Below are 264,161 nucleotides of genomic sequence, written 5' to 3'. Positions count from 1 at the left end.
AGGAAACTGAGGCAGACAGAGGTAAAGTGTCTGGCCCTGGCATTAGAAACAGCCTACACATTCACAATAGGGGGCCGATGATAAACTGCAGCGTAGCCAGCGCCGGCATCTGATGATGGGACTGCAGCAGCCAGAATGCAGAGGCTCATGCACTGGTATCTCCCGACGTCCGTGGTGGAGAGCAGAGTGCACAGGCCAAGGGGTGAGGGGTAAAGAGCACGCGGGCGCCTCTGCTGTGTGCACAGAAGGTGTCCCTGCAATGACCACACGAGAAGCTGGGAACACTGGGAGCCTTCCGTGAGAGGGTGGAGGGGCTGCGGAGGAAGTCCCAGGGAGTTTTCTCCGAATGTTTGTTTAGACCTTATGAGTTTTGATTCATGTGACTCTGTTAGCTATTTCCACTAAAAACTTCAGGTTGAGGGGCACCTGGGTGGCTTAGTTGGTGAAGCGTCTGCCTTCAGCTCAGGTCATGATCTCAGAGTCCGGGGATCGAATCCTGCTTCAGGCTCCCTGCTCAGTGGGGAGTCTGCTTCTCCCTCTCACACTCCCCCTGCTGTGCTTGTTCTCAGTCTCTCTCTCTCTCTCTCTCTCTGATATAAATAGTCTTTAAAAGAAAAAAAGTTCAGGTTGAAAGAAAGGAATAGAAAACATAGAGGTCGTTGGCCCGTCTGTGGGGCGAGAGCAGAGCTGGGAGCGAGGTGTGGGCGATCAGGTCCTGCAGCCTGGGCCCCTCGCTCTCAGCCCTCCCGCCTTCCATTCTGTCGGGCGCTGGAGCAGGCAGGGCTGGTGGGGCCGGGCCGGGAGGAGAACGCTAGCTGCCCGGATGGCTCACAGGAGAAGGGCAGGTCAGCACCCCCGCTTGTCACCTCGACATCCGACCGGAGGCCAGGGGCCCTTCTGTCCTGAGCGTGCAGGAAAGATGGCCCCAGATGATGGAGAAAGGACAGCTGGCCTTTCCGCCCCCAGCAATGAGCTGCCTGAAGGATATTCCCTGTTCTTCCCAAGGCACCAACCAGCACATGCCCTTCTCTGTTGCTCGTCTCCTGGGGGCTCCGAAGATCAATCCCACCTTTCTGATAGGGAAACAGGGTGCCAGCAGCAGAAAGGGATTTGTTCGAGGACACGTGGCTGATAGGAGTCCTGGAGTCCTTCAGGCCTACTGTTAATGGGCTGAATCGTGTCCCCCAACACCTCCATACGCTGAAATCCTAACACCCGGGACCTCAGCTGGACCCCATTTGGAGGGAGGGTCTCTAAAGAGGCACTTAAGCTAAAACGAGCTCATATGGGTGCTCATACCCAATCTGACTGGTGACCTTGCAAGAAGAGATCCGGCCACAGACACGCGCAGAGGGATGAGCCTGTGGGGACATGGGGAGAAGACGGCCGTCTACTGGCCAAAGAGGCCTCAGAAGGAGCCCAGCCCTGCCACATCCTGCTCTCAGACTTCAGCCTCTACATACATGACAAAATAAATTTCCATTGTTTAAACCCCCAGTGCGTGCTACTTTGTTACGGCAGCCTGAGCAGACTAGAGCTCACCCTGCACGGGGCACACACGGGGCACACAGGCACACACGGTACTCTCTTATGTACCTTCGCCACAGGCTCGCAGGGTGGGCATGTTCTCCCCATTCTGTGGCTGGGCCAACTGAGGCAGTGAATTGACCAGTTATCTTCGCCAGCGTGGCCATGGCTTTTGAGAGAGACAATCAGGAGAAATAGAGGGAAAGGAAAGTGTAAAACTTTAAGGAAATAAAGTGCTTCATCCTATTCTTAAGGTCACCCTGTCAATTGATGCCACACGTGTGTGAGATTACCACCAGGTGCTCAAGTCTGCAGGACTTTTGCAGCCACTGAGTCAATCAAATTTCTCAGCACCGTAACAGCCGTGCCGTCTGCCGGACTCAGTAAAGGGTAAAGAGATTTAGATCCCAAAGACCCTGCCCCTCTCCGCCTGCCCTGCTCGGAGGAGCCTGGCTACCGGCACGCCCATTTTACAGAAGCATAGACACCCATCAATATAGGTATGTCACACCTGCAGCCACCCCATCCTAGATGCCTCTCCGAGGGTCATGCTCCACCTAAGCAAAGCAGCATGATGGAATGTCCTACAGCACCGAGTCCCACAGACAGGGTGTGTGTCTGGGCTCTGGCGGTCCCTGGCCCTGCCACCTTGGTCAGGCCCCTTGCTAGGCTCCGGATGAGGTCTGAAGGTGTACCCCGTGCTTCCACTTGCTTCCTAAGTACTTCTGCCAGCACCCTGAGGAGACAGTCCCTGAGGAGTGGCTGTTCCTTCAGAAACCACCAAAACTTAAGACACAAGAGGCAGAGCCCCTCCAGCCCAGCTCAGCTGCACTTATCACTGGAAGCAGGACCAGTTAGCTGAGTCTAGCCCGAGGACACTGCCCAGATAACCCACACGCCCATGGGAAATAAATGTTGATTGCCAGGTGCCATGGTATTTCGTGGTTGGTTGTTACACAGCATCATCAGGCAATAGTTGACTTATACAAAATATCAGAGGACCCTAAAAAGTCACAAGAGTGCGTCTGATTCTTGGTTTCAGCTCAGGTCATGATCTCAGGGTCCTGGGTTCGAACCCCTAGTCAGGCTTCCTGCTCAGCCAGGAGTCTGTCTCTCTCTCTCCCTCTGCCCCCTTCCCTGCTTGTCCTCTCTTGCCCTCGTGTTCTCTCACTCTCAAATAAATAAAAAAATATTTTTAAAAAATGTCATTGTGCCTCATCATACACAGGGCTTTCGACTGGTGGCAAGTTATTCTTCATAGAGCTTGGGGGTGGGGACAAGAGCCCCTTCCCTTTATGACTAAAACCACAGTAATAACAAAAGTAGCAGCTGAAAAGCGGGGATGCACAATCACTAAAAATGCAGCACCTGAATTCAAATCCAGCTTTTACCACTCACTAGCTGGGTGATCTCGGGTAAGCTACTGACCTCTCTGTGCCCCAACCACTAGGTAATAAAGGTACCTAAAATGGGACATGTGGGTGACTCAGCCAGTTGAGCGTCTGACTCTTGATTTCGGCTCAGGTCATGATCTCAGAGTCATGAGATTGAGCCCAATGTCGGGCTCCTCACTCAGCAGGGAGTCTGCTTGAAAATCTCTTTCCTCTACCCCTCCTCCTTCCACTCACACTCTCTCTCTCTCAAATAAAGAAATAAATCTTTAAAAAAATAAATAAATAATGGTACCTAAGTCGTAGGATGGTGTGAGGATCAAGTCAGTTCATATACACAAACCCCTTAGTGCATGGATAAGTGTTAGCTATTACTATGCCCTGAGCACCTACTGCATGCCAGGCTCTGAGCTGGGTGCCCTCCCTCTGCAACTGCTTCCCCTCTCAACAAATGTATCAGCCCCATTTTGTCAACTAGCTTAGAGAGATTAATCCCCCCAGTTCTCTTCATCTACATTTCTACCCCCAGTCCAAAGCCTCAAATGCTTTTCATCCAGGACCCTTCCTTATCTTCCTCAGCCCACAGCTCAGATGTATCTTCAGAGACATTCTCCTAACTTCCTGCCCTCCTCTACCCAGCCCATTCCCCTATTACTCATCTTTATGGCACCACGTACCTATCTACCAGAGCTCTATCAGCCAGGATAGACCAGGCTCCGCTGCAGCAAAAAGCAAGCCCCAAATCCCTGTGGTTTCTCAGAACTTTATTTCTCTCTCACGCTGCATATTCACTGGCAGGAGGGTAAGAGGCAGGACTAGCTTATTGTGGTCACCTGGGGGCCAGGCCTCACAGAAGCTTCATCCCAGACACATGCTCCCAGGTGGACCAAAGCAGTGGGGAGGGAACGTAGCAGATGGTGCACCAGCTTTTGAAGCTCCCACTCATCATCACTCAGATGCGTGACTCAGGCTCACATCTCATTGGCCAAAGCAACTCATGGCCACGTGTAACCTCAAAGGGGATGAGAAAGTGCAGTCCTATTATGTGTCTGACGATGGATGGGGGGACAGACTCTGGAGAGTATCATGGTAGCGCTTACCTCAGGTGTGAATTTACCTGCATTTCTGTGACTGATTTACCTCTCTCTCCCTCTCTCACTATAGTTCCTGGGAAGAGGGTCCCTCCCTGGTTTTGCTTGTTATTGTACTCCTGATGCCTTGCACATAGTAGGCACCCAATAAATATTTACTGAGTATATTACTGAAAAGTGTCCCAATGTATGTCACTCTATGATAAGATCTAGATTTGATCCTACAGCTATTAAACATAAAGACTTGTATCCAAACCGATGTTTGAATTCTATTAATGATAGCCTAAATCTGGCACCTTCTCTGGAACTAAGTGTTGTTCTTTTGTTTTGTTTTTAATTCATGTCTCGGTGGGAATGAATTCAATCAGATTGTTTTTTTCTCTCAAATCCTGGCTCAGCTCTACCTCAGAAACCGAGTCTGGGGCATAGGGTGGGAGTGGACATGGTTTTAATGAGATAAGAATGAACAGGAAGGAGGCAGGGCTGACTTTGGAATCTTTACCATCTGGTCATACATTGAGATGGGATGACAATCTCGAGCTATTTCCTAGTTTTGTCCACAGTGGACTCTGGCTGTGCACATGATCCAACTCTGCTGGACAACACTGATTCCTTCCTTAGAAGACACTAGCTCAGGGATGCCTGGGTGGCTCAGTGGTTGAGCATCTGCCTTTGGCTCAGGTCCTGAACCTGGGGTCCTGGTTTCGAGTCCTGCAACAGGCTCCCTGAAGGTCTGCTTCTCCCTCTGCCTGTGTCTCTGCCTCTCTCTGTGTGTCTCTCATGAATAAATAAATAAGATCTTTAAAAAAATGAAGATGCTAGCTCTAAGAAACTAAGCCCATAAAAGATGACCATATAAGTCACACAAGGAACGTGCAGGAATATAACTTTCTCTTTTCTGAATTGTGGTCCTAAGTAATTTTGCCAAGAATAAGCAGGCCTGGATATGAAATACTTTTACTAAAATTTACCCCCACACAACACCCTGTAATCCTGTTTGTGCAATGGGGTCCCAAAGCGCCCTCTTGTGTAGAACCTGAGAACTACCAGCCCGCCGAGGACCTCGCTGGCCAAACGCACCCCTTACTTGCACAGGGAATTAAGTGTTTTGTAAAGAATGTTTCCTAAGACTTTTTCTTTTGTTGTCAGCCACACACATAGCAAACTCCATGCGAAATGGCTGAGAGACTGGCATCCGCAGTGGACTTCTAGAAGGGTAGGAAGAGTGAGAAGAGATTGCTGTAAATAGCTATGGGGCTGAGAATCCTATCCCCAGTAGCGAAGCTATTCTGATACTTTCAGTAATTACAGCTTTTCCTAATTGCCAGCTTGAGTCACACGAATGGAAGGGGAGGAGGAACCTCCTGTTTTTAGAGAAAAGTGTAGACATACTTGAGAAGTGACCAAACTTCGGGGCAGTGGTAGGGGTGGGAGCGTTAATGCAGCACAGACATTTTTGCTTGGAGAATCTAAAGAATTCAGCAAAGACTTTTTTTTTCCCTGGGAGTAATAAGCGTGTGTTAAAGTGATCTGCGATTTCCTCTCACATCTCGGTTCTCAAAAGCCTGAGCGAGAAGTACACTCAGGTAGGGCATTTAACTTTTAGCCTGGGGATTTCCTGCCTGTGAAAATATATTTCTGCAGACTTTACTACTTGTGGCTCAGAAGCGCTAATATCAATGCAAGAGGTTTTTAACCTCAAAGGCAAAATATCCTTGGCACTTCTACTGGCTTCATTCTTGCGGCCGATTTAAACTTAAATATTCCCCCAGGAAAGCGCCTGCACCCCAAGCAGAGAGGGACCTCCTCTCCTACTGAAGGAGGTTCTCCAGCTCAAAATGCCAAGGAAATTCTTATCAGGCCAGAGCTTCTTTCTGTGGAGAGGGAGGCCAGACACTTGGAAAGACTTAAGACACACAGATATGATCCTACCTACAAGGAATCCACAATTCCAAGTCACATTTATTTAAGAATAAGAAAAGAGAGAAGGAAAGTGGGAATTAAAAAGAACACTAAAGTGGGAATTAAAATAGAACACTCCAGAGTTAAATTGCGAAAGGGATGAAAGAGACCAATGTGAAAAGTACGACCATAATGTGTAAGTGTGTTCACAAAGTTGCCTTTCTTGGCACGAGGCCACCGTTCAGGAGGTTGCATTCCTGAAGACAACTGTGACATTCGTCACCCGTGGAAGGCTGATAACTCCAGCTCTGGGAAAGAAGTTTCGTCCCCCGGAGAAGCAGTTGTTCGAAGAATTTCTAAAGGGTTAGCTGGGGGCCTTTCCAGAAAATTCTGGAAATGTTCTGCTGTGGCGGCCTGTCCCCAGTGGAATCAGGGAAAGATGTGGGTCTCAGAGGGCAAGCACTATCCCAGCTCAGACCCCTAGGGTCTGAGTCAAATGGCTCAGAGTTTATTTGAAAAAAGAAAATCCAAGTCAACTAAATTTGTTTTCCTTTTTTTTTTTTTTTTTTTTTTGATCGTTGCCTACGGAAGACTGAAACACTGAAACAGCTCCAGGAAAGCCGGGCGAGAGCTTAGCAAAGGGAGCCTTGGGAGGCAGTAAAGTAGTGTTTCTAAAATATACACGCCCTGTGTGCAGCCTCCCGAAGCCAGGCGGGGCCCCACGCTCCAGGGCCACCAGCACCCGCTTGTCACCAACAGAGCTAGGAGCCGGGATCTCCCCGCGCCAGGTGGAAGCTGAGAGGCAGTGCGGGCGCGGGGCCAGTGTCTCCCAGGCTGAACCTCTCTAGTGCTATTTTCATCCTGGTCCTGAGCTAGATCTGAGGAAAGGACTTCTCTCCGACTGATACGCCTCCAAGTAAGCAACCAGCCAAGCGGCAGGGCTCCTCTTAGGTGGTGGACCCATGCACCCAAATCCCGAGAACCCAGTCTCTGCAGGGAAATCAGAATCCAGCAGCCGGGACCCACCAACCTCCCTCTGTCTCTGAAAGTGGCTGATCTCTAAGATGTGAACATCAGCTCAATGACCGCTAATATTTTTAGCAGAAAAACTCATTTTTTAAACATCTAATTATTGGGGAACCTGGGTGGCTCAGTTGGTTGAGCATCTGCCTTTGACTCAGGTTGTGATCCGGACCCCTGGGATCGCGCTAGAGCTCCAGAGTTGGGCTCTCTGCTCAGCAGGCAGCCTGCATCTCCCTCCACCCCCACCCCCACCTCATGCTTTCTCTTGCTATCTCTCTCTCCCAAATAAGTAAAATCTTAAAAAAAAAAAAAAAAAAAAGTCTAATTATTTGTTAAGCCAACTTTAGGATCTCGCTGTGATTGCTGACTTCATTGAAATGAAGATACCAATTAGAAGATACCAATTAGACCTAACTCCAAAATGCTTTTTTTCTCATTACTTAACTCATTTATTTGGGAGGGGCTCTCTCTCTCTCTTCCTGTGTCTATTTTAGAGTGGTTTCTAAGGAATTGATAGAGCTCTAAATATCACGGTTCTGTATTCTTTTCATGGAAATGCCCCCCATGCCTGTCATTTACATTTAGATGAAAACACACACAAACACCCCCTCTCCAATTCCCCTTACAAAGAGGGAACACTGCAGAATGTAAAACTAGCCTTAAGTCATTGTGAAATGCCTCCTAATTCTCTTAGTTCGAGGCCCAAGGTGTTGTGTGCCAAGGGGAGATATTTCGGGCTCAGGAACTCTTCTTGCAACATGTCCCCTCAAAGCCACCCAGGACCACAGGCAGCTGCCTTGTCACCCCTGCCCCCCAGCCTGATAAAGAACACAGGTAGGCCTGCACCTTGGTGAGGCTGAAAGTCCACATTAACAAGCGAACATAGTTTCATAATGTGCTGGAAGCTGGGCATTGCAGGAGGGAGGGACGTTTAACTTCCACGGAAAAGATCCAGTGGAGTAATTTTGAAAAGACTGGAGGCCAGCGGTAGGGAGCGAGGGGGTGACTTAGAGCCTGATATGCATTATCTTTCAGGTGCCTCCAGAGGAATAAAGGACAGAAAGACAGATCCTTAGGTATTCTCCGGCTATTCCGTTGTATTATAAAAAGTACACGAGAGTCCCAGGAAGTCAGAACTGGAAATGATAGAATGGATGGGGAGGTGGAGGGATGGACAGGTGGGTGAGTGGGGTGGATAGGCGAGTGGATGGACCAAAGGACAGGTGGATAAGTGGATGGACAGACGGATGCGTGGGTGAGTAGATAGATGGAGGGAAGAAGACTGCATAGGGCAGAGGAGTGGACAGGCCAGTAAGTAGATAAAAGCCTTTCCTTATTTTGATGTTAATTCCAGCACCCCCTTCAGCATTCACAGGTCTTTCATTTTAAAAATTGCCATCATGGGCGCCTGGGTGGCTCTGCCTTCAGCTCAGAGTGGGGTCCTGGGATCTGATGGAGTCTTGCATCAGACTCCCCACAGGGAGCCTGCTTCTCCCTCTGCCTGTGTCTCTGCCTCTCTCTCTCTCTCTCTCATGAATAAATGAATAAAATCTTTTTTTAAAAAGTTAAAAATAAAAATACTTTATGATCTAGCAATCTCACTCCTGGGTATTTACCCAAAGAATACAAGAACACTAATTCAAAGGGATACACGCACCCCTGTTTACTGCAGCATTGTTTACAATAGCCAAGATATGGAAACAGCCCAAGTGACTATATATTCACGATGACATGGATAGAGCTGGATAGTATAATGCTGAACGAAATAAGTCAGAGAAACATACATGTTATGTGTATGTTAACTAACTCGAATGAAAATAAAAACTTAAGAACAGGGCGCCTGGGTGGCTCAATGGTTGAGCGTCTGCCTTTGGCTCAGGTCATGATCCCGGGGTCTGGGTATCGAGTCCTGCATCAGGCTCCCTGTGTGGGGCCTGCTTCTCCCTCTGCCTGTGTCTCTGCCTCTCTCTTTGTGTCTCTCAAGAATAAATAAATAAAATCTTTTTAAAATTTGCCGTCAAATGCTGAATGTAGTAACATAGGTACAACATGCCCACGGTAAGAGGACAGGCACATTGGTATAACTTTTCCAGATGGTAAAGCTTATCATGAATATTTAAAAGATTGGTGTGCACACAGTGTTCCCAGCAGCACTACTCACAGTAGCCAAGAAGTGAACACAGCCCACACGTCCATGGATGCATGAATGGATAAACAAAATGTGGTCTATACGTACAATGGAATAGTCAGCCTTAAAAAGGAGGGAACTTCTTTTCTTTAAACAATTTTTTAATAGTTCAACTAGAAACAAGAATATTGATCAGCTACTAACCTAATGCTGACCGCTGGTCTTCCACATGTGAACACAGCAAAGCTGACAACATTTTTTCCCCAGGAATGGGACTAGATTGGTCCTTATCATTCCTCCTTGTTATCAAGACGTTGCTTTCAGTTTTTGTTTCATTTTGCTTTGCCTTTCCAGCTTTATCGAGGTATAATTAACAAATAAAATTGTATAGATTTAATGGCTACAATGTAACAATTTGATATATTTGGCAAAATTCTTCCCACAATCAAGTTAATGAACACATCCGTCACCTCACATAGTTACTGTGTGTGTGTGTGTGTGTGTGTGTGTGTGTGTGGTGTGAGAACACTCAAGTTCTACTCTTAGCAAATTTCAAGTACACGGTACCGTATTGTTATTTTTTTATTTTTTTTATTTTAATTTAATTTTATTTTTTTCGGTACCGTATTATTAACTCTAGTCACCATGCCGTGTTTTGGACCTCAGACTTTATTTATCTTATAACTGGAAGTTTGTACGCTTTGACCAACATCTCCCCCATTTCCCTCACCCCCAGCCCCTGGCAACCACCATTCTACTCTTTCTTTCTATGAGTTTGACTTTTTTTTTTCCTTTAAAACTTCACATATAAGTAATACATGCAGTATTGTTTTTCTCTGTCTGACTTATTTCACTTAGCAGAATCACTCTGAGTTCATCCACGTTATCATAAATGGCAGGATTCCTTCTTTTTTATGGCTGGAAAATATTCCATTAGATATACATATATATATTTATATATATAAATCACATCTTCCTTATCCATTCATCTGTCTTGAACACGGCGGCTGTTTTCATACCTTGGGTACTGTGAATAATGCTGCAATGAACCTAGGCTGATACTCACAGATTTCATTTCCTTCAGATACCTGCCTAAACGTGGGATCTCTGGATCGGATGGTAGTTCTATTTTTAATTTTTTGAGGAATCTCCATACTGTTTTCCATAACAGCTGCACCAATCACACTCCACCCAATAGCCTACAAGGCTTCCATTTTCTCCCCATAAAAGGGAGGAAATTCTAACACATGCTATGACGTGAATAAACCTTGAAGATATAATGCTAAGTGAATTAAGCCAGCACAGAAGGACAAACAGTGCATGATTCCACTTACATGAGGTCTCTGGAGTAAACTCATACAGACAGAAGGTAGACTGGTGGGTGCCATGAGTGAGGAGTAGAAATAGCATTCGATATTTAATGGATACAAAGTTTGAGTTTGGGAAGGTGAAAAAGTTCTGGATCATGGTAATGATTGCACAACAATGTGAATGTACCTAATGCCACGGGAGTGGACATTTAAAAACAGTTAAAACGGCAACTCTCATATATATTTGACCACTACTGGAAAATAAAAAGACTGGTGATCTCTCACCTTTTGTAAGGCTACTTAGAGCAATCAATCCTTAGGAAATCTTTCAAAACTCAGGCGAAGAATTATGCACAGTTATATCATCACCCCAGTGTTCACTGGAAACAAATCTCCAAAAATTGAGAACCAGTTAAGAAATGATGAAACATCCACACTATGGGTTATTATGCATCCAATAAGAATGAGATTTACAAAATTGTTATAAAAATGGATAATGTGGAAGATCATTTATTACAGAAACAGGACACAAGGGGTGCCTGGGTGGCTCAATCAGTTAAGCCTCCAAATCTCAATTATGGCTCAGGTCATGATCTCAGGGTCCTCGGATTGAGCTTCGCCTCTGGCTCTCCACTCAGCAAGGAGCCTGCCAGTCTCCCCTCCCTCTGCCCACCACCCCCACCTCCTGGCAGTCTCTCTCTATATATGTATGTAACTACTATATATATATATATTTGTAAACTACTACTAAGCTCATAAAGAAAAAGAATAGACTATTATAAAGAAATAAGCCAAGGTGTCTTGGTGGCTGAGCCGACCCAGCTCTTGGTCTCAGCTCAGGTGGTGATCTCAGGCTGGTGGGAGCTCCATGAGCTCCACTGGGGCTCCATGCTCAGTGAGGAGTCTGTGATTCTCTCTCTCCCTTTCCTTCTGTCCCTCCCCTCCAAACTCTCTTTCTCTAAAATAGATGAATAAATCTTTTTAAAAAAGAAGAAGGAAAAAGGAAGGAAGAAAGGAAGAAAGGCACCCGGCCGACTCAGTCCGTAGAGCATAGGACTCTTGATCGCTGAGCAGTGAGTTCTAGCTCCACCTTGGGTATAGAGATTACTTAAATTAAAACTTTAAAAAATAATAATAAAGAAGGAGATAAGCCAAAATATTACCTTCAGCCCTCTGAGTAGTGAAGTGCTACATAAGACCTGTTTGGCGTTTTATATTTTTATGTTCTCTCCCAGTTTCCTACATTATGCATGTGTTCCTTTGATGATGGTGAGTGGAATGAGGTAATGATGACAGCAAGAAGTATGGGGAATCTAGTGTCTCCTTGGGCAAGCCGTTTGCAGATCTATTTGATGGTAAGGGAACTTGGTCTAAATGGGCATGAGGATTCTGTGTGCAGAGAAATCAATCAAATGTCCATGCAGGGAGTTGGGAGCCAGTGAGCCCCCTAACACCCTCCTCAAGAGGAAATGGGCATGGCCATGAAGCAGGTGTGGGCATGGCCTGAATGAGCAGGTGTGCGTGGTCAACACAGGACTTCCCAGCAGGTGAACCAGGGGTTCCCTAAACCATATTCCCTAAATATTTAGGGATAGTTGAAAGGGCTCAGAGAGGAGGTGGAGTTAATTAAGAGCTTTCCAGGACACGAATAACCAGTGGGGCTTTTTATGCTGTAGAGATGGGGTTGGGATGAAGAGCAGATTTTCCAGGGACCGTTGAAAATGAGAGGGGCTGACATAAACGTTCGGGCCATGAAAGCTGCTCTAGAGTTACTATTAATTTTACCTATTCATTCGACAAATATTTATCGAGCGCCTGCTATGTTGGTGCTGCTCTAGGCTCTGCAGACACATTCATGAGCAAAACAGACATTGCTGGAGCTTACATCGCAGGTGGGAACAAATGACAGTAAACATAAGGACCGTGTCTGAAGGGGGCCGCACCCGGCGTGCCAGGCAGGCACCATCCCAAGGTTGGGATTCAGAAAACTCGGATGTTTGTCTTCTCATGCTCTGCTCTGCCTCCCCACCTGTCGATCCTGTCCTCACTAGGGTCAAAGCACAGCATTCAAATGATTCAAATGATAAAAAAAGGGGGGGGGCTAACACTTGGAATATTGTCCACGGACTGATGGAGAGCAGCACGGGGCAGGTGCATGGTACATTTTTGCTGAATAAATCAATGCACTGAGTGGCGAATGAATGCATCTATTAGTTGCTGATGAACAACAACATTCACTTGGAGGGTGGCAGGAGGAGGGTTCTAGAAAGAAAACTGTACCAGGAGGAGGGGCTTATCATATGAGGACCTACTGGGTTCACATAAGACCCCACCCCCACCCCTGAACACTCAGAGGCACAGCCAAGGGTAACTGTCCTGCCCACTGTCCGCCACCTGTGTGTAGGGAACCAGGGCTCACAGCTGGGTCTCTCTGCTTCTCAGGGGTCCTGGTGGCTCTCCTGAGCTGCCCTAAGTAACTGAACCTGCAGAATTTTCCCAGGAATCCAGACATCTCTGCGGCAACCGTGGCTAACAGCGGTGCCTCAGACTGGCCTTTTGTGCTTTTTTTTTTTTTAAGATCCCATTTATTTATTCATGAGAGAACCAAAGTGAGACGCAGAGGCAGAGACAGAGGGAGAAGCCGGCTCCCTACGGGGAGCCCGATGTGGGACTCGATCCCAGGACCCCAGGATCATGACCTGAGCCAAAGGCAGACACTCAGTCACTGAGCCACCCAGGCGCCCCTGTGCATCTTTATCTAACGAGATAGAAGGCCCTTCTAATTGGGTTTGTTTATGGGTTTGTACCGGGGCCTACAAATTACTGTCAGTAAATTCGAGGGCCTGCTACAATCCTGGGGGCTATGTTTAAATCCCATCTTGGGTGGAAGTTGATTGAGAGCAGCCTCAGGTCCCCTGGAGGGGGCTGGAAGGTAACTGGCAGCACAGCAGACCCTCCCCTCACGTCTACCCCTAAGATGCCCCACCCTCTCCCTGCCCAACCGACAGCAGGTATTTATGCTCTGGGACCTGGAGACGCTGTTCTGCTTATAATGACCCGAATGGCTGCTGAGCCGGTGCTGCTCAGGGGAGCCATAAATTAGGCCTGGAATTCTCAGGATAAATGTCTTCAGGATTTATGCCTGAAGCTGCTCTCATGAGGGCTGGTTTCAGAGTAATCACAAATCCCAGAGGAAGTGGTGCTGCACATTTTTTTTTCCGCAGCCAGGGTGCTGGAGGAACCTACAGGCACCCTCCCCAAAGCTCACCAGAGAGAAAGGCACCCGCCCGAACGGATGGAGACTTCCACTCTGGGAGTTTGCTGGCTGTGAGGAGGCGGGTGTGTCGAGTGTTCTCCTGGTCAAGCTCCCTGGCAAAGCCATTACCCTGCCTGCTTCTGCTTCAGGACCCAGCTCTAGCCGTGACCGATGCAATGCAAAGGGCCTGAGGTTTGGGAGCTGGATGGGGCTTGGAAGCCAGTGGGGGGAACACTGAGCAGTTCCCTCATCTCTCCGAACCACAGGACCTTCATTTGTAAAATGGCAGCTCAATAAATAGGAAGTCAGCCCACTCATGTTTGTGGCTCGTACCAGGGTGCTCAGGTGACCATATCAAAATCCCAGACTGGAGGCTTAAACAAAGACATTTCTCCTCTCATGGACTGGAGGCTGGAAGTCCAGGATCCAGGTGTGGGCAGTTTGGATTCTCCTGAGGCCTGTGTCCTTGGCGTGTAGACAACCATCTTCTCCCCATGTCCTCGAGTGGGGTGTTTGTGTGTCTGTCTCCTCATCTCCCCCTATAAGGACACCAGTCAGATGGGATTACAGCTCACACTACTGACCTCATTTAACCTTAAATATCTCTTTAAACACCCTATCTGCAAATATAATCACACTTTAAGGTGCCGGGAGTTAGGGCTTCAACATATGGATTTAGGGGGACACACTCAGCCCATAGCAGGTGCTCACTGAATTGTCTCATTGGCGGTCTTAAGGGCCTTAGACCATTCTTCCTTAGCAGTCGCGCCCAGCAGATGCATTTCCCAGGGGAAGGAAAGATGACCCATGTTTTTGAGCACCTGCTATGTGTCACGGTGCCACACACTGTATGTTTGGATGAGTGGGACACCCGGTGTGTTAAGGGGCTTCTCCCTTATGTATTTTGTGTCCCAGTGGGAGTAGAGAGCTAAGCAAGACTCAAGGCAGGGAGGGAGTTAGCCAAGCAGATATTCAAAGAAAGAGAATTCCTGGCATAGGAAACAGTCAATGCAAAGGCCCTGTGGCCAAGGCATGCCTGGTATGATCCAGGCAATGGCAGAGAGGGCAGTGTGGCTGGACAAATGGAGCAAAGCTGAGTCATGGGAGGAGGGTTTGGGGAGGTAGTGAGGCCCTCCGGAGGTCAGGCTCTAGCAGGCCTTTTTACCTTTCCCCTTAGAGAAATGGGAAGCATTGGAGGGTGAGGATTTTTTTTTTAAGATTTTATTTATTCATGAGATACAGAGAGAGGCAGAGACATAGGCAGAGGGAGAAGCAGGCTCCTCACAGGGAGCCCGTTGCAGGACTTGATCCCAGATTCCAGGATCACACCCTGAGGCAAAGACAGATGCTCAACCGCTGAGCCACCCAGGCGTCCCTGGAGGGTGAAAATTAATGAGAGGAGGAGTCAGAGTTGGTGAAATTCAGAAAAACAGGATGAAAAGTCATGTCAAGAGGAACACAGATCTGCTGGCAGATCACCGAGCACTAACTGTGTGCAATGTTAGGTCTCTAGCCCATTCCTGGGGAAGCCAGAAGCCAGTTTAAAAACTGGAATACCAGCATTTAAGATCTTTTCCAACATAAAATAGAGTATTGGGGCACCTGGGCAGCTCAGGTCATGACCCAGGGGGTCCTGGGATGGAGCCCTGCATCAGCTCCCTGCTCAGAGGGGAGTCTGCTTCTCCCTCTCATGCTGCTCCTCCCCTCGGCTCGTGCTCTCTCTCTTGCTCTGAAATAAATACAGATCTTTTTAAAAAATAAATAATACATAAAATAAAATAAAATAGTATCAACCAATAAGAATGGTGGTATCGGTATGGACTAACACAAAGAGTCCTGATAAATTGTTTACAAAAAAGAAAAAAAAAGTCACAAAATAGCAGATGGGAAGCAGTGCAGTAGTGGTTAATGTTGGGTTCCGGAGGCAGACTACTGGAATCCCAAGGCTGCTGCTTGCCATGTAACCTCATGCCATGTAGCTTTGAACACACGATCTTATTCTTGTTTCTAAAAGTGAATTTAGGGGCAGCCCAGGTGGCTCAGCGGTTTAGTGCTGCCTTCAACCCAGGATGTGATCCTGGAGACCCGGGATCGAGTCCCACGTCGGGCTCCCTGCATGGAGCCTGCTTCTCCCTCTGCCTGGGTCTCTGCCTCTCTCTGTATCCCTGTGTCTCTTATGAATAAATAAATAAAATCTTAAAAAAAATAAAAGTGGATTTATACACGTATGTACACCTCTGGGCATAGAACTAATGGTCAGGAAGGATGCTCACCAAACCAGGAAGGTGGTCGTGGGGCGGAGGGTAACAGGACCTTGTTGCCCTTGGGCCCCCTCTCTGTGGACTCCGAGCCTTGAGACTAAGAGCCTCCCCGCTTCTAGACACACTCCCACCCCCACCCCTCACCCCCAGCCCATCCTCTGCAGACAGATAAGGAGACTGTGTTCTCCCGGAGAGCAGTGGGCAGTAAACTGAAGATTTACAGGAACTCCTCGAGCTACTCACCGAGATCCACGCAGGACTTTTTCAGATGACTTAATGGAGGTGCTTGACCCAAAGGCTGTGGAATAATAGGGGTGAGCACATACAGGCACTGAGGTGAGGCAGCCGGACATGCAGGTGGGGTAGGCGGCCTCCATCAAGGCCTCCACGCACAGCCGAGAAAGCCCCGGGGGAATGGAAGGCTGCTCTCCTGCCAGACAGCCTATTGCACCCACAGCAGGACCCAGCAAACAGCACCTTCAGCACCGCCCAGATTCTGACTTTTAGGACAAAGTGCAAATTGAACAGGAGAATCAGCTCACAAGAACTAGCCGATTTTCCATGTCTGGACCTCAGGACCCAGACAAACATGTTTCCAGGGACTCACTTCAGACAGGAGCCACGGATCCTGATGTGTGGTTCAGGCTGGGTTTCCATGACCATTTGCATTATGGACCATTATGGGCTGAATTATGCTCCCCAAGTTCACATACTGAAGTCTTAACTCTCAGTACCTCAAAGTGGGACTATATCTGAAGATAGGGTTTTTGAAGAGGTATTTAAGGTTCAGTAAGTTTATCGGGGTGGGCCCTAATCCCATAGGACCAGTATTTTGTTATGGCAGCCAGTATTTTGTTATACCAAACTCATATCGTGGCTAATTTTTTTTTTCGTGGCTAATTTTTTAAAATGTGGGAATTACAGGTAGAACTCTAGATTTCCATTTTCTCTTTAAAACTTGGAAGAGCTACCAATTCTTGGTTTTGGCTCAGGTCATGATCTCAGGGTCTGGGAATTGAGCCTCAAGTCAGGCTCTGTGTTCAGCCGGGAGTCTGCTTGAAGATTCTCTTCCTCTGTCCCTCCCCCTACTCTGTTTCTCTCTCTCTCTCTCAAATAATAAATAAATACATGTTTTAAAAAATAAAAGTTGGAAGTTGTAAAAAAAAATAATTGGGGGGTATCCCTGGGTGGCTCAGAGGTTTAGTGCCTGCCTTTGGCCCAGGGCGTGGTCCTGGGGTCGCGGGATCGAGTCACATGTCGAGCTCCCTGCAGGGAGCCTGCTTCTTTCTCTGCCTATGTCTCTCTCATAAATAAATAAATAAATAAATAAATAAATAAATAAATAAATAAATAAATAAAATCTTTTAAAAATAATAATAATAATTGGGAGCAGTAGCCTCTCTGGGCCACACTCCCCGACTGGGGTGGGCTCATGCCTGACCCATCTTGGTTGAGACTGGTAGTAGCTGTCCCTGTGGAGAGGCCTTTGCCCCCACCAGTCTTACTCCCTGACCCTTATTTATTTTCTTTCTTTCTTTCTTTCTTTCTTTCTTTCTTTCTTTCTTTCTTTCTTTCTTTCTTTCTTTCTTCTTTCTCTTTCTTTCTTTCTTCTTTCTTTCTTTCAGATTTTATTTATTTATTCATGAGAGACACAGAGAGAGAGGCAGAGACACAGGCAGAGGGAGAAGCAGGCTCCATGCAGGGAGCCCGACGTGAGACTCGATCCCGGGTCTTCAGGATCATGCCCTGGGCCGAAGGCAGGTGCTAAACTGCTGAGCCACCCACGGATCCCCCTGACCCTTATTTTCTGGCCACAATCTGTCCATGAGTCTGCCACCCTAAATAGAAGACTGCTGATCCTGGGTGCAACCTTTAGGACAGAGATTTTATTAGACATAGATGCACCAGGCCATTCAGCTAGTGAGACATGAGACCTAACGGCACCATTTCCTACCTACCTAAGAGAGTTATCACCAATAATAATAATAATGTCTCTTTGGATTCCTACTAACACTTGCTATATGCCCATCCGTGTTAAGTACTTTGTACAGATTGTCTTATTTCATCCTCAAAACTACCCAATAAAGGCTTAATATGATCACCGTTTTCATAGATGATGACCAGATCTGAGCGGCAACCTGCCAGGCCAGCATCACACAGCCCCAAAGTGGAAGAACAGCTACCCAAGGCCGTGTCATTTGACTTTCCCGCTGTGTTCTCATCTGTAAAGAGATGGGCCTTTGATCTAAGGAAGTGGCCTGAGATGGGAGGCAGGAGTTAGGAACCCTCTATCTCAGAGAGGCCTTGACTCTAAATTAATGTAGATGCCCACAGGGTCCCCACCATGCATAAATGGACACACAGGGCCTTGAGCGTCCCCTTGCACGTTGATTGGGAGGATCAGATACCACCAGATATTTCCAACAGGAAAAGAGATCTTTTCCTAAAGAAAGAGATCTGATTCTGCAGCCCCCAAGTAAGCAAAATATCAACAGTAGGAAAAACCAGCATTAAAAAAAAAAAAAATGGGGGAAGGTTTAAGCCCTTAACACTGGGCCTTCTGTCTCCAGGAACCAGGCTCCCGTCTCCCTCCCTCTGGATCTTATGGACTAGCCTCTGTCTGTGCAAATCTACAGAAGGGCAGGGGTTGGGTGAGAAAACCCGAGCCTGGGCACGACCTGGGTGTGCCTCTCCCTGAGCCTCTGCCTCTCGCCTGCGAAACGGAGCTTCCAGCTCGTGCCTCCCACTGCTTAGACAAGATGCGCTCTCATGCTGCCACCCCTGAGGCCCACGTGAGCCAAGATACTGTGGTTTCTCTCACGTTCTAAGAGCCAAAAGGGAGGGTTTTGGAAGGACTGGGAGCCAAATGTCCCTGTGGGCAACCAGGTGCAAGACACAGCATCCACTCCTGGTGGATGAGCAGGGTTCCCATGACGAATCAAGAGGGCCTTCCACTCATCTCTCAGAGGGAGGGTCCCTCTGTGGTTTGGCAGGACCACCTGGGTCCCAGGCTCACCCTCCACCCAGCATAAGCTCTACACGGTCAGCTCCCTGCAGTCCCTGGAGCCCACTACCATTTGTCTACACTTCCTCCCTTCACCCATGATGATAACAATGAAGACAAGAGCTAACATTCACTGTGTGCTTGCTAGACTGAACCCCATGTTATAAATCGGGACACTGAGGCACAGCAAGTGTAAGTGATGTGCCCAAAGCGACCTGTCGGTGGCCCAGGATTTCAACCCAGGCACTCAGGCTATAGGGCTGTCCTCTTCCTCATCTGTCTGCAGACCCTTTAAATTCAAATTCAAGCTCCATCTCCTCTCAGAAGCCTCTCACGGCCACTTCTAGCCATGGCAAAATTTGAATCTATCCCTCTCTGTGCCTCTTCTGTAGCTCCCAAGCATCAAGCGTCTCTACCACACACCAGGCACTTTACACAGCAGGTCACAACCCACCACCCAGAGTCACCATTAGTATCTTTCCCGTGTAGTGGTGGGGACCTGAGACTTGAAGACATTTAAGTGACTTGCCCAAGGCTGCAGTGCTAACCTATGCTGCAGCCAGAATTTGAACTAGGGTTCACCTGACTCCAAAGCCCTGGGTCTGCCACTGTTATATGCAGCGTGCTTCTCAAATGCTGCAGTCATCACTTGTCATGAGGAGGTGCAGCTTGCCTTTACAGGGCTGCTTCTGGGGTGGGCTCGTGCCTGACCCATCCCGGATGCCAGGAGCCAGCCCTGGGCCTGGGAAGAGCCAGCCCTGGGGGTCTGGGTGCCAGATGCCCATGGCAAGAACGCTGAGTGACACTCACCTGGCCAGCTTCGTTCGTTAGTTCGTTCATTCATTCATTCATTCATTCCACTGACAAAAGTTTATGGAGTGCCTGCAGGAGGAGGTCAAGCCCTGTCCTGGACACCAGGACAAGAGTAGAGAACAAAATAGAAATATCCCTGCCCGCACAGAGCTTGTATTCACTGGGCAAAGTCAGTCATCCAAACAAGGGACAGCTATGCCAGCTGGGTGGTGGGGAGCTCTGGGAAGGGGAAGAAGGAGGTGACGTGATGGGTACAGGGGTCAGGGAAGGCCTTCTGCTCAGGGTGTGTTTGAGTAGAGACATGAAGGCAGTGAGAAATGGGGGGGAATGGGCGGATTCTGGCCAGGGAGCCCCAGCAAAAGGACATTTGAAGACGGAGCAGAAACAGGCCACTGCAGACAGGACAGAGCAGAGGCAGTTCCCAGGGACGCGCATTATCATGGTGGGGGGTGGGGAATGCCCCCCAGAACTCAGCCTGGAAAAAACTGAGCCCAGGGCAAGAGAGTCCCTCCTTCACCCAGGGATGCTCGGGGTCCCTCATGGGCTGGTGCAGCCATGGTGCTCACCCGTGTGCCTGATGCCTGAACTTCGGGAGGAGAAGCACTAGCAGGGAGAAAGCAATGGAAGGATGGAAAAGCGATTGTCTGCAGGAGCTGTTTTCTTTCTTTTTAAAAAATTATTTATTTATTTATTCATGAGAGACAAGAGAGAGAGGCAGAGACACAGGCAGAGGGAGAAGCAGGCTCTCTGTGGGGGCCGATGCAGGACTCGATCCCAGGACTCAGATCATGCCCTGAGCCGAAGGTAGGTGCTCAACCGCTGAGCCACCCAGCCTCCCCAGGAGCTGTTTTCTGAGCTAGAAAGGAGGAGATGGCCTCAAACCCTAGAGCTGTGGTCCTGGGGAAATCAGACCCGGTCCTCAGGTAGGGACAATTCCCAGCTTCCGGAGCAGCTGCCCTCAGAGGCAAAACAATGCCTGTGAACACGACCAAGTACCTGGGCCTCCCCAAGCCCCAGCTCCAGGGCGCTTCCTCCACTGGTGCCTTGTGAGGCTTCAGTGACTCAACCAGGGGGAGACTCTAGGTGCTGAGCAAGTATGAGTCAGTCCCGACTTATTAAGACATTAACTTTCTCAAAATACATATACATGTTAACAGGGCACCTGGAAAGGCAAAACCTTCATCACAGGAGTGACTTTAAGGATTAAAAAATAACAACCCAAAGGCAATAATAATGACGAATAATAAAAACATCAAAAACAACAAATGTGGGGCCCCTGACTAGTCCCTCGTCACCTAGGGAAATCACCTAGTTGTGATTTCAAGTGCCATGTTGGGCACAGAGATTACTAAACTTTTTTTTTAAGTGGCTCTTCACTTACCAGTAGTCTGCCTGGCATGTTTTCAAATATTATGTCCATTAGCAGCGACCCTGCAGGGTAGACATTAGCATCTTTATGTTACAGATGAGGAAACCAAGCCTCAGAGAGGTTAAGCAACCTGTCCAAGGACACACAGCAGGCAAGCACGCCCCTGGGAAGATACTCATTCATTCGGGCAACATCTGCTTCCTGCCTTCCCTATCCTGTCCCCTGATGTCCCCCAGAGGCCATGCCATCACTGCAGGGACGGGGTGACACCGAGATGCAGAAGGTGCTGGCAAACCAGACTTGAGCCCAAGGGAAAGGAAGGCTGCCTGGAGGAGGCAATCTTGATGCTGAGCTTTGAAAATGAGCGACTCAGGAGGAGAGGGAGGAGCAAAGGAATGGCTTGAAACAGCAGCCTAGGTGCTTCGAGTCACACCTGTCTTCTGTCCTAGAGCTCGCCCGTTGCTAGTGCCTGCACAGCGAGGGGTCCCCGGAGGGAAATGAGCTCATTCTTCTCCCTTTGAAAATGGATAGAAGGGCGAGTGCTGGACCAGAGTTTGCAAGCTCTGCCACCCAGGAGCTGTGTGACATGGGGGGGGGGGGGGAATCCCCCTGTGCCTCAGTTTCCCCAGAGATGGCTTGGGTTTTGGACGGTGTTTTACAAGGTGCGGTCCCCAATCCAGCAGCATCACCTGGGAACTTACCTGAGACCCACATTGTCAGGCCTCCCCTTGGGTCAGGAACTCTGTTTTAACAAACCCTGGGTGGGGGGAGCTTCTGATGTTTGAGTGTTTGAGAGAGGAGAGCTACCCGGAGGAGCCAAGGAGCGGGGCCCTGGGACGAGCAGCAGCCGCCACGCCAGGGAGCCTGTGAGAAATGCGGAGTCCCAGGCCCCCACCCCGGGGTGGAGGGGGCTCCCAGAATGGGAATCTGCCTCTCACCAGAGCCCCGGGGGCTCGCGTGCCTATTAACATTTGAAAAGCGAGTCCCGGAGCGAGATGACACCTCCTCGCAGCTGTAAAACCCTATCAGGCCCTCCTGGGAAAATCTCCCAACCTTTTATTTCTCTTTCTGCAAAAACTTCCAGGCGGGAGGGAAACCGTCGGGCTCAATTAGGGCCTCGGGTCCCTTTGATCCTTTCCAATCTCCTGATAAGAACCGGGGTGGGGGGGACAAGGGGCGCGGGGGCAGGAGGGAGGCAGCCAGCCCTCCCGCGGCCGGGCGAGCGCTTTCCTCCAGGAGGCAGGAAGCCCCACCGAACTCTTCTGCAGCTCGGCCCAGGAATGTCCCCTCACCGAGCTCTGGAATTGGGAAGAAATTCTCTGCGAATTCCACGGCCATCCCAGGCCAGTGCGAGAACGCGAGAGCGGCCCAGTGTGGTGCGGCCCGGCTCGAAACCGAGTTCAAAACAATTACCAGCCAACATGTGTTTCCTATGAATGGTGCAAGTGTTAAAACGGATTTAATTTTCTTTTGTAAATAAAGAGGCCCATCCAGACCAGCCAGTTTATCTCCCTGGGAGAGATGAAAGTGTTTCATGTGCCAGTAGCCCCTGCCCGCTTTGGAGGTGGGGGGCAGCTATCTGGACCCCATGTGTTCTCTATCTTGTAATCCAAAATCATCTTTCCCATGTGGGACTGTTTGGGCACCATGGGGTCCTTTCTCCAAGCCTTCGTCCTAGTTATCTAAAATGCTACTCCCTTTCTTGCTTTCTTTCTTTCTTTTTTTTTTCTTCAACATATTAGTGATTCATAAACAGTAAAATTAGTCTGCTAGGGGCTAGTGGAGGTATTCATCCTGGTGGCGCCTGCTTTCCTGGGTTAGTAGTTAAAATAAATCATTGCTGTCACAATGGAATTCAGGCCTAAAAATCACCTGTAGGAATCCCCACCCCCTCCTGCTCCACCTCCCCCAGGCCCCCAGAGCATCCAGGATCAAAGCTACCTTCCCCACTCCAGCTGAGGGGGTAAAGGGGCGAGGGGGAGGGAGGGAAGGAGGGGAGGGGGAGGAGGAGGAGGAGACACAAGGGAAGAAAAGCCCCAGAAGTTACACCAAACCAGGAAATTAATGTCTCTGCTCTATTGTTGAAGCTGGAAGCACAAAAGTATGAGGCCAATTTATGATATTAGGGTTTCTAAAGCGAAATATGATTAACCACTTCATTATGTAAAGTTATGTTTCCACTTAACCTCCTCGTGCTGGCATCCAGAACTCTGTTCTTGGTTGGGTTTTTTTGTTTTTTGTTTTTTTTTTAACTGCAAATTTAATAAATTCCGACATGCCCGAACTTCCTGACTTCCACTGTCCACCGCCGGTATCTCTGGAAACCTCAAGAGTGGGAGATAACTCATCCAGGCTGCTCGGCCCACCTTGGCGACCCATGCCATAATCCGGGATCAGGCAAATAAGCTTTCATCTTCGGAGCACTTAAGTTAATTACATGGAGGCTGGTGGACGCCCCGAGCCGGTTCTGCGCACAGCCCTCCTGAAGCCAAACATCATAGGATCCAGATGCAAACCCTTGGCAGCTTAAGCCCAACAAATTTCCTTTGTCAAGAAATGCAAACAGCCAAACACTGCAGCAGAGGCTACTTCAGTGAGTGGGCCTGCTTCTGGGGCACGAGGCCTGCAGTACAGAGGCCAGAAGCACCGACCAGGACCGGTTAGAGAGCGAGAGCGGTCAGGGCTGAGCTGGTTCCCAGGCGTATGAGGAGTTGCTTCATTTTGTTTGGGATCAAAATGACTTGTGCATCCTTGAATCGAGTCCACGGTTATTTTGATGACTTGGGGGATCCCTCCCAGGAGCATGCATGGGGGCTTCCTCCCACCCCGCTGACTTTCCCAAGTCAGCTTCTGTACCCATCTCCCCTTTCTGGCTCCTTCCAAACTCTCCTAGTGTATGTAGCTGCTTCAGATACATGCCTCCCACCCTCGTATCCCGTGCTCTCTCCTCTCTGGGCACCACACATCCCGCCCTTATCGCATGGGATCTTCATCGTGGGGCAGTCTTCTTCCCTGGCCTCATGTTCTGTGTTCCACCAGAGAGACATTTGTGGTGCTCTCCATGCCCCCTTCTCTGCAAGCTGGCTTGGATGGGGGGGGCATGATTTAGGGGGGCAGCCCCCTGGGCAGCATGAGCAAGATATGTTCTCAAATGCCACTTTTATAAGCCACAAAGTTGGTGGATTCAGAGCTCAGGTGCAGAGCAGAGAGGTGAGCTTGAACGGCTTCGTGCTGTGGGTTACACTATAGTCCCCAGGAAGCTGTGTTCAAATCCCAACCCCCAGGACCTGTGACCGTGACCTCACTGACTCAGAAATGAGGTATATGCAGATGTAACCAAGGTAAAATAGGAGCATACGGCATTAGGGTGGGCTCTAACCCAGTGACCGGTGTCCTCGGAAGAGGAGAGAGATTTGGACCACGTGAAGATGGAGGCCGAGAGCAGGCTGTAGCAGCGACAAGCTGGGAACACCGAAGATTGCCAACAACCGTCAAAGTGGGGAGGGGCAGGGAGCATCCTCCTCTGGAGCCGTCGGAGGGAACAGACCTCCCCACCTCCCACCCCCGCCGACCACACCTTGGCTTTGAACTTCCAGCCTCCAGAATAAGGAATAAATGTCTGTTGTTTCAAGCCACCGAATTTATGGTCATTTGTGACAGGGGCTCCAGGAAACTGGGACGCCTCCTAAAACTTCAGCACAAGGCACACTTGAGTGGCTCAGTGGCTGAGCGTCTGCCTGTTGTCCCGGGTCCTGAGATCGAGTCCCGCATTGGGCTCCCGCCTGCTTCTCCCCCTGCCTTTGTCTCTGCATCCGTATCTCTCATGAATAAATAAATAAATAAAACCTTAAAAAAAAAAAAAACACAAAAGACCTCAGCACCAATCGCCCGTCTGTGCTCCCACCCGGACTCAGCGCTCCCGCAGGTTGGCCGGCTCTCTTCCAGCACACAGTAAGGCTCCCGTAGGAGCAGTGACGCCTGCAAGCGCTCAGCTTGTCACACGGTTACAGCCCTGCCTGGCCACCCTGCCGGCCTCCCTCCCCTGTTCGCTGGTTCCCTTCTCTGTGCCTCTCCACCCTGGGTCTCTGCAGCTCCCTAAACTGGCTCTGGTTCTGCTCTGCCAGCCTCTGGGCCTCTTCTGTCCTTGCTGTCCCTCCTCCCAGCCCGTCCCTTTTCAGGCTTGACCAGCTCCCACCAACTTTCTTTTTTTTTTTTTTTTAATTTTTTTTTCCCACCAACTTTCAAGAGGCAACCCGAAACTCCCTTCTCCAAGGCTCCGAGAGATCCCCGACGCCCTGCAGCCTGGCTTCAGGTGGGGGGACCTCCCTCTGTGTCCCCACAGCTCCTTGCTACAGCGCCTGTCACTTGACTGTCATTGCCCAGCACCACCTGAAGGCAGGCATCGAGAATCACGCACCTCCGCGTACCGTCACTGCATGTCACATGAATACAACAGGTGGATGCAACACACTCTGCAAGCATGTGCTGCCTACAAAACACAACTTACCCTCAAAAACCACAGCCCCCCTACCCAGGGACAGTAATAGGAAGGGAAACGGCAGCATGGCCTGCTCTGCCCTAAAAGGGAACAGATAAGTAAAGACGATGCCCTCTGAATTCCTTAGGTTGGCCCATGTAAGCCAGACTTGAAACATATTGCTTGAGCCCTTGCGCTGGGTGTGCGTGTGTTAAGAAATCATACTTCATCTGTTTGGAGAACATTTCCTCTCTTTATGGGTTCCCAAAGCCGCTTATCAGCCTGTATTTTTGATTGTTTGCTTTCTTCTGAGGGAATATTGCTGCTGGCAGAAACAGAGATACGATTAATTAATTCTTTGAAGGCAATTAGCTTGCGAGGACCAAAGGGGACGCATGCACTGGGGAATGTCACAGTGTTGACACTGAGAGGGAAGTTCCAGATGCAGGTTGGTGTTTCGTTTACAGAAGGTGATCTCGGAGCCCTAAATCTAAGAACTTTCTAAAATTTCAACAGCCACTAACTTAACATTCTCCTGATGAGCACAAGCCGTCAGAAGGGGAGTCAAATAAGCTGTCTTTCCTCCTTGTGAAAGTCCCACTTTCACACTAAACTGCTGGGCCTCAGATATGCTGCTTTCTATTGTTCCTTCTGCCCGAAACCTCATCCAATCTGCCTTGGCCCTACTGTTTCTGCAGGTCTCAGCCTAAAAAGCACCTCCTCAGGGAAGCCTTTGATCCCATCCCAGCTAGCAACCCCTGCAGGCTCATGTGTATGAGGGTCCCTAGCAGAAATTAGTATATCTGCCCTGGCCACACTGTACCCCAGCACTTGGCACAGAGGGGGCCCTTAATATCCCAAAAGATAAATGGCTTGGCCAGCTCCCCACCGTTCCTGTTTAAGTAAGGGGCACAAATACAAGCATACTTTCAGGTTTGCAAGCTGCAACAGAAATCCAGAATAATAGAATCTTCACAAGATAGAGATTCCTCTCTCTATTATCCAAGCTCCCTCTTCTTGCTCTGCCTTAACAGGAAACTTCCACCTCATGGCCGAATATGGCACTCCTTGCTCCTGCCCTCACATCCACTCTCCAGCCAGTGAGAAGAAAGGGGACAGAGGAGGGTATGCTCCCACATTTAAGGACATGCATGCCCTGGTAGTTGGACACATCACCTCTGCTTGCATCTGATTGGACAGAACTTGACCATATGGCCACACTTGTCTGCAAGGGAGACTGGGAAAGTAGTCACTATATGGTCACAGGCCCAGCTAAGAACTCATTTACTATAGAAGAAGGCCAGAGTGCATATAAGGGGACAGTGGGCCAATTCTTCCTCCCCTGGAATCATCCTGGGCCACCTCTCTGTCCTTGCCTCACAGAGAGTCCTCTACCCCTTACTGCATCCTTGACTTTGGTTTTCACCTGCCGGATGTATTGTGCTCCGCATCGCCTGCCCCCTTCTGTGGCCTCTGTCTGGCCACCTGCATCCCTCAAGTGGAATGCAACAGGGGCCTCCTCCCCTTTCTGGTCCCACCACCTCTCTGTGGCCACACCTCCCTCCCCAATCTACCTCTGGATCTGAGTGTCTGTCTGGTAAATCCTGTGATGGGCAGCCTGGAAGGATCTATCAAAAGTGAAAATTCATACCATCTTTCACCCCGCACTTCTCTGAGAATTAACCTTTCCATGGTCTTCCTCCATGCTTGCTGCTGCAACTGAATACCATAAACGGGGCGGGGGGGGGGGGCTTCTAAGCCATAGATACCTACTGCTCCCCATTCTGGAGGCTCAAACCACAATCAGGGTGCCAGCACTGTTGGTTCTGGTGAGGATCCTCTTCTGGCCTGCAGACAGCCCACTTCTCTCTGTGTCCTCACATGGTGCAAGGGGGGGAGCTGTAGGGGGCTCCCTTTGAGAGGCACTAACCTCAGTCATGGGGGCTCCACCCTCCTGAACTGATAATCACCTCCTGAAGGCCCCACCTCCTAATACTGTCACCTGGGAACCCCCTGGAGGGTTAAGATTTCCACAAAAAAACTGGAGAGGGACACTTTGAGACCATAGCAACCATGTTGCTTGTGAATTGATCCCACAGGGTTGCTTGGGTGCGGGCAAAATGCTGTTACACATTACAGGACAATGTTATTCACTGCAGTGCCCTTTCTAACAAGGAATGATGGAAAGACCCCGAAGCCACTGATGGGGGATTGTGAATTAATCGTGGCAGGAGGGCCTGGGAGTGACGGCTAACTGGTATGGGATTTCTTTTGCGGTGACAAAAGTCTTCTAGAATTAGACACTGGTTCCACAATTAGGTTAGTACAGCTGACTCTTGAACAACACAGGTTTGAACAGTACAGGTCCACTTAGCCACTTTTTTCAATAAACACAGTACTGTAAATGTATTTTCTCTTCGTTATAGTTTTCTTTTTTAAATTTTCTCAATAACCTCTTTTCTCTAGCTCACTTTATTGAAAGAATATAGCACATAACACATACAACATACAAGATATGTATTAATAGATGTGTTTATGTTACCAGGAAGGCTTCTGGCCAACAGTAGGCTATTAGTGACTAAGTTTTTGGGGGGAGTCAAAAGTCATATGCAAATTTTCAACTGCATGGAGGGTCAGTGCCCCTCATCCCTGAGTTGTTCGAGGGTCAGCTGTATGCTAAAAACTCATTGAACTGTACACTTTGTTTTTGTTTTTTTTTTTTTTTAAGTAGGCTCCACGTTCAGCATGGAGGCCAACACAGGGCTTGAACTCCAACCCTGAGATCAAGACCTGAGCCAAGATCAAGAGTCAGATGCTTAACTGACTAAGCCACCCAGGTGCCCCCAAAATATATATTCTACTTTTTTTTTAAGATTTTATTTATTTATTTGAGAGAGAGAGAGAGAGCGAGCACGCGTGTGCACACACGAGTTGGGGGAGGGGCACACACACGAGTTGGGGGAGGGGCAGAGGGAGAAGGAGAAGCAAACTCCCCTCTGAGTCTGGAGCCCAGATGCGGGGCTCAATCCCAGGACCCTGAGATCATGACCTGAGATGAAATCAAAAGTCAGACATCTAACCAACGAAGCCACCCAGGTGCCCCCAAACTATATATCTTAGAAGAGCGAATTTTTCAGTCTCAAATGAAAAAAAAGCCAGGTACAGAAGAGTGCCAGAATATTTTGTGTGAAGAAGGGAAACAAGAATCTCTGCTCACAGTTGTTTGCCTGCCCCTAAACTCTGCAAGGCTGCACAAAACCTAACTGGGGAGAAGGCTGGGGCAGCGATGGGATGCCTTGGCCTTGGACTTTGGAGCTGACGTTGGAACATGTCAAGACATCTGGGTCCTTTGGGATGGAATGAATGCATTTGGCATGAGGGCAGGACATGGGTTTTGAGGGGCTGGTATAATGCTGTGGTCTGAATGTCTGTGTCCCCCAAAGTTCACATGTTGGAACCTCATCCCAGGAGATGGTATTAGGAGATGGGGGCCTGCGGGAGGTGATTAGGTCATGAAGGTGGAGCCCCCATGATTGAGATCGGTGCCTTCGAGAGAGGCCCCCCCAGAGCTCCCTCTCTTCCACATGAGGACACAGCTAGAAGTCTCTAGTCTGCAGCCCAGAAGAGGGTCCTCGCCCGACCAGCCCTGCTGGCGCCCTGATCTCGGAATTCCAGCCAGTACAACTGTGAACAATACGACCCCGCTGCTAAGTCCCCCAGCTTATGATATGCTGTGAGAGCAGCCCCAATAGACGAAGACAGGCAGTGACTGCACGAAGGTATGGGGGGGTCCTGGGGTGCTGGGTACACGGATGTGCTCAAGTAGTGAAAATCCAGCACACTACATACTTAGGATCTGTGTACCTTTCAGTGTCTATTTCAGTGAAATTCAAAAAAATAAAAATAAAGCCTGCACGTATAACATGGTTACAAGTACTAAAAACATAAGGTGGACAAGGAGATAGGAAGACAAGGAAAGGAAGTGGATGTGATGGGGTGACAAAGTCATGGGGGCTGGGTTTCTTTTCACTACCCTTTATTTTATTTTTTTTTTTAATTTATTTATTTATGATAGTCACAGAGAGAGAGAGAGAGAGAGAGAGGCAGAGACACAGGCAGAGGGAGAAGCAGACTCCATGCACCGGGAGCCCGATGTGGGATTCGATCCCAGGTCTCCAGGATCGCGCCCTGGGCCAAAGACAGGCGCTAAACCACTGCGCCACCCAGGGATCCCTTCACTACCCTTTTATGCCATGAATTTCTCCGTTCCTTTTGGAGAAGCAGCAGGACTAGAAGCCTGAGGGGCGGTGAGGGATGAGCCAACTCTCCTCCCACGGAGCCGTGGAGCAGAGGGAGGGGACGTCTGCTGGCCCCTGAGGTTCGGCAGTCAGTTTGCTCACCTGATCATGTCCTGTCCACGACACTATAAAATTTGGTTAGCCCCATTTTACAGATGAGGACATTGAGGCTCAGAGAGAGAAAATGATTTTCCCCAGTTACGCAGCAAATGCGTGCGGCTATCAGACTTCAAACCCAGATCTGTCTGGCCCCCAGGCTGCGGCGTGCTCCTCTAATCGAGAGCGAGCCCACTAATCCACCTCAGCCCATCTCCTGTGCCCCTTATTCTGTGCAAGACAGAGAAGGGAATGGGACTTCTGGGGGTCACACAGCCCACTCATCGGCCAATGGCCACTCGGAGAACCCAGAGCCAGGAGCTTTCATTTGCTCCTCACTCAACAGCAAATGTTTCTCATTCAGCAAAGGTGTTATGAGCATCTGTTCTAGGCGCTGCCGTGGGCACTGGAGGTGCCAGATTAAATCATGCAGACAGGGCGCTGCCCCTGGGAGGCTGCCATTCTAGCGGAGAGAGATCGACAGTGGACCGGTGAGTGACCAGGACGGGGAGCAAGGGAAACAGAATGAGCACTCTGATGTAAAATGGAGCAGGATTCGGAGGGATGGGGTGTGGCTGCGTCTGTCAGGTGGCCAGGGAAGGCTCCTCTATGGCTGTGACTTAGAGCAGGGGCCACCCCCGCTGTAAGCAATGTGGGTCTCTGGGAATGATCATTCCAGGCAGCTGGAATAGCATGTGCAAAGGCCCTGAGGTGAGGGTGCATTTGGGTGTCTGTGTGTCTTCCCCTTCCTCTCTATGGATACTTTTCATCAGCTTTGGAGTACACCTGGAGTACACCTACATGATCTCATCTCAAGATCCTTTTTTTTTTTTTTTTTTAAACTTTAAGTAGGCTCCACACCCAATATGGGGCTTGAACTTACAACCTCAAGATCAAGGGTTGCGTGTTCTACCAACTGAGCCAGCTAGGTGTCCCTCAAGATCCTTAACTTAATTACATTTGCAAAGGACCCTTTTTACAAATAAGACCACATTCTTAGATTCTGGGTGGACACCTCTTTTGGGGGGTACCATTCAATCCACTGCCAGGGGCCAGAGTGGACACAGGGAGACCATGTAGGAGCAGTGACAGTGGCCAGGACTGGTCTGGGGAAGCAGAGTGGTGGCAGGTTGAAGAGGTATCAGGAGCTGGAATCCAAAGCACGTAAGGAACGACCAGGTGCAAGCTTGAGGAGCAGGAGGTGTCAAGGGGGACCGTCAGGTTTTGGCTTACACAACTGAATGGGTCATGATAAAAAGACATCTTATCCAATGCCATACTTTTCCCCAGACCCAATCACCGCAGTTCCAAAAGGGAATGAACTCAATCTCTTTAAAGCCAGGTCTTGTCCCAAAGACATTTTTTAAGGCTATAGAGCTTCGGGAAACACAAGAAGACCTCCATGTGATTGCTAAGTAATTGCTTTCCAACTATAAAAGTAATTAAGAAATGGCACCAATTTCCCTAAGTGTAATGTAATTAAATCCACTGGCTTGGAAAATCATCTGCGATAAACTGAAACAGCGAAAGATCAGACCGTGGGGAATTAGGGAAACATCTGACACGAGGGACAGAGTGTTCTCTGGGGCTTCTCCCCCGGAGGGGTGGCCTTGGTAGGCTCCTCATGTGGCTGGCCAAGGAGGGCAGGTGGAGGATGGGCAAGCCGGGCACGTGGCTCTTTTTAAATGATTCTACCTGCAGGTAAGGAGTCTGATGGTTATGGGAGTGGGGAGAGCCCCATAGACAGATTTCTTTTTTTTTTTTTTTAAGATTTTATTTATTTATTCATGAGAGACCCACAGAGAGAGGAAGAGACATAGGCAGAGGGAGACACAGGCTCCTCGCAGGAAGCCCGATGCGGGACTCGATCCCAGGACCAGGATCATGCCCTGAGCCAAAGGCAGATGCTCTACCGCTGAGCCAGCCAGGCGTCCCACAGATTTCTGATATATACTGAAACTAGCACGCTGTTTTGGCAATGGGGGAGAAGTTAGCAAGGAATTTTGAGTCAGGCAGAGAGCTCTGGGTTCCAGTCCTCACTTTGTTATCCTGAGCAGCTTGTTAAGCTCTGAGCCCTTGTTTCCTTTTCCGTAGGAGAATAGTCATCATTTCTAAGAGTGTGCTGTTAGGAAAGTGTGTACGTAACGCACACTGTGTGCTGTAGAAAGCCTCAGGCCCGGACAAGGTCCATGGGGATTACTGACAAAGGGCCCACCGGCCCCGCTCCCTGAGACCTCCCTCCAGCTGGGTCGTCCCTTCCCTCACCATGTCACCCTCCTCCATCCACTGGCTCCCTCCCCTTGACCCTTGACTGAGGCTCATACACTGGGACCCTCAGTTTCTTCAAATATAAAAAGAAGAAGAATTAGAGTCCCTCCCCCATGGGGTATTATGAGGATCCAAAGAGCTAATGCATAACAAAGTGTTAGGATGAAGCCTGGCACAGGCTCTAGGAGTCTGAGGTAGTGCACAGCTATTATTACGATTATGAATGGCAGGGGCCTGGGTGGCTCAGTTGGTTGAGCATCCAACTCTTGATTTTGTCTCATGTCATGATCTCAGGGTCCTGGTATAGAGCCCCACATCAAGTTCGTGCTCAGCAGAGTCTGCTTGGAATTCTTTCTCTCTCCCTCTGCCTGCCCCCCACCCGGTTCCCTCTCTCAAATCAGCAAATAAATCTTTAAAAAATATATTTATAAATAAAATCTAAAAAGAATCATAAATAAATATAAAAAATATTTATTTCTAAAAGAAATCTTTTAAAAAGATTTATTTCTAAATAGAACAAACATAAAAAGATTTATTTATTTATTTATTTATTTATTTGAGAGACACAGAAAGAGAACAGAGCAGGGGTGGGCGGAGGGAGAGAGAGAGAGAGAGAGAATCCCAAGCAGACTCCCTGCTGAGCACAAAGCCTGATGTGGGGCTCCATCCCAGGACCCTGAGATCATGACCTGAGCCGAAATCAAGAGTCAGATGGATGCTCAACCGAATGAGCCACCTAGGTGTCCCTAATTAAATCTTAAAAAAAGAAAAGAACAAGCAAAAAGAAGAAAAAAAAATCACCCCTACATACTCTCACCTAGCAATAACTATTTTTAACAATTGGAGAATAATCCTTCTAAAAAATACATATATTTATAAAATATAAAAAATACATATTTTTTTAATTTTTAGGAACTGCTTGTATTGTGCACACTGTTTGGGGGACCGATTTTTGTCAGATAACAGTAAGCCAGGAGCAGCTTTACATACTACCACGCCTTCTCGTCCACCATCCTTTCACCGGCTACCGTTGCCCCTGGTGTCATCACACCACTGTCCATCGGTGAGCTATTCCAGGGTTCCTCTCCAGCCAGCCCCTTCCCCCCAGTAACTCTGGCCCCAGCTCCCCCTCTCCTGTTCTCTGTACAGATCTCCAAGGGGGTAAAATACAGTTGTGAGGACATCACATCACTTTTGCACTCACAGCCATTCACAATTGAAATTGTATCTTCTTCTCTCCCTGGCATGCAAAGCTCTTTACATGTCACCACAACTCTGCTTAGCTCCTACATCTCCTTGTCCGTATGTCACACGCTGCCTTGTCCTCACCCGTGCTGTCCCGGCCCCCCGTGCCTCAGGTCTGCCTCTTTCCAAACCTGACCCAAGCTGGTTCCCTTCCTCAAAGTGTTGTCTGCTGTTCCCGCAGTGTCACTCAGGATCACATCCAGCTGGGAGGGAACAAGACTCAGTGTAAATAACAGTGACCTGACCAAGATAGAAGCTCAGTCTCTGTGGCACAGAAGATGAGCTGAGCTGGATGATCCAGGGGTGGCCCCAGAGCTCTTCAGTCTTCTGGGTGGTCCCAATCCTGGGGTGTACGCTCCATCCTCAGGCTCTGAAGTGGTGACTAGAGTCCCGGGCATTCTGTGCATGTTCCCAACAGAAGGCCTCTGTAGCAGATGGGGGAAGAGTGCCCACTCTCTTTCAGGAGGGCTTTCTAGAAGTACCACACAAGACGTCCTGCATCTCTGTGGCCAGAACGTGTTCGCTTGGTCACCTACAGCAAAAGAGGCTGTAGAATGTAGTAACATGACTGTTCCGAAGAAGGGGGAATGGTCACAGACAACCCAGCATCCTACACCCAGAACAGACAGCCCTCCCCCCCTTACCCCCGAGCTCCCCCTGTGTCCCACGAGAGGCCCCCAGAACACCCAGTACTTAGTCCAGGAGGCAGCAGGTGATAACGAAAGATGAAAGACACAGGGTTTGGAGTCAAACAGACCTGGATTTAGATCCTGGCTAGTTGCTCTCTAGCTGGATGATTTAGGACAGTCACTTAAACGTTCTCAATTTCTGTGCCTTGGAAAGAGAGGAAGGAAGGGAGAGAGGGAGGAGAGAGAAAACCCTCCTAAGAAGGTTGTAGAAGAGTAAGAGCCGATTAATCGTCCTGAATTCTGGCCCTTCTGGTTTACAGGGTCACCTACATCCGTGCATTCTATCTTCTGCGAGACGGTGAGGGCTTCCAAGCCCAAAACCTGGCCTACACAAAGGGCTATTATTAATATTTGCTGCATTCAGCTGAGTCCACCTGGGCTGTCCCTTCTCTGGGGTTCAGTCTTACCCTGCCTTGGCTCGTCAACTCCTGACCATCAGGGTTCTGGGTGTGAGGCTAACTCAGCTGGTTTGGGAGCGGGATTTTTCATCTCCCCTGGGTAGAGAACGACTCGTCCAGAAATAAAGCCCCTTCCACACCAGACTATAAGCTCTTCACCCAACGTTAAGCATACAGCAAGGGCTGCATAAATGCTAGCTTATATTCCCACGGTTGTTGTTGCTTTAGCTACTGTTGGTGGAGTCACAGATGAACTCTAAAACGTAGCGGCATCAACCAACCATCTTCCTAGACCCATGGTTCTGTGGGAGGGGAATTAGGGCACGGTTTGTCTGTTCCCCCCATCTGGGTCTGAAGGAGGAGGTTCAAACAATGAGGGCTTGAAAGCTGGAATTATCTTTCAGAGTCTTCACTCCATGTTTGGCAGCGATGCTGCCTGCCTGCCGCTGAGCTGTGGGACACAAGTGGCCTCTACCTGTGGGGCTGGGTTGAGCTTCCTGACAGCATGGCAGCTGGTTCCAAGAGACAGTGACCCAAGACAGCGCAGCAGATGCCCACGGCATTCTCATGATCTAATGATCTAGCCTGGGAAGGCACATGGTGTCACTTGCACCCTGGTCACCAGCCCACCCAGGGTCAAAGCGAGGAAACAGAGACCCTACCACTCAGTGGGAGGAGCATCAGTCACATAGCCAAGATTGTTCCCTAATACTAGGCATCATCACAACAGCCACAATACAACAATGACTATAACAACCACCAACAACCACCACAACCATGACAGTTGTAAGTAGTGGTGACAGTTCATCCCTCCCAAGACTGCCGTGTGTCCAAGTGAGAGAGCCCACGGAGCTCCCCGGGCCTGGGCTGGCTGGCTCGCCCCACGGGGAGGTACAGATTTTCTGTTCAATCCTGCATCTCAGGGCTGGACAGGGGCCGCCCTCCATGCTGCGGACACTTCTGCGGCCCCAGGAGGCACTCGGTCAGGGTCCGAGACCATGGAGGCCAGAGCAGCAATCTGTCTGGATCACCTTTTTCTTTTCTTTTTTTAAAGATTTTATTTATTTATTCATGAGAGACAAGAGAGAGAGGCAGAGACACAGGCAGAGGGAGAAGCAGGCTCCCTGTGGGGAGCCCGATGTGAGGCTCCATCCCAGGACCCCAGGATCACACCCTGAGCCAGAGGCAGATGCTCAACCGCTGAGCCACCCAGGTGCCCCTCTGGGTCACCTTTTTAAATGGACTTGTCATGGGCCTTTTAAACTGCAGCTTCCTGGATGACTTTCCTTTGAAGCTGCAAACGCCAGTTTGAGTCTCTCTGGGAGACCATTTTGACTCGCTGCAGTGAGGTTTTGGTTGGTGATAGGGCTGGAAAGATCCGCAGGAGAGTCATGTAGTATCTTTCTTCCCTAACTTCCCAGTCCTCGAAGGAAAGGCCATGTTTGGTTTGAAAACACAGCAGCTTTATCACCAACCAGGACCCTGGATGAAATCTTTCCCCCTAAAGCTGAATAAACAGCCCTGGGCTCTGCTCACACCCTGCTCTCATCTCAAAACCCACTCGGCTTATCTAGGCCCTGCCTTCTACCCTGGGCCTGCCGGGAGCCCCAGAACAACCCCAGGGGCTGGGGGACCTGCATTCTGCTCCATTTCCTCCTAATTGGAGGAAAAGAGGACCAGATTCAAGTCTCTTCCTCCCCCGAGGTTCAGTCTTCTTGTCTGCAAAGTGGGGATGCCATTGCTGGCCTCACCTCACTGTGCCAGGGTCAAATGAGATTATTTGAAAAGAAAGTGCAGGCATGCTAGGTGCTCAGGGAGCCCTGCTTCAGTCTGAAGAGAATAGGGCGGAGTGGGATCCAGAGTCAAGCTTGGTTCAAAACCCATGACCACCACCGCAGCCAAGTACATGCTGGGTGACCTTGGGCAAGTTCATCAACCTCTCTGAGGCACAGCCTCTTTAGCTTATAAATGATCTTGTGATAATGAAGTTGCCATGGAGACTAACACAGAACTGAGCATTGCACCTGATGCGCAGACACTTACAATTAATAGTGGTTATTTGTTTTTATTATTTATTAATCCATCACATTTCTAGGCAAAGACAAAGTCTTTTAACTCATAGATTCCCAACATTTCACATATACCCAATGAAGCTCCTCAAAGGGTCTGTAGATGAAAGTCTATCATTGTTTCTGTTCATTTAAATTTTTTATTTGAAATTTTGAATGTGATCATAGTAGGCTCACATGCAGTTGTGCAGAATAACACAGATCTCTCGTACGCTTCTGCCCCCCATTTTACAAAACTGTAGTACAGTATCACAACCAGGACGTTGTCACTGACGCCATCCACCAATCTTATTCCGGTTTTCCAGTTTTACTTGTACTCATTTGAGAGAGTGTGTGTGTCAAGCTTTATAAAATTTTATTTACCTTATAGCTTTGTGTATCCACCACCACAGCCAAGATAAACACCACAAACCCCACTTGTGTAGGAATCCTCTTATTTTAAAGCTAGGAAAGCCCCTAGTTTGAATTTATGAGTTAACATAGCATGTAGATTTGGGGGCCCAGTGATCTGCCTACCTGGGTTCAAATCCCAGCCTTCTGAATGGCTGTGTGACCCTGGGCAGGGGAGGGAAAAGGAGGAGAAGGGGAGGGGGAGTGGTGCACTTCTCCCTCAGTTTCCTCGTCTGCAAAATGGGAAAATCACACCTCGCAGCACGCAACAAAACATTCTGTGACTGCAAGCTGTACTAACAGCTTGGCTGGTGACAGAGTCCCCAGAAGCAGAGCTACTTGCCCAAGATCACACACCAAGCTGGAGACATAGCTGAGAGGGGGACCTGGGCAGCCAGATTACAGCAATTACAGCAGTATCCTTCCACTGGACCAGGTGAACAAGAGGGCAAGCTTGCATGGTCCGCAGGCGTACCAGAGCCTTCCTTCCAGGGTTGATCACGCAGGCGGGCCGCCGCTGAGTCCAGAGGCCAAGCAGCAGGCCTTGGAGACGGCATGCCAGGCCAAGGATCCCAGCTAGGGCATCTGCCTGCGACAAACGGCCTCAGTCTCCCCAGATTCACTTGAGCCTCATCTGCAGAGTGGGAATGGCAGCCCGGCCTGCGGAGGCCTTCAGGGATGAAGAGGTTAACAGACTCAGAGCCCGGAAGTGTCAGACTGTGAATGTTCAGCCAGTTGCTTTCCTAGGTAGCAGCATTGTGTTAACCAAGGTTTAAAATCAGAATGATCGCACAGGGCTAGGATGGTAGCAGAAACGTGTCGAATCACAAAATCAGATAAGGGAGTCGAGGAACAGGACTGCAGAACCCGAGTATCTTGTCTTAGAACTTCGGTGTTTTTTTTTTTAATTTTATTTATTTATTCATGAGACACAGAGAGAAAGGCAGAGACACAGGCAGAAGGAGAAGCAGGCTCCATGCAGGGAGCCTGATGTGGGACTCGAACCCAGGACCCCAGGATGACGCCCTGGAGCGGAAGGCAGATGCTTGACCGCTGAGCCCCCCAGGGATCCCTTAAAACCTCAGTTAACACTTGAAACTGAAGACCTTACCCAAGGGAACAGGCTGATCCTCTCTAGCCGTTCACAGGGAGGCTCACATCTCATTCCTCCCAGCAGAAAGCAGAATGTCCTTTTTTGTGGCTGGATTAGCTGCTCAATACCAGAAACTTCTGATCCTGTGCTCTGAGCCTGTTGTGAATATGTCATTTCCAAACAAACACAGGTTACCATCTTTTCTTCTTTCTCTCTCTCTCCCTCTCTCTCTCACTCTCTCTCTCTTTCTTTCTTCTCCCCAAGATCAAAGAAGGCATTTGGGCCTTTAAGATAACATTCATCCAAAGAGAGATGGTAATATGCGAGATTAATGAAAATTAACATAATCCCTCTGAATAGTGGAGAGCTTGCGTTTGTCCTGCTGTTAATTATGCGTTAGGTGGTGATAAATGCTTTAAATCAAGTGATGCCTTGAAAACCACTTAAATGATTTTCACCTAATTAGTTTCCCTGCCTCATTCTGAGACTGGAGGACCCCTCCCCAGCCTGTCCCCCCTCCTTGGGATCTGTAATGTGCCGGGGGATCAAGGAACCCTGAGCTCCAGAGGAACGTTTCCTGGCTTCCATCGGCTCTGACCCACCCCGGTGGGCCCCGGGTTGAGATTTATTTTTTTCTTATTGGCTTTGCAGATCCAAGATCAAAAGGAAATTTATCAGTTTCTGTCTTCCTTCAGCCTACTCCAGCCAGCCTTCATGACAAGACCCTATCAGCCTTAGTGTTGCAGAGGCCCTCGGAGGGGAGCAGAGGGAAGGCCCCACAAACGGTCACTGTCAGAGTAGGGGGCGGAAATGGCTGCGTGGCACCCAGCCGGCCTCCGGAGGGTGGCGGGCAGAGGCTGGACGGGAGGAATGCTGGTCTGTGCAACTCAGAGCCCCAGGGAGCAGATTCAGAAAGGCTTCCCCACTCTGCTGCCCCCTCTGAAGTTGAAATAGCATCTGAGTCCCTTAAAGAACCTGGTTAAAGGTGAACTGGGCAGGGTGCCTGGGTGGCTCCGTGATTGAGCATCTGACTTCAGCTCAGGGCATGATCCCAGGGTCCTGCGGTGGAGTCCCTGCAGGGAGCCTGCTTCTCCCTCTGCCTATGTCTCTGCCTCTCTCTCTGAGTCTCTCAGGAATAAATAAATAAAATCTTAAAAAAAAAAAAGAAGAAGAAAAGAAAAGAAAGAAAAGAAGAGAAGAGAAAAGAAAAGAAAAAAAGAAAAGAAAAGAAAAGAAAAAAGAAAAGAAAGAAAAGAAAAAAAAGAAAAGGGTGAACTGGAAGCCCTAGGGAGGAAGGGTCGGATGGGCCTGGAGGAAGAGAAAACCTCCCCGGAGAATGGGAACCTGTCACTGGAGGCTTATGTGTGAACCCAGAACTCTTGCCACCACAGCAGGAGTTTGGGAATCAAATGGCCTCCTCCTCCTGGAAGCCCCCAGGATTGGAATCCAGCCCCCTTCCAGCTGGGGGGGGGGGCATGTCTCCTCAGTCACCACCCCTCTCTCTTGCCAGGAAATACAACATTAGGTCACAAATCCTGTGGAGGCCTGGCTCTCAGCAGCAGGGCAGCGCAGGGTAGGCCCCTGGACCTCCCAGAGCTCCTTTCCTCCGCAGGGCAGGAGGAGGAGCGCCCCTGGGAAATGCTGCCCTGCTCCCCCGCCTGGCGGCCTGGCGTGAGTCTCTGATCCCAAGAGCATCGTGATCAAGGCCGGTATCCGCCCCACGTCCGCAGGGCCCTAGTATCCTTCCTTCTGTGTCCAACGGCCGAAAAACCCCTGGATCATAACCCCTTGCCCCTGACTCGGAAGCCAGAAGATACAAAAAGGAAAATGAAACAAAGTACCTCCAATTGATCCCTCTTCTGCCTTAAAACAAAACAAAACAAAACAAAAAAAGGCGGGGGGGGGGGGGCGGGGGGGGAGCGGGGAGCCGGTTCACATTTGAAGTTAGAATCCTGGTGGGGCTCTCCCTGCTTTCATCCCGAACCGTCCTCCCGTACTTTGCAGAGGGCTTCAGAACCCCTGGAGTTGCAATTATGTGGACATTTTTGGAACATGTCTGTTAATGATTTGTGATCCTGAGGACTTATTTTGAATTAATTCCTTTTTTAAAGGGCAGTTTGGTCTCCCAATAAGGGGCAGACCCCGAATGCCACAGCCTCTGCCTTTGTGCTAAATGAACTTTTTAGAGGTTCCAGATGACGCCTGGCACCGGACAGAAGGAAGCCAGCCAGAGAGGTCAATTCTCTGGGACAAGTTCCCTGGACGATCCCGCCTTGTCCCTGCGGCAGGAAGTGGTGCCCTCCCGAGCAAGGCATTTCAGAAATGCCTTTGAGACAACAGGCCAGCTCGAGCGGGGCCTCCGTGGGCTCCCAGCAGGAGAGAGACAGGAGAAGACGTCCCAGGGCCGCCACGGTGTCCCTCCTGCTTGTCAGACCCCACCCTCCACGGCCTCACAAACTCCGTGCTGCAAAGGGCAGCACGGCCTTTCCAAAAGGCTCTTCCTTCATCATTCTCCACTCCCTTCTTTATGACGGTCAATTATACATAAAATTTACCATTTGAAACTATGATCAAGGGCAGCCTGGGTGGCTCAGCGGTTTAGCGCCGCCTTCAGCCCAGGGTGTGATCCTAGAGACGGAGGATCCAGTCCCATGTCGGGCTCCCTGCATGGAGCCTGCTTCTCCCTCTGCCTGTGTCTCTGCCTCTCTCTCTCTCTGTGTCTCATGAATAAATAAATAAAATATTAAAAAAAAAAATAAACTATGATCAAGCGGCATTAGTACATTCACATTGCTGTGCAACCAGCATCACCATCCATCGCCAGAACTCATGGCCTTGGCAAAGCTGGAATCCTGTCCCCATGAAATAGCTCCTGGCCCCTGCTCCCCACAGCCTTGGCGATCACCATTCAGTTTCCTGTCTCTACGAATTTGACAACGCTCAAGACCTTATATACACAGAATCATACAGTGTTTGTCTTCTTGCGACTGGTTTATTGCACTTAGCGTGACATCCTCAGGGGTCATCTACGTTACAGCATGTGACAGGATTTACTTCCTTCCTGAGACTGAACAACCGTCCACTGTATGGACAGACCACATTGTGTTTATCCGGTCATCCATCCATGGACACTCGGGTCACTTCCACCCCTTCCACCCGTTGGCTGTTGCTAATCATGCTGCTAGAGACATGGTGTCCAAATACCCATTCAAGTCCCCACTTTCAGTTCCCTGGGGAGTGTACCCAGAAGTAGAGTTCCTGGATCATCTAGTAATTCTGTTTACAATTTTTTGAGCAGTCACCATACCATATAACACGGCGGCGGCACCATTTTGCATTCCCACCAGACATGCATGGGGATCCCAATCCTCCACATTCTTGCCGACACGTGTTCCCTGTGTTTTTGGCAGCAGTCATCCTAACAGGAGCAAAGTGATCTTCAGTGTGGTTTTGATTTGCATTTCTCTGATGATCGGTGACATTGAGCATCTTTTCTTGTGCTTATTGACTCTTTATCTTTGGAGAAGTGTCTACACAAGTTCTTTGCCCACTTTTTAATCGACTTGTTTGTGTTGTTGTTGAGCCATACACACTCTATATTTTTGGATATGATCACATACGTGCTTGAAAATACTTTCTTCTGTTCATGGGTTACCTTTTCACTCTATTGATTGTGTCCTTTGATGCACAGAAGTTTCCCATTTTTATGCAGTCCAATTTATCTATGTTTTTCTCCTGCTGTGTTCCTTACTCATTCTTGCCTCTAAGTCTTAGGTAAAAAGGTAGTTTCGTCCACCTAGCATGCATTTCTGTCATCTCTTAGCTGGGCTCATTCCACCTGACTATCGTGTCTCAATTCCGGTGCCACCTTCTCCAGGGTCGCCAAGTCACCAGTAGCAGGAGAGCACTAGCGTGTGACACCAACTAGGACATGTCTGCACTGGGTCAAACCCCCAAGATTTCTGGTTAATTTGTCACCGTGGCACCGCTCAGCCTCTCCTGACTAATGCGATGCCCCATGACTGAGTGTGTCTGGCTAGGAAAGTGCCTCACATGCTGGGAAGTTTCAGACTCCCAATCCAGTGCTCTTCACAAGCACATAACTTCTCCCAGTTTATCCAATATACTTAAATGGGAGGCAGGGATGAGTGACACCTTGCCCGGTCCCTGAGGGCTTCATAGTGTGCAATTCAGGAAAGTGACAAGCAAAGCAATTTCCAGCAGGGGACATGGGTAAAAGGTCCAAGTTAGTGACACGTGTTGGAATGCGAGGGGAGTTAGCAGGACCCACTCTCTTTATGGGGCAGGTAACTCATAAGTGCCGAACCGGCAGGAGAAAATGCTGAAAAGAACTTGGTTTCTGGAGTCAGACAAATCTGTGTTCGATTTCTCCCTTGGCCATCCGAACAAGTCACTTCACTTCTCTGGGCTTTAGTTTCTTCACTTGTAAAAGCAGGAAACTAATAACTACCAAAAATGAGTGAATGAACCAACTTGCTGGGAATAACAGAATGAAACATCACACACCCACGATCATGGATGCAGAGCACATGGCTCTTATTATACTGCTATTATTATAAAAAGGCTTTGCAAAATCTGAAGTTCTGTACGTAATCATCTTAGTCCATGTAAGCTGCTACAACGAAATACTGTCCACTGGGCGGCTTATAAACAATAAACATCTATTTCTCACAGTTCTGGAGGCTGGTAAGGACAAGATCAAGGCCCCGGCAGATTGAGTGTGTGGTGAGACCCTTTCCCTGGTCTCTCCCTGTGTCCTCATGTGGCAGAAGGGGGGGCTCTCTACCCCTCACCTACCTCATATATAGCACGTCGTGGTGGTTTTGGTTTCTGCTTTCGTTTCCTGCCATTTCAATATAAGCACTGTTGAGAATTCTGGTGCGTTATAGTCACTGTTTCCCTAATATGCAGAACAGCTTGCAACATGAGGTAGACATGCAGTAAATATTTTATGAATGATGAATGGATGAAATAAAGATGAATGAACCATTAGAGAAAGACTCTTGTCATCGGGCAGGTCCTGAGCCGGCTTCGCAGGTGAGCAATGACACAGAAAAGCTATGGACTGACTCAGTGGAGCCTGTCTGTGTTCAAAAGAACACTAGAAATCCATCCTCTGGGTGTGGCGAGCACATTGGATCTCCCAGCACGCTCTACCCCACTTCCTGTGGCTGGTGAGCTTGGGTCCTAGGTCCATCGGACGGCTCATCCCCAAAGGACCTACTTAAGGCTCATCTTTTACGGCATGAAAATAACGTCCCCAAAGTGCTGAGTTGTCTCATGGCAAGCAAACTAGGTGGGCGTTGTATTTGGACAGGAATATTACTTAGAGGCATTATTTTACACTACCTGCTACCTAAAAGGAAAAGAATGAGATGCAAGAATCCAATACCTTCTGAGAAGAACGTGCACATGGGTACAGAAGTTGATTCGAGGCTGGGGAGTCTCTTTACAACATAAGTAAACAAGCTACATCTCCTACAATAAAATAGTAGCCTCATGTGCAAATAAAATACTTAATAACTTAATGTGTAGTGGTGGGCATGCTTCCAGACTGACAGTGACATCATGGAGAGATTTAGTAGGAATTCTAAATTTAAGGATGATGAAAATCCAGAAAGAACTTGTAGTTCATTGTCTCACTAGGAAGTTTTTGCTGCATCTCAAAACACATGGACAGGAGGGCTCCACTGGCCTTTTCCCTTCCTGTCTGGGAAAACTCTATTTTCTGGCTTCCTTTGGCTGTTGGAATGTAAACAGCCTCACCTTTCAAAGCAAGACACTGTGAAATTGTAAAGTGCTCATCAACATCAAATTCTTCTGTCCCAGATTTGTTCAATTAAATTATGACATAGTTCCATTTCGTTTTAACCTAAGCTGAATCAAAGTGTTCCTAATTTCAATTTCTGCCTTTGAGAAGATCATTGTCACGTGTGCTGCAGAGTACAAAGTCAATCCTTAACCGAGCCCAAGGGACAAGCTCCCTTAGCAACAGCACATGGTTACAAAGCCTTTGTGATAGTCCCAGGCATCATAATTCTCAGACAACTTGACCAGCGGCACAGAGCTCTCTCCTGCAATACTGCATGCAATCCCTGTACACTAACTACAAGGGAAGCCAGGCAAGAGGTGGTTCTGCCCATTTTGCAATTATTAATTCAAGCCAATTCATTTTACTGTGCACCTACTACATGCTAGGTCTCTGCCTAAAGCGATTCATTCATGGTTTAGAACAAATAATAGTGATGTGGTGCCAAGCTGGTATTTGCCAAGCACTTGTCTGTGCAGGCACTGTTCCAAGTGCCATACACATGTTATCTCATTTAATCCTCATGACAGATTTGAAAGCTGGATTCTATTAGGACCATCTCCATCTGGCAGCCTAGGAAAGAGACTTAGTGAAGCCACTTGAAGTCACTACCCAAGCTCTAGTAGTCATACACACCATAGAGGGAGAGAAAGAAGATTTACTTTGAGAAATTGCCGTAGGAGGCTGAGAAGTCCTACCATCTCCCATCTGTGAGCTGGAGACCCTGGAAAGCTAGTGGTGTAATTCAGTTCTTATCCAAAGGCATGAGAAGCAGGCGATCAATGGCATGAATCCTAATCCAAAGGTTGAAGAACATGAGATGAGATGTCCTAAACTCAATGAGCCAGGAGAAAAAGAAGGGGGTGAATTCCTTTTCCCTCTGCCTTTCCGTCTATTCAAGCCCTCAAGGGATTAGACGATGCCCACTCACAGCGGGGAGAGCAATCTGCTTCTGGAGAGCCCACCAATGCACATGCTAACCTCATCTGGAAACACCCTCATAGACTCACCCAGAAACAAGGCTTAATCTAGGCACCTGGTGGTCCTCTCAAGTTGATACTGCAAGTAACCATCACAGGGGTGCCTGGGTGGCTCAGTCGGTTGAGCATCCCACTCTTGGTTTCAGCTCAGGTCATGATCTCAGGGTCATGAGATCAAGCCTGGCATTGTAGGGCTCTGCACTCAGCAGGGAATCTGCTTGGGACTTTCTCTCTCTCTCTCTGTCCATCTGCCTCTCTCTCCACCCCCAGCTTGCAGGTGTTCTCTCTCTCTCTCAAAAAATATAAATCAGTCAATCAATCAATTAATCCTGTGTCCAGAAGACATAAAGAGCTCTTTCAACTCAACAATGAAAAACAATTTAAAAATGGGCCAAGCATCCGAGCAGAGAGTTTTTCAAAGAAGATATACAATGGCCACTAAGTTCAAGAAAAGATGCTCAACATCACTCATTACTAGAAAATGCGAATCAAACCTCAATGAGGTTTCACATCCACTTCACACCCACCAGGATGCCTATGCTCAAAAAGACAGTCACGGTGTGGGTGAGGACGTGGTAAATCAGCAGCCTCCTCACCCAGCATGGGGAGCACTGAAGGCTGAAGGCACAGCAGCAGTTCTTCCACAGGTGAAACACAGGGTAGCCATGTGATTCGAGAATACCACTCCTAAGTCTATACCCGAGAGAACTGAAAATGTATGTCTGTAGAGAAACTTGTATTTGAATATCCACTGCAGCATTATTCACAACAGCCCCAAGGTGAAATAGCCCAAGTGTCCACCAGTGGATGAATGGATAGACCAAATACCACATGTATGGATAATGGATACAATGGATAAACAAAATATCATCTATATCATATATATATCATATATATATACATATATAGATCCACACAATGGAATATTACTCAGCCATAAAAAAGGAATAAAAATCTGATTCTACAGCGTGGATGAACCTTGAAGCCATACTAAGCGAAAGAAACCAGTCACAGAAAGTCACATATTGGGACCCCTGGGTGGCTCGGCGCTTGAGGATCTACCTTCAGCTCAGATCGTGATCCTGGGGTCCTGGGATCAAGTCCCGCATCAGGATCCCCACAGAAAGCCTGTTTCTCCCTCTGCCTGTGTCTCTGCCTCTCTCTCTATCTCTGTGTCTCATGAATAAATCAATAAAACCTTAAAAAAAAAAAGTCACATGTAGTACGATAGGAATTATAGGAAATGTCCAAAATAGGCAGATCGGCAGACACAGAAAGTCATTCTTGGGGGCTAGAAGGGGGAGAAATTGGGAGGGACTACAGGTACAGGGGTTCTCTCTGGGGTGATGGAAATGTTCCAAATTAGTGCTAACGCGGGTACACAACGTGGTAAATAAACTAGTAAGTACAGATTGAGTCATGGGCCAGCCTGACCCTCAAACTCAGGAAACTTCTAGCAGAAGCTTCTGCCTACCTGTCAATCTTACCTTTTAGAAACAAGCTAATGGACTGCTGGGACAGGAAAAGACACATCTGAGGAAGACTGCTCAGATGAATCAGAAAGTGTCAGAAGTGCCTGACAATTACCTGGGCCTCGTTAGTTAAATCCCCGTCTGAATATTCATCCCAGGCCTTAATAGGGTGTCAGGGCTCTGGAGATCATTCCTCTTAATCTTATTTGTGAGGCAACTGCCCCAGTGTAGTCTCTTGTCTATAACTCACCAGGGAGCAGATCCACTGTGGTCCAGTAACAACTGTACACTTTTTTTTTTTTTTTTTTTTTAGGATTTCTTTATTTGAGTGAGAGGGAGTGAGCACAAGCAGGGGGAGGGGTGGAGGGAGAGGGAGAAGCAGACTCTGCTGAGCAGGGAGCCCAACACGGGGCTCGAACCCAGAATTCTGGGATCATGACCTAAGTCACCCAGGCGCCCCCAACAACGGTACACTTTAAAATGGTGAAGTTCCTGTTTTATGAATTCTATCTCAATAAAACTTATTCTAAAAACAAACATGAGAAGCTAATGAGAGAGACAGAGGATAAACAGGTCAGTTATGATCAGCGCAATGGCAGGTCACACGGGGGGAGGGACAGCAAAGTGTACCAGCAAGAAGGCAGGATGCACGTCCTGAGCCAGAGATACCTGGGGTGAAGGCTGAGGGCTGCGCAGGCAGTTGTCCCGCAGTGAGAGCAGCCCAAGCCAAGATGTGGCCAGCTGTTTAGTGTGATCGAAACGGGGAGTGTACACCAGGGGAGCCACAATGAGGCCAGCAAGGACTGTCCTGCATTTCTGAGACCAGAAATGTATCATGCAGCCACTGGCCTAGCCTCTTACTTGTGACTTGCATTTAATTATTTGGGTAACTCTGCAATCGGGGGGCTTCCTACTTGACCGTCCGCTCCAGGAGGGCAGTGGATAGGGCTGCCTTGCTCAGCGCCCATGGCCCAGGAGCCAGGCCAGTACGTGCCGCGCCGCGCCGGGAGGAGGCCTCTGGAGCTCACATTCACTGCGTAAACGTCTTTTCGGCTCGGCCAGTGGCCCTGCAGCCCAGGGCACCACGCACAGCGGGTCTGGATGGGCCAGACGGAGCATCATTAAAGGACGCTCATTCAAATGCAGGAATCCAGCCACAGATGCCCAGGGCTTCCAAACGTAGAGGCAGGAAGTGAAATTCAAATGAGATGCAATCACAATGCAGATGCAGAATTCTCTAATTCAAGCCGACTGCCTCTCCAAGGTCAAGATTCCACTGTCCCCAGACTCTGCAGCCACCTCCTGTTGAGCCAGAGTGGAAGGGGGTGTTCAAATACCCCAGACTTGTTCATGCAGAACAGATCTGCCTCCTAAACAAATACCAATCAGCAGAACAGCCCAAAGTCAAGTAGACTGACCTCACAATAAACTTAAATAAATTGCTATGTTTGCGCGCATGGGTGGGGGGCACTCCCCACGCTATTTCTTTCTGGAGGAAGAAGAGAGGGCCCCAGAAGGTCCCGCCTTGATGGATGCTTTGCCAAGGTCACCGTCCACACCCTGAACTTCTGGCTGAGAGGCCTGGTGGGCTGACAACTCAGGAGGCCCGACCTCCTGGGGCAGCCAGGAGCACTGGGGCAGCCCAGAGCACTGAGCTGGGCTCAGGGAAATGGAGCACTTTCACCTGCTTCAGTCCTCCCCCTCCTGCTCAGGTGTCTTTGGGCTGCCCAGTGCATCGGCCATCCAAACTCCCCAGGATCTGGTCCTGCTCCGATAGCTTTCAGCCCTTGCTGGGGGCAGGTCCCGAGTGTGGTCCAGGGAAAAGTGCCCATGGGGGAGCCAGGCCCATGCTGCGCTGAGGTGTGGTTTATAAACAGAAGAATCTCAGAATGAGGTGGAAGGGACTGGGGGTGTCTCCTCAGGGGCCCCCGGCACCCCACAGAGACTTCTTCACATAATGACAGTGACAGTGATGCAGGAAAGATGTTAGGGTTCCAAGCTGATGGTCAAGAAGGAATTCTTGAGACGTCTTTGGTGCAAAAAAGGTGGTTTTATTCAAGCATAGGGACAGAACCCATGGGCAGAAGAGCAGTACTGGGGTGGTGAGGAGGGGCCCATTATATACTTTCAAGTTGGGAGGGGGTTAGGGGTAGCACAAGTCTATAAGGAATTTGGAAGCAAGGTTTTCAGAACCTTGAGAGGGCTAGCTGCAGTTAGGAAAAGGTCATTTATGACCATCTAGTAAAACCCTAGTCACGAGACCCTTCAGATGCACGTCAGTGGGTCATTCGCTTGGGGGGTGATTTCCAATATATATCTTGGGGGGTAGAGATGAAGGAAGTTCCCAAAGGAATATTTATTTATTTATTTATTAAAGATTCTATTTATTCATTTGTGAGAGACCCACAGAGAGAGAGAGACAGAGAGGCAGAGACACAGGCAGAGGGAGAAGCAGGCTCCATGCAGGGAGCCTGACCTGGGACCCATCCCGGGTCTCTCCAGGATCACGCCCTGGGCTGAAGACGGCGCTAAACCACTGAGCCACCTGGGCTGCCCTCAAAGGAATTTTTATATATTCTAGTAGAGTCACAGGATCCGGGGGGTCGGGCTAGGATTGCCTTTTGCCCTCAGCACAGTATTAACATGGAGGCAGTTGAGTCCCTAGAGGAAGATCACTCTGCCTGTTTCAAGGACTTGTCAGTGGGTTATAGGTATAAGGAAATTTTTTTTTTTTAAGATTTTATTTATTCATGAGCGACACAGAGAGAGAGAGAGAGACAGAGACAGAGACACAGGTAGAGGGAGACACAGGCTCCACTCAGGGAGCCTGACATGGGACTCGATCCTGGGACCCCAGAATCACGCCCTGGGCCGAAGGCAGGCGCTTAACCGCTGAGCCACCCAGGGATCCCCGGAAATTTAGTTTTACTTTTGCCTTAGTTTCGCACATCAACAGTACCACTATTCCACACATTTTTGTATTTAATCCCCTTACCAACCCTCCAAGGTACTCGTAAGTGGGTGCAAAGAGATTCCTACCCCGGTCTGTCTAACCCCCATAGCCCCTCTACTAACAACTGACATGATGCCACCTGCTTGCATGGCCAACAAGCCAGTCTGCCTGGGCCCGGGGGGATTTTCAGGGGGGACCTTCAGTGCTAAAAATGGTTGTCCCAGGCAAACTGGATGGCAGGTGAACTCCCTCCACCCAAAGGTGTCAGCGTCCTAATCCCGGGAACCTATGAATGGCCAAAGGGATTTTGCAGGTGTGATTAAGTTTTGGACCTTGAGATGGGGAGATTGTCCCAGATTTTCAGGGTGGACCCAATGGCATCACAAGTGTCTTTATCATTGGGAGGCAAGAGGGTTGGTCAGAACAAGGAGATGTAGCAACAGAAGCAGAGTGTCAGGAGAAGCAGAGTGTCATCTCTGACTTTGATGGAGGAGGGCCCCAAGTCCAGGAATGGGGGTGAGTTCCAGAAACTGGAAACAGCAATGAATGGATTCTCCCCTAGAACCTCCAGAAAGGAACCAGGCCTGCTATTACCTTGACTTTAACCCACTGAGACTCACAGCAGACTTCTGACATCCAGAACTATGAAAGAATAAGCTTGTGGTCACCTGTTTCAGTAGTAATAGGAAGCCAACAGTCACCCGGCTGCCTCCAGGCACTGGCCACCATATTTTATTTTCTGTTTCTAGGAGAAGGGACAAATGTTTGCTAGCATGTACAGTGTCAGGCCCTGGGAGGGCCCTCACTTGCTCTCACAGCTTCTCTGGACAACAAGTAGGGCACGTTTTACTGTCACGATTCTCCATTTACAGATGGAGAAATGAGGCAGGAGCCATCCAAGTGAGTCTCAGAGCCTTATGTGGCTGAATTAGACAGTCTGCCCACTTCACTTTGCTCAGCTGGCCCAGGCCCAGCTCCTGAATTCCACCCCTGAGCCTAACCCTAGACCTCAGGTCCTATTACTCATGGATCTATCCTACTCATTCATTCGTTCATTCATTCATTCATTCAGCAAACTCCGAGTGAGCAACTTTTTGGTGTCAGAACAGTCTGCGACACTAGGGATTCAGAGATGAACAGGACTTAAGTTTTGTCCACAAGAAGCTCACAGCTAAGAGCCTGCTGATCTCCAAAGTGGCAAAGATGCATGTCAGGAGATATGCAAGATGATGCACTGGGTGTAAGAAAATGCATAAAGAGGTGCACCCGGGTGGCTCAGTCGGTTAAGTGTCTACCTTTGGCTCAGGTTATAATCCCAGGGTCCTGACATCCAGCCCTACATCAGGCTCCCTGCTTAGTGAGCAGTCTGTTTCTCCCTCTCCCTCTGTTACTCCCCCAACCCCCACCACTTGTGCTCTCTCTCTCTGTCAAATAAATAAATAAAATCTTAAAAAAAAAGAAAATGCATAAAAGTTTCTGTTTCTATTCGTTCTTACCTCACAGTTAGCAGAAGTTGGGAAATCAGGCTAGCCTGTGTCTAATGCGTGGGGTAATACTGGTGCCCAGGAGCTCACTGAGTCTGGTAAGTCCATGTGAGCATCAGGCTGGAGGAGAGAGAGTCCTTACAAGGTGGGAGCGGCAGGGGTGCCCACTCCTCCCTTAGCCTGTTCACTGTCGTGCATTTATTTCTCCCCTGCCAAGTACTTATCTCTCCTCCATAAAGTGGGTTTACAACTTTATGTTACCTCACTAGTTATGCAAACTCTTGCAGACACACAGTTGAACAAAATTCCTGCAAAGAAACTATGGATCGAAGATAATACCAAAGGCATAAACCCAAAGGAGCAAAAAACCCAGCAAATTTGACACATCTCCTCCTCCAATTACAAGCTCTTTGTCATCTGTTAGGTAAGAACCCTGACATCCATCACAATTGCAATGGCAATAGGAGAGAGAGACGGAGAGAGAGAATTCATCAAGAAAATGAGCTAAGTATGGATTCACACCCACTACCATTAACAACAAACTTCCCTGAATGATTATATATTGTGCCTGGAGATATGAGTTACAGATCATATGAAGTAAGATACATTTTTTAAACCCTTAAAAGATTATTAATAATTTTTGTCTTGGTACTGTGAATGAATAAAATAATCTTGTTTGATATTTTTAAAAACCCATTTTGGAGTTTCTATTTTGTATCAATATACAAAATAGAATATATAGCATTCTCAATATATTTATGGTTTTTATACACGTATAACTTATAAATACATATATGGAGCACATGCTGTATGCCAGTGGGGTACATTCTTTAGGGGATAAACAGTAAAAAAAAAAAAAATGATACAACAGTGATAGGAGATTAAAGACTTGTCAATCACGAAGTTGATAGACCCTTACGGTTGCCTACTCTCTACCTGTTCCTTTCTTCTTTACTAAAAGAATCCGTTTTCTCTTTCCAGGTGACAATGTGCCTGCTAAAGACACACGCGACCTATTTTGCAGTTAGAGATGACCATGTGACAGCCTCCTGGCCAGTGGCATGTGTTCTGGCCATCTATTACAGAGAAAAAAACCAATCTCAAACCTAGTGACTTATACATCCATTATCTATCTCCTCTATGATCTGAATGCAGGCCGGGCTCATCTTGTTCTACGATGGTATCACTGGGGCGGCTCAGTGGAGCTGGGGGATCCATTTCCAGGATGGCGCACTCCCATGGCTGGCAAGCTGGTGCTGGCTGTGGCTGGCAACTGTAGGCTCGATCCTTCTCTGCAAGGTGACTTGCCTCCTCGCAGCATGGCGGCTAGGTTCTAAGAGCAAGGGTTTTTGCAAGAGAAAGGGAATAGAAGCCTTCACTTCCTTAACACCTCAATCTGGAAACTAGCCCAGCACCACTTCTGCTGCATGATGTTGCTCAAGCAGCCCTGAGCCCACTCAGAGTCAAGGTGAGAGGACACAGACCCTGCCCCTCGTTGATGGCGAGTGCCAAAGAATTCCTGGCCATCTGTTATCTGCCATCACGTGTGAAGAGAGCTGGCTAGGGATTGCTGGGAACGCTTCTACATCCTTCTCTACTGATGCTTCTTCCTTCTTCTTCCTTTACCTGCACCTCAGGTGGGAGACTGGCCTGTACCAGGAAGTGGCCAGCCTGTAACCAGGAAGTGACCTTATGAATGACAGGTGGCCACACGCTATAGATGTGGAGCAGGAAGACAAAAGGAGCCCGAGTGCCTGGGAGCATCACTGAGCCACTGTACCGGCTGAGACCTCCGTTTCTAGACTCTTTGTGATTTGAAGAAACATAAACCACTCCTTGGTGAGGCCCCTCTAGTGCCATTCTGTTACAGACGGCCAGACCCAGTTCCTAAATCAGTACTCAGGGCTCGAGAGGTACAGAAAGGGAAGGGATGTGCGAGTCTAGGGAGGTGGCAGGAGTGGCAGCGATTTCCAGAGTGAGAATCTCCACAGCCAGAGTTTCCACACCTGAGGGTGGTGTGATGGCCACTCAACCTGGACCCCTCACATCTCAGACCCCCGAGACCAAGAGCCTGCACGCCCACTGACAAAATGAAGCATCATCACCTTCAGTCCTTGGCCTCCTCACCTACTTCTCCTCATACCCAGGCTAATTGAGTGGAATTTGTACTGGACAAGGAGGCACTAGCACAAGGAAAAGAATAGGAACTAGGCATCTTCTAGGAACCAGGCCTTGGGCTCTGTGTTTCATGCTTGTTAACTCTTGAAACGGCCCTGAGATAAGGACACATCTCCCCATTTCACAGGGCCGGGGGTACGGGCAGGGGTGGGAACTGAGCTCAGAGAGGTGAGCAACGTAACCAGAGTCACACACCTGCGAGGCTGGTAGCTTGGCATGGAGTTCAGCCCTGCCTATGTCCCTTCAAAACATGTGGTCAGTCCAGTCCCCCAATCTGCATCCAGGGGCCTTGAATTAAACTCCCAAGCCAGATGCCCACACTCTAGGTGGCTTAAAGAATTTATTTCACTTCCCCGGGCCTCAGTTAATGCATCCTTAAGATGAGAGGTGCTGAGGGATGAAGAGGAGCTCTCAAAGGAGAATTCCATCTTCAGTATCCTTTGATCTTACATAACTTTGGATAACATCAAGGTTTATAAAAACAAAACATCATCAAATGAGCTTGTAATAAAAATTGCAAAGCAATATGTCGGGGGCAAGGGCTATAAATCCACAGGATGTCAGTTCCAAGTTGAATACAATTTACAAGAATATGGTTCAAATATCACAAGGTCAAAACAATTTTGAGCTTTCCAGTATTTACAAACATACCTCACTTCATAAACCTTTCCAATACACACTGCACAATATATACAGGACCGCTTTAAAATGACTCTATCTAATTTGATGTGGCTTTAAGTGAGCTCTGTTAGAAATGTGCTACTAATTTTGGACTTTTGTGTTTAGGGGAAAATGCGATTGAAGCTTAATCCAATTTTCTAACACCCGAAAACAGCTACAAGGAAATAGACAGGCATGAAGGAACAATGGCAGATTTTGCCTCAGAAAAGTCTTGACTCGCCACTAACTTGCCCTGCTGGAATGTTCCATACCAATAAAAGGCTAGCCCTGCAGGCACGAGGGAAAGTCAAGCCATGAAGATAGCACATAATGAGGCAGGGAGCTTACGAAGAAAAGTCAGCTTAGTTTGTATAACTCCATCAGGCTCCTGCCCTGCTTGCCAGGCAGAGCCAGAGCCAGAGGAGGCTGCAAGCTTCTAGACGAAACTACACATTGCATGTGGTGCCACATCCAACATAGCGGCCAAGGGCAACAGTGAAGCATAGACAGAGGAAATGTCTAGATATGCGACGCTAAGGAGGCATTGCTCGTTCTCCACAACCAGCAGAGCATTCAAATGTTCCCACCTGGGGGAACATTCCCAGCAAGAGGGAAGAGACCAAGGGAATGATTGGAAGCCCAAGTCAGAAGGAAGGAGACACACAATGCAGGATCTTTGAGAACAGAATGAAATAGTCAAGGTCATTTGCCATGAGTGCCCAGACGATGCCAGAAGGACAGCATGACCCAGCTGCCCCTCATTAGATCCCACACAGGGCCCAGGGACCAGATCAGACCCAAATGAACATGCCACCAGAGCCAAGCATGGGGTTATGGAAGCCTTACCTGGCTTTCATGGATGCCAAGAGAGAAGGAGGAACCCTGAAAGTTTGAGCACTTACTTGAAAAAGACTCTGTGACCCCTAAGGAGGCTTTAACAAAAAAAGATTTATTTATTTGAGGGAGTAGTGGGGGGAGGGCAGAGGGAGAGGGAGTCTTAGACTCCCCATTGAGCACAGAGCCCAGTGTGGGGCTCGATCCCATGACCCTGAGATCATGACCTGAGGTGAAACCAAGAGTCGGATGCTTAACCCACTGAGCCACCCAGATGCCCCCCCCACCCCAAGAAAACTTTAAATTATGGGAGAGGTTGATTTGTCATGACCATCAAGCTGTAGGTTCCTTTCTCCTTTGGGTTGGTGCCCAACCACACAGGTTAGGTCATTCACAGAAAACGCAGAAGCTACATTCTGTTACCCAGTTGAGGAGTAGGGCATAAATATGCAATCCTACTCTGCTTCTTATTGTTCCATTTTCTTATCTCTGTTTTGTTAAAAAAAAAAAAAAAAAAAGTCCTCTCTCCAAAAGGAGAACTCCTAAGAAAACTCATTATTTAAATTTATTTAGTTACTTATTTATTTTTAAGTAGGCTCCACACCTAGCATAGAGCCCAATGTGGGGCTTGAACTCACAACCGTGAGATTATGATCTGAGCAGAGATTGAGAGTCAGACACTTAACTGAGCCATCCAGGTGCCCCAGAAAACTTATTTTTATTTTTTATTTTAGTTTTTAAAAGATTTTATTTTTAAGTAATCTCTACACCCAGCATAGGGCTGGAACTTACAACCCCCAGATCAAGAGTCACGTGCTTTAGGGACTGAGCCAGGCAGGCTCCCCCCAGAAAATTCATTCTTAAATGGAGGAAAGAAGGATAGCTGACAAGCTGAATTTTCTTCTGAGACCAGTGGAGACTCATTTGTGTTTTAAGCAGGGGAATGGCTGTGGGGATTTGTGATTTAGGAAAACCTAGAGGTGTCCAGGTGAAGGAAGAAGAACTGAAGCCCAGAGTCCAGGATGTAAAATGGTCCAGAAGAGTGATGACCAAGATGAGGCCTCAGGCAGTGACCCTCAGAGAGCAGTGAAGGAGGGCAAGGTGCAGTCAGACACAAGTCCTGCCTCTGTCACTTACATACGCCTGCCCTGGGGCAGGAACCGTACGCTCTCTGAACCCCGTCTCTTCTTCTGTCCAACGAGGGTAGTAGTCCTATGCAGCGGAGCTGTCAGGAGCGTTGAATGAGATCACAGCTAGCGTACCTGGCATGATGTGTCCCCTGCCACGACCGCTATTTTCCCCCATGACATAAGGACCCTCTTTCAAACAGCAGTGAACATGGCAAAGAGAGGTACACCTGTCTCTACTCCTGTTAGGAAAACAAGCAAAAAGCCGCCGACCTCCAGTTGGGGGGGGGGGGGTCATCTCTGAAAGGGCAGGCTGGCATCTACAAAGCACAAGAGAATTTCATCACAAGCCTATAAAAAGGCACTCTAAACGAGAACCCTCCACACATGGGGCCGTGGCCAACCATATCCAGATGTGTCATGAGAACGCGCCCTGCGGGGTTAGGAGAGACCCAACATCACCACTGTCTCCTTCCACTTTCCGTGAGAAGTCAGGCAGGCTCTTCTCCTGGGAGGGGAATAAACACCCCCCCATCCCCCACCACCACGTAACAGGGTTGCCACAAAGCCTATCAGGAGCAAGAGGAAGAGGAGAAATCCTGGCGTGGAGTCGCCCAGATGACCTTGGCGGATCATCGCCCAAAGCCTCCAGCGTCTCTCCTGGTAAATGGGCATAGTGACCCCTGCCTCACAGAATCTGTTCATTCCTTCCAAGTCTGAAGAATGGAGCTGGTCCCTGCCAGGTATGAGGCTCAGCGCTAGCTCGCAGGAGTGCCACTAAGGCCAACAGACGCAGTGGCTCCTGTCATGGGGCTTACACACTAGGCTAGGGCATCCATGAGAAAAGTGCTTACCACCATCCGATGGTAAGAACTCATTGGAATAAAATGTGGAAGGCTCTTTGAACAGGTATCTATGTGTCCTTTCTCGGGATCTTACTTCTTAGTTGCAGGGACGGGGGGGGGGGGGGGGCGGGCAGGGGGAGGGCTGGGGTCTACAGAACCTGGCTCCTGCCTCGCTTCCCAATATTTCCTCACCATGTACAGTTACCCCAAGTCTAGCAACACCGAGCTAGTCCCGGGTTCCAACTCTACCAACGCCTTGGTCTCACTTGGTCTCACGCTTCGAGCCTCCAAAACTGTGAGAAAGTACATTTCTGTTCCTTAAGCCTCCCGGACTGTGGTACTTTGTTATGGCAGTCCAGGCAAATTAATAAAAATCCACATATAGAACTTTTTAATTATTTTTTATGGCATTGCATAATTCACATTACTGGCCAATTTGGAGGCGGTTTTTTGCGTATTTCGTTTTTGTTTTCTTACTTAGCAATGAATGTATCGAGGACAGCCCTCCAGATAATTACGTAGACATCTAATTTTTAGAAGGCTGATGTTCCCAAAAGGCATGTATCATAACGTACTCAACCTTATTCCAGTCCTGATGGACTTTCAGATTGCTTCCAGGTTTTTGCCACCACAAACATGCGACAATAAACATCCTGTTCCTATGGCCTTACATTCTAGGGTTTTCATTTCTGTGGGATAGCTTCCCAGAAGTGGGATTGCAGGATCAAAGGGAATGTGTGTTTCCACATGTTAATAGATACTTACAGATTACATTCCCAAGAGGCTTTGGCAATTCACAGGGACCCAAATGTAAACTTCTGGCCCAAAAAACAAAATACAGTATCGGAAAAGACTTTCCTCCTCCCTTTCCCTACTTAGGGAAGTAGCCTGCCATCTGGAGAGGAACCCTCCTCCTCAGAGGCCAGCTGGTCAGGTTTCCAGACAGTTCGAGAGGAGGCTGACAGGGCCCGATTCTCGGCTGAGAGCCACCAGCAGGTCACCTAACCTTGCTGAGCCTGGTTCCTGGTCTATAAAGGACCAAATCCTTCCCAACTCATTCTGTGAGCACTTGGCTGGGGAGGCCCAGGACGGAAGGGCCATGTCCTGTGTCAGGAACAATCGTCCCACCCACTGAGTAGGTCTGCCTGGCCAGACTGCTCTAGAAGGCTGCAGAAGCCGTGCCTTGGGCCACCTGAGGGTCAGGTGCTGTAGGCCCCCCCTTCCCCCCCATCTGCCCTTCCACCCTCCCCACTCACCAGGCACACCCTGCTCTTCCTGCAAGGCCAAGCCCTTCTGAGTCCTCCTGGTCCTTCCCTTCCCCTGCTCCCTCCCCACCCATCCCTTGTGGAATCCTCCTGAAGCCTGGACTGCCATGCTCGGCATGGGTCTATATTTACAAGTAAACCAGCTTTCCTCCTGGATACAAAGTTAGAGATTCTGGGGGCACCTGGGTGGCTCAGCGGTTGAGCGTCTGCCTTCGGCTCAGGTTGTGATCCTGGGGTCCTGGGATCGAGTCCTGCATCCAGCTCCCCACAGGGAGCCTGCTTCTCCCTCTGCCTGTGTCTCTGCCTCTCTCTGTGTGTCTCATGAATAAATAAATAAAATCTTTTTAAAAATTAGAGATTCCTCCTCATTTGTTCAGCAAAATAATGATAATAATGGCTCATATTTGTTCAATGCTTACCAGGTGCCAGGCGCTGTGCTAGGCACTCGAGTTGGTGTGTATTTCTTATGTTCCCCACGATAACCGTTGGTATCCTCTTTTATAGGTGGAGAAACTGGGCCTTAGCAACAAGCTTGGGGTCCTTTGTCTTCTGCTGCCTTGCTTAACGTCCTGTGGATTTCTCTAGACTCGGGACCTGCTAAATTCAGGTATCCATGTGCCTGGGGACTCACCTTGGTTCACATGGTGAGGCCTGATGTTCCTGGTGACCAGGGGGCTTGCTCCTTCTGTCCCAGGTGGTTCCTCTCTGACCCCCAAGTTCCAAACAGAATCAGTCAGCTGCAAGTTTGGCCACATCAGATGCCTCCAGCGAAACATCCATGTGCCCACTCGTCTGTGCATCGATTTGGCCACCCCCAGGAACGCCAACGATATGCTGGGTGCAGGGGAGGCAGAGGCGGAGTTAAGCCAGTGCCTGCCCCCAAGGGAGTCCAGAGATCGGTGCTTCAGGAGCTCAGAGGGGCCCTGGCCTCGCCCAGGAGCAGTCAGGGACAACTTCCAAGGAAAGTGAGGCTCAAGAGACAAGGTAGCAGGAACGTTGTTCCTGGAAGAAGGTGGCAAGAGCAAAGGCCCGGAGGTCCTCGGGAGAGGCCCCCGTCCACGCGGCTGCCCAGCACACACCAGGAAGCCCCACGTTCTGAGGAAGTCGCCGTGATTCCTCGGTCCCGGACACTTCCCACTCCTGGAGCCTCGAATTAGAATTACGGTCACGGCTGCATCTGACATCTGCGCAAGCCAATTCATTATCATTAGGAAATGAATCCCTAATGAATTTCTGCAGCCATTAAGTCTGATTTACAGTAACGGTAATCACCCTTGGAAGCACACGCTTTATCCCTTTAATTAATAATCCCCACTTATCAGCAAACCTAATGATCACGGGACAAAAAATGGAAGAAAGCCTCCCAGCTCCAGCCTCGGCTTCCCCACGGCACCTTTGGGAAGGGGTGAAGGGTCAGGTCCCAGGAGAGGGCCTGGGAACCACGTCGCCTGCCTGTGAGGGTATTAACGACCCCGAGACCCTGATCCTTAGCTGAAACTTTGCAGTCATCCAGACCGCTGTGCTCGGACCCCAATATGCAAGGTCTCGGCCAGCGTTCACCAGCCAGGCTCCCCGTTTCTCTGTAGGCTCCCCCACGCTGGGAAATGTCCCTGCTGCATTCAGGGCTTCTGCTTAGACTTTAGCAAATCTAAACCAGCCTCTCTGCTCAAAACCTTGCAGGGGGACACACGTGTGCCTGGGACAGTGCCCAGCTCTCTGCACCCCCTGCACCTTCCAGCACAAATGGCACCCCTGCCCGCCCTCTTCCTCTCCTCCCAGACACCCCGGGCACCCTTGTGCAACCTGTCAGCCTCTTTCTGAAATGACTTTCCTTCCTTCTGTCACCTGACATGGACCTACAGCCCTTGCCCATCTCTCAGCTTCAACTAGAAGCAGTGTGCACCCAAAGGATCCATCTGTGAATCTGGAGGCAGGTGGACAAGTCAGCAAGTAGTTTGAACCTAACTGGAGAAGGAGCCCCCATCAACACGGGTGACAGACAGAGGGGATTGAGGGGAAGAGCTTCCAAGATGAGGGGAGGCCTGAACTAAGTATCGAAAAGGGAATTTTTATTAACATGATACCCACCATATATTAAGTATTCACAGGCTCTGGGCCTAGGATATCCCATGGAAATGTCACATCAATGGTGACAGGTAAGTATTCTTACCCTCCCCTTGTACGGTGAGAAGATCGAGGTCCAGGGACTTCTGATATGCCTGAGACTATAGAGTCTGTAAGAGGCAGAGCTGGGTCTGGTCCCTGAGCATCTGTGACACGGTGCACACTTTTGACAGGACTATGTGTCATGGGGTATTAACCCTTCATTCCAAAGCAGGACACGGTGCAGCACCGCCCCTGTCTTGCTGTGGCTCACACGCACACAGATCACATCAGATGGCTCCTGGGGACCGCAAGTAAGCCAGAAGCAGGGGTGCCTGGGTGGCTCAGGTGGTTAAGCATCTGTCTTCGGCTCAGCTCATGATCCCAGGATCCTGGGGTCCCACGTCGGGGTCCCTGCTCAGCTTCCTCTGCTTCTTCCCTGGCTTGTGCATGCTCTCTCACTTTCTCTCAAAAAAATGAATAAAGTCTTAGGGGTATCTGGGTGGCTCAGTGGGTTAGGCATTTGCCTTCGGCTTGGGTCATGATCTCAGGGTCCCAGGATTGAGCCCCACATTGCTGAGCAGGGAGTCTGCTTCTCCTTTTCCCTCTACTACTCACCCCCCCAACCCCTGCCTATGCTTTCACTCTCAAATAAATAAGTAAACTTAAAAATAAATAAACAGGGCAGCCCTGGTGGCTCAGTGGTTTAGCGTTGACTTCAGCCCAGGGCGTGATCCTGGAGACCTGGGATGAGTCCCACGTCAGGCTACCTGTGTGGAGCTGCTTCTCCCTCTGCCTGTGTCTCTGCCTCTGTGTGTGTGTGTGTGTGTCTCATGAATAAATAAATAAAATTCTTTAAAATTAATTAATTAATTAAATCTTTAAAAAACAAAAAAGCCAGAAGCAGCCAGCAGGTGTGCATCTCTACCCACCCTGATGGCTATTAGATTCAATATCTTGGCTGACCCTGTCTTAGTTTGCTCTGGCTGCCATGAAAGATTATCCATAGTCTGTAGCCCTTAAACAACAAACTCTTATTTCTCACAGTTCTGGAAGCTAGAAGTCTGAGATTAAGGTGCCATCACGGTCAGATTTTTGGTAAGGACTCTTCTTGGCTTGCATAGACAGCCTCCTTCTCCCTCATTCCTCCCGTGGCAGAGAAAGAGGGGGAGTGAGCTGTCTGGGGCTCCTTTAATAAAGATACTCATCTGACCCTGGTTACTTCCAAAGGCCCTATCCCCAGATACCATCACATTGTGGTAAGGGCTTCAACATATGAATATGGGGGAGGGGGCACGCAGTTCTGTCCAGAGCCCACCTGAGGCCAGTGATGGTGGGGCTTTCCCGTGGCAATAATCCATTCATTAAAGAATGGTGGGCTTGGATTATAGAGCCATTTGCCTGGTTCAAATCCCGGCTTGACCCCTTCCAGGGCCAACATGCGGAGGAAACTCCCTGTGCCTCAGACTGGCCTATCTGACAGTGGGACACCAATAGTGTCTACCTCGTTGAGTCCTGGTAAGGACTAGAAGAATCAAAACATGTAAGATCTTAGCAGTGATGTTTAGTGCACAAGAAGCTTTCAGGTACGCAAGCTGTTACTGTTATGGCAGCACTAACAGCCTGCTTTCAGCAAAACACTGGTAAGATTCAAACTTTTGGGGTTGACACCTGAAATAGATACAAATATATCTTTTTTTACAAAAGGACATTATTTGGGATGCCTGGGTGGCTCAGTGGTTGAGCATCTGCCTTTGGCTCAAGGCATGATCCTGGGGTCCCAGGATCGAGTCCCACATCGGGCTCCCCACAGAGAGCCTGCTTCTCCCCCTGCCTGTGTCTCTGCCCCAATCTCTCTCTGTCTCTGTGTCTCATGAATAAATAAATAAAATCTTAAAAAAAAAAATAAAAGAAGCATCCACATTGTTCCTCATGTTGACCCACGCCCACTTCTCTGGATGAGTCTCTGGACGCTCTTACCCACGATGCGGGTCCAGCAACACCCAACACAGGCACATGGGTGCTCATGGGTGCACACACTGAGACATTTCTAAGCTCAGGGATGGTGCTCTCTGGTCCTCTCTCTCACCAGCCTTTGCTCCAGTTCCCTGTAAGTACGCTCTTCCAAGAAGCCCTCCCTGGCCTTCCCAGACCATGCAGAGGTGGCACTCCTCTGCTGACCCATCGTACTGAACTTAGCCACTGCACTCTACCTACCTCCCAGGACAGGGGATGTGACCCCTGACTTTCTCCCTGCTGGCTGCAGAATGGTGGGCAAATGATTCGGACCTCACCATACCTCTGATGTCCCATCTGTAAGTGGGGGATCCTGTTAGGTCATGTGAGTATGCAAAGCACTTAGATTGGCACTCCACATGCACCTGGCTGAGAGATCACTATTACTTATGACACTGTACCCCCACCAATGTTATCCTTAGATCCCCACTGCCCAGCACAGTGACTGAGACCTAGTAGGCACTCAATAAATACTTGTTGAGCTGAATTACCCCACAAAATGGAAACAGAGCTTGGCTCACGAAGGAGGCAATCACTCATATTACATATTAGGCGATTTTTCCAGAGTGCATCATGCCAAATATTGTACATTCTTTATTATAGTGAGGGTGGTGATGTTCATTAAAGGGTAGCGCGGTTTCATTAGAAACCCTTACTTTCAAAAAAAAAAAAGAAAGAAAGAAAGAAAGAAAGAAAGAAAGAAAGAAAGAAAAGAAACTCTTACTTTCAGAATTTTATAACTCAGCCACAAAAATTCACCCCAGGCAAAATGCTAACTTTCGTCTGGAAGTAAATGGGTTTATTTTATAAATTTTTATGCATTTTCCACACATAAACAAATGGCCAGATAAACCATTCTTTAAGGGAAGGATTGCAAGAGGAAAACTTGATATTCTGGCAAATAAAAGACAAAGATTCAAAAGGACTGGCGGGGCGGGGGTTTGAGGGGACGCCTTGCTTGCCCAGGACTTGTGCTTCATTGGGCATTTACATATGATCTTTCCTCTGAGTCTTTTCAAATGCCCCTTGCGTTATAATGACCGCAACAACGAACAAGGGGTGGTGGAAAGGGAGGTGAGGGAGGGTGTGGAGGGGTGACTGGGTGACGGGCACTGAGGGGGCACTTGATGGGATGAGCACTGGGTGTTAGGCTATATGTTGGCAAATTGAATTCCAATTAAAAAATATGTAAAAAAATTAAAATAAAAAAAAAAAAGACCACAACTAGGGGGACTTAATTGGGCCGGCTGCTTTTCTAAGTATTTTACTTTACTAAGTCCCCAGATTACCTCTCCACCTGAAGGAGGAGTGTATTGGGTTGAGTAAGTGTCCCCCAAAATGTATGTCCACTCAGAACCTCAGATCAAGACCTTATTAGGAAATGGGGTCTTGGTAGATGTAATCAAGGTCAGATGAGGCTGTAGGCTGTATTAGATTGGAGGGGGGGCGTCAGGATGGAGACGGAGGGAAGGAAGCCACGTGATGGTGGACGCAGAGGCTGGAGAGACACAGCGGAAGCCCAGAGACTCTGAGGATTCCCCGCCACCCCCGGGAGCTGGGAGAGGCAGGGAAGGATTCTTCCCTAGAAACGCAGGAGGGAGCACAGCCCCGTGGACACTTTGATTTGGGACTTCTATCCTCCAGAACCATGAGGGAAGAAATGTCTGTTGTTTCAAGACAGCCAGGTTTTTGGTAATTTGTCACAGCAGCCCTGGAAACCCAAGGCGGATAGAGATGAGGAAACTTGCCTAGTGTATTCATCCAAGTGGGCAGAGCTGAGAGTTCAGTCTAGGCCGTGGGCTCCAGGGTCAGGGGCCTGCCCACCGCCCTGCCTGCTCATCAGCGCATCAGGCACAAGCAATGTTTGGAGCCGGCTCGACAGTAAGCAACAGGCTTACCTATGACTGAACGCTTCCCCAGCTCCTGCAGGAAAAAATGGGGGAACGAGCACCCACCCTCCCTACATGGTGCATTTCAGGACATTTAACTCATAATCCAGAGTTTTATCTAACGGCCTAAAAACTACCCCTTATTTTTTTCTGCAACACCGTCGTGAGATCTGATTCGGGCAACAATATAGATCCTTTCATGCGTTTAACATCTAGGAAAATGAAGTCTCAAAGGAAAGCGATTTCAGGGCAGCCCGGGTGGCTCAGCGGTTTAGCGCTGCCTTCAGCCCAGGCTGTGATCCTGGAAACCCGGGATCAAGCCCCACGTCAGGCTCCCTGCATGGAGCCTACTTCTCCCTCTGCCTGTGTCTCTGCCTCTTTCTCTGTGTGTCTCTCATGAATAAACAAATACAATCTTTAAAAAAAAGAAAGAATTATATCTTCAAGCTAGGACATGGGTCTTCTGCCTTTGGATTTAGACTCCTATGGGAACTTACACCATCAATTCTCCTGGTTTTCAGGTCTTCAGATTTGGACTGGAACTCCACCATGGGCTCTCTTAGGTCTGGACTTCTCAACCTCCATAACTGGGTGAGCTAATCCATATCTATATCTCTATATGTATATAGATATCAGTAGATAGGTAGATAGATAGATGATAGGTAGATAGATAGATGATAGATCATATTAGTTCTGTTTCTCTGAAAAACCCTGGTTAATAAACTCCAACAGGGGAGAGACAGTCAGAGGCCACTGTCAAAGAACAAAGGCAAAAATAAGACTTAAAATAGAGAAGAAGAGAGATAAAACCTATAGAAAACTTGGGCACAGTGATTCTTGTTTGCACATTTTTGGGGTAAACTGATTGGCTGGCTTCTAACAAAGAAGACAATCCTGGGGCACCTTGGTGGCTGAGTTGGTTAAGTGACTGATTCGGTTTTGGTTCAGGTCATGGTCTCAGGGTTGTGAGATCAAGCCCTATGTTGGGGTCTGTGCTGGGCATGGAACCTGCTTAAGATTCTCTCCCTCTCCCTCTGCCTCTGCTCCCCACTCCCAAAAAGGAAGCCAGTCCCAGCAATCTGGGCCTAAGTAGACAGACTAGGGGTGCCCAGCAAACCACCACATCAGTGGGGATCCAGAGGTTTGGCTGGGTAGCACATGTGTTGGGCTGTCCTGTATGTGGCCTCCTGCTCCGTCCTTCTGCCTGAGTTGGGTGAGCCCGTTCTTTTCGTGGACTAGTTTCTAGTCTATGACAGGCCAGGTGCTTGGAACACCATGACACGCAGCACAGCCCAGCCAGCTTCGGGCACCTACCTTCTCGTGTCTGGATGACACACACTCAGTCATCTAAAGAATAGATTCTTGTCCCAAGTTAACAGCCTTAGGAGGCCAGGTCGCCTGCTGAGTCACCCTGGCATCCTCCTCTCCTCCTGCACATCCTTTGACGTGTGTGGTAGAAGCAGAGTGTCTGGCCTTTGGCACCAGACTGAGCTGGCTCTGGCACCTGCAGTTGTGGGAAGGTTCCCTGAGAAGCAGCCCGAGATGAGGTTAGCACACGAAGATGCCCAACTCATCCCGGCTGGACCTTCCGGTTTTAGCACCGAAAGTCTCGTGTCCCCGGAAAGCTGTCAGTGCAGCTGTGCGTGGTGCTTGCTGCGGGGGAAGGGGACAGAATCAGGACTGGGCAGGATGGGAAGCTGAACAGCCATGCGTGCCCATCATGGCCTCAGATGACCCCCAGGGGCATCTTCAAATTTACTTTAAAGGTTTCCCTTTATTTCAAGTGACAGAACCTAGGCCAAAGCACCTGACTTAAAAGAATAAAAGTCAGACAGCAGGGACACCTGGGTGGCTCAGCGGTTGAGCATCTGCCTTCAGCTCAGGGCGTGATCCCAGGGTCCCGGGATCGAGTCCCACATCGGGCTCACTGTGAGGAGCCTGCTTCTCCCTCTGCCTATGTCTCTGCCTCTCTCTGTGTCTCTCATGAATAAATAAATAAAATCTTAAAAAAAAAAGTCACACAGCATCCAGAATATGTAAAGAGCTCTTAACTCTTAACAACTCAATAATAAAAAAGACACACAATCTAATTTAAAAATGAGCAAAGAGGGGCCCCTGGGTAGCTCAGTTGGTTAAGTATCTTGATTTTGGATCAGGTCCTGGGATCAAGCCTGCATCAGGCTCTGAGCTCGTTGGAGAGTCTGCTTGAGATTCTCTCTCCATCTCCCTCTGCCCCTCTCCCCACTTACACTTGCATGCTCTCTCTCTCCTTTCCTCTCTCTCTCTCTCTAAAGTAAATAAATAAACATTAAAATAATAAAATAAAAATGAGCAAAGAACTTGAGTAGACATTTCTCCAAAGAAGATCTACAAAAGGTCAACAGAAACATGAAAATATGCAGTGTCATTAGTTATCAAGGACATGCAAATCAAAACCACAATGAGATACTACTTCACATCCACCGAGGATGGCTTTAAGTTTTAAAAAAGAGGAAATAGCAAGCATTGGCCGGGATGTGGGGAAATCCGAGCCCTCATACACTGCTGATGGGAATGCAAAATGGCTGTGAAATGTGGCTGGCAAAAACAGTTTAGCAGTTCCTTGAAAGCTAAGCGTTGCATTCCACTCCCAGGTATACTCCAAAGAACTGAACACAAACAAGAATTGTTCCGACAAAATCTTGCACATGCGCATTTACAGCAGCACTATTCACAATAGTCAAAAGATGGAAAAACCCATGTTTCTTTCAACAGGCGAATGAATAAACAAAATGCTCCCTGCCCAGATATGGGATTTTGAGCCACTGAAAAGAACACTGTACTCATACACAGAAGAGCACGTACTGTTCGATTCTGCTTATATAAAATGTCCAGAATAGGTAAATCCACAGAGATAGGAAACAGATTAGCAGTTTCCAGGTGCTAGAGGACAGGGAATGGGGCAAGGCTGCCTGATGGGTACAAGGTTTCCTGGGGGTGCGATGAAATGTGTTGGAACAAGCTCGGGGTTGTGGTTGTACCACACCGAATGCCCCCGAACTATACATTTTTAAGTAGTTAACTTTAAGTTAAGGGAATTTGATCTTAATGAAAAAATAAAAGTCAGGCAGCTGACACCAACTCCAGCTGTGACCCTGGGTGTCCCCACTCCCACCCCATGGGGCTATAGGTGAATTAGAAGTGCCTTGCATGGGGGACCATTGGGAAGCCAGGAATTAAACTGCGAAGAGAAAAGCATCTGGCTAACACAAAGCCTCTCAGCCAGGGCCCATCACGGTTGTCCAGGCTGTGCACTGCACAATAGGAACCCCTCAGGAGACCACAATCCAGCCTACACACCATCCCCAAGCCATATGCCCTGGGGTAAGGCTGCATTGGCCCAGAGCAGTCTCCTTTCCTAATTCTCACAGAACCACCCTCCCATCTGTGGCAGCCCTTCTCAAAGCTAACCAGACCTTCTCTGCCTCCCCCACCAGCCCAACAGAAAGACCCCTGGTGACCTCCAAAGTGTTCTGAGCCTGTGTTCTGAGCCCTTTGGCCTCTTCCACCTCCCACTCTTTATTTATCCAACCAGCTGTTCTGTGCTTCCCCCTGGCCTTTTAGATCTGACAAATGGTCTCGCTCTCCTCAACAAGGCCCCTGGCTCACCTCCACGCTTACCTTCCACACTGCCTCTCAGCCTTTGCCAGCCACCTGCTCCTCAGGGGTGGCACCTCGTCGGGACCCAGCCCAGCTCTCTGCCAGCTCCTCATGCAACACGGGCAGGAAGCCCACTGCTGCTTTAATGCAACCTTTAGTCCATCCTGGCAAAGGCAAAGTGTGTTTGAGTCCATGGTTTAAAAGTGGGTTGGGAGGGGGCACCTGGGTGCCTCAGTTGGTGGGGCATCTGCCTTCACCTCAGGTCATGGTCTCAGGGTCCTGGCATGGAGCCCCATGTTGGGCTCTCTTCTCAGCAGGGGGTCTGCTTCCCCTTCTGCCCCAGTCACTCCTCCTACTCATGCTCTCTCTCTTTGTCTCTGAAATAAAGAAATAAAATTTAAAATAAATAAATAAAATAAAAGTGGATTGAGGGACCAGCGGGGTCTGGACAGGAGGAGCAAAAGACCAACACGAGGTTGCTTTTGCTTTTTTATTTTACTTTGGGGGTTCCTTGGCCAGAGTGGGATTTGATCACTGTCTTGTTCCTTCCAGGCCTCTGTGGCTACCATGTGGCTCTTCTTTTGCCTTTGCTGGCTGTGTGTGTGGCACCTGAATTCCGAGGGTGTGCATGCACGACCGGTGAGGTCCCTTCAACGTCTAAAGTATGTGACGTTAGGGGAGTTACTTCAATACTGTCAGCACTTTTTGACTGTCTACTCTGTGACATTTATTTGTCAAACATTTATTGAGCAGCTATTGCATGCCTGAGCCAGTGTTTGGTGCTGGGGGCAGTGAGACGGTAGAGAATTCATCAGGGTCTTTTATTTATTTATTTATTTATTTATTTATTTATTTATTTATTTATTTATCTATCTATCTATCTATCTACCTATTTATTTATCATCAGGGTCTTTTAATTCCCTGGCAGGGGTGAGCATACAGAGTTACAGGATTTTACAACTTGACATCATGGGCACACAAGGGTTCTTGATTAATTAAATAAATAGCTCCACCAGGCTTCCGATTACTACCCAAGCCAGAGCTTGAATCCCAACATACTAATTTTGGGGTAACAATTTTATTGAGATACACTACACAGAACCATACAATTCACCTATTTTCAAGTGTACAATCCAATGGTTTTTAGTGCATTCGCAGAGTATCACAACACAATTTTAGAATGTTTTAATCATCCCTAAGAAGATACTGAGGAAGGGAGATGAAGTATGTATATATCTGACCCTTAGGAACCCTCTGGAGACCCCAGAGAAATTCTCATTTGAAACCAAAGGGACAAGGGATTCTTTGAAGCATCACTTGTGGTAGGGGAATTGGAAGGGATCTGAGTATCCACCCATCGTGGTAGGGGAATTGGAAGGGATCTGAGTATCCACCCATCGCTGAGTGAAATGTGGCAGGAACACACCTTGGAGTAGATGGGTGCTAGATGAACCAAATGATATAGAGCAACATCCATATTTAGTCCAATAACTTCCACGAAAATAAAAAATGTATAAATGCACAAAACAACACTACATATTTTCCTAATATGCATAAAAGTACAAGGATATCTGTTGTTTTGGACTGAATGTCTGTGTCCCCCCAAAGTCAGTATGTTGAAGCCCTCAATGTGATGGAATTTGGAGGTGGGACCTTTGAGAGGTGATTAGGTTTGGATGAGGTCATGAGGATGGGGTCCCACAATGGGATTAGTGTCCTTATAAGATTAGTGTCCTTATAAGATTCCTCTTATAAGAAGAGGAAGAAGACCCAGAGCTCTGTCTCACTCTGTCCTGTGAGGTCACAGTGAGAAGGTAGCCACCTGCAAGCCAGGAAGAGGGTCCTCACCAAGAACACAATCCATCATACATTTTAAAGTGATGGCCTATGGTAGTCATGGGGAAGGGTGTGTAAAGGAAATAGCATATGTGTGGAAGGAAGATAAAAAGAATAAGTAAATAAAGCAAGAAAGGAACCTCGCATGGAAGAGTGGTGAAAGTAAACATGGATTGAGGAATGGGATTAATTAAATTCTCTACTTCTGAAGTCTTTTTTTTTTTTAAGATTTTATTTATTTATGAGAGACACACAGAGAGAGGCAGAGATATAGGCAGAGGGAGAAGCAGGCTCCATGCAGGAAGCCCAATGTGGGACTCGATCCTGGGACTCCAGGATCACGCCCTGAGCCAAAGGCAGACGCTCAACCGCTAAGCCACTCAGACGTCCCTCTACTTCTGAAGTCTAAAGATAAAACTAAAAAAAAAAATAAATAAATAAATAAATAAATAAATAAATAAATAAAATAAATAAAATAAAATAAAATAAAATAAAATACAATAAAGATAAAACTAGAAGAGGTGTGCCCTTGCATGCTTTTGGCAAGTTGGTGCTTGACCTCTGGCTATGGATGAAGCCAAAAAGTAAAGGTCCCTAAAAGCATCTTCATGTAGAGATCCTCATGGAATGGGACAATCCCACAGATCCTGGAGAACAAGTTGGCCCTTGAGGGGTCCCACTTCCCAAATGGCCCCCAATGATATGCCTCCCCATATCCATGCCCCTGTGTTGTCATTCCCCATACTAAATCACAGATGGCCCTTTGTGACCAATAAGCTATCAATGACATAGAAATGTATGGCTCCTGATGTTAGAGAGAAGGCACTCTAGCTTCTGCAATGATCGCTTGCTCTACGGAAAGCCAGCTACCATGCTCTGAGGATGCTCAAGGAGTCCTGTGGAGAGGCCCTCTGGCAGAGGAGCTGAGACCCCAGCCAATACCCAGAAACAACTTGCCAGGCATGTGTGTGGACCCCTGGAAGTGGACCCTCCAGCCCCAGTCAAGCCTTCAAATGATGCAGCTGTCCCCCACCCTCTCCCCAGGCATAAGTGCAGCCACATGAGATCTCAAGTGAGAGCTTCCCATCGAAGGGTCTCCTGAGTATAATAAATGTTGGAGTTATGCCACCATGTCTGGAGGTCATCTGTCACACAACGATAATTCATACAGCTCTCCCCAGGTCAGCCCTTGCAAGTTGTTTACTTTCTCTGGTCTCACTGCACTTAGATCACTTGTGTTCTTCCTTGCAGGGAGCCACATACTGTGAAAGTTTCTCATCTCAGCTTAGGAAAACCAAGGAAAAGGATTTGTTTGCAGTTAGGTCAGAGATTTGCAAGAGAAACAGGCCCTTCTGATATGCCCCAAAGGAGAGGGAGCGAGAATGCCACAGAAAAGAAAACCCAGACAGGAGCCATGTGGCAGTTATTGTTATTGGACTAAATATGGATGTTGCTCCATATTCTACTAGGAAGTTCTCCTGTCACTGCCAACCTGGGAAACTCTTGGTTTTATTTGATCAAGTGGACGATAGCGTTGCTTCCTCTGTATCTTTGGGCTTAATACTATAGCAATTGCAGGACTAGATAAAGCGACTCCAGGAAGACGGGGTTTCCAGTGAGCAGAAGCAGAGAGCTGAGCCCTGGGGAAAGGTGACGATCAAGGATTTAACTTTGGAAGAGGACCCGGGGAAGGAGATAGGACAGGCCAGGAGGTAGGAGCAGAGCCAGGGCTCCAGAGGCTCTGGGAAACAAAGGGGAAAGTTTTAAGAAGGAACACTCTGTGAAACAAACAGACCAATGAGGAAGAGAACATATTTTCTTTTAAAAAGATGATAAGGACAGTGTGTAGAAGATGACAGACATGTCCAGGGTCCCAGTGAGACCCTCCACAGAGCATCTCCTCTGGACCCAAGTGACTGGGACCAGCGCCACCACGCATCCTGTGAGCACCTGAAACAAGGTAGTAATTTCCCTGTGTTTCTCGTCTTCAGACAAGGTGCATCCCTCAAAATTGCTACGTACATGGTTCCAGCAGAAAGATGGGTTCTGTCTGTGGCCACCATTTTCCCAATTGATGTTCCCTTTTGTTTCTGCCCACTCCGTCTTTGTGTGAACGCTGAAATCTCATTGAACATCCCCAAAAGAGGGATTGCAGAGCGACTCAGCACTGTGTGCTGAAATGTCCCCGGAGGCAATACACAATCATCGTCAGTGAGTAGAGGACAATGAGGAGGTGTCCTGTTACATAATTGAGGAGACAATGTCTTTTATACTCAGTCTGGTTCACTTTTCACACTAAATTAATCTCAATAAGCATCTGCTTTGAGTAAAGGAAGTTTTGTGATAATTCAACCATGACCTCTGTAAAAAGTCCAAATGATTCCACGTTCGTCCCTCAGTCCCGAGTATCCTATTGAAAGGGTCGGTCTTTATTTCATGATCATCAGCATGTTAACATGAGCTGATTAATCCCATCAACTTAACTACACAGATCGGACACAGCCCAGGGCGATGACATCATTAGCTTTGGGATGTGAGCGCACAGGATCGCAGGCTGGGCCGGTCCACTGGTCCCACAGGTCATTTGATCCAGTCTCCTTGTTCTTGAGAATTAAAAGCAGATACTCCCTCCAGCTTGTTCTCTTGCTCCAAAATCCAGGTAAGCTCGTCTCAACAAGGGCATCGCTGGGACCCCGTCCACAGGGGCTCACTGAGCCTCACTGAGCCTGCATCTCCCTGGGAGTGCCTGTGGCCAGCCACGGACACTCAGCTAGGACTTAGGACCCAGCACCTGTGGGTCTCAGTGACCAGCGTGATCTCTACCGCTCCCCTTTATCCTCAGGTATTTCTGAACATACTATTCTCATGGACTGCATCACACACTTTCTCCAGAGCAGGAGGCCCTGACTAACAACCTGGACACGTGTGCCCCTGCCACCAGGCAGCCACCTCCCCCAGCTCCTGGATCCCAATGACCTTTCAGGAACTTATTCTTCCCATCAGACAGAGACCGTGTGAGGAAGAAGGTCAATAAATCTGGCCTTCTCTTAGCCCAGTGGCTCTCAAAGTATGATTCTGAGGCCAGCAGCATCCACATCACCTTAGAATTCGTAAGAAATGCAGATTCCAAGGCCCCTCCCCAGGCCTGCTGCTGAGAGAGCAGCAAAGTCAGAAGAGCAGCAAAGTCAGAATTGGCACTCTCAGCCTCACTGAGAAGGTTCAGGAAGCTTTCCTGGCAAGTGTAATCACCAGTTGGAGATCTCTTTTTCCATGGAAAGTCATTAGCTTTGTGGCACTATTGTTCTTCTATCCTGGAAACCAAAATACTTTTTTTTTTTTTTTAACATTTTAAGAAACATTTCACTTTTTTATTTTAAATTATAATTTGGATATGAAGACATGAACTAATTTGGCTTTCCTTTCATTTGGGATGAGGGCCGGAAAACTGTAGCATTAGATGCAGAGACACAGTCCAATTTTCCAAGTTTACACTCACACACACACACGTGCACGTGCACGCGCGGGCACACACCCACACACCCACACACCAATGTCACAAGATGAGGTTGTGGTTGGTGGTAGAAAATCAGGAGGATGAGCAGATCAGGCTTCCCCAGGGCGACCCTGTCTCCTGGCCTCAGCCCCACTACCTACCCAGCCCTTTCAGAGCGCTGTGAGCCCACTACACACACATGGCTTAGATTTCTCTTCCTCTGCTTGGCACAGAGATTTAAACACAAATATCCTGTGAGAGGAAATGAGTTGGTGCCTACTCCCCGACTCACAGATTTGCTCCCTTTTCTCTGATTCTAGCAGGGAGTGAGGGAGTGGAAGAGGCCTGCCTGGGTATGGGGAGAAAACACTGGGCATGGAGGTAGGAGACCTGGGCTGTAGCCACCAACTTGCTGTGTGATCATGGGCAAACCATTAACCCTCTCTGGGCCTCAGCTTTTACATGAAGGAAGGGAAAACTATACTGTACTGATAGGATATCGCACTTAGAACTGCTAAGTTTGCTTCATAAGATATTCATTGGGTATCACCATGTGAGATCCAGAGGCCTGAGACAGGACAGGACATGTTCTTACAATGAGGACTCATCACTGGGGGGTCCAGGGAGGCACCAGGGGATGTCTCAACTTCAGTCTCAGTTTTATCAAAGACTGTAATCTTGGGGAGCCCTGTTAGGGCTGAGATGTATGACTCCCCTAAATTCCTATGTTGAAGTCCTCATTCCCAGTGCCTAAGAATGGGATTGTACTTGGAGATAGGGCCTTTCAGAATGTAATCAAGGTTAAATGAGGTTATACGGGTGGGGCCCTAATCCGGTAGCACTGGTGTGTCCCTATAAGAAGAGAAAGGGATGCCAGAGAACTCACTCTCTCCATGCACAGACAGGAAAGGCCATGTGATGATGTAGCAATGAGACAACTGCCTGGAAGCCTGGAGGAGAGGTCTCACCTGAAGCCAACCTTGATGGCACCTTGATCTCAGACTTCCAGCTTCCAGAGGTGTGAGAAAATAGATTTCTGTTGTTTACACTCCCAGTATGTGGCCCTTTGTTATGGCAGCTGAGCAGACTAATACATCTTCCTCTCTGGAGCTGCCTCGGTTCCTCAGATTAGATTATTAGATATTTTCCCTTTTGTCTCCAGGACCCTTGAGGAACTGAATGAAAGCACACTTGCTGGTAGACACGATCATTGCTTGCAATTTCCCCTACTGACTAAGGAACATCCATGAGAGGGTTCCTGAACCCCAGCTGCTCTCCATACTTCCTGCCCATCTTAATGCTTGCACGGCCTGGGCTTCTGCGCTGACATGGGACAGAGACTCTCCCCTCTTCATTCTCAAATGTCAGTATCCTTTCAGGGCAATTAGAACGATTGCATGTCTTAAAAAAACATCAAAGAATACTGGAGTCTACTCCTTACTGTCCAGACAAACCATTAACCCTTTTTCATCTGGGAAGAGAGCCCACACTGAGTTAGAAATTTCCTATATGCAAGTCCTATACAAAACTTAACTCAGACATCTGCTGCTGGCTGTACAAAAGTAGCTGGTATTATATTAAGCGTTTCACTGAGAACAACTACGAAAGCCAAAAAAAAAAAAATCTCTTTAATGCTGTTTGAAGGTATGAAAAAAAATACCCAAAGCAGTCCAGGCTTGAGGGATCGAAACCCCAGAGAAATGCACTGAAGTGTGTGTTGCATCGTCTGCTGATTATAGCTATTGGTATATTTTTCACAGTGTGGGTCACAGAGCCCAAATGGAAAGTAGTGATCTAAAGCATCAAGCAGCATATTCCTGAAATTAGAAGGATAAAGAAAAAAGCTAGAGATCAGGGGTAATAAGCACCTATGACTGAGAAAGACCAGATGCCAAGGAATGGGGATCCAGAGAGAATATGCAGTCCTGAGGAGAGGTACAGAGACCCCAACTAGAACGCAACTGCTAGGAGGTGAAGCATATAACTCAGCAGTCCCATGGAACTTGGGAAGCAAAAATTGGAGTTCAGGGAAAATCAAGGATGAAGGTCCCTAATAAACACCTCAGGCTTTTAGGTGAGACCCTAAAAGAACAATGTTCTAAGAATATGTGTAAATGGGAAATGGGCTCCATTAAAGATGAGCAGCTGTTCTTTATCTGCCAATTAGAAGAAAATCAAACTTTCTAAAAGACTATGATGTCATCAGAAGCTCTACAATTTTTTATTTGTAATTTTCAGCAGCAATAAAAGTTACTAGGGAGGTCAGGCAACCAGAAGAAATACTGAAAATCAGGAGAAAAATAAAGAGTAAAACCAGACCACAGAGAAACCAGATATTGGAGTTTTCAGACATAGACTCTAAAGTAACTATAATTAATATGCCTCCAAAATAGAGGAAATGATGGAGAAAAAATGCTAGAAGGTGGCATCTATCTTAAAAAGAATCAATTGGATATATTAAAATTGAAAAAAATATATATAACAGAAAATAAAATTCCAATAGGTTAATAAATCTATCAAAAGACAGAAGTGGTGAACTGAAAAATAGGAGTATAAAAATATTCAAACTAAAGCTGAGAAAAAAAGAGAATAAATAATGTAGAAAATTAGCTGTGTAGGAGACCAAGCAGAAAATATTGAACAACTTGTAATTGGAGTCCCAAGAATAGAGAAGAGAAATAAAAGGGCATCCGATGGTAAATTTATGTGTCAATTTGAGTAGACTACAGCAACTCACTATTTGGCCACTGTCCAGGTATTTTAACATTTGTAGTCAGTTGACTTTGAGGAAAGCTGATTGCCCTATGTAGTGTGGGTGGGCCTCATCCAATCAGTAGAAGGCCTTAAGAGCAGAGAGTGGCATATCCTGAATAAGAAGGAATTCTGCCTCAAGATTGCAACAAAGAAATTCCACCTGAGTTTTTAGCCTTTGGACTCAAGACTGCAACATCAACTCTTACCTGAATCTCTAGTCTGCTGGTTTGCTTTACAAATTTTGGACTTGTCAGCCCTCACAACCATGTAAACTAATTTCTTAAAACAAATCCCTCTAAATAAAACTCTATCTATCATCTATCTATCTATCTATCTATCTATCTATCTATCTATCTATCAAGTGAGATAACAAACATATATATGAAAGACTAACACATTTTCCCTAATCAAGAAAAAAAATCCAAAGAGGATTTTCATTTTTATGAAAAAGATATTATCATACTAATGTAGGTCTTTCCTAAAAGTGAGTGATGTAATACGAACTTTCAAAAGACATACAATTCACTTTATGCCATTTTGGCTTATAAAAGCTTTCGTAGAAACACTCTACTTTCCGAATTTGGGGAGACCTGTACATAACTAGGTATGTTGTGTTCACCCTACAGATGTGAATGGACCCCCCATGACTACCCATGTACTTAAGATTTGGTTCTGATGCCGAGACTAATGATGTTACACATGCACCAATAGGATAGGAAAGTATTTATTGCTCACATAATGAGGCTTTTTGGGGATAGCAGGGCCAGCTCCCCCAAGCAGGTCCAAAAAGAGATGGAGAGAGCCAGGAAAAAAGACTGGTTTGCATTTTTATGGCTATTAGGGGGCAGAGCTGGGATGAGGATTCCCACACATGACTCAGGCTTGTGTGGTTTGAATTTCCCACTGGCACCAATGCAGGGAGCAGCCAGACTTTCTTAGGTTGCCCAGAGGTGGGGCAACAGGGGCAGGAGGGGGGCAGGGCTTGAAGGCTGTCACCATCAAACATCAAAATAAGGAGGCAGACTCCAGTACAGCAAATTACAGTCAAACTGAAAACTAAAGCCAAAGAGCATAAACCAAATAAATAAAATAAACTTCTGAAAACTAAGGGACAAGAAAAGAAACTTTATCTTCAAAGGAGAAAGAGTAAGACCCACATCAGATTTCTCAAGAGAAATGATGGAAGCCAGATAGTGGAATGACATTTAAGTAGCCAACTAGAATTCCACACAGAGTGAAAATACCACTTTTTTTCACTTTCTTTTCTTTTTTAAATTTTTATTTACTTGAGATAGAATGAGAGAGAGAGCACAAGCTTGAGTGGGAGGAAAGACAGAGGGAGAGGGAGAAGCAGACTCCTCGCTGAGCAGGGAACCCAATGTGGGGCTCAATTCCAGGACTCTGAGTTCATGAACCAAGCTGAAGGCAGATGCTTAAGCAACTGAGACATGCAAGTGCCCCACTTTTCTTCCTTAAAGACTTTATTTATATATTTATTTTGGAGAAAGAGAGAGAGCACAAGCAGGGGGAGGGATTGGGAGAGGGACAAGCAGACTCTGCACTGAGTGCAAGCCCATTGAGGGGCTTGATCTCATGATCCTGAGACCAAGACTAAAGCCAAAATCAAGTCAGCTACCCAAATGTCTGAGTCACCCAGGCACCCCAAAAATAGCACTTTTAAAATGAAGGTAGAAGAGGGGCATCTGGATGGCTCAGCCAGTTAAGCATTTGATTCTCGATTTCAGCTCAGGTCATGATCTCAGGGTCATGAGATCAAGCCCCACATAGGGCTCCATGCTGAGTGTGGAGCCTGCTAAGATTCTCCCTCTCCCTCTGTCCCTTGCTCATACGCTCTATAATAAAATAAAACAAAATAAAGATGGAAGAAACACATTCTATCCAAACAAAAACTCAGAAAATTTGTGGCCAGAAGACCATCACTACAAGAAATATTCAAGGGAAATAATCTGAAATCAAAACACAAAAATGTTCGACACAGTTACTTCTTCATTACAATAATGGTGCCCCCCACCCTGCTGTGTTTAGGGTTAAGGTATTGTTATCTTTTCTTCGAATTATTTGAATATTCCCATAACAAACCCTTAGTGCTTCATAGAATAATACTTAGTTTTCTCTGGAAAATACTAGATGAAAGGTTTAATGTAGGGCAGAGCAGATATACAAAGGCAATGTAAATTTTAACAGGGCATGGCAGATCAGGATTAAAATGAATTAGTGACATTTACTATCCTGCATGGCCAGCCCTCTGGCCCACCTGAGTCACAGCACCTAATCCCTGTAACAACCCCAGGCTAGGATTTGTTATTCTGCATGCACCAGGCTCCATGCTCAGTGGGGAGTCTGCTTGAGGATTCTCTCTGTCCTCTCCCTTTGCCCCTCCCCCTGCTCATACACACACACACACACACACACACACACACACTCTCTCTCTCTCTCTCTCTCTCAAACAAATAAATCTTTAAAAAGAAGAAAGATAAATCAGACAAAAATTCAATAAAGCTAGAGAAAATTTGGACAACATGATTGATGAATATGAACCAACAAAAATATACAAAACACTTCAACAACTTCCTGGTACATATCCTTTTCAAGAATACATAGCATGTTTATAGAAATAAACCACATACTGTGCAATAAAGCAAGTCTCAATGAATTTGAAAGGATTATCATCATGCAGATATATTCTCTGACCACAGTGAAATTATGGTAGAAATCAATAATAGCATAACTGGGAAATCCTTAAATGTTTGGAAATTAAAAATACACTCTTCTAAACAATTCGTGAGTCAAAACACAATGGAAATTTTAAAGTATATTGAGGTGAATGATAATAAAAATGATACATTAAAAACTTACAGGATACAACAAATGCAGAATTTACAGAGAACTTACAGGGAAATTTATAAACTTAAGTACAAATATTAGAAAAGAAAAAAAGCGCTAAAAATCAATGATCTGATCCAGGAAACAATTAGCAAACTTTAGTCCATCAGCCAAATCTATCTGCCTCCCCAGTTTGGCTTTATAAATAAAATTTTATTGGAATAGAGCAATACCATTTGTTTCTGTGTTATCTATGGCTGCTTTTTACCGTAATGCTAGAATTGAATGATTATAATGGAGACAGTATAGCCTTCAAAGTCTAAAATACTATTTGGCATTTTACCAAAAAAATTTGCTGACCCTTAATCTGAATTTTCAGATCCAACCCTGGAAAATAAACAGAAAAATAAACCCAAAGAAAGTAAAAGAAAGAAAACAAAAAAGACAGAAGTAAAAACCAATTAAATGGAAAGCAAACTTAAAGGAAAAATTACAAATCCCAGTTGATTTTTTTAAGATTAATAACTGATACATGTTGATGAGAAAAAAGAAGACACATTTCTAATATCAAAGAGATAACGAGTCACCACTATGAGAGTATAAGGCAAGCTGCAGCATGGTAAGAAATACAGATAATCTGTAAAATGTTCATCTTCAAAATATATAGATAACATAAATTATTAAGAAAAATATAGCTCCACTTCTTTTAATGGAGAAAAACTTAAATAGACATTTAGGAAGACATCCAAATGGCCTGTTGGTTGAGCATCCAACCCTTGATTTCAGCTCGGGTTGTGATCCCAGGGTTCTGAGATTGAGCATCATATTGAGCTCTGCACTGAGCTTGGAGCCTGCTTGGGATTCCTTCTCTCCCTCTCCCTCTCCGTCTCCCCCTCCCCCTGCTTGCATATGTTTGTGCTCTCTCTCTCGTTCTCTCTCCCAAATAAGTAAATAAAATCTTTAAAAAACAGTTTGGGAAACTGTTTAATAGAATCTATGAAAGCACACACTAACACCCAGCTGTTCTACTCCTGAGTGTCTACCCAACAGGAATGTGTATATAAGTGCACCAATAGACACTGTCAGAGTATTTATGGAAGCATTAACCATAACAGCCCCAAATGGAAAAAAAAAACCACACATCTTTCAAGTGGAGAAGAGATAGACAAGTGGTAGTATATCCAAGCAATGGAAAACAACACATTAGGAAGAAAGAACTCACTCCTGCTCTATACAGTAGTAAAGGAAGCCAGGTGCAAAAAGGGAACACACTGTGTGTTTTCATTGAAAAGCTAGCAGAACTAAATCTATGATGACAGAAGTCCAAAGAGTGGTTCCCTTTACTGGGAGATAATGATTGGGAGTAGGCATGAGGGAGACTTCAGAATCAATCATGCTCTGTGTCTCAGTCAGAGTGGTGGTCCCAAAAGGGTAGTCATCATTTTGTAAGAATTCATAGAGCCATACACTTAAAGTATGTGAAAGTTCCTGGATATATGTTTTTCTTCCAAAAAAAGAAAAAAGAAACTTAATTCCTAGAAAGGCAGAGTAGTGCTTAAAGAGACAGACCTGGAGTGACACCACCCGTGTTAAAATTCTGGCATGGACATTACTAACCTGTGTGTCCTTAGACTATGTAGCCTCTCTGCACCTCAGTTTCCTTATCTGTAAAATGGGAACAATACTAGTAAGCCTAAGGTTGTTCTGAGGACTCATGAGTTGATCCATGCCAAATATTTATGATAGTGCCAAATATAAAGCAAGATCTCAATAAATGTTGCTTTTTTGTTGGAGGTGGTGTTTTTGTCTTTGCATCTAATCTGGAGGGCCACACAAGTTGGAGGTAAGAGCAAGGACTTTATACCCTTGGGCATTTGTCCCAGAAAAATGAAAACTTCAGTTTACATGATCACCTGTACACAAATGTTCATAGCAGCTTTATTCCTGATAGAATCTAGAAACCAGAGGAAAGCACATCTACCTTCAGTGGATGAATTGTGGAGTCGTGGTACCTCCATACCACAGAATGCCACTCCGCAGTGAACAGGAACAAATGATGGATACACACAACAACATGGGTGAATCTCAAGGAAACCGAGCTGAGTGAAAAAAGCCAACCCCCTAAGTGTATAAATGTATGCTTCTATTTACAGAACATTCTTGAAATGACAAAACCAGAGAGATGGAGAACAGGATCAGTGGTTGCAGAGATGAGAGCTGTAGGGTGGGAGGGGAGAGAAGGTGTGGTTATATTTGGACAACACAGTGGTCATTCTGGTGATGGAGCTCTTTTTTATCTTGACTGGTGGTAAATGCACACACCTGCACATATGCTAAAATTGTATAGAACTACACACACACACACAAGTACGAGTAAAACTGAGGAAATCTAAATAAAATTGGTGGATTGTATCAACATCAATATCCTGGTTGCAACACCATACAATACCTTTGCAAGATGTTACCACTGGGGAAGACTGGATAAAAGGGGCACGAGATCTCTCTGTATCATTTTTTACAACAGTATATGAATCTACAATGATCTCTGATGTTCACCAGCCACGATTTGATGTCCTGACTTTATCACCGACCGGCTGGGTGGCTTTGGGCAGGTAAGCTCCATAAAGTCTCAGTTTTCCCATCTGCTACTCTCTCACTTTATGGCAAGGGTGGAGTCATGAGCACAGTGTTCCAAACAATATGAATCCTCAATGAATGCCACCTTCAGGAAGATGATCATTGTTATAAACGAGATGAGTAGGACTGATGAGGTGATGTGCCCTGGGTCACCCCAAAAATGGGCCAGGATTCCACCCCTGAAGCTGAGTTCTATTTGGTCAGAGGGGAGAGGATCAAAAGTGGGAAATCTGGGGGTGGACACACTGGTTTTCTCCCCCTGACACTGTGTGCGTGTGTTGGGGGAGTAGAGAATTAGGACAAGGAGGAGGTGCAGCAGGAGACAAAAGAGGAAGGGGTCAGAGAGCAGGCACCAAAAAATTGCTAAGAAAATCAAAGGGCCACTGGGAAACAATAGCTTAGGGTCTATTGTTCTCTTGCCCAAATCCTCTGGCTAGGACTGAATAGATTCCCCAGCTATGTCCTCCTCTCGCGCCAGGGTGCACGCAGGGGTCAACTGAGTTCAAGGATGTGACAGCTGCTCTGGACAGCAAAAAAGCACGGCACAAATGTTTGTTGATGATGATGATGATGATGATGATGATGAAGAAGACCATGATTTTTGTAACCACTGGTTGAAATGACGCCTTGGAATCATTTCATATTCTGTATCGCCCTCGCTGGCCCAGATCTGGGCAACACTTTCTTTGGCATTCTTCTTGTGCCTGCTGCCTGAGCTCAAGGTCTGGCACATCAGAGCAAGGAGTGATCCCAGAAATCCTCTAGGTCCTTGCTACTCAAAGGGGGTCTAATGTCTGGCAGGAGCCACACATCACCTGAGAGCTGGTTAAAAACGCAGATTCTCTGTGCCCCAGACATCCTGAATCAGATGGCATTTTAGCAGGATTCTCAGCGGATGTATTCAAAAAGCCCTCCTTTAATCCATCCTTTTGCTTGACTGCCAAGGAAACAAAGGTGCAGAGAGGAGTGGGACTACTCGGAGCTGCAAACCATGTTTGCACCAGAGCTAGAACCGGAACGTAGGCTCCAGCGCTCCCAGACTACTGCTTTGGCCCGAAAGCTTCAGTGAAGATGGGTTGATGTGAAATGGGGGATGGTCTTCCTAAGTAAGGAGGAAAGTTCTCTGTCTTTTCTCCTGAAAGCTGTCCTGATGAGAAAGCAGTGCCCCTCGCTGACCTCTTCAGTTTGTGGTTTGGGTACAGGTAAGAAGAAAGTCTATTCAAATTTGCAAACATATAAGACCCTTCTTCTTGCAGGGAAAGTTGTGTAGACACATCACAGCAGGGGAGCTTGGGTGGCACAGTCATTTGAGCATCCAACTCTTTGTTTCAGCTCAGGTCATGATCTCGGGATCATGGGATCAAGCCCTATGTCTAGCTGCACACTCAGCATGGAGTCTGCTTGAGATTCTCTCTTTCCATCTACCCTTTTCCACCTCACTCTCTCTCTAAAATTAATACATCTTAAAAAAAAAAAAAGGAAAGAAAGAAATATAGCAACAGCTGCTTGTTTTCAAGATAGCTGCTTCCTGTCCACCTCTTTGTGCCTCAGCTTCTCTCATCTGGAGAAGACAATCTTCCTGACAACCACGCATTGAATACCTGCCATGCATCAAGCTTGGCACCAGGATCTCAGTAAAAACCCACATGTGCTTACAGCCTGGTGGTCGCACGTGCCATAAGACACAGGAAGGCTGCCAATGTTTGCTACAGATTTGAGGAAAGGAGGGGGCAATAGAGTGATTTCTGCACCCAGAAAACAATGCAGAAAATAACAAGCCACCACTGTTGGAACATCTATGGAACCCATTTGCCAAAGCCAACCTGTAGAGCCTTACCTTCTCATAATGCTCATTCAGATGAAATCAAAATGCGTCTTCCATGAACCCATATCTGCTTGGAGATATGATAGTCCTGAAAGGGGCAACAGAATAGAAATCTCTTAGTCCATCTTCATTTCCCAGAACAGAGAACCAGAGAGGGGCAGAGACCTCCTTGGGGACACACAGCATTACTAGTAGCAAACAGGGCTCTCCAGCCCTTTCCTGGTATACTTTCTGCACAATCTTCCCCAATTTCTATAATAAAGTCACAATTCAACCAATATTGACAGGTGCCCTCCCTCTATCTCATAGGAGGGTAATTGAAACATGGTTACAGTTAGAATCTGCTCTGGAGCAGCTCACAGCTTAGCAGGAGCTTGACCAAAGGAGGTTCTGCTTCCTTAAAAGTCACAACACTAGAATGATGGGAGGTAAACTCCCAGGTAAGCCCCCAGGTAAACCCCCTAGCGCAGGGGCTGGTGGAGGGGGTTGGGAACCATTTTAGGAGCTAGCTACCCTAGGGGAAGTGCAAGGAATCATGAGCTGCTAGGAAGGCTTTCCAACAAAAATGCTGGAGACTTGGAAAAGTAATTTTTGGCTTCACCATGAGAAACGCAAACTGCAAAGTCAAAGCTAATAAATGTATAATTAAATGTCTACAGAAGGTAGCACCATGTCAACATCATTAAATTGCTAAATTAATTATTCCTAAAATTTTCATTACATGTGAAAATGATTTAGATTTTCTCACTTTGCAAGAATTTCCCGGTGTGCCCAGTCAGCCCTAAGAAAGAGCAACCATTGTAAATTAGAGGCAGCCAAATAAAAGCAAAATTAAAATTATAAAAAACCCTTCCAAAATAATGTAATAAAAAGGCTATATGTAATGTATGTGATGTTGCTTTTCTTAAGAATTTGCTATGACGAGGGCTGAGCCCACCAAAACAGAGGCAGCTAACCCAACCGCCCACAACTTACCATAACCTGGTACCTTAACCAGCTCAGGGCTGGTGTCAGACTTGCCTGCCAGAAATCCTTGGACAAGTCACTTAGCAGCTTTGAGCTTCAGCTTTTCCCCTTCTGAAATATCCTGGGGAGTCAGTAATCCCAATTGCTGGGATCTGAGAGAATGCAAACACCTCCAATGCCAGGCAGAGAGGAGTGGGCATTGGCTGGGCAGGATCTTACTAGGCTGGCACACAAAATTTACAAGGGTGCAAAAAACCCTTCAGTATCCAAGATAAATAATATTTTAACGCAATTTTTTTAAGTTAAAAAGAAAAGATAGATGAGCAAAACACCAAATTAAAAGGATGATCTGTCAGGGACGCTGGAGCCAGCCAGCCTGGGGCACCGCTTCTACCTGTGTAATCTGGAGCCTCAGTTCCAGCCTGGTTCCTGGATCTGGGCCATGAGGCTGACCATCCCACCCACCCTGCAGGGTTACAGGAGCCAGAAACCGGTTAATAGGAGCTAAAGGATTTAGAAGAGCGCCTAGCCACTGGGCGCTTTAAGTCATCATTACAGTGCAAGGAGACTGGGAACTTCGCACGTTGTAGGAAAAAAACAAGGTCGCGCTGTCATAAACAAAATTTCTCTGGGGCTAGGGCTGCGCAAGGGCGCGTCAGGGTGTGGCCTGCGCTGCAGTTTGCGGGGCAGCGGAAGGGCTTGGGGGACTGGGGGCCGGCGGCGGCGCGGTGCGCTGGGACACTGGGGACCAGGCTGGGGGCGGGAAGCCGGGGCTTGGAGGTGGGCAGGGGCACGGGGGACCAGGCGGGGCGCAGGGGACCAGGCTGGGCTCGGGAAGCCAGGGCACAGGGTTGGGGGTGCAGGGGCACGGGGGGTGCAGGGGCACGGGGCAGGAGGGGCACGAGAAGCTGGGGTATGAGTGGGGAGCAGGGCCGCGGGGGGACCAGGCGGGGCACGGGGGCCAGGGTGCCGGGGGCCAGGCGGGGCACGAGAAGCCGGGGTAGGCAGTGGGGAGCAGGGCCGCGGGGGCGACCAGGCTGGGCTCAGGGGACCAGGCGGGCCGCTGAGGGCCAGGGCGCAGGGGACCAGGCTGGGCTCGGGAAGCCAGGGCACAGGGTTGGGGGCACAGGGGCACGGGGGGCCAGGCGGGGCGCAAGGGACCAGGCAGGACGCAGGGGGCCAGAGCGCAGGGGACCAGGCTGGGCTCCGGAAGCCAGGGCACAGGGTTGGGGGCACAGGGGCACGGGGGGCCTGGCGGGGCGCAAGGGACCAGGCAGGACGCAGGGGGCCAGGGCGCAGGGGACCAGGCTGGGCTCCGGAAGCCAGGGCACAGGGTTGGGGTGCAGGGGCACAGGGGGGTGCAGGGGCACGGGGCAGGAGGGGCACGAGAAGCCGGGGTACGCGGCGAGGGGTGCGGGCGCCCTGGCGGGCTCGGGAGGCCAGGAGGAGACCGGGCGGGCTCCGGGCGCGAGGCTGGAGCTGCTGCCCGAGACCCCGCCGCGCGCCGTCGCCGCCTTTGTCGCGGCCCGCGCCGGGAGGTGGCCTGGAGGTGGCCGGGAGGTGGCCGAGCGCCCTTTGTCTGCCCCAGCGTCTCGGGGCGGCGCTGCCCCTTGATCCCCGGCCCCCCGCCGCACTTCAAAGTCCGTCCCCGCCCCGCCGCGCCCGACGCCGAGGGGCCACGGTTGACAGCGCGGCGGTGGTGGGCGATGGGGGGACGCCTTCCCCGGAGCCGCCAGCACCGAAGCGCTCCCCGGCCACTGCGGTCAAGCTGGGTACGGGACTGGCTTCCGTCTCCTCTTTTCGGAAATCAAAACAGGCCGCGGGCGCCCTGGCTGCTTGCGAGACCAGAGGAATCCCCGGGCGCCCTGGGAGAAGTGACATAATGGGAGTAAATCACTGCACAGACGCTTGTGGGGGCCTGGCTGGATTGGCAGGGACTCACAGCTTCAGGACAGCGATGTGTGTATGCCTGTGGGGCTGTGCGTGTGGTGTATGTGTGGCATGTGTGCTGTGTGTGTATGGTGTGTGTACGGGGTGTGTGTGGGTGTGGCCTGTGCGTGTGTGTCGTGTGGGGTATGTGTGTAGTATGGTGTGTGTGGTGTGTGGTGTGTGTGGTATATATATGGAGATGTGTGTGATATGTGTGTATGTTGTATGGATGTTATATGTGTGGGATGTGCATAGTGTATATGATGTGTGGGGTGTGGGATGTTTGTTGTGTATGGTATGTGTGTGAGGTGTGTGTGTGATGTGGGGGTGGGTGGGGTGTAGCATGTGTGTGGGATGTGCGTGGTGTGTGTGATGTGTGCTGTGTGTGGTATGTAGGGGGAGATGCGTGTGTATAGTACGATGTGTGTAGCGTGTGTGTAGCATGTGTATGTGGGCATGGAGGAGGCGGTCTCTCTCAGCAGAGGCATGATGGAGGAAGATGGGAGGCCCAAACCAGCACCCTCACACTTCACCTTTTCCAGCCTTTTCCTGACATGCCCACTGTCTCTATGTTCCTGGATCTCTTCCATCAGCCCCAGTACTATTCCCTCCTCTGGAAAGGCTCTTCTTGCATTGTCCACCTTGTGAATCCTAGTCTCCCCGGAGGCCCTGCTGGACTCACCCGAGGTCTGCTGCCTTCGGCCCTCTCCCGGTTCAGCACAGCAGTACTGAGCCACCCTCGGCTGCCTGGTGTCCCAGCTGGCCCCTGGCCCTGGCCCTGTGCGCAAGGCCCAAGGAAGAAGCATAGGGCCTGGGGAAGCAGTGCGCCGGATCAGCTTCCCAGACGCCCACCCTAGGAATAGAGTTCGCCGGCTAGGGATTTAAGAAGAAAGTGGTCCCAGGAGAAAGCAGCAGGGGAATAGAGGAAGCAGAGCAGAGCAGGGGAGGAGGGCGTGCAGGACACCATGGCAGGTGAAGGCCCAGCCTCAGTCTGATCCTGCCAGGCAGGGAGAAAGATGAACCCTTCTACTCTCCCACCTGTCAATCTCAAGCTTCTGGGGGCGGGAGGGACAGGGTGGGGAGAGACATATCCTCTGGGAACCATTTGCTGGCTGTCACTGCTGGTGTAGGAGTGGCTTCGGCAGCTCAGGATAGTCCTCTGCACGTGTGAGTCTTTACAAGCACAGCATACAGAAACTTGGCTGGTGGGCACTCAGAGCCAACAGAGTACCCGCCGCATGCACCGCAGCAGCTCATAGCAGGTGAGCTACATCATGGCTGGAAAACACTCTGTTCTCTTTGGATATGTGTCTCCTTCATCCAGTGAACAAACAGCTCGGTGAGGGCAAGTGCAGTGCCTTAGTCCTCATAGCATCCCAGGCACCTGCACATAGTAGGTACTCAGGAAAGACTGTTGAGTGCTACGTGAATGATAGTAGACGGCAATGAGAAAGATTGGAAGGCAGAGTCGTGTTTGAGGGCTCGGTTCTGGGGTTAGACTGCCCCCATGGGAATCGGTCCTACTGAGTGACCCAGGCACCCCTTCAAAGCATTTTGGATTTGAGATTTATAGTAGGGTATTAAAGGCTTAATTGAGAGTGGGGTTATAAAGATTTGAGAAAGTCCGTGGCAAGCATTTTAGCCTGAGGCTCAATATACAACTCTTGGATAGATATTATTAGATGTTGCTGGTAATAGTATTATCATTGGGGGAAAAAAGACTCTATCTTTGGGAAGAAAAGCTGCTAGAGGACCATATTCTATACTCTTCAGCATGCCAGTCTTAAGAAATTTCAGTACACATTCATTGAACATCTACCATGCATCAGGCTCTGTGCCATTATGGACTACAATTGCTTGATTACTCACTGAGGTCTCCTGTTAGACTACAAGCTCTTTGAGGGAAAGAGCTGATTCTGTTCTCCTGTTTCTTTCCTAGTACCTAGCACAGAGCCTCAATAGATATTTGATGAATGGATGAAAAATGACTTATCTCAGGAAGGTGGAGTTCACAACTTAATAGGAGAAATGGACAATATATTAAATAATTTTAAAAAACAGCTAAGTATGAAAATAGTAGCAGAGAAAAAAGTGATTAATTAAATTTGGGATCATGTTTAGGGATCAAAGAAAGTTTTACATAGTCAAACCCCTTTGAAATGGAGGGATTTATCAAGCCTTGGGAAAGCATTCCAAGCAGAAAGATCAGCATGTGCAAAAACAAAGTGGTGTGAAAGGACCAGGCAGGTTCTGGGAATGGGGTCCTTCGGGCTTCAATGTCAAATAATAACTTGAGGAAAATTAATAATGATATAATGATTTCAAGGAGGACCAGAGAAATGGGTGCTTTTTGTTTTCTGCTCAGATTTCACTGTAGCTCTTGAAAAAGGCAGAGCTACAGACTATGAAAATAGGTACAACTTTCCAAAGGGAAGGGCCTGCACTGCCCCTGGACAACTCTGAGCCACATTCCTGGTTTTCAGTTGGTTAGTATAGCACACATTGCTGCAGAGGTCAGAATGAGCCTATAAGGTGGGTCCAGCCCCTGCACTCTGGAGACCTCAGCAGAAGGAACATGTGCTAGAGTCCAGGCTCCAGCTCTTACTGGCGGTGTGCCCTTGGATAGGCACCTGACTCTGAGCCTCAGCATCCTAACAATATTTACTGAGCATTGCCTGCATTTCATTTCTAGGCACTTGGGATATCGTAGTGAATGGAACAAAGATCCTTGTCCTCAAGAACCTGAGAAAAAAATAAGTATTATAAATAAGTAAAGTATATAGCAAGCAAAAAAGCAATACATTAGGATAGACTACTACAAAAAAGGTGGAAAAAAGAAACCGAAAATAAGAAGTGTTAGAGAGGGTGTAGGGTAATTGGAACCCTCATGCACTGTTGGTAGGAACATAAAGTGGTGCTGGGCAAAACAGTCTGGTGGCTCCTCAAAAAGATAAACATAGACTTACCATCTGGTCTGGCAATTTAATTTTGGCATAAATACCTAAAATAATCCAAAGAAGGGATTCAAACATATTTGCACAACCATGTTCACAGCATTATTACTCATAATGCCCACAAGATGGAGGAAACCAAATGTCCATAAACATATGAATGGATAAACAAGACCTGGACCATCCATATAATGGAATATTATTCAGGTATAAAAAAGGACATTCTGACACATGCTACAACATGGTGAATCTTGAAGACAGTGTGCTGAGGGAGCTAAGTCAGTCATAAGAGGACAAATTCTGCATGATTCCACTTATGTGAGGTACCTAGAGTAATCAAACATATAGAGACAGAAAGTAGAATGATGATTGCCAGGGGCTGAGGGAGAGGGGAATGGGCAATTAGTGTTTAATAGATTTGGCAAGATGAAGAGATGGATGGTGGTGATGGTTGCACAACAATGTGAATGTTGTTCACTTAATGCTACGGTAGTGATAGATTTCACAGCACTGCTGCCAGGTTGTTGTCTCTTACACGGTTGTACTTGAAGGTCGTAAGGCTCGTTTTCAAGGCTGCCACACATTCCTTAGAATGCAGTAAGGGGTGGCCCAGTGTGGGGTATGGGGACCCAAGAACAGCACCATGTATGAAGGCTGCCCAGTGTGAGCAGTTAGAGCTCTGGCTAGATGGGAAAAGCCTCCACCAAAAGGGGCAGCTTAGAGCTAAGTGTTGGATCCAGGTGTGGCGGGTAACCCTGGAGAGATGTCAGAATCCAAGCAGGATAAGGAGACCATCCATGCAAGGAGAATGCCTGGCACCAGGTAGCAGAGCCTCGGTGTAGTAAGAAACATCCTTGTAAGGAGAAGGTGGCCATGGAGAGGAGGATTAGATACACACCAGGGGATTGATCAGATAAGCAAACATATTAAAGCAAGAAAGATTTCTCACTGTTGGAGAATCAAGTTATAAATATGGGAAGATTCCTGTAGGTTAGATTGTAATTAGAAGTGTTGATATGAAGCTACGGTTTTCAATAACTACATAGATACAGAAATAATTACAGTTGACTTTTGAACAACACAGGGGTTAGGGGCACTAACCTCCCCCCACCTTGCCTGGTTGAAGATCTGTATGTAACTTTTGACTCCTCCCAAACTTAATTACTAATAGCCTAGTGTTGATTGGAAGCCTTACCAACAATGTAAGCAGTCAATTAACACATATGCTGTATGTTGGATGTATTATATATTTCATTCTTAAAATAAAATAAGCTAGAGAAAAGAAAATCATACGAAAAAATTCATTTATGAGTATTGTACTATATTTAACAAAAAAAATCTGCCATAAGTGGACCCTGACAGTTCAAACCCATGTTGCTCAAGGGTCAATAGTAAACATATGTGTGCATATATGTGTGTTTGTTCCACATATATATTTGACATCACTAAGAACATGAGAGTAATGATATTTCAAAAGCAATAGGCACTCAAAGCACTCGGATTTTGGCTTCTAAATACCATTTTCAACAAAAAGGAAGCAGGAACTCACAGAGAAATGGCTAATTTCAGGGCTGTGGAAGGTTTAAGTCTGGATTATCTTGGTACTCAGAAGTTAAGAGCTCAAACAATGATGGGGACACATCAGAACACAGAAGTCATATCAGGCTATATCTAAAACAATTTAAACATTAAAAAAATAATGGTAAGGAATTATAGCCCATAGAATAAATAGGAAACCAGGAGGCCCTACTGCTATAAATAACTGAAGTAAATTGAAAGTTTGGTGAGAAACAGGACATTTACATACAAAACTGATCAATTACAGAAGGAAAAGGTAACAATAGTACAATGGAGAGGCCCAGTGGACACCATCTTAACCGGGTGATCCAAGTGAATGAACATTGTCAGTTGCGGGAGACACTGAATCCTTGTGCTATCTCATGGGAAGCAACAACAAGAAAGCAACGTCATTTCTGTGATATATCTACCAAAGATGCATGTCCTCAATTTAACAGGATAAAACATCAGACAAATCCAGACTTTCTATAAAACAATTGGCTTACAATCTTCAAAAGGGTCAAGGTCATAAAAATGAAGACTGAAAAACCATTCCACACTGAAGGAGACAAAAGGACTTGATATCTAAAGACAACATGTTATGTCTAAACTGGATCCTTTTCTACAAAAGACATTATTGGGACAAAGGGTGAAAACACTTGAGTGTGGCCTGAGGACTGGATGCGGGGATGCATGGTATGAACTTCCTAATTCTGATGATTGTTCTCTCTGCTTGTTAGAAATATACACTGAAGTATTCATGGGTGCCTGGGTATCGTACTGGCCATTTACTTTTAGATGGTTCAGGAATAAATTACTTGCACTATATTTCAAGTTTCTGTAAATTTGAGAATATTTAGATTACACATATGCACATATGAATCAGATCACATCACACTACTGCCCAGAACCCCCCCCCCTTTTTAAAGATTTTATTTATTTATTCATGAGAGACACAGAAAGAGAGGCAGAGACACAGGCAGAGGGAGGAGAAGCAAGCTCCACGCAGAAAGCCCAATGTAGGACTCGATCCCGGAACTCCTGGATCACGCTCTGAGCCAAAGGCAGATAGATACTCAACCCCTGAGCCACCCAGGCATCCCCTACTCAGACCCTTTATTGCTTCCCTCTCATCTTTGGAATAAAAATAGAGTCCTGACCCTGGTCAGTGAGCCCTACATGTCCTGGCCCACCTCCCACCCATGTCCTCATGCTTCATTGTGCTTCAGCCACATTGGGGAATGTGTTTCTCCCAAATCCATATGGTTCTTTCCTCACTATATCCAGGATCTCTGCTCACAAGTGTCCCAGGAGAGGCCTTTGAAAATAGCTCCTGGTCCAGGCCAGTCACCTGTGTCCTTTACCTGTTTCTTTTTTTTTATAGTACTTTTCACTAGGTGAAATTTTAATATAGGTTTCCCTGTTTATTGTCCATTTTCTCACTAGAATGTAAAGTTTTCTGTGTACAGGGACTCTGTTTTATTTTTCCTTCCACCCTAGGGCCTGGAAGTGTTCTAGTGGTTGGTCAGTATGGAGAGTTTTGTAAACTCCCCAGCGCAGTGTGTGGTCAATAAGTGGAAAGATTTTTAAAAATTGGTCATGGAGGGGCAGCCCGGGTGGCTCAGCAGTTTAGCACCTCCTTCAGCCCAGGGTGTGATCCTGGAGACCTGGGATCCAGTCCCAAGTCGGGCTCCCTGCATGGAGCCTGCTTCTCCCTCTGCCTGTGTCTCTGCCTCTATCTGTGTCTCTCATGAACAAATAAATAAAATATTTAAAGAAAATTGATCATCGAGGGGCGCCTGGGTGGCTCTGCTAGTTAATCATCCAACTCTTGATTTCGGCTCATGTCATGATCTCAGGGTCTTGAGACTGAGCACCCTGTTAGGCTCCATGCTCAGTGCAGAGTCTGCATGGGATCCTTTCCTTCCCTCTCTTCCCCTCTCCCTGTTTTCTCTCTCTCTCTCTCTCTCCCAAATAAATAAATAAATAAATAAATAAATAAATAAATATAAATAAATAAATACAAACCATATAATTGACCAGGTTATGCAATTTTTCGCCCACATTTAGGAGCCAAAGATTCCAAGTGGTGAAAGATCGGGAAGAAAGAAAACAGCCTCTGCCTTGAAGCCCAGAGAGAGAAGCCCCTGATGATGGAGGCTTGGATTCCCAAGTGCTTCCTCTTTGCTTTTAGTGCCAGTCCCTGTGGTGTTTTATATCTAGGATTTCCCCCCAGCCCCTGGGGACGGTGCCAAGTCTCACAGGGTTGGTGTGTCTCCCTCCTGCTCAGGCTCAGCCATGGGTTCATATGACTTCCTAGAGACCAGCTTTCTCATAGGGTAGCTCTATTTTTAACTTTTTGAGGACCCTTCATACTGTTTTCCAGAGTGGCTGTACCAGTTTGCATTCCCACCAATAGTGTAAGAGGGTTTTCCTTTCTCCACATCCTTACCAATACCTATTGTTTCTTGTGTTGTTAATTTTAGCCATTCTGACAGGTGTGAGGTGGCATCTCATCATGGTTTTGGTTTGTATTTCCCTGATGATGAGTGATGTTGAGCATCTTTTCACATGTCTGTTGGCCATCTGGATGTCTTCCTTAGAAAAGTGTCTATTCAAGTCTTTTGTCCATTTCTAAACTGGATTATCTGGTTTTTGAGTTTGATAAATTATTTTTCTTTTTAAAAATTTTATTTATTTATTCATGAGAGACAGAGAGAGAGAGAGTGAGAGAGAGAGTCAGAGACACAGGCAGAGGGAGAAGCAGGCTCCATGCAGGGAGCCTGACTTGGGACTCAATCCCTGGTCTCCAGGATCAGGCCCTGGGCTGAAGGCGGCACTAAACTACTGAACCACCCGGGCTGCCCACAGGTTTTCTACATAGAGTATCACGTCATCTGCAAATAGTGAAAGTTTGACTTCTTCCTTGCCAATTTGCATGCCTTTTATTTCTTTTTGTTGTGTGATTGCTGAGGTAAGGGCTTCCAGTACTATGTTGAAAAGTAATGGTGAGAGTGGACATCCCTGTCTTGTTCCTGACCATAGAGGGAAAAACTCCAGTTTTTCCCCATTGAGGATGATGTTAGCTGTGGGTCTTCCATATATGGCCTTTATGATGTTGAGGTGTGTTCACTCTGTCCCTACTTTGTTGAGGGTTTTTATCAAGAATGGATGCTGTATTTTGTTAAATGGTTTTCCTGAAGATGCATTATTATTAACTAAAGTCCATAGGTAATACATTTAATGGGCTTGGACAAATGTATAATGACATTTGTCTACCATTACAATATCACACAGAGTAGTTTCACTGCCCTAAACACCCATTGTGCTCCATCTATTCACTCCTCCCTCCTCCTAACCCCTGTCCACCACTAATCATTTTACTGTCTTCATAGTTTTATCATTCCCAGAATCTCCTATAGCTGAAATCCTAATGGTGTACCCTTTTCAGATTGATTTCTTTCACTTAGGAATATGCATGTAAGGTTCCTCTATGTCTTTTCACGCCTTGCTGGTTCATTTCTTTTTAGTCCTGAATAATATTCCATTGTCTGGAATGGACCGTTTCTTTTTTTACTCACCTCCTGAAAGACATCTTGGTTGCTTCCATATTTTAGCATTTATGAAAAAAGCTGCTATAAATATCTGCAGGCTTTTGTGTGGACATAAGTTTTCAATGTCTTTGGATAAATACCAAGAAGTAAGATTGCTGAATCATATGGTAAGAGTATGTGTAGGTTTGTGAGAAACTGCCAAACTGAGGGCTTAAATGGCTGTACCATTTTATATTCCCACCAATGCTAAACAAGAATTTCATTTTGCTCCTTTTATTTCATCTGTTAACTCTTTTGTTCCCCACCACTCTTCCCCTGAGACCAGGAGCTACCTGAGCTTAGTGATCATCTTTGCCCGTGTCCTCCAGTGCTTGGCACTGGAATGTTCATTAAACGAATTATTGGTTAAGCTTAGAACTATTTAATTACAGAGAAATTCCTCAAAATAAGAGCACAGAGCCCTAGATGCTACTTTGGCAGCAGGGAGGGGACTTAAAGACATGATGTTGTAGCACACAGAAGAGGCAGTCTGTGTTCTATATTCTGTTGGTACGTTATTATCTACAGCATGCTAAAATTCAGGTTTGTTTTTTTTTTTAAGATTTTATTTGTTTATTTGAGAGAGAGAGAGTGCACAAGTGGGGGAAGGTGGGCAGAGAGAGAAGGAGGAACAGACTCCTCACGGAGCATGAAGCCTGATGAGGGGCTCGATCTCAGACCCCAGGATCATGGCCTGAGCCAAAGGCAGACACCCAACCGACTGAGCCACCCAGGCACCCCTAAAATTAATTTAAGTTGTAATGTTGAGAACTAGAGTCTGATCATAGTATTCAAGTAACTTATTCTTCATGTTCTTTTTTTTTTTCTGAACTTTAGGTCATTATTATTTTACTGATAAGATATTAAATAATTGACCACCATGACCATGAGAATCACGATTACCACCTCACCTGGACGAGACCACAACAGTTTTCCAACACATTATGGTACAAGGAATCCTTTTGCAACCCAAATCTGCTCCGGTTATACCCCCATGCCAGGGTTCCCTTGCTGCCTCTCAAATCAAGTCCAAACCAGTGTCACACAAGGCCCTACCATAGTCTGACTTCTTTCAAGTCTCTGAAGGTGACACTCAGCAACACCCTCTGCCAGGAACTTGGTCCATGTTGCTTCCTCCCACCCTTATCCCCAGGAATGTGGGGGCACAGAGATGAGCAAGACAAACCTCCAGTCCTCTGATAGTTCTGTCTAGATAAACAACTGAACAGATAAGTTCAGCAAAGACAAATAAGCTGGAACAGAAAGGTATACTGAGGACCACAGGTGTCTGAGGAAGACTTCTAACCCACTTTTGAATGGGGAAGACATAATAGATTAGATCCTTAATCAGCAAATATTGGCTTTTCCTTCACTCTCTGTGGAAGGAATAATCTTCCCTGTCAGACTTGGCCTTCTGACTGACAATGGGGTATGAACAGTTGTAATGCAAGCAGAAGCTTTAAATATGCTCATGCAGTTTGGTCTTGCATTCTCCTGCTCTGCTATGAGGAGAACATCCTTCAGGTAGCTGCTGCTCCTTCATGCAGGGACCTGGAATGAGAAACATAAGCAGACCTGAACTCGCATCCTAGACCAGAGCCACTTCAGCTGATTTGCAGGCTATAAATGTTATTGATATTTAGGGGTTTGTATTACTCAGGGTTATCCAGAGACCAGAATTAATAGGATAGATATATATATAGAGAGAGACACATAAGAGGAGATTTATTTTATTATAGGAATTGGCTCATGTGAAAAGAGACTGAGAAGTCCCACGATTTGTTATCTGCAAGCGAGAGAACCAAGAAAGCTGGTCATGTCATTCAGTCCAGGTCCAAAGGACTGAGAACTTGGGAGCTACTGGTATAAGTTTCAGAGTTTAAAAACCCAAGAATTAGGGATCCCTGGGTGGCGCAGCGGTTTGGCGCCTGCCTTTGGCCCAGGGCGCGATCCTGGAGACCCGGGATCGAATCCCACATCGGGCTCCCGGTGCTTGGAGCCTGCTTCTCCCTCTGCCTGTGTCTCTGCCTCTCTCTCTCTCTCTCTCTCTCTCTCTCTCTCTCTCTCTCTCTGTGACTATCATAAATAATAAATAAAAGAAGAAAAATAAATAAATAAAATAAAAACCCAAGAATTAGGAGCTCCAATTTTTAACAGCAGGAAAGATGGACATCCCAACTCAAGAAGAGAGGGTGAGAATTCATTTTTCCTTTGCCTTTTTGTTCTATTCAGACCTTCAATGGATTGGATGGTGCCTCCCCACATTGATGAGGACAGATCCTTAACCGATCAATTGGTAATTTCTTCTAGAGACATCTTCACAGACACATCAGAAAAAATGTTTTACCAGCTATCTGGCATCCTGAGCCCAGCCAAATTGATGCATAAAATTAGCCATCCAGGGTGTTTGTTAACACAGCATAATCAGCCACTGTGACTGATACAGACAACTTCCTAGGGAATGAGGATGTCAGGAAGCAATATCCAATTGAAGGAAGGAGAAGGAGTAAGTAAGGAGGTTAGGAGAAAACCTGGTTCAGAGCAAAGAGCTGCAACTATATTGGAAAATATTCATAATTGGCACAAGGCCATCCAATAATTCACTACAAATCAAGAGTACTTGGATGGAGAGGCAGACTCAAACTAGTAATGATCACTGGGGGTAATCACTTTTAGTATCTAAACCCCCTACTTCCTCCTGGCAATGGCTTATTGCTGGTATGTCAGTCATGATTATCCTTTTCCTTAGATTTACAGTAGCTGGGGTGTTGCCATGTGATCCAGTCCTGGCACGGGTAACCTAAATAGAAGCCTTCTTGTGGGTTTCTGACAGCAGCTTTCTATTCCTCAACAAGAGATCAGATGTGGTTAGCATAGTGTTTCTCTTTTTTTCCTGGCTTGAACAAGGATACAACTGCTGGAGTTACAGCAGCCCTCTTGTATCCATGAAGGAATGGCCCAAACATTTCAGGGACTTTGGCCCCATCATCTTTGAGTTGCTGAACCATTGTCTGTGACTACTCTAGACATCCTACTGTATGAGGAGTATAAGCCCCCTCTCTGTTTAAGCTACCATAAGAAGGTTTTGTGTTAAGCATTGTATTCTGAATTAGGTTTCTTAGCTAGTAAATAGCTATAGAGGCTTACCATAAGCCTGGCACTGTACTAAGCATTTTACAGCCTTTAGCACCTTAATCTTTGTAATAATCCCATGAGAAAGTGGTATTATTACCACATTAGAATTTTCCCAAAGTATGGATCTGCTAAAGCTCTACTATCCAATTCTACTGAGACTCCTAAGGCACAAAAGCTATCCATTTGCTTTTACCCTAACACAGAAAAACAGGAGTTTTACTCTATCTGTGTATGGTCTGAACTCAAGAAAGTCCTTTGCAAAACTACTTTGAAACCAAGTCCACCATCTTCCTCCAATAACAAGGAAGAAAGTTGTGAGTTGAAGCTGGAGAAAGATCTGAGGATGTTGGGGTTCTGAAGTTGCCATTACATTACTTTTTTTCCTTTCTTTCAAGATTTTATTTGAATTCAAGTTAGTTCAGTGGTGCCTGGGTGGCTCAGTGGTTGAGTGTCTACCTTTGGCTCAGGCTGTGATCCCAGGGTCCTGGAATTGAGTCCTGTATCAGGCTCCCCGCAGGGAGTCTGCTTCTCCTTCTGCCCATGTCTCTGCCTATCTCTCTGTGTCTCTCATGAATAAATAAATAAAATATTTTTAAAAAATAAATAAATTCAAGTTAGTTCACATATAATGTGGTGTTAGTTTCAGGGGTAGAATCTAGTGATTCATCGGTTGTATATAACATCCAGTGCTCATGATGTCAAGTGCCCTCCTTGATGCCCATCACCCAATTTCACCACTGCATTTCTGAGTTCAATGCAGTTTACAGGTGGGTAACTGGGATGAGCAGAAGGCACATTGATGATTCTCTGAACATTTCTAGAACCTGAGGGTAGCCAGCCTCCTTCTCTAGAAGCTCTGACAGAGAGGGTTAGGTGTTGCATTGAAAGGTATCTTTGTCAGTTAGCTAAATGACATAATTAAAAAAAAAAACTCCACTTGTTCCTGCTATTTCACCAATAAGGTTTTCACCTGTGTTAATAAGCAGACACTTCAGGGTTAGTTAGGAGGGTAAACACTCTCAATCATTCACTCCCTAGTGTAGATTAATTTGCTTCCATTTTCTTTGTAACACCTAGGCAAAAAATTCTCAAAGAACGATAGTTTAATTAGGGGATGTTGAACATACGTTGTAGAGTGAATAAATCTGGGTATGAATGAGCTGTATTCATGGAGGAGTGTTCTGAATCCTATGGGTGGGCTTCTCAGAGCTGTATACAGGTGTGTGCATGCAAACACACACACACTTTAATAGGAGATGCAGAGCTTTTGAAGTCTTCTTGGGTACCAGAAACAAGATTCAAAAGTTCAAGGGGCTAGAACAAGGGGACTAATGTAATAAGACCAAGTTTAATAAGGGCAGGTATTGAACACTGAACATCTGTCCAAAACTGCCCCACACAGGGAGGTGAAGGGGGAGGCGCGGCCTAATAGCAGCACATGAGACAAAGACAGAGCACCTGTGGCTGCCAGCTCCTGTGAGTCAGGAGTAGGGTCTGGCTGCCAAAAACATTAACGAGCTTCTGAGCCACTTTAATACAAGAACAGTCTTTAGCATGGGAGACCTGAGAGGTGCATGAGCCAGACCACACCTGAAGTCTGGGGCTCAGTTCTGTGAAGAAACATGGGTGTATGGTGACCAAACAAAAAGCCACGCAATAGGAAAGGGAACAGGGGAAAAGCACGGCAGAGGCAGTGGCCTCAAGGAAGCAAGAAGGCAGGGCTCCTGGGTGGTTCAGTCACTGAAGAGTCTGCCTTCAGGGTCCTGGGATCGAGCCCCGTGTCAAGCCCATGTCGGGCTCCTTGTTAAGTGGGGAGTTTGCTTCTCCCTCTGACTCTCCCCAACTCACACCCTGCTCTTGCTCTTTCTTTCTCTCTCAAATAAATAAATAAATAAATAAAATCAAGAAGAAGAAGAAGAAGAAGGAGGAGGAGGAGGAGGAGGAGGAGGAGGAGGAGGAGGAGGCTGGCAGCAGAGAGCAGTGATCCCATCTGATTTATCTCAGTATTCTTGGTGCCTGGTACAGAACCAGGGCCACCTGGGAGGCTCTGTAAACATTCGCTGAAGGAACATATTGGAGCATCCCCAAATCCAAAGGGCTTTCCCAGAAAAGGGGCTCCTCACTTACGGGAGTATTTTCGTCCAATACAGTCTCTTGCTGGAGATTTTCTAACAGATACCCAAGAACTCAACGAAGGCTTAGGAACAGATGCTAAATTCTAAGTCCTGAGAATTTTATTCCATCACTCTAGATACTAAAGCCCTCACCATATCTACCTTTTAGACATTTATTCTCTTTTATTACTGACTTCCAAGGAGAAAGGAGAGAGAATGGGCAGAAAGAAGAAGGAAGGAGATATGGGAAAAAAAAAAAAAAAAAGAATAGCCACTGCAAGGCTCATTAGCTCCTAAAGCCTTATTTCCTTCTCCTCCCACCTAAGGAGAAGCCCCACTGCCTGCCTCTGCTCATTACGTCTTCACAGTGGTCATACTTCTATAACAGACATGTTTACTGTCTCCATGTGTCTCTTCCCTGACCCTTGTGCCCATTCTTTTGTACCATTTTGTCCGTAATATTTACAGAGTACTTGTTGAATGGTACCTATCAATACACATTTGTAGCACCAATGAATGAATCCTGTGTCTTTAGGCTTGGGTGGGGCTGCATTTTCCATGCTGGCACATATTTCATTCCATATTCATAGGTAGGGTTTGTGTATATTATTCCATTGGAGTTAAAAGGAAGGCAGACGAGGGTGGGAGGAGGGACAATCTGGAGAAGTAAAAACTATCCTTGTGGGTTTCAGAAATGTCTGGGATATTATGCCTGAAGCTGAAACATCAGGTCCTATTTACTTTTTTTTCTTTTCTATAAACAGCCATAGATTTCTTAAAAAATGAACAACAAACACCAAAACCTCTTGTTATTTTTGTGTGTGATGAAGTCACATGAGCATGTGTCTGAGATTCTGGGTTTTGATACCTTTTCTTTTGCTTTGGTTTCCAAGACTTAAAAAACTGTATATTGATGTTGTACTTGATGTAAGCTTTTTTTAAAATTTTTTTTTTATTGAGGAAAAGCTCTTAAGTACTTAGAGAAACTTCAGTGAGGGCAGGGCTGTCCTATTCTCCATCAGAGCTCCTCCAGCTAGAGCAGCACCTGACATGTAGTAAATGCTCAGTAAACACATAGAGAGTGAATAAAACAGTTGCTGCCTGCCTTGATGACAGACATCACGTAATGAGCATATTTTTTTTTACAGGACTACTTCATCTACTAAAAGCCCAGTAGTTAAAGTGTGATTCTGATCTTAAAGACAAAGAAATAAGATGAAGGCACTCGTCCGTGGGGGTAATGGTGTCAGGATGCCAAACCAGCGGTGCCTAACTCCAAAGCCAGTGCTCAGTCTTTGTCACAGGCTACTCAGGGGAAGCTCGTCTTGGGTATTTCCTACTGCCTGCCCAACCTGTTCTTCCCTTAGAAGATCTTCCCTCCAGATCTCTGGATACCTTTTTCAAATGCTTTTGCAAATACAAGGTACACTATGAGTATTAAATAGGTGGGTGGATAGAGAGCTAAATGATACATGGATGGTGGGCAGTAAAATTAGCGGGTGGATAGCTAGTGATGTACAAACATTGGGTCCTCCTCCTGTCTGTGCCTACAGTATCAGCCTGACAGTTTCAGGCTTAACAAAGCAGATTGGCCTCTAACTGCCAATTCCACACCCGCTGCCTGCCCTATCTGGGATGATAAATGCCCTGAAGTCTTGAAAGTGGAGTATGCTTTTGCACTACAGTTTTTGCCCAGACCTCATTAATTCAGGAAGATGATACTTCAAGTCAGTGGAAAGATATCGAATGTGTGCAAAAACTCCTTAATTGCGGGTTTCCTTTTGCTGTTTGCTCCCTTAATAAATTTGGAAACTATTTTATGTAAATTATACATAATTTAAGTGGGGCTATCGCATTTTCCTGCTCCATGAGCAGGAGCAGGAATGAGGCTGAACAGAACAGAGGAAAACAATCACCTGGTGAAGATGCTCCTTCTATTATAACTACGTCTGCTTTTTTACTCTACACCAAATCCCTCTTAAGGATGCTGTATATAAATGTGAGCTTTAGGATGCTGATGTGAAAAGAAGCCAGGAGTTTCATGGGCAGGCAATAGAACAATGGTGAGGCAGGACTCTTGGCGCTGGAGTAACTCCAATGGCAGAAAGTGTAAACTGAGCCTAGAGATGCTAGGGTGGGATTGGGTGGCTAAAAAGAAGAGTGCGTGGGAGAGAATGAGTGAAATGGAGAAAAGGAGTGGATGTTGATCTAGCCTGCAAGGCAGAGCTGGCAAAGCAGCCCAGTGGAGAGGTCTAGCCAGGCCAGGAACCCAAGGGGGGAGATGGCCCCTAAATCTGCCTCTGGGTCCACCTCTGGTCTCAAAACCAGACTTCCTACTGCTGCTATACATTTCCAGCTGGCTGGCCCACAGACGCTTCCGAAAAGATGTTCTTTCCATGGGAGGCATTTCAGACAATGGAGTTGGGCTGCCTGGATTCCGCTTTTGCTCTACTATTTGTTAGCTGTGTGACCTTAGGCAAGTGTCTTAACTATGCTGTATCTTGATTTTTCATATTTATAAAATGGGAATGATAAAATTACATACCTCATAGGATTGTGTGACTTATTGTCCCTAGAGCACTTAAAATATCTTTTGTAAGTAAGGAAGCCGGTAAGTACTGTGTAAGGACTTGCTATTCTTTTTTTTTTTTTTTTTTTAATTTTTATTTATTTATTTATTTATGATAGTCACAGAGAGAGAGAGAGGCAGAGACACAGGCAGAGGGAGAAGCAGGCTCCATGCACTGGGAGCCCGATGTGGGATTCGATCCCGGGTCTCCAGGATCATGCCCTGGGCCAAAGGCAGGCGCCAAACCGCTGCGCCACCCAGGGATCCCAGGACTTGCTATTCTTGTCATCATCATCCTCTGTCTCTAATAATGACCATTAGTCAAGCCAGAAACTTCAGCTAATCTACTTGTGAGGAATGAATGTTCTCTTCCACTCCCACCCCCCATTTCCTGGAACCTGTACTCCCCAAAGCTAAGATAATTAAAGGGACTACAGCTTCATGCAAAGCAGGAGGGAGACATGATGCAGAAGATGTAGCAGAGCCGTACCCAGGTGGGGTAGTCGGTTGGTGTCCAACTCTTGGTTTCAGTTCAGGTCTTAATCTCAGGGTCCTGGGATGGAGCCCTGCATTGAGCTCCAGGAGACTCTTTCTCCCTTTTCCTCTGCCCCCACCCCTTGCCCCCTATGCACTCTCTCTCCCTCTCTAAAAAATAAATAAACAAATCTTTTTAAAAAGAGAGGCAACTGACTCATTTACACAATTAACAATCCTCCCCTTGGACCTAGTATGAGGAGTAGGAGGCAATATGAATGACAATCCAAGAAAGGGTAGGGCCCCAGGGGACCTCCAGGGCTGGCTTCACTACACCAAGGAGTGGGGAGGGAAGGAGAGAAGGAAAGTCTAAGGGAAGAGGTCTCTCTGCAGACCAGAAGGGCAGCCACCATGGGAGCCAGGGAAGGGGAGGGCTAAGGTCCTGCTTCATCCAACGATGTTGGGTGAAGTGGCTGCCTCTGCCTCTCCTCCTTTTGTCAGCCCTGTGTGGGTAAGAACCAGAAGGAAAGACTACTTGCACGTTTTTCTGAACTCTGTACTTGCACGTTTTTCTGAACTCTGTGGGGGATTGACTGGATAAAAATATGTTCAGTTATGGAAATCATGACTCATCTATAACAAGGGATGGAGTGCTGGACTGGGCTTATTCGTAATCATCAATGGTGTTTGTGGGTCCACAAGAGGCATCTGACATATGAAAGCCCTTTGGTTACAATTAGGGATCTCATAAGTTAAATTAATGGATTGTTATAATGTATTTGACATTTCCAACGAAACACTTTGGGGTCTTTGGGGGCATATTTGGTAGCTGCTGAATGATTGATGTACAGATTCTTTGTTAAAAACCTGGTTTAAGTTCTAGCCACTCAACTTTAAATCTATTTTAAAAAACAAACCTAACCCACCACAGGCTGCTTTTCAGGGGGGAAACTCAAAACTATTCCCACTGATGCTCACAACGAGACTTGCATGTTCAAGTTTGAACTTAGAGTTATAATTTGCCTGCCCTTTTAATGAACAATTATTAAAACCAGTGACTGGCTTAAAGGATTCCTAAATTAACCACGAGAAACTTGGCTTTCTCGGGAGAGTTGGGTAGAACTCCAGCAGTGCAGCCAATTCCTGGTTATTGATAACTTTTGGAATCCTGCTACGTTGGCCTGCCTTGTGTCTGCACAGCAAAGAAAGGTGAAGACAAGTAATAATGGAGACCTAAAAATATATCAACAAGAATAAATGTGTTGTGGGGAAATTCCAAGCTTTATTAAATGCACTTTTGGTGAAAGAAGCCCTACAGAGAATTTCTTAATAAATTTTCAAAGAGGGGAGGTGCTTGGTCACTGGAGTAGCCTACATAAGCAATTGTGGTATTTGTGGAATGTCAAACTGCAGATTGCCAGAGGTAATCATCCAGCTAGTATCACCATCGTTTCTTATGATAGACCAGAGTCTAGGACCATGGTTTGGGGTTGGCTGAGACTCATGTCCTTGTGTTGGAGGATTGTGTTGGTGTCACGGACTCTCCAGTTTGGAAGTAGCTTGAGCGTGTAGCCACCCCTCCATGCAGCCAATGCTCCCACGCTCAAAGATTTGTGGCCAGAAGAGACACTTGCTATTAAACACCTTAGTAACTCATTCCAAATCCAGTAACACCCACATCCAGGAAATTCTTCTTAAAGTTTAGCCTAAATCCCTCATGCTTCAACGTAAGCTCATTTCCTCTCATTCTGTCCAAAACAGAAATAGGGAACAGCTGTTCTCCATCCACTGGTTCATACACTTGAGGACTTTATTTCAACCATCCCCCTAAATCTCCTTCTCTTCTCCAGAATAAATACTCCAGCTCCCAGAAACATTCTCTGAGACTGACCCAAACCATGGTAGCCAATTATTTTCTAAGTGCTTCCTTTAATTCCAACATTGATCCAAGGTACTGTCTCAGCTTTCAGTCTTGAACAGCACACATTTAGTGGGTGATACAGAGACCCAAAAGTGAAGCAAGGCTCCTGCCAATATTTGAAGACTCTTTACCACCTACTGCTATCCCAGCGCCACCAGCTGTGAAGTTTAATCTATCATCAACCTCAACATCCTCATTGCTACAATAGCTTTATTTTCATTACTAGTTCTACATCAGATGCTGTGTTACACATTTTATATAAGTCATCTCATTTAATGCTTATAATGCTGTTGGATGGAAATTTTAATCTTTGATTCCTAGATGTGGAAATATCTTCTAAAAACCTCACTACTAATAAGTGCCTGGGACTTGAACCTGACAGACAGCTGTCTGACTCAGAGCCTAATTCATGTTGATCTTGTCTTGTCCCCAGGGAGTAGGCTAGTAATACATAAGGTTTTAAAATTTTCATTCTTCAGTGATATCATTTAAAAACAAAAAACCTCATTATTACATTTATTATGTTTAATTGTAATTATCAATGTAAAGATATGTCAGCCCCATTAGGCTTTGACCTGTTCCAGGGTGGGGACCTCTGCTTTGTTTGTATATTTTCAGCACTAAACACAGTGCCATTTATTGAGTAGACACTCAAAATTTGTTTGGAATATGGCTGAAAGAATGGGTGGATGGATGGATGATGGATGGATGGATAAAACAAACACATATGAATCCACACTTATTGAGTACCCCAATTCTCAAGTGCAAAAGTACTTACAGATTCATATGTATCCCTTTGTATAAATGCCATTCTCCTATCTCTACCCCTACTTTCACAACAGAATTGGCTTGGGGTCATGAGATAGTTGGAAGATAAAGAATCTAGTCTCATTTTTCCCAGTAAGTCAATGTGTGATCTTGGACAAGTCACTTGTTTTCTCATCTGAAATATGAGGAGAGTTGGCCTGGATAATATTTGAGGCCCATTCCAGTCCTACATTTCCATAATTCTATAGCTATCTACCTACCTTAATCAGGCTTATCTAAATAATCACAAAAACAGCACTTCATGCTGGAGAAACACAGTCATAATAAACTAAGCAAAACCAAATGCCCTTCAATATCCTGTTGTGAACTATAAAATGTCCCCCTAAAATCACATTTTCCCCTTGAAACAGGATGTAGGAAAAATATTTTCCTATTAAATCCTTTTAAAGTGCAAGGGAAAGCATTTATTCTGTGATTTGCTGTCCAACTCAATAAAAAGTAGAGGATTGCCCTTCTTAATTACAGAAGATACTGTCAGAAAAGCAAAGATGGTAGAAATTCAGGTTGGAAACCAAGATGCCATGCCAACAAAATGATGCATACATTTTCTGGAGGGAGTTTCCAAGTGTGCATCAAGCAGTTTATTTTTGCCATTATGTTGGGGAAGCCAGTAAATGAGTTTTTATGAGGTGATTTATGAAACTCCTGGGGTGCATAAAGTGAGGGTGGGGAAGAAGTGGCACCAACTTCCAAACCTGTGGGGTGAGGGCAAAGTGGACTTGAACACCAGTGAATGTTGGTTACATTGCTGCAAGTCGAATCCTGGCAATAGGTTTAGCAGAAAGGGCTAGAAGATTTCAGAGGAACTTTACCTTGACTTAGGATATCTGAAAGCCTCCTGCTAGAGTCTATCCCTTAAGAGTGGCAGTTCTCTTTTCCTTATTTCTGTAGAGCCTGGGAGGGTTGCAAGGAGCAGACCTAGAAACATTGTTTGAGAAATGGAAAAGAACAGGTTGGTCTCTCTGTTCATCTAGGAAGACAGCAAGGGGCACCTGCCCAGTTCATCATCATCCTGCCTTTCTGTCACCATCCTATCCCTCTGGGGAGGGTAAGATAATGGCCCCCCAAAGATGTCTAATTTTGGCCCAGTGAGACCTGTTTTGGAATTTGACCTCCAGAACTGTAGCCCAGCAAATTTGCATTTTTTCAAGTGAATGTGTTTGTGGTAATTTGTTACAGCAGCTACAGGAAACTGTTATACCCCCCAAAACCTCCAACCAGCAGAGTGTGTCCTGATTGCCATGTGTGAACCATGTGATTCTGGATGTTGAGCCTTAGATGATTGGGCCGGAAGTAGATGTGTGTCCCAAGCTGGACTAATTTTTGTCTGCATGTTCAGAATTTGACCTTGGTACAGCTATGACTATATAGCAGCATGACATATAAAATCAGCTGAGGGCAGGGGAGACTCATGTTCAGTCACATAAATAAAGAAGTAGAGAAAGCTGGTTTGCAGAGATAATTATACTGCAAGAGAAAGAGGCAGGAAAGGATGGAGAGGTCTGATAGCACTCTAATTTCTAGCTCCCATCTGAGGTGAGGTACAAGTTGGCAGAAGAGACCTCTCACCCAGTTACTGCACCCCACAGACATTTGTAAAAGAGCCAATGTCCTCAGTTCAGAAACATTGATAGATTAGCTCCAACCAAATAAAAAAATGTACACTGGTGGCTGTTGCCCATCAGCCAGATGACTAATACTGGCTCCATGGGGAGGTGGAAAGGGGACTTAAGGGGAAATCCCTGCTCACAGAATCAGCAGTGGTTAGTAGGTGTGGTGTTCCTCCATTTTTCAGACGAGGCTCAGAGAGGTGAAGTAACTTGCCCCCAAATCACACAGCTCGTGAGTAGGGTAGCTGCAATTCAAACAACTCTAGTCTTTTAGTTTCCAAATCTCATATACTTTTTTTTTTGTACATTTGCTTTTCAACTATTACTTGTCCTCTGCTAACTAGTCCCTGGATTTCTTCTTCTTCTTCTTTTTTTAAACTAGAAATAACTCAGAGATCTGATAAATGTCCCTTATGTACCCTATAAAAATTCCTTGGGTATTAAAACACTCACAGTTACCACTGTCCAGAGAGGAGAACAATGAGTATGTGATATAGCTTAGGCTGGTCACGGCCTTACAGCGTCCAGGGGCCACAGGTCAGATACCAATGAGGGTTAAGAGAGCAGCAACTTCCCAGTCTTTCTTCTGAAGCTTTTTCTCACTGGGGTCCACATCTGTGTGCTTCCTGGAGAGTGCACACCAGCAGCCACGAGACGCTTGGCAGGCCATGGGCCTTTGTCTCTGCCTGATGTCCAGGCTTGCGAACCCGAACCAGACTGACTCTCAGCTTCAATGATCCTTCAGGACCATCCTGAAGAAACAGAGTAAAGGGGTACCGATGGAGTAGTCTTAACTCAGGGAGCTCACTGCCTTCAAAGACTCTCAGGTTGTGTTTGTCATGCTCAGCCTCCCTGCCAGCTTGACTTAGTACTCCTTTTTTTTTTAATTGAAGATTTTACTTATTTATTCATGAGAGACACAGAGACAGAGGCAGAGACACAGGCAGAGGGAGAAGCAGGCTCCCTACAGGGAGCCAGATGTGGGACTCGATCCCAGGACCCTGAGATCACGCCCTGAGCCAAAGGCAGACGCTCAACCACTGAGCCACCCGGGTGCCCCAGGGCTTGGTACTCCTGAAGATTTTTTTGTACCAGGAAACCATGAGAGTCTCCTGGGAGTTCAGAAGGTAAGGGGGTCTTTCTCAAGACCATTGCTGCTGATGAGAAAGACTATGAACTGAAAACCACTTAGTTAACCCTTGTATTTCACTACCCCCTTACACACACATGCACGCACACACACACACCTTGTCTTCCTATATAAAAATCAACAGAAGGACTTAATCTGAGATAATTTTCTGAAGAAGGCAAGCTCCTCTTGGTGACCATCTGAGAAGTTGGTCAGAAGTTCAAACCACAGAAAATGCTCTACCATCCTTTTACTCTTTGCAACCTTGTCTCTTGAAATGTAGTCACCGGATGTGGTGGGAGAGGATTTTGGGAGCCTGCCTTATCTGCCTTCTCTCTGTGCCAGGCCCCTTATAAAGTGGTTCTTGTTCTTTTGCCATATGCTCCTTTCTTGGGATTGACGTCCTTCCAAACCACTGGGTTCTGGTGGCATCTTGTCATTTGTTGACCACACCCCCTCACCCCCAGCCCAGCCGGCTGATATGGCTGTGTGGGAAAGTGTCCCTTTCTCTTTCTGCGCTAATTTGAACTGCTCGAAGTTGAATGCTTTCACAGATTGAGAACCGGGCATGAACATTCCAGATGTTCTGAGCTGCTGCTAGATCCTCCAAACCAGCTCTCTCTCACATTCTGGATTCAAATAGCTCCCTGGTATGAAGTTGGAAGTATGAGTTGAGTGTATCTACCTTCTTCTCTGTGGCATATATTGAAGGTGAAGCATCTGCCCCAACCCGAGGACCCGTTGGGCACCCATTTCACTGCAAATTTAGCATGAGGAAACTTGTGGGTGTTGTTTTGGTCAAAGTCAGCTTGTTTTGGCCTCCAGCCCTCCGTGAGAGTGTGTGTGTGCACGCATGCACACAGATGTTACTGTCCAAGAGTGGAGGACGATGGTAGTTGAAAGAAGAGGCAACAGCACAAAAGTAAGTAGTTGCAAGACAATTAACATCAGGAAAAACATGGATGCACAGTATCTGAAGCATCCAAACAGTGACTTAGAACCAAGAGGATCAAATCGAAGGGGAAAGGCTCAGAGAACGGGTAATAAAGGACAGGAGGAAGTAGTCAGGGTATATCCTGTGGCTGCAATAACAAATTACCATAAACTTTGTGGTTTATAGCAATAGAAGTTTATTTCTCACAGTTCTGGAGGGTAGAAGTCCAAAATCAAGGTGTCAGCAGGGCCAAGCTCCCCAAGCTGTAGGGGGAGAGTCCTTCTTTGAGCCTTCCAGCTTCTGATGGCAGTCAGCATTCCAGGGCTTGTGGCTGCCTCATATCTCTGCCTCCATTTTTGTGTGTGTGTCTCTTATAAGAACACTTGTTAGGTTTGGGGCTGGCCTGAATAATTTAGGATGATATCCTCATCTCAAATCCTCAATGACACCTGCAAAGATCTTTTTTCCAGATAATGTAAAATTCAGGGGTTCTAAAAATTAGGATGTGGACCTATCTCTTGGAGGCCAACATTTAGCTCATCACAGGGTGACGATTGATAGAAAGTAGGAGGAAATAGGCCAGTAGGTCAGGACAAGGGGCTCAGAACCCAAGTCAGTAATTGGGTAAGAATGAAGAATGTGGCCACTCCTCTTTTATATACTCTGGTGGGGGAGTGGAGGGACCAAGGTAGCCCCTGAAACCGCTGGGCCACAACAGCTCTGTTTTCCTCCTGCCCCCTCCCCCGTTTTTTCTCCTGGGAGAGTGTAGAGAGCAAGATGGAGTCACTTGTGTCAAGCAGGGGCCTGTGTCAAGCAATGATGCAAGCAGCCAAGGGCATTGCCAGTACCAGATATGGCCTAGAACAGCACCAGCTGTTGACACACTCAGAATTGATAACCAGCAGACACAGAGGAGGTCTGCAAAGGCCCAAGACTGATTAAATCCCTTTTAAAAGAGAGGATTTTTGCAGCAAATTGTCAGACTCCTCAGACACTGACCCCTCTGTGTCTGACCACTTCAAAAAGGCAACTGCCCCAGAAGGCTCTGCCCTACTGATCTCTGAAAATAACAGAGATCCTTCACTGCTGGGACATAATACAGTAACTGAGGCCAGCTGACCTGGACCAGACGGAGGCCTCATTCAACAGCACGCTTATGGTCTAACTTCCTACCCCTGTTCTATCTTGTATGTTGTGTGACGTTTAAGAAGCCAAGTGAAACACATGGTGAAATGCCATTGAGTTTGGAATCCTGAACCTGCTTTATGATCATGTTACCCTTGCTTTATGATGAAATAAAGCTGGCATTGTAGAAAGACATCACTCGTGTTGTGTGCCTTCATAGCATGCTCATGACAGAGAACTTCTGGAAGAAAAAAATGTTCATTTTATTGTGGTAAGAACACTTAGCATGAGATTTATCCTCTTAACAGATTCTTAAGTGTAAACACAGTATTGTTAGCCTTAGGCACAATTTTGTACATTCATTTTGCTTAACTGAACCTTTATATCCATCAGCCAGCAACTCCTCATTCCCAACTTCCTTGCCCTTGGCAACCATTATTCTACTCTCTCCTTTTTGACTATTTTAGATACTTCATATAAGTCGAATCATGCAGTATTTGTCCTGCAAATGGCTCATTTCACACAGTATGATGTCCTCCAGGTTCATCCACGTTCTTGCATATTGCAGGTTGTCCTTGTTTAAGGATGAATAATATTCCATTGTACATATATACTACAATTTTTAATCCATTCATTTGTCAATGGCCATTTAGGTTGCTTCCAAGTCTGGGCTACTTGTAAATAATGCTGCTATGAATATGGAAGTACAGCTCTCTCTTTGAGCTCCTGATTTCAATTCTTTTGGATATATACCCTGAAATGGGGCTGCTGGATTATATGGTAGTTCCTTTTTTTTTTTTTTTAAGATTTTATTTAATTATTTGAGAGAAAGAGATAATGAGATCATGAGTGGGGCAGTGGGTTGGGCAGAGGAAGAGGGAGAAGCAGACTCCCCGCTGAGCAGGGTACCCGACACTTAACAGACTATGCCATCCAGGTGCTGGCCTCCCCCTTTCTGAGATTTTATTTATTTATTTTAGAAAGAGAGTGAGTGAGCAGGGGATGGAGCAGAGAGAGAGGGTAAGGGAGATACTCTTCAACAGACTCCATGCTGAGAGCAGAGCCTGACACTGGACTTGATCCCAAGACCCTGAGATCATGACCTGAGCCGAAACCAAGAGTTGGACGTTAAGCGACTGAGCCACCCAAGCTCCTTTATGGTAGTTCTATTATTATTATTATTTTTTTTTTATTTTTTGTAGTTCTATTTTTAATTTTTTGAGGAACCTCCATACTGTTTTCCATAGTGGTTCCACCAATTTACATTCCCAACAGCACCATACAAGGGTTCCATCTTCTCCATCACCCTGATTTTTTTTTTTAGCTACATTCCTTCTTAAGAACAAAAGTTTATTCTTTGAGCTTCCCATCCTTACAGTCATGGTCCTTTCTAAAGCCTAGGAGAAAAAATTTTTTTCAAGAAATTTCTTTTAAAGTTCACTTCCTAATTTGAATATATGTTCTCCAAGTCCTCTCCTCTTTCAGGAGAACCATGGCTGGGGCTATCCTCCAGGGCCTCTGTTACTCTAACACTTTTGATTAGATCTAGATGTGAGCTAATAGTCCTTCCTCTCCACACTTTACCCACTGGGAGACAACATTGTAATGAAGGTAAGTGAAGAAAGAATGCATTCAGTAGACTTGTTTGGGCAGATATCTGGAGATGGGTTGTATCAATCAGAATAGGCTAATTTGCTACAGTAACAAGCCACAAATCTCCATAGACAGTAAGAACAAAGGCTGACTTAATGCCAGCATACATCCTTGATTGGCTGTGCTCCACGTCATCTTTACTCAGGGACCTAGCCTCATGAAACACTGGAACACTATGGATTGTCATGGCACAGGGAAAAGAGAGCACAGTGAACCACACGTTATCTCCTAAATTTGTAACATGTCACTTTTCATGGGGAAGAATTACCTGGCCAAAATAGTCATCAATAGGTCAAGGAACTATTATCCTTTCCTAGAGAGGGGCCATGAATATGAGACAAATAATAAAAAAAACTTCCACAGAGGGTCTTCAGTTACTATATTATTGTGGCAGGTCCATGATCCCATGGACCCAAAAACTCTGGTCTCCCTACACTGTCCTGCAAGAATTCATGCTCCATAAAATAAATGCCTACTTACCATCTTTCCTCACTTAGTGGGGCTATAAAACCAACCTCTCTAGAGGATGTAACAATGACAAAAATCTCAATGGCTAACAACCAGAATTTTTTTTCTCACACACAGCATGTCTGTCATGGGCTGAGCATTTGGATGTGCAATATATCCTCTATTTGATGGAGGCTGCATTTAATGACTTCTATGAGTCCCCACATGATTCTAAAATGTCTACATCTATCCTGATTGCATGGACTGTGCTGTTCTAGGGAGCTACATTCAGGGACTCATATGTCTTATTTGATTTTTTTTTTTTTTTTTTTTTTTTTGCTTTTTAAAGAGAAAAGCACCTGGCCTAATGAATGAAACAGTATTGCTTATGAAACATAATGTATGCACTACATCAAACTGGACAGTTTGTAGTTCATTCCCATGACATTCTGTTCTTCCTCCTTCTTCGCCACGGTGCCTCTTAGGTTTATGGGGTTTTAAATAGCTATTATCAACCTGAAGTCATTTTGCTCTTTGAGGTTAAAAGAGCAAAAACCCCCAAACACCAAAACCAAAAAACCCCAGTGAAATATCATTGTCCGGGGTCTGTAGGAAGCCTGAAAGCCTCCTCAAGATCTCTGTGACTTTTCTAGTAATTTTATGCACTTGTAGTCACTTGTGGTTTTAGTGCCTGATGTTTTGAGCTCACTTGGTGTCATCTGTAGTCTTCTTTGCTCTTGCAGATGCAGACAGAAAACTTAGACCTTTGTCCCCACCTTTTTACCCCCCAAAATCAACTGCCCCCAACACAAGACTCCTACAAGGCACTACTGGTCTCTGAAGGTCTAGTATAGCTCAGCCCCCTCCCACTGGAAAACCTTTCCCAAGCAGCTACTTTTTCCTTTCCTGGCCTCCCTCTAGGATTCTGGTTTCCCCAGCTTTCCCCTAATTCAATCCCGTTCACTTTATTATGCAGAGAGATTTAATTCTCTTTCCTTCCACTCTGCCCCAGGCCTGCCTTTGCATAGCCAAAGATTCATTAATGTCTCCATAAAACAAAGGGCCATTTATGCAATACAGAATCACTGGCAGAGAGTAGTAATTTCTTTCTCATTTTCTCTTACTACGTGGGTGTAAGAAAGCTGTATGGACATTTATTTTCCTTGTACAGGAAGGCTGAAGTGACTACGGTTTGGGTTTTAAATAACATTTTCCCTCCTCCTTTCAGGTACATATGACATCTATTTATCATACTACTGGTCTCAGAACTCCTTTACACTCTTAAAAATAGTTGAGAACCCTAAACAAACTTTGTATATATGGGTTTCCTCTATTGATATTCGCCATATCAGAAATTAAGACCCAAACCTAAAATATTCATTTAAAAAACAAAAGTAATTCCATTACTTATTAACATAAATGAGATCCTTTTGTGGCGGGGGAAAAAAAAATCTCAGAAACAAACCTAGTGCGAATGGCACGGTTTTACATTTTTTGCAAACCTCTTTAAAGTCTGGCTTAATGGAAGACAGCTGTTGTGCATTCGGCGTATTTGCAATGTCACAAGTCGCTGGGCTCCCGGAAAACTCAGGCTCCCAGAAAACTCCGTGTACGACTTGTGGCAAAAGGATAGTGGAAGGCAGAGAGCATCTTGGTGTCTGGAAGTTCATTTCTGTCTTGCTTACCCGGCTTCCACCAGCACCGTTTTAATGCATTCTCGTTGCGCATCCTCTTTGAAAAGAAAAACAAAGCAAGGAGTAGGTGGATTATAAATTGGAGCCTTGGGTTGAAATGTAAAAAGAATTCATTGGCAGACCTGCAGTTAAATTACTACAATTTGCGGGGGGGGGGGGGGTCCTCTAAGAACCCAACATCAGGAGCACCTGGGTGCCCCACTGGTTGCGGGGCTGCCTTTGGCTCAGGTTGTGATCCCGGGGTCCTGGGATCGAGTCCCCCATTGGGCAACTAGCAGGGAGCCTGCTTCTGTCGCTCTTATGAATAAATAAATAAAATCTTAAAAAAAAAAAAAAAAAAAGGAGAACCCAACATCCAGGATGAGCCTGAGGACACTCTTCTGCGCTTGTGTGCATCCTCACCTTTCAGATCCGCCGTCTCTGGGAGATACGTCCCCGATAGCGCTCGTCCCCACCATAAATAACCTCCAGAATGAGTGTTCTCATTAACCGCAGTAACTGTTGCTGGCCACTGGGAGCCCAGCAACGCCAAAACTGTGCGTGTTACCTTCAACTGTCACACCACCACCGCGGAAGGTGCTGCCTCGGTGGTGCAGACCTGGAGGCTGCAGGCCGGCCCTGCACACCTGTGCGCCCCAGCGCTTTTGGTGCAGCAGGTGGTCGCCGCCCACGTGCCTCGGTCCAGTCCCGCGGGAGTCCTTGAGGTCAGGGGTCACCTCCAGCGCCCCGCACTGCCGCTCCCGGCGCCGGGTCACGGGGGGAGGCCGCCTGCTGGCTTCCGGGTCCGCACGCCCCCCCCCCTCCCCCCACTCCCCACCCCGCAAGGGCGACCCCTCCCCGAGGCCGGGCCCTCCGAGGCTTGCCGGAAGGAGAAAGAGGCTGAGGCCGGAACCTTTCTCCTGTCGCCCGGGTCGCCCCGCGGAGGCCGGAACCTTTCTTCTCGCGTCGCGTTGGCGTGGGGGGGTGGGGGGGGCGTGCGGAAGCCGGAACGGTCCTCCCGCGGTCGGACGCACGCCGCCGCGGTCGCAAGCTGCTGACGTGGGCCGGCCGGGAAGGGGGCCGGGAGGGGGGTGTGGGTCGCCATGGCGGTGGATATCACGCTGCTGTTCCGGGCCAGCGTCAAGACCGTGAAGACGCGCAACAAAGCGCTGGGAGTGGCGGTGGGCGGCGGCGGGGTCGATGGCAGCCGCGACGAGCTGTTCCGCCGGAGCCCCCGGCCCAAGGGCGACTTCTCCAGCCGGGCGCGGGAAGTGGTGAGCGGAGCTGGTTGCTATGGAAACGGCGGACCCCGTAACCAGCGCGGGGAGGCCGAGCTCGGAGGGCGCAGTGGCCCGGGGTGGTCCCGGGGAGTCGCCGGCTGCCTTGTTTCGGGGAACGGGAGCTCGTCCGCCACGTTCTTGGGCTGCTTGGCGAGGTAGTGAGGTCGCCGTCACCGCAGACTTGAAACTCCCCCCGCAGGCCTCTGCTTTCTCTGTCACGGCCGAGACCGCGGGGCCCCTGGGCTTGTCTCTCCCCCTTCCCCGGTCCCGGCTCCACGGGAGCAAAGGTGACGTTCACTGACCCCTCCCTTCCGCTCGCCCGCCTCCTGCCGCGGTGTCGGGGCTCCTGCTGGGATCAGCGGGTCCCGAGGCCGGTTTCGGACCGTCTCTCTCGGTCGCCGCGTGTTAGAGCCCTCTCACCTGCTCTCCATTCCCTGAACACTGGAGGCTTTGGTTCAGGAGAGCCGGGGGCGGCGCTGGTGCCCGACTCCTAGCACTGCCACGGGGTGTGTTTTGAATGAATGAGTGAAGGCGCAGGCCGGCTGGCCGTCTTCCCCACTGAAGGGAGAGGATGTTGGTCTTGTTCACCTTTGTATCCCTGCCCCCCCTCCCCGCCCCCAGGGTGGATCTAGTATTCGAAGAGCTTGAAGCTTTATCCGGTTCTCTCTGTCCTTTTTTAAGAAGAGGAAACATAGAATCACAAGAAGAGGTTCAGAGCTTTGGAAGGGACAAGTGAGGGGCCCCGAAACTTAAACTCTTGTTAATTTTGTGGCAGATCCACTTCTCTTTGGCATGCAGGCCAGTGCCTGGTACTTTGTAGGCATTCAGGTAGTTTTAAATGACTATTTGTATGCGTGAATTAAGGTGTGGCAGTTTGCAGAGGGTGTGCCACGCACCTTGTTAGAATAACACAGGATGCTTTGAACTTTTTTAAAAAAATATTTTATTTATTCATGATAGACACACACACACACACACACAGAGGCAGAGACGCTGGCAGAGGGAGAAGCAGGCTCCTTGCAGGGAGCCCGACGTGGGACTCGATCCCGGATCTCCAGGATCACACCCTGAGCCAAAGGCAGGCTAAACCACTGGACCACGCGGGCTGCCCAGAATAACACAGGATTTAAAAGGATTGGTGGAGGGGCGCCTGGGTGGCTCAGTGGTTGAACATCTGCCTTTGGCTCAGGTGGTGATCCCTGAGGTCCTGGTTTTAGTATATATGCACTTGCGAAGCAAGCCCTCCCGAGGGTCCTGCAGGGAGTGGGCTTCTCCCTCTGCCTGTGTCTCTGCCTCTTTCTGTGTCTCTCATAAATAAATAAATAACATCTTAAGAAAAAAAAAAAAAAAAGAAAGAAAAGGAATGGTGAGAGAGATAGTAACAAAAGTTACTATCAAAAGTTACCGTACAGTCTCCTATACAGCATTTCGGGTACACAGGTGAATGTGGTCAGTTCTGAGGGCCAAGAAAAGCCTTTCAGAGGCAATGATGATGCCTGAGACAAATCTTAAAAGAGGAGTAGTTGAGAGATGCCTGGGTGGCTCAATGGTTTAGTGCCTTTGGCCCAGGGCATGATCCTGGGGTCCCAGGATCAAGTCCCACATCAGGCTCCCTGCGTGGAGCCTGCTCCTGCCTCTGCCTATGTCTCTGCCCCTCTCTCTCTCTCTCTCTCTCTCTCTCTCTCTCTCTGTGTGTGTCTCTCATGAATAAATAAATAAAATCTTTAAAAAAAAAAAAAAAAAGAGGAGTAGTTGATTCCAGTGCAGAGAGGGTGGAGCAAGGCATCTTGGCCTTAGAGAAGGGTGTGCATGAAATGGATCACTTTTATGCTCAATTTATGTATACTCCGTGAATGTCTGCCCATTAAATTGCAAACAAATTAGTAATGGTGTTTAAGATTCTTTTTGGAGGAACTTATGTTTTCTGAACCATTTCAAGTAATGATAAATATGCCGCTTTGCAATGTTACTGAAATGTTTCGATAAGCATGGGAGTGTGGCTGGAATGTGGGAGAGCTTTGCTGTCTGCAAGCAGATGAATGTTATGTGGTCAAGAGACCAGGTTGTTGTCTTCACCCTGCAACTATTAGCTGTATGATGTTATTAGGCAAGTTTTATGGCCTTAACTTTATTTAAGTGTTCTCTTTTTTTCCCCTTCAAACAGCAGAAGACTTTTAAACTGCATTGAGACCCTATTTATAGCAGATCAAAGGAGGAGCTTCTCAGGATGAAATGAGAGGAAAGGAAACTAGGACATTCCCCCTCCACCTGCCCCTAGTTTGGCCCAGGCTTTTCCTGAGGTTCCTCCTGTGGAATTGTGGGATGTGAAGGTTACAGTTTTGGTTTTGAGAGGTCCCTTTCTAACTCTGAAATCACTGATTATTAGCACTGTGCTCATTTTGGGTCCTGTTCTGGAGTGGGGGATATGCAAGTGGTAGAGACAAGAAGCGTAACTGGGATGGCAAGCTGTGTGGAAGTTTAAGCCTTAGGCTTTTCCCTGAGTATTAAGAATGTGCTTTAGGCTTTTGAATCAGTGGCTCAGGGACACTAACTGGACCTTGGGGTGCTGAATTTCCTATCATTGGAGGTAATTAAACAGGGATGACTGCTTGGCAGAGATGTTTGAGAACTTTGCGCTTTAGCCAGAGGGTTAGATGGCAGGCCATTGAAGATTCCAATTCTGATATTTGATGATGTGGGTACATGCTAAGGCTTGGAGAGTCTGTTGAGTAGGGACATAGGCTGCATTGTTTAGGACCACTGCCCCTCGTGACATAGGGAAAACATGCCTTCTTTTGAGAAATTTTTATTTAATGTTGTAATTACTTTGTGTATTACTTCCTGTTCATGCAACCATTCTCTCCACGTACCCCTTTCCCCCGAAAATTTAGTATAGAGCTGGTGAGGGGTGGCCTGTACTCTTGCCATGATCACATGTGTTGGAATGCTGGCTGAATCTGTTATTGGCCTGGATTTCTTTTCATAAAAGTCTGGCCAGTACTAGGAGCACAGAGTCTGGTTTGGGGTTAGTTCTGGTCATTAGACCTAAGGAAATGTAGTAGGTTATAGGCCTTTGCTTGGATGTATTCCCTGAGGCTCTGTCATTTCTAGGACACACATTACCTAATTCAATTCTAGTTCTTCTCATTCCTTAGTTTGGACAAAGCATATTCCTGATGTCAGTGTTTCATCTCACTGAATTGTTGTAGAGGTTTTACTAAGATTAGTAAAACTGTGTTGAAACTAGATTTTTAATTTTCCCTCATAGGTTGGTTTCTTTGGTGTCCTTTCTTTAAATATTTTAACTTTTATGCTCAATTTTGCTGAATTCATGTGTATTCAGTGCAGGTGTACCCGTTACATTACAGACAGTAACAATGGTTCCTCTCTTGGGATGAGGAGCTTACTGTATCTGAAAAATACGCCTTTTTGCAATGGGAACTTGATTAGTTAACTCATTTAGACTGTGAGGTGAATGGGGACCTTGGGAGTAGGCAGAGCCTGGGGACTCGGATATAGAAGACATGGACTCCGGGCAGCCCGGGTGGCTCAGTGGTTTAGCACTGCTTTCGGCCCAGGGCCTGATACTGGAGACCCAGTATCCAGTCCCAGGTCGGACTCCCTGCACGGAGCCTGCTTCTCCCTCTGCCTCTGTCTCTGCCTCTCTGTGTGTCTCTCATGAATGAATACATAAAATCTTAAAAAAAAAAAAAAAAAAAAAAAAGACATGGATTCAGATCTGGGCTCTGCTACCTAGAAGTGGGTAACTTGGGCAGGTCCTCTTACCTGAGTCTCATTTTCCACTTCTGTCACATGGGCGTGATCATATCCTACTGAACTTGTAGGCTGATTATCAGCATCTTCGGAGACTATGTATGTTAGAGAACCACACTGATTGTTATTGTTCCCTTCACCCCATGTAGGCCATTCAGACATTTTCATCAGTGGCTCTCAGCCATATTCCCCAAACCATTTAGCTTTCCTGTATTTTCCATCCTTTCTTGCAAAGGGGAACCAAGGAAGTGCACAAAGGAACTGGTGAAAATCCCGTGCAGGTACTAGTAGCATCAGTAGTACAGAGCACAGCATTCCTCTGCGAAGGTGAAGCTCTTAATCAGCAATGATAGATATGTGGCAGGCATGCAGCTGTTCCTCTCTTTTCTTCCCATGACAATGGAAGTCAGTGCTAATTTTCCTAGATCTAATTTCCTCAGAATCCTTTGCAGCATTTGTGGTCTAGGCAGCCATTTATTGGGCCTGTCAAGTTGAAATCTGCTTGACATCCTGCCTGCCATAGAGTAAAAACAGATCTGCATGCTTAAAGCAGAACCATGGACTTTTTTTTGTTAAGTACTTAAAAGGATCTCAAGTTCATGTTGTTCAGGCTTCTCATTTTGTAGATAGGAAAACAGACATTCAGGTAGGTGAAATGACTTGCTCAGAGTCTTAATAGCTGAGTCACAGGACAGAGCCAGAGGGAGAAGCCAGGTCCTTTGACCCTAGTTAGGGCTGTTTATTTCCCATACTACATCCTTGTACCTTAAATTTCCACTATAATTTTAAACCAGAAATTCTTTGGCTTTTGAATGGCAGTGAGTCTCCTCTTGAGTGAATATGGATACTGAATGGGTTTAGAACAGAAGGACCTGAGTTTGAATGCTTTTTACTGTATGAATTTGAATGCCCTGTACTTACCATATTGGACTTGTGCAAGTTATTGAACTGTTCCTCACTTCTAACATAGAATAATAACAGTCTTAAAAGGTTATACAGATGAAATGACAAAAGTATGAATGTGCCTACAGGAGTATGAGTTCTTTGGGTTGTAAGTAACAGTAACCTAATGTAAACTAACCTGAGCAAAATGGGACTGTGTTGGCTCATGGAACTGGGAAATGGGGGGATAGAGCTTCCTTCTCTAGCTCTTATCCATAAAACCCAGGAAAGGACTCTAGTTGGCTCTACTTGGATCCTGCCCCTGCATGATGGCCTTAGGGGGATAAGGTCCCTCATAGGGCCAAGTCCTGTGTCCACCCCAACATGTGTCCAGACGTGGGTTGGATACGATGATTGTCACCTCCCTAGGACCTTGGAGGAGGGAATGCTCTGTGGAGGAGTAGGCAGTAAAGGCAGGCAGGCAATGCCAACTGAAATGTTCCTCACAGAGCCTGGCACAGGGCCCAGCCTGCCTTCTCCTTGGCTGCCTGGTTGTCTTCAGCTCTGTGGGGAAGGGAAAACTAGAATTCTGAAAATTTGTAGTGACAGGCTTTCGGTGTGGGAGTCTGCGTGGAGGTGCCTTATGGTGTTAGCTCTTTGTTTTCTTATTGCTTTATAGAGGTTGCCGGGGCCAGGGAGAGCACCATGTGGGAAACCAGGACACTGTGAGCAGCCAGGCTGGGCCCAGAGCGGCAGGAGCTCTGAACAGACTATCAGGAAACTTGTGCTGTAGTGCACAGCCTGTCACGAAGCCGCAGGCCACAGAATCTTTCTGGGCCTCAGTTTCCACTCTGGTCACACTGAGAGCTTAGACTATGGAACTAGAGTGATTTCTTATAAAACAAAGATGCTTATTCCCTATCTGGTGATGGTGACCCTGGGCTCTGGAAATCCTATTTTCAGGTAAGGCACACAGATGAAGTTTTCTTTGCTTATTACAGAGTGCTTTTATGAAAGCTGAATGTCTATTTTGAGTTTCTGGCTAAAATTCAAAGTTCTTTTTTCTTTTTTTAAAAGATTTTTATTCATTTATTCATGAGAGACAGAGAGAGAGAGAGCGCGCGCGCGAGAGAGAGGCAGAGACACAGGCAGAGGGAGAAGCAGGCTCCATGCAAGGAGCCTGACGCGGGACTTGATCCTGGGACTCCAAGATCACGCCCTGGGCTGAAGGCAGGCGCCAAACCACTGAGCCACCCAAGTGTCCCCAATTCAGAGTTCTTATAGTGGCCCAAAACCACATGCTCTGGTCTTTGCTCCCTGTCTGACCTCACCTCCTGTCACCTTCATTTTGTTTACTCTGTTCCAGCTGCCCTACCCCTTTGCTTTTCTCACATGAACGGATGGGTTCCTACCTTAGCTCCTTTGTCATTCCCTCTACGTGAGACACTTCTCTTCCAGATTCCTTGTTCTTTGATCTTCAGGTCTCTGCTCAAATGTTCCCTCAGTGAGACCTTCCGTGGCTGCCCTGTATAAAGTAGCATCCTTTTCCTGTCCCTCATCCTGCTTTATTCTTTTCATTATCTGACATATTGTGTATCCATTTATTTGTTGTGTATCCACTGGAATATGTGTTTTGTGAAGACAAAGACTTTGTGTTGTCTACCACTGAATCCATAGGTTCTAGACAGTGCAAGGGACCTAGGTAGTTGATAAATATTTCTTGAACTAATGAATAAGTGTTAATCAGCTATGGTACTTTGCTTTCAGTTTTGGAGCTAGTTGATCTCTGTGCAAGGCTCCTTCCAGTTCTAGAAATGTGTGATCCTAATATGATTCCTTAATACTACACAATATATGTTTATACTTAATCCAGTATCTGGGGTAAACATTAAATAGTATGTTTTATTATATTATTAAGATTCAGTTCCTACCTCAAGAAGTTTAGTCTAGAGGAGAAGCAGACACATAGATGGTAACAACTTTTGAATTGACAACTATGAGTGACATTAATAATCTTCTTAGCATTGATTCCCCAGGTCCTCCTTGATTCCTTTGAAATCACATAATTGACATTATGTGCCAGTGTAGGGTTCCAGAAGTTGAGCTGGGAGGGACCACCTGGATTATTATCCAGAGTAGCTGGAAATAAATCTTAATTCCAAGGATTGAGTATAATACTTCCTAAACTGGGGATTTCAGTTGAGGAAGCATGCTTCTAAGAAGCAGTATTAGGCATCAGGTGCCAGGTGTCAGTGGGAAGCTGGAGATAGAGCCACATGGGACAGGAATAGATCAGGAAACAGTGTAGGTTTAGGATGCAGACTGCAAACAGCATGAGTTTGTTGAATCATTTAGATTTTTTCTTATTCAATACAGAGACCTTATTGCAAATAAAATAAGCAGCTTTGGCTAAGGCTGGAGTGTGGGGGCTGGAAAGAAAGATGTTCATTAGCCAGTCTGTCCCTCCATCACCCTTCCGCCTTTCTCTTTGAGAAGTTCCTTGGGCATCAAACATAGGCCTCAGTGACACACATGTTAAAAACCACTACATTGGGATCCCTGGGTGGCGCAGTGGTTTGGCGCCTGCCTTTGGCCCAGGGCGCGATCCTGGGGACCCGGGATCGAATCCCACATCGGGCTCCCGGTGCATGGAGCCTGCTTCTCCCTCTGCCTGTGTCTCTGCCTCTCTCTCTCTCTCTCTCTGTGACTATCATAAATAAATAAAAATTTAAAAAATTAAAAAAAAATAAAAACCACTACATTAATGTTCTCCAAGGCCTCTTTTTAGCTACACAATACTATGTTTTTATGGATCTTACTGTGTACTATAGGCAGAACTCCGTGCTAGAGACTTCTGTGGTATTAACAGCCCTCTATATAGTTTGCACTTCTGAGGTTTTTTTCCAGAACTTATGAGGACTCCAGCTTTTGAAATTCTATTTATTTAAGAATTCATTGATTCCATCATCCTAAGAGCATTGAACAACCAATATGTGCCTGGCTTTGTGAGGACACAAGAAGCTATAAGACATATGTCTCATCTCTTGGAAATACAAATAAAGCATAAATTTCCTTGAGGGAGTCAGTGGAAGGTCATCCTGGACCTTGAAGGACAAGAACTGTGTCACCAGACAAAGGAAAGGTGATAAATGACATTCCTAGCAGAGGGAACATTGTGAACAGAGGCCTTGATGCATGACAGCAGGGTGATGGAGTCAAGGTAGGACTGTGGTGGATGAGCCCTTTTCTGGACGAGAACTCGGTGAGGGTCAGATGCCAGGAGAGAGGCCTTTGCATGACTGGTTAAAGCAGGTGGGCCAGTTTGGCCCAGAGGTAAAGTCTGACCTGACCTGCTGCCTGTTTTTGTAAATGAGGTTTTATTGAAATGTGACTGCCCTCATTTGTGTAGGTATAGGCTGCGGATGCTTTTGTGTTATCCTGGCAGAGTTGTAGTCTGTAGAGGCCTGCAAAGCCTAAAATATTTTCTTTTTGGTCCTTTAGAGGGAAGGTTTGCCATCCCTTTGAGTGAGAGCACTGTCACCAATGCTACAGAGCTTGGATTTTGTGCTCTGGTCTATGTAAGCAGAAGCTTGAAAGGATCATATCTGTGTTTTAAAATAATCAGCAATATTGAGGATGGGTTCGGAGCATACCAGGGCTGCCCAAAAGAGCTAACGAGGAGGCTGTTGCAGTCAGGAGAAGGTGGTGAGCTGGTGGTAGTAGAGTCGGATAGACATGGATAGGTAAAGTAGTTGTGTAGGAGGCAGTAATGAGTGGGGCTAGAGGAAGAAGTAGAATAATTCCCAGCTTTTTGGTTGAGAAGTTAAATGGTAACACATCACAATAAATTTTTTCAAAGTTAGAATGCCAATTACTCATGCCGCCTTCTTTTGATTCTAAGCAGTAGAGAATATATCCAAGGAACCTGATGGACATCGGAGTTTTATTAAGACAGCAAGTGTTGGATAAGTCCCCAATGGCAATGCTTTCTGGTAAACCTGAATTGGAAACTATAGCTGGAACCCAGTGGGGTCCTCCCACTTTGTCATATTTCTATCTTGGACACCATGGAGTCTACAAAATAGACACCTGGGACATATGCCCAGCCAACTGCATGGAGATGTGCAATGGGACTTATATCCGGCAAACACTGGCCTGGGGCTTGTGATGGTGAGAGGTGGAAGAAAGTGTCAGACTTACCAGATTGCAGATGAGGATAGAGACTCAGTGGGGCTCCTTTCGATGCCAGGTTCTTGTGCAGAGTTCCCCTCAGTTGTGCTTTCTTCATTTCGAGACTCATCTTGGTGGTGATGATTGTATCACATACTACAGAGGCATGGTTCTCAGGGATAGGTGGTTTTCTCCTTCATGCCAAGAAACATCTAGAATGGGTCAAACAGTTCTCTCTTTCCTCAGCTTCTAGTTGGCGGGTCACCAACAGTTCAGTTTATCACCTACTAGGACAAGGCTGCTGAAATGAGTCCCCCGAGGATAACATTTTTAATGAGTATTTCCTCTCCAGGATCTGGCTGTCTTACAGGCTTGAGAACCAGATTTGTCAACATATTGAGGGTAGAACCATCTATTGGGACAGATATCAACCAAACTTACATCAACTTGTATAGAAGTAAGTTTGTTCATTTATTTCGAGCAGTGTAATTAGTACTCAAGAGAATATAAATTTTGGAAAATCAATCACTTTGGGGCTTCTGCTACAGGTTAGGAATGCTATTAAATTACTTTACATACCTGATCTCATGTAACTTTTATCTTTTGGGGAGGATAGAAATACAATATTATTAAGTGATTTTTACAATATTGATACTATGAATAATATGATTCTAATAATAGAATTCATACAAACTTGATGTTTGAAGTTTCTTGTTACACGGAAATCCATATGGGCTCCCTCTGGTGGGCAAAGTATCAGTGATGTCTACAGTGGTTAATTATGGTTTGTATATAGACAACTTATTCTGTTTACGACACACTAAGTTTAAAATTGACTTAACAAGAGGCCCCTTGGGATGCCTGGGTGGCTCAGTGGTTTAGCGCCTGCCTTCGGCCCAGGGCGTAATACTGGAGTCCCAGGATCCAGTCCCACATCGGCTCCCTGCGTGGAGCCTGCTTCTCCCTCTGCTTGTGTCTGCCTCTCTCTCTTTGTGTCTTTCATGAATAAAGAAAATAAATAAATAAGACGCCCCTTTAGAACCCACCTAAAAGAAAGCGAATAAACCAGAGGAATGAAAGAATGATGTGTTGAATGACCTCCTATAACTCAGATATGAAAAGCTTGCAGCACAGTTGTACTTTTATTTATTTTTTTAAAAAGATTTTATTTATTCATGAGAGACAGAGAGAGAGAGAGAGAGAGAGAAAGGCAGAGACACAGGCAGAGGGAGAAGCAGGCTCCACGCAGGGAGCCCTTCGTGGGACTTGATCCTGGGTTTCCAGGATCACACCTTGGGCTAAAGGCAGGCGCTAAACAGCTGAGCCACCTGGGCTGCCCACAGTTGTACTTTTAAATTCAGTAGTACTTTTTTTCTTCCTGACTTTCAGGTTCTCAAAGTGTGTAAATATTAGAGTTTGCTGGCTCCTCCTTGTCACAATCTACTGTATGGCTATTTGTCAAAGCTCTCTATTACAGCACATAAACTATACTTAAGAGAGCAAATCTTTTCATTTCATACCGTTGTACACATTCCTGTTCACTTTTTAGATGGATGTTAAGAAAAGCCTGGTAAATGAGCATTTGCCTTTTACAGTCTAAATAGAAGTGACAGACTGCCAGGGTGCCTGAGTAGCTCAATGGGTTAAGCATCTGCCTTCAGCTCAGGTCATGATCCCAGGGTCCTGGGATCAAGCCCCACATCAGGCCCCGTGCTCAGCAGGGAGTCTGCTTCTTCCTATATCTCTCCCTGTTCTCCTCCCCTCTTCATGCTTGCGCGCACTCTCTCTCTCTCTGTCACACTCACTCTATACTTTCTCTCTCAAATATATAAATACAGTCTTTAAACAAAACAAAAGTGACCATTTCAGAGTACCTTGACTCCAGAATTGAGAAAGGAATACAAAGCATAGGTTTTGCATTCTAAATATTTTTGGACTTTGTCATTTATTACCTATGTGATCTTTGAGAACTCACCTAACCTCTTTTCTACTTTATTTTTTTTTTTCCCTCATTATCTAGATCCTTAAGGATCTTTCAACAAGATGGTTCCAGGATTCAGTACTCTTCTTTCTAGAAGTCCTAGGATATATCTTAAAATGCTTTTTGCAGTGACGACTGCTCAATGTCTTGTGTTACTTTCCCCTTGAGTTCCTGTATACTCATAAGTTTTCACCTAGATGAGAAAATGAGTTTGTTTTTCAAAGCTGGCAATTGGTATGTTTTTCTCTACAAGTGCATTTGATTTAATAGTGGTTCTGTACTCTTAGAATGGACTGCTATCAGCAGGATATGTTTTTGAAGTTCACTAATTAATTTAAAATCTGACTATAAAAGTAGTTAAGTGCTCACTAAACAGAATAAAGAAGAAAATAAAGTTCATAGATAGTACCATTGGTCAGAGATACCCCTACCACAATCTTGGTACATAGTTTCCAGACATTTTTCCTATTAAACAAAGGGAATTTTTCTATACTGCTGTTAAGTAGACCCTCTTTTTTTTTTCTTTTATTGCTTTTTTTTCCTTAACAGTGTATTGTGAACATTTTTTTATGTCAATATATATTTTTCTGTGTCACCAATTTATTTGGCTGTATAGTCATTGAAAATAGTTTCACATGGGGTGCTTGGATGGCTCAGTTAAGCATCCGACCCTTGGTTTTGGCTCAGTCATGATCTCAGGGTCGTGAGATTGAGCCCCATATTGGGCTTCACTGGGAATAGAGCCTGCTCAGGATTCTCTCTCCCACTGCCCCTTGCCCCTTCTCTCAAAAGAAAAAGAGAAAGAGAAAGAAAGAAAGGAAGAAAGAGGGAAAGAAAGAAGAGGAAATAGTTTCATATAACTTATTTATTTGAACCCCTACTGAAAGATATTTGAGCTACTTTCAGTTTAACACTATTTTAAACAAATAATACATTTTAACCAATTTTGTTTCAAGTTTATAATCTCTTAAAAAGGTAAAACGATATATATAATTTCACTTGTTTTTCTTAAATATTTTCTGAAGTATAAAAAAAATCACATTTAATATTGATAAAAGGAAAATTATTCCTAATTTCCTTAAAGGGTTATATATATCAGAACTTATTAGCACAGGAGGAGTGTAGAAAAGGGATATATGATAGTTAGGGGTAGAGTAGTCAGAAAAGCTTTTAAGTTGGAGCAAAACCTTGAAGAGCAAGTGAAAGTGGGTGGATGGTGGGTATGAACATGGTGTATTTCCTTGACAGGAAACCAGCTTGATTGAGCCAGGGTGCTTCTTTGTGGGCAGCATGAATGAAACTGGGGAAGGTGCCTTATGGCCCTACCATAGAGGCCTCTGGAGTTCTTATTCAGCATAAATACATAGAAATCAGTGGCCATCCTAAATCTAATTAATGACCACTTAAAATCCCATGAAAACATTTATGGTAGTAACAAAAAGCATTTCTAGAAATAACCTTAATGAGAAATGGAGATGTCCCATTTGAAGAAAACTTCAGAATTTTGTGGAGAGATACAGAAGACGTGAATAAATAGAATATTGTGTACTGGAAGGGAAGAAAAAGTATTGTAAAGATATCAGTGATTCTTTTTTTTTTTTTTTTTTAAAGATTTTATTTATTTATTCATGAGAGACACAGAGAGAGGGGTACAGACACAGGCAGAGGGAGAAGCAGGCTCCATGCAGGGAGCCCAATGTGGGACTCCATCCCCGGTCTCCAGGATCATGCCCTGGGGGCGCTAAACCACTGAGCCACCCGGGCTGCCCGGCACCAGTGATTCTTAAGTTAAATTGTGGGTTTATTATATATTATAGCTTTCATCAAAATTCTAACAGAACTCTTCTGAGAGGAACCTGCAAGTGATTCTGAAATTCATCTCGAAAAAAAGATGTGTGAGAATAATTTTTGAGGAGTGGAAGGGTGTGTGTATTGGGGCAGGGATACTAGTTTTGCCAGATTTAAAACATTTTAAAGACAAAAAGTAATATATGTGTGTATGGATTGATCAGTGAAGCATGTAAGACCAGGTGTGTGTGTGTGTAGCTTTTGATAAAAGAGGCATTGTAAATCAGTAAGAAAAAATTTATTCAGTGATGTTTTAGGGGGTAATTGGTTAGCACTTTGAAAAAGAGTTCTGGGTTTTTTTTTGTACATATGTTACTGTACACACATTAAAATATATTTCTGATGAACTGAAGATTTCATTATCAAAGCAAAACTGAAGAAAATAAAAATGAATATGAATATTCTGTCTTCTAGAAGTGGGAGGTCTTTGAATTTAAGTATTAGCAATAGTTTTAATAATAACGGTGATGATTTAGAGGACGATTGTGATGGCAACTATCATAGTTACTTTACAGAGAGACAGAAAGCAATATTTCCAAGTACAGAGAAATTATTAGGGAAACATGGCACACTGAAGAGTAACTCATGGCATGAAAAAAATAGCTTATATTATCATGTTAGGTTAAAAAAGCTACTACTAAAACCAAATATAATTAAAACTATGTATATGAGGGGTGCCTACTTTTAGCATTCCCACTCTTGATTTTGGCTCTGGTTATGATCTCAGGGTCCTGAGAGCAAGGCCCATATCCAGCTCCTTACCAGCAGGGGGTCTCCCTCTGCCTCACCCCTCCACCCCCAGTAAATGAATAAATCTTAGAACTATGTATACAAAACAAAAAAACCTCTAGGCATGGAAATAGTGATCAGAAGGGAATCTATCAATAGTTAACCATGGCTCTTTCTGGGAGATTGGACTCTGGGTACTTTCTTTTTCTGCTTCTATCAACCTGAATTTCTTTAATGAGTATGTTATTACTTTTGAAATGAAAAGCAAAACAGAAAAAGTAAAGCTCCCAGCAGATAAGTTTTTATTTGCTTTGGTAGGAAATGGAGAAGAATTAATATCTTTTGATTAGCAAGTGTCATGAGTAAGTAGGATCTGATTATATATTAAATGCACAACGGAGGGGGCCCTATTTAAAGGAAGTCTGCCTTAAAACCTTTTGTAAAGGGAGTAATTTTCCTGTAAGTCAGCCAGAGTTTCAATTCAGACTTTTTTAACCTGTACAAGAAAATCATCCACAAATGTTGCATGGAGGTTTTACCTTTCTGGTTGTCATTCTAAAAACTCATAAGCAATAGTAATAGCTACCACTTGTTGAACACCTAATCTCTCTGGCACTGTGCTAAAAACATTCTAATTTAGTCGACTATCCTTACAAGTTAGCTTCCTTTCCTCGTGAAGAAACCAAGGTTCAGAAGTTTAAGTGACCTGCCCAGGATGATGTTAAGGATCATGAGTATGGGGATCCCTGGGTGGCGCAGCGGTTTGGCGCCTGCCTTGGCCCAGGGCGCGATCCTGGAGACCCGGGATCGAATCCCACGTCGGGCTCCCGGTGCATGGAGCCTGCTTCTCCCTCTGCCTGTGTCTCTGCCTCTCTCTCTCTCTCTCTGTGACTATCATAAATAAATAAAAATTAAAAAAAAAAAAAAAAGGATCATGAGTACGCACTGGGTTCCAAAGACTGCCTGCTGCCTCTCCAGGTTCTCTGAATGCATGGCTGGATGTGCACATGGTGAGTGCTGTCCTAGGTCGTGCCATTCACCAGATCAGATCACTGGTGATTTTCTCCATGGTGTGTTGTCATATTATCTGCTATATTCGGGAGCATATTTTGGTACATAAATCATGTATATTTCAAAGCCCCTAACCAAACATTTTGTTTCTTTTTGTTGACAATTACCTAGTGACCATACATTTCTTATAGGCAGTGTTGTGGTCTATTTTTGAGGAAAAGGGGAAGAGGTTTATGGTTTTAGTTAGGAAAATCACTGAGAGGGAAGGAGACCCAATTTTTACATTATAGATACTGGAAAAAGTGCTAATTTTGTTTTTTTGTCTGGGGCACCAGTTTGTTATTTTGTTTATTTGCTCAATAGCCCTGTGGAGAACTGCAGAGCTGAGATGACTTTCAGAATTACCCAGGTGAGGCAGGGGTCAGGCCTTTGAAACCACTGTGGTGGTCAGCCACTGGATTTAGGCTTCCCCCAGGGAAGCACCATAATAATGTTGGGTGAAGCAGCTTCCCTCTGCTGAGGGCAGTTCCTAAGAGAGACAGCTGGAGGCAGTCGGCAGGCAGTTCTGGAAGTTGGGAAAATGAGGCCCTTGATCCTGAAGGCACAGTTCTACCACAGTATCTTTTAAGGTGGTTGTGAGGATTGAATGAGCTACTGTATGTGAAGCCCTGGATCACTGGATCTGGTATGTTGTAGCTACTCATTCAATGGCAGCTACTTTATTACCAGCTTTCATTGGTTGAGTATCTGCAAGTAGGGCATTAGGTTGCTATTTAGGATAGGAAAATGAGAGAGACTTTCATTTGGTCATCAAATGCTTACACTCTAGAAGGGGGCATTCATTCATTCGTTCATTTTAATACATATTTATTGAGCATCTAGTATAGGCTGTGCACTGTTTTTGGCCCTGGGAATGGAACAGAGATAATACAGGATCTCTGTTTTGTGGAGGTTACATTCTTTTTTCTTTCTTTCTTTCTTTCTTTCTTTCTTTCTTTCTTTCTTTCTTTCTTTCTTTCTTTCTTTCTTTCTTTCTTTCTTTCTTTCTTTCTTTTTTTCTTTCTTTCTTCTTTCTCTTTCTTTCTTTCTTTCTTTCTTTCTTTCTTTCTTTCTTTCTTTCTTTCTTTCTTTCTTTCTTTCTTTCTTTCTTTCTTTCTTTCTTTCTTTCTTTCTTTCTTTTTTTTTATTTTTTTATTTATTTGTTAGAGCAAGCACAAGGGGAGGGGGGCAGAGGGAGAAAGAGAATCCCAAGCAGACTCCATGCTAGGTGCAGAGTCCGATGCAGGGCTCGATCTCATGACCCTGAGATCATGACCTGAGGTGAAACCAAGAATCAGATGCCTAACTGACTGAGCCACCCAAGTGCCCCAGTATTTTAATGAGCAATTTATAGTAAATAGGTGAACAGATATATAAAATACTTGGATAGTGATAAGTAAATTCATAAGTATAAGACCTATTGATAACTATAGACATCTTTGATAGGGGAATTTCAAGAAATAAGAGGACAGAGAGATTACTACTTCTGGATAAGGTTGAGGGGAGACTTGGTAGAAGAGGTGATATTTAGGTGGGCCTCATAGATTTTCCACATGTGTAGATGTGGAAAGGAGAAGTAGGACAGGAACACATGGCAAAGGCTCCAATGGTGGGAAATCACAGGATGGTAAAATCCACAGAGAAAAGCTCAGTTTAATAGAAAGAATGTGAACAATAGGTAATGGAATGTACCTTGAATTATCCTTTGGCCTCTCAGATCCATTCTCTACCCTTTGCACTCTGTTCTTGCCCCTGGAGGCTGAGTTTTATGGAGTGCTTGGCTGGGTTTCCTTGTTCTCTGGCTTCTGATTGGGTTCAGCCAGTGGGAGGTCCAACAGGAGATTGGAAGGCAGTTAGAAGAGAGAGGGGTTGTTTTTAGAGTATGGTCAAGGCTTTGCATCCACAATCCATGGCTTGGAATGTCTGCACACCAGCCCTAGGATTTTTTCCCTTGTGTCTATCAGGCGTCCTGCAGGATAGGATGGGTTAGTCAGTAGGCTGGTACCAGCCAGCGGTACACAGGATTGCATTGGAGCCCCATTCAGGGCTGACCCTGAAAGGCAGTGTCAAGGGAATTCCTTCCCATGGACAGAACCTTGTACAATTCATCTCTACCTTATTATTTGAGGAGGTTTTCATAGGAGATAGATTTTTCTGTCTCCCCCTGTGTAGCTCAACAACGCAATAGGGAAAAGTCAAGAATTTTAGCCTCAGACAGATTTTCTCTTAGTGATGTGGCAGTTCATACTTTTCTTCCAAATATGACCTGAAAGGTTAGAGGTGGTAAATGGCTCTTATGGCATTTTGACTATAAATCTGAACTGGAAGAGAATCTGTAACCCATTATCAGATTCTGAATCAAGCTGCCTTGTCCTTCTCCTGTTTCTGTTTCAGTGGAAATGTGTGTTTTTACTCTGTCAGTGGACAGTTTACATACCTAATATACCTGATATTTAAAGGGAATTATATAATGAATAGTTGATGTGAAAAGGACTAGTTAAATACTTTAACTCCAAGGGATTCCATTAAAGTAATAAGGAAATTACATTTAATTTTAAATGGTAGAAAGATTTTTTAATGTTATTGCTATTAAGCATGTATTACACACACTCAACCCACTTTTTGCAAATGAATTCCCAAAGCACAATTCATCTTTATACAGGTGGAAAGGAAATATTCTTGCAAAATATATAGTTTGATGTCACCTTCTTCACTGTGGAAAGAAGCATACTTTTCCAAAGAATAGAATGTGATGGTTGATTGGAAACTTTTGGAGTTACAGGCTCTTAGCTCTACCTCTTGAAATAAGAAAATATATATAAATGGGTCCCCAGATGAAGGCGTGGTGGGGTACTTTATAGCCCTAATTGACTCCAGACATAGAGGCTGTGATTTGTAAGCAAGCAGTGACAAGAGGAAGTTAAATCAAAATTAAATTAAGGGAAGGAAGAAAAAAAAAATAGATATCAAGGAGAGGTGATGAATTTTCTGAAAGCTTCTAAATACCTATCTGTGGGTAAGTGGGAAATCTATGGGTATATCTCAGTTATGTCAAAAGATGAAATCTGGAAACATTTCAGTCCTAAAAGAGACCTCTCTTTTTTAAAAACCTTTTTTATATTCATTACTTGGTACCGCTCAGTCAGTACAAGGATATTTGCTCTTATACTTTTCCATGACTCAAACTGGTAATAAAAATCAGTATCTCCCATGATGCACATGAAGTGATATTTTGGGAGGATTGGTTTTTCTGTTTATATTTTGGTATTTTGTTGTTGTTCCAGCTTGTGTAAATAAAATTCTCAGAATGAGAGCCTGTCGCACAGAGCGGCATCTTTGCAGGGGTGTCTGTCAGTCTCCTTTTCCCTGGCCTTCCTGGCCAGTTAACCTCAGGCCCGAGAGGACAGGCACTGTGTGCACTCCCTGTCACAGCACAGAGCACTGTGAAGAGTTCACACTTATTTGTGAAATTAATTAAGTGAGTAAATGCCTGGTGGTTCATTTTACTCACCCATTCCTCTGTGACCATGTGGGTTCAGACCCTCAACCATCATGAACCTGAGCTGTGATGCGACTGTACTGAGCTCTCCCATCTCCTTTGGAGTCAAGCTACTGGGCTGAAAATGCTGCTTTCATCATGTTATTTTGCTCAGAAGCATTCAGTACTGCTCACTCACACAACGAATTCTCGGTGATTTGGCCAGCATTCAGAGGCCCTTGTAAAGCTAGTACTGCCCAGTTTTCCATTTTTACGCCCTATGCTTCCTCCATCATCCCACCAGCTTTAACCAGCCCAGTCCACTTACAGCCTTCTCCTTGTTTGGCTCCTGCAGTTTCTCTTGCGTGGATGGCTCACTCCCCTTCACTTACTCAAATTCTGCCCATCTTTAAAGGCACAGTGTCTCCTACACTACTAGTCTCTTCTGAATTCAGAGCATTTGCTACATATTACTTGCTAAGCAAGGAACTCTGGCTGGGACAGCCTTCATGTGATGGTTTTGTGTTCTCATTTAATGATTGCATCGTAGCTTAACTTTCCAGGCAGTGTTGTGCTGTCTCACAAACTGTATTGCTTACTTTTGGGTGTCGGGAGTGGAAAAGGAGAGGCAGGACTCTGATTTGGTGCTGTTTTCTATTTCCTGGCTGTGGCTCTCGTAGCTACCAGCACTGTGGCCTTTGGACAGGGCAATCACTTCTCAGTTTTGTGTTCCCAGGCCTAGCACCATACCTGGCCCACAGTAGGGATTCAGTATATGGTATGTGAGTAAATGAATAGAAGGCATTCTCAAATACGTGTTTACTAGTTTGACTCAAAACTAAATTAATCAACATAGGTGATTTTCCATCTTTTAAAAGCCATAAAAATCCAGTTTTTCATTTTGCCTTTTTTTTATCATTAACAGTTCTCCCTCCAGCACTTCTTCCTTTTGCCTGCCTCGGCTTCGTGCTGAAATGTAAATCAATTTCCTCTAATTCTTTTCCCTGTGAAATTGGAGAACAGCTGTTTAGTCACCTCCTTATAAATAACCCTTCACCAAGTTAAATTGCCTCGAGGACTTGCTTTCTCCAGATTAAATTATCCCAAAGCCTTTTCTTTTTCTCATAAAGGCCTTTTAAAAAGAAGCATTTGTTTTTTTATTTTTTAATTTCTTTTTCTAGCTCTTTATAAAACTTTATTCTTTTCATAAGTGGCCCACAGGCTACCCCTATGAGAGCCTGGTTAGTGCTGCCTGGGATGGCGGGCATCTTGAATCTCTCTTCCTTGTGTCGGGAGCACCCTGTTGACTGTTTTTATCGCCTATCAGGTTTAACTTGCTGCTGTCACCCTGTCTTTGTTCTGCCTCCTTTTTCTGCACATTTCTTCCAATGTGTAGTCTGATTTCTCCCCATAAACACGAACTTACTGGGCAGCCCGGGTGGCTTAGCAGTTTAGCGCCGCCTTCGGCCCAGGGCCTGATTCTGGAGCCCTGGGATTAAGTCCCACATCAGGCTCCCTGCATGGAGTCTCCCTCTGCCTGTGTCTCCCTCTGCTTCTCCCTCTGCCTGTGTCTCTGCCTCTCTCTCTGTGTCTCTCATGAATAAATAAATAAAATCTTAAAAAAAAACAAAATAAAACTCCCACGAACTTACTGCAGCAGCCCCATTACAGCTACCAGTTAGAACCCAATTCAGATTAACTGAAATGATCATGGGAATGCATTGATTTATATCACTGAAAAGTCTAGTGGTATGATTTAACCTCCAGCATGGCTGGACCCAGGGGATGTAGCAATGTCACCAAAGGCCTGGCTTTTCTCGCTTTCACTGTTCTGCCATTCATGATGTTCACATCTCCCTTAGGGGACCTCCAGCTTTTGCTTCATGGTAGCCAGAAAGCTATACTACTTGCAGACTTTACTTTCAGGGGAAGAGAGAGGCCTTTCCTTGTAGTATCCATCAGAATCTTGGTGTTGATACATATGCCTATCCTTAAATCCATCCCTGTCTTGAAAAGGAAAGGACCTATGCTTAGTTTGGTCTACTTAGGACCCAGCCCTATAGCCAGACCAGGGTCACTTTCACCCAGTACACGTAGCTGAGAGGAGGGGAAGAATGATTTCCAAAGGAGATTTGGGGGGCTGTTTCCAGAAGGAGAGTGGTGGATGTGGGTGGCCAAGAATAAATGTACTTAGCATTCAAAATTTTGCCCTTTTGCTCTGCCTTGGATTACTGATGTTACTTTGAATGGAGGGTGTCTCTAAGAATGAATTATTCACTCACTATTTACTGAGCATGCAGCCTATGTCATGCATGTAAGTAGGCATTGGGCATACAAACATGAGTGAGACAATCCCTGACTTGGAGAAACTCATAGTCTAGTGAAGGGACAGACCTAGAGGCAAATAATTAAAGCATGTTGTAAAAGATGTTATCAAAGTACATGTGGCTACAGAGATGGAAGTGAAGACTTCTTCACTTGGGGGGAGCTGAAAGGCAAAGGGCTTCACAGAAGAGGTGGGTCTTGAGCAGAATCTTGAAGAATAAAAGATATTCCCTAGAATGGGAAAGAAGGGGGGCATCATTCTGCAGGCCATGGTGAACCATAACAAGTTTTGGCAGGGGACTGATGTGATCAGGTATGGATTTTAGATCCTATTGCTGGCTGTTGACAGACCTAGCAGAGGTGAGAAGGACTGGCAGCAAGGAGGGAGATCTGTTGAGCAGCCTTCATGTTTACGCAAGAGGTGGTAAAGGCCTGAGCCAAGCTGGTGACCATCAGAACAGAGGACACATTCAAGATCTGTTTGACAGGATTTGGGACTTGTTAGATGTAGGAGATGAAAATCAGAGGTTCTAGATTGCTTCGAGGTTTTAATTGTGAGTGATCGAGTGGGTAGTCAAAATGAGTCATTTTATAGTTATTTGAGGTGCCCGCTGAACAGCCAAGGGACACATATTTGGCACTTGTAAATACAGAAGTGGACCTCAGGAAAGATTTCTGAGTCAGAGATGTAGATGGGCAGACATCAGAATATAGGTGGAGGTTGAAGCCTTAAGGAAGGAGCAAGATTGCTAGAGGGGAATTTCAGAGAAGAGAGCCTCACTTGGCAACATTTGAGAGGCCAGCAGAGGAAGGAGTCAGAGAAGTTAGACAAGTGGGTCCATCCAGTAATGGAGCTCTTACCTTGATAAAGTTAATGTCCCCTGGATGGCTTGTGGCATGGTGGTTTTGAGCATGGACTCTGGGCTCTACTACCTACTGGTGGGTGACTAGGAGATAAATTATTTAACCTCATTTCCTGATCTATGTAATGGGAATAAAGTGGTACCTAATTTGGAAAATTGAAAGAGTGAAGCACTTTGAAAGTGCTTGGCACATAGGAAGTGTGATAAAGTATTTGATAAATAAACACAGAAACTTAGAAACACATGTGCATGCCCTGCATTGTATCTCTGTCTTTCACATATCACACTGACCAGTTAATCCAAACCCCAAAACTAGTTAATTTGGACTCAATTTATTTGTCTGAAACTCTGGTAGTTCTAATGCAATAATGCAAGTATCAGACTTCTTAAAGGTTTTCTGGATTATTTATCAGATTATTTTTTCTGTTGGCTATTAATTTTACTTCCAACTTTGATGCAGCTTTGTTTCTTCCACAAATGACATATTTTTAAGTTGTTCCTAATACCTTGGAGCATACAACTCCCGCCCCTGCCCCCCCTCCCCCCACGGCCTTTTTAGCTTTCCTTCCTCAGAGTCATTCCTAAAGTTCTGGAATGCTCTGTTAGTTGCTCCCCCGCATTTTGGTCAGTTACTGGCATGTTACTTTTAATCAGGCTGCTTTTCTCATCCATCTGTAGGAATTGGCAATATTTTCAGCTCCTCTCCATTATGGTCAGGAATATGAATTTGCTGTCTTTTCTTCTTCCTCTTCCATTTTCCCACGTAAATGTCTTGAACCACTGATTAGATCTGTGTGCCCACAATAACATAAGCAGGCACGAAGCTTAAATCTGATTTAAAGGAGTATGTACAGACTCTGTTACTCTATGAAAGTTTTTTAGAGTCTAGATGAAAATAGAACAGTATCCAGGGTGTGAGTAAGTTGCTGAATTTTAACACTTGTTGAACCAGACGTCGTGTGTGTTCATTTTTAAATAACTGGGTGGGTCACTTTTTTTATTTATTATGAACACAAACACTGATGCTAACAACCAGCATGTGAAAGGAAAACAGGCGATAGTGATGAAAACCATTTAATGATTAGTGAGGAAACAAATATTGTTTAATGAAAATAAAAACCATGTCTAAAGGGCCTAATGCTGACTTTTGGAAATATAACTATGTTGCGGTCTGTTGTGTACCCTCTGTCCTGTACAGTAGATATTGTTTAAAATTGCTTGGGAACTGGAGCTTGCAATTGTGAGCCTGGAATGTCCTGCAGATAATTAAGTTGTGGTCAGGCTTTGGAAAAATAAAAAGTTCTCGAACTATGATTTTATAAACATGCTACAATAACATTTCTTTATATTTAACAGTTTCTTATAGAAAGCTGATACTCTCATGAGGCATTGATTAAAGGTAAAACATCAAGAAAGAAAAAATATTAAATTAAAACTTCACTTAGGATGTTGACAGTTGGCTTGTAATATTAAACAGATGTGTATGTTCCTGGGGATATTCTTCTTTCTGAACTGAATTGCTAAGTTGTATTTTTTTTTAATGACAACTACAAATTTTTGATCAGTTAATAATTTTAAATGCCGTTTCTACAATCTTCTGTATTCTAACTTCATCTGTAGTTTGAGCCCTCTCAATGATATAATGATTGGTGAAACCTTTGCTGCCGCTTCTAAAGTCTTTCATTTTCTTTCTTGAAACCCCCCCCCCCCCCACACACACACACAGCTTAACTGGGCTCTTCTGATTTCATGATGCATTCTTGGAGATTGATTCCTTGAAATAATTTTAGGATCATTGGGTGGAATTCTACCCTTTCAGATTTATGTCTATACTTCCATATAAATTTCACGTTGGTATTTGAGTGCACAAGCTGACCTACATTGTGGTATTGTGTTTGTGTGGTCAATTGTAAAGGCTTCATGAACCGTCTGTATAGCCAGCCATGCAGATCGGCTCTACCCCCATGCTGTGCGGCCACAGAAGTGTCAGTGAGGGACCTAAAGGAAACCAGGCCATGGAGCAAAAAGAGTAAATTCTTTTTGCTTATAAGAATTTTGCTGTATTAGGCAAATAACATAGAGTCCAGTAAAGACAGGGGAATGGGGTGGGGTGGGTAGACTTTGGTAAATGAAGGAGTCAGGTTGGATTTTATAGGATGAGTTGAATATATTTCACATCTTCTCAGATTCTTCAAATCGATTTGTAAGACTAGATAAATTGTTCATTGTGTTTGGGCTGATGAAAAATTTTAAATTCTGAAGATCATTTGAATTGTAAGTTTTTGACATGTGGACATCTTGTGTTCTCAGAAGGATAGATTTTGCTAGGCAGGAGTCTTTGATTAACCTGGAAGAACAGTTTAGTTGGTTTGGATAGATTTATTTATCTTGGAACTATGTATTGTTTGCACAGTCTTCTTTTTTGGAATGAGTGTTTTTTCCTCTGCAGATTGCATTTGGGAAGCTCTGATTTGGAGGCTCAGTATATGGAAGGCATTTCCAATAAACACAAACAAAGGCCCACTGGACTGTCCAAACAAATATGATGACATTTTATCATTAACAATTTTATTTAAACTCAAGAATAATGAATTCATTTTTAATAGCATGTTATTTAAATGTGACTATTTATTCTTTATATCTAATAGTATAAATAGTTTTTAAGTGTCCTAAAGTTTGATTTAGGAGCAAAAATATTTGTATAAAAATGTCCATTTTTATATGAAAGGATTCGACAAATATGCATTTCTGGTGTATTGTTTGTTCTCTAGCTCATTGTTTTATTGTTTTATGTTTTGTGTGGCTGTGGAAGGAAGGATAGTAGTTCATGGAATCATTGCCATGTTCTCCTAGAAATATGGAATGCAAATTAACAGTGACCTTTTGGAAAGAGTTGGGAACTTTGAACTGTGTGCAAAAATACTGTGTAAGTTTAGCATAATTTGTTACTCTAGAAAGAGTCATCCATTTTAGCTAAGAATCTAACAAGCAGTAAAATATATGTAGGGCTTTATACTATTTCATTCCAATTCTCTCCCAGTGTTTTGCTCTAAAGGAGTGTTGTAAATATTTTAAATAGTTCTCTCTAACCAGAATTAATAATAACAGATTTCAGTAGAAAATGTTGTTTCATTTTTACCATGATTATTGCATCCTAAGATAACTCTCTGTAAATGATATTCTTTTATAGATATTTTGGCTTGGCTTACCGATCCTAATTTCAGTATTATGCCTGATTTAGCAATAAGCTGCTGTGATCAACTACAGTGAATCGTATTAGGCAGGCTTTATTTTCTATTTCAGTGTGGTACTGCCGTTTCTCCCACCTCCAGATCAGAAAAGCATTTATATTCTTTTTCAGTTTTAATGTTTAATAATTCTACCATGGAAAAGGGAAAGTGGGTAATTTTTTAGGGTAGATGCTGATTGAAGAATGACACCATTTGAGCAACTTTCATATTTTAAAAATTTCGTGCTCATGCCTTTTTTTCTGTGTGGTGTTCAGGTCTTCTCATCTGTTCTACAGATAATTAGTGTGGTTCTGGTAGGGAGGAGGGTTCTGCTGTTCCTGTTGGCAGCCTGCTGGTTCGATTAACTGAAGTTACTGATTTGGGAGTGGAAGACACTTCGGGTCCCTAGTGGTCTGAAATTGGAAATGCATCTCCTGAAAATTTCATTAGAACTCTCCATAAAGTTTAACATTTGATTAAAAATAAAAATGTTAAGAATTTAGGTAGGTTGGTTGGCTTATTTAAAGTGTTCTTTGAGCTACAGTTGAAGTTACTTATTTTTCTTAATCTCATTGAAAACAGATGAATTACACATAAAAACTTGAGTAGTAGATTAGCACCTGTGTTTCAAGTCATTGAAGAAATGGAGGAAAATTCTGTAAAGGCTGTGTAAGTGCTAAGTAGAATGAGAAAAATCTGTCAGAAGTTGTTTCTTTGTCATCTCTTTGTTAGCTTTATCATGCTTAATTTTCATGCAAATAATGTGTTTGTTACTGTGGTCACACCGTGATTTAACATTGGCTTATGTATGATATTTTATTGTCCCTGTCCTGGAAAATTATAGCAGTTTTTATGAGGAGTGGTTTGTGGGTTCACACAACCCACTTGGAGTGCCATTTACTATAATTCTCCTCTAAAAGGACCATAAAACATCATGTAAATTGTTTAAAAAGGGAAAGGCCTTTTTTGAGAAAGGCTAGGAAGAAATCTTTCCAGGCTTTTGTTCTTATAGTCTCATGATTTTAAGCTTGCAGTTTATTTGAAACATTAATGTCAAAAAGTGAAGTGCACATGTATCTGAGCAAAATGGTTGTGAGCTAGAGCAAGGCTAAACTCACTCGGGCCTCAGTGCAGAATAATACACATCAAATTCAGCATGTTGTAATCTTTCAAAATATGTTTTCTGTGGCTTTGGAAACGAAATTACGGAAGAAAGGAAGAGAGGGAGGGAGGGAGGAAGGAAGAACGGAATTAATTTAAAGCATGTATATCTTTTCTCAGAAAAACCTCTTAGGAGCTTGTTGCGTGTTTGTAATTGACATGAAAGCACAGTTTTTTGGTAACTGGTCTTGTGAAACTCCCGTTTAAGTTCACAAATAGATTTACCTAAAGGAGCTTCCCTCCTTGGCAGTTCTACCATTTCGGTTGGCTTGTTGCTCTGTTTATGTATACCCTTAGGAAGAAAGTATGAAATACCCAGTAACAATGCTAGAATTCTCTCATGGCACAAATGCCTTATTCTGATGTTATCTTGGTTTTGTGTCTGAGCTCTATGGAGAACACGGATGGAAATTGTTAATAATTTTCTACAGCATTTATGTTACTCTGAGCTTTAGTCATTCAAATACAGATATATCTTACGTTTAAGCAAAATCCAAATACATGTGAAATATAAAATAGAGGCAGCTGTTTGACATAGAGATGTAACAAATATGTAATAGATTTAATTTTTTTAATAAAACACTTCCTTAGTACATGTCAGATCATTATATCTGCAACAACATATTATAGAAGTACTAATAAATGAAATGACAGCTCTGTTCATGTAAATAGTGATATAAACATTCGTCTCTGTACAACTTTCTTTTTTCAAGTCAGTGTGATTTTAAAAACACAAGCTTATCTGTGTGATTTAGAAACTCCTTGGCTTTGTGATAAGAGGAGGTTAAAAGTAGATCACATTCATGGATCTCACAGAGGATCAGTGAGTTTACTACATGGCTGTAAATCTTTGTCTAAGTGTAAATGCTTCCTGCTTGCATGTGTGATTTCATGGATTTCAATTTAGAATTTTTAAATATTTTTATTATAAAGTTCCTCCTTATTTGTAAAGAACACAAAACTAACTTTTTAAAACATATAAAAAACTGTTTGGAATTATTCCTTATTCTACATGGTCCATTTAATTTTCCTGTATTGGTACATTTCTTTTTCTTTCTTTCTTTCTTTCTTTCTTTCTTTCTTTCTTTCTTTCTTTCTTTTTGGGGGGGGGGTATTGGTACATTTCTATTCCAACGGGATTACAGAAGTATATTTAGGGACTAGAAAATGAAGCTATGATTGGAAAAGAGATTTTTTAAAAGGTAGGAGAATCTAATATCATCCTAGGATGGTAAGAAAGGTGGGAATGAAGTGAAGAATGTTCTGGCAGCCTTGTTACTGTCGGTTACAGAACAGTTCTTGGAATTCTATAACTCTTCCTGGGAGTTGTGAGGTGGGGTTGGGGGCTCCTTTGACCGATCCTCCTGTAGCCTGAGAACCTGCTGTGGCTAAGTATACTAAGCAAAGAAGACTTTTTATAGCATTTTAACTCAAGCTGTTGGATATGCCACAGATTTTCATAACTAAAAATTTTATATCCAGCTCTATTGAATAAATTGTTTTAATATGAGATGTTTGGAAATAGGGTAGACACTACCCTAAAGGGACCCAAATTCCCAGTTCTCCAAGTTAGATATTATTTTCCACTGTGAATTTATAATACATTGCTATATAATGATGTCATTAATTGTGATATAGAATGCCATGTGTAGGGGTTTTCTCCTTGTAGATTAGGAAATGTTTTTCTTTTTTGTGTTAGCACAGGTAACCTAAGTCCTAGTCATTTATAGGTACTATATAAAAATGCATAGGATTTGAGTCAAGTATGTGTTAATGTTTTACATATTATTCAGTTGCAAGAAATCTAATCTTTTTTCTTACAACTTTTATCCAGAAGGTTAGTGTTTCCTTGTCTCTGTTTTTCACTTGAGTCAGGTAGAAAAAATATTTTTCATGGTCTTTAGATGACACTAAACCATTTATTTTCAAATAGCTGGTTTTTTTTTTTTCCTTTCTTGGAAATCTCCATCAACATGACCAATTCCTGTCGGAAAAGGGGCACAATTTTTCAGTTTTTCCCCCAAAACTGCAACTTCAGAAAATATGTAAGAGATGTAGCAATTAACCTACATGCACATTTATAATACTAGAAAATGGGCAGCTAGTTACATTCAAAGACAGGATCTGATAGGCCCAAATTGCTTAAAACATCACAGTTATTGAAGATATACCCCAGGGAATTTGAGAAACCATTTAACAGATGAAAGTACATTTTGAAAAGTCTGACCTTACAGGCAATCATAAAATGAATCAAAACAGTGCTTTTTTCCCCCTGAAATGTACAGAGCCCATCTGTGTCTAATCCAGTAATTATAGACTGTGTTCAATTACCTTTTCAAACTTGGAGCAGACTGGAGACTAGGCAGTGAACAAACATAGGGTTTTGTCTAGACCTCAATTGACCACAGTCTAAAACTTGAATTTATATCTAATTTTATTTTTTGTTTGGTTTGATAGTTCTTAAAGGATTCATTTTTGCTACTTGGTGTTTTACCTTCGTAGATTTGAGATATTGCTTTTTCTTGTCACAAAAGCTTTTGTATCAGCAGTAGCTTATGCTATAATCAGGTGTTTGTTTTCTGAATACTTTTGTGTGCAAATCAATAATTTGCACTGGAGAAAAGACTGCATAGAGCGGGGGAAGGGATCATACCCTGAGTAGTATTTTTTGAAATAGCCCTTAAAATATTGCTGCTGACAGGAACTCTTTTTTATGTGCTAGGAAAAATAATTTATTTTCCTCTTACACTGAGAAAACTACAGCTAAGGTAATTTTCAGTTGCTTTGTACACTTAATAAGATGTTTTTAAAATTGCAGTAAACTGCTATAACATCTCTCTTTTATGAAACATATCTTATGTTTTTTTTTTTTTCTTTACACATTTTTGTTGCATTTGCCCATCAGGCTGGTATCCATTGTGAGATTCAGTGTGTCATATTAAAAAAATCTCCTTCAAACCATTTCTCTTAAGTCCACTTATGATTTGATGAATCTTTGGGTGAGAATGACCGTAAACTGCCATGGCCAGTTCAAAATATTTAAATTTTATCTAGGAACCTTGGCATTTCAAGTTTTTCTTAAAACACATAAAATGAGAATGCTTATGCAGCAGTCAGAGCCCCCCCCACCCCCCCCATTAGTTAGTATTCAGGTCATACACATTCCACTTAGCATTGGCAACAAATGTTTTGAGGTATTTATTGGATTATAATCATTGCATATTAGACCATGAAGTTTTCTAGAAACCTTGTGGCCATTCCCAGTATCCGTATTATTTTTTTAAAGTTGTGTTTGTTGAGGTTTCACTGTCTTTGGGAGGTTTTTTTTTTTAATATTTTATTTATTTATGATAGAGAGAGGCAAAGACACAGGCAGAGGGAGAGACAGGCTCCATGCTGGGAGCCCGACGTGGGACTCCATCCTGGGGCCCCAGGATTGCGCCCTGGGCCAAAGACAGGTGCTAAACCGCTGAGCCACCCAGGGATCTCCTTTGGGAGGTTTTTAAGGATTCTGTCATGGGAGAGAGAGTAGTTCTACCTGGTTGCGTGAATGTACTTTCTGAGGATTACACAGTGAGAGTGAAATTCAAAAATTACAGATATATTTATGAGATTATTTGCTCAGGATGTTAGGATAATATGATAACTACCTCCTTCTTATCCCCATGCTTCTTAAGGATCCTCATAGAGAAGGTGAAAGATTAGTCTTCCTAAGTATGAAATTGAGAGGCCCTTCGGATGCTCTCATTTACTCCCTTACCTAATTCATTAAAAACATTCTTGCTCTTTCTCCACCCAGCTCCTAGGCCAACACTCCTCCTAGGTCCTTCATCACAAACATGTGGGCTACTGATGCTACTTTCTTCATGGTGCTTAGGGTGGTTTGGAATTTTGTATTTTTTTTAAACCTGTTTATGCCCTTCCCACTGGACCATAAGTTTCTTTAGATCAAAGGCTGATTGTGTGTTATGTTCTCCTATTGTATTCCAGCATCAAACACAATGCCTGATTGGGGGCAAGCACTTGCTCCTTGTTGGCTGCATGATAGGCGCAATGTCTACCTTTTGCCCTCTCTCCCTGGCATGGTCACTATATCCATATTTTTTTCAAGATTACTCAAGCCCTTCTTAACCCAATGCTAGTCCTTCTCTCCCTTTCCTTTTATGCATTTCACCATACAGATCTTATTTCCCTCACCAGAGGACTCTAGCATAGTGATACCCTGCCCTGAACACCCTCCCTTTTCCTTTCAGCCAGCCAGTTACTCTTCCTTTTAAAAAAGGATCCAGCCTTTTGAGACCTTACTGCTCCATATTACACTTTCTTTTTAATGTACTTGCGCGATTATTTGTAATTAATTGAGCATAGTCTTGGAAAAATTGTTTTAATAGTTGAGGACATTGCCTTCTGCTCTGCTGATAAAGACCAGTGTAGTCTTTTAAGTCATGCTGTTATGGGGCTCATGTGAGGTCTCAGCATGTGAATAGTAGCCAGTATTTTTTCAGAATGTTCCAGTTTGCCATTTTCACTTGGTTCTAACAGTCCTTTTAGGAAGGCCTCTGTGTTTTATAGATAAGTAACAGACCTGAGCTTCAGAGAACCCAAGTTGACTTGACTGGAGCCATTAACCCCAGAGTGGCAGGACAAGAATTCTTATCAGGGTTTTGTCAACCCTAACCCCTATGTTCTTTCTAGTACATCAAGATTCTTTGTAAATATTTTATTAATTTCATTTTTATATACATTCTGGGCACATAGAAAATTGCACTAATTTGTTCATTGGGTGAAATGACATAGCCTGTAATTGTATCTGTTAAAACTGCAACCAAAAAAAATAAAATAAAATAAAATAAAATAAAATAAAATAAAATAAAATAAAATAAAACTGCAACCACTGACTGTTAGTTTTCCCTACTTCAGGGCACTGGCCATATCCTGTCTGGTTTTCAGCCTACAGTGCATGGTCGCAATAGAAATGCAAAAAGCATTTGTTGAATGAATATAGTGAATCAAGTGAGAGAAATAAAAGAACTGCAGTCAAAGTATAAATCCCTAAGTGATATAGTTAACATACCTTATTTTTGTCAGAGCAGTACCCTACTGGCACAGAAAGAATAGTTGGGAGGAAAACAGTGTTTGACTTTGACAAGTACATAACCTAAAAGAAGACACTTGGGCCATTGTAAAGGCCTGCTGTGAGTGTGGTGATGAAGAATGGAGGTGCTGGGTTCCAGCCTGCCTACATTTCAAGCCCCAGTTTTGGTACCCTATAGCTGTGCAACTCAGGCAAGTTATTTTACCTTTCTGTGCATCAGTTTTCTCATTGGTGAAATGGGGGATTATAATAGTACTTGACTCTTAGGGTTGTGTGTGTGTGTGTGTGTGTGTGTGTAGTGTCTGCTCATAGTAAATGTTTAGTAAATACCAGCTTTTATTAACAGAGACCACAGAAGGCCGCTGGCCCATAAAGCTAGGCATTCACACATAAACAAATGTCAACATACCTGATTGTATGTAACGATAACAATAAAAATAGTACAAAACACTAAGGAGTTGCTGGAGTAATTTGGGTGGCTGAAGCTGAGTAAGGTCAGTGTGAAAATGCTGAAGATTAAGTAGGGGAGGAGAACATTCCCAAGGCAACAGTGCATTCACTCAACAAAACTTATGCACCGTTTCCTGCATATGCTGCTTTGTGGCTTTCATATGAATTCCACAGGTCAAGTTTAGGGAGAAAGGTGCTAAGAAGAGCTCCTTTAGCCCGAGATCCAGTACTATTCCTGGGGTGTATCTTCAAAGAGTAAAGGGTATGGATTGGAATACCCTGGATCCCTGGGAAGAGAGAATTTTGATTAAATAATTGGTTAAGAACCATACAATGGAGAAAAGATCAGGAGTTTGACCAGGTTAACTGGTTATCATGTAGAGATATAGTTTCCCCATGTAGAGAATAGTTTCAGTGAAGAGTTGAGAAGCCATGTCCTAAGAGAATAATATTAAATAAATGGATGTGTTGAAAAATGGAGACAAAGTGGATCATCCATTCAGGGTTCTTAACATTGAAAGTTTGGGAGTGAAGGATCCTTAAAAGTTAATAGAAATCATATCTAAATTACATTTAAATTTGTTCTCTCTCTTTACATAAGTAAGTAGCTGAGAGAACATTTTTATTTTTTACTCTAATTTTCAAAAATGAGAACAATGATAAAATAAATTTTACTCATGAAATCTGTTTTCCATTGAAGTCATGCTATTTATTGCTGTGCTTGACAAATTGATTGCTTAACTTATGATTTATGCAACTGCTTTCCCCATTTGCAAGAAGATTGAGTAACATTTCTCTGATTTGTGTATCTCCAGGTCTTCCTCACTCATAGAGAAGCCTTGCAGAAATAATTAGTTGGTATGTAGTTATTGAACACTTACAGGGTGCTGCTTGATGCATGAAGTCCTAGCGTACAGGTCCTGGCTTCATGGTTTTTGAGGGTTTTCTCCTAAGTTGAAAGAAATCATATCATTTGTTTTGTTTTATTTTTTTAAAGATTTTATTTACTTATTTGTGAGAGACACAGAGAGGGAGAGAGGCAGAGACACAGGCAGAGGGAGGAGCAGGCTCCATGCAGGGAGCCTGATGTGGGACTCTATCTGGGGGCTCCATGATCATGCCGAGCTGAAGGCAGATGCTTAATCGCTGAGCCCAGAAATCATGTCATTTGTAAAAGCAATGATTGAACATCAATCTTTTATAAAAAAAAAAAATTGAAGTTTGTGGTTGTTTAATCACAGCCAGCTAGCATGTTATTACTGTTTTAGCAAGGAGACATCCCAACCTCTGGCTTTGCAGTGAAGCTGGGAGTAGGGGGCACTTTTTCTCCATCAGAGGATGAAGAATCTTGGTTATTCCTTTTTGCTGGGTATCTGTTTAAAACGGAGGAATGTGATTTTTTAGTAACATTGGGATTTTAGAGATTTCCAAGGTGCCATATTTAAGTAATCAAGTGATGGACTTTAAAAATATTACTGTTTCTTTGTGTTGCTCACTGACGTGTGTAGCCCCTAAAATCAGCTATAACACAGATCTAAGAACAGAGAGAACTGTGACCATTAGACCCAATCTCACAAAGCTGACCGAAAAGACTTCTCTACTGCTTCAGACTTTTTTCTATGTCCTTCCTTTGATTATGATGGACTCCTGGCCCAATAACAGGGTGCTTCTTCTGAGAGAAGGTTGTAATCAGGTGTTTGAGCCTGCTGTAGAGAGCGCAGGTGCATGGGAAACCCCTTAAGAGTTCTGGCTTGCCTCAGGCAAAGCTGAGATTTGTGTTCTAGGCCAGAGCTCACCTGCTTTCTGATCTCCACTGTCAGATCTTGAATGAATGTGAATGCTTCATGAATGAATATGAAACATAATTTCTGGGATTTGCTAATGAGAGAAGCAGGAAGGATTTCCTCTGCCCTATCTCCTCTTCATCTTTGGGAAGGTCTTAAAATTTTTTAGCTTAGACTGTTTTCTTCATTAAATTCTGAATTGAATGCTTCATATCCTTTTGATGTGTATATTATCATATTCCTGGATTTTATTCTTGAACCCAATTGGAAAGTTTCAAGGCACACATTTGGTTTTCTGTTAGCCCACAAATTGGGCAATGGTTGTTCAATTATGGTCTTCCGTTGACTTAGGCAGAGTCACATGTTAAGAGTGTATTTTGTTAGTAGCCCACAAAGCATACCAACTCTCAGTCCTTTGTCATTTCTGACTGTAGGCAGTAATATTATAGTAATAGTAATATTCCCAAATTTCATCTGTGGAGTACTTAAATTTACTATCCAGAAATCCACCTTAAAATACATCAATGACAAAATAGCCAAGCATAGAATAGGTATTAATGTACCCTGCTTGCCCACTTATCCAAAAATTAATAATGGTTTCCCAGTAGGCTAAAATGCTTCCCAGAGCACCTTACTCACAAATATGCCCCAAATATAGTAAAGCAAATCCAGTTCAGTATTATGAAGAACAGTTTAATGTCCTGGCTATTTGCAATGGATATGCTTATTACTCAATATTTGCATAATGGTTGTGGTACATACCTATTATTTTTTCTTCGTCCCCAAACCAACCTTTTTTCAGCAATAGCACCTTCTTCCTCTTGGGAACTGATCTCACTCCTGACTTCAAGTTGGTGGTTTCAGCAGAAGCGCTGTGTTCCCAGATAACATCTTCTCCTTCCAGGTCCTAGACCAGGGGTGGGTACCAGATTCAAATCAGAATAATCAGAATCCTTTCCTAGGAGTATTTAAAAATGGGGATTAGGAAAAAGACTCCTTCTTTGCTCAGAGGCCTAGATTGTTTTTTTAAAATATTTTATTTGTTTATTTATTCATGAGAGACACAGAAAGAGAGAGGCATAGACATAGGCAGAGAGAGAAGCAGGCTTCATGCAGGGAACCTGATGTGGGACTCAATCCAGGAACTCCAGGATTACGCCCTGAGCTGAAGGCAGTCGCTTAACCACTGAGCCACCCAGGTGTCCCTAGAGGCCTAGATTTTAAAGAACAAAAACTCAGGAGCTGTTGGTGGCCATATTTTCATTGCCAAGACTGAACAGCTAAAATGTAGAGAAAAAGGAGTTTCTGTTCTCAGCCTCCAGTGGTTTCAGAGGCCCAGCTCCATTGTTGTTGTTGTTTTTTTTTTTTTAAGATTTTATTTATTCATGAGAGACACAGAAAGAGAGGCAGAGACACAGGCAGAGGGAGAAGCAGGTTCCATGCAGGGATCCCCGACGTGGGACTCGATCCCGGGACCCCAGGATCACGCCCTGGGCCGAAGGTGGTGCTAAACCACTGAGCCACCCGGGCTGCCCCCAGCTCCATTGTTGCTCTCCTGGTGTTTTATCCATTAAACCAGTGCTTCTCAACTGAGGACAGTTTCATCTCCTCCAGAGGTTATTTGGCCTTGTCTGGAGACATTTTTGGTTGTCACAGCTCAGGGGCTGCGGCTGTCGTCTAGTAGGTAGAGGGCAGGCATTCTTCTGAACCACTGGGACAGCTCCTCTAGAACATAGAATTACTTGACTCAAAATGTCAGTGAGGCCGAAGTTGATAAACCCTGAAATTTAATCCATCTTTCAGATACGTTGAATAACCTTAGTATCCATTCAGTACCTCTCTCCTTTCCTAATTTTTGAAACCTAGCTAGAATTAATTTCTGTTCAAGAGAACCTCAACTAACCTGGCATTTTACATAAACTAACTGAGTGTTGTTTTGTTATTGGCATACATTTCAGTCCCATATTTAAGATTTTCTAGCACATAGCTGACCTAATATGCAGACATGCTGTCCCTCAGGTTTAGAGGGACTGTTAATTCACCTGCCACATAGGTTCAAATGGACATATGTCACCTCTCTTGGATATCTAAACAACATATATTCCAAACTCTAGAACTTTTGAAGCAGAGCTATTCATGAGTTGCTGTTAGTATCGCATCAAAATTATGCTGCCCTCCCTAAGATATCTTTTGAGGTCTACATTCAGCTCACATATGGGGGATGAAATATTCATTTTTATGAATAGCTATGATAAAAATCAAATGTTCAGCTATGTGGAACAAAACAGTGTCTTATAACAGCCTTGATCTTGCATTGCTGGTACAAGGAACAGCCAACATCTGCATGAACATGGATGGGCTGGGCAGACAAAATTCCTCTTTGAAATCGACCAGAAAGAAGGTACCTTTGATTCATCTTCTGACTCCTGTTCATGGATTTCTCAACAGGCAGATTGATGAACAGAGTGTCAGTGATGATCTGAGACATTGAGCATAGTCCTACAGTTTTATCACCTAGCCTAAGAATCCAATTTAATACTACCTGCTTTTTACTTACCGTGAAATCTTTTTTTAAACTTTCTTTGGTATTTCTTGGTTTCTTTACCCCTGGCCTTCCCCATTACTCTGGTTAAACTAGAGTTGAACCGTAGAGTGTTTTGTGAGGCTGAGTTTCTCTTTCTCTCTCTTTCCCCTCTCCTTGGCATGGAGTTGACACACAAGCACTCATTAAATATTTGTTCAAATAGTGATTGAATGATGATCTCATCCCCAGCCTTGTTGCTTTATTATCTGAATCCCAGTAATTCCCCAGTTTTTATTCCTAACTTAGACTTTTCTCTACAGCTCTGTTTGACACCTTGCTTGGCATCTCTGCTTGGAGGTGTCCAGTGGACACATACTGGAAATTCTGTCTTTGGCTTTTACGGGACCTTAGGGGACTTGCTCTCTCTACTTGGAATACTTTTCCCCAGATCTCTGGCTCTTGCCTCGTCTCCTTCAAACATGTCCTTACATGGCATCTTCTCAATGAGGCCGTCCTGACCACCATCTAAAATTATAAGTCCCCTCTTTCTCCACACTCTACCTAGATTTTCCCTGCACTCTACTTGAATTTCTCTTCACTTCCTTTACTTTCTTCCTCCTCCCCCATAACACTCACTACCATTTAACACACCTTATTAACACTTAACTGTTCATTGTATGTTTTTAACATATTATGGTTATGGTTTACTATCTGGAATCTGGTTTGATTGTAAGCAAAGCCATGATCACTCAAATTGGGGTCTTTGGACTCCCAAGTTCAATTTAGTTTTTTAAGGAGCAAACCAGCTCCTTCTTGTTGACTTTAGAATGATGATTCTGACATTTTGGGAGGTATTAACCCCGCCCCCACCTCCTGAAGTTTTGGACTCAAGTCTTTGTTTCAAAGTAATAAACTTCATCTATAAAATCAAGAAAATTAAAATGTTTCCTTGTGTTTCTGACAGCAACCCAAATGAAACCCTGGATTTTCAAATTTGGAGGTTGTGTTTGGTATCATCTGAAGTTAAATATAGGTCATGTGGCACAAACCAGAGGCAAGGAGGGGCAGTCCAAAGAGAGGCTGGTTTCTTCTAGAGCAGCTGAAAAATGGGAAAGTATGACAAGGCCTCCGTGACAAACTGCGGAGACATTGTGAATGCGCAGAAAACAGAAGCAAAACAACAGTAGTTTGGGATATGAGCCCCAATTTGAAAGTTCTAAAGCGGGTGCTTTTCACCTAGGCATCTCTATGTCCTGTGCTGTAGGAGGGGTGTTAACCAGGATTGATTTATATAATGATGATTCATAATACTCCAAAGCAGCCATGATCAGGGGGACATGCTAGTACTTAAATGAACAAACACTCTGTCTTTGGGCTCAGAATACCTTGTACATCTGGGTTAGGATGGCCAGAGTCATTTTTTCTGAGATCAGCTCTCTGGCACAGTGACTGGTGGGGTGATAAGCATGTACCTTTAAAGGCTGGAGCATAAGGTGCCTGGAGAGTCCATGTCTGTCTTTCCACTTAGCTGCTTTTTTTTCTTAACCATAGTTTTATTTTAAAATTAACACACAGTAAAAGTGACCTTTCTGCTGTGTTCTTTGGATTTTGACTTCTCTCTCTCTCTAACCATTTCATAATTAGGATCCAGAAGAGATTCATCACTCCCAAAATCTGCCTGATGTAATTGATCCCTTTGTAGCCATAGGTCTCCCTGCCCCTCCCCCACCTGGTCTTCCTTGCTGTAGTTCTGTATTTGCAAGAATGTTTTGTAAATGGAATCATACAGTATCAAACTCCTTTGAAATGGACAACTTTTAGCTAACATAGTGCTTTTGAGATTCATTCTGGATGGTGTTGTATCAATAGTTCCTTTTTTATTACTGAGTAGTATTTGATATGGAGGTACTATGGCCATTCATCATCTGTTCAAGGACATTTGGATTGTTTCTTGTTTTTGGCAATTGTGAATAGAGCTGCTACAAATATTTGTGTACACGTTTTTGGATCAGCATAAATTTTAATTTTTCTAGGGCAAATATCCAAGAGTGGGATAGCTAGGTCATATAGTAAGTATATATTTAATGTCATAAAAAAAACTACCTATGCACAAATGTTCTTAGCCACACTATTCATAATGGTCAAAAAGTGAAAATAATCCAAATGTCTATCAACTGATGAATGGATAAAAAGAATGTGATATATCCATTCAGTTTATTATTTGACAAGGAGAAGAAATGAAGTACTGGTACTTACTACAACATGGATGAACCTTGAAAACATGCCAGGTGAAAGAAGCTGATCACTAAGGGCCACGTGTTGTATGATTCCGTTTATATGATATGTCCAAAATAGGCAGATCCATAGCAACATAGGTGGGTAGATGTAGAGAAGGTCTATTAGGTTGCCGAGGGCTGAGAGGGATTGGGGAGTGTGACTCTTAGTGGGTGTGGGGTTTTGGGAGTGATGAAAACGTTCTAAAGTTTATTGGAGTGATGGTTGTACAACTTGTAAATATATTAGAAACCACTGAATAGCATACTTTAAATGGGTGGGTTATGTGCTGTGTGAATTCTATCTCAATAGGCTATTTTTTAAAAAAAATTAACTGCTAACTTGTTTTCTCCAGTGGTCATACCATTGTGTATTATCAGCAATTGTGGGAGTTGTAGATGCTCCATCTCCTCATCAGCACTTGGTACTTGGTATTTTGGGCGTTTTTTATTTTAGCAATTTTAGTAGGTATGTAGTGATACTTCATGTTAATTTGCATCTCCTTAATGGCTAATGACGTAGAACATCTTTCACGTGCCTATTTGCCATCTTTAGTGAGGTATCTGTACAAGTCTTTTGCCCATTCTAAACTTGAGTATTGTTTTCTTAGTGTTAGGTTTGAGAGTTCTTTATGTCGTGGAGATGAGTCCTTTGTCAGCTGTGTAATTTGCAAGTAGCGTTTTCTCTTAGTCTCTTAGGTGGCTTCTCTTTCCACTCTCCTAGCATAAATCCTTATTGATGGGGTTGCAGGTTCTATCAGAGCTTCATTGTCTGTTTACTCCTGTATCCTAAGTGCCCAATAGAGTATCTGGCACAAAATAGATGCTCAGCTAATACTCGATGGATGGATGAATGAATGAATTGCTTCTTGTTCCTGACTAGCAATGATTTTTTTTCCCTGAGTGATAAATATATAAAAAGTAAACCTGATTAGGTCACTTCCCTGATTAAAATATTTCCTTCCAGTTACCTCTTCAGGAAAAAGAAAATCTCTAGTATAGATTGTAAAGCATGACAGGATCCAGCTTGATTCATTGAACATTTCATGTTCTCTGCCTCATAGCCTTTACGTATGCTGTTCCTCTATCTGAAACTGTTTTTGCCAGGCCAACTCCTTGTTTTTATTTATTTCTTAGTTTGAACATCATCTTCAGTCATTTATCCTAGACCCTGGGCATATAAGAGTTATTAAGACCAGCACAATACTTATCCTATTGAGGCATACTTTTTGTGGCCTTCCCCCCAGACTAGGCTGGGCACCTCTATTTTATTATTTTTTTAAGATTTTATTTTATTTATTCATGAGAGAGAGAGAGAGAGAGAGAGAGGCAGACACACAGGTAAAGAGAGAAGCAGACTCCATGCAGGGAGCCCGATATGGGACTTGATCCCGGGTCTCCAGGATCACGCTCCAGGATCACGCCCTGGGCTGCAGGCGGCGCTAAACCGCTGTGCCACCGGGGCTGCCCTCTATTTTATGACCATAGTTTCCCTATGTTCTTGCTTCACAGAACTTTAATTATCTATAATTATTTATATATGTTCAATCTTTCACCCCATCAGACCGTAAACCAGGGACCTTTAAACATTTTTGTTCATTTATCCTTTAAAAGAATTTTGAGGGACACCTGGGTGGCTCAGTCAGTTAAGGATCTGCCTTCAGCTCTGGTCAAGATCCCAGGGTCCTAGAATGGAGGAGACTGTCAGGCTACCTGCTCAGCGGGGAGCCTGCTTCTGCCTCTCCTCACTGCTCCTGCTCTTTCTCACTGTCTCTCTCTCAAATAAATAAATAAAATGTTTTAAAAATAGAATTTTGAAAAAACTAGGTAACTTTTCACACATAAATATATTTATGTATGTATATACATATGTATATATAGTGACATCTATAATTTTTCACTATAAATTTAAATAGTGGCAAAGGATATAACTTCCAGTACACTATAAAACTTGACATTTTAAAGTGAAACTTTCGATCACTCATTTAAATGTATCCCATATCCCTGGGTGGTGCAGCGGTTTGGCGCCTGCCTTTGGCCCAGGTCGTGATCCCGGAGACCCAGGATCAAATCCCACATCGGGCTCCCGGTACATGGAGCCTGCTTCTCCCTCTGCCTGTGTCTCTGCCTCTCTCTCTCTCTCTGTGACTATCATAAATAAATAAATAAATAAATAAATAAATAAATAAATAAATAAATAAATAAATAAATAAATCCCATAGAATCTAAATACTGTATTTGATATTAACCCATCATTTGTTGAAAAGAATCCTTGAAAAAAACTTTCTTATAGTCATAAATTTTACAACCTTTTTCTCCTTGAATTTGTATTTTCATTTCACTTCCCCCACATATTATCTTACCTCTGTTTATGCATGAAAGTCCTTTTTTTGTATATTTTTTATTGGGAAAATCTTTTATTGATCATTCTCATACCTCTATGCAATGAAAGTGTGTATGCAAATTGAAATTTAATTTTTGTTTTGAAACTTAGTTTTTTAAAAAATCTCCAGCAGTGACCAAGATGCTGTAATTGTTCTCTGTTGAGTTACCTTTGCAATTGGTATTAGTGTTTATGGATTAAAATAAGTCACTTCACTTAGGAAACCTCTTAAGGCAATGGATTTTTTTTTCCTAATCAGATCATGTGCATGTGGGTGAATATTACTTTTTTGTGGACTATGACCATGTTCAATATCAACTACATTCTTAGTTTCCATTTCCTATAATGTAAGAGCTAAGAAACTTTGTTTGCATAAAGAAGTGGACAAGAATGGAAGGAGTTTGTTAGGCGCAGCCACTCCTCTCAGTCTTGAACTTCCTCTGAGTTACAAGCCAAAACTGCCAGCAAAACTGTAAAAATAATTTGTCAGTTGACATCCCAGTTAGGCCCTTCCTTCATTTTGTTGAGTGAAAAAAACTGGATGCCCCATAGACTTGGGAGGGGGTTTGTTGTCCCGTCAGGAGCCGTTCCCTCTGTCATCCGACCCAGGATTTCCAAGTGTTCCTTTGTTAGAGGTTTGTACTTCCAGGACAGTGTCCGGTGGTAAGATCCAGGTGTGGTGAGGGCTGCGTCGTCCCTGCCTCTTAAGAAGTGGGAGAGGTGCTTGTGAAGGACATGTGGGAAAGTAGAACCAGGGGGATGTGGGTTTCAGCTGACTCCCAGGCAGAGCCGCTTCAGGAGGGGGCTGGACATCAGTCCCCTTAAAGGGTGTATGTGCCAGGTGTGCCTTCGCAGGTCACCTTGCACCCCCCCAGGGGTGCCTGCTCCTGCTGTGCGCACCATGGCTGCAGCCTGCCTGAGTGCAAAGAGCTGTGTCCTTTTGTCAAGCGCAGTTTCCTCAACTCAGGACGTCTCATAAGAGCTCAGTAATTTTTTACTAAGATCCAGGGGCAAACTTTTTATGTAAAATTTTTATGTAAAACTTGACTCCAAATCTATTAACTTTTTCAGTTTCCTTTGAAAAGATATAAAAAGGAAAATGTTTTTGTTCCTCAATAGTATTATATTGCTATGAAATTAATTTTTAAATTTCAAGAATAAGAATTTTTTTTACAAGTTTTTGACTTAGTAGCTAGCTTGCTGACTTGATAATAATATCACTTTCCCTAACATGTTTTTCTGTCTTCCTAATTACGTTGTTTTAGGTAAATTTTACTGTTTTTCAAGTAACAGGGAGCTGCTTGAATTTGCTGCTAAAATAATGTTTAGGGTGTTTTTGGTACTTTTTATCCTAATGTAATTTTCATGGGATTAAAAAAATAGTTGTCATTTGTTTCCTTTTTGCCTGCAGTGATTTTGAGGATCTGGCAGATACTTGTAAGCGTTTTACACCTATAGGGTAACAGAGTCCAGTGTGCGTGCATCAAATAAATGTGCTGTGTTGCTGTTAAGAAATGTGAACTGCAGATTGGCAGCTTCGTCTTTCTGTAATGTACAGATTCTTAATGCTTAGGAGTATCCTGGAGATTTCTGCTTTTCTGCAGAAAATCTAATACAGATTTTTGATCGCCTCTTAAAACGCTGTACTTCTCCAGGAAACCTTATCTTCAATAGAGCATCTGGTTTTCTGTGAAGTCATAATTTTGAATCAGAATTTCCAGCTGTTGCATCTAGTTTTATAGAGCCTGAATTGAGGATCAAAACTAAGTTAGGTATTTAAATACCAGAAGTAAATGTTATCTTTCTTTTTATAAAACAGGATGGCAATTGTATTTAAGTATTTCCAATTTGCAGAGTTATTGTTCATGATTTGCTCCAGGAGAAATAAGATGAGTAACAGCTGAACAACTTCATGTGACTAAGTTACATTTTATTCTTGTGTCAGTGTCCTGGCAGCTCCAGCACACATGGTGTCTGCATGATGACAGATAAGATCTTAGCCTGTGGGAACTCATCGCAGCCTTAGAGGCCATGCAGCCTGACTCTCTTCATTTTCCAGATGAGGAAACTGAAGTCTTACTCTGCCTTGTAGTATAGAAAATTATCATTAACCTGAAGCAAATGACATTGGGCTTAGTGATATTAGGATAATCATGTTGTGTACTGCTTTCAAATGCAGTACAGTGCCCAGAGGGACCCCAGTCTCGTCGGCAGCACTGTTCACTGCTGCATGCCTGGGACTGGGATGCCCCAGAAGGCAGAGGCCCTCTTCTGTCTAGGAAGCAGTTTGGTGGTGTATGTTGATATATTTAAAGCTGTTAGTAACTTTTGCCTTGTCATTCCTTTCTTAAAACTCTATCTTAAAGAATTACCGAGTCAGATAAAGATTCATTATATAAAAATATTCTGTTATGGTTTAGCAAAAAGATGTTCATTACAGCATAATTTATCCTTTGAGGAAAAATTCGAGGAAACAATTCAGTCATTCAACAATAGAGAAACAGTCAAATTATGGTGAATTTAAACAGTGAAATGTTACATAGCCATGACAGTAATTTTTAGAAGAATTTTTAATTACATGGGGAAGTGTTCATTATGGTATCAATTAAAGTAAGAGTATAGAATTGTATACATACGATGGTTTCAGTTATATAAAGGATATGTGCATAAAATGGGTCCTAATACATCAGAATGGTAAAAGCTTATTTCTGGGTGATGATACTATGATGGATTGATTCATTTTCTTCTTTATATTTGCATTTTTCACAAAAAGCAGAAAATAAAGTTATTAAAAAAGAAATTTAAAGATAGTTGAAGAGGCAAATATTTTTGTAATACCAAGTGATGAAAAGCCCACTTTAAAATCCCTTTGAGGTTAGGATCATACATACTCAGTCTCTGATGCTTGTGCTCAGATAAGTTGCACACGGCTGCCGTCACCGTCTCACCCCCGCCGCCCACCCCCACCCATCAGAATCCTAATGGTGGGGGGACAAGGACCCATCTTGAGTATGGGCAGTCGGGTGAGATCCACGAGTAACTGCAGTTTTAATGAAGTCATTTTATTGGGAAAAAATAAATTTGAAAAGCCATTTCCCCCATTGAACGAACATTCCTTTAGTCTTTCATTTAGCAAACATTTTTGAGTGCCTGGTAGTTAGTTTTTCTGACTTGGAGGTAACGTGCTGCTGTGATTCTTTGCCGGAATTTTCATAAATCTGCTTGCCACAGTATTCCATTTTACAGGTAACTTGACACAGTTCCTGTTCTCACCTGGTTCAGGTTTAATAATTAAATTGGATTAGCTATTAAATAATGAATGTTTGTGTAGAAACCAGTCAGTGTAATATGTGTGAACCTGAAAACACAGCTTCGATCAGTGTTGGGCTTGGTGGGACCCATGTTGCTGTTGCTTTGCAGTACATGGTCAAGCAGCTGTGCACACTGAATGTTGTTTTTCTAAAAGGTAAGCTTTTCCAGAGCATGATATGGTTTTCTTTGCTTTCAAAATTCTTTGAAAAAAAAATCTATAAATATTTTGAAGTCCTCAATTCCACTTTATAATTTCAAATTAATGACTTCTTACTACTGTAATTTCATACGTTTTATACTACCCTCTAGGAAAAAAAAAAGTATTTACTTACTTCAAATATCTTACATTGATTTCAGTTGGTCTCATTCCACATTACAATTATGGCTTTCCATTCCACAAGGTATGGCTTAGAGTTGTGTTTCAGATTTGAAATGGGTTGTGCATTAATAAAGCTACTGTTTTTAATTTAAAAGAAAAGATCTTTTAAGGAAAGTTTGTTAGGCACTGGGGTAAATTTTTGAAATGTTTGTTTTATGTAAATTTAGGTAGGATAGACTCAAATTGTCCCCTGGCTAAGAAAGTGGCACCATTTTTCTTCATTTCCCAGTTTGGCCTAGTTGTGTATTTTGTTTCATATGCTATAACCAGGGATTCTGGAGCTGGAATATGCTATCTAGGTGAGCTTGCTGTCTTCTTGCAGAAATAGCCCTAAGTCCTAGGAAATACATGATGTCTGAACTCTTTCTCAGAGGCTCTCAGAGAAGTACCAGTCTCTCCAGCGTTCAGTCTCTTGTCATGTACATCTTTTTCTCCCTCTTTTCTTTTCATCTAATATGAAACAGATCTTTTTCTTAAGCTGCTTTGCTAACATGCTTAATGTTTTAGGATACTAATTTATACCTATTTGAATATAAGCTGATTGTTCTTATTATCTTTGCTAAATGTCCTGACTGCCTTTGTTTTATTAGTTAATTGTGTTGTCTTAACAATGGTATTATATATCAGTGAATTAACATCACAGAACTGTATTCCTTGGAAAGATTATGAGGTCTTTGATTTTGGATTGGACCAGTGACACAAGTAGCCCAAACACATGTTCTTCTATTTAGCAATTCAGTAAATATTGATGGACATCTGAGACTGTGTGCCAGTCATTGTGCTGAGGATTGAAGATACCATACACGTGGGTGAGATGAAGTGTTTCAAAGTACAGCGAGTCTAGGAGGGAAACCTTGCTGATACATTGGCAGTAGTGTCATCATTGTGTGGAGTTTATTATCTTTATTGGTCTTGTTATCCACTCTTTGCAAGGAAGTAGAAGAGTCGCTTTGACCCTTTTTGCTTTTCTTTACTTTCTGCAAGTGGTTGTCTCCACTTTTTATTCTTAAAAAAAAAAAAAAAAAAAAAAAAAGCTTCCAAATTTAGAGAAGATTTATATAAATGAGTGTAACTTTACGGTGACAAACAGTATGCACTGAGGTTCTGTGGAACCAGAGTTAAGTTTGAATTTCCTTGTTAATATTGTTTTTAAACTCGTAGGTGACTTTTTTTAGTAAGTAGAAAGAACCCACAGCATCTGTCCAGTTCCAGGAATTAGTAATCATACCTCTCTTTGACACATATCCTATACCTTCACATGTAAACACCTAGAAATATGCTCTTGGCTGTGATGGTATATTGACTTCCTATATTCTTGTGTCTAGAAGAGAAAGTGAATCTTAGTTTAACTCAGCAGGGACAATACAAATTTCATTCTAGGCACAGGAGATTTATCTCAGGATGGTATGACAAGGTGATTCTGATGATCAGTAGACACCTCTTTTATTGGCAGATTTTGTAAGTTCTAGTATGATAGGCAATATAGACAGTACTTAAGAACAAAGATTCTGGAGCCAGATTAACTAACTGTTTTTTTTTTTTTTTTTTTTTTTAAACTAACTGGCTTTTAATCCAGTTATGCTGCATGTTAGCTAAGTGACCTTGGGAACAGTATTGAAGTCTTTGTGCCTCAGTTTCATCATGTGTAAATGGGTAATAGTGCTATTTACCTCATAAAGTTGTTAGTGAGAATTCAGTGAGTTAATATTCGTAGGACAGTAAACACCACCTGGTGCATAGTGTTCTGTGAGCGCCCTTGAATGAGTGTTCAGTTGTCTGTTGATGCTTTTGGCATTAATAACAGAATAACAAAGAACATTTCTGGTTCTGGGGCCTTATGAGTCAGTGCTGAATACGTTGAACAGTGACTTCATTTTTTTCTAGTTTTCTTTAGCACTTCCCCTCCTCTCCACTCCTTAACATATTGCTCCACTGATAATGTGTTATAAACATCTTAGAAATTGGAAATCTGTGCTGTTTATTGGCATATTGTTTGATAATCCTGGCAATTCAGCCTGAGCCTCAGAGCTAAATCAGAGGTCACACTATCATAAACCTTAATGAAAGAGGCCTTCTTGTATAGATCCTGGGGGGCTTGGGTGGGGGTGTCATGGCTTCTTCACAGCTCCCCTGGCTCTGTGGGGCCTGAGAGGGAGTCTGGGTGATTGTTCTCTTGCGTGTCTGTGATCGTGCATTCATACAGCCAGTCTGGGTCATAGCGGATCCGGGGTGGCAGGCCCAACCACAATCCTCAGACATTGTGCTGCTCGACACGCTGGTTTTATGCATTTCATTTATGTGTAAAACATAAAGAAGCCAGTTCTCACATTGGCCAAGCACTCTGTGAGGCCCTCTCGGATATAGACTGACTTGCCTTGGCGTGGGAGGGGACCTTCTCTCTACTTCCTGCAAAAGGCATGTAAGTCCCCGCTTCACACACCCTTCATCTAGCTCTTTGAGCATCTGTTCTTTGCATACCGTAAGTGCTCAAGGCTTATAGAATTGGAGTCTTCACACAACACCATGGTTTAATGTGGCTGGTGGTCAAGTTTTTAAAATTCCAAACCCATGGTGGTGCTACAGTTATTTAGCATGGAAAGGGTTAGAGATAAAACGTCAGCATTTTTGCCCACTGTTGTGTAGGGCAGCAGCATGTGAGGCTTAGAATGACACTCCAAGCTGATTTTAAAATAGCACACTTACCCCAGGCCCAGCTCCTCCTCCCCAGCATGAGGCTTGGGCTCGCTCCGTGGGAGGTGTGGGAGCATGGACATTGGATTGCAACCCAGCAAGCCTGCAAAAGGATGGCAGTGAGGAGTTGCCATGGGTGAAGCTGATGGGATGACTGGCAAGGGCTGCATTTAGGAGCCACTCAAGCTGAAGAAACTGCAGGGCTTGCTGCTGGATTGGCTGGAGTAGTTTAGGAGGAAGCAATGATGGATCAGCAATGGGCTTTCCTAACCACTCCCCAGCTCATGCAGGAACGGGCGGCCACCACAGGATATCCCCAGGCTGTGTTCTGAGATGAGGGATGACCGGGATGTGAGTGGGATGTGAGTGGCCTCGGCGGGTTTTAGATGCTGCTTCACCTTTTTGCCTAGGTCTCTGTTTTCCCCCAGACCTCACTGCCAGGGCTGCTGTTGAAGAAATCAGGGTTCATTTCAGGTCAGCGGTGGCTTCAGGCAGGCCCTCTAGCTCTCAGTTTCTTCATTTTGAGAATGTAAAGAATAAATGGGAAAAAAGGGGAGAAATCTTGTTTTTGAAAGTATTACAAAGGTGCACTTATTTAAAGAAATGTAATTCAATTATAGGAGTTTTTAAAACCACATAATCTGATTATCACAGATGTCCTCCTTCACCATCCCAGTGTTTTAGATGTGTAGTTTTCAAGCCTGTAGTGTGTCTATTGACAGCACCACTATGCTCTGTCATTTTTTTAAAAGATGTATTTATTTGAAAGAGAGCGCATGCGCAGGGCAGGGATGGGTGGGGGGGTGTGCAGAGGGAGAAAGTAGAACCTCAAGCAGACTTCCTGCCAAGCAAGAAATCTGTAGCAGAGCTCCATCTCACGACCCTGAGACCATGATCTAAACTGAAATCAAGAGTTGGATGCCCAACCGATGGAGCCACTCAGGCGCCCCTGTGCTCTGTCATTTTATTTTGAACTATTGTATCTGTTTTGACTTGTTCTATTTCTTTCCACTAGGGTACTATGAGAATCTCCTTTAAAAAAAAAAATTTACTTGTTACAGTTTATTCAACAGATTATTTTCCCTAAAAATGAATTTTATTATTATTGTTTTCCTATTTGTAAAAGGTTACCATTTTTTTTTTCATTTAAATATACAATTTAAATATGAAAGGAAGATGGGCAGCCCGCGTGGCTCAGCGGTTTAGCGCGCTACATTCAGCCTGGGGGTATGATCCTGGAGACCCAGGGTCGAGTCCCACATTGAGCTGGCTCCCTGTGTGGAGCCTGCTTCTCCTTCTGTCTGTGTCTCTGCCTCTCTCTCTCTGTCTCTCATGAATAAATAAAATCTTAAGTAAATAAATAAGAAAGGAAGAAAGAAGAAAAGCTGTCATCTTCTGTCACTTCTGTGTAAGAGAACATTTAACACTGTTGGCTTGCAGCAAGTCCTTTGCTGGGCATTTAAGGCCTTCCAGCATTTGCATAGTATTTGTTAATATGCCAGGCATTTTTCTGAGCCCTTTGCAGAAAATAACCCATTTCATCCTCATGCACTCTATGTGGTATGTACGATTATTTTCCCCCATTTTACAAATGGAGAAACTGAGGCAAAGATAGTTTAAGTCATTGGGGAACAGCCGCAGAGCTCATGACTGACTCCGAAGTCCTCTTTCGTATGCTCCTACCATCAGTGGTTCTTGGCCTTGCTCGTACTTTAGAATCATCTGGATAGCTTGTGGAGAGAGACATAAATTTTACCAGGTTGTATCTAAGGCCAGTGAAGTCTTTTCCTCTTCTCCCTGTTTCCCAGTTCCCAGGTCACCCCCTCCCTGTTTTTCCCGTCCAGTTTATGATTTCATGGCAGGTGTAGGGTTTTCAATGGCTTGTTATAATTAACCCCTTTATGGTTTAGCCCCTAAATGGGACCAGGGGAGAGGGACATGCTTCTCGCCTGTGTGCATCCCACCCAGCACAGTGTTTTATACACACAAAGCACTGGATTACAGTTTCTCAGTGGGAGATTCAGTAGATTGTTGTTTCGTGGCAGAGGAGAGCCCATGATGTATGGAAAGAGCATGAGTAGTTAATTGGACTGATCTAACTTTACATCTCTAGCTTATCTGAGCCTCAGTTTTCTTACTGATAAAATGAGAAAGGTGATAATATTAGAGGATTGTTGTGAAGATTAAGTATGTGAAAATATAGAATGCATACAGTAGGTTACTAGAAATAAATGCCGGGGGTACCTGGGTGGCTCTGTCAGTTAAGCGGCCCACTCTTGATTTTGGCTCAGGTCATGATCTCAGGGTTGTGGGATCAAGCCCCGAGTTGGGCTCTGTGCTCAGTGTGGAGCCTGCTTGAGATTCTCTGTCTCTCCCTTTGTCCTTCCTTTCCCAAAAGATATTAAAGAAATAAATGCAAAATTATTTTCCTTGTATATTAAATTCTAGTTAACCATAAAACTGGGATGTGAACACTTGCTTGAAAATACACTATTAAGTTTCTAGTCAAATTTAAAAAATCATGGAATTTCTGGAGCTCAAATAGACCTTAAGGATTAGGGAATGCAATCTTGTCCTTTTTCAAGAAAGGGAACTGAAGCATAAACAAGTGACTTGACCAGGGGCATGGAGTGAGCCCAGATCCATGGTTTGCATGGAACACTCCTGTATCCTGGTATACAAACAGGTGTTTAACAAAGACTTTCTGACTGCTGGGATTATTGCTCCTTTTTACTTAATAACATTTGCATTAATGCCTCCATCCATTCTTGTTTGTCTTCTGTAACCTTTCAAAACAATTTTGCGGGCCTAGAATATTTGATCCAGAGGCAGAGTTTTTGGCTGTTAGGTAAAGTCCTAAAGGAAGCCGCCATGGGACATGGAGTTAAGGAGGTAGGAGAAAGAGCATATATTACCTTGTTGATTTTTCTTACATGAGAAAGAGAAGATCCAAGAACATACCAACAAAACAGTGGTTAAGCCCACGAACCTCTTTCCAGTTCTTGTGTATTCTGTGAAAATGGGGTTCTTGTTTCTTTCATAAGTTCTTGCACGTGTAAGGTTAAAAGCAGAGGGGAAAGGAAGGTATTACAATTCTACCTCAAGTAGACATTGAGATTTTGTCTTTACGAATACTGTTAAAGCTTCAAAATGGCATTATGCTTTGAGAATATTTTTAAACTGAACATCATTTTCTACTGATACTTTAGAATAGATGTTTATTTTTTTTTTTTTTTTTTTTTTTTTTTTTTTTTTTTTTTTTTAGAATAGATGTTTAGATTTTCTGTCCTTGTCGATGACTGTAATTTGAATTAAAAGTGAAACCAGTTCATTGACACGTACTATATATTATTTAATTTGGGGCCTGGTTGCTAGAGGGGATGTGCCGCCTTCAATGAAGATGGTAAAATGTGTCATTTTCTAATACGCAATCAAAATTCCTGACCCCTGTGCCCATTGCTGTGCCCCGTCTCCCTCCCCTGCCGTTGACGCACATCCCCCTGCCCTGGAAAGAGTATTTAGAATCCCCAAGATGAACGCACTCTGGTGTCCAATGCAGTGGAAACCACCTATCCATATCATTTATAATTCCTTATCATTTTCTATGCCATTTTGCAACCTATTACCTATACAAGACATCTTAACTCTCTTAAACGCTTGGGGGATTTTTCCCTTGTAGGACTGTGAAATTAGCTATGAACAGCTTGGGGAGTAAATGCCGGTGTCTTTTCCAAAAAGTGGATTGCTTAGAGAAAATGATACATGTTTAGCATCCTTAGCAGTGCCTAAACTCGGAGAGACACCTATTCCAGATCTATTCAGAGACTTTGATTGTCAGCAGAAGCGTTTATAGCTTGCACTTTACTTGGTGTTTACAACATACTGTATGAGAACTTTACAAATCTGTTTTTTGACATGCTCATTGATATGTTTCCTGATTCTACACTAAGCTCTTAATCTTTTCTGTATTTATCTTAGTTTTCTAAAATAAAAAGTCCAAATGAATGGGTTTTAGAAAATATAGTGGAAACAGAATGTGGCTTACATTTTAAAAATATTCATTATGCAGCAAAAACTTTGAAGCTATAAAATTTAAATCTCGTTGAAAGTTCACCAGATTTCTTCAAAACCTGAGTTTCATAAGCCTTGAAACGTTTGACATTTTACAAAGTTTGTGGAGCTTGTCTTGACCGTCCCTCAAAGGCACACGTTCTCTCAGGGGGCTGGGGAAGAAAGCATCCTGCCAGGGAGAACACTGCCGTCTCCCCAGAAGTCCCTGACTGGCTTCTAAATCTGAGCTAAACTTCGTAGTCAGATGGTGAAAGAATTCAGAACTTGTCTCTATTTCAGTGCGTGTGAAATAGAGTGATAGTCATCATAGGGTGAAGTTTGAGTTATGAGGTGTTGATGAGTCTTCATATGAAGGCACAGCGAGTAATATTTCCAGTTTCCTGATGAAAACAGAGTGAGTTCTGCTGGGAGTGGTTCTCCTAATTTTTCCTGTTAAATTCTTTGCTTGCTCTTTTTATACCCACAGTTAGATAATATGCGAATAGGGTTTGGATTCTATGTGTTTCACTTTCTCTTCTTACCAGAAGTTTTCAGTGGATATATTCCCTGAGCAAATCCTTTCCAACAAAGTATTTAACTTTGTATGCACATGAATTCGAGAGCCAATTAAACATGTCTTTGATTAATTTATCACAAAGAATGCTACCTTGAGTTAAAACAATTCTACTCTATAGAGAGAGGTCTTTCTGTTCAAAAGAGGGTCCTTATTTCTAAAGAGCAGAGCTCTGATTTTAATTAAATAAGGAACATTTTATGCAATTTTTTTCTAAAGCTTAAGATTAATTTCTATGGTTACTAGGGATATAAATCTCTAGATTGCTTTAAAACAAAGATTTTTGTTCAGGAGAGAATTGACAGCTCCCTTTAAGAGAAGCTATTACTTAATTTTACTTTCCTAAGTTTAAACACATAAAAATATTTGTAATGATACCCCAAAGGCATCATAAAAATGTAAAATAATTGTACTCTAAAATATCTAAAATTACAGGAAATAGACCTCATTTTAAAAAATGAACTGGGATTCATGGCTGGGGAACTGGGGTGTGACATACTTCAAACCCAGAATCTCTTGTCAGGAGACTTTTTTTTTTTTAATAGTAAAAAAGTCTTTTCTGTTGCCAGTCATACAAACTTTAAAATGTGTTCATTCTATTAGGAAATATTTCTTTATAGTTTTATTACCTTTAACATGTATTACTGTATTACATCTATGAATGCCTTATTAGATCCCCTTGGAGAGACAAATTTCTGTCTCTGGGATTAAATGACATCACTTAGCTTGTGGATTAACTATATCACAGCCTTTAGACCGTTTTTAATGATGATTTAAAAAGCACACAGCCCAGTTTTCTAAACAGCTTTGAACAAGGGCAGCACAAATAGTTTCTAGTATTTTACTTACGTAAAGTATACTTCCTCTCTCATAGATACTGTTAATTGATAAAGTGTTCCCAGGCTAAAGGTATGTCATATTTTGATAAATGTAGTGTAAAATCTATAGTAGAGGTGCTTACCGGTTAGAGAACCCTAAAATTTTAAGTAAGTGAATTCATACTTTCCCCTCTTTCCTCCTTTAGTATTGTAGCATCAGATTTTTCTTTCTTTTTTTCTTTTTTTTGCTATTTTCATTTACTAAAATTGTAATTGGGTCTTGCATAGCAAAGTGTGTTCTGTTTATTAGGGAAAGTAAAATTAGATTTACAAAATATTCAGACTGAAGTTTTCAAAGAAATGGCATTTCATATGTAATATGAATGCTGTTGAGACTAGATATGCTTGTAGTTTAAAAACATGCCTGATTCAGGAATGCTTTGCATTAAATGAGTTTATATTTTGAGAGCAAAACGGGGGAGATAGAAAATGTTCCCTCCTTTTTTTTTTTTTTTTAAGCAACAAGAAAATTAAGTTGAGTGCAGATATTGAAAGTGCTGTAAGCTGAGTGAGCAACAAAAGTAAACACTGATTATTGCATATGTACATTTGGACCAGTTTACTTTTATCTTTCAAGCGAAACATTTCCCGCAGTTTTTGTGGGTTTTTATTTAAATTGGGAAAACTTTGGAAGTTTGTGTAAAAGTATAAATAAGTTTGTGAAAGGCATGATTAGAGTCTGATAATAAACACGCAGGAAGTGAATTGGGGAAACTGACAGTCAGATGTGACATTTAATAATGTTTTCTCCCCAGACGCAGTTGCCGAAAGAGGGATGTCGGTTTCTGTGGCTCTGAAACAAACCTTTGGCTATAATTGAAAATAAGGGTTAAATAGGAATTCTTCAATATGGATGACATTTTGCATTTTTTTAAGAGCCTTAGTGATTGTTACAGGAATCCCCAAAGTGCTCGTTTTCAACGATAAGCACAGGCACAGAAATTGCATCTGTATTTATAGATTCCAACTAAAAAACAAAATACATACTTAGTTGCCAGGAAAATTTAAACAGGTTTTTGGATTTTTACAAAATAAACATTACATTATTTATTAGTATATATGGAGATTCTTAATTTTGCAAGGAGGAAAATTTTTTAGTTGGTTTAATTATTGAAATAGACCACAATCATAGTGTATAAATTTAAAAAAAATTAAAAACCGTAATCTAAAATTTGTTTTAAATCTAATTATTAGGACATTGACCTCACAACTGCAAATTGGGCATTTTATTTTCAGTTGCTTATGCCCCAGTTCTCGGGGAAATTTGTCCATTTTTTTATTGTAATGAAACTTAAAGTGTAGAAAGATAACACGTTACCAATCATTAATCATTCCATATAGACACTTTTGAAATCGTGCTCATCAGATACTAACACGTAGTATAGAGTTTTCGAAGGGTTTCTTGAACACTGAAGTTTTACTTTCCTTTTTTGGGTACACTGCTACATGTGTCCCGTTAGAGTTAGAGTGTGTATCCATGTCTTAGGGGAACAGTTTGTGTTACATTTTGATGACAGTTTTATCGCTTACAAATTATTATGTGATTTTAACTGAAATTTGTGTCTATGGTAAGAAAGGAAATTTGTATGTATGTGGTGTTTCAGATGCTTTACCTAATGATCTCAAAGACTGTTAAAAGGGATTTAAATTGTATATACCGGTTTTACTTTTAAAGCTTTCAAACTGAGTTCTGAATATAACATTCAGATATAAGACTTAAAAATTTTTGTGTACAAGTAAAGCAGTAAATCTTAAAAGTAGGATGAAGAGATACAATTTGATTTTTGAAATAAAAATCGGTAATACACAGGTTAGTATCTAACCATTACTTTTCTAGGTTTAGGTTTTTATACATAGATTTTTCTGTAGCAAATGATTTCTTAGGAACTAAATTATTTTATGCTATATTGCACATTTAAGAATTTTATCAGGCTAGCCCCCATTTTATAAAACTTTGCAGTTAGCAATTTGTTAGTTTTTTTCTAAATCCTAGAAACAAGTCTATCGTATTTTCATTTTTTTCAAGCAAAGAATATTTTAATGTTTTGTAACTACTTGAAATAATATTTTCTGCCTTTTTTTGTTTTGTTTTTCTTGCACGTGTACAGAAGTGCTTTAAGTTTCATGCCTTATTTACTCTGAAGAAGACCATAATGAAGGAAAGGAATCTATGCTTTTTGGAGGACAGGGAATGATGAAACAGGCTCTGGATTTTGCATGGAATTTGAACATTTATATTCCTGGTTGAGGCCAGCACACTCTGCATTTTATTCCTATTCACTCAGTTGAAAGATGACTTTGGAGGAAAGGCGGGGTATCTTGTTACCAAACCCTTTCTCAGAGCTTCATGATAAAATGCACATTGAGTCCTTTGCTTTTGTTTTTACCAACAGGGGGAAAATGTTTTAGTAAAGCACTTACACTTTTGGGGTTTGAATATTATCAAGCAGTGTTTTCTGTTGAATGTAAATTATTGACATCTATCAAGTGGTATGGAAGTAGAGTGTATGTTCTCCCTTTGTACTGCCCATCATTGATTTCACTCTTCTCTTTGCTGATGTGAAGCAGAAACTGGACAAGGTAACAGTTTTGATGATGAGATTAGAGGTAGCCAGGCTGACTGTCTCCTGGCTTTTAGAGAACCTTATAAGCTCAGGGCCACCCCTTCCCCTTGTTTAGATATTACTTGCTCTTTTGAGTTTCAGATTACAGGAGCAATTGATCTGCATGACCTATCTTAAGAACTTCAACTTTGCAGTGGAAACTTAAACCAAATGTATATCCTCAAGAGACAAATCATCTTAAAGCCAGGCTGTTGTCATTTTGATGTACTGTACTGTTTGTGGAGCAACAGTGTGGTGCAGGGCACCACCTGGTGGACAGGAACAGTACTTGCTGTGATGGGTGGAGGATTTGGAGACCTGTTCTATGTTGATACAACTCTTGCCCTTGGCTGGCAAATAAGCGATTTTATATTGTTCCCAGCGCATAATTTCTAGGATCCCAGGAAAATAAGATTGAGATCAGGCTGTGATATGTCAGTTTTATTTGTGGTTTCCCACCTTCTGTAGGTGTACGTGCTGGTCCTGGTCATGTTCACAAATATTTTTTCCTTATAGTTAATATTATAATTCAAATAAGATTATTTTTTTAAAAATGTCAGTAGGGCAGCATTTCATGCTTTTGAGTGCATATGTTTAACCTGAATAATAAAAATCTGCCTTTGACCACAAACTCTATGCCCTTGCTAATCTGTTCACCTTTTGTGGAGCAGGTTGCTTTTGATTGCCAACTGTGTGCAGTTGCTGGCTGGGGTGTGCTTCTGGTGTATACCAAAACATTTGTAAAAATTGTGAGAAAATTCAATAAGTTTTTTAAAAAACTTCTAATACATCATAACCATCAGTTGTAGGTTATTTATGTTATTTTAATGTTTATTTTATTAGAATTAATGTTTATTTTAGAATCACACATTCTTGATAGAATGTATCACTCATTCTGCAGACATTTGTGGAGCTAGGAGCCTTGCTAGGCTTCGGGAACCCAAAATGAACATGACACAGTTCTTTTTGGTCACACACTTTTAAAAAATCTTTTAGTTTTCACCACAAAAAGGAGTGACCATATACCTGGGATGGGGAATGCACTGCAGCAGAGTATAAATGTGTTTTATGTGCTGAGTATTTTCTGCCAGGGACTGGAAGAATTTAGAAGACGTTTAGCACCTGCCTTTGAAGGAGCTGGTAAAGGAAACTGACAAATTGGCAGCTCTGTTGCTTCGACCTTGGTGTGTGGCCACTGGTAGAGGGCTGCACGGCAGCTCTTCTTTGGTCTGGTTCCTCAGGTTGAGTTTTAACATGGAAGAGCCCAAGTTTGCAGGTGCAGACTGACGAATTTAAGAGCATAGGCTTTCAAGCAACTTTTGGAGTACGAACCTTGGCTTTTCAACTTGCTAGAAGTCTGACATACAGCAGGTTCCTTGATGGTTCTGTGCCTCAGTTTCCTCAACTGTTTTTCATCTATTAAATGTAAGGGCTTAACACAGCGCCTAACACATAATAAACACTAAATGTTTATGACGCTGGTGACAACGATCCATTAGTCCCATCGCCACTTTTCTACCTGTTGTAAGGCAGACAAGTGGGTAGCTGTCCTGTGTTTCGTCCCTCACACCTGCAGGTCTCAAGGCCCATGCTGCCTCCACGCATCCCTTGGCGTGACTGGTTAACATTACCGTGCTAACAGATTCTGCAGAGCACCCAGCCACTGTGTCCTGGTGCCAAGCTAGAAGTGCTGCTTATGTGCATGACGTCTGCAGAAAGTTTGTACCTTCTGTTTTTGAGTCTGTTGTGCCTTGTTTTATCATCAGAGGTTTTTAACCTGAGTTCCTGTGAGCCAAGACCCTCTGGAACTCAAAATGGTAAGCAGAAAATCTTTTTATATCTATATTTATTTTCTGTAGGAAAGAGACCAGATGCATAGCTTTTGTCAGAGGCTCAAAGGCATCTGCACCCTGTAAAAAGATAAAGAACTATAAATATTCATGATTCTTTCTGGGAGGGCAACTCAAGAAGTTAAGACTATAACACCACCCACCCCACCCCCCATGAAACACAAATTTGAATTTTACACCATTTGTTTTGTAAGTTACATAAATAATTTTAAAGATAGAGTTGAGGTTTTAATTTGAGGAACTCAAATATAAATGGAGTGTCTTTTCCTCTTAGGCCTCTTGTCAAAGTTCCAAAGAGAACAGTAGGAGCCAGAAGTTAGGAGTACAGCTGTGCCACATGCTAGTGAGGCCTTGAGCCCATCAGTGGCCTCTCCCATCTAGAAGGAGGGAATAACAATGATTCCACCTCAGAGCATTCTAGTGAGGATTAAGTGGAATCATCTGAACAAAACCCTGGTAGCTCTTCTTGGAGTCATAGTAAGTACTACATGTTTGCTCTTACCATTTTGTTGCACATTTACCCAACAACATTTATAATATGTACACATGAGTTGCCTCTTCTAGTCCCTATTTTACCTGCACCTTACTGAACAATTATAAATATTTCTAGTTTCTTATAATCAGACTTTCCAAGGTTCTATAGCTGAATTGCCCTGCATCAGAAAACCTGAATAAATGAGGATCCCAAGGACATAAATCCTTAGAGCTGAGAATCTGGGAAAGCATAAAGAGTCCAGCACACCTGCTCACAAGCTCACTGGGTTTTCCAAAAGAGCAGAACAGATATGGGCTGTCTGTGGAGAGCAGGTGTGCACGGAGGTTCCCAGAAAAAGCTTGTGGCCAATCAAGAGTTGGCTCTTGGAGGATAGTACCTGTGTGGAGGAGCATACTGGGATGCAGGCGAGGGGCAGGCTGTGCGCTGAGGGTGCATCCCATGTAGACGGAACTGACAGGAGGGTTACCGTGTGCTTGGCAAGAAGGAAATGCTGATGTCAGCCATGCCTGTTGTCCTCTCTCTATGTGGGTGCCATGGGTGAGGAGGGTAGATGGAGCCTGGTACCCACTGTCCCTGAGCTGGTTTGTTTCCCCAGGGCCTCTTCTAAGAAGATCACCTTGCTCACTGCCTGGATTCTAGCACCTGGATTCTGGCATCTAAGCGTGAGCATTTGAGTTCTCTTCATGGCCCCTAAACTCAAACCAGCCGCTTCCTCTGATGCACAGCTGAAGAAACAGCCATCTATTCCAACTCTGGGGGGAAACGAGCTGTTTTGAACTTATTGGGAAAATGTGTGTTGGAACCCACTGTGGTCTCTCCTGTCGTATGGAGAGTGTGTGCCTCTCACCATATGCACTGAAGCTAAGCTTAAGGTAAGGTGCAGTCTGCTGTGAAGGTGGTTGCAGACAGCGGCATGAGGCCAAGTTCAGCCCTTTTCAGAAGCTGCTTGTATCCACGTGGGTTGTCCCTCAGCCACTTCTCAGAAAGGCTTTTCCAGATGCCCTACAGTACTGGCCTGGAGCCCACATCAGGTCGCCTCTGCCACTACACTCTGCTCTTTGCTCTCTGCTCTTGCCTGCCTTTGCTCCTGACCCTGGAACATGTGGGGGCCCCCATTACCTTGGAGGCAGGTCACAGTGAGCTCTGTAGCCAGATTCTCTGGGACCACGTTGTGTATGTCAGTGACCTGTTGTGGACCCTCTCTCCCGGCCTGTTTCCTTCTCCTTCCCTGGGGGCAGTACTGGTACCTACACCAGGGTGGTGATGTGAGGGTTAAGTAAGTTAACACATATGTCGAACTCCTAGTCAGGCCTGGCATGCAGTAAGCACTCCAGTAAATGGTGGTTCCTAGTGTGACTGCCACTTGTCCTTCAGTTATGCTGGATTTGTGCCAGATCCATTTTATTTTTCCTTCTTCTGATCCTTTAGTTTTCCTCCTGCCTCAGTCCTGCAACTTTGTGAGATGTTCTAGTCCTCCAGCATGACTTGGGTCTCTATAGCAACCCTTCCCTTCGCTGCCGCATGGCGGTCCACAGTCCACACTGACCTGGCATCATGGCTGAGACCCAAACAGGGACGAGAGGGAAGCAAAAGAAGAAAACTTGCAATGTTTAGGCAGGACCAAATGCCTGACCTTTACAGCATCAGACCCTTTACAGACGCTGCTTTCATCCAGAGCTTATGGTCGCCTCTAGAGTCGTTATTTCGTTTATACAGCCAGAGGTTAAGGCTTGAAGAAGTTATGTCACTAGCACGAGACCATATCAGCAGTAACAAACAGAGTTGTGGCAGAGCTGGGATCTGAACTCACATCTATATTGTCCATACTTGGATGACCAGGACTGGGGGAATGCAGCATCCATGCACATTCTCCATGCACACACTGCACACATGGTCTCTGTACACAGGAATCTACACACACTATGCACACACTCTACACACACGCAGTCTCTCTGCATATGCTGTACACAGTCTTTGCATACACAGTCTCTCTGCACGTGCTCTAAACACACAATCCCTGCACACATTCTATGCACAGTCTGTGGCCCATACGGGGTTTGGATGGGATCTGAAAAACAGTGTGAAGCCATGTAAGATCCTTGGGTTGGAACTTCCTGTTCTGCTCATCCTCCTCCCTCACTGTCTTCTTCTTTATTACCTCTTATTGTGCCTCGTCCATTCTGAGTCTTACATATTTGTCAGGGGAACGAATGAAAGGTTTCCAGGCACACAGAAAAGAAAGTGATGATTAACTAGCATAGGCTCCCAAAGCAGGAGCCATACCCACCCTGCAGCCTCATTTGTGTCGGGTTGCTAGGCAGATAGGTGAGGGGAGGACCTGCTTTCAAAAGGCAGTTAGCAAAGTCTGTGTGATATTTTTGTGGAGGAAATATTGTTTTAAATGGACTAAAGATTTGGACTGTTGGGGCATCTGTGGCTGGTTGAGCAGGTTTTCCACAGAATGAGGAACTCTGTGCTTCTCTTTCAGCCCTGGTTTTAAAACTTTATTTATTTATTTATTTGTTTGTTTGTTAGTTAGTTAGTTAGTTATAGATGTCTTTAACGGCAGAATGATCAGAGTGGCGAATAACAGGAAGCCAGGGGAAAATAAGAATATAGGGAAGGCATAGATTATCGGCAGCAGTCATGGAAGAAATAATTTTAGTTGGTATGAAGTCAGCCTGACTCAGTGATGTGAAAGTGAGCATGCCCTCGGGTGGCATTAATAGAAGCCCAGAAGCTAGAAGAAGGAGGTGATACTTCTGCTGTCTTCTGCATTTCCTGCTGACGAATAGAATATTGAGTATGTTCTGGGAACCACATTTGACTTCTGAGGCCCATAAATTGCAACATTCAGAAGAGATTAAAGAAGGCTTGAGGGGATTGGGAATGTTTAGCATAGAGAAGACTCACAGAGGGGTGGGGGTGGGGGGACTTGATAGCTGAACATGGTTCACCGTGAAAAAGAACTTCGCACCGTACCCACAGGAGACTGTGGGCTCCCCGAAGTCAGACAAAGCAGGTAAGTGTCGTCCAGGCCCTTTCTGGTCTTGAGAATTCAGAAAGGGAGAGATTTACTTGCTTTTTTGTACCCTGTGTATCACGTAGCATGTGTGTGGCCCAGAGAAAGGCCAGACGACCAGGAATGAATAGAGTTCGGAAATGGGAATGTGCCAGCAGTTCCACATGAGTTTGGGGAGCCAGAAGAATGGGCATTAAAATGTTTAATTAGGTTGAAGTGTGATCACAAAGACAAAGAAATGTAAAAGGGAAGTTGGGGCCAGAGAAATGAGAAGAAAGTGGGGAACATGATAGGCTTCTGCTGTTTCTTGAGGTTGAAGGAACCTAGACCTGTTTTAAAATGAGAGGTATACTGAGCTCCATGGGTCATTAAGCTCTGTATGGTGCTCTTCAGGTTTTGAGATTAGGTCCTGAGTTCTTTGATTGTCTCATTAACAATAAGAATGTAAGATTTTATTTTTTTAATTTCTAAATTTTTTAAAGGAATAGAAGTTTAATATTAGAAGAAATGCTTTTTCAGGTTGCTAATATGAGAAATTAGTCCACCAAATTCATCCCAACAAATGTCAATCATCTTTGTCTCCTAGTTTAATTATCCCCACTGTCCGCTACTCAAGACTGAAGCCAGAAGGGTGGAAATAGAAACCTCAATCTATATGCACTTTTGTGCACATATTTCTCATTCTCCATCTTCCATGTGTCTGTTTGTCTTTCAAAACATTGCTAAATTCTGGAAACTGCAGTCCAGTAAGGTTGACATTGGTTCTCAATAAGAATCCAGAACACATTATTTAGCTACTGGTTACAGTTTTCTGTAGGTCATGGTCGCCTGTGTCTTCTTTCTAACGAAGTTTCCAGACTGATGGAATATAGTACTTTATATATTGAACTAATGTTTACATATTCATATATTTGTATCTACATATATAATGTATATAACATATATCCATCCAACTAACATTTATGACATTTAGTTAATAGACACAGCACACCCCAAGGAAGGTTTCATGCAGAGAAAGTGGGAGTGAACCGAGAATGCCATGTGTTACTACCTCCTTAGTCACAGCACACTGGAGTAGAAGATTGGTGGAGGAGAAAGAAGATGCTGCAGGCAGAGAGAGCAGTAGGTGCCAAAGTGCCGAGGCAGCAAAGGGGAGGCTACATCAGGGAAAGGCTCTGTGGGTCCAGAATGTGGGGTGGCTGCAGGAAAGGCCAGAGGAGAGGGCGGTCGGTGGTTCAGTTCCTTTGGCAGATGTTGAACAAGCTGAAGGGATAGGCCTGGCTGACTGGTTTAATTTGTGGGGTAGAAAAGAGGGAAGAATCTGACATGACCTGGGACTTTCTAACTTGAGGACTCGAGAGCAACTCTTTCTCTTTGGGCGAACAGGAGCAGGAAGGACTGAGTAAGACTGGAGGGTTGAGTGTGAGTGGTTGGCTCGTTGACACTCAGGGATGCGCCAGCATGACTCATAGTGGAGGCTGGACACACTCTCCTGGAACATAGGGGCAAGGCAGAGGCTGGGGGACGTGTTCTGTGGAGGGTAACTAGAGCTGTGGATGGGCATGAGTGAGTCTAGCTGCGGTGTGTGAGGTGTTTGAGGGCCGAACCTAAGTACCTTTCCTGGGTTAGCAAAGTCAGAGGAAGCAGTGAATAAAGCTAAAGAAAATTTGCCGGAGTAAAGTTAAGAAGAGAACCTGGCAGGAGTGGGGTCCAGGAAGCAGAGGGAGGATGATGTTTCAGGAGGGGCGGGGTGGGGGGGGCATCAGAGTATGTGAGGATGGGCAGGGAGTGGCCAGAGCTCCTGCCATGACTGTCATCCCCGACCCCCCAGTGCCCCACAGTCATTGAAGGGTGGAATCCTACAGTAGAAATGAGGGGGAGGGTGTTGGGGGAGTGCTGGGAGGGGCCCAGCCCATGGCGCTTGCTTCCTAAACAGTTGCTAAAAGAAAGAAAGCAAGCAAGAAAGGAACGGTTCATAGAGGCGGTCCCTTAGACCAACAGACCAGCTGCTGTGACCCAGGGGCGCCAATGGAATGTCTGTGGCATTGCCAGGCTCTTTTGTGGGTGACTAGTCAGTGGGGAGCTTCTCTCATAGGGACCGACCAGGCTCAGACAGCCCCTGCTGTGACTGCTGCAGAGTCACGGTGCTCCAGAGGCGCCTTGGAGCTGAACTTTCAGCTGTAATTGGTATTGATGTATTTTCAATTATGACTGAAGGGCGTGGATTTAGAATTTAGTTAGCGGGCCTCCAAATGAAACTTGGGAACACAATCCTTGTGAAAAATCATTTTAGCTTATCGGTAGTTGGCAAACATTTATACAGCAGTGGTTGTTCTGGCTGTGCCTTTGGCTGCATACTAAACTCAACAGCAAGCTGTGTCCACTGATTGAATGAAAAAAAAAATAATGATTTTGTGTTACAGGGAACTTTTTACAATATGCCAGAGGGACCTACTGGAGTCTCTTTAATCTTGAACAATGGTTGTTTCTTGCAGAGGCAAATTATGCAAATCGGTACTTAGTGTTTCATAATCAATCAGGTCTTTGTTGGAAGTGTTGTGAGTGCCAGCAGAACAGAATTCCTATCACGGGGCGGGGGTAGAGGGGGGGCTTGCAAGTCAGACCACTGCTGTGACCAGCAAAGGACACTTGTGACCGCTTTGAACTCTCCCTACAGTTAAAAGGCAGTCATCCTTTGAGAAGAATTCCACCATTTTGTACCAGGGTTTTGTTTTACAGTTTATCTTGCTCTGGGTAATTTACAAAACACCCGGGAAGGAGCCACTCACAGGACTGTTCTGTGGGTGACACACGTAAACAAAGCTGGGCCTGCCGCCTGGGGTGGCAGATGGCAGCCGTGCTTCTGGAGCTCCCTTTGCGTCCAACCTGCCTCAAGTGCAGGACTTTCAAGTCTTCTTGGACTCTTCCAAGTGCATGTGTATATTTTCAAACAATGTCGTTTCAGCTTCGCTCTGTGAAGAATAATTAATCTTTAATAATCCTTTGATTCTAGATCAAAAAACAAAGAACTAGAGAAATCTTAAAAGCCCTTGGGGGAAAAAAGGATGATGTGTTTCAGAGTTCCTGTTATTACTACAGCTGCGGTGCTCGTGTTGCCATCTAGTGGACAATGTGAAGTATGAGCTAACTGGAATTTTACCCTGCTCTTAGGTTTTGAAAGGGAGAATCAATACAGTTCAGAAACTGAATCATTATTGAGGAATGGCTTTGGGCTGGGTGTATGCCTGAGCAGCTTACATCAGATAGACATGAAAATGTTTCGCAAGATGGTAAGGTCTCCAAAAGAGATCTGCTTGCAGGAGGGGGCCTTAACCAGGCCTGGAAGTGGCAGAGGAGACTTTCAGGATGTGTCTCACTTGAGCAGAGGAGTTGAGGCAGACGACTGGGATTGAGTGGGGGATGGGGGTCGGCTTCGAATCTGGAGATGTCCACAGGGAGAGGGACCCCAGGCCTCAGGCTTAAATTGGGCCTGCTTTGTCGGTAATGAGGCGTCCGTGTATACTTTTAGTCAGGAAGTTGGTAGGGAGATTTGTTTTTTAGTTTTAAAACATTTTTGATCGCAAAGGTTATAACATACTAATTGTAGAAAAATGTTGAAGTATAAAAAGATGTTAAGAAAGCGAAATCTCCAAATCTCACCAGCCAGACAACCATCGGTATTTTGATGAGCAATCTGTTAGGTTCCTGTCTGTGTGTATACAGCTTTAAGTGCTGTTTCCCATCTTTTCTGTAAATGGATCAGGCAGCGTGTGTTTTGGGCAAGCTTGTTTCCCTCCCCGTCACCCCCCAACAGTATGCTTGTGGGAAAACAAGCCATTTCAGCAGCTCATACTCACCCAGAGTACCTCACATGATCTTATAGGTGTGCAGGTTGGGATGTTTTTGGTTTTGTTTGGTCCCTCCTAATAAAACCTTTATGTGTAAGGACAGGTGACGTGAACATCTTTTTTTCCCCTGTCAAATGCATCTGATTTAGAAGCCATACTGCTTTTATGGTAGATGGGTTTGGAGAATTTCAGTGTCTTGATGAGTTGGGTAATTAGTCTTATTTAAATGTAGCCACTTAAAAGTGAACACAATTTATGTTCACTTGATCTTAGCCAAAAGGCCAAGAAGCAATTGTACTCAATTTATGTTCAAAAAAAAAAAAAAAGGAGTTAAGGAATCAGATGAATATCTGTAGTTTAGAATGCAGTTCAAATCACTTCCTGAAGAAGCCAGATCCTGACTGATCCTGGAGTATGGCCATTAGCTCTGTGCTGTCCCATAGCTGTAGCCCGTGCCTTTAACCCAAATAACTCAGTTCAGCATTGGGAATTTTTTATTTCAAAATGTCCCACCTACACTCGTGGTAAAAGCAAATCTCACAGACCTGCCATGCTCAGATGGGCTGGCAGGGTCATCTGTGTGGGTGGATTTGCAGAGACTACAAGCACACAGGCTCTTGGTTTGGGAGTCACAATCTCCCATTTCTTTTGAACCATTTACGTGGAAGGTATACCTCCATATCTTCTCATTTGCGAGTTGGGATTATAATGGAACCTATCCTATAGGGTCGCTAGAAGTAAATGAGACAATGGGTGCATGGCATTTACATTGGTGCCTGCCACATAGTATGCACTCAATAAAAGCTGGCAGTTAGCTCATGCTACTACTGTTTTTTTAGAAATAATGTTTACCACCCTCTCTTTGTAGTGAAGCCCAGGGAGATTAAGCAACTTGCTCAGAATTTCAGTTGGCAAAGGTTAAGAGTTTAGGGGAGCTTATAAAAGCACCTCTTTCTTCTCAGCCCAATTTTGGAACCACCTGAAAGAGAAATATAGGAGTCAGAACATGAAAAAGCCACATGGGGAACCTGGCTTTAGATTTATAGCCAAATACAGGGTAGCTTGGGTCAGAATATATCCTGTCTGTTGCCTGGCTGATGTGAACAGAGGAGAGAGGAAGGTGAAGCTGAACATGCTCATTCCTTACGATTCTCCAAATCATAAACCAGTTAACTTGCTCTTCTTCTCTCTGAGGCCAGGAATATTGGTCCCGCTGCAGTCCCTGCACTTGAAGCTGAGGAGTGGGGAATCAGAGTCTCCTTCAGCAGTGGGTGGTAAAGCAGAGGTCAGAACCCAAGAATCTCTGCCAACTCCCTGGATTTCTTACCCTCTCTTTCTTACCCAGCCCTGCACAGTCCTTTGCCCAGAGTCTGTTCCTTTGCCCATACCCTGCCTGAGCTGAAGATGCCTGTAGGAGAACTCAGATATGGGAAAGGCAAGCACTCTGGGAGGTTGTCTTCGTTGTTCATTTAAGCCATGTTTTTGAGATAGTTTGATGATTTGATAATCAGAATGAACTGAGCACCATTGTACTGCTGGTCTTCCTGACCATCCTGTCTCCTTGCTCCTGTTTGTGGGTCTTCTCCTCCACATCTGGGTGGCTTTGCCGGCACTAAGCCTGCCATGCTGCGAAACACAAGTCACGGCAGTTGGCCTGGGAGGAGACAACGTGAGCCAGTGGAAACATTCTCTTTAGATAGATGAATATTCCTACTTTAACATATAGATGACCTTAAAAATGAATACTATGTGTGGAAACCTTTCTTGCAGATCTTCCTGTATCCACTGTAGTCAAAAACTTTTTTTTTTTTAAGATTTTATTTATTTATTTGACAGAGAGAGCAAGCAGGGGGAGCAGCAGAGGGAGAGGGAGAGGCAGGGTCTCTGCTGAGCAGGGAGCCCAATGCGGGCCTCCATCCCAGGACTCCAGGATCATGACCTGAGCCAAAGGCATACGCTCAACCAACTGAGCCACTCAGGTGCCCCCCAAAACACTTCTAAAATCAACATTGTACACAAATACTCTCACAGAAAACCCAGCTTATATTGTGAAGAAAAACCTCAAACTTCATTAAGCTAAATATTTATAGTCTTACTAGTCTTTTGACAGCATAATACAGGATAAGTAACTTCACTTTTGAGTCACACAGACCTGTGATCAGTTCCAGTTCTGCCTCTTGCATTGCCGGGTAGGATATAAGAATAAAGGATGAGCTTGACATTGCTCACTAGGACAGATGCTTCTCTTGGTTCCCAGTCATTCCCTTTACGGATATTATATTGGATGACCACAGTTGTGACCTGCCCACAATCTGTGCTTCAGCTTGGAGGTCGAGACCTCAGGCCTGATCCTTAGAATGCCTGGGCTCCATCCTGACTTCACTCCATGTGTCCCTAAGCACATTATTTTTCTTGTCTCTGACTCCATTTTCTCACCCATAGGGTAAGGCGTGATGGTGTTACCTATGATCATGCCTGGGAGAATTAGGTGAGCTCTGGGAATACTGCCTGGCACACCATCTCCTCTCAGTGAAGATTTTGTGGTTTTTGCTTTTTTGAAGGGGTATCAAACCTTGTAAATGGAACTTTAAGCAAAGATTGCAAGTACTTAGAAATAAAGTAGGTAGAGATTTTGCAATTTAGTTTTTGGTTCAAGTATGGATCATTATTAGTTTGAGAGCAGAAAATCTATACTTCCAAGTGACTAAAAGTATTTGGGGAAGAAAGTGCTAGGTGGAAGATTTTTAAAAATAATGTTTTTATTAAGGGATATTTCAAATATACACTAAAGTAGACGGAATGGTATAAGGAACCCCCATGTACACACATGCTACATTTCCCAACTCATGACCCATCCTTCTTCATCTGATACTCCTTCTCTGCCATATTGTTCTGAAGCAAATCCCAGGTATCATATTTGACTTGTAAATTTTTCAGGATATATCTCTAAAAGGTAAGAATTTTAAAAACAAAAATGTAAAAGTAATCATAATGCTACTATTATCACATCTAAGCAAAAATTCATTGTAGTTTCTTATCATTAAGTATTAAGTGGAGTCATTTTTTTTCTAACTGGTGAAATAACACTACAGAGTAGACATTAGAGAACTTGAGTGAAAATAGAAAACACCTGCGTGTCCATTAATTGAATGGTTCCAAGGGAGCCCGTGCAGGTTCAGCGTAGTCAGGGATTCCAGCCCTAGCTCTGCCGGCAATACCACCTCTCAAGAAAAATAACCTATTTCAACAGGGTTGTTGTCAGAATTAAACAAAATAACCCGCTTAAAGTGACTGGTACAGTGCAGATATTAAATAAATCTTGCCTGCCTTTCTTCTTTTCTCTTTTAGCTACAGTTCAATCCTTATTTTAAACTACAGTTTAGGTTGGAAATGAAGGACACATTTTGTAGAGTACAGCAGTGTAATAAAACCACAGCTCACAGCCATAAAGACTCTCCCATGGTGAGCTGACCGTCAGTCAGATGGACAATGATCAGCTTTGTGAGAGCAGGTCATCCCTCGTGAAGTGTGTTAGATCGCACATCTTCAGTAGATTTCACCTTCTGAACACACGCCACTGACTTTCCAGGAAAATTATTTGCACAGCTAGTGTGTTCCTCTTCCTTTGTTCACAGTTGTTGATGTTTAATTTTGTGATACCTTTTTGATCCAACTCGCATGTCAGGAGTTATCAGATCTTGAAGCCGTTTCTGTTCTATTTTCAACCCCCACAAACTTTATTTTCCCCTCCTTTCCTCATCCAACATTTATTCACTACCGGAGATACAAAAACAAATAGGGCATAGATCTTGACCTCAAGGAACTCAACTGACATCTACAGATAAGTGCTTTTAATGTTCTATGGAAGGTGCTGATGGGTATCTAGAAAATACTAAATAAGATGTTAGGGAAGGCTTCGTGGAGGAGGTGACATTTAAGTGGAACCTGGAAGGATGAACAGGGATTCTTCTGGTGGCATGGGGTTGAAATAAAGCTGTTCCAGGCAGAGGAAGAGCAATCACGAAGGCACAGAGCTATGAAAATTATGGGTCCCTCATCTACTCGAGGCTGTGATGTGTCCCACAACATGGTTCAGCCCCTAGAAAACTCCCTGTTTTTAGCCCTTGCATTTTGTCATCCACTTGGTCCCACAGAGACTTTTCCAATGACCTCTTGCTTCTTCGCAGTACCTCTCCCTAACCTCCTCCCGCGTCATTCAGTGATACCAAAAAGAAATTGACACTAGTTGTAGATCTTTATGGGGCAATAAATCTTTCATTTTTCTCTGATTCCATGTCAGACTTGACATTCCAGTGAATGGCCTTTCTCCTTTTAAGAGTAAGAGGCATTCTCTTTGGATACACACATACAGGTGGTTCTTTTCAAATTAGCACTGTGTGTGGAAGCATTCAAAATTTAAAGCATAGAAATACTCAGCCTCTAAAACTTTGAAAACTTAAGGGCCATATTGTATGAAATATAATATACTATCTTTAGCAGTTTATTCAAAAAATAGGACCATTGTATGAAATATAATATACTATCTTTAGCAGTTTATTCAAAAAATAGGACCAAGCACAACAGTAAACAGATCAGTTTGGCCAAGAATCTTTACAAAGATGATGGTGGTAGTCATGTGATTAAATTGCCAAATTGTTCATTATGAAGATAGTCCTATCATATAATGCTATTTGGGGCTTAAGGGTATCTATTTAGATAAATCAAAGACCTATTGAAATTTTTTTTCTTATTTGTTGTGACTTTTTTGTGTGTATCTATTTTAGGAGTCTAATAGAATTTCATGGCTGCCGAATACCTACAGAAATTTTAATGCTCATGTATTTCTTTTCATTTATACACTTGAAATATTTTGTTCATTATACTCATGTTAAGTATTGAGTTATACTGATATTAAGTCAGTAATTACTTAGTATCTCTTAATTTATCAAGAATTGCATTTAATACTGAACAAGCTTTAGTTTGTTTTAATAAACTCATTTCATAGAAATTTGCCATCACAGAACACAAGAAATTTGGATCATATTTATTATACTTTAAGAGAAACCTCTTCTAATTATGTTTTTTGAGATGTCTGTGGGGCCTTCTTGCTCCTGGCACTCATCCCCTTGCACCATTCCATCCTGGTAGACTATAGCTAGCTAAAGGTGGGGGTAGAGGGCAATGAGGGATCCAGCCTATGTGTTAGATTCCTTTGGACTTGTTAAAAACTTTTTGTGGAAAGCTTAATGACTCCTAACAAAAAGCCTGTTAACCTACTTTGAATGTTTATGTCTCCCTACTACCCCCGCCCCCGCCCCGAATGCATATGTTGAAGCCCTTACATCCCAGTGTGATAGTGGTAGGAGGTGAGGCCTGTGGGAAGTGATTAGGTTGTGAATGAGAATAGCGCCCTTGTAAGAAGAGACATGGGAGAGGTGACACCTCTCCACCTTGTGGGATTGCAGCAAGAAGGCAGCTATTTGCAGACCAGGAAGAGGGCTCTCAACCACACCCCAGGAAATCTCCTGGCCCTTGATCTAGGACTTTCCAGTCTCCAGAACTGTGATACTGTATTGTCCTGTAAGCCACCCAGCCTGTGGGATTTTGTTAACAGCAGCTTAAACTAAGACAAGGTGTATGAGTTTCTTCTTAAGGCTGTAACAAATTACCATAAGCCCAGTGGCTTAAAACAACAAAAATTTATTATCTTATGATTTTGTAGACAGAGGTCTTTCTTCCTAGGCTGAAATCCAGGTGTTGGCAGGACTGTGTTCTTTTCTGGGGAGACTGTAGAAGAGAATCTATTTCCTTCCCTTTCCTAATTTTTAGCGGCTGACCACGTTCCTTGTCTCTTCCACTCTATCTTCAAAGCAGGCAGCATTAGATTGAGTCCTTCTCCCATTTCATGACACTCCCTCTGTCGCCTGCCTCCCTCTTCCACGTTTAAGGATGCTTGTGAAATTACAGGGCCTGCAGACCTGGAAAATTCAGGATAATCTCCCTTAAAATTTTATGATCAAATGACAAGCAACTGTAATTCCATGTGCTACATTAATTCTCCTTTAGTCTGTCACATAATACATCCACAGGTTCCAGGGATTACACCTTGGACGTCTTTGGGGGAGAGAGTGGCATTACACTGCCTACAACAGTAAATGTAATCCTTTGGGGGTTATTTGGTACCCATTGTTTATTCAACATACAATGAAAGTTTTTGAGGCTCTGCTTTGCTCTAGAATCTGTGCCTGATGAGTTATGGGTAAGAGAAACAGCCTCTCACCTTCCAGGAGCTGGCCGTCTGGTATAGGGAAATCAGTCTAAAGCTAGTCATTGGGGGCAGCCCTGATGGCCAGCTGTTTGGCACCTCCTTCAGCCTGGGGTATGATCCTGGAGACCCGGGATCAAGTCCCGTGTCAGGCTCCCTGCATGGAGCCTGCTTCTCTCTCTGCCTGTGTCTCTGTCTCTCTTTCTCTGTGTCTGTCATGAACAAATAAAATCTTAAAAAAATAAATAAAGCTAGTCATTGTGGTCCCCTGAAGAAGGGGTGCTGAAATAGGTACACGTGCCACATTCTGTAGGTGATGAGGTCTGGCTGTGCCTGGGGATGCAGAATTGGGAGGAAAAGAGCATCTTGAAAGAGGAGACGTTTGCGAAGGAGGGAGGTGGGTCTCCAGGGAAGGGGAGAGCCATCTGGGTGTGTGTGCAGGGAGCCCTGGGACCTGGAGCCTGGTGGGGAGTGTGAGCGGGATCTTTAGAGCCATACTGTGAAGGGCCTTGAGGGCTTTATGGGAGCTTGGACTTGACCCCATTGTTCAGGCCTGGAGGTGACTGCTGACAGAGCTACTTCCTTTGGCTGCAGCATATTTTAAATCCAGAATCCACCACTGCCAAATGTACTAAAGCCATCCACTTGACTACTGTGTACTGTTTACCTGGCCCCTTGTCAGTACGGCTTGGGGAAGAAGATAGAAACACTGAAAGTTTAAAACAGGAGAATAACAAATCAAATCTTATATGTTGTACAGTAAACACCTGTTTGTACTTCCCTTAAATATTTTCCTCACTGTCTTAGAAATCAGATTTTATGATGCAGTTTAAGTGGAAAATAGGAATAAGGGTGTGAGGAAGGCAGCTATGTTGTCCAGGAAAACATGCTGAATTTGAACTCGGACTGTCCTGAGTTTACCTTTAAGCTCTGCCGCGTGCTCTGTGTGTCTCACTTTGGATGAATCACTTAGCTTCTGTGAGGTTCACTTTCCCAAACTGGTTAACATTGGAGAGCAGTGCCGCCTGTGCTCACAACAGGGCCCTGGGGGAGAGAACGAGGTTGTGTGAGTGAGTGTACCTCACGGGGCCAGGGATGTCAGGCAGACTCTAAACCCTTGTTTGTTACCTGGTAAATAAGTGAATGTTAAGGCCATATTTCATTTTTAGTTTGATTCCTGCTCTTCAGATGCCTGAAGGTACTTTTCTGAACCATATTTATTATTTATCTAGAATTTGTGGAAAATTTAATGGAACCTATTTACTTATCTCCAGACAAACGCTGAATGTTTCCCTTGTGATAAATACTGTCTTTGTACTTAGACATAGACTGGTTCCACAGATACTTAGTGACCACCCCTGGATCCTATGTTGTGCTTGGAACTTTGGGGAAGCAGCCCCGCCTGTTCCCACATAGTTCATCGTCCCACTGACAGAAAAGCCAGAAGACGTGGCCATGTGTAATTTAGTGCCATGTGAGTGGTATACAGAAGTGCTTTCAAGTTGAGAGCAAAGTGAAACTTAGCCTGACCTGGCCTTGACAGAAAAACTTCCATGGAAAAGATGAAAGTTCAGTGGACCCTTCGAGGCTGGGGTTATATATGTTTGGAATAAGTACAAAGAACATTAGGCAGAAGCTAGTGTGAGCAGTGGTCAAAGGACAGAGCTGGCCACTGGCTTAATCAATCATTCTTTCCTTCTGGAAACACTTTTGTATTTGTCAACATGGTTGTAGTTTTATTCCTACCTCTTTTTATTTTATTTTACTAATTTTTTTTTAAAGATTTTATTTATTTATGCATGATAGTCACACATGACAGAGAGACAGAGAGGCAGAGACACAGGCAGAGGGAGAAGCAGGCTCCATGCAGGAGCCTGACGTGGGATTCGATCCTGGGTCTCCAGGATTGTGCCCCGGGCCAAAGGCAGGCACCAAACCGCTGCGCCACCCAGGGATCATCCCTTATTTTACTAATTTTGTAATCCCTATCTCCACATGTAGTACCTGACACATGGGAGGTGCTATTGAGTGGGGTTTTATTATACTAGATAACAGTGGTCACAAATACAGTCCTTTGTACCTTTGTGTTTGTTCATCTGTGGAAGTTGGCCATTGGGAAGATGGAGGTTTGCTGTGTAGGGATCTGTCATTGCCCCTGAAGCTTTTAACTGCTGCTCTGTGGAGCCCTGTCTATAAACTTGACATCTTCAGCCTTAGAATCCATCCTCAGAACACTCTCAAGGAGGAGTATCTGTCTATAAAATTTTAGTTATGACACTTATAAGGAAAGGAATTTGTCTTTACTGAGCACATGCTATATAGTTACTAGACATGCATTATCTCATATAATCTTGAAGTTCCATAGAGATAATCTCTTCCTAACGTCTTAGATCCTATCACAACACTTACGGGAAGAAGGAACTGTCAATGAGACACCAAAGCCCAGGAATTTGGGAGTTATCCAACTAGTTAATGATGACAGATGACCCTTGAACAACATGGGTTTGAATTGCATGGGTCTACTTACACGTGGATTTTATTATGTTAAATGCAGTACAGTCCTGTAAATGGATTTTCTCTTCCTTATGATTTTCTTAGTAACATTTTTTTTCTCTAGCTTGCTCTATTACGAGAATACAGTATATAATACATATAACATACAAAATATGTGTTAACTGACTGCTTAGGTTATTGGTAAGGCTCCCAGTCAATAGGGTACTAGTAAAGTTTTGGGGGAGTCAAAAGTTATATAAGGAATTTTCTACTGGTAGGGGGAGTTGGTGCCCATCACTCCCACATTGTTGAAGGCTCAACTATATATGAGAAGCCCAAACCAAAGTTGCCCAGTTTGTAGCTTCAAAATTTGTCTACAACCTGTAGTCTATCCTCTATTAATTTAAAATTTATTGCAGGTAAGTGTAACATGCCTATCTATATAAATTATTTGCTTTCTTTTAATTCTAGATTTCACACATTGGCAAACTGAGAGATTTTCTTCTGGAACACAGGAAAGATTATATTAATGCTTATAGGTAAGTGCATACTTTTTACCATGGCTTTGGTAACTGAGTTCTTTCCCATACCTATATTCCTTTTGAGCCTTTTGTCCTTACTTTTTACTTGCCCACCCAGAGTTGTAGAGGGGAGGGTCAGTTTAGTGGTGGTTTCTGCAGAGCAGAAAGGAGCTCATGTATCCTGGGTAGGCTCTGCTATCCTGCACACCCTTGAGGTCACGATATCCCGACAGCATAATCTTCTATGCTGATGCCCCCACGTTTGTATCTCTACATGTACTGTATACGTTGTGAAACAGACGTGAATAAGACACAGTTTCTCAGTATGTGCTTATTGAACAAGTGATAGGATGATGCAGGTCATATAAATGTGCATGACAAGAACTCTTAATCTAGAGAGAGTTTGGTTTGGATGCTTTTTCAAAGGACAGAAAGCATTTTGATTGAGACTTATAGAATAGTTTCCAGAATAAGACTCCAGCTCTCAACAGATGCAGGAGCATTACAGGGAAATCTCTTGTCGCCTGGGCTTCCTGGACCTTCATTTGCACCTGGTGATGGTGCACCCGTCTACTGTAGGACTCAGTCTCAAGGGTACTGTGTGAATTAATGAGAAGGTTGGATGGGATATATGAAATGTCATCATAGGCAACTTTATACTTCTAAGTGTATTTCATTTGTATAATTTTGGAATGTAGTAAAATTATTACTCGTAGTGCATACTGCCAAGATGGCCTTGTTTTTAAGTTCTCAGTTAAAATAATAGCTCAACACTAGATGGCAGTGTAAATTTCATTTCCAGAGGTGTGTATGTATCAAGGACTAATTTTATGGTTCATGAAAATGGAAGCTATAGTCATTTTGGAAAACTTAAACAAAATTGGCATAAACCTCTCTGTCCAGTTCCTTCCTTGAGTAACTGACAACTTAGGTTACACCAGTGGTTGTAGAGGCCTTTCCTGGAAATCCATGGTTAACTTCCCTTTGCCTTGAAAAGGCATCCAACAAGGCAAGTGTGTTAAAGGTCGGTTTCATTCAAGCCACCCCACTCCCTCGTTAGCCACTTGTGAGCCTGAGAAAGTCCTTAATCTGTAAAACCGATGTCTTCTCCAAACCAGGGGTTTAACAATGTCCACCTTGGCTGCCTGTTTCTGTACAGCCTGTGAACTAAGAATAGTTTTTACATTTTGAAATGGCTGGGGGAAAAGGGTAAGATTTTACTACATTTGAAAATTACATGAAATTCACATTTGAGTGTCCATAAATAAATTTTATTGGAATACCACCAAACCCTTTCATTGACATATTATCTCTGGCTGCTTTTGTACTACAACAGCAGAATTAAATGATTGTGACAGACTACATGGCCTGCAAAGTCTAATGTATTTACTATTTGGCCCTTTTCAAAAAAAGCTTATAAAGTTCTGCTCTAAACAGAAGGGTTGATAATCCCTCACCAGCTAGTTGAGAGATTCACATAAGACAGTGAATTTCCATGCATTTGTAAGATTATTTTATAAGGGTGCTGTTCTGTAACTTTGCAGTAGTTTTAAACTTTTGATTATAATAGTGATATGAAGGCATTTACTTCTCGGCTCCCATACACTGTGTGTCTGTGTTCCCAGACCACTCTGAGTCCTCTTCCTGATGTCACCCAGTATAGCTGGCTGCTGGCCCAGGGCTTCCTCTTTCCCAGGTACCTGCAGCAGACATTCAGACTGACATTTGGGGTCTCCAAGGACTGGTGCTGCTCTACCATTTAACTGGTCATGTGTCTTGAGCATCAGATAGAGCTCTAGCTCCTGAGGCTTTCTTAGTCTTGACAGCTCTATTACCTTGTTATGGAAACTCAGTGTCCTATTCTTTAAAGCTATTCATTGCCAACTCATGAATTCTGAGTTCCACTCCTGCCCCTGTTAATGGTCCCTTTGACAGAGCGTGAGCTTGCGGGGGGCAGTCACACCTAAGTTCAGCCCTACTTCTGCCAGGTATTAGTCACGTCAGTGTCTAGAGCTCACTTCACATCTCATGCTTGTTTTCTTTTTTATACAATGTGGATGAAGCTCTTATGAGGATTAGATGAGATGTGTTCAAGTTCCTGACACAGAGAAGCCCCTTGGTATGAAGAGTAACTGCACTGGAACCCCATGTGATCTGTGATGAAGTTATAGGGGTGGGCAGTTAAAAACTCACCTCTCCTTCCTGCCAGAGAGAGGTGGGAGGGAGGTGGGGGAGAAAGAGAGAGAGAGAGAACGAGAGAGAGAGAAGAGAGAGAGAGAGAGAGATGGGATGATGCAGGGTTAGGTCAACATGATGGAGATGAACGAGTTATCAGCTTGCTCACTGATAAAATCTAGGGTGGCAGAGCTTAGGTCTGAGAGTGAGCTGCCTTATTGAAGGCTCCTGAATTAGACAGACTCACTCAGCCATTATACCCACTGAATGGTTGCAGTCCCTGGAGCATGGAGAGCCAGGGGCAAGCCCCTATACAGCATATGAGAGAAAAGAAGATCCCAGGGCTTCTGCTTTCTGTAAGCAAGCAGATTCCAGAGAGGAAAGAGAGCAAGTAGCCATGGCTGGGTGCATGTGCATGTCCATGTCTGTGCCTGGTTCCTCTGCCAGCTTCCTGATCGGAAAAGGCGCCCTTCTCCCATGGGAGGGGGCTGGGGCAGGCACTTAGGGTGACACTAGGGAAGCTGATTGACACAGAAACACCCTAAGTGACTGGCATTCTCTCTGGATGGAGGGTGGCTTCCCTTACTGGCCCTCATCAAGTCCCCCCAATCCCTTCCTAGACAGTGGTGAACGTTCTGCAGCCTGCCTTTACACCACCCCTGCCCCCAGTGTGCTATGCTGGCCATGGCCAGAACATTTTGGGTGGAGTAGGAACGTGGAATTGAAAGAAAAATTGCCTTCAGACTCATAAAGCTTTGTTAGTTTGACATAATTAGGAAGCTGTAATTTTTTCCATAATGTAGAGCTCAGACTTTATTGACCCATTTCATTTTTTTTTTTTTTTTTTTTTTTTGTAATGACATTTTACTAGAGCAGAACAGCATGCAATGGAGGTAGCCTCTGGCTGGATGTCTTAAATGATTTTAATTAAAAATAATGTCTCCACTTCTGGTAGATGTACCTTTTCTGCAATGGCTTGGCAACAAAACAATACTACTTGGGAGGAAAACTTCTTTGGTTTCTGTTTTTACTAATAGAATAACTATACTTCAATTTCCAGCTTAAAAGGTTAATGTATAATGTTCCTAAAGGAACATCACCTTTTAATTGAGTGATCAGTTTTATCAAATTAACCTTTAGACCTTTTCAGTTTCACTGAGCTGAGTTTCCATTAAATCAAAATCTAGAGTAGGAGGATGTTAATCTAATGTTCTTGGAATTGGTCATTTGTAGGTCCATTCTGCCCACAGGGTGTATGTTCACTCGGAAGTGAGTACCCTTCTTGTTTATGTGTCCCTGACCCCTCTGGCCTCCCTTTCTGATGAGACTGGTTCTATGAGGAAGGAGTACAAGGCTGGAGCCCCCCCTCCTCCCTGCTCTCCCTCCCATGCTATGATGGGAGGAGGGATGGAGCACGCACCTTTTGGAGGGCACATTCTGTTAGCATTACCAGCATTACCATGTTAGGCCAAACTAGTTCAGCAAACAATATGCTGGAGAGTGTTGGGATAGCAAACCACTCGTCTCCCTTCCAAGTTCTCCTGAGGGTGGGGCCATCTATTTCTGAGAACCCCAGGGGCTTCCTTCTGTCTTTCCCAGCTCTCCCCCAGAAAATGAGCAGCTGGGTTTGGGGAGTGGGGAGGTGCCAGGGAGAAGAGGGGACCTACCTGGTAGCTGGAATGGAGAACTCCCAGCTAACTCCTCCCTTTCTCTTAGGAGGGGCCTGCCATCAGGATGGATGCAGTGGCTTTTCCAGGGAAGGCTCTGGAAGAGCTTTGCAAGGGTGCCTACAGGTCTGGGGAGTGGGCTGAAATTGAGGGGGGAGGGGCCTCGTAAGGAGCATAGTTGCAGCCATGTATCAAGCCTGCTCTGCAGTCGCCTCATGGATTGAGTCAGACTATTCAAAAAGTATTTGATTATGATGTACTGATTTATCAGCCTTGCAGATCCTAAGCATTGCTCTTGATGGGGACACAGCAGTGAACAGACAAAAGTCCTTGCCTTTGTGGAACTTATATTTTTGTGGGGGAAGACAGACAAAGAAAAAGTAAACTATGTGGAATGTTAGAGTTAGGTAAGGGCAAGGAGGAGGGGAAAGTGGCTAGAACATGTCAGAAAAGAGTCTTATAAAGGTAGGTTAGGGAAGGCCTCCTTAAGAAGGGGACATTTGGTAATCACCTAAAGGAAGTAAGGGATCAGTTTATGTAGATATCTGGGGGAAGAACAGTCCAGAAGAGGGCAGCCAGCAAGTATAAAGATCCTGATGTAGGAGCGTGTCTGGAACATCACAGGAGCAGGCAAGACGACAGAGGGATTGGGGTGTAAGTGATGATGAGCTCAGAGAGACAGCAGGAGCCAGATCTTGTAGGTCATCTTAAAGATCTTGTCAATTTTGGCAAGAACCTTGACTTTTATTGCTAGGTAGGTCTTGTACAGAGGAGGAAGAGTGATAGGACATGACTGAGTCTGTGACAGGGTCAGTACAGCTGGTATGTTATGATAGGCTGCAGCAGCAGACACTCTGGGAAGCTATCATTAAGTCCAGGTGAGGGATGTCAGTGCCATGACCAGAGACGTAACAGTGAGGAAATATTCTGAAGGTAGAGCCAAAGAGATTTGTTAATGGATTAGACGGGAGCTGGGAGAGAAAAGCAGGGAAGGGGAGGATGTGAGGTGTGAGGCCTGAGCAGCTGGGAGGAACGGGAGTGCTGTCCTCATGGATAGAGAGGCCTGTAGCAGGTGCAGGTTTGAGGAGAGCAGGCCCAGGGCTCAGTATGGGGGTGTATTCCTCAAGGTGAGTCTGAGGTCTGGCTGGAAGTGTTGGGTAGCCAGTTGGATATTCAGGTCTCAAATTCCAGGAGAGGTTCAGGCTGAGATAGAAGTTTGAGACTTTTAAGCATAAAGCTGGTATTTGTGCTGCTGAAGCTAGGAGACCAGACTGCCTCACCCAGCGAGCAGTGTTGACAGCAGAAATTCAGGGACCAAGCTATGAACTGACCATCTTTAAGTGTTCAGGGGGCTAAGAGATGTCAACAAAAAGCCTGAACACGAGCAGTGAATGAAGTTGGAGGAAATCAGGAGAGTGGAGTCATTGAGGGCAGAGGAGGAACACAAGGCCGGGAGTGGAAGCCATCCACTCCGTCTAGTGTGTTTAGAGTGACTGGGTAAGGGCTGAGCCAGTGTGGGGGCCCCGGATGTCCCTGGGAGTGAGGATGGTGGTGGAGTGAGGAGAGTGAAGCCTGTTTGGATTGGGTCAGGAAAATGGAGAGTGGGATGCAAACTTGACAAGAGTCTTACCCAAATGAAGGGAGAGATTAGCTGGTAGGAGACATGGAGTTGAAAGGTTTGATTTTGTTTTGAGTTGAGAGAAATGACACCATGTTTATTGGGAAAGATCCAGTAGACAGGGAAAAAAAATGCTATTAGTAACGAGTACAAGCAGTGCTCACTCTGTGCAGGCACTCTGGGCACCGCGTACATACCGCCCTCCTTTAAAGGTGGATGGCACAGGGGAGGGGAGTAGCATTGCGGGGCCGACCTGGGCCAGGTGGATAGCAGAGCCAGGAGGTGGGCATTTAGCCGTGGGCAGCAGAGAGAAGGCAATGTCCGCAGGCCCAGAGGAAGATGAGAGAGAGACTGGGGCTGTGCTCAGAGAGCAGGAAATGGTAACTACTCACCCTGAAGATGGAGCATAAGGAGCTGGCAGTTTGAAGAGCACAGAAAAGACGAGGAACAGCCAGCCAGAAGCGTGAAAGGGCATGTGTGGCCGGGACATGCAGCACACTTGCCAAATGCCATTGGGGGCCACCTGAGTTGAGTCTTATGATCAAGCCTATATTTTGATCTCTGTCAGTCCAATCCCTACTTGTTCCTGAAGTCAGCTAAAACAGTGAGTGGTTGACTGGTGGTCCTCCATGCCCATGGCCTCTGGCTTTGACTCCACACAGTTCTGCTCTTGTGACTTCCCCCTCCTGGCCTCCCTCCTGGAACCAGACTTTGCCGAGTGGCCCTCTGGAGATTGGGATTAAAGTGGTCAGATCAAGTCAACAAAGATCCCATTGCAAGCAAGTCTTTTCTGAGTGCCCATCATGTGAAAGCAGTCAGTACGTGGGGTTGGTAGATGGCACTGGTGTCTCACTCTCTGTTGGGCTGTACCACGTATCACAGGGACTCCCCTTTTTCCTTCGTAGATCATAGAATTTAGAGAGCCAGCCTTTGTTACTTAAAATTTCATTTCTCCAGATTTTATCACCAAATGGTTTGAAAAGTCCATTTGCCCTGGTTTCTTTTTTCAGAACGAAGTGTCAGTCATGGAACATTTGGTCTCCAGAGCATTACTTCTCTCCTTCTGAACTGCATTGTAAGGATAAGCGTTAATAGTGGTTTCTTTCTTTCATATTTCCAGTTCATTTTCTCTTTCTTATGTGTCCCTTGTTTCTATCGATGACTGCTGGTCTCCAATCTGATGATGCTGTGCCGTTTCTGAAACTTTTATGTCTCAGATCCATCTCCTCTTTCCAGTCCCAGCTGACCACCACCCAGGCTCTGCCCTTGCTCCTTTCTTAAACTTCAGTCTAACAGAAATGCACCAGCCCCAACCCTTTACACAGCAGTTGGGAGACAGTTGCCTCGTTTTGGTACCCCATTGCCTGATCTTTCCCCTCTACTCCATCTAACGAGATTCTGCCATATTCATCTTCATCAGGCTCAGCCCTTCTGTAAGCTACAGAATGAAATTCCTTCGATGAGCTCCAGAGGCCCACCATTGCTCTACCTGTCCTGTGCTCTGGCCAGGTAGAACCACGGACTGTTCTCCAGATAGGCTTCTCTCTCCTGATTCCAATCTGTTTCTTACTAAGAGTGTCTACTCTTGTTTCCCCATGGCCTTATCCTGCCTTTCAAGATTTGGTTCATAGATCACCTTCCTCGCCATTAACTAGGGGGGAAAAAATCATCCTCTCTTCTTCTGTACTCTGTTTCCTTTTTGACATGAGAGATCCCCTGGGTGGTGGTTTAAGAGCATAGACTCCAGAGACTGGATGCTTTGGTTTGAATTACAACTCTGCTAATTACTAGCTGTGTGACCTTGGCAAGTTACTTAACCTCTCTGTGCCTCAGTTGCTTCATATATAAAATGAGAATTGTAATAGCACCCACGTTGTAGAGTTGTGAGAATTAAATGGGTAAATGTCTGTGAAGCACTTAGCACAACGAGAAGTGTTAATGCACAGAAGGCTTTATTAACATTTAGCCTTTGTGGTGTAAAAGAATCTATATAAGCCTGTGAATGATCTCTATTGTGATGCAGTTTATTGAGAACAAGGTCTGTATTTGTTTGTATCTGTAGCCCAGACATTAACAGGATAATTCCGTGCTATTGGGCTTATACTATGGACAGGTACTCTACTTGCCCCTACATAATATTTATAGCAAAAATAAGATTGTAGCCTTTAACTTTTGTCCATATCTTTTCAGTAACTTTTGACAGAGTACAAAATCATTTATACTGGGGCACCTGGGTGGCTTAGTCGGTTCAGTGTCCAACTCTTGATTTCAGCCCGGGTAGGTTATGATCTCAGGGTCATGAGATTGAGCCCTGTGTCAGGCTCTGCACTCAACAAACAGTGAGTCAGCTTGAGATTCTCTCTCTTTTTAAAATAGATAAATAACTCTTAAAGAAAAATCATTTATACTATCCCTTCTCTTCTGTATCCTCAGGAAGCATCTAACTGCATATTAAAGTAATAAGCACAGTGTCAATGGCATTTTGCAAATTTGAACTTGCCCCTTTATACTGGTCAATCAAATAACTAAAAAAAAAAAAAAAAAAAAAAAAAAATCCTTTGTATTTCTTAACCAGTGAATAAACTTACTACCCAGTTCTTTTCCTCTTTTCTCGCTGAAGTAAATTGACTAATCTAGACCTATACCTAACTTGGTCTCCTTTAATTGAATAATATTTTGGTAAATTGAGGTCTGTAATAAAATTACCCCTCTGTACCTCATAGAGGAAATAAAATTAAAGTTTGATGAATTTCTACATGCATGTCCTGTGAGGATATATTTTTTTTGGATTTATTTGCCAGATAGGTAACCTTTTCCAAACAGTAATAAATTTGTTATTGTGATACTTAATTTTAAGGGGCTATGTCACCAGCAAGCCTTCATTACTTTTGATGACTGTATTTCAAATGCCCATTATATAGCTGGTGCTGTTTTTAAATTATCGCAGAAAAATAAGAGTTTGAACTCTCTTTCCAGTTGCTCCATCTCCTTCTCTGTCATGTCCTAAGCTTCATGTGTCATCTCTGACCTGACACCTGAACATCTGTCCTTCCACACCTCTGCCCTCCATGCTCTGGACCCGGGGCCCTCATTTCCCTTCTTAGCCAGCCAGTCCTCATTACCTAGTACATCTTCCCCGGATCTGCTGCTGAGCCTCCTCCTCACTGACTTGGCATCAGCCCAGAGTCTCTTCCCTTAGCTGAGACTGAGACCACCCAGCTCCTGCTTTCCTCTGCCCCCACGGCCAGCCACCACAGGAGACCGCATGCAAAATGCAGACTCCTCTGTTTAACATCCTCCAGTGGCTATACCAGCAGTCCCCAGCTTCTGTACCTCAAGGGCACCTCTCCAATTGACAGTGCAATATTTGTGTGATCATTGTATTTTTGGGAAACCTATTGAGATTGGAGAAATAGCTGTTACAGTTACAGATTCAGTACAATTTTAAATACATGTATATTTATCACAATAGCATTTACATTCCCTTGAAAAATGGAGTAGACATATGCTAGACATTCAGTGTGGAGACACTGACTGTGTGCTGGTGGTATGCTCCCCCTTGCAGTGATTTGAAGCCCTGAGAGCGCCACAGTGTGGATGCTCAGTGTGCAGGGACCACCTGGTGCATTCCTATTTTCCCCTTCATGCTCAGGATTATCCTCGTATGGACCAAATATTGTGTGGTCATTCCAACAGTGACCTGCAGGTTGGACATTTGTGGAAGGTCTTTTCCCACTGTCCTCTGTGGGGACTGTCTCCCTCAGTGCCTGCCTGGCACCTCCCCTGCATGAACTGACCTCTCTCCCCATGGGTCCCCCTGTCCACCTGCAGACCAACACTGTCCAAAGCAGTTCCTTGTGCCTCTCGTTTCTGTATCAGTTTCCCCTGTGGTTTGGTACCCGCCCTCTGTGGGGATTAGAAATAAGTCTTGTTCCAACTTTGGAATCCCAACCCCTACTGCAGTGCCTGATGTATGGGGGTTCTGTATTAAAAAAATTGAACAAATGGATGAATTGCAAGGATTAAATAAGTGAATGAAATACATGTAAGGCATCGAGAGTCATGTCTGGTGCAAGCTAGATGCTCAGCTAATGTTAGCCCACCTACTATGTGCTGGACACCACTTTATGTTTTGGGAAAACAGAAAGGAAAGAGGATAAAATCCCTGCTTTCATGAAGCTTATGTGCTCCTGGGAGACAGACATCAATATTTCAGGGAGTGGTAAGTGCTGTAAGGAATATGAAGCAGAGTGAGGAACAGATGGTAGTAGAGTAGCAGTATGTTGGAGTGTCCCAGTCCTTGTATCACACACCAGAGTAGAAGGTGACTTTGGATCTCAGAGGCAGTACTGTAACATCCGGCACAGGCACTTAAGAATCAGCGACAGTGGCAGTGCTGGGGGCGAGCGCAGGGGGTGCTCAGGGAAGCTGGCTGTGATCAGAGATCTGAATGAGGAGGAAGCATATAGACATCTCTTGGAAGAGCATCTGCTAGAAGATGTTCCAGGCTGTGGCAGGGTCAGGAGTGTGTTTGGCTAATCGTGGGTAGCAAAGCAGCCAGTGTTGTTAGAATGCCGGGCAGGAGGGTGCATGTCAGGAAGTAGGTCATATGTCAGGTTGGGGCAATCCCTACTTTGTAGTTGGTTTTTTTGTTTTGTTTTGTTTTTGTTTTTGTTTTTAAGATTTTACTTACTTATTCATGAGAGACACACACAGAGAGGCAGAGACACAGGCAGAGGGAGAAGCAGACACCCTGTGGGGAGCCTATTGCCAGGACTCTGTCCCAAGGGCCCGGGATCAAGACCTGAGCCAAAGGCAGGCACTCAACCACTGAGGCACCCAGGCACCCCAGGACTTTGTATTTTATTCTCAGTGAGGGTGAGTAGCTGGCAGGGCTAGTATATGGGAATGGAATGAGTTGAGTCTGTACATTATTAAAGGTCCCTTTTAACTTGATATTTTGTGATTCTAAATTTCGGTTATAATGTCCAGAGTGTTTAATTATACTCGGCCAGCATCCCTGTTAATAGTAATGTTGGCACATGTGCCCAGCTTGTAGGATGATAAGCAAGGCATTCTAACTGTCATATCTCGAGCTTCAGGATGGTGCATTAGTGTGGGTGAGCACCCTCACTAGCTCAGTAACATTAAAGTTTTCTAACTTAACATCAGGAGAAATGAAATGTTTCTAAAAGGTCTTTTATTGTGAGTCTTGAAGACCGCTGGTCAACATGGAAAAAATGAGCCTGAAACAGTTTCTCACATATATCTCAAGAGCCTCCAGATAGAATCTCCCATGATTCTGCATGTGGCACCCAGAGCGTCTTTCTAATATTAATCCAGGTCTGTCATTGGGTGACGCTAAGAGCCTTCAGTAGCTGCCTTGTTGTTCTCAAAGTCAGGGGCCACATTCCCACTCAGGCCTGTACGCCCCGGTGCCTGACCCCACTCCCTGCTCACCTCACTGCTGCTGGACTGGCTGCTGCAGGTCGGTCTGCAGAGAAAGCATCTTCTGCCTCATGGCCTTCATATCCATTGGTTCTGCTATTTAGAATTTTCTCCCACCTCTTAGCCTGCCCAGTTCCTCTTCATCCAGTCTCAGCGTAAATGTCATGTCAATAGCAAAGCTTTCTCTTCCCTTCACGCTCCACCCAGACAACATTTGTGGTCATTTCCTGCTGCGTTAAAATTTTGTGCCCCTCCCCACTTGTTTTTTTTTTTTTTTTTTTTTTAAGCCATATCATGTCTGAATACGGAAGGATGACAGACACAGAGCGAGACCAGATAGACCAGGATGCTCAGACATTCATGAGGACCTGCTCTGAAGCAATTCAGCAACTGAGAACACAAGGTGAGGTGCTCTGAGGGACATGGCCGGCCCACCATGACTTTGTGAAGCCTCAGACAAGGTTCAGAGGGCATGCCCAGCTGGAGGTCTCTTGTGTGTTTCTATTCAGATTTAGGTCTCAAAACTTTGAAATTCCTCTTTTCTCAAGATCAGCTATAAAAACTAATGAAAAGGCCATGATTCAGGCTATGGGTGGGATGCGGGAGGTGGAGAGGAGTTCTTCATACACAACGAGACATTTCCTAAGGATACAAGGCCAGAACAGACAGATTGTGCACACCCCTGTGTTCTGTGTGGCAGTTAGGAGGTGTGGACCGGAACAGAAGAGGGCTCTCTCAGCTCTCTACCTGGAGTATGAAACTTGAGGAGCAGACCCGCATGCTGAAAAGTTGCGCTCTGGACCCTTGGGTGCTCTGGTGCCTACCCTAGCTCCACCACATTCTACCCATATGGCTTTGGGCAAGTCACTCAGTCACCTTGGACCTCAGTTTCTCCATCTGAAAAGTGGACACAATTATAGGGTGTATCTCTTAAAGTTAGGAGAATGCAGTTGTGTTCAGTGCATGCTTAGGGCCATAGCTGGCACTAGGGTTGTTAGTATCACGTCTCCTTCACTGCTGTCTCATTGTTACTGGGGCAGTGAGATAGCTTCCCAAGTTGCATATCTTCCTTGACCCTTTTGTAATGTGCTTAGGCAGATAGCTGTTACATTAAATAGCACAGAGCTCAAAGTGGCCAGATGCTGCCATGTTCTTGACTCCAACTTGTATTTGGGAAGCTTCTGTCACAGCCCTGATGGGCCACTTAGAGTCTGATGAAAGCTATAGACCTTCTTGCCAGAGAAATACACACACTCACAGAATTTTGTGTACAGTCTCGTGGATCTGCAGAATGCAGAATGATCACATGATCATGGGTTAAGCTGCCCAATAGTAAAACCATGATTCATGTCCCCTACCCTTAAGGGCCTATACATTCATTGAAATAACCTAAAAATACGTGTTTATGACTAAAATCAGCATTTAAGTCACCAAACCATGTGACCTTGGGCTTCTTATTGAATCTGAACCTTATTAGTTTCTCTTTGTGTAAACTGGCATCCAGATTGCCTTTTGTATTAGCAGTAATATATGTAAAGTACTGTAGAGTGCCTGCGTGTAGTAGATGCTTGGCCTCTCAGTAAATGGGAGCTGTCCTCCCAAAATAAATGGCACAGACCTTAAGCAGATATGATAGTTTGCAGAAGCAAGGCATCCTTGTGGCTAAAGAGTCGAGGAAGGTTTCTTTGAGAAGAAAGGTTTGACTTGGTGTGTTAAGGGCCCTTAGAATGGGGGTGGCTGAGCGGGGAAGACAGGGCATTCCAAGCTGAAAAACAGCCCAGACAGGCAGGAGGAGCGTGGGGCTTGAGTCTGATTTAAACGTGTTACTTGAAGGTCAGCTTAAGCATTGGATGCTGTTAATACAAAAGGGGTCAGCTCTCAAGAAGCAGCAGCATCCACTATGATCCCTGTGTGCTGGAATAAACCATAAATTCTTTGACTATAGTTTTCTGCAGTTTAATCTTTTACTCTTGTGAAGCCCAATAAATCTTCCTCTTTTAAAAATGTAATGTCATTTGACACAGACTTGTTTTATTGCTGTATTTTTACAAATACTTTCCATAAAGAAACTGTTCTGAGGAAGCTGATGAATTGTTCCTTGTGTAATTGAACACAAACGTCTGACTGCTGTCCTTTTCTGTTCCAGCCCACAAGGAGATACACTCCCAGCAAGTGAAGGAGCACAGGAGTGCAGTTCTGGATTTCATCGAAGATTACTTAAAAAGTATTTCGTTTTATCTTAAAGGTCAAATGTGGCATTTCACGATAGATGATAGAACATTTAGCTTTGCTAGCTGAAGACGGTAGTGTCTCCTTATACTTAATGACACCATTGCCTGAGAAGCGGTTTTAAATGGTCTCTGTTCTGGTGTTTTCCCCTACAACAGGAGTATGTAAACTTTACTCAGAACAAAGAGCCATCCGAGTTAAACGAGTGGTGGATAAGAAAAGACTGTAAGTATCGTCTCTGCTGGTGTTCCTTAACTAATAATAGTAATGATAGCAACTAATGTTTATAGAGTCCTTATGCTTTACAACATATGGTACTTGGATTTTTTTCACAAAATGCTGTAGCTAGGACTTATGGAGCACTGCCTTTGTGCCAGGCACAAAGATTTGTACTAGATTTGTCATTAGCTCCCAACCACCCTGTGGGGCAGGTACCATTCTTATCCTCATTTTCCAGATGAGGAGGCTGCCACTTGGGAAGCTGGGTAACTCACTCAAGGTCCCATAGTCAGGAGGTGACGAAGCTGCACTTGGGGTCCAGGTTGCTTGTTATTTCAGAATCTGTGCTCCAGCCCATCTCCTGTTAATAATGCTGGGTGGCTGGCAGTTTTAGCCATCTTGTGTCTTTCTCTTTGCCCCTGCTGCCTCTCCTTGCTCCCTCTTCAAGTGTTTTCCTGAGGCAAAAGCTGGGGCACAGCAGCCAGTGCTCCCCTGGGAGGCATTCCTCGGGTCATCTTCGTCATGTGCCTCCTTTCTAACAGAGCATTCACTCGATGCCACGTGCTGTTGTCAATCCCCTTTTGCAGGTGAGGACATTAAAACCCCAAGAGGTTAAGTGACTTGCACAAGGCCCCCACAATCAAGAAGCAACAGAGCGAGACTTCAGGATCTGCCGGGGCATGTGTCTGTTCCTGACCCATCCTCCCCTTGGGGGGGTGCATGCCAGCTTCTAGAACACAGGGACTCAAAACTACTTCCCTTGCAGCTGGTCAGCCAGCCTGAGATAGGATTCTTAAATGAGCGGGGAATGCTGGGTCCAGGCTTCAACTCTTGACCACTTTTAAACTGGCCTTGGAAAGATTTTAGGGCATCCTTTCAGTAGGTAACAGAACATACTACCTGGGGACCAATTTTCTTAATTCTTCTTATGTTGAGATCCCCAGCACCACCCTAGGGGCAGATGGTGTGCTTGGAGGACTTGCGGGATTCACGGCTGAGATTTGTAACAGTGAAAAGGTGCAGAGCAAACAACAAAGGGGAATGGAGATGTACAAAGGAAACCAGGAGTGGGCTTCCAAGAGTCTCCTCCAGTGGAGTCACACAGGATGATTACTTATGACAACTTGTGTGAAATGCCCACTGGGAAAGCTCTTTGGAAACTTACCAGCCAGAGGCTGGTCACAGGGTCATCTTCTAGTTGGCACATGCACAAATTCCAGACTTCGCAGAAGGAAGGCAGGTGTTCCACATAAACCACACTACCCTCCTGAAATCCCAGTTCCCAGACGCCAGCACAGGGCTGAGTCTGCACACAGGCCCTTCCCCGGGAGGGCAGTCTTAGGCCTGCTGCATTAACTCTTCTGTGCCCTAGTGAGACAGATTTGAAATTGTAATGCCAACAAATAGAAGCATTTGTGGGGGATAGTAAGCAGATGAGTCACATCATCTGTCAGCAAATAATTATTTATTACATAAGACGATGAGGATAGATAGATAAAGAGATAAAGTTGCTGTCCTCAAGGAGCTTAGAGTCAATCTGGGTTGCTGTGGAAACATGAGAAATAAGCCAACTTAAGATTTGTCACAGTTAGCCCAAGAGCAAGTTTGGGAGGGGAAATGGTGCGACGGAGCAGCATCTCATCATGCCTCAGAGCTCACACTCTGTGGCTAGAAAGCCAGTGTTCGAGACCTGCCTCTGCCACTTACAAGCTGAGTGACTTTTGGCAGTTTTTCTATACTCTAGTTTTCTCCCTTGTAAAATGGAAAAATTTAAAATACCTATCTTGTTGGGTCCTGAGAACAAAATGCACTGGTATAGGGATGCCTGGGTGGCTCAGCGGTTGAACATCTGCCTTTGGCTTAGGGCATGATCCCAGAGTCCTGGGATCGAGTCCCACATCGGGTTCCCTGCATGGAGCCTGCTTCTCCCTCTCCCTATGTCTCTTTCTCTCTCTGTTTGTCTTTCATGAATAAATAAAATCTTTAAAAAAAAATGCACTGGTATAGATACAGTGCTTGCGGTGAATGTTAACATGTTAGTTTGGATGGTTACCTACAGTTAAGCATTCATCCTGTGTTTGCCAGTGTGGTAGTTTCATTTGATCCTCCCAGTTACTCTGCTAATAATAAATACTAGTATCTGGTTTGATAGAGGGCATCGAGGCCCAGAGAATCTGGGATACTGGCCCAGCCTCACACAGCTGAACCAAGGCTTGAATGGCAGGGTAACACAGCAGACTTCTCAAACAGTGGCCTTTGTGTTGGACACAGAAAGAGGAGAATCTGGGACAGGGATGACAGGGAAGAATGCTGTCCCCTCTCCGGGAGGAGTGCAGGTAGAGGGGTACCCAGGGTCCATCCTGAAGGAGAAAGGCAGGCTCTGGCTTCGAGTGACTTACCATCCACACAGGGTAGAGGTCACCTGCACCACCAGTGGGAGAGGTGCCTGTTTCTGCTTCCTCACCCAAGTAGACCCTGACACTTGAGACCTAGCAGGTACCCCAGGTAAAAGTGGGAAGAGGCTTTGGCTGCTGCCTCTTCACTTCCTCATTCTCAGCAGAGGTTTTGACAAATTAAAATCAGTCAGATGGGAGCTGTTCTCATTTTGACAGTCAAGTACAGGCTCGTCTCCTGCTGAATAGCTGCCCTGTGCCAATTACTTTGAGCAAGAGACCTTGGGGGAAATAACTATGTGACCCTCACAATGTAGTCCAGCCTGCCCTTAGTTCTTTCCTCACCTTGTCCCAGAAGACATTGGCCTAAAACACACATAGAATTTTGCCACTCCCTTGCTTCCCACATCTTAGAGGCTGAACTTCACAGCATGGCAGCCAAGGCCTGCAATGACCGGACAGCAGCCTCTGCTTCTTGATCAGTCCCTGCAGATCCCCGCTCTGACCATATGTGACATTTTTTTTTTTTTTTTTTTTTGTGATAGTCATACAGAGAGAGAGAGAGAGAGAGAGAGAGGCAGAGACATAGGCAGAGGGAGAAGCAGGCTCCATGCACCGGGAGCCCGATGTGGGATTCGATCCCAGGTCTCCAGGATCGCGCCCTGGGCCAAAGGCAGGCGCCAAACGGCTGCGCCACCCAGGGATCCCCATATGTGACTTTGTGTTTGAAAGAGGCCTTATTCTCTGAAGCCCTCATGCCTTAATCCTTGCTGATGTCTGCCCAGAATGCCCCTCCTGTATCTCCATATTTTCTGCCCCTTTCCCACCGTTCCTTTGGCAAGCAAACTCCTATTTGTCCTCCCAGGCCCAGTTAAGATGTTGCTTGCTCTGTAAAGACTTCCTGGCTCCTGCAGGCCATGCTAGTAGCTCCTTCTGTGTGGCTTTCATTGAACTATCACATGCCCGACTGTGTAGGGGTAACACACGTGCTCTTGGAGAGCTGCCATTGTGCCACCCGAGCCTGCCACGCAGATGATACCCTTCCTGGGCTGGGGAAGCCATCACTGAGGGCTGTTAAGTTAAATAAATGACTGGTTGCCTGAAGATAAGTTGACTCTCAGAGTTTTTATTGTCAAGTTGGATTTGTAGGTTGTTTTTGGATTATTCTGTTTTGATTGGTGATAGTTACTGATAAAAATCATTCTCATAAAATAGATTTGAGAAACCCAACTGCTCATGTTTTATGGCAGAGTTGCTACTGTCATGTTTCTTTTGTTCTTGACTGAAGTAAAGCATATGTGTTAGTGAAGAACTGATGGTTTATTCTGAATTTTTCATAATGTAGGAAAAAAGATTCTCTGTTGGTGTTCATTTTCTCCCAATGGTGACAATACTCTGATCTCTCATAGCAAAGGGTGCTTATTCCAAAACGGGTGAAATGTTTTGCTTATTAAGCCAGCAGTAGTCTCAGCTACTCCTTTCTCTATGACTGTGTTTTCTTAGAAGGGTAGTGCCGTTGTTAAAGGTGACTTTTTTCTCTCCTTCCCCTAGTAACTGTACTATCTTGAGTTGACAGTGGCACCTGCTGCTAGTTGTCTTAAGCTGGACATGAGGGTGATAACTTTTATTGGGGTCACATATCTCTTCTTTCTCCTGCTAGAAAACTGTGAGTCCTTTGGAGACAGGGACACTGTGTCTTCCATCTCTGTGGTCCCAGCACCTTGATCAGAGCCTGTTGCAGGGCAGGTGCTCAATTAATGGTTCTTGAATGAAGGAAGGAATGAGACATGGTCACTCATTCCTGGCTTCTCAGATCTACACAGTGAGTTTGTAAGTTGGAAAGGTTGTGGGCCACCATTGGACACAACACTGGCACAAGTGGCCTTGTCGTCCCAGAAGAGTTTGAAATATCCCCGTTATCCTCCCAACTACCTTAAAGCACTAATATTTTGGTTATAATTGAACTATCACATGCCCTCCCAGGAATATCCTCTAAAACCATCTGAATTAATCAGAAACATCTCTCCTTTTCAGAAAGTAATCAGGTTCTGTATTACTGGCTTGTTCTTGGGGAAGAGGTTTAAGGTGGCAGTCTAGAAATCAGTACAAACCTCTGAAAACTCTTTTCTGTGAGTTCAGAGGATTGTCTGCGGAGGCACAATAAACTCTATAGGAGTCCTGGAACACATTCAAACTTTAAAATATAAGACCTGTCTTTTTAAAGCGCTATTTCTTGCTTATCCGGGGCAGGGGGGTGGCATCTGGTTCTGTGTCTGCCCATTGTGACCTCACTTTAAAGTTTGCTGGTTTGGGCCCATATTTGAACACATTACTTTCAGTAGTACGAGGATGTTCTTAGAGTGGGAACTTTGGGCTATTTTCTCCTGTCTCAAGGGAGAGTTGAGAAGGTTCAAACATCTGAGAGATGGTGGTTTTTTCTCACGTTGGGGGAAATGAAACATTACGGAGAAAGGACTAGGCACCTCTATAGCACTTTCTGCATTATCAGTGTAGCTCCAAGTTAATTTCCAGAATATTAGCACATCTGCTGTTAAAATTCTAATGAAGAATAATATAAGTGAGAATTTCTTAAGGTATCTGAGGAGATCCTGGTGACCTAAGTAAATGTTCCTCTCAAAACAGTTTCCGTGGTCAAACAAGCCTGAGGAACACTTAGGGTAAAGAGTTTTCCGGGTCCTTGCATTGCCTTGTGCTTCGATTACATTTTCCTCAGCCCTCCTGAAACACAGGCCAATACCCTTCTGAAAATACTCCCTAATCCCATGGCTGGGTCATGGCCTTGAGTTTATTATTTATTCCCTTAAGTTGGTACAAAAGATAAAAATTTCACTACATTTCATTTTTCCTCCTCCGCTTAAAAATAAAGGCACTGGTACTCTTGCAACACATACCCTCAGCATACTTACTTGGTACTTGCAGAGTATACTCATAATATTGTTCACAGTTAGATTCCTTCATCCCAGCTAGACTGGAAGCTTGATGAGGGCAGCATTGTGCCTTTTGCCTTTATATATCCAGGCTCTAACCCAGTACCCTGCATATAGTAAGAGCTCAAGAAATTTTGCTGATGATGGGGGAGGATAACGATGATAACAAAAATGAAGGAAAACACAAAGTCGTATGATATGATACGAGGTCCATAGCAGTGATTTTGTCCCTTTTAAAAATTTCAGAGTTATGTACGTATAATTGATGTAGCACTGGAAAATATTGAAAGTGTGCATTGTGGTAATTTGATACATGGGATCACTGTGGAAGGGCTCCTGCTCGTCTAGTTCAGTAACACACCCATCACCTCCTATACGTCATCCTCATCTCCTCCTCCTCTTCCTCCTCCTCCTCCTCCTTTGGTGAGACTGTTTCATTCCTACTCTCTCAGCAAGTTTCAGTTTTACAGTACAGTGACATCAACTGTAGTCAAGATGTTATTCATTAAATCCTCAGATCTTCTTTATCTTAGAGCTGACAGTTTGTTCCCTTTTACCAACCTCTCCTTGTTTCCCCACACATGATTTTGTAGTACTCACTGTCTAGAACAGGGGATCAGCACACTGTGGCCTGTGGGCCAAGTCTAGCCTTTGCTTGTTTTTGTACAGCCCTCGAGCTGCACATGGTTGTTACATTTTTGAAGGTTTGCAAAACAAAAAGAATGAAAAAAGAATACAAGATGGAGATCATATATGTTCTACAAAGCTTAAAATACTTACCATCTGGCCCTCTGGATGTGACCCCCAGGCTCACAACAGGCTTTCTGAGGCAAAGGACAGCTTGTTTGTGTTTGGTGTTTGCAGCCCATTGTGACAGATGTGTATTCCACTGTGCAAGTCAGGTTCACAGTTCCTGCCACGAGTGACCCCGCCACCAGAGCTCTATCTGAACTGAACCCTATACGCTGGTCAGCAGGACATGTTTCTGATTCCGTGGCAATATCAGATGGCTCTACATGCTTGCTTACTCTCGGGTTTTATACTTCTCTCACAGCAGACCAGTAACAAACAGCTCAGTCTGGTACCAATGTGTGGACCTCACTTTGTGCAGCAGAGGCTCGATGCCCAGTAGATATCTGTGTGGGTGTGAAGATGGCTTACTCACGATAGTATAAGGCATTTCCTGCTCTGTGGAATGCACAGTACCTGTGCCAGAGTGGATACCTTAGTCTGAAAGCCACTTTTGAAATGATGTTACTATAATAATGTATACCGAAAATACTTTTTTCTACCAAGAACCTTTGTTGGGGGCAAAAGAAGTGAAAGAGCCATACTTCACTCTGGAATATTAATCACTTTCCTCTTAACTTTTGTGTAAGGCTAAGAATTTCTTTCATACATTATTTTGTTTCAGAACTGAAAAGTTTGATTCCCTCCCTCTTTCTGTCTCTTTCTACTCTTCTTAAATTTTAAATCGAATCCCAAGGTTTCCAAATGAGGGACCTGGAAACAGATGTTGGCCAGGTGGAAACTATGTTGATTGCAACTGTGAAATGCTCAGCCTTTAGTTAGAAAAATCAATTTAAATAAATCATGGGGCATAAACTGATCTTTCTGATGACTTTTTAAAAATTACTTTTTTCCAAAGTGCCTTCAACTAGTTAATTTGTAATTTCCCTGAGGATTGCAATAGACATTCTGTGTATAATGAGATCTGTTTTTATAGCTTAAAAAAAAAAAAAAAAAAAAAAAAAAAACTCTCAACTTCGTCTGTCTACTGCATTGCAGTCTTTTATTCATTTTAAATTGAAAACTGGCACATTAGCATACTCTCGACACAAAGGATTACAGACATTACAGGAGCCCTTTATTTAAAAGTCAATTAAGCCCTTCTTCCTGAACAACTGAGTATTGCAGCCCTGGAGTAGGGCAGAGTAGGGTGGATGAGTGCTGTGGGGGGCCAACGTTTCCCTGAGCAGGTCAGAGCCTGAGTAAGGAGAGGGGCACACCCATGTAGGGGTCAGAGTGACAGTGGAATTGATAGGTTGGTTATATAGGGGTACTGATCAAATAAGTAAACATTTAAGGATGATGCAAACCAAGATTCACAGTCGTCAGGGAAGTGAAAAGGAAAAAGCCAGAATGAACCCTGTGGTGTTGGATTGGAAGGAGAGATGCTGGTGTGAACTCATGGGTTGCAGTTTGCATAGCTAGATAGAGAAATAAATACAGTTGGAAATGAGTAGTATGTATAGGTGTGCAAATGGGCCTGGAAGCGGTGATACCCTGGTAGCAATAAGCCTACTTTGCATTCAGATCTTGGCTTCTCCATAGCAGTTTCAGCTTCTGGGAACCAGAGCTCCCTGTGGAAACAGCTAAGTCTGGGGTTGGGACACAGAAAGTATAAAATGAGCCTGGAACATTTTGTCAGAGCAGACAGCAAGGAAGAACTCAGAGGATGACAGGAAAAGGACACAAGCCACTATGAAGGGGCTTCTACTGGCCAGGTTAGAGACAATTTGAGCATCAAATAAATGATAGTGGCAGATGATGATCCACTAAATAGGACATCATGAGTCCATCTATGGAGGAATGTAGAAGTGAGTCATTGAAGGTTTGAAATTGATAATTCCATAGTATCGAAGCACTCCCTCCACCGTAACTTAATAATTACAAAGAGGAAAGAGTAACTTTGCAATCAGGAAGCCTGGCAGCTACCACCTTAGTCAAGTGATCAAAGTGAAATTAGTGACAACCTGACAGGATGCAGAGAGAAGACTGTAAGTAGAATATCCCCTTTTTATACTGAAGATACATAACCTGCATCCAGCCTCAAGGGAGGTCAGACAAACTCAAATTGGGGACTATCTTATAGGATAACTGGCATATCAATTCTGTATCAAGGTCATGAAACTCAGGGAAAGACTGTAGACCTGTTTAAGCCAAAGGAGCCTGAAGACAGATGACAACTAGGTGCCATGTGATTCTGAACTGGATTTTTTTGTTATAAAGGGTGTCATTGAGACAACTAGTCCAATTAGAATGGGATCCAGGGAAAGTCCGGAAGTAGTGTATCAACATGATTTTGATGGTTGTATTCTGGTTGTGTCAAAGAATGCTCTTGTTTTCAGGAAATCCTAAAATACTCAAGAGGTGAAAGGGCATTGGGTTGGCAACTTACTTTCTGATGGTTCAGGAGAAAGGGCTCTTTGTATTGTACTTAAGATTTTTTCACATGTGATTGTTTCACAACAAAATGAATAAAAACACAGGGTACCATCTCACATTTATTAGAATGGCTAAGATAACTAACAGATGTTCGGGGTCAGGGGGTGTGCCACCGCTGGAACTCTCATCCACGACTTGTGGAAATATAAAATAATTCTTTATTAAAATAGGCAAATAATTCTCCAGCATACAGGGACCATCCTAATACCCAGCAGTCACACACCCAGCTTCCCAGTGCCTGCCATGCCCTTCCTGCCCTTGTGTGCCTGGCAGAATGTTGCTTCTTTGTAAGAGTGCGCCCAAAAATTATCATGAAGCCTTCATAGTAAAAACTTTCAGCAGACTAGGACCAGAAGGTGTGCAGGAGAAGGTTCACCCAGCTCATGTGGGATGTCCCAACTCGGCACATTACAAAGAAACTGGCTCTGGGCCAGTTCCTGGAGATAACTTCCAAGCTCTGGGAATATCCTGCTTGACAAAGAGTGTTTTTTATAGACCTGGAATCTTGGGCCACACTGGCGAGTTTATGCCAACAGTGTGATTATGATGGGGGCCCTAGACCAAACCATTTGATTTGACCTGTGGGGGAACTGGAGACTGAGCTAAGGTCAGCCACTTGGGTGCTCCATGCCTCATGACTGACTCCCGATGAAAACCCTGGATGCCAAGGTTCCAGTGAGCTTCCCAGGTTAACAGTACTCTGTATGTGAACAGGTTCTCGTTGCTGGAGAATTAGGTACTGTCTGTAGTATTCATTGGGACAAGACAACTAGAAGCTTGTATCTAGGTTTGTCCTGGACTTTAAGGAGTAGAATTGAGTGATTCATCACTTACATACAGCACCTGGTGCTCATCACACGTGTCCTCAACACCCATCACCCATTTAGTCCATCCCCTGCCCACTTCCCCTCCAGCAACTCTCAGTTTGTTTCCTGTGGCTAGGACTCTATTCTATGGTTCACCTCTCTTTCTCCCCCCCCTCCCCCATGTTTATCTGTTTTGTTTCTTCAATTCCACGAGAACTGACATCTTTATGATAGCTCTTTTTCCCATCTAAGAACATGATATCTGTTTCTATTCATTATAGGACATTTTTGTATCTTTTAGGAGTGTCTTTTAGTTTTTCATACATGGGTTTTGGGGTTTCCTTGTTAAGTTTATGCTGCAATATTTGTTGTGGTTGTTAGTTTTTTATCTTTTGTTTTGGCTGTTATAAATGGGGTCTTCTCTTTCCCTGAATCTTCTCACTGTAAACCTGGCACTTTTGATGAATCTTTAAGTCATTGTTTTGTTATTATAAGCAGTGCTGTGATGAATATCCTTATAAATAATATCTTGGTGTATTTGTGATACTTAGGATAGCAGATGTATTTTCCAAAAATGGTTGCATCCAGACATATCCCATGCCACATGGTCTTATTAAAATCAATTTTGAAAAAAATAAAAATAAAATCAATTTTGTTACTGCTCCATTGAGAGGAAAATGTGACATCTGTATTCCCTTCCCTTGAGCCTCAATGGACCATTATAACTGCCTTGTCATGGCATAGGGTAGAAATGGCAGTGTGTGACTTCTGGGCAGTTATAAAAGGCACTGATGCTTCTGCCTCGGAGACTGCTTGCTTTGGGCCCCTGACGAAGGAACAAGGCTCCCGTCTGTCACCTCCTTGGCAACCATGTGAATGAGTCTCCTTGAAAGGGAATCCTCCTGTGGCATGCCTTTGGGTGATGCAATCCCAACTGCCACCCGACTGCACCCTTACAAAGGACCTGGAGTCAGAACTGTCCCACCAAGCCACTCCCAAATTTCTGGCCCCAGAAACATTGGTGGATGGTAAAATGATTATCGTTTCAAGGCACTAAGCTTGAGAGTGATTTGTTTCCCAGCCATAGTCACTGGACACTTAGGAAGGCTGATATTATAGTTACTTTTGAAAATTCTTTTATGAATGTTGTGGAAAAACATTCCTAAACAGCCTTTCATAATACATTAGTCTTCTCCCAAAAGCCCCATGAAAATTGTTTCTGCAGTCAGATTATTTGGGAAAGACATCCATCTTGGAAATTAAAAATATATTATTAGCATCTTGAAAGGCTCTAAAAAGCTGTAGAGTAAAATACCCATCCTAGCTTGGACTCCACTTTTCTCAGTCATTTGACCAGAAGCCCCTTTTCATGGAACACGATGGATAGAATCTACTTTCCATGGAGCAGCCGTTAAGGGCATGCCTCTGAGGTAGGTTCCCTAAGTCACGGCCAGCCCAGCCAGGTACTGACTGTGTAACCTGGGGGGAGTTTCCTCCCAGGATACTAATTTCCATATAGCTCCGTTTCCTCCTCTATAAGAAGGTCTTTAATACCATTACCTACTTTATAGGGATGTATGGCATTAAATAAGTTTATCCATATAGTGTGCTTAGAAAAATGCCCAATACATGATACGCCCACAGTAAATGTTAGTTGGCATTAACAGCGTCATCCTAATAAGTATTTACATTATTCTTTTTCATTTATAGGCTTCCTGGCTAGTAATATGGAATGCATCATAGATCATTTTCGCAGTCTGCCCATAATTTTTGTAGTGCTATATGGATTCCAGGAAAGCTATTAATAAGGTTTATTGTTTCATAATCAACAAGTTCTTTCTCTTACTAGTTACTGACCGTTATAAAGTATCCATTCATTCAACCTGTATTTATTAAACACTGAATGCCAGACACTCATCTAGGACCCAGGGCTGTGCAGTGACCATGGCCCATAGCCCAGGACCCTGCTCTGCAAGTGTGCCCTCCAGTAGAGCAAGGCAGGCAATAAACAAGTGAACTAGCAAGTCATCCGAGACTCTGGTGACTCTTCATAGCTATGAAGAAGATAAGGGCTACGGCACAGTGTGATGTAGGGGAGCCTGTTTGAGATCGGAAAGTCAGGGTAGGCCTCTTTGAATAGGTGAGATTGAGCATAGACCTGAAAGTAGAAACTAGTATAGCCAAAGGAGGACCCCTGAGGCAGATGCCAAGGGCAGAGGCCTTGGTTCCTGAGACAAGTTGCTTCCATCTGGTGGCTATTTAAAGACTTGTACTTTCATAGTTAACTTATTTAAGATATTACTTATATATACTACATAGAGTGTGTGTGTGTTTGTGTGTGTGTGTGTATTTAGCAACACTTTGCACTGGTGTGAAACAGCCAGCTTCCTGGACTTGTTCAACAGTCAGCCTTCGTCACACACCTGTTAAGTGCGGCGTCAGTATGTGGGGCAGGTGTGTGCATTCTTTCCTTCAGCACCTACTGGCTGCATTCTCCTCCCTTCCCCTACTCCCTGCAGGTGGTGACACTGGTTCCTTCTAATAAGTGCCCCACTGGAGGTGTGTTGGGATGGCCGCTGGTTAGCAACTCTGCTCTTTGGCAGAGGGCACAGGACACGTGTGCAGGGGTCACATGTGACTCCCTCTGTTGTCAGAAAAGAATCTTGTGTCAGCAAAGTATATGATTGCTAATTATTTGTTTAGATCTAAGTTGGAACCAGAACCACATACAAAGACAAGAGAATCCACGTCTTCTGAGAAAGTTTCACAGACCCCTTCACAAGAGTCTGAAGAAAAACCTGTCACTGAAGAATGTCCAGGTATGAACTGAAATAAAAATCTTGCCTTCCATCTCTTGCTTATGATGTATTGGCAAAAATACAAAGCAGAAAAAGGAACACAGTCCTAGACATCTTATGTTTGCACTTTCATAAAGCAAAGGAAACACAGAAGGGGAAACCTTTTTTCTACCCCAGTTGGAGCTAATAACTGTTGGGACAGAGCAAGAGGATTCCTCCAGTCACCCAAGAACAGCAGAGTCCAGGGAGAGGGCCTGAGTTGCTGTGTACCACTAGGGTGGGGGCTGGGGACTCAGAACCAGGAGCAGTGTAAGAGCTTTGTGCTCAGGGAATTTTGCCTGCTGGTCTCAGGAAAGGTAGGGCACTGCCTCCCCTGCCTCCACATGGTGCCCTATCCCGTGATCTCAGCATCCTGTTAGCACCAACCTGTGTTCCACCCTGTGTGGCCTGCACATGCTTACTTTGCTGTGTCTCAGGTGTAACAGGCATAAGATTTTGCTTTGCGTAAATCCCAGGATGACAGCATGCTGAGGCCTCAGGGGCCGGGTGTCTTCCTCAGTCCCCTTGTCCATGTTACCACAATGGCTGTCATTTACTGTGCATCTCCCAGATGCCAGGCACTGCCTTGAATCTTTACAGACACCACCACCACCATCCTTAGAGCAGCCCTTTGGGATGGGTTTTGTGGTCCTGTTTTTGATGAGCCTTCTGAAAGGCTTTGAGAGGCTGGGAAACTTAAAAACTCATGAATTGCAGACTCGGATTTATATGCGGATCTGTACTGCCTCTCCATCTGATTCAGAACACAGTGTAGGAATGAGCACCTGAAAGATGCCTGGGGCCCTCTCCATGGTTGGGAACAGTGTCAGTGGGGAGAGGTGGGGAGACCAGGCTCAAGCGAGCCCTGCAGTGTGCTGGGCTCATGCAGGGGCTTCAGCAGCAGATTGGGTCTCATTGGGTCTTTTGAGGTGGTGCTATCGTCATTTTACATGTGAGGAAATTGAGCTTGGAAGAGATTATATAACCTGTTCAAAATCAAAACCAAGAAAGGGGCAGTACCTAGGGTACTTTTTTGGGGCCTGAGCCTATCTTTTCTGCTGGCTACTTTGACCCCATGGGCCAGAGGACTGGCACAGACATCACTCATGACCTAAGGGAGCCCAGCTTTTCATAAGATAACACATAGGGATATCCTGTCTCCCTCATTTACTCCCAAACTTACTCATGGCAGACACAGCATATTCGTCCACTCACTCATTCCAGAAATACTGTTAGGGCTGATGATAATGGAGAAAAGCCAGTACAGATTTTTCAAGGCCCAGCTGAGGGTAGATCCCCTGTGAAGAACTCTCTCCCCTTGCTGAGCCCTGAGCCCATACTGAGTGTTGCTGTGCTAGGCATTGTGCTAGGTGCTAGCGACAGTAGTGAGTAGAAAATAAGACCCCTCGGCTCATAGTCCAGCAGATGCTAATAGAATAATCACACAGATGTATACAATCATTGTATGTGCCATACAATAGAGGGTCCTGGTTGTAGGAGAGATTTGGCCTGTCAGAGAGGTTGGAGAGCTTGGTGTTTCAGTAGAGACCCAAGGGCAGTGAGGAGTGAACCCTATGTCTCTCTGGGGGAAGAGTCAGAGTCAGAGGAAACCAGAAGTGCAGAGGCCCCAAGAAGAGAGCCTGCCTGGCCTGGTGGATGAGCAGCATGGAGGCTAGGGAGCAAGGGGAGAGGGCAGAGGGATACCAAGTAAGGAAACACCAAGGTACCAGGATGCTTGAGGACTGTGGCTTTTATTCTGAAGGATGTGGGAAGCCATGGGGGGGTTTGCACAGAGCACTTCACAGCCAGCTGTGTTTGAGCAGAGCCCCTTTGGTTGCTCTCTTGGAGAAGAGAAGTAGAGACAAGAGGCTGCTCAAGTCACCCAGAAACAAGATAATGGTGGAGCATGACATGCCTGGTAGCAAGGCAGTGGAGGGAGAGTGCTGGAATTCTGGTTACATTTTAAAGTAGAGCCACAGCATTTGCTTCCTGTATACGGGACAGGCAGGAGGGAAGGGCCGGGGAAGGCTGTGGTGGTTTTGACAAGGGAGAAGTTTGCTGTCCTTCACTGTGGTGCAGGAGATTGGTTTGACCAAGGACCCAGTGCCAGGCATATTAATTTTGAGGTGCCTCGTAGAGATGTTGAGCAGGGAATGGGGTTTACAAGTCTGGAGATCAGGGGGCAGGTCTGTAGGCAGCATCAATCCCCTGAGACAGGCTGGGGTCCCTCCCCCTTTCCCTTTCCCCGAGTGAGGAATGAGGGTGAATAAAGGGAGGATGAAGGCCTGAGGCTCCCAGTTACTTTCTGTCTTCCCTGCTTTTTCCTTCTTCCTGGCACGTGCCACTACCCTTCTGTTTGTTTTACTAGGGTCTGTCCTTTGTGATCTGTCTCCCCTACTAAAATGGAGGTCCCGTGAGGACAGGAATTTCTGTGTTTTGTTCACTGCTGTAACACTGACACCCAGACAATGCTTGACACATAGGAGGTGCTCAGTAAATCACTGAAAACAGTGAAAGAGGAAGGAGGAGAGGAGGGAGGCAGGGAGGTGACCTGGAACATTGCCTTCACTTGCCGTGGAAGTGTTTCCTGATATAAAAGGAACCTAATGCCTCTGGGCAATAGGATATATGCCACCAGAGTGAAAGAACCCTTTTCCTCACAGTTTAAATTTTCTATTTTAAAGTCAGTGTTTGCTGTTTTATAATCATGAGTTTATCTCCTGACGAAGCCAGCCCACCAGATATTGAAAGCGAACTCTCCAGTTCAGCTCCTAATTCCTGTATAGGAGACAGGACGGTATGAAGAGAGTCTCTTTTGAGGCCATCATGATCCCAACTCTAGCACCACCTGGCACCTGTGAGCACCAGTTCCCTCATTTTTAAAATGAGGGTGATGAGACCTACCTTCCAGGGGTATGGGGCAGAGGGTATGGGTTGTCATTAGTGTTGCCTTTGCTTCCTGCTCTCCTTGCATCTTGAGACACTGCCCCACCTTGGTCTGTCTTGGTCCTCAGATGTCTCTGAGATGCGTTGTGGCCTGTCCTCTTCTGTCTTTTCCCCTGCACCCTGGCACCTGCCTGCTTCTGCTGGCTCGGCCTCCCTGTCCCCCTCAACTCCACAAACCACCCTTGCCTTTCAAGGTCATTTGGTGATGCTTGTTATGTAGCCCTCTCTTCCTTAGTTACAGGAATCCCAAGACTAGTAAAATCTGAATCAGCACTTACTAAAAATGTACACGACTTACTCTACGTACAAATTCCTGCATATGTAACAAATTGTTAAATACTTCATTTTGTTGTTTTTTACCCCAAAGAAAGCAATTACTATTGCCATGTCTCACCTTTATCTGTTTCCTGCTTGTGGGTCTATAAGGGAAGAGAAGAAATATGGCTGCAGCACGGAGTCATGGAAGGGACTCGGTCAGCCTAACCTGGTTTCACAGTCTGGCCTCTGTCCTGAGACTCTGAGCCTGTGCTTTCTTGTGGTATCACATGGCCATGGTTTATCGTGAGCATCACGTGAGGGGGCATATGAAGCTAGCAGCATCTGGCATGTGGCATGGGCAGGAGGTATTCCACAAATCCCGTCTTATGTTATAGTTTGTAGAGCTGGCTGTGGAGAGATCCATTGCTTGATGCCAAGAACTGGGCAGTATCCTCCTTCAAATGTAGTATTGAAAGTCAGTAGGTTGGCATAGCTAGCAAAAGAAGTTAAAATCTAGCTTAGAAAGGAAGTTTTCTCTATGCCTAAACTACCTGGTGTTGTATACAGAACATTTTAAGGAATCCAAAATTTAAAAAATATCAGTAAATGAGTTTATCAAGGTCGTAGGATAGGATCTACCATAGTCCGGATGCCAAGTGGCAGCGTTACATGTCAGGGCAGTAGTGGAGATGGAGATGGTGGACCAGAGAAGCGCCCCATCTCCAGCCATAGTAGTTTGGAGCTGCAGATGAACTCATAGGTGGGATAGGAGATGTGAGGGACAGAGGGACAGAGCACCAAGGCTTGGGGCGTGAGTGGCCCCTGGACTGTGAGGAGAAGGCAGGAGGAAGAGGAATCTGGCAGCAAAGCTGGGAGAGGGGATGGGGGTAACACCAGAATTCTCGTCTATGCGGGCTAGGTCCAAGACACCTGGAGGATTTTCAGCTGGAAACTGTGAGCTGGTTGTGGCAGTGAGCGGAGAGCTCAGGGAGGGCCTCAGGACTGGAGACACTTGGGAGCTGTGGGGAGAGGCCCTGCGGAGCCCCAGGCCTGCCTGCAGGTGAGCGAGTGTGGGAGGGCAGAGGCAGCCACCCACCTCTGTGCTGCTGCCCTGTTTTCTGGGGGCCTTTGACATTTCATCTGTCCCGACTGGCCTCAGTGCTAGCGGGTCAGTGTTGTTCCCCCAGCCCCAGCTGCTCCCTGTGAGGGGTTGCACATCTGCTCCTGGACATTGCGCTAATAAATTAGAATGTCTACAGTGAGCAGAAGGACTTTGTCAGCCTGGGCTATGTGGAATCCTTTGGCCTAACTATTCAGTTTTTCATTTCTCTTTTGAAACAGGAGCTGTAACTTAGACAAAAAATACTTCAGAATAGGACTAAGTGGCATAGTTCTAGGTAGAGGATGGTTTCTTGATTGCCACACTCCTGTTTTTTGTTTGTTTGTTTGTTTGTTTAAAGCCATTGGTTTGGTTACTTTTCATTTAGCAGTATCAAGCAGATCTGTGGTCATGCAGCCCTTGTCCTCATCGTATGTTTTGGCCTTCTTCTTCCATATTCTTACTGGGCCAGCACGAGGTCTGCATGGACCTGTTGTTTTTAAAGATTTTATGTACATATGTATGTTTGAGGGAGCGAACTAGCAGGGAGTAGGGGAAGAGCAGAGGGAGCGAGAATCTGAAGCCGACTCCCTGCTGAGCACAGAGCCCAGCACAGGGCTTGATCTCAAGACTCTGAGATCATGACCTGAGCTGAAATCAAGAGTCATATGCTCAACCAACTGAGCCACCCAGATGCCCCCCTACTTCTATAATTGTTACCCTGGTTTTCCCTAGCATTAAGATGGGTATGGTTATTTGTGAATACTTCTGTACTTTTTGAATGAGCCATGGTTCCTGCCCTCAGGGAGCTCACAATTGATGGGAAGGACAAGATTCCAGCCCCTGAGAAAGTGAGTAGTGCCCTAGGAGAGAGCACAGGCGGGAAGAACAGAATTCACTCAGAGGGGACTTCAGGAGGAAATGCCCTGAGAAATGAGTCCAGACCTAAAATGGAAACTTTTTTAGATATAGAGGAAGAGCATGAGCACAGAGGCCAGAAAGCATGGAGTGGTATGGGACATATTCAGTACGGCACATGGAAAGAGGAGGAGTGCAGGGACTCAGGCTGGCAAGGTGAGTGGGGCCCGGCCACGCAGAGGGCCTGTTAAGCCACCAAGGAGACTGCACATGGGTCCTGGCGCCAGGGTCCCTGGAGGTCTGTGCAGAGGATAGTTTGAAGAGTGCTGTGCTTCAGGCTGATTCTTGGGGTAGCAGATCAGAGTGGCTCCCGGCAGTGACCAAGGTGGCAGGTTGTAGAGCACGCATCCTCTTAGCAAATTTTACATTCTAGCTTAGAGCATTTATTCTTGGTGCTGATATTAATGGTGTTTCTGTGTTTCTAATTTTGACATTCTTATCCTTAACGTCAAAGTAAAAGCTTGACATGGAGACCATGATGAGGTTAAGTAGGAAACAGAGGGCTCTAGGGGTGGAGGTGTGGTGAGGTAAAAGTGCAGAGGTTCCTACCCGAAGATGTCCTCTCAGAAAAACACCTTACCAGTTTCTAAAGGTGCTTTCTCCCTCTCTTTTATATATAAATTATATATGTTTATTATATTTACATATATATTATGTATAAATCATATATAAATAAGTCTTTCACAAATATTCTAGCAAAAATAGCCATTTATTTTAAACTTCCACAATGTTCTGGACAACATGGAGGTTTTTTGCGATGATGCATCTGAAATAATAGTACCTTGTGTACAGGGTCTGCCTAAACTGTTTTCTCTAAATTGGTGCTATGATATGTTCTTTTCCCTGATGAGTCTCAAAACAAAAACTCTGGACTTTTGCCTATCTTGTGGGGCTGAGATCAGCTATGGGAAGTTTACTGAGGTTGAGGAAGAAAAAGCAGCAGTATTTAGCAACCTGCTGACAAGCCTAGAGCCCCGCTGAGACACCAGAACCTAAGTCACCTTTAAAAACCCCGTTACAGTGTCCACCAGGGACAGATCCTTTCCATCCACTCCCCTGTTCCCTCCACACACTCCCTTTGAGCCAGGCAGGCCTGTCTAACATGGTCCTTCTGGGTGGCACAGCCCTTTCTAGGAGCCTGAGCTGTTGGTTTACTTCATCAAGTGACCATCACCTGTTTGTGTGGTTGCGATCCAAAAGTTCTCTAGAAGGCTCATACACCTCTAGTTAGCAGTTTGTGCTCAGATATCCATCCTGGAGCACACCGAAGAGTGCTCTAAGGATGGACTGGCCCATGGTACCAGTATACCTGTGAGAAATCCAGATAACCAAAGGTTTATCAGTTGGGGTACAGCTACACGAGGAACATTCCCTACAATGGAATATTATGCATCAATTTAAGAGAATGATACAGATCTTTGTGACTGATATAAAGATAATCTCTGAGATATGGGAAGTTTTAGAACAGTGTGCTAAAAAGGAAGCACTACACACAAAACTACGTATTTCTAGGTGGAAGTAGGGAAGGCAGGGAGTTCGATATCTGCATGTATGTGCATAGGCTGTGTCAGGTCTGTGAGGCTACATCAAAGTACTGGCAGTGGTTACTTCTGGGACAGGAATAGGATTAGGGAGTGGCATGTCACTTCCTGCATTTTTTTTTTTTTAAACAAAAATACTGATCTATTTGGCAGTATTTAAAAAGTAGAGGGAGTGCATGAGTGTGTGGGTGGTGTTTTGAAGTAAAATACACTTGAAGACTGGTTCTGAAGACTGTCCTTTTGGTTTGGTTTGCAACCATTGCTGAGATCACCATAGCACTGAAATGCTGTGCATGAGGCGCCTTCTTCCCCTGCACACACACATATACGTATGCACACACATGCACACGTCTAAGCATGGTAGGAGAACTGTGGAGGCGTGCCTGAGTTAACCGGATGTGGACAAAACTATCACTGTCTCATGTTCGTAACATGCCTGCATCCGAAGCCAGCCTCTTCTAAAATGAATTCTTTTGCCTTCTGCTTTTCTTCTTCTTCTTCTTTTTTTTAACAGAAAAGATTCCGGCAGAATCACAACCTGAATTAGGTACCTGGGGAGATGGCAAAGGTGACGATGAATTATCCCCAGAAGAAATACAAATGGTAAGGCTGTTCTCTGCCCAGTTGGGTATTGCTAACTGGTGTTAGTTAGGAGGTCATCCTAAATTCCCTTGCCCTGATTATTATACTGAGTTCTCAAAATAATACTTTAGATACAACTTTTCCACTTGATTTCCTAATTCTTAATATGCTTTTCATAAGTTTTAAATTTGCAGTAGCATAATTAAAGAAGAAATTGCCTTGGAATAATTTTACTAATATTAGATTCTTTTCAGCTGCAGCAAAATAGTCCTCCAGACTAAATGGGGCTTTTATAATTACTACTGTGGTGCTTTTTAATTGTTTGAATTGCTGGTGTTATGCTAATGTGGAGAAAGCATAAGTAAAGACTGAAAAATGAAGAGTAACACGTTAACTGCTAAGGTTGAGTTACCAGTTGTAGGCTATCCTCCCTGGGTGAGTTTCAAAAGGAAACTGATAGGTCTGGCAAGAGCCCCTGCCAACTCATTTACCAGCAGTGTCTGTGTACAGTTCGTCCGGAGGTTGGTGTGACCAAGCCAAATGGGATATGTCTTCCTGTGGTGGGGAGCAGGTGCTTCCTAGCACTGCCCTGGTGCGACACTGTCCTCTGCCTAAGGAGCTGGGAAACTGCTCCCACATGGCATATACTTTCAGTGGCTCTGTCAGATGACAGCACCTTAATTTGTGCAGCAGTTAGTGGACAGAACTTTGCTGGTACTCATTTTCTCTGTGATACTCTGGATGGTCACTCTCAGAGGTGGTGGGGCATCACCATATCCTTTTAACTTTGGCAAAAAGCAGTAAGGTGTCTGGCCCATGGTCCTCAAGTTAATAAGTGATAGAGCTTATTAATCATCAGTTCACAGATTTCTCACCTAAGTCTCCTCTTCTAGAAGTAGTGGAGTTTTGAGCCAGAGCTCTGTCAAATAAGAAAGGGATTCAGTCTCATCCCAGCCTTGAGCCTCTTGGACGAGGTTCTTTCTCTCTTTTTTTTTTTATACTTTTTTTTAAATATTTTTTTTATTTATGATAGTCACAGAGAGAGAGAGAGAGAGAGAGAGAGAGAGAGGCAGAGACATAGGCAGAAGGAGAAGCAGGCTCCATGCACCAGGAGCCCGACATGGGATTCGATCCCGGGTCTCCAGGATCGCACCCTGGGCCAAAGGCAGGTGCTAAACTGCTGCGCCACCCAGGGATCCCGAGGTTCTTTCTCTTAACTCTTCTCCTCATACCTTGCAGGTCTCAAATGTTATGTCCTCAAAGAGTCCTTCCCGACCACCCAACCTGCAGTGGCCCCCAGCCACTCTGTCCCTACACCCCACTTTATTCCTTCATCCCTCCACTAGAATGCAAGTGTGACGAGAGCAGGAACTTGTCTGCTTTTATTACCATATTCCCGGAGCCTAGAATGGTGTTTAGATGGATGAGTGCCTTTGATGAGCGTAGTATAGAAACTGTGGACAGGATCATCAGTAAGCACTACTAGAACATTCTAACTTTAAGTTAATTATTGTTATTATGTATACTCACGAGCACTCCCTATATTCCAAGCCTTTTACATATGTTGTCTTATATAATTTTTGTAACAGTCCAGTGAAGGAGGACTTATATCTTTGTATATTTGAAAAAAATAAGGCACAAAGCCTCTAAAGCTGTCCAAGGTCACAGGGCCAGTAGAGCAGCCAAGCTGTGTCCAATGCCTTGCACCCTGGCTCCAAACCCTGCACTCCTTCCTGTCACAGTTCACAGGTATCCCTGGTGGGATCTGTGGTCTAAGGGAGTGTAGCCTGTGTGGCAAATTAACACAAGCAGCCTGGGAGAGGAGTCATCCTCCCAGGACCCCCCTGAGCATGTTACACGGGCAAGTCTGCAGGCTGGGCCCCGAGGGTGGCCAGATGCATGCTTCTGCTCTCTTGAACATTGGCTGCCAGGGGTAGAGCACTGACTCAGAATCTTCTTGCTCTCCAGACTTCCTGTTTCTTCTCTAAGCCTGAATAAAGGACTGACCCACCTGTGGCCACTCCCTGGTGGGGCTAATGACTGAGTGAGCTGACCAGGAGGGTCACGCATCATGGTGCCAGGCACACAACAAGAGCTCACAAGTTCCCTCAGCCTTTCCTCTTCAGAGTGGCAGGTAGTGCGGAGAGGCAGGACAGCGGTCCACTGCACGGGGTGGAAGAGACTAGGCAGCGCTCAGGCTCCCAGGTCACAGCCACATGTGTGTGCAGAGAGGACGCCGGTGTGTGTGCCACACTCAGCAGCATCAGGGGCCACGCAGGCGGCAGCTGGAGCTCAAGGAGTTTCATGCATCTTTCATAAACAGCATGGTTTCACAAGCATTTACCCTCCCCCACACCCCCAGACGAGTGATTTCCTCTGGAAAATCATCACCTAAGAAGCACAAAACTGATTGCAGAGATAGTACCGTTAGCCATGACTCTCCTAGGACTTGCTTTGGGTATTTCCTCGGAGCCTGTGGTAGTCTCTTTGGAAGAGTAAGCAGAGCTATCTTTCTTCTTTACAGGCAAAAATAATTCTGAGGTTAAGTGACTAAGTCAAACAATTTCAAGTGGTTTGCCAGGTCCCTGTCTGCCTCCAGGTTCTCCCTGGTTCCAAAATACACTCTCTGACTTTGAGTAGCTCATTGCTCCTCAGGCCCAGCAGACACGGCAGCCGGAAGCCTCAAATGTGTAGGGTGGCTAGGAAAAGACTGCAGTGTGGATTCCAGTCAGGAGGTGATGAGGGTTTGATCAGGGTGTGGCTGTGGAGGCAAAGATGAGAGAGGTGTGGGGAAGTGGATGGGCTGGGGCTGGACTGGAAGGAGGATCCTGGAGCTTTGTGACTTGGGAAGACAGTGCTGGCAATCAGAGGGAGAGCGGGCTGGGCAGAGCAGGGGATGCTGAATTTCATTTGAGACAAGTGTGAGGCACCTCTGGGACATCCCTGGGAAGTGTCTGGTGGGCGGTAGGATTTGAGGCTCAGGCTAGAGACATGAATGTGGGAGACGTCCCACTGCCGATGCAGTGCATACTGAGGAGAGAGGGGTGCAGCCAGGGACCTCGCCCTGGAGAGGCTCCACAGGGAGGCAGGCCAAGGCAGAGGAGCCACCAGTGAAAGTGAAGGACAGTTAGGTCACGCTCCCTTCTTAGAGCCAAATGATAGTTCATGATGGCAACATGAGGAACATGAGGTTCACATCATCAGGCTTTTCTTAAAGCCAGATGATGAGTTTCTTAAAATCTCATGTTTTTCCTCAATTTGTACAGAATTTTATTAGAACAGTGATTTCATGTTCCCTCAAATAATGGAACAGGACTGCATTTTGTTAGAGAAAAAAATACGTGTAGCTGTCTCTTAGATAATTCACATGTATGCACAATTTACCTTCTGGTTAAGGCTTTTCTTTTTCTTTCGTACACTTCATAAATGAAGTAGCTAGAATAAGAGTCAGTTGTTTGCCAGAGAAGTTTGTCTTCCTCCTGTAGGTAGTGGTGAGCACAGAAGTTTGTTAACCCTTGCTGATGCATGACCTGTAGAAGTCTTTGGACACATAGTGGAGAGGCCCAGAGGAAGGTTGGCAGCAAGGATGTCTGTAATCAACTGATGCTATGTCCCAGTGAGAGATGATGGCAGAGCGTGGGCCTGGGGACTTGACAGAGTCAGTTACAGATTTTCTTTACACCACTTACTATCTGTAATTTGGGGCAAGAAAATTAGCCTCACTGAACTTGAGTATTGGCAGGAATCACCACCCTATGGAATTGTTGGGAACACAGTAGCATGTGCAGGGTACACGGTAGCTGCTCAGCCAGTGTCGGCACCCATGTGAAGAGCTGTTGCTGTCACCATGCACATCTGCACTCAATGTACCTCTCTAGAACATGAGGTTCACATCATTAGGCTTTTTAGTGCATAATAACATGCTTCCACTTCATTGTCCTGTCCTGAGTCACTGTCGAAAAATATGCTACTGACCATTCCCAGTAATGCTAGTTATTTCAGTGTCCCACTGTCAGGGACTAAAATAATCAAAACCAGCAAGACCTCCCTGATTTGTATCCTGTTCCTGCAAGTGGATTGGGCAGAATGTGATGTTCAGAACTTTGATGGCCACCTATGTAATGTCCAGGTAACCTCTCTCTTAATTGGGAATGATAGCTAAGTTCCATATCTTACAGTCTGGCTAGCCTAAATCTTACTTAACAGGCTCAACCCTGAACATGAAAGAAGTACGGCACTATTGGTTTTAAATTGGAAAATGTTGTAGCAAATTATGGTCATAATTCATAATCACTGTTTTGGAATTTTTCCTCGGGGTAAAATCATGAATTAAGCCCTTTAATATCAATTTAATCCATTATTTCGCCCATAGGAGCAGTTGTTACATGTTCCAAAATGGTTGCAGAGTGTTATATGATTTGCACAGTAAATTTCCATTTATAACCCATGATGCAGGTATATTAACGTTGGAGTTAGTATAAGCAGATGTTTTGTGGTCAGGCTGAGTGAAACCAAATTGTTTTCTGATGTTACATGGAGAAAATACCTCCATTTCTAAGCCTGCATTCATTTTACTTGCCTCAAGTGAAACCACCTGCATGTATTGATGTATTCCTTAATTGTCCTGTCCTGAGTGCACATGACTTCTGTTCTTAAATGTGTATGAAAGGTGTCCCTAGCCAATGTCTCTTGTGGTAGCCCCCTGGAAGCTACAGGTGGCTGGCTGGCAGGGCTTGTGATCTGTGGCCAAGCTTACGGTAAGAATTGGTAGAATCTGGGCACCACACAGGTGAGAGCTGAAGTCCATACCGTGGGGAGTTTCCAGGTTCACAGAGTTAGAGGTAGGAACGGAGATGAGGGTCACAGAGCCATGAGCATAAAGCTGTTTGGCACAGATAAATCACATCTGGAAATGCCCAGAGAGGTCCTGGGCCTGCTTTTTTGGCTGAGCCCCTGTGGGTTCCAGCCCCTGTGGGTTCATGGGCTTTAGTTCAGTTAGCTGCTCTTGCCCCTTGGCAATGCAAATAACTTCTTCTGGCCTCATTTTATACTCAAAGGCCTTTGTCGAGTGATTTTCTTTTTAAAACTATAGTAAAGAGGATTAGATTAGAAAAGGATTTCTGTAACAATGTACTCACAGTGTGGATTTGTATCCTTTAAACCAGATTATAAACCCTTTTGGGGCCCCCTATTTAGAAGTCTGACTCCTGAATGGAATAAAGCAGTTAAGTAGTATTGCCTAACACGCATGTAACACACACCACATGCCAAGTACTGCTCTGAGCACTTCAGCATTTATTAACATATGCCAACCTATGTGGTAGGGGCTGTTGCAGGCCCCATTTTATGGAGCATTCCCCAGTCTTAGACCTTTAAATGTGGTGCCTGCCACTAGTTGAGAGGTCAGGGGGAGGTTGCTGGGGACATCAGGTCTGTGCTGAGAGCAACCAGTGTGGAGTGGAGGGGGTCATGGCAGGAGGCCCACAAAGACAGTCTGGCTGCTACGATGCCTCTTGGGCCCTGCTTGCCCACCTTACCCATCATGCAGTCCTCATATCCCCCTTTCCATCCATCTCTGTGAATATGGGTGATGTGTATCTTGGACTAGCTGAATTTGCCTTCTCAGGCCCTGTCCTTGGTGCTGACCAACGGCGCTGACCAGGCCTCGTTGGCTGCTGCACCATGTGAAGTCCCTGTCCCTGTGGGGATAGATGCCAGCAGCTGCCTGTGAGCCTCAGTGAATGTGAGCGTTTCTCTTGCTTGAGAGAGAAAGAGAGAGAGAGAGAGGACCTCAAGTCACAGCAGCCCTCTAAAATTTGAAACCAGAGAAGTGGAAGGGGCCTCCAGAGCATTTCATAATTCATTTTACATATCTGGAATCTCACTTCCAGAGAGACTAAATAATAATAATTAGAGGGCTTCCTGTTTCCCATGCACATTGAAGGCAACTTACATGTATTAGCACATCTTCCTCTTAACAACTGCTAATTAAGTATTATTATCATCCCATTTTAATAATGAAGACAGAAGCACAGACCAGTCATCTGCCCAAGGGCATACAGCTTAGAAAGTAAAGGAGCCATCCCTCCCCGGGGCTTCAGGCAGGAAAGGACGGCATCACCACCTCTGTTCACAAACAGGCCCTGTCACATAACAGGATAGACAGAAGCCAGTTTCTGGTCCAGAGCCACCCAAGGAGTTGCCACAAGGCCACAGGGGCTGGCTCACTGAAGTCCCAGGCATGTTCATCACCTGCCCCTGCCCGCCAACATTTGCTGCTCCCTGTCTTACTCAGCAGATGAGAGGTGAGGTGTACAGGTTGGCCACCAAGACAGCATCGGAAACCATCCTGAAATTTGGTGTAAGTGAATGTTGTCAGCAGCCTGGACACTACCTAATCACCCTGAGTCCTGCCAGGTCTCATTAAATAACTGCCTTACACTGGGCTGTAGGAAACAAGTTTTGTTGAACTCCCACCCCCAGATGGAGGCTGCTTTCCACGAAGGTCCTGGCCATGGCAGACCTCCCTCCTCAACCCTATTGCTGCTTGATCCCTCAAGGCATTTGTTTTTCTCATTTCCTCCAGGGGCTGGGTACTTCTCAGGTGGCCCTAAGAACTCAGGGGTTGAAAGGAAATCAGAGCCAGAATCTGATCACACTCCTGACTACTGCTCTCAGGAGTCCTTCAGAAGTAGCAGTTACACAGAGGCCTAAAAGGCAGATGCCACATGCCCCAGAGTTGGGGAGGAAACAAAGAGAGCTTTGTTCCCAGGGGACATTCCAGTAATAAACCACCTCAAATCCCTAGTTAATCTTGCTTAGGAACAGTTTAAAAAGCATAAAAGAGCTGAGGATTTAAAAGGACAGGGCCAAATTTTGTCATTACAAAAATAAGAAAATGCCCCCTGCAAAAAAAATTTTTTTTAATCCTGAATAGTACCTGGGAGAATTAGTGAAAGTAAATTAGCACCTACACACTGATGTAATTCTATTTCTCCTTAAATACTGGACTCAAGTAACTGTTGACAGTTAACAGAGCTGATAGTTTCAAACTTAAAAGGGAAGTTTTTATTTCCTTAAATAGCCTGTTGCATGCATGAGAAGGACCTTCTAGAAGAGTACTGTCAGCAGCCAGCAAGGCAGCCCACCGCCAGGGATTGGGGCGGCCCTGTAGAGCGCTTCCCCAGCACTTCTGCCCTTCTGGAAGATGGGCCAGCCCGCCCATTTTCTGGCCCAGTGTATCTGGGGTGGAGTGGAGGCATCTGTGTGTTTGGACAAGCATTAGGGCTGGGAACTGGTACCCTGTAGTGTGTCAGGCCCTGCCCTATGCTGGGAGGCCAGAGGAAAAAGCCCCACCCCAGGAGGGAAGATGCATAAACAGGGGCGAGAAATGTAGCAAACCCCAAGTACAGAGGAACTTTTTAAAGAGAGGAGATGATGGGAGGTGATTAAATCTGCATGATGTGTCTGGTCACTAGGAAGGTCCATAGGCCAGGTTTTGAGGTTACCAGCTGGGGGACTCCCTCAGCTCTCAGCCTCTGCAGAGGTAGGGTGGCAGGCCACAGGAAGGGGCCACCCCTCTGTGCTGATCTGCAGGCCATGGGGCAGGGCTGGTGTGGTGCGATGTGACGTGACTGGCATCTTAGATACTGTGACTGAGGCATGGAGGACAGACTGGAGAAGACTGCAGGATTATGAGGGCAGAGCGTAGGTGCCAGGGAAGGAATGGGTGCAGCAAGGGTGCAGGGGAACTGGTGGACGGGACAGAGGGCACCCACATGGAGGGGCTGGAGGGACATGAACGGAGGACCATTAAGAGGCCCTGCCCAGAGAAAGTGACCCTCCCAGTGTTTCCAGTGAGTAGAAGTGAGCAAGGCACAAGGGGAGGACAGAGAAGCACAGGGAGAAGCTTGGGCAGGTGCAGAGCTGAGTGAGCACAGCTCTTTCACTCCCCACGAAGTGGGAGCCAGACAGGGCAGCAGGGAGACTGAGGGTCTCTGCATGTGACATGCTGAGCACGGCCTCGGTGACCTTTGTGACTTCCATAAACATTATCTCTTCCCTCTGTTTTACCAAGCAAGTGGTAGCCAGAGCTTCAGTCGAATGGCAAAGCCTCCAGAGAGCCAAAGCTTGCTTCCATTTGTTCCTCACACAGCACCTGGCACAGATGGTGCCTCGAATGTATCTGTGGCCATGGCTGCAGCTCTAACAAATGCGAAAGGAAGAGTGTGGTTGGTGCCTTTTCAGAGTCGAGTTTGACTTGGTTCCCACCCTTGGGCAGCTCATAGTCACCCAGAGAGTTTGGGACATGCACAGCTTATTACCAGGCCTAAAATGGCTCACAGCCTAAGAGATGTTCAGAAGGTGCTAGGCCAAGGTTAGAAAAATGAGAAACAGCATCAAGCTTGGGGACCCGGGATACATTGTGGAGAAGATATTTGCGCCAGGTCTGTGGGATGTGGCTGAGGAGCTAGAGGACCCTGCCCAGAGGCTGATTGTGCATTCAGGGAGTTGAGTGGGCATGTGAAGGCTGAGTGCTTGGTCCTTAAGGTGAGGGGGAGGAGATCTTCTGGCCCCATACCAAGGCGAAGCTTCAGACACACCATCCTTTTTTTGGCCAGAGTCAAATTGGCAGGAATGGTGGGAACAGCAGCTGTCTGCTCCACAGTCAACTTGGCTCTGATGAGCTCCCGGGTGTCAGGGTGGTATCCTTACCCACATCGAGTCCTGTAGCCTGAGCGCCAGGAATGGGGCTCCTCTGGCTTCTGGGCCTGTGTTTCTCTCACAGTGCATTGGCTAGAGCATGGCTCTGAAATCACACTGCCCTGCTCTCACCTTAGCTGCTGGACCTCACAGTTCCACTTAAAACAGATGGTCCCAGTGGCAGACAGCACAGCCCTGTGGGCGCCAGAGGAGAGCAGGGAGGGCGGGGGGATGACAGGTAACCTTGCACCTCCTCGGCTCACCTTCGCAGGCATCATGTTGGCTTGCAGACAGGAAGAAATCCAGCCATGGGGATGTCATGCTGACGCTGGAAGGAGGGACTCTAGTGATTCTCAGAGGGCAGATCAAAGATTTCTGTGCAGACGCCTTGCCTAGACACTTGCCTTTGGCTGTGTTGGTTTGAGTATGACATCACCCTTCATGTGTTTGTTTCCTCACAGTTTGAACAAGAAAACCAGCGCCTAATTGGTGAAATGAACAGCCTGTTTGATGAAGTAAGGTAGGTATGTGGTTTCTCTAGGCTTGATGGCCTATGTTATAGCTTTTCCAGAAACTGAGAACTTTATTAATTTACTTTGGTGCCCCAATATACCCTTGTGGCCCTGGCCACATGCATGCCTCCCTGGAGCCATTTCGGGGTCAAGGGAGCTGCCACCCCTACTGACTCCCCTTAATTTGTGGGTAGTCCCCATCTATGTGCTGCTGCCAGGCTCCCAGTGACTACAGATTGTACCAGGTACTGAGCATCACCAGGTGGGGGCTGTTTGCACTTCATCACTTCAAGGTGAGATAGGGGGGCCTTTCGAAGAATGACTAGCCAGGGGCAGCCTCCTGCACTTGGCTCTGCCAGAGTCAGCCTGCTCCCTCAGCAAAAGGTTGGCAGCACCAAAGGCTAGTGGCTATGCTCACCCATTTGAACCATCACCAGCTGGTCCTATTGGGGAAGGACTTGGGGCCTGTTTCCTGAGAATGTCTGGGGCATCTGCACAGAAGGCCCAGGCTTTTGCAGGGCATTGAAACTGCTGCATTATAGGCTCATCCCAAAAGCAAGCACATCCTGGCACTGTACCTACACAGTCCCAAGGACTCCGAGTGCAGATACTTCCCTCTGACAGCACCTGTACTCTTCTGGGGGCCTCCTAGTCCTTGCCCCCACTGCCTCACTCTTCCCTCCTCAGGCCTAGAAGCCCTGGGGGGAATGGCAGCCTCCTGCCCTTACACTGCGGACCTCCTCGGCTGGGAGCTCAGCCCCTGCAGCCTCCATCTCTAGGGCCCTACTCTAGCCCCCAGACCACCACTGGGGGCCCCTGGCTGCCCCTGAAACAGGGAGAAGCTCAGACACTTGGTTGCTGAACCCAGATAGATATATTTTGCAGACGGATCTAGCCAGAGTTTTTCCTTTCCACAGGAAGTTGGTTAGAATGGCAATTATGCTTGCCCTCAGCCTACTGAGCAGTAACAAAGTTGAGTTGTCAGCACATTCTGGTGTTTTCTTTGGAATCCCCACCTCGTTACTATGGTTACGAGGCTGGTATAGGCCTTCTAGAAGACTCTCTTTTGTCACCAAGGGCACGGACTCCCAAGGCAGGGGCACTCAGGTCAGCTTACAGGGGAGAGCAGGCTTCTACACCGCCGTACACCCCCATAATCTGAGAGACTTTGAAGGAGAGCTGGAAAGTAAAATGCCTGTTTCCTCCTTCCCTGAGCTGGACGTGGTGCCTCCTCCCTCTCTCTTGGATGACATGATGTCCCTCTCTCCTCCAGAGGCTTTCTCACTTAGTTGATCCCTTTAGAAATGTTAACGTTCTTGTTAGGACTAAGTACTAATGGTTGTATGTAACCTTTTTTTTTTTTTTTTTTTTTTTAATGAAGGCAAATAGAAGGGAGAGTGGTTGAAATTTCCAGGCTCCAAGAGATATTCACAGAGAAGGTTTTACAGCAGGTAAGAAAGAAAAAAAATCACTGTTGAAAGTTTTAGCTTAAAAGAATATACTGTGAAGTCCAGATACTTCTGAGGCTGCCTGTCTCTGCAGCCGTGCATGCAGAGCTTTGTGCTTTGGGCCAGTGCACACTCACACGGCTCCTCAGGTGAGGGCCTCTTGCCTCTGTGTTGGCGAGCACTCTGCAGCCAGACGGCGTGGCCACCCCAGGTGTGCAGTGGAGCGCTCAGAGGGGGGAGTCAGGTGGATCTCTGTTCTGGAGGCCCTCAGGTCACCAGGGTAGCCTCTGAGCTATGGTTTGCCTGTCTATAAAACGGAGTGGCCCTTTCAGGGCTGTTTTAAGGCCCAGAGATAACCCACAGGGAGCACCCAACACAATGCCTGCAGGATAGTAGCCCAGACTCGGCTGGCCCTCTGAAAGCCAGGTCCGTGCCACCTTGGGTGTCATGTCCACACAGGAAACAGGATTGTTCTCACAAGTGGATTTTCACGTTACTCATACTTGCCTCCACATCTAAAATTCTTCCAGTCAGCTACTGGCAAAACTTTTAGAGACCGATAAATTTGTCCTTTTGTTTTTAGGATCCACAGACCATGGAAGGGTTTCAAAGACAAAATCATTTTGCTCCATCGTGTTAAACTGGGGTAGTTGACTTAAGATACCCCCCTCACAAAACCTGTCCTAAGGCTCACAGCCAGGGTTGAATCGTACATCAGGTACATGAAACCTCACAGTGTGGAAGTTCAGGTTCAGAAGAATTGTCCCTCTTTAATTGCGCACTGAAGGAACTAGGCAGGTATGTGCTGAGCCTTCACATCCCCCTCCTGACACCTCAAACAGCCACGTCAGCTGTCTGTTAGAGCAAGCAGACTTGTTTCTGGAGGCAGCACGGCACGGGAGGGGAGCTCATGGCTCTGATCCAGACTTCCGAAGTGTGTCCTGTGACCTGGGGTGCCCTGAGCCCTGCCGCCCTTCACAGAATGGGGCGGGTGTCCCCTGCCTTGCTGTCATTGCTGGTGGAAGAGGCACTGGACACGCTCCTGGCTCATGGGAGGCTCTCAGTACATGGGAGGTCATGTTTATACATTTTAGCCCTTTACTTTCTTAGGTTACACATAAAATGGTGAAACACAAAGCACTTTTCTGAAGCTAGGGTATGTTTTAAAGCACATGCATTTAAAAGCTTACCTCTCGAACCTAATACAGGAGAGACCAGAGGGAAGGGCCCTGGCCTGTGGCGGCTACTATGTAACGGGCAGCTCTTGTGCTCGTCCCTTCCTGTCCAGCAAGTGGCACAGAAGGTGACACCTGGGGTGGCAGCGGCACAGGTACTGGGTTCCAGTCCTAGTCCTGCCACATGGTTGCTGTGTGACTTCGGGGTGAAGTCTCTGAACCCTGTTTCCCTTTTGCAAAATGAGGATGCGGCCTACCCCTCAGGGCACCGTAAGGATTCATGGGCTCATGTTTATAAAGTCCTGGCCCTTTGTAAGGGGCAGCTGCTAGCTTCTGAGGTCTGTGTGCTTGGGGAAAGGAGATAGTGGTTGGGTCCACCTGTTACTCTTCTTCCACAGGAGGCCGAGATCGACAGCATTCACCAGTTAGTTGTAGGGGCAACTGAGAATATCAAGGAAGGTAATGAAGACATCAGAGAGGTGAGTACTCTCGGGTCCCCCAGGCCGTGGCTATGTGGCAATGAGTCCAGGCAGTAGGGGTGGTCTTGCTGGCAGGGCTGCAGGAGAGCCATGCTGGGGCCCAATCCCCAGGGCTCACCTCCTGACTGTGCTGGACAGTCCTGTTCTGTCCCCAACAAACCCTGGGCACCCGCTGTTACCAAGAGATGTGACTCACCCTCCTCCAAAGGAGCCATCTGAGACACGTGAGGTTACTCTTGGCAAAGGCTGCACCAGCTCCCTAAATCCGTGGATGGGCGCCACTGGAGAAGCTTGTTGAACACCCCCTGCCCCAACCCTAAGGGCCAGGGCCTTGGTTTACTGGGGCCACCACAGCGGACTCTTGAGTGTCCTCGGTCTTCTGAGTGCAGTCCCCGGATTTGGGTTGATGGGAGGCCACTACTGCCATGTACTGTGGGGAGCCAGCAGCTGGGCCAGCTATGGTACTCGAGGTCGGCGTGTGTGGTTTTAACCCCAGGATGCACATGGGCAGTTGCTGGGTGTTTCCTGGGAGAAATATGCAGGAAGTATGACTAAGGGCCAGCCAGTAAGGGAAATAAATACCTGTTTGTTTTCTGATGGATTCTAAACCCATGGTTTTGTCTAATTCCGGTAGCACTGACTCTAGCAATACCCTGTTAAAGCCCAGTGCAGGGCGAGTGCCCGCAGACAGGTGGAGCATTTGAGGGCTTTTGAAACCAAAATCCTGTGTGATGCAAATCCCTGTGCTACTGCCCTCCTTCTCCCCCCTCCCCCAGGCCATTAAAAACAACGCTGGCTTCCGAGTGTGGGTCCTCTTCTTCCTGGTGATGTGCTCCTTCTCCTTGCTCTTCCTGGACTGGTATGACAGCTAGTCCACTCTGGCTGTTCCCGGCAGGCGGCGCGCTGTTGTGGGCTCCAGCATCAGAGCAGGGCTGTGAGCCGATTTATCACAGAGCCATTCGGGGGGAGGGGGCTGTGACAGATGTATACTCTCACAAAAGGGACACCCAGACCTGTGGTTTTAAGCCCATGTAGTAGCTGAGAAAGAAAATAATGAACACAAAATGACCTGTGTAGCAATCCTGATGCAAGGTGGGTGAGTTGGTGGGGGGTGGGGATTGTTACTGGCTGCACCTAAATTGGAGACCAATGTGGAAGGGCTGACCAGAGGCCAGGCTCTGGGAGGCTCCAGCCCTGCCCTTCTGGTGGCTTCGGGAGAAGCACTGGTTAATAACTTCTCACAACAGATGATCATTTCTTTGTTTCCTGTGACTTCTCATCTGCCTGGGCCATGTGACAGAATCACTATGTTATAGAAAACGCACCTGTGCCCTGTTGACCTAATAAATGCAACTATAGCTGCTTCATGTCCTATCGGCGGGTCCGAGTGTAGTTCAGTGGACGCCGGCCTGCTGGCTGCAGAAGAAGTGCAGGGATAGACTCTGGGCACTCAGCAAGGGGCCACTGCGCCCCTGGGAGCTTTTGGCTGGAGCAGGAACCTGGCCTGTGCACCTGACCCTCTAGGAAACATGAACAGGACTGACCACCTGTTGGCAGTGGGAAGCACAAGTCTTCTGGAACCACGTCTGTGCAGGAAACAAGCTGGTGTTCATGCCCACCCCCACCCCCACCCCACCCCCTGGTGTGGGTGCGGACAGCTCTGCATTGCTCCCTGCAGAACTGTGTGCAGTACAGTCTGTCACGCGGCCACAGGGAGGGGTCCTGTGTTTTTTATTGGCACAGAGTGAAAATGTCAAAAGTTACATGTGAATTTACAGTCAATAAAATGTCTACTAGAAAGTACAAAGGTATGTTGCCTTAGTGTGTTTACTGGTGTGTCTGTGCAGGAAAGGTGTGTATGTGGTTCTTGCTCTCTCTAGATGCATGCGGCCTTGTCCCACTCATCCCTGGCTCCGAGGCCACGGTCATGGTCAGAACACCCTTGATGATAAAATATGGTTTGGGAAGCACATTTCAGGAAGCAGTAATGGAGTCGGCCATGACCACCATGCTTGTTTGCAACAGATCTTGCACTAGTTGTCATTTATTTTTGATCTACTAAAAAACAGTGAAACTTTTGACATGTCCACCAGAAACAACACATTCAAATAACATGGAAGAAAATGTCTGCGAATGTCTTTTTTTTTTTTCTATTTAATCGTCTTACACACTTAGCTTATCTAACTGGCAATTTTGTAAACATATACTTTAATGTCAAGATTCAGGTTGAGACATAATTTTCTTACAAAGATTCGGTGAATTGAAATGTCATCATTGGATTTGCAAGTTGCCACATGAGCCCCTCCCAGCCTTTCCTGCCTGCTTCATACATCAAAGGAGTTCTAGTTCACAAAATAAAAATTGATCTTGGCTTCCCAGCAATTACATTTTCACTTTTCCAACACAAATAAGTTTTTTAAAAACTAACTTGCTAACAGGGCTGTTGATGTGAATTTTATTCATAACAGAAGAGAACAAAAAGGCCAAAGGGGTTTCGTTCCTATTTAACACATCACAGAGCAGACGGACTACCTACAGGGGGACAGAGTCCTGCGGCCTGGGGGCCGCTCTTCCTTCAGCCCCTCACCTCACATGCTGGGACACGGTCTGCATGCACTGGAGCAAAACATGGTCCACTCTGCACCAAGATGCCAACTCCGGTGGTTGGGGTGGGGGACACAGCCACCCGAGTGTGTCTGGCCACAGGACACCTGCACACTTAGGAATGAGCACAGGGAAGGAAAGAGGGTCTGTTTGCTCTCAGAAGGCCTATTTCCTTCCTTCTCTGCGCACCTCACCACCATGCGGCTTGGTGGCTCTGTTGCCGCCTGACTGAAGGTTGGAAGAAATCTTAAGTACAGCTTGCTCTTAGCAAAGTGGGGGTCACTCTAAATACAGCTGTGGAGTAGGATCTCAAACAGCAAGGGGAGGGGGCGTAAAAAAATCAATTCCACAAAATGCATTATTTATCTGAATCCAAACCCCTTGCATATCCAGTGTAAATTTATTTTTTGATAGCATCCAATAAGTCCCCGTAAAGTAGCTAAATTAAGACTCCTTAACATGAAAAGTGGTGTCAGAGCTGTTTAAGCAACGCTGATATGCACTTGGTTTTATGCCCATGAGTGGCCGGCAGCAAGTTTTATTTGCAAAGCAGCATCAGCAAACAGAAGCAGTTGCACCATAAATGAGTAACCTCTAAATTATTGGTAATTATATTTAATGAAACGTCCCTCCAAGTCCCTTTTTACCTTCAAGTGACTCATTGTGAGGAACCTGCCCACCTCACTGAGCTGACTTCTCGGCGGCTTCAGTCTCCTGCTCGGACAGCTTCTCTTCTGACAGAACGGACATCCAGGGTGAGACAGAACGAGTGATACTCTGCTTGGCCAGGTTGTAGTGGTTGATGACTGTGTAAAATTTCTCCCGGGCACTGGAGTCTTGCTCTGCGTAGTAGCTCTCCAAGCCTTCTGGAATGCACTGGGTGTTCTGAAAGAGAAGAGGCCACTGAGACACATGCATCAAGGCTGGAGGGACACCCCACGGATGTTTACGGAGCACCTTCTCTGGGCTGAGGGGAGAAATACAATGATAAGCAAAAGCAGGCACGGGTCCTGCCATTGGCACAGCTCAGTGACCACCCGACAGATGTACATCGTGACAGGGTAGGCCTCTCTACCTCTCTAAGGTAGGCCATGATACCACAGTGCTTGGATTCCAGGGGCATGTACCAGGACAGTGAGCCTGCCTGCTTCACTAGAGAAGTTCAGAAGCCACCCGTGCCAGGCCTGTACCAGGAGTACCAAAGACAACATGCCATTACCCAAGCCATGGGCCCTCTGATCTTAAACTTGTCATTTATTTTACATCTCCCGAAAATATACTCAAATAGGGAAGGAAGGGAAGTCAGCAAGGCCTTCTGGGAGCTAGGTTTTTCGTAGGCCTCATCTGGGGAGGGGGAGGGAGGCAGAGGAGACTGGCCCCACAGCTGTCCATGAAGGAAGAGGCTCTGTCTCTACAGGCATGGAACCCTGAGAGGTCAGGATCTGGTAAAAGGTCTAGAACCCCAAAAAGTTAAGATCCCATACCACAAGCTGCCTTTCCTTACCAGTCCCAGAACCAGCCTGAGCCACTGCCCCATCGCTGCTGCTGTGGCCAGCCCACACCATAGATGAGCTCAGCAAGCCCGTGAGAGCGGTGTGTGGGGCTGTGGGTCGTCTCCCACCACCTGTTCTCCCAGAGTGAAGCAGGCACTTGGCGCCCAGCTAGCAACTACACATCCCACAGCTCTCCTGGCAGCCAGGTGAGGCCACAGGACTAACTCTGGCCAGTGGGACAGGAGTGGGTATCTGTCCACTTGCTCTCCAGTGGCCCTTTCTCCGCTGGCTTCGCCCAGAGAAGGATAATACTCTGGGGGCTGGCAGGGCAGCATGGGACAGAATCGGGGCTTCAGGATGGCCTCCCAGAGCCCCACTGCCTTCCAGCAGGAGCCTTCCATCTTGTGGAAGCCACGTTACCTGTGTGTCTAAACAACCAAAGCAAAACACAAATGCCACAGCCTCCTTACCAGACAGTGAAGGGAGACTGCGGCTAAGACAGGTCCCTGGCCTCGGCCACCTGCACAGCCACCAGGAAGAGTTTCACAACCCAGATTCTCCACCCACCCCGAAGGGTCTGACTCAGCACATCTGTTCTGGAGCCATCTGTATTTTTAAACATCCCAGATGATTCTGAGGCTTGGCACACCGAGTGCCGTCTATCTTGGCCACGGCCACCCTGCTGGCAAGTGCACAGCCAGGGTCCGAAGCCCAAGCACCACCTACAGCACTCTGACTGACTCCCGTGGCTTAGCAAGAAGTGCTAAGCTTAGCCAAGGTGTCCCTCCACCTCCCCCGGGCAAGCTGTGTGTGGAGAATGTGACGGGACCTTGATGACCACATCTCTGGGCACCTCAGGCCATCGCTAGGATGGCTGGCCACAGCTGCTGCACCCAGACGGTGCCAGGGGACCGCAGGGCCAGCCCAGCACGCAGCGGGGGAACCTCCTCCAGGAGTCTCGCCCCAGCCTGGGCCCAGGTTGTCCTTAATGTCTGAAAGCTGCTCCTTGAGGTCTTCCTGTAGATTTGAGGCCCACCTGCCACTTCCTTGGCAGCAAAGAAAATGGGACTGGGGTTTTGCCTCCCACGCCGATGTTCTCCTCCTCCTGACCTTGTCTTTGCACCTGACAGCTTGACAAGTGCTTTCCACGCACCCTCTCTCGCTGTGAGGTAAATTCCATTTAGTCCGCTGTGACAGATGGGGCGAAGGAGGCCCACAGAGGGGAAGTAACTCTCCAGCCTGGCCTCCCAGAGTGCCCAGAACCCCACACAGTGTCCCCGTGCAAAGCCGCCAACAGACGACCCACTCCGCTCCGACACAGGCACTGTGAGGGGCAGCAGCAGTCAGCCCTGGCGCAGGGGCAGAACCACTTTTTCCAGAGCCGCGGCAGTCTCACATCTACAGCCAGCGTCGAGGCCCCAGCACTCGCCGGGTTCCGCGCCGGGCCTGCGTTACCAGCCCAGCCTCCGGCACCCTCGCAGGCCGGGCTGGGGCTCCCCTGGCAGCGCTCAGGGAGGCTGAGAGGTCTGCCCGGGATAGCTGCCGTGACCCGAGCCAGGTGAGCACCACGGCCTACGTGACATCCTCTCAGACAACAGCCTGTCCTCCAACCCCAGAGAACTCCCCAGCACACGGGCCCACGTAGCCTGGCCGCCGTCATTGTCAGAAGCAGGGACGCCGACAGGGCTGAGCACGTGATTGTGGAGACACAGAAGGGATGACTCCCCAGTTACAGAAAAGCCCCCATGTGCTCAGACTTGGAGGCCTCTCATGATCAGTCGAGGTCCCTCTCCCCCCAGATGGTTCTCCTGGGATATGGGCCATGGGAGGGTCATCGTGAAGTGAGGAGGCGTGGCTGGGGACTGGCTCTCCCACAGGGGGGCTGCCCACCATGTTCAGAAGCACCAAAGACAACATGCCATTGCCCAAGCCATGGGCCCTCTGAAACCAACCCTGCTGGCCTTGTCCCACCCCATGGCCCTCACCCAGGAATCCCCAGCTCCGTGACTCAAACACCAGGAAGTGGCAGGCCTGGCCTCAGCAGAGCGAGGTCAGTGCCTACTTGGCATGGCTGTTGACAGATGGAGTGGTGTCACACCTGGCCTGGCACCTGGCCCCCAAACTACCATTCCCTCACTGACGGGTCTGGAGGACAGTGAGGAGGTGAAGGACAAGACAGTCTGGGGTAAAGGGATGTGTAGAAAACCCTGTGTTCTTGGGGGGTTTACAGCACGTCCACATGCCTCTGTTCCCCAGACCAGAACCCATGACCCGGGTGAGTGCCATGGGTGGCTCTGAGGGGCTCACTGCCACTGGCCGAGTGGCAACAGAAAGGCAAGGTGTTCAACGTGGGCTTCCCCGTCAGCCCAGTACTGTCCACCCGTAGAGAATGGTCCCCCTCCTCCTCGCTCCCTGATGCCCGAGATACCAGGATCAGAACCCCCTGCCGACCCCCCGGAGCACAGAGCGCCAGGAGAGGACAAAGGACTGCCCGTCCAGCACGTCAGTGGGTGAGGCAGCAGCAGCCGTGCTGCAGAAGGAGCTTGGCCTCGGAGGCCAGCCCACACCATGGCCACGGCCACCGCAGTTCCTTCCTCTCAACCTCGGCTCCCCCACCTACGACATGGGGCTGGGGAGTCCCACCTCCTGTGTGGCCGTGAGGACTGAAGTCAGTGATGGGCCGCTCAGTGAGAAGCCACGTGTCCATGCTCACACGGAAAAGGAAGGAAAGATGGAAAGCCGCAGGGCCACCACCAAGGGGACACCTGTGTCTCAGCAGCAGCTTGACCCCAGCCACGCCTCCTCACGTGCAAGGCAGGCAACCACCCCCTCCCCAGCCGGCACTGCCACCTGCCCTTTGCTCTTTCCTCTCCTCCTGCCACCTGCCAGCACAGGGTCCTGCTAGACGTCCTGAGGCGGCCGGCACAGGCTGGGCAGCTGCGAGACTCCACCCCAGGCCAGAGCTGGGCCTCCAGACATAACAGAACGGGGGCCAGGCCAGGGAGGACGCACAGTCCTGCCGCTGCCCACACCGCGGCAGGAAGAACGTGCCGGGGAGGTGCCCTGGGGGCTGGTGGTAGGCGAGAACCCCAGTTCCAGAGGGAGCATGGGGCCAGGGCCTCCCTGGAAGCTCTGACCCGGCCCCAATCAGGCCAGAAGTCACAGCCATGTGCCCCTCTGTCCCTCTGTGGATGAGTGTGAGGAGCCTTATCCCTCAGAACAGGACAAAATGATAGTTGGACCAGTGAGGTCATGCTCGAAAGCATGTTCCGAACAGCCGTTCCGAGCTGGCACTCGGCCAGCGTAAGTGTTCCTCGTGCAGGAGTTCCACCATGAGTACGTGTGTCTGCTAATGGTCTACCAGGGATACCCAGATGTCAACATGTGGGGTTTCAGCAGTATCCAACACTTTTAAAACCCCTAATACTCCTATAATAAATCCATGGTTTCAGGGAAAAGACGGAAACCTAGCATCCTCCCCAGCCCGGATCTGCCTTCCTAAATCCCCTTGTCAGACGCCTCCTCTCACCCAGAGCGTGGGCACGGGTGCCTGTCCTCAGCCTCATGCCAGGACCTCTGTGGTACCTGTGCCCATCCTCCCTGCCCACGGGGCCCCTTCTGGCTTTGGGGTCAGCAGAACGCAGCCCAGCCTGTGTCCTCAGTCCAAGCCTGGCCCAGACCACCCACTGGCTAAACGGACTCCTCATTCAGTTTGCACCCCAAGTGACCCGAAAGGTGACCCCCAGCACACATCACCCTGGTGTCTGCTTGCCCCTTGTCTCCTCCACTAGAATACAGGCAGAGGTAGGGCCTGGACTCCTGTCCGGCTGGGCACACACAGGAGGCACTTCATAAACACGTGCTAAATATATATGAATGAGCCACAGGGTGTGACCTTGGACACAATGACCATCGAGTCTGTACTGCGTCCCTCCCACTGGTACAGTGGGGGGCTAATGGTATATGCCTGTGAGGTTTCTGGGAGCGTGTGCAAACCGTAAACTGTCAGGGTCTGGTGTGACCTGCACGTGCACAAACGTGGGGGGGGGGGACTCTGGCACACACACCCCTCCCCCCCAGCTTTAGCCGAGCGCACTTAGGTACAGGCTGGCAGCTCCCTAGTCGTTCATCTATGTTTTCCGGGAAGGACACCTGCCCCCGATTTCACGGAAAGGCCAGTGGAAAATGCCAAAGTCCCAGGAGACACACCTACAGAACAATCACTGGACTCCATTCCCCAGGCTGCCTGGGCAGCAGGCTCACCCACAGAGCCTTCTGCACACGCAGATACCTGCCCCCTTCCCTGAAGGACTCCGAGAACCAGAGCTTCCTCTCTCGGACTCCACTTGCCGGGACCTGGCTTTCTAGCACAATAGGTCTTGCAGGCCAGGCCAGGTGGTTTTGGCCTACCCCTCTCCCCTCCATGCAGCCAGCTTGTCCTGGCCCAGAGAGCCCAGACGCAAACCCTGCCCCCCGATGACCAGGAGCTGCTGGCCCCAGTTGTTTGTGAGCAGTCTGTCCAGTCCCCAGGAAGCTGTCCTCTGCACACCCGGTTCCCATCAGGGCACCGCTGCCGCGTCTGCTTTGCTTCCTCTCTATGACGTCAGCCCCTCTGTGTCACCAGGCTCTGGACCAGGTCCTCCCCTCTTGTGTCCCCCACCCAGTCTCCATCCCCAGCACCCTGACCAGGCTGGACCCTGGTCTCTCCCCAGGCCCCCTGCAGCAGCCTCCTGGGCCATGTCACCAAACTTCCAGCCTCCCCGGGCCACTGAGTGGCCGTCCCATCATGTCCCTTTGCCTGGCACATGAAGTGTGGCACCATCCGGCCGTAGCTGGCTCACCTCCCACAGCTCCCAGTCCTCCAGGCTGACCATACAGGCACTGTCCTGCTATCACCTGTGTGCACTGCCACTCCCCCAGCCGGCCTGGTTTGAACCTGCCAGTCTCCAGTGTCTGCTATTGGGCTTGCTCCGTCAAGGCCAACCCTTCCCTTCCCAGCCTCGCCCTGGCCTCAAAGCCCCCAAACCCTTGGGGCTGGCCTTTAAACTGTGGTGACTCCTGAGCTCGCAAACAGAGCATATCCTCTGCAAGCCTGTCCAGGGGGGATTGAACGGATTTGTGGAAGGGGTAAGGGGGGTTCCCCAGGTTTCCCCCCCCGCCCCCCCGCCCCCACACATAGGTCCTCACTGGCCTCCTATGAGCTTTGCTCAAACTTGACCACCCTGTTAGCAGCTGCAGTCCCCAACCCTGCTTTCCTCTTCTGTTTTCCACTGCTTGTAAACAAACGCAGTATACGACCGACTTCACGTTTCTTTGGAGACCAGCAGGGAGCTTCCCAAAGGTGGGGATCTTCACCTGACTGGGTCCTGGCTGGGTTCCAGCACCTGGAGGAGCAGCGGCTGCGACTGGCACTCCGCAGGCAGTGTGCTTGCCGAGCAGAGGAGGGCTGGAGGCTCAGAAGCGTTACGTACAGTGCAGTGTGCCAGGAAACGTGGCTTCTGGCTCTGCCTGCCCACTCAAGCCAGGGCTCTGCATCCCGCCCATCAGCAAAAACCAAAGCAAAGCCACCCGGTGACAGCTGACAAGCCGCGCCCGTCCTTGCGTGTTCTCGGCGTGGGCTTCTCCTGCGTTCACTTCGGCAACACCAGATCCTGGAAACGATCCCTTTCCCTCTTCACACTGGCTCTGGAGAGCTCAGAACCCGATGTGGGGCCCAGGTGCTGAGTGTGTGGGAAATGGGTACAAATCCGTTTTACTAGCTCCTGCTTCACCTCTTCTCCCTTCTTCTCGCCCTTTGTTGTCACTCAGTCCTCTTGTTCCCTGTGTATGCTTATGTGCCACTTGCAGGCTTTCTGGAAGGCGAAGCATCACAGCAAAGCAAGCATTTCCACGTGCATGGAGAGCCCAGCCAAGTGGGTGCCAGGCAGAGCGGGGGCCGAGGGCCAAGGGACACGCAGGCAGGAGTGTGGGGTGTGTGCCCAGCCCTGCGGTCAGTTTCCCCCAACCCCCCACAAGCCTCCTCCTTGGTGCTCCACACCCCCACCCCCCTGGGTTGAGGTCAGTTCAATTCCTTGCCTCCCTTCCCTGCACCCTTGCATAGAGTCCCTGCTGCTCTAGTGCCTGTCCCTCCGTGGGGGCATCTGGCGACCTCAGGGAGGCGGAGCTTTACTTACCTTGAGGACGAACCCATCCGGGCAGGCACGGTCATACTTGTACACCTTGTAGACGACCAGGAAGACGACACAGGTGAGGAAGGCCAGGGCAAAGAGCACCAGCACGGAGACCTGTGGGCAGAGGCGGGGCCCATCAGGGTGGCTGCTGAGACCCCGTGTGGGGGCAGCCAGACGGACACACGGACGTGCACTGGTGCACACAGAGGCTGTCTCTGGAGAGAGACCCGCACAAGAGCCCCCAGGCGGCTGCCAGGGACGGCAGAGCAGATCACTTGTCACTGGACAACTTTTTGTATCGCTTTTCTTTCTCACCACAGGCACTTGCTACCTTTATGGTAAATGGCCTACTTTTGGTGTTCCGGGCCCTGCGTGAGGACCTGGGGCTACAGACACAATTGGGCATCATGGACACTTGGAAACCTGATGGAGTCACGGGTGTGGGATCACAGAGGTGATGCATCAGCCCAGATGTCTCCTGGGTCCCCATCACCTCTGCCCTCACGTCTCCTGCATGCTCAGTTGTGTCCCCTCCCCAGAGGCCAGGCCTGCATCGTGGCAGCTGGGAGCACTGGCCCAGGGCACTGTGGGGCCTTAGAAGTGAAGCACACAGCCTGCCATGCTGGGGCTGGCCCCACCTGGAGCACCCTCCTTTCCTGACACCATGCTGGCACTTGACACACTCCAGGTGACCCGTGCACCCTGGGGCCCACGAACACCCAGACTCTCCCCTATCTCTCACGCCCACCCTGGCCACCTGCCTCCCCATCACTCCCCAGCTAATGCTCACTGCAGCCAGGTGACATATCCCCTGTTCCCCTTGCCCAGGGATGCCCCTTGAGGCCCCAGGCAGGCAAGAAGTCTCTGAATCACATCCCATGAGGCTCTTCCTCCCCGTCCCTATATTCTGTGACCTTGTGACACAACCTGGACTGTCAGGGCTGTCACGCTCTCTAAGGGCCAGAGAGACTCCAGTCTGCCTGGACAGCCTATACTGCATATGGAGCCCACGCCTGACACAGGGACACAGATGAAGTCACAGATGCTTTGGGGCCCCCAAGTGCCCAGAGGAAAGGCACCACTGGATTCTGGTGGCAGCTATGGTACACGGCAAGAACACAACCCCAGACGGCCCAGGGAGACTGCAGAGGTCAAATCTATGAGGAAGGAGAGGGGGCCGCAGCCCCAGGGCCATATGGCAGCAGAGGCAGCAGCTGGAACCCTCAGGCTTTCAACAAGAGTGGCAGCCTTGCTGGTGCCGATACTGGGGATGGGCAGGCAGGCTCTGGGCAAGTTGCTCAGCTACTCTGGGTCAGGCTCCTGCCTGCCAGTGGCAACAGAAGGACCCAGCTCCCAGGGTGAGTAGAAGGGCCAAAGACTCAATGGGATCCTCCTGAGGACAGCACCTGGGCGCAAGTACACACTGAGGAAGGAAGTATTTGCTCTTGTTGCTGTAACTTACACTGTCACTCCTACCCTCACTCAGGTCACATAGCTGGCAAATGCAGAGCTGGGCTCCCAGCCCAGGCCACGCAGCCTCCCTCACACCTACTGCCCTGTCCTACCCAAGCCACCTCCCCACACTCACCCGGGCTACTGCTTACCCAAATCTGCCCTGCCTAGGACCCAGCTACCGCTAGCAGGCCCTGGGGCAGCAAGGGCAACTTCAGGGGCTCTCTGAACAGTCCAGAGCAGCAGGGCTGTCTTTCCCAGAGTGGTCTTTGGGAAGAGCTATGTTTAACTTAACTGGTTTCCTTCATAACCCTTTGTATTTTTTTTAAGTAGGCTCAATGCCCAGCATGAAGCCCAACATGGGGCTTGATCTCCCAATGATGAGACCAAGAGTAGGATGCTTAACTGACTCAGCCAGCAAGGTGCCCCACAACCCTTTGTATTTTATTTTAGACATTTGAAAAGGTTATTCCAAAAAGAGGCCCATGGCACACAACAGGTTAAGAAGCCCTATTAGAGTATCTCAAGAAAATATTAGCAAACTGAATTCAGTCATACATTAAAAGGATCATACACCATAATAAAATGAGATTCATTCCAGGATGCAAGGTTGGTTCAACACTGGCACATCAATGATATGTTACATGAATAAAAAGAAGGATAAAAACAGGTGATCAACTTCAAGAGATGCTGAAAAAGCATTTGACAAAATTCAACATCCATTTATGATAAAAACAAAATGGGTACAGAGGAAATGTGTCAACATAATAAAGGCCATTTAGGACAAACCCACAGCTTAACAGCATAATGGTGAAAAGCTGAAAGCTTTCTAAGTTTGGGAACAAGACAAGGATGCCCACTAGCCACTTCTGTTCACCATCGGACTGGAAGTCTGAGCCAGAGCATTACAAAAAATAAAAGGCATCCACATTGGAAAGGAAGAAGTAAAACTGTCCCTATTTGCATGATGGCATGGTATTACGTATAGAAAACCCTAAAGACTGCGCCAAATGACTCTCATAACTATTCAAATTTGGTCGTTGTAGGACACAAAAATCAATAGGCAAAAATGTGCAGGGTTTCTATACAAGAATAGCAAACTATCAAAAAGAGAAAACAATCCCATCTATAATTGCATCTAAAAGAAATTCTATAAATAGATTTAACCAGGGAAGTTGGAAGACCTGCATGCTGAAAACTGTTAAGGCATTGATGAGAGGGGCGGCCCCGGTGGCGCAGCGGTTTAGCGCTGCCTGCAGCCCGGTGTGATCCTGGAGACCCGGGATCAAGTCCCACGTCAGGCTCCCTGCATGGAGCCTGCTTCTCCCTCTGTGTCTCTGCCTGCGTGTCTCTCTCTCTCTCTCGCTCTGTCTCTCATAAATAAATAAATCTTTAAAAAAAAAAAAAAGACATTGATGAGGGAACTTGAAGAAGACACAAATAATGGAAAGATATTCTGTGTTCATAGATTAGAAGAACACCGTTCACATATCCATTCTGCCCAAAGCAATCTACAGATTCAGTGCAAACCCTATCAGAATTCCAATGGCATTTTTCCCAGAACTAGAACAGCCTTCAAATTTGTATGGAACCATAAAAAGACCCCAAACAGCCAGAGCAATCCTGAGAAAGAACAACAAATCTGGAGGCCTAGTGCTCCCTGATTTCAAACTGTGTTACAAAGCTATAGCAATCAAAACAGTACATTACTGACATAAAATGAGAACACAGAAATAAACCCACACATTTTTGGTCAATTAATTTATGACAAAGGAGCCAAGAATGGGGAAAGGACAGTCTCTTCAATAACTGGTACTGGGAAAAGTGGACAGCCACACGCCCAAGAGTGAAACTGGACCACTTTCTCACACAATGTACAAAAACTAACTCAAATGCAATTAAAGAAAGACTTAAACAAAGGACCTGAAATCATAAAACTCCTAGAAGAAAACAGGTAGTTAAGCCCCTTGACATCGGTCTTGGCAATGATTTCTTTAATCTGACACCAAAAGCAAAGGAACACAAGCAAAAATTGACATGTGGGACATCAAACTAAAAAGGAGACCACAAAGGAAACCATCAACGAATGGAAAAGCTGACCTCCTGAGTGGGGGAAAGTATTTACAACCACTGTGGATCTGAAAAGGGCTTAAAATCCAAAATACATGAAGAAGTCCTACAACTCAATAGCAAAAACCCAAACAATCCAATTTTTATATTGAGTCTTAGTGTTACAAAGCTGAAATTACCATAATGGTAGATGTCAAACAATTCTCAATACACACACACACACACCCCCATCTCATATCCTAGGGCATTCTTAAAACTCTCCCTTGAATACGGAAACCACGCCTGTTTGGTTCACCGCATCCCATCTGTTTAGGTTTAAAAATAAGCCCAGTCTCTCGGCAGGGTTGTGGGAACCACTTCCTCTGGGGCTCTCCTCCTGGAACCTGGCCTGGGCCTTTCATCCAGGATTCCCGGGCCTGATGACAGAGGAGCTCACAGAACCAAGAAAAGAGAACATGACAGTTCCTGGAATAGTCAGGGGAGGGAGGCAAAGAAAGAAATCCACGGACAGTTAGGAGGGGGTGTCTGGTGTGGCAAAGCCCTTCCCCTGCAGGCTGGCCCCACTCTTCCCCCACACACACACCTCTGCAAACCCTAAGCCTCTCCTGAGCCCCAGAGTCTGCTCAGACCTGGGAAATGCCCTGTGGTGGGAAGAGAAATGTGGGTCTCCTATTCACCGTGTGGCATAGTGCACCCCTGTGGTTATCATGGCCTGAGGAGATAGCTGTGGGCCTTTCCAGAAAGATCCCCAGCTGGCTCAGAATTGGACCCCATCTCTGCCATCTGCCAACTGTGTACCTAAGCAGATCACCTGCATATCTCCTCTCTAGAGAGGAACATAAAGCCTCATGCTCTTACATGTTCATCAGGAGAATGACTAGGGTTAGAAGGTTTGAAGAGATGTCAGCCTCATGCACTAGGCCCGTTATGGGTTATACTGTTTCTCCCCCTCCCCAAAATATGGAAGCCCTATACCTTTGAATGTGACCATATTTGGAAATAGGGTCTTTGCAGATGTGTTTAAATTGAGGTAATTAGGGTGGGTCCTAATCTGACTGTGTCCTCATACAAAGGAGAAATTTGGACACAAGAGGCCCACACATGGAGAACCTTGTGAAGATGGAGGGTTGAGGGATGCATCTGCAAGCCAAGGAATGCCAGAGTCACCAGCTGCCACCAGAAACCAGGAAGAGGTGAGGAAGGACTTCCCTCCAGGCTTTAAAGGGAGCACAGCCTGTTGACCTTTGGAACTGTGAGAACATCACTTTCTGCTGGTTAAGGCCCTGACAGTGTTACAGCAGCCCTGAGTGAGCTCCCACAGCCCCAAATGCCAGAGCTCTTTCAGGAGGGCTCAGGGCTGGCTTGCCTCCCCTACAGGTGTTCTCCATCTACTGTCATCCTTGTCCTTTCCCAGAAGGCCAGACTGCACCACCTTTCTGCCCTGCCGTTCAGAGCCCTGGCCAGGCCCACTGCCTCCAGGAAGGCTCTGGAACATCCCAGCCTCTCCCAATGCCAAGAGTACATGCAATTACCACATAACCCAGCATTTATTATTTCCCAGTTCAATTGAAGTGAAATAAAAGTGTGTCCCATCTTGGAGAGTTTCACAGCCTTCCCATCTCCCATGAGACAACTAGGAATATTCCAGAAAAAAGTGTGAAATTACCTAGCCAAACATACCTCTTTACTGGGAGCATCCTTCAGACTTTCTCTATGTTGATAGACCCTGACTAGAAGCATCCTGGACAGCCCCAACCACCCATGGCCCCATCTCTCAACCAATCCCAGAGTATGCTGACTAGAAAACAAATCAGCCACTCACTGCCCAAGTGAATGTCAAGAGCCCTAGGTTCCAGGCCTGCTTGGCCCACATACAACAGTGACCCTGGGAAGGGCATCCACACCCTGACCTCTGGTTCTCTCTCTACCAGGAAATGGGCACACCAGCCCAGCACCCAGGTGTACAGTGAGGAGCCCAGGAGATGCATGCTGCACCCAGGGGTGCAGGGTAAGCCTTTGCTACACAATGTGAAGCCCATTCCCACACAATGTTGCTACCCTGGGGCATGGCGGGTCCTCGGAGGGCACCACATCTGTCACCTTTACATATGACAGAGGCCCTGGCACTGAGAAGACCACACCTTCAAGCTGAGCCAACAAGACACGCAGTGGCGCTAGGAGCCCCAGGGCACACGCAAGAAGAGAAGCAGCAGTCATGTGTGGTGACCCAGCCTCGGCACAATTAAGGGGCTCCACCACCAAGAGGCTGTGTGTTAGAAACCCAGGAGCTCCTGGGATCCCAACAAGGGGGCCCCACCTGCAGCACTGGCAGCAGAAGACTGGGAGCAACATCCAGGCCTTGCTATTATTTAAAACTTTCCAGACACTTCCTTACACAACCTAAGCTGAGGACCATGGGGTAAAAGGAGGATCCCTTTCTGCATGGAACTCCTGGAGGCTGGGAGCTACTGAGCTCCCACCCCAACCTTGGCAACCTTATGCCAAAATACCCTATTATGAGTAGCTCCAGAGACTTCCACCACGCTCTCTGCTGTGACTGGCAGTTTAAATACAATTGTGTACTCACGACAGCATCCGAAGGCAATACTACTGACTGTATTTTACACTTGGGGACACTGAGGCTCAGCCACGTAGGTGACCAACCTGAGGCTGGGTTAGCTGAGTAGTGTCTCCTAAAGACATCCAGGTCCTGACATCCAAGTCCTTTGCCTAATGTGCAAAAAGTGACTCTGCAGATGGAATAAAATCAAAGTCTAGAGATGGGAAGGCCTCCTAGATTATCCAAGTGGGCCCAAGTGATCTCCCAGGGGGCCTTACAAGAGGGAGGCCGAGGGGGTGCCTGGGGTGCTCAGGCCCAGTTAAGTGTCTGACTCCTGACTTCGGCTCAGGTCATCATCTCAGGGTCGTGGGCTCAAGCCCTACATTGGGCTCTGCACTCAGGGTGGAGTCTGCTTGTCCCTCTCCCTCTGCTTCTCCCCCTACTCTATAAAATAAAATCTTTAAAAAAAAAAAAAAAAAAAAGGGGAAGACAGAGGAGATGGAGCAGAGACTAGAGGATGCTGGGCTACAGATAGAGGAAGGGGCCACGAGCCAAGGAATGTGGAGACCATGAGAAGCTCAAGGAGGCCAGGAAACTGATCCTTCCCTGGAGCCCTCAGAGGAGCACCTGCCAACACCTCAGTGTAGCCCAGTGACACTGATTCAGGGCTTCTGAACCCCCAGAACTGACACAGAATAAATGTGTGTTGTTCTGAGCCACTCAGGCAGGGATACTTAGTTACAGATGCCCTGGGGAGCTAACTGGCCTCCTCTTGAGCCCACCTCCCCAGGGCCCACTGCGGGAGTGAGGAAGTGAATGGATCCAGTTGGCAGGCAGCCCATCTCCATCTTCTCAGTGAGCACTTACAGAGCAGCCCTCGGGTACCTGAAGCCAACTCATAGCGTCTCCTCCTCAAATGGAACATAAATTCAGTTTGCAGAGGTGCCAGTCTGTCTGGGTTTTATTAAGCAAAGGATCAGACACAGGAAGGAGGCGGGACCCGGGCCTGCTGCTCCCCCATGGGCTCCTGGGGGCCTGGAGCGCCTGGGTTGACAGCGGGTGCCTGCCCCCATCTGTGCTCTCAGGGGGGCTGTGAGCCCCGAGGCCAGGGAGCCCCCTGGGTTGGAGAAGGGCACCTCCTTAGAAGCAGGGCCAATCTTTCAGAGCCACTGTCCCTACTGGGCACACGAGGCCCAGAGCTGGGGCCTATCATGCTTTCAGCAACCCACAAAAATGGTTTTTAATTTTGTTGGAAAGCCAGAAATAATTATATAATAATGAATCCAGTCTGGATTATATTCTTCTTTAGGCCAAGGCAATCCTGAAATAACGTCTTTTTTTCTTTCACTTTTTAATTTTTTTTTTTTTTTTTTTTTTTTTTTTTTTTAAGGAGGAAGGGGCCTATAAGGGCAAAAAGCAAAAAATGTCCCAGAGCCCAGGGCCCTGCCTTCTTCCATCGATGGAATCCCCAATGGCCCATGGACATTCTCAAGACAAAACAGTGGCCACCTTGGCGTGTCCTTGGCCCCACAGCATCAGCCCTGGTCTGTGCTGCAAGGTGTTAACTCCTCACAACTCCGCGGTGGTTGGTGGGGAGTTGAAGACCCCCTCCTGTGCTGGAAAGACTTGGAGGGGGGGATGTCTGGGTCTTAGAGAAGGAGGAGCTCATCAGAGCAGTAAGGGAGGAAGGGGTGTTCTCAGAGGAAGAAGGCTGGGCCAAAGCCCCTAGGCATCAAGGAATGTGGTGCATTCAACGGGTTCCAACAAAAAGTTGCACATGAATGTTCATGGTGGTGCTATTCACACTAGTCAAGAGGCAGAAACAGCCCAAGTGTCCATGGATGGATGAAGGGATAAAGGGACATCACACATCCTGCAGGAGGTGACACAAGCCAGGTGCCACAGGTCCCTGTCTGCCACATCAAGAAATAGGAACCCAGACAGTTCCTGGGCACTGTAGGATTCCAGGAGGCAGCTGCCCCTTGGTGACAAATTCCCATTTCTTGCCACACAGGGAGGTGTTGCCAGTTGGCTGAAGGACACATGTTTGCCATCGATCTGTGTGTATGTGTGAGAGAGAGAGGAGAGAAAGCAGATTCTACATAATCCAAAAATTTGTATCACTTTTGTGCAGCTGTCAATAAAAGCTTTGAAGCAGGAGACAGTGGGAAGAAATTACAGTTGCTGTGCAGGAGTTGTACACACTGCCCTGTCCTCCAGCATGGGCTTCACGACGGCCCTTGGGGCCCAGACCCCACTGCTGTGGGCAGTGACCTTTAAGGGACAGTGTGGGTCCAGAACAGCAGGGGTCAGGGGAGAGACCAGAGCAGGGTTTCCACCATGTCGGTGCCACTGACTCTCTAGAAGCCAGAAAAGCCTATAAAGCCCTATCAGAATTGTACCTGATGTGCACAGGACACTATGTATACATAGGATTGCCCAGGAAACCAATTATTCTGAAATACTGTCATCAAAATATTGCAAAAACATAAATTTGTGATATGTATATATCACACTCGTGGTATTATATATATATTGCTTCTCTGTCTTCATATATATATGTAATATTTCTTTATTAACACATCAAACAACGGGATCTTAGAAATGTTGTGATTTCAAAGGAAGGAGGAGAATACACATTTCCCAAGATCCTGGCACCAGCTGCAGCATGATAGAAAAACACCAGTGTGATCCGCACTGGTGACAGTCACAGGTAGTGCTGATACTGCTATATTTTACTGCCTCCGGTAAAAAAGGGAAGGGACTTGAACACAGCAAACCAGAAAAGATTGCTAAAGGAAATTAGAGAAGACCCAAATAAGTGGAAAGGCATCCTGTGTTCACAGACTGCAAGACCTGATACTGTGAAGACAAGAATACTTCCAGACTGATCTGCAGATTCAGTGCAATCCCCATCAGAATCCCAAAAGCCTTTTTTGCAGAAGTGGAAATTGCAAGGGATCCCGAATAGCCAAAGCAATCTTGACAACAAAGAATAAGTCAAAGGACTCATCTTTCCCAATTTCAACACTTATTACAAAGCTACGATAATTAAAACAGTATGGTACTGGCATATGAATCACCATATAAATGGAATAGAACAGAGTCCAGAAATAAAACCTGATGTTCACGATCAACTGGTTTTTTAATCAAGTCGCCAAGACTATTCAATGGGCCAAGAAGTCTCTTCAACAAATGGTGTTGAGACAACTGGCTATCTACGCGCAAAAGAAGCTTGACACTTCCCTCACACCGTAGATGAAAATTAACTCAAAATGGAATAAAGACCTAAATATAAAAGCAAAAGCCATTAAATTCTTAGGACAAAACAAAGAGGTGAATCTTCATGACCTCAGACTTGGCAATGGTGTCTTAGATAGGACACCAAACATACAAGCAGCAAAAGAAAAAATAAATTCTCCCTCAAATTTTAAAAATTGTGTGCAAAGAACATGAGCAGACAACTGAAAAGGCACCCTATAGAATGGCAGCAAATATCTACAAATGATAGACAAGGATGAAGTATCCAGAATACAACCAAACAACACAAAAACAACCCAATTAAAAATGGGAAAGGACTTGGATACATCTCTCTCCAAAGATACACAAACAGGCAACAGGGCATAGGGACAGATGCTCAACGTCAATAGCCATTAGGGAAATGCACGTCAAAACCACAGTGAAAAAAAAAATGGAAAAAAAAAAAAACAACACAATGAGACACCGCTTTGCACCCACTAGGATGGCCATCATTAAAGAGACAGAGAGTGACAAGTGGTGGTGGTGTGTGCAGATGCTGGAAGCCTCAGACATTGCTGGTGGGCATGGGTGAAGGTACAGCTGCTGCGGGAAACAGCAGCTCCTCGCTATATCTGACATAAAATGACCACATGAACCAGCAATTCCACTCCGGGGTACCTACCCAGAAGAACTGAAAACGGGTTCCAACAAAAAGTTGCACATGAATGTTCATGGTGGTGCTATTCACACTAGTCAAGAGGCAGAAACAGCCCAAGTGTCCATGGATGGATGAAGGGATAAACAAAAGAGGGTCTAGCCATTCAACTGCGTATGACCCCGCCAGAGAAAGGAACGAGCACTGACCCGTGCTACAGCACAGATGACCCTTGGAAACACGCTCAGTGAAAGCAGCAGTCACCTGGGACATCCAGAGACAAAGTACATCAGTGGTTGCCTGGGGTCGATGGGAAGAGGAAACAGGGAGCGACTGCTAATGGGTGAGGGGTCTCCTCCTGGGGCAATGAACTGCTCCAGAAAGCGGTGATGGGTGGACAACACCGCAAAACTACTAAATGGCACTGAGTTAAATGCTTTAAAATAAGGAAATTTATATAATGCATATTTGAGCACACTAAGGACAAATGGGTGAAGGGAGAGCGGACAGGTGAGGCACGGCAGGCACAGGCTTTGGCAGGGGCCCTGGCGAGATGGGGAGAGTCCAAGCGCCAGCAGTCCTGCCCCAGAGGCAAGAGGGACGTTTTCTGGAAAGAACAGCCAGGAATGGATGGATACCAAGTAGGACAGGGGCCTCGGGGTGAGCTACAGAAGGAGGTTACAAGGAGGGGGCTGTATCTCCTCGGTGCTTATTAGGACAGTCCTGGCTGATGGTTACTGCCCTGCATCCCCAATGCACAGTGTCCACTGTCCCTCTCCAGAGTGTCCCAGTCTGGGCCATAAATGACAAAGTCACTCAACTTACAAGGCCCTGGTCCACACACTAGTTCTCTACACACACACACCCCATTTTATAGATGAGGAGCTCCAGTGGCATTTGAGTCTGGTTGGGGCCATCCACTCTTCCTGGCCCTGGGGCTTCTCCTCCTGCTGGGGGCCTCTGTGGGGGTTGGGGCGGGGTCACTGCCCAGCTGGGGTGGATCCAGGATGTCTGAAGCAGGGAAGGGCCATCCCATGGGTCCTGCGCAGCTGCTGGTGTAGAAGAGCTGCTGGTGTGGGCTCTGGGGTGTCAAGTGGATGTGGGTCTGAACTGTACTTCCACCCCCGGTTAGCTGGCTGACCTTAACCTCTCTGACCTTAATTCTCCACCTACAGAGTGAAGCCAGCAAGACCAGCCTTCAAGATTGTTACTAGCCGAAAAGGAATAATGCTCACGAAGCTCAGAGCCTGAGCAGGCCCTGGGTCGATGGCAGCTAGGTTATTCCTCCTCCAACTCCCTCGGCCTTCCCCCTGTCAGGGGGAGGGGAAAGGAAATGTGTTTTCTGCTGAGTAATGCAGTAAAAAAAAAAAAACAAAAAAAAAATCTTGGAAAAACAGTATGAATTCTGACATCTTCCAGTGTGTGCAACACTAAATATTTTAGGTAACCCACAAAGTGAATGCACAGACACCCATCTCCAAGATGACTCAACCCTCTTATTATTGGATTCTGGATGAAGCCCCCACTCCACAGCTGGGCCAGCCAACCGTGGGGCTGAAGCCTGCAGGGTGCCCCGCTGACGGCGGCAGGGGGGTCTGCATTCCGCCCGCAATTCTCAGATCCCCAGCGCCACCGCCACCGCATAAAGACCGCCCCCGCTGCCGATGCCAAGGAAGTGGTGTTGCCGTTCATAAATATTTAAGGGACGCATCTTGAAACACACCGGGGGATTACTGGAGAGTGTGGAAAACAGACGGGCGCAGAGGAAGCTCAAGGTCATTAAGGATGTGAGAAAAAGATACAAGCCACCCACGGAATCACTTGTGACAGGATGCAGAGGGACACCCCCGCTGCAGCAGCGACTGCCGACGCTGGGGGCCATTCAGACAAACTTGGTCTCTCCTTCAGGGACATCCTCCCTGTTCTGCGGGGGGCCACGAAAGACTTGTTCACGTGCCAGGCCCACCCCAGACCCTCTCAGGGCCCTGAGGGCAACCTGCTACCCGGTGGAGGGGGTGCAGTTTGCTCACCCAAACCCTTAACTCACAAAGAGGAGGTGTGTGAATCTCAGAAACTTCAGCAGCTCTCCAGCTCTCCATCAGGGCAGCCATAAAGCACAAAGGGCTCGGGAGAGCCGGGCTGGAACCTTCTCTGAATCTGCCTAACTATGGCCCCTCCAGCATCTGAGATAGGGGGAGAGCGTTCAGCAGCAGCCCCAGCCACACCCCGACTCACGGCTCTGCACCGGTGAGTGGGAACATGCAACTGGGAAAATGTTTAGGTTTCCTTAATTTGAGAAACATCTCAGCCTGTGTTTATTCTCAGCATAAATACACCTCCAATTAATTAAACGAGCACTCTTCCTCGTTGACACTAACCTCTTCAGAAGCCTAGGCTTTCGGCCGCTGCCGGGTGATTCATCCAGCAATCCCAGTGCAGCGGAGTCTTACAGAACCCTCTCCCCATCACTGGTTACCTAGCAACCAGCCTAGCAACCTCGGAGCCAAGAGATTCATCCCCGAGTGATAACCATAAAGTAACATCCAAAAAGACATCTCGTCTCAAGGATGCCATCCAAAGGTATATAAAGAGGAGGCGCAGAGCAGCCGGCTTCTTGCTCCTGAAGTGCACAAATTAGAGACAAAGAGGGACACGTTATTTACTTGTTGCTTCAACAGCCGAAAAGACGTGATTTTATCCTTGCAATTCACACGTGGAAATGAAAAGGACAGAGGAACGGCAGGGCTGGGCGCCACGCAAAAGCGGCCCGGTCACTGGCAGGGTGAGGAAGAGGTTCTGACCAGACCAAAGCTGTGACGGAGCCCCGAGCGTGGCGCCAGGTGGAGGCAGATCCTTTCTCCCCACCTCTTGTCACAGGTTCATCTCAGACACCACCTTTCCCCACACGCTCCCCAACCCTCGGCCAGCTGCCGCCTTACAGGAGAAGCGTGCCCTATTGTGTGCTCCTTTCAAAGATGCCAGACACATAATTGGGCAATAAAAGGCTGGGAGAACATTCCAGAAGGGTGAACGCCCTTAGCATTTCCAAAAGGTGCCAGCTCTCGTGAGCCTGCCCTGCCCCTGGGCTAGAATGTGTCTCCATCCACAAAGGGCCACATACTTAGTGTATGACCTGGAGGGCTCATCACAGTGCACATTCCCAAGGCCCCTCCGTTAAAAATCAAACTTCAGGTGATTCCAACGCAGGTGGTCCCAGAGCACACTTAGAGCAACAGTGCCCTGGAGGCCACCTCTCACTCCCAGGCCCCACGGCAGGTGCATGGGGAACCAGGTAAATCTTCCCTGTTCCGAAGGGTGTTGGAGCCAAAACCTGATGTGCCCACAGAACACAGGGTGTTCAGCTGCATAACGCCTGCAGGCCTCCTGGTCAGGTTGGCCTGGCCACCCGGTTCAGGTCACACTCTGCTACTGACTGTGACCTTGGGGGTCGTCTGCCCAACCGGGTGGGAAGTGGTGAGTTAACACCCGGAAAGGGCTTACATCCACATATGGCCTAGGGCGAGGGCTCCATAGGGAGCTGCCTTACTCAATAAGTGAGGGTCCCACAGGCAAACCCTGGAAATCTCACCAGGTCCCTGCGCACTCTGGGCCAGCAGCATGGCTAGTCACCCGGTGACCTATGCCACCCTGCTGGACCTCACCAGGACACCTGGTCACACCTGAAGAGAACCACAGCCAAGAACAGCCCCTCAGAGGGGAGCCTGGACTCCATGACATGGAAGGAAGACACCAGAATATGAGGCTCACACTGCAAAAGACTCAAGTGTGTGGCCTGCCACCTATCCCAAGACTGCTGGGAAGGAGGGTGACTTGTGTTCTGTGTGGCTCGAGGAGCAGATGCAGGATCCCAGGAAGTGGTCACCAGGAGAGTTTTCAAATCAAGAAAGGCAAAGGATTCTTAGAAGCACAAGGGGCACCTGGGTTTGAAGCACCTTGTGCTTAGAAGCACAAGGCTCAGTCGGTTGAGCGGCCGACTCTTGATTTTGGCTCAGGTCATGATCTCAGGGTGGTAAGATCGAGCCCCATGCTGGGCTCTGCATTCACTGCAGAGTCTGCTTGGGATTCTCTCTCTCCCTCTGCACTCACTCTCCTCTCTAAAATAAATAAAATATTTTTTAATGGAAAAAGCAGCACAAGAGGGCAACAGCACAATGGGCTGCCCGGAGCGGAGAGCTCCCCATGTAAACATGTGCTCCAGGGGCAGCCACATCGCCTCGAGTGTCCTAGCCAAGTGCAGGCTGCCCAGGGTCATGCTCTCTGCCTCGGTTTCCCCTCCATTGTGAAACGGAGACAATGGGGCACACTTCCTGAGGTTTTTACCAAGATCAAGTGAGATGAGAAGCCTGACAGGCCTGACCCCGAGTCTGGCTCAAGGGAGCACTCCCTGTTTACATCCTGTTACTGCTCCTAACAAAGGACAGCGGGAACCCCAGGAGGGTGAGGGTAATCCCCGAAGGCTTCACGGCAGAGCTGGCACCACACCGAAGGAGCTGGAAGGTGTATGGCAGGCTGTGTGGTGAAAAGGCACTGGCCTCGGAGGAGGCACGGACTAGGCTGAAGGACCAGCCCTAGGGACTACCTGAGACTCCAAAGTCTCATCTGTAAAAGCGGGAGCGCCGCCCCCTTCGGCGTGGTGGTGAACCCTAAGGAGGCCACAGATGCTAAGCTTGTGAACATGCCTGGACGGTTTCTGTGTAAGCCTGGAGAATGGGCGCACTGCAACGCAACGCCCTACTGAGCGCCTACTGTATGCATCACCTTCTTGGCCCTCCCCTGGGAGGTGGGAGCAGAGATACGGCAGGATGCTGCCACCAGAGCCTGGTCCACAGGGACAGGCTCAGATCTTCTGGGCACCTGGAGCCAGGTAACCACACAGGTGCTCAGCTGTGGCTGCCGAGCACCCTGGTGGCCAATATGCGTCACCCATGCCTGGAACAGGGGCCCTGGGGACCTGTATCAGGTGAGTGTGTGGGAGACACACAAACGAAGGACACCGGAGCTGGGGGAGGCTGTTGGTTGGGGACAGACTGTGGAGAGGGTTGCCTCTCTCTGTGGTCTGTAAGGATGCCTTTTCTAAAGGGCCCATGAGGAATACCTGCCACAAAAATAAGGTATCCCTGGAGCCTAGAATATCAGGGGGGGGCGTGCGGGGCTGGTACACCACAGCCTCAACAGATGAAGGATAGCTGTTCAAGTGCCTTGCTGCCAGGGCTGAGAAGGGCGAAGGTCAAATCAGGAATGAGAAACCCAGACACGCTCAGATATCCAGATGGTATCAGCCATCAGAATGACAGATTTGATGACCTTGAAATTGAGGTCACCTCTGCCTCTGCCTCAGCCAAGAGGTGATCACCAAAGCCTGGATGGTGCAGGTCGTTCGACGAGCTGCAGATGAGGACACGCTAAGCTGGCTGGTCAGAGCAGAAGAAAAGATGTTGACCTTGGGTCAATCCAACCCAGCCCCGGCCATGAACTCCGTGACACATATGAACCACAGAGCCAGGAGCCACCCGAAGAGCATCTCAGCCCGCACACCATTCCTATACACCCCCAGCAGGAACCACAGACGCGGGGCTCTGCACCTCAACGCTGCCACTGGAAAGTCGGTTCTGCTAGTAGGACCCAGCTCTCAGGGCAGATAAGTGACACAGGTGAACACCCCACAAACACGAAAGATTGTGACTCGGACAGGTCTGCTGGCCAGGCAGGCTCTACACAGCGTTTCTCCAGCCCATGAGGAAGCCTGGAGCACGGGAAGGAGGGGTTTGAAGTCACATCACACCCTGGCTTCCCTGCTCACCCCGCGGAGCCACCTCAGCTCTGCAGGCTTCACATGCAGAACCAGTGCACAGGGTTTTCGTGAGACAGAACAGGAATTGCAGGGCGTGTGGGTGTGCAAGCATCTGTGCACCCAGACACCAGCAGACTGCTCACACGGCCACTCTGCAAGGTCTGGACGACCCACTGGTGTCTCTGAAATCACCCCTTTGAATCTGGATGAGGGCCACGGTTTTAGTCTCTCATGTCTCTCAAAGAACAAGCTTCCAGAAGATCAACACTGTAACTCGCTCCTCAACCAGTGCAGCTATTTCTATCCTCAGAGACCACAGGGACAGTTGGGGAAGGCTCCCCCCACGCCCTACCGCTGCCTGGCTGGAACCCTGCCCCTTCCAGCAGCTGTTCCTCCCTAGAAAACTGTCCAAAGCAAGGCATCCCCCTACACAAGTGAGTGTACAGCCCACACGGGCCAGCCGAGCCCCACACCTCCCGATCGTGCCAGGAGTGGTGAAGGCGGAGGCGGAGCACAGGGCTCTGGAGCTGGGTCTCCTCCCCTGGCACCGCCATGGGTAGCCGTGACTGCTCTGCACCTCAACTTTCCCATCTGCACGATGGGTTATCCTGATGGTCCTGACCTGTGGGGAGGCTCGCTTAGCTCAGCGGGCAGGAGGCAGGGGCCCGGCCCCGGGTCTTGCAGGTCGTAAGTAGGCCGCCTTACCTTTGTGTTAGCCTGCTTCCCTCCTGGACCCGTGAGGTAGGGATCGCCGAGTTTAGGAAGCGATTTTTCATGTGTCTGTGACCATGGTCTAAAAAATAGTTTAGGAGTGGGTTTTCTCTGTTTCTACAACCAGGTGAGACTCTTAACCCTGGAGAACAAACTGCTGGCTGCTAGAGGGGAGGGGCGGAGGGTGGTGAAGTCTTGAATGGGGTGAAGAGCACACTTACCCCGACAAGCGCTGGGTCAGGGACAGAATCGTTCAACTCCTACACTGTACACCAGAAACTAATGTAACACTATATGTTAATCGTGCCGCAATTTAAAAAAAAAAAAAAAAACTTAAAAAGTTAAAAAAAAAAAAAACTCCACAAGGTTATACGTGGTCATGTTGGAAGACAAAGGAAATAAAGAAGACATTTTAAAAGCCACAGGGTTGGCTCTTGGGCCAGATAAATGGTGTCTTATCCCGCGCCCATCACCCGAGGGGCCAGCCTGGCCTTCCCATCCTGGACACGAAAGCAACGCTGCCCCCCTCCAGGGTCACTCACCTTAAACCTCTCGGTGACCCCCTCCGTGATGCTGACGGTGAACTCAGCGATCTTGGGAGGACGTGCTTTGCCCTTCTTGCGGTCAGGCTCGTACTCGGTCTTCGTTTTCACAACCACCTTGTCCGGGAAACAGAGAAGCAGAGGCATCAGGGGTGCGGCCAGGTGCATGCACACACACCTGCCCAGAGAGGACGGCTGGGCGAACCCCCGTGGCCGAGGCACCGTTTCGCCAGCACGCATTTCACAAAAAAGGACGAGGACAGCTGTCGTGTGGACATCTCCCTGCCAGGACTTTGAGAAACTGCACATGCGTAACCGTGACAGCAGCCCCCAGAGGAAAATGAGGTTAACTCGGGGCCAGAGAAGTGAAGCTCATCGGCCGGAGGCCACCCAGCTAATAGGCGGCAGGGCTAACTCTTCCCTGCGCCCCCCACCGGCTCCCGATGAACCCCGGCCCACCCTCCAGCCTCCCGCTTCAGAGGCTCACAGCCCATCCTCCCCACGCCTGTGGCCAGGGGCGGTTTACTCTTCTGTCTCCACGGCACGGGAGGCATCAAGGGGTCACACCTCTCTAGTCCCCACTCTCCACTGCAGTGCCAGGAGCCAGGAGCGGCTGCCGGACTGCAGAGGCCAGCCGCCACCACGCTCCTCCTCCTCCTCCTGGAGAGAGAGGGTGGGACGCGGTGCAGGGGAGACAGCCGCTCTCCGTGACGGGGGCACCCAGAGCAGACCTAGCAGCACCCAGCAAGTCAGGATGGTCGGCCCCACGCTGGCCGCGGGAGGGGCTCTCAGACGGAGCTGTGACCCTGGAGCCAGCCGGAGGAGGCCGGAGTCAGGAGAGAAAGCAGCCCATGCTGGCTGCCACCAAAAAGTGGTCCAAGGGCCACAAAACCCATAATCACACACCTGCCGTCTTCATTCCCTGATGTGTGTGCAGCTCTCCCGACGCTGAGGGGGGGCACGCCTAGCGTGACAGTCTGGGTACCGGCCGGGCTCTGGAGCAGCCTCTGTGCATCACCCTGTTGTCCTCTAGTCCCTACTGTCCCCTACTAGCTGTGTGACATGGAGCACACACCCTGCCACTCAGAACCTCAGACTCCTGGCTCGTGAAATGGGAGCAAGGCTGATCTCGCCCGGCTGCAGAGAGCAGACGGGAATCCACACGACGCTCGGCACCGTGGGAACCCGCTCAATACTCCAGCCGCCTGCGTTCGTCTGCATCTGCCACTAACACGCAGGGTGACCTTGGACAAGACCCTCAATTTCCACATCTGTAAATCGGAGGCAATAACGGTAAAGAAATTTAAGCACATGAACAAATGCCTGGCACGTTGCAAGCATCAACAAACGTCAGGTGAGACTGGCCCTGACGCTGCTGCCAGCTCCGTGACCCCTGTCACTGCAGCACCTCAGCCCTCAGTGCACATTCTCAGGACAGACTCCACTTATGACCCTGACTGCGTGACCTGATCCCACAAGCCCCATCAACTGGGGCAGGTGACATCGCCTCCCTGAACCCTGGCTGTGAGCAACACAGTGCTGTTGCTCGGGTTAAGTGAGGTCTTGTGTGAGAGAGAGGTCTTGTCCCAAGGAGAAGGGACCATGAGGCCCTGCCAGAAGCTTCTGTGTTTGTAAGGATTGTGGCCTTCAACCGTGTGACCTTGGGCACATCCTGTGAACTCTCTGAGACTCCGTCTCCTCATCTGTGACCTCAGAAATCTTCTAGCCCAACCACTGGTTCCTGTGTCTGGAGCATCCCTGCCAGTTCCGTCCTTTGGTTTGAACACTCCCAGGGACGGGAGACTCATTACCTTTCAGACCTACCTAGGCTACTTCTCAGTGATCCGATTGGTTGGCCAGGATTTCACACCTGCCTGAAAGCCCCCTCCCTGGTATAAGCCAGACAATTCAGAAATGGAACAGACTGAGAGCAAAAGAGGAGGCTCAGGCTGAGCGGAGGGAGTCACCTGACAGAGGTGCTGCCTCGGGACACAGCGTTCCTGGCACAGGCCGCCACCACTCTGGGCCTGGGGCTGAGGTGGGAGGGGAAGGTGGGGGCAGTGGAGCGGGCTGAGCCCGCTCAGCAGGGAAAGGGGCTGCACAGGGGGAGGCAGCCCTGCCCCAGCCCTTCCCCCAGCCTCCTTTGGACCATCAGTGCCCCAGAGTGGCCCCACGTGGCCGGGTGCACAGGTGTGCTCCTCGGGGCCTCTTGCTGAACTGGAACACCTGCTGCCCCCGCCCCCCCACCCAAAACGGAGACAATAGAGTTGGAGGGATGGGAACCACTCCAGAGGACTAAGTCAAAGGGTCCATATGGGAATACAGGAATCTTCCAGAAGGAAAGGCCGCATCGCGGCGGAGATATTCCCCTATCCCCATCCGGTGGTCAGCCGTCGCCAGCATGCCGAATAAAAGACAAAGACCTGAGTCAGAACCTCCTCACCAGGGCTAAAGGAGACAATAAATGTAAATGCACTTCGGGGAATAGAAGGAGCTCAGTCGTGGCCGGGGTGGTTTTTAAGCAGCAGCAAGGTGGTCAGAGCGGGCGCCGCGTTTATTATTTTAGGTTTGAGTTCTACAATACCATTTTCCAGACTTTCAATCATTGCATTTACCTTTGTAAACGCTAACTCTTGAAAACATCCTTAATGGGCAGAAACCACTTGATCGGATGCTGTACTCGAGAAAAGAAGGGACTCTTGAAATCAGAAGAGAAAACCCCACTTCGGGGAAAGGATGCTGAATGGTTGGCCCCGGCTACACTCCCACCCAGCGCGCAGGGCGCTTACTTGAAGATTTCACAAAGGAACAAAGAGAGGAAGGAAGCCCGGGGAAGAGCAGACACCCTGCGGCATCCAGGGCCGGCCGGGGGCGCGGGGGGCGGAGGATCGCGTCCAGCCCCCGGCGGGGTCCAGCCTGGGGGTCTCCGCGGCGAGGGGGGCGAGGGGGGCACGCCCCAGGCCGCCCCAGGCCCTCACCGCCTGCTGCCCGGGGCAGGGGCCCCTCTGTGACAGGACTCCCAAGAACACCGAGAGGCGCCCGTCGCCGACCGCGCTCCCCTGCCGGGACCGGTCTCCGCCCGGGGCCCCCGCCCGCCCCGGCGCACGGCCGCGCCCGAGACTCGGGGTGCGCCCGGCGGCGCGGGGTGCCGGGGCGGGGGCTCTCACCTTGTCCGGGGGCGGGAACTGCAGCTGATTGACATCGAGGGGCGTCATCAGGGGGATGGTGTCGAAGCCATCCTCCAGCAGCGGCTGCTTGGTGCCCTTCTCCGCGAAATTGTTCCCCAACTTCACCATGGTTCCGGGAGAGCCGAGGCTGCCGCCTGCGGGGGGGGGGGGGTCACCGCGGGCTCCGGGCTCCGGGCCCCCGCCTGGCCTCGGGGCAAGAGGGGTGGGGGACGCGGGGGGAGGGGGAGGGCAGGGCAGGGCAGGGCGGGGGGGGCCCAGCCCCTACCCCCCGGGGACCCGCGGACCCGGGCTCAGGGGCGCCCCGCGGCGGCGGAGGGACCCGGCGGAGGCCCCGGCACTCACCCCGCCGGCTCGCAGGTCTGGCTCGGAGCGCGCGGCGAGGTCCGCGTCGGCCGCTCCCGCGCGCAGCAATGGCGGAGGCGGCGCCGCGCGGGGCCGGGCGGGGGAGCCGAGCGATTGGGCTCGCGGCCGCTCCCTCCCCCCGCTCGCCGCCTCCCCTCCCGCCGCCCCCGGGGCCGCCCGAGCGCTGAGTGCGCGCCTGTGGCGGCGGCCGCGGCAACTCCGCCCTGACGCAGCGCGCGCGGCCGCGCGAAGGGGCGCCCCGGGGACCCGCGCCCGCCCGGACTGCGGGGGGCGCGCCGGGGCGGGGGGGAGCGGCCCCCGGGGTGGGGGCGGCGGGGACCCGGGGGGAGGAGGGACCCGGGGGAGGGGGGCGGGGCGGGGCGGGGGAGGCCAGGGACGGAGCGACCCCCGGGTGGGGGCGGCGGGGCTGGGGAGGGGCCCCCGCGTGAGCGCGGCCCTCC

The 264,161-nt window shown here is 46.0% G+C and overlaps 2 protein-coding genes and 2 long non-coding RNA genes across 14 annotated transcripts; 2 read left to right on the top strand and 2 right to left on the bottom strand.

The window, feature by feature from the left end:
• Positions 1 to 114,393: 114,393 nt before the first annotated feature.
• On the top strand, positions 114,394 to 234,668 carry STX18 (syntaxin 18). 8 transcript variants are annotated; one of them, XR_012021035.1, is made up of 12 exons: positions 114,394 to 114,644; positions 187,583 to 187,650; positions 198,828 to 198,943; positions 200,687 to 200,764; positions 200,928 to 200,994; positions 213,067 to 213,182; positions 220,477 to 220,565; positions 229,709 to 229,767; positions 231,141 to 231,210; positions 231,791 to 232,005; positions 232,781 to 232,861; positions 233,638 to 233,686. XR_012021035.1 is itself a non-coding variant. In XM_072806414.1 (12 exons), coding segments are annotated over exons 1-12 (999 nt in total). In that variant the 5' UTR covers positions 114,394 to 114,473; the 3' UTR covers positions 234,163 to 234,668. The 8 variants fall into 8 exon arrangements, 7 of the variants coding, with proteins under 7 accessions (XP_072662515.1, XP_072662514.1, XP_072662531.1 ...); XM_072806414.1 differs by lacking the exon at positions 231,791 to 232,005 and adding an exon at positions 234,162 to 234,668 and having other exon boundaries at positions 233,638 to 233,720; XM_072806413.1 differs by lacking the exon at positions 231,791 to 232,005 and having other exon boundaries at positions 233,638 to 234,668.
• LOC140621371 (uncharacterized) lies at positions 184,038 to 207,352 on the bottom strand. Of its 3 annotated transcripts, none has more exons than XR_012021089.1 (4): positions 207,110 to 207,352; positions 193,485 to 194,160; positions 185,540 to 185,662; positions 184,038 to 184,331 (listed from the first exon to the last, which is right to left on the bottom strand). It is a non-coding gene; the product is annotated as an uncharacterized lncRNA (long non-coding RNA). The 3 variants fall into 3 exon arrangements; XR_012021087.1 differs by lacking the exon at positions 193,485 to 194,160 and adding an exon at positions 186,699 to 186,873 and having other exon boundaries at positions 207,110 to 207,338; XR_012021088.1 differs by lacking the exon at positions 193,485 to 194,160 and having other exon boundaries at positions 207,110 to 207,328.
• A 205-nt stretch (positions 234,669 to 234,873) lies between the features above and the next one.
• NSG1 (neuronal vesicle trafficking associated 1) lies at positions 234,874 to 263,853 on the bottom strand. Of its 2 annotated transcripts, XM_072806433.1 has the most exons (6): positions 263,701 to 263,853; positions 263,338 to 263,492; positions 260,171 to 260,287; positions 243,132 to 243,242; positions 236,113 to 236,350; positions 234,874 to 235,579 (listed from the first exon to the last, which is right to left on the bottom strand). In XM_072806433.1, exons 2-5 carry the CDS (start codon positions 263,464 to 263,466, stop codon positions 236,147 to 236,149), a joined length of 561 nt encoding a protein of 186 aa, XP_072662534.1. In that variant the 5' UTR covers positions 263,467 to 263,492; positions 263,701 to 263,853; the 3' UTR covers positions 234,874 to 235,579; positions 236,113 to 236,146. The 2 variants fall into 2 exon arrangements, with proteins under 2 accessions (XP_072662534.1, XP_072662532.1); XM_072806431.1 differs by having other exon boundaries at positions 234,874 to 236,350.
• On the top strand, positions 246,754 to 263,006 carry LOC140621390 (uncharacterized). The gene is made up of 3 exons (XR_012021091.1): positions 246,754 to 247,843; positions 248,582 to 248,658; positions 254,281 to 263,006. It is a non-coding gene; the product is annotated as an uncharacterized lncRNA (long non-coding RNA).
• Positions 263,854 to 264,161: the final 308 nt, after the last annotated feature.

The sequence above is a fragment of the Canis lupus genome, chromosome 2 (genome assembly GCF_048164855.1).
Source record: "Canis lupus baileyi chromosome 2, mCanLup2.hap1, whole genome shotgun sequence".
In the NCBI taxonomy this organism is placed as follows: domain Eukaryota; kingdom Metazoa; phylum Chordata; class Mammalia; order Carnivora; family Canidae; genus Canis; species Canis lupus.
The sequence above is the reverse complement of the archived record's forward strand: the minus strand, read 5'-3'. Positions and strand labels throughout refer to the sequence as shown.

Coding starts and splice junctions, on each gene's coding strand:
- NSG1 (XM_072806431.1), bottom strand. CDS start 263,466: ATGGTGAAGTTGGGGAACAATTTCGCGGAGAAGGGCACCAAGCAGCCG. Junction 243,243..260,170: donor GGGTCACCGAGAGGTTTAAG/GTGAGTGACCCT, acceptor CTCTGCCCACAG/GTCTCCGTGCTGGTGCTCTT. Junction 236,351..243,131: donor CGGATGGGTTCGTCCTCAAG/GTAAGTAAAGCT, acceptor CTTCTCTTTCAG/AACACCCAGTGCATTCCAGA.
- STX18 (XM_072806413.1), top strand. CDS start 114,474: ATGGCGGTGGATATCACGCTGCTGTTCCGGGCCAGCGTCAAGACCGTG. Junction 200,995..213,066: donor GTGGTGGATAAGAAAAGACT/GTAAGTATCGTC, acceptor TTATTTGTTTAG/ATCTAAGTTGGAACCAGAAC. Junction 231,211..232,780: donor CAGAGAAGGTTTTACAGCAG/GTAAGAAAGAAA, acceptor CTTCTTCCACAG/GAGGCCGAGATCGACAGCAT.